The following is a 267,033-nucleotide window of genomic DNA, read 5'->3' as shown; positions in this document are numbered from 1 at the left end:
GTCCTACGACAAAAATCAATAATTATGGATGTGTTGAATTATGTCAAGATGCTCTTCTCACTTCCCATTTCTCTTACTCTTGCTTATCTACAAAAGTGCATTTTTTTTCTATAGGGTTTCTCTGTATAGCTTTGACTATCCTGAAATTCACTCTGTAGACTAAGTTGGCCACGAAAGTCATAGGAATTCACCTGCCTCTGTCTCTCAAGTGCTGGGATTAAAGGTCTGCAACAACATTACCCGGGCAAAAGTGCGCAAATTTTCAAGTTTGACAGTTACTTACTTTGGTAATTATTCCTCTAGTTCAATACTGTCCCTCCAATACTCTTCTCAATCTACCTCTTTGCCCAAGCCAATGCTAGTCTTGGAAATGAGCAGACATAGCCAGGTGGTGTCACTTCACAGGACACGAAAGGCACACCAGCATTTGAGGCTATTGTTCTTTGTGTGGTCCTCTGTTCTCTCTGTGTGCTACACAGAGGTTCCACACAACTGGGCTATGACAGGCAAAACAAGGCTCCACTCATAGCAACTGCCTGCTCCCTCCGCGGATAAAGAAAGGCTTCTCTGTGCGGTGGCAACCTTGCCTGCCAGCTGCTCAGCAAACAGCTGTTAATGTCCTGCTCAGAGTTCTGGCTACCCCATGTCCAGGCAAGGCACTGAGTCGTGGGAACATTAGCTGCAGATGAAGGGATAAGGGTGAGTTGGGCTTCATATGCCGCTGCCAACTTTTTCTCCCCCTGATGGTGGGAGACAGCCTCCCAGCAGTACCTAGGAAGCTGTTTGTCTCAAGGCCTCCCTCCCAGCGGCTCCACTGCAGTCAAGCTCAGGTGTCGGTTCCTCTACTCCTGTATCACTTACCATCCTTCTCCTTCAGGGGCCTTTGGGAAGCGCCGACCACCACCCCAGTTCTGCTCTCTCGTCTCTTTGGGGTGCCTCCCCATTCTCTCTTTCTTTCTGACGTGGGCAAATAGATGCAGGCAACAAGGAGGACGGTTGTATAAATGATGCAGGCAATAAGGAGGACGGTTGTATAAATGATGCCTCTCCAGTTTCTCATCCCCACCCTTGGAGAAAGTAGCCGTGATTAGATGATGGAATGAAAATCAGCTTGCAAAGGGGAAGGAAATGGGAACTTAATCTAGAAAAGAAAAGGCAGCGGCCATTTCTCAGCAGGGTATCACTGGTACCCCCAATAGGGCAGGGATTTGCTAACCCTCAAACTTCAGTGAAAGTTTCAATTGTGTGACAAGCTACCAAATCCAATCACCTATATCTACCACATTTCCCTTTGAAATTAGTGCCTCTTAAGATTAAGTGAACTAATTGCCATATTTTATCAAGGCTGAAATTGCTACATTGCTCTAACTTGGGCATTATACACTGAAAACAATCCCGAGTTGATTGTCCAATAGAAAAATCATCACTAAAGAAAGAACCAGAAATGCCACTGTTAATTAATTGTAAATTCTCGACCAGATTTTAAATTCATCTTTTTATGGCTCACATAAGAATAATTAATGGAGCTTTACATATCGAAATGGTACTATTATGCTCTCTCTTGTTCACTCGCTCACTCTCTTTTCAGCACGTGTGTGTGCATATGTATGTGCACGTGTGTTAGTGTGTTTGTGTGTGCTCACTGGAATCCAATCAAGGGCCTGGCAGATGCTAAGCACATGTCTGGGTTATAATCTTGGCCCTGCTATGTTCACTCTTGTGGTTGAACAAGAGCCACAAGAAGATTATAGAGATTTCATACATTTCCCCCGTATTCAAATATCCTTTTTTGTTTTTTTTCACGTTTCTATTATTGGTTTTATTAGATTTTGTTGGGAATTTCATAAGTAAGTACTATATTTAGATTGTGTCTACCCTACGCATGTATTGAATATTCTTTGTATGCTTTATGTTAGATTCCTAACATTTGAAACTATAACTGCTCCCTCCCCCTTCCATATCCTCTCTCCAACTTTCTATTCCATCCTCTCCCTTTCAAATTCATGACCTCTGTGATGGTGAGCATTATGCCTAGAGGATGCCTAGAGGATAAGTTTACTGTGCTATGCCTGTAAAAACATTTTTCTTAGCTTAGATAAGCTATGGGGAAGTTGTCCCTCCCTTGAATGTACCCTGTCAGATGACCCGAGATGGATCACTTTGTGGTGCAAGTGGACTATTCTTAAAAAGAAAACTGTTGATTGTTGCAAAAATATTTCACTGCCTCAGCTATTCCTACAAGGTAATGGGTCACAAGATTAAACAGACTGGTAAATCCTACTTTTGTATGAAACGCTTGCTTGCTTGGGTGCCTGAGGCACCTGCTGGACCATCTGTTACAAAGTCAAGACTTGCCTGCACCTAGACATGATATGAGCTAATGTGACTCCCCCAAACTATAACTTTATGCTTTTTTACTCCTTTATCATCCTTTGTCAAACAATAGCTGAGACCTTACCTAGAGAACTCTTTCTGACTTGGTCTTGGATAGTCTTTTTGTAATAAGAAGCCTCTAATTTACTGAAACCAAGACTGGAGTCAGATGGGTGAATCTCTGAATGACCTCAGACCAAATAACCTCTTATTCTTATTTTATTATTATTACTAGTATTTGTGTGAATAAATATACAGCTCAAACCTGCTGAGTCCATTTAGTGTTGCTTGTATGTTGTGGGATATTTGTACACTCTGTGAAGATATACAGATTGCTGTGATTGGTTTAATAAAGAACTGAACAGCCAAGAGCTAGGCAGGAGGTATAGGTGGGATTTCTGGGGTTTCTGGGAGAAGAAGGAAGAGAAAGAGGAACTGAGAGGCAGGAGAAGCCAGGAGACATGGAGAGGAAACAGGAGCAAGATGGAAGCTAGGTAAAGCCATGAGATAGAATGTAGATTCGTATAAATGGGTTATTTAAGTTATAAGAGCTGCTTAGGAACAAACCTAAGCTATAGACAGAGCTTTCATAAGTAAGTCTGACTGGCAGACAGAGGAAGACTTGCTACACTTGTGTGTGTGTGTGTGTGTGTGTGTGTGTGTGTGTGCGCGTATTTAGAACTGACCACTTGGGATTGAATAAATAAATAAATAATATTTTTGAAATCCTTATAAGGAACAAGGAACTTGGAGGTGGCTCGGTCAGTAAAATAGATGCCCTGTACGCATGAGAACTTGAGTCTGATCCCCAGTACCCACTTAAAGCTGGGCATTGTGATGCATACATGTATAGTTGAGAGGCAGAGGACAGGGTCCCCCCAGACTTGCTAGCCAGTTAGGCTTGCTGAATTGGTGAGTTCCAGTTTCAGGGAGAAATACTGTCTCAAAAAAAAAAAAAAAAAAAAAAAAAAAAAAAAGATGTTGAGTGGTAAAGGCAGATACCTGGCTCACAAACACAGGCACACATGCACATAAGCACACATGCACGCACACATGCATGCACACAGTTTATGAGGTGTCAGATGCATAATGATTGTTGAAATTCTATTACTAATATCCGCCTATTCATTCTGCCTATTACTAAAGAAAGTAACCCAAATTTTGCCACCCACAAGTCTCAAGAGCCCCATAAAAGTCTGCCTAAATTTATAAAACATGTTAGTTCAGGAAAACACTACTGATCACGTGAATTATTCTCTATTGCGGAAAAGTGAAACCTCAACTTGCAATGCTTACGGGAACTGCTCAACAGCGCCATCTAGTGGAAAGCAGAGTCCTCTCTCACAGGAAGCGGTTTCCATGGTGCTTACTGTTTTCATTTTCCAGCCCTTCATCCTGAGCTGCTGCAGATGCAGTCCGTGTGAACCAGAACTCCTGAAAAGAAGCTGTATCTTGCTGTGAACAAAATCTCGTGACTGCAGAGACTGATGGACTGGTTGGAATCTCAGTTCCGTGGAGAGATTGGAATTTTGTAGGTTCAGAGGTTAATTACTTTATCTTAGGCTGGTTTTAGCTTCTGGAACAGACAAGCCTTGCCCCACTCTATCTGAACTAATACCTTGTGATAACAAAAAGAAGGCTCTTCAGAGTTATTAACTGGGCAGAACGCTAGTTTCTGCCACTCCAGGAGCTAAGAATGTCACCAGATAGCATCTTGGACCTAAAGAATAATTCCTGCATCTCGCTGTACCCACCTCTATGTACACACCAATGTATTTGAAAGTTGCCTTGGTGTATGACTTTCTTTGTTCTATAAACAGTGAAACAGTTTCCACATTGGAATATGGAATTTGGGTGACCTAAATCTGTGTTTTTGGTTCAATAGTCACTCATAATGGCTTCAGAATAAACTCTTATCCCCTTTAAAATGAGACCTGTGGTTTTATGTAGACGCTGGGCAGTTGGGTTTTTTTTTTACTCTTTGCTCTTTGGAGGTCTGCCACCCAGCTCCCAAATAAATACGTGGAGACTTACTTATAAATGTTTAGCCTTAGCTTGGCTTATTTTTAGCCAGCTTTTCATACATTATCCTGTTTACCTTTTGCCTCTGGGCTTTTACCTTTCTGTATTCTATACTCCTTTCTTTACTTCTTACTCTGTGGCTGGTTGTGTAGCTGTGTGGCTGGCCCTTGATGTCCTCTCTCCTCCTTTGTTTGCTCCTCAATATCCTCTTCCCAGATTTCTCCTCCTATTTATTCTCTTTGCCTGCCAGCCCTGCCTATTCTTTCTCCTGCCTATTTCTCCTGCCATTCGGTTCTTCATTAGACCCATCAGGTGTTTTTAGACAGGCAAAGTAACACAGCTTCACAGAGTTAAACAAATGCAACATAAAAGAATGTAACATATCTTTACAACATTAAGCAACTGTTCGACATCATAAACAAATGTAACACATCTTCAACTAATATTCCACAGCACTAGAAGTTTACTAAAGACCTCGACTAGTCTCCAATATGACATACACAAGGTGTTTGGAATGGTGTGTCTAAAATGAGACATTAAACTAGAATTCTCATTTCCTCACAATATATTGAACATCCCCTGTATTCAGAAATTGCTCTGTGTTTTACAGACCCAACAGCAGGGAAAACATCCCACGTGCCTACTTTCAAAATGCTTGGTGCTGGAGAGATGGCACTGGCTGCTCTTCCAGAGTACCAGGGTTCAATTCTCACACTCACACCGTGGCCCACAACTCTCTACAACTCCAGTCTCAGGGCATCCCACACCCTTTTCTGGCCTCTAGAAGTTTGCACAGATGTTCATTGCAAGCCAAACACCCATATACATTTAAAAAATAAAATAAAAGATAAAAGTCTTAATTTATATTCTGAGAGAGGATAACCAAATAACAAATGTGTACAGAGTCAGATGGCAACTGTGCTATAAAAAACACAGTTAGGGCGGGAAAGGGGATGTAGGGAAGGCGATTACTAATGGTACGTGCAGTGAGTTAGAGAAGGCTCTTCCAACAGGGAGGTCTTGAAATAGGCGGAGCAAGAGGGAGGGAGGAGATTGTGTGGTAGCTGAGGGAAGTGAGTAGACAGAACAGGACACACAAAGGCCCCAAGGTAAAAGCTTCTCTGGCCTGAAGAGAGAACATGAGGAAAGTCAATTTGCTGTGGCGGAATGAGCCAGGCAGAGAGACTGGAGATGAGGTCAGGGGCTCTGAATCACGCGGGGACTCTCGGCACGCTAGAATCACTATTGCGTCGCTGTTGCTGTCTGCTTCGGTCTTATTTTACTCGAAAACTAAGATGGGGGACTGGGTTTTGAATAGGAGCCCTCTGGCCTCGGTGCTACACAGCTATGGCGTTGTGCTGCTGTCTCCTGGACCTTGTCTGCTGTCTGCTGTCTCCGATGAGGGCGTTCGGACCCCGGCTGAGAAGAAGATGAGGTGACAGACCTTGGGAGGACAGCAGTGATAAGACAGCCACCGGGAGGATGGTGAAATGTAAAGAATGGCCTCCAGGACACGGGTGGGCCCCCCACCTGTAGTGGACAGCTCCCTCTCTGAGACGCAGGACAAATACGCCTCACTTGCACATAGCACATACTACATCCTTTGCCTTCTTGTCTGTTTTTGCATGTCTAAACACCTGCTTTCCTCTTTCTAATTATACCAATAAGACCATTGTCTAGAAAGGTCCGGAGGCAGCTTCCATGCATTAAAGAATTACTTCTTTAATCAGCTTTCTGTTACGATTGCACGTGCCTGGAATAACCAACTGAATAAGAGAAAGGGCCACTTTGTCTCAGTCTGTAACCAGCAAGTAGCCCCGCAGCTTTTGGGTCCACCATAAGGCAGCACACCATGAGGGTGATGCACTAAAGCTGCTTAACTCATGGATAGGTTACAGGAAATGGAGGGAGTGCAGCAGATTTGGGGACTGTCCCAACATTCCTTTCACGGGCACAGCATCCATGACTTAAGATATCCTACTATGTCTTACTGTTTAGGCTCCAAAGGGCCACACCCGGTACCAAGTTTTAGCATATGGGTCTTCAGAGGACATTTTAGATTTAAACTATAGAAGCATGCAACTCAGGGCTTTAGAAAAGATGACATTGTACATGTGGTCCAGTGGTCCTGTAACGGTGTCGGGAGATCAGATTACCCAGTGCAACCAGTGGTCCTGTGACGGTGTCGGGAGACCAGATTACCCAGTGCAACCGTCCTAAACTGGCAGGGCTCCTACACCTAACCCCTGGTGACACTTCAGCCCTCACAGTTGACTGGTCATACTCCTCCTTGGGTTTTCAGAAGCTGGCAGACGAGCTATTCTTTGGAGCCCTGACCAGATTGCCTAAGGATTTTGCCAAGGTGAATGAACATTGCAGACTCCAGGTGTTGTGGCTATAAATTGTAAGTTCTAGAAAACCAACAGGAAGGACCTGGAGAGTTGACAATGGACACCATCATGGATGAGAGCCCAGGTGAGCGACAGCAGGGAGCTTAGAGTTTCTCACGAATAGAAGAACTGGAGATAAAATCTGATTAAAGCAACACCGGTTCCAAGGCAGAATGACCTGGACTCTGTCTTCAAGATTCCCGCTGCTGGGCGTACACGGAAGGAGATAAGAGCTAAGTTCCTCCAAGGGTATTGCCACGGCAGAAGACATGCCCAGCGCTGCCTTCCTTTTCTAGGGACGACATATATATGCAAAAGCCCAAAGTAGGGTGTGAACATTCAATCAGGACACCCCTGAAGGGCATCCTGAGCCTCACAGGTCCTCACGAGGACCGCTGCAGCTTCCTTAGCGTTTGTACTGCAGTCCAGCATTTTCTTTCTGTCTGCCTCACCCTCTTAACTCCCTCACAACTGTCGTTCCCAAGCGCATTCACCGCAGATTCTGTGTGCGCATCCAGACCTCAGAGGCTTTTCTGAAGGATCCTGGCCTAAGAGAGCTGCTAACAAGTCATTCAAGGGAACAAACTTTAAGATGGGTTTTTAAAAAAATATTTATTTAAATTTTTTGAGATTATAATATAGTTGCATCATTTCCTCCTTCCCTTTACTCCCTCCGGACCCTCACATATAACCTCCTCCTTGCTCTCTTTTAAATTCATGGCCTCTTTTTTCATATATTGTTAATATATGTATATGTATATATATATATTCTTAAACATATAAATACACCCTGCTTAGTCTGTATAATATTACCTAAGTAAACAGGAAGTGCATTGTAAGCAACTTCCAAAACTCTAGAATTGACAGAGACATCTTGCTGCCTAGACAGTTACCAAGAGTTCTTCTGTAATGTTGGGGCATCCATCTTCAGCCTACAGGCCCATAGCATCCAGCAGACTTTTCTATGAGGCAAGAAATTTGAAAGACTGTTTCACCTATATTGGCAGCTTGTCAGTCACTTCTTTCTGTGTCCTGCAGAATGTCTGGGAGACTCTTTCATGAAGCAGGAACCCTGGAGGACTGGCTCACTTTTAGGCAAGTTTAGCAGTCACTTTCTGTGGCTCCTGTATATCCAATTTATATAGCATACCATCAAGAAATCCAGGCAAGAGCAGTGTCTTGCCCAAATGGTTAGCCTTGTCACATTGAAGGCAAATTCCACAAGTTTCTTCAATGCCCATCAACCTCTTGAAGTAGATTGGTACTGCCTGAAGCAGACATGTCTCACTGTTGAGAAAAGTTTAAGTTCTTGAAACATTTTAAATGTCATTTTTATAGGTCTTTCAAAGGTTTGAAGAATACCTAACCATCTGAAATATATCTATCTCTGCAATATCTCGAAAACCTAACTAACATAATAAAAGTTTGATTATTACAGATGACTATCTATTAATCTGTATTTCTTAACTATACATTACATTTTTAAATGAGCCATACAAACATAATACCTTAAACAAGAGCAGAAATACATATACACAGTATGACAAAAATCGACCTTAGGTGTATAGAAAAGCTATTGATTGCTGCAAATTGGTTACGAATCTCACCACATTACTGAATTTATCTAAAATTTCTAGAAGTTTAATTTTTGAGATCTCTAATGTACGATGTCATTTGCAAATAGGAATAGTTTAACACACATATATATGTTAAACTATATATATGTGTGTGTGTATATATATATATATATATATATATATATATATCCCTTTAATTTTCTTGTCTTGCCTTATTGCTCCAGCTAGTGCCCTGAGTACAATACTGGAAAGGAGTGGGGATAGTGGACATCCCTGTCTCACTTCTGACGTCAGTGCTTCAAGTTTACTCTGCTTAGGTTGATGTTAGCTGTGGGTTTCTCATATGTAGTTTTTTTTATTATGTTGAGACATGTTCTCTCTAGCCCTGCATTCTCTGAGCTTTTATCATGAAGGCATGTTGGTTTTGTCAGAGACTTTTTCTGCATCGATTGAGATGATCATGTGATTTTTGTCTTTAAGTCCATGTATATGGTTTATTACCTTCTTGTCTTGCTTATGCTGAGCCAGTCCTGCATCTCAGGGAGAAAGCCAACTTAGTGACGGTGGATAATTTTTATATTATGCATACCCATAATTTATTTGACAATATTTTATTGAACATTTTTGAATCTCTGTTCGTCAGGGATATTGGCTGTAATTTTCTTTTTCTTTTGTGTCTTTACCTGATTTGGGTATTGGAGTGAAAGAAGGAGTTCTGAGAGTGCTTGTTCTGTCCCTTCCTCCTCCTCCTCCTCCTCCTCTTCCTCTTCCTCCTCCTCCTCCTCCTCTTCCTCCCCCTTCTCCTCCTCCTCCTCTAGTTTAAGAAGGCCTGGCTGTAGACTGGTGTTGCATGAATAATAAAAACCCAGAGACAGATACTGGGGTTCAAGCTGAAAGATCAGAGAAACAAAGCAACTAAGCCACTAGAGCTCACTTACCTCTATGAAATCTTCAGGCTGAAAAGACAGTGAGCTCCTGTCTCATCCTGCCTTATATTTCTCACTAGTGCTGGGATTAAAGGTGTGTGCCACCACTGCCTGGCCTATATGACTAACTAGCTTTGCACTTTGATCTTCAGGCAAGCTTTATTTATTAAAATACAAATAAAATACCACAATAAATCATCTTTGAAAGTCTGATAGAATTTTGCTGTAAGTCCATCTGACCTGGACATTTTTTAAGTACATGTTTTTATTACTTTTCCAAGTTCCTCATTTGTTAAGGGTCTTTTTAGGCTTTTGACTTCTGGGTTTAATTTTGATAGTTTAGCTGAATCTAGAAATTCACCCACTTCTTTCAGGTCTTACAATTTAATAGAATATAAATTGCTAAATTTCTTTGTTGTCTATTGTAATGTTTCTCTGTTCATTTCTGATTCTGTTAATTTGGTTTTTCTCTTTCTTTCTTTTGGGTATTGGTTCAAGAGTCTGTCAATCTTATTTATCTTGCCAAAAACCCAGCTCTTGGATTCCTTGAGTATTTGGGTTTTTTTTTTAATTTCCATTTCATTTGCTTTGATTTTTTTAATTTTTTTGCCATTAACTCATTTTTCCAAGTTTTTGAGTTGCATCTTCAAGCCATTTATATTCTCTCTTTCTGATTTTTTTTAAATGCAGGCACTTAAAACTATAAATTTCTCTCATCAAACTGCTTTCAGTATGTCCCAGAGGTTTTGTTGTATTATATTTACATTTTCATATAGTTCCAGGAACTTTTTTATTTCCCTCTTGATGTCTTCTTTGAACCATTCATCATTGACTAACAAGTTGTCTAATCTCCATGGGTTTAGGTATTTACTAGAGATTGCTTTACTGTCAATGCTAAGTTTTATTACATTGTGCTCAGATAGGAGACAGAGTTATTTCAATCTTTTTAAAATAGTAAAGATTTCTTTTGTGTCCTGGGATGTGGTCTTCCAGGAACTGCTGAGCAATTAAAGTTCATTCATTGGTGCTTGGTTAGACCATTCTGTAGATATCTGTTAAGTTCATTTAATGTATATTGTGATTTAATCCTGATGTTTTTCTATTTATTTTTTTTGTTCCCATGATTGATCTGTTGGATAAATGGACTATTGAAATCACCTACCACTAATGGATTGATATTAATCTGTGTCATTAAACAAAAAGTAGCATGTGTTTAATGAAATCAGGTGCCCCAGAGTTTGGGGAGTATGACTTGGGGAGCAAGCAATGCCTTCCTGGTTAATTGTTTCCTTGATTAGAATGAAGTGTCTCTCTTTATGTCTTTTGATCAGTTTTAGTTTGAAGTCTATTTTGTTGGTTGCTAGGACAGTGACGCCTTCTTGCTCCCTGGTGCCATTAGATCAGAATACTTTTGTCCATCCTTTTACTTTAAGGTGGTGCCATTTTTTAAGGCTGAGATGTGGTTCTTGTAGACAAGAGATTGATGGATCTTATTTCTTTATTTATTTAGTCAGCTTGGGTCATTGCCTGAAGAACTGAGACTGTGAATATTAAAAATTGTTATTGAAATATGTGTGGAAATTTTGGTCACTGCGTTGTTGATCTTTGGTGGTGGTGTTTTTGTTCTCAGGTACTTTGTGTTTTAGTGATTATGTCTTTGTATTTCTCTCCATAGTCAAATGACTATGCACATTCCAAAATATTGCTTTCTGTATTTTCTTTAGGTTTGTTTTGTTGAATATAAAATTTTAAAGGCTATTTATATCATAAAAATTTCTTCTTTCTCCTTCAACTGTGGTGGATAGTTTTGCAAGGTATATTAGTCTAGGTTGGTCCTCATGGTCTTTTAGGACTTGGAATGTGTTATTTCAGGCTCCTGTGGCTTTCAAAGTTTCCATTGAGAAATCAGTTGCTACTCTGATGGGTTTTTCTCTTGAGGCTTTCTTTGTCCTGTATACTTAGTGTTTTATCTGTGCCATGGTTATTTTCTTTTCTGGTCTTGTCTATTTGGTGTTCTGTGTGTTTCTAGTATCTGTATGGGTGTGTCTTTCAGTTTGTGGAAGTTTTCTTCTATGCTATTGTTAAAGATCTGCTCTATGCCATCGACTTGGGATTCTTCTCCTTCATCTTCGCCTGTAATTCAAAGGTTTGGCATTTTCCTGGAGTCCCACATTTCCTGTATGTTATTAAACTTTTCATATTTCTTGGGTTTTTTTGTCTATATCCTCTACTTTATCTTTGAGTCCTGATATTTTATCTTTTGCTTACTTCGTTCTACTTCTAAGACTTTCCTTCAAGTTTTTTAGTTGGGCTGTTGGACTTTTCAGCCCCAGTCGTCTTCAACATTTCTATATCTGTGCTGAACTCTGTTTCCAGTCCTGGCTTATCCTTGTCATTCTCATCAGCTTAATGTTGTGTGTTCTTGGACACCTCTCAGGCATTTATTTTCTTTGAGTTCTTTTTAAGTTCATTAATCAGTTTTATTGTGCCATCTTTAATCTTCTTGAGTCCTTTGATGAACTTCATGACTGTTCTTTTGTGTAATTCATTTATGCAATTCTCACTGACAACCATTTCTACAGGATTGGGGTGTTGACTGTATGGATCGTTCATAATGCTTGTACTTTTTAAAAATAAGTTCTGGGCATATGGACTACTTTTGTTCATCTGAAATGGACAGAAAAGGTTGGGGCAGAAGAGAGGATGTGCGGGCAGGTTGGGTCTAAAGGTTAGAAGTGCCTTGGGTGAAATGAAGTTAGAGGGGGCTACCCTAGTGTGCAGCATGCAAGTCCTAGTCCAAGCCTGGAGTGCGGGGGTAGCTGGAGATGTTGGTGTGGGAGGGGCCTGTGTGTCAAGGGTGGGTCCTAGTGGAAGACTAGAGGTTGATTGTGTTTTGAAGGCGGGGTGTGGACAAAGATGTGGCACTGTATGTGAGACCTGTGCTATATCTGGGAGTTTCAGAGGCATGGCATGGAGGGTCAGACAGACTTACTGGACTAGACCCTGGAGAACAGTGTGCAGGGTCTGGCTGGGTGGAGAGGTTCTTAGAGGGCTATTTGAAACCAGATGACTAACTGCAGAAGTATTCTTAGTCCCCGGAGTGCTGAAGCTGCAAATGTTGAAACTTTTGCCAGTGGAGAAGTTAGGATAAGATTCAGTTAGAAAATAATGAGGCATTTGAGGTCAGAGAAAGCTGTAGTTAAATGGAGATGGCTGGCTATTGCTGGCGGCAACTACTGTACTAGAGCGATGTAACAAAAGGCATGTAGGTGATTAATTACTAAGATGTGTTGTGAATACCAGAGGATTTGCCTCGCATTATGTAAAGAACCTCCTGTAGTCACAGGGCAGAAAAAGTAGAGGGATCGAATCTAGGATTTAATTTTAAGAGTCATGAAGTTCTGTAAAATATGAATTCTCATGACAAGTCCATTATATAAAAGATGGGGCTCTGACTGGGAAGATTGAGGATGGGGAAGTACAATCCTGATTTTGGTTGTCGACTTGATTACTTCTGGAATAAGCTAAAACCGAAGGGTCAGGGCACATTCGTGAGTGATTTTCTTAATTAAATTATCTGACATGGAATGACCCACCCTAAATCTGGGCCACACATTCTGGATCATGCAAAAGAACATGGAAGAAGGAAGCTTTTGCCTGTTTGCTCTTACTCTTGCTGGCAAGTTCATCTGTGCTACTACTGAGGCATTCTTTCACTAATATTAGAACATACTTCTTCAGGATTCCAACATAGACTGAATATGAGCAGCTCTCTAGGTCTTCCCTGGGACCACAGTACAGACTGGAACTGCTGAGACACTCAGTCTCGTGAATGCTTGGTCTTGCTGTCAGGAGACAGCCATTGTTGAACTATCCCGACCACAGCCAGTAATCCACTTAATTAATACAGCCTCATATAACTATGTACATATATAATATGTTTATAAACTTATGTGTATACATGCATGATAGAATGAATACATATTCAGTCTATCTGTTCTGTTCCTCTAGGGCAGTGGTTCTCAACCTTCCTAATACTTTGACCCTTTAAAGCAGTTCCTCATGTTGTGACAACCCCAAACCATAGTTATTTTGTTGCTGCTTCATAACTGTAATTTTGCGACTGCTATGAAAGTAATGTATGCAATGTGAATATCTGAAGGCAGGATATCTGATATGCAATCCCCAAAGGGTTGTGACCCACGGGTTGAGAACCACTGGTCTAGGGATCCCTGACTAATACAGGCCTAGGCCACTGTGTTTCTGCAGTCAGATAGTGAGGTGAAGAGGCCCCTGAGCCCTACATGTAGCCCCTGATCTTCTGGTTTCTGAGACACACCTGATAAGGCTGCCTGTGTCTACTGACTCTCAGAATGTTAGGATTATCTTCTTAGCTTAAGATGAAAGCTAGAGGTAACGGTGTCGTAGACTGTTTCTTTAACTAGGCAAAGATGTGTTATATTTGTTTATACTGCATTTGCTTAATGATGTAAAAATATGTTGCTTTGCCTGCCTAAAGCACCTGATTGGGCTAATAAAACTAAATGGCCAATAGCTAGCCAGTAGAAGGATAGGAGGGGCTGGTGGGCAGAGAGAATAAGTAGGAGGAGATATCTAGGCTCAAGATGAGAGGGAGAGAAGGAGAGAACAAAGGACAAAGAGAATATGCTCAATGCCAGCCAGTCAGGCAACTACCAGACAGACAGACACAGAGCAGGACACACAGAAAGGAAAAAAGACACAAGGCAAACATAGATGAAGGGAAACAGGTTAAATTAAATTATAAGAGCTACTGGGACAAGCATAAATTAAGGCCAAGCATTCATAACTAATAATAAGTCTCTGTGCCATGATTTGGGAGCTGATTGATGGCCCAAAAGAGAGCCTGCTAGCCAGCAGTAGTTCTAATAGATACTGCCTGAACTGCTGTGGGTCCTCACTCAGATTTCTCTGGATTGGGCACCATTTTACAGATCTCCAGTCTAGAAAAAAGGTTTGTGAACCCCATTTTTGGCCCTTTAGTATGTCGTGAGAGATGCTGCTTTTCAAGTTATTCCTCTTCCTCATGCTGGCCACCTCCCTGGTGGTCTGCACTTCCTGTGATTTTATCTTTAATGATAGAGCAGGAAACGAGGTTCAAGCCAGCCTTTGAGACGACATTTTGCCTAGTAATGACATCAAGGCTTGCTTTGGTGTTCACAATGGGTCTCTCTGTAGCCTTCTGACAGCAGTTATATGTACAGTGTTGTTGCAGGGGGCCGCTTGCTGGTTCCCGGCCACTTAGCCCCTAAATAACCACACAGAAATTATATTAATTAAAACACTGCTTGGCCCATTAGCTCTAACTTTTTATTGGCTAGCTCTTACATCTTAATTTAACCCATTTCTACTGATCTGTGTAGCGCCACATGGCAGTGGCTTACTGGCAAAGTTCGGCATGTCTGACTTTGGTGGCTCCATCGCTTCTCTCTTAACCTGCCTTCCTTCTCCCAGCATTCAGTCCTGTCTTCCCCACCTACCTAAGTTTTGCCCAGTTATAGGCTCAAAGCAGTTCTTTATTCATTAACCAATAAAAGCAACACATAGATAGAAGGACCTCCCATACCACATTGTGGCATAAATATTTCTGAGCAATTTAATATTAAGTTGAAAAACACATCAGATTGGGCAAAGAAAAAATTGAAAGCTATATGTATATATATTCTTGAAGTTCCCTGTACACCAAGAATAGAATGAATGACCCTCCTCGAATTCCTGGAGCCTACGTGTATTTGTCTAAATCCAGGTCAGCTGTGAATTTGCCCGTGGCATCTCACACATGAATGACTGTAGGAAGGTCATTTGAAGTGACAACCATGCTCTTCGCGATCCTCAGGGACCCAGGCTTCTTGCTAGTCTTTCTTTTTAGGCGATGTCCCTATCTTTCCAGTTCAGTGGGTAGAACTTTGTGTCCACTGCAGCAAGATGAAGGAAGGGGGAAAAGAAACAGGCAAAGGATGCACACGAGTGGACTGAGAAGGTAGCTTCCTGGGGCCGCCCCCAGGTGCCCTCATTGACAGCCCACTGTTTAGAATGTCAGTATGCCCACAGTTCACTATACTGGCAACTAACCAAGATTTTTATATTATGGCAGCTGCGTGCACAACTAAAAATGGAGTCAATTGCTGTCAGAAATTCCAGCTACCAGCCAACAATCTCTTCCAAATTCTAAAAGCAGCCCCAAGACCTCTGCATGCTCTGAAATCCAAGTGTGATTGTAATTTGGAGGCAGTTTTGCCCTAACCTTACCCTAAGGACATCACATTCTGCCCAGAAATAGCAACAATCTCTGTGTCCTTTGGGAGGGCGTAGAATAGCTGTAGGTACAATGAAAATGTGCACATGGCACAGCTCATTAGCTGTCTCCTAAAGGAGAATCCAGGTCCTCCTAGAAGAGGCTCTCTCCAGGCATTCGGGCTGCCAAGCTCCTCTAAGTTGGATAAAGGAGAACAAAAGAGCCCCACAGCTGAAATGCCTGAAATTCACAGGGTAAGGATACAGAGTCCTGTTCAACACTCTTCCCCATTTCCTCTCTCTTAGTCTCCACAGACAAATTCTAAAGAGAACAAACAAAATATAATCCCTTCCTTCCTAAATATTTGACTCCACTGAAGAACCAATCAAGGGAGACATTGTCCCAACAACAGAAGAAAGAATTTAGGACATGAGCCTGCCAAAGATCCTGGGTGGGAAATGCAACTCTTTAGTGTCATATCTATCTGTTTGACAACCCCTTGGGGTACAGCATGACATCACCCGGAATGGGGCAATGCTGTTGTTCTGCCTGGAAGTGACATAATGTGAATGTTAAACTCAAAAATCAGCAAAGGCTGTCAAGATAAGCAGGTGAGTGGTATAGGATGTCCTTCTCTATATGTGTTGCTCCTATTGGTTAATGAATAAAGCTGCTTTGGCCTATGGCAGGGCAGAATATAGCCAGACTAGAAGAGATATGGAGAGAGAGAAGACAGAGTCACAGAGATGCCATGTAACTACCAAGGAGAGGATGCTGGAACCTTACTGGTAGGCCACAGTCTTGTGGTGAGACACAGATTAATAGAAATAGGTTAGTTTAAGATGTAAGGGCTAGCTAGGAATATGCCTAAGCTATTGGCCAAACAGTGTTGGAATTAATATAGTTTCTGTGTGATTATTCGGGTCTGGGCAGCCAGGAAACAAATGAGCTGTCTCCATTTACAGGTGAGGTTGAGCCAACCAAACAGATGACGTAACAGGCTGTTCAATCTTCTCTGAGAAATCAGGCCTCGATTTCAGTTTCCTGAGACAGACCAAGCAATTTCTGAAAGAGCCACGAACAAAGGGCCATTAATCGCTGGTGTCCCTGACAACAGGGACAAGGGAGATAGGATGCACCAAGCCCGGCCCACTGAGTTAACCCCCACAGTCAGCACATACAAGGCCAACCAGCCTCCACAACAGCTCAAGGACAGGGCCTGGGACTTGTCCAGGTCTGCCCCAAAATGGAAAACTGTAGCCCTAACCAATTCCTCACTAACTCTAGCCAATCAGAATGCAATAATACGATTGTCACTTGCTTAAGCCAATCATGCCTAAGATGACCTAAGTGCCCTAGGAACTCCCCTTCTATTGGGGAGCCCACACATCCCTCTCAGGGTTCTTGCCATCTTGCCTTTGTGTAGGATGGTTGGCCCCAGCATGCTGGAATAATAAATGTTCTTGCTGATGGTATACGTGATGGTGGTCTTTTGTACAACTTCTCCAGGACCCTAACAGAGGGCAGTACCAAGGATGCTTGGAAACCATTCTGGCTTTGTAGGAAAGTATTTCTAAACATAGTTTAGAATACTTGACTTGGATTAGTTGCACCAATGGCTACCAAAAGGCTCAGGTTATTTAGAGAGCACACAGCATTCTGGTAAGTTTTAAAATTGGGTCTTTTTTTTTTTGAAACAGGATTTCTTCTTCTTCTTCTTCTTCTTCTTCTTCTTCTTCTTCTTCTTCTTCTTCTTCTTTTCTTCTTCTTCTTTTCTTCTTCTTCTTCATCATCATCTTCATCTTCTTCTTTTCTTCTTTTCCTTCTTCTTCTTCATCATCATCATCTTCTTCTTCTTCTTTTCTTCTTTTCCTTCTTCTTCTTCTTCTTCTTCTTCTTCTTCTTCTTCTTCTTCTTCTTCTTCTTCTTCTTTTCTTCTTTTCCTTCGTCTTCTCTTCTTCTTCTTCTTCTTCTTCTTCTTCTTCTTCTTCTTCTTCTTCTTCTTCTTCTTCTTCTCTTCTTCTTCTCCTTCTCCTCATCCTCGTCCTCATCTTCCTCCTCCTCCTTCTTCTTCGTCTTCTTCTTTTCCTTCTTTTCTTTCTTCTTCTCTTCCTTCTTCTTATTTTCCTTCTCCTCTTCCTCCTCCTCCTCCTCCTTCTTCTTCTTTTCCTTCTTCTTCATTTTCTTCTTTTTGATTTTTAGAGTGATGGTAATAGTGCACCTTTTTTTTCTTTAATCTTTACACTTTTCCAAAAAAATTTTTTGAGCTATACATTTTTCTCTGCTCCCCTCCCTTCCTCTCCTCCTCCCATGGTCCCCATGCTCCAAATTTACTCAGGAGATCTTGTCTTTTGCTACTTCCCTTGTAGATTAGATCCATGAATTTCTCTCTTAGGGTCCTCAGTGTTGTCTAGGTTCTCTGGGATTGTGATTTGTAGGCTGTTTTTCTTTGCTTTATGTTTAAAAACCACTTTGGAGTGAGTACGTGTGATAATTGTCTTTCTGGGTCTGTGTTTCCTCACTCAGTATAATGTTTTCTAGATCCATCCATTTGCCTGCAAATTTCAAGATGTCATTTTTTATTCTGCTGTGTAGTACTCTATTGCGTAAATGTATCACATTTTCCTTATCCATTCTCCAGTTGAGAGGCATTTAGGTTGTTTCTAGGTTCTGATTATGACAAACAATGATGCTATGAACATAGTTGAGCACATGTCCTTGTGGCATGATTGAGCATCCTTTGGATATATACCCAAAGGTGGTATTTCTGGGTCTTGAGGAAGGTCGTTGAAACAGGATTTCTTTGTGTAGCTCTGGCTGTCTAGGGTCTTACTCTCTAGACTAGGCTGGCCTCCAACTCAGAGATCAGAGATCTTCCTGCCTCTGCCTCCAAGTGCTGGGATTAAAGGTGTGTGCTACCACCATTCGGCTTAAAGTTGGGTCTGTTATCCTAGAAATTTTAGTGATGACTAGAAATCAGAGATGGTGGCACAGGTGCTCCTCCCAGTCCTGTGATGTTAGCAGACAGGAGGTGCTGAGGGTATAGACATACTGTGGCTTTGCTGATGGCATGGCTTCATCTTCAAAGTTGCAGTAGCGAGATAAACTTCACACAGTTCTTGTCAGTGTAAATGACCATTTCTTTCAAATGTCATTCAAAATTTTTCTCTTTACACAAGAACAGTTTAAAAATTAGCAACAAAATCCACCCCTTAAGAATGTGATGTTTGCCAGACACTGGTGGCACACACCTTTAAACCCAGCACTCAGGAGGCAGAGGTGGGTAGATCTCTGACATTCAGGGCTACACAGAGAAACCTTGTCTTGAAAAAAGTGATTTTTTTAAAGACAGGATATGATAACCTAAAGCACTTTATATTGTATTTAGTCACCAACAGACCACAGAAATGATGATCATTTCCATTTCTCTTGATGAAAAATAAGCAATGCGGGATTCCCTCTGTATGCTATGAATATATTTTATTACCATTGGTTAATAAAGAAGCTGCTTTGGCCTATGGCAGGGCAGAATAGGGCTAGGAGAGGAAAACTAAACTGAATGCAAGGAAAAAAGAAGACAGAATCAGGCAGACACCATGTATCTGCCAAAGGAGGACACCATAAACTTACTGGTAAGCCACAGCCTGGTATTGATACACAGATTAGTAGAAATGGGTAAATTTAAGATGCTGGAACTAGTGAGAAATACCCCTAAGCTATTGACAGTGTTGCAATTAATATAGCTTCTGTGTGATTATTTGGGTCTTGGTGGCTGGAAAACGAATAGGCAGTTGCCTTTTACAAATAAGAATACCCAGTCTCCTGTCTCTATTTTACATATACAGTATTGGTGCTTTATCCTTAGTGGGTCATAGACACTTTTGGGAATATGGTATCAAATATGGCACCTCTTCCAAGAAATACCCAAATGCTTATGTATAAACTTGAGACTGCATAGAAAATATAAGGCATTTTAATTTTTCTTTATTTTTTAGAATTGCATTTATGTATGCATGAAATATGATTATATCTACCTCTTATTTCCCCATCTCTATTCCCCCATTACCCCCAATGTAGACCTTCTCAACTTTCTCTCCCAACTCTTTGATAACCCACTAAATCCAGGTTCCAAGGGAAACTGACTACACTGCGAAGTAGAATAATTCTCCCTCTCCAAAAACTATGAGCTGCCAACAGCTCCTCAAGAAGGGGTGGGGCCTGGAGCTCATCTATGCTTAGATTTTTTTTTGACTTGATGCTGTGTAGGCAACCACAGCATCTGTGAGTCCATGATTGCAATAGCCATGACCAGAATACCACACCCTCTAATATGTCTCCCCACCCTCCATCTCTTATACCCCCTCTGTCTTCTCTTCTGCTCTGCTTCCTGAGACTTGGTGGTAGTGGGGTTAATATAGACGTCCTATTAAGCACTCAAGTCTCCCATTCTCAGCACTTTGACCACTTATTTCATTGGCTGCTACCCACTTTAAAAAGGAGCCTCTCTGATTAAAGGTAAGATTGCAAGGCCACTTAGCAAAATAACAAAAGTAGATTCTAGGGTCTATGACATCCCCATTCATGGGCTATTGACCAGGATGGTTTGAGCATAAAATTCCTTTCTGTAAAAAAGGCCTCAAATCTGTTAGAAATTAGAAATCTGTTTCCCCCATAATAGTCTTGCCGCTATTGCACCAGTAGCTACATCTTAACTGGCAGCTTGCATTTTAGTGTGTAGGGTCCAGTACTGGGTAAGACCATTGGTGTCTTTTCTCCCTTAGCAGCTAGAGAGCACCTTCCAGAATTATGAAAGCTGATGACTCAGGAGGAAGTTCTAGTTAGTTTGAGATGATTTTTCTGTGTCTTACAGGTAAGGCATGTAAAGGGCAATGCTTTTTCTGCTGCCCAAAAGCATTTGCCCTAAAGGAGACATAACATAAAGTCAATGCTAAATAAGAAAGAGTTCGATGTTCTAACATCGAGATGATGTTATGTATTGTGTATTTCCAGAAAATTAATGAAGCCCCAGATGGCTCCTGATCTGATGCATCCACCCAGGACATCCAGAAACCACCAGATGCATGAAACATGTAAAGGCAGACCACAAGTCAACCTATCAAGAGGAGATACCCCAAGAGGAAGAGTAAGCTGGTAACTTGGGGAGACATCGGGACTTTAACTTGCCAATCTGAGATTGGGGAAACAACAAAGGTATGATTATACGACTGACTCCCCAAATGATGATGTTGTGTTTAATGACTATATTGCATGTTTATGCAGAATCCAAATACTTTTTGTCAGGGCAGGGGGATAAAAATCACACCTGTGACAGGAGACAGTAATATTGTTTTGCCATGCTAAGGTTTTTTATAAAAGTTTTTGCAGGAGAGGCTGATTATTACACCCATTTCTCAGTAAATCTTTGCAACCAATCAACAGAATTAAGGGAGCGCTCCCCAAAATTTGTGATGATTAATAAAAACTACAAACATTACAGCAAACACATTAGCAGAAATTAATCTAGAGACGGGTTAATTGAGGATCACAGTTTTAGACTAGTCATGGAGGCAATGCATTCTGCCATGGCCTCTATGACGGCCACTATTTTTTTATTTTAGAAATTAGAAGGGAAGAGATGTTGGGAGCACAAAAGAGTTTTTGTTTTTTTGGCTTTGGTTTTGTCCAAAGATCACTAGAGAAATGAAGAATGTTAGACATGCAGAGCCTCTTCTCAATGGAGGAGATAAAATACTTGTTTTTCAGCTTGAAAACTGGGACTGGATATTGTTAATGACCTAGTGACCATTTGCTATTTGTAGATGCCGACCTCACTCACCTTGTGCTATAGAGGCAGACTTCACCCTGTTTATCCCAGACTCTTCCTTCCATAGACCTTTATCCTTAGCTCCCAGTTAATAGAGCCCATCTGTGGTGACTTGAATAGGAATGGCCCCTTAGACTCATGTGTTTGAATGCTTGACCTATATGGAGTGGAGGTGTGGACACAGCAGGGTGTGGCCCTATTGGAAGAAGTTTGTCACTGTGAGGATGGTCTTATAGACTCAAGCCACACCCAGTGTAGTTCACAGTCTTCTACTGCCTGTGGATCAAACTGTAGAACTCTCTGCTCCTTCTCCAACACCCTTTCTGCCGACATACTGCCATGTTTCCCACTATTGATAATGGACTAAACCTCTGAACTGTAAGACAACCCTAGTTAAATGGTTTCCTTCATAAGAGTTACCCTGGCCATGGTGTCTCTTCACAGCAATAAGACCCTGACTAGGATACCATCCTTAGGGGATGTGTCACATATGTTTTATAGCCTGCTTACCTCTATGCTATCTTGGTTAGAGACCGCATTGGATTCCAGGTCTTATAGATACTGTCTTCATGGTCACATGTACTTTGAAAAGGAGTTTCTATATAGTCACATCCTAAACTTTACTGGACACCTGTAGTGAGGAGCAGCGGGCCGCGTTCCCACCGCCCTGCTCCCGGCCACCTGGCTAGCTTATGCCTCAAAATAACAACACACAAACTGTATTCATTTAAACACTCCCTGGTCCGTTGGTTCCAGCCTCTTATTGTCTAATTCTCACATCTTGCTTAAACCATTTCTAATAATCTGTGTAGCACCACTATGTGGAGGCTTACTGGGAAAATTCTAACCCACGTCCGTCTTGGGCCGGAGCTTCATCACATCTGTCCCAGAGAGGAGAGGCAGGGCAATTGCCTGAGGCATCTGCCCGAGACATCTGCCTCACTCCCAGCATCCTGTTCTGTCTACTCCACCTATGTTCTAACCTATCAGGCCAAGAAGTTTCTTTATTAATTAACCAATGAAACAGCAGATAGATAGAAACACTCCTACATCAGACACCTGGACTTGGAAACCTGTTCCCAAATTGTCCTGTGTTTAAATGTGCTGGCAATGAATCACTTGGCATCAGACTCCCTGAGGTTTTATCCAGGTTTATAAAGTCAATCTTAGCTGAGTTTTCAATCTCATATTTAAGGTCCATTTTCCTGCCTGACACTGCAGGGTCCCCATAGTTAGTATTTCCTTTTCTTCTTCTTTGTTACCTGTGTTCTACTATCCCTCTGTTTATTGCTTGATGGGCTGAGACGAAGTCTTTCTATATAGACCAGTCTGGCCTTGAATTCACAGAGATCTGTCTGTCTTTGACTCCCGCGTGCTTGGATTAAAGGTGCTCACCGCTGTACCTGGCCCTTCTTAGTGTTTTTAAGTTGGGTTGTGAGACAGTAGGCTTCCACATGACTTGTCATACCCCTTTCCTTCATACTAGTCTTTCTCTTCGTCCTCTAGTTTCCTTTATTCCCCTGGTCTTCTCTGCTGAAGTCTGTCTGTCCCCAGTAATCTACCTGGGGACCTTCATTTCACCTATAATCGCCTATCTCCCTCCTTTATGTGCCCCAAGGCTCCTTTCAAGTTGCCTAGCTTATACCTATGTTCCAAGTTAAGCACACAAAGCAAAAGATTTGAAGCTGGGACCTGCATATAAGAGAAACATGGTGTTTATATTTTAGTGAAGGACTTCACTCTGTGTAATTTTTTGTTCCATCCATTTACCTGAAAACTTCTTTTTATAGCTGAGTAATATTCCATTGTGTATATACAACATGTTTTTCTTATACAACCATTTATTGGTGGACATCTAGGTTTATTCTACTTTATAGCTATGAACAAAGCAGCAAGTATTGTTTGAAGTCAGATATGGTGATTTTGCCCCTAGCATTTTGTTTGTTCAGATTGTTTTGGCTAGTCTTGTCTTTTTATGCTGCTACATAAACTGTGAGATTGTTTTTTCCTATGTCTGTGAAGGATGGTTAGTGTAGGATGAAAATAAGGTTTATTTTTTTATTATCACGGGGAGCATATCCACAGCATCATTCATGTGCCAAGGTCAGAGGACAACTTTGTAGAGTTGGTTCTCTCCTTCCACCTTTACGTGGGTTCCAGAAATTGAACTCGTGCTGTCAGACTCCTGTGTCTGCTCAGGCATCCACTGAGCTATCTCACAGGTTTCTTCAATGGTGTTCTAATTTGAAAATGTTTTTAGAACTCAAAAAATTCACCCATGTGATATGGGATTCCCCTCTGTATATTGTTAATATGTTTTATTACTATTCATTAATAAAAGAAACAACTTCAGCTTATAGCAGGGCAGAATATAGTCAGGCTGGAAGAGATACAGAGAGAGAGTAGGCAGAGTCAGGGAGATGCCATGTAGCTGCTGCAGGAGACAGACACCAGGCAGAACCTTACCATGTGGCAATACACAGATTAATAGAAATGGGTTAATTTAAGATATGAGTTAGCTAGAAATATGTCTAAGCTATTGGTCAAGCAGTGTTGCAATTAATATAGTTTCTGTGCCATTGTTTTGGGTCTGGGAAGCTGGGAAATGAACAAGTAGCCTCTGACTATACGCATGGCTTGAAAAAAAGTTGATGTGATCCTCTTTAAAAGTTGTTCAAAGTTACAACTCCAAAAAATATTTTAGAATGTCCTGAATTCAAATAAAATTACCCACATGCTAATAATCTATATTAAAAATTTCAAACTGAATTACAGTGCACGGCCCACTCTTGGTTTCTTGTTTTGAGAACTATTCTTTTTTGAAAGGGGGTTCCATGCTGCCCCTTCCAGCCCTTGAACTCTGACCTCCGGCAGCACCACACCTTACCATGCAGCTTTACAATGAAAAATTCAGACTTTGTTTATTTGAGATTTTGCCACAGAAATTACAATGACTTTGCTTACATTAATAGGTGAAAATATTGTGAAAACATTTTTACATAATGAAAAGCTTTATTTCCATTAATTTTGTTAACTTTATTGAGATATATAATATATGTACAACACAGTACATTTGAACCGTTCAACTCAGTATGTTTTGGTATATTTGTGGCACTACAGAACCACCTCTAGAGTAACTGTAGAAAAATTGATCATCCCCCAAAGAGATTCCGTATCCATCAGCAGTGATTTCCACTTCTGAGAGGTACAGTCTTTGGCCCCTCATCTACTGTCTGTCCACAGGTCTGTATATTCTGGAATTTCATATCCATATCCAATGACATGCAACCTTTTCTACCTGGCTCCTCTTGCAAGTGCCCTAACTCGGCATCAATGCTATAACATACATCTGTTACTTCACATGGCTGAAATTGTCGGCTGTGTGTATATGCCACTTTTGGTTGATTTGTTAAGGCACATCTGGGTTGTCATTTGGAGTTATTATGAATAATTCTACTGTCAACATTTTGTACAAGTTTTTGTTATACAAGGCAACAAGTCAAAAGAGAAACATTCTTTTAGTAGTAAGTACATAGTCAATGGATTTTTCCGATAGAAGAACAATTAGAGGTATAGAAAACACATTCCTAAAATCTGACCAATAGAATCATGAGGTAGAAAGCCATAGAAAGGAGACTTTGCTGGGCATTTATCATCATTATTATCATTATTTGTACCTCGGAATAATTCTTTTGGATTTTAGGAGCAAATCACACTGAAATTAGATGCCAACATATGTGGCAAAAATGCAGAAGGCTGCATCACAGTTTACTGATGTGGGGTCCTGCCAAGCTTTGCCATTCTTTCAGAGGAGGGTTTCCCTGGGCAGCCAGCTTCCGCAGGTAGTTGCTGGGCTCCAGCTGGGGGATATCAGGGTTCTGTTTGTAATATTTCTGCAGTCTTTCTAGAACTGTGGGCAACCCAACTGAGGCAGCATAGAACATGGGCCCACCCAAGTGCCTTGGCCACCCATACCCATGCAGGTAGATGACATCAATGTGCTCTGGGCTAGCAGCCATCCCCTCCCCCAAGATTCGGAATCCCTCGTTGATAAGGGCGTACAAGCAACGCTCCAGGATCTCCTCCTTGCCAATGGAGCGCTGCTCAATGTGGTGGGTGGCTCTGTACTGTGACAAGAACTTGGAAAGCCAGGGATCGGGTTTGTGAATTCGACCCAATGGTTTGTCATACTGATACCAACCCTTCCCTGTCTTCTGACCAAATCGCCCAGCTTCACAGAGCATATCAGACAGTGGGGAGTATCTGTTACTGCCCCGCTTCCGGGCAGGAATTCCTGGTGGCAATGAAGGTCCAGTTAGGCCTTGCCCCTTGCGAATCTTCCAGCCCACATCTAGCCCTGCCAGGTCAGAAACTCTAAAGGGTCCCATTTTAAAACCAAACTCTTCCAAGACCCCATCTACCTCCTCTGGCTTGCTGCCTTCCTCTAACAGGAAATAGGACTGGTTGTAATAGGGAAGCAGCATTCTATTCCCAACAAATCCATGGCAGTTGCCTACAACGACTCCTATCTTTCCGATCTTTTTTGATAAGCTCATAACAGTGGCGATGGTATTAGGGGAAGAGTGTCGGCCCGGAATAATCTCTAACAACTTCATGACATGAGCTGGTGAGAAGAAGTGGGTGCCGATCACCAGCTGAGGGCGGTCCGTGGCAGAAGCGATCTCATCCACATTCAGGGCTGAAGTATTGGTGCACAGCAAGGCTCCTGGCTTGCACAGGGCCGACAGTTCCGCAAACACCTGCTTCTTCAGGCTCATGTCTTCAAACACGGCTTCAACCACTAAATCCACCCCTGAAAGCTCCTTTGTGGCTGAGGAGAACCGGAGTTTGGGTTCTGCTGAAGCTTGGCCGCTCTGCCGCATTTTGGATGCTTCCTTTTCCAAGATGGCGGTTATCGTCTTCTTTGCAACATCTAGCTGCTTCGGATCCGACTCTACAGCAACCACGGGGATCCCAGCCCTTACGAAAGAAATGGCAATGCCTCGGCCCATTGTTCCCAGGCCTGTGGATTAAGAGCAAAGGAAAGGAAACATAGTTGGCTGGGCAGGTGGACACTGGTAGGAGACATCTGTGGCAAAGTGGCATTTTAGAAGATCGACCCAGGTATAGTGCTACTACCCACTGGCGCCCCACGCTGATCATGCATGAGGCCCTGGCTTCTGTCCCTAGCACCAGAGATGATTAAGAACATTAGGATTGGTCAGTGAACATAAATGTATTGAGCAGTAGTTCATGTACTGCTAAGTGCTCCAGAGGAAATAAAAATCAGTAAGGGTCATATTCCTAAATACACAGAAGCTATTAAAGCTAACGAACAAGCCCAGTAAAGCTCCAGGATATAAAAATCTGTACATAAAAGCCACTGTGTTCTCTTTAACACTTACTTCTCTGTGTGTAAATGTCACAAATGTCAGAAGAAGGAAACGGGTGCCCTCTTCTGCCACCATCTGCCTATTCCTTTTAAACAGGGTCCTCTGTCTTAAGAGAGTGGGGACTTGTGTCTCTTCAGCTAGTCTAGAAGCCAGCAAGACCCAGTGACCCTCCTGTCTTTGTCCCCCTTGAAGCAGAGGTTACACAGATGCTGGGGTCTGTGTAATTCTGATGTTCACAATTTTCAAGCAGGTACTCTTAACTGCTTAGTCATTTCTCCAGCTCCAAATATATTCCCACATATTAGCGATGAACAATATGTATGAAAACAAGAAAATAATTCTACCTACAATAACATCAAAAAAGAGCCATACACTTAAAGGAAGATATTTAACAAAGGAGGACATCTGCACTAAAATTAATGAAATACTACTGAAAAAAATTAAAGAACAGTCAGGGTATTTAGTGCTCGGTGTTAAAGGGCTTGCCTAGCATGCACAAGGACCTGAGTTTATACCTAACATTGAAAACAAGAAAAGAAAAAAATAAAGAAGGAAGGAAAAAGGGGAGAGAGAATGAAAGAGGGGAAAAAAGAGTCAAAGAAGACCTAAATAAATAAAAAGGAATTCTGTTGTTCACAGACCAGGAAAAATTTAGTATTGTTAAGATGAAATAGCAAATTAATCTGTAGAACCAACGCAAGCTCTCTGCCATCCCATAAATTAACGGTGGATATTTGAAATTCCCAGTTGATTGAAAGAAAGTTGCGTGGAGAAAGTACTTACCGAGAACGCCAACTGAGGAGACTGGTTGAGCGGACGCTGTTTTCCAAGATGCTCCCGAGGGAGTTGACCACTTATTTGTAGACTTTTCAGCAAAAAAGGCATACTGCAGGGCTTGCGCCTGTCCTGATGCCCGCAGGTACATAAACAACTTTTCTTCTTCCTTAATGCCTACTTCATAGGGGTGCTTCACGGAGGCCTGGACTGAACGGATACAGGTCTCTGGAGCCAGGCGGCCAGGGAACTGCTTTCGTACCTTGGTGATGGCATCGGCGAAAATGCCGTCCATATTGGGCAAGCTTGGAACTGGCTTGTTCAAGATTCTGCGAGGTTCTATAGGTTTATCTGAAAGGAATTGCGGAAGTTCAGAGCACTGCAAGTGTAATACAAAGGGAACGGGACCCCACACCAGCTGAGCAAAAGTGCACGGTCCCGATGACCCAACTAGACACTATGCATTATTATTTAATAAAATACTAATTCCCAAATCTGCTATCGTAGTAACTTCAGACCATAAAGTAAAATTTAGAAGATCTAAAGTATTAAGCTACTAATTCAGGCCAAAATGTGCATTTTCTTTTTATTTCAAGACAACTTTATAATAGATTAAATATTAATCTGTCAGTGAGTCCAAGTAGGTCAGTTCTTAGTTAACGTCATATATTTAAAAATTATTCACATTCCTTTCCAAATAATGACAAAGCCTTTAAAATAACATAACAGACAGAAATGTAATATGATGCTCTGATTAGCAGTGGAAGAGAATTGAAAGTTCATTGATTAGTTCTTCCAACACAGTGAAATGGTTTTCAATACAAGAGGGAAGATAATCTGAAAGAGGGGAAGAAAGGTTTCCCCCCCCCAAATGGAGATGGGATAACTGGACACACAGGTGGGATAACTGGACACACATGTGGGATAACTGGATACACAGGTGGGATAACTGGACACACAGGTGGGATAACTGGACACACAGGTGGAATAACTGGATACGCAGGTGGGATGACTGGATACAGGTGGGATAACTGGATACACAGGTGGATAACTGGATACACAGGTGGGATAACTGGACACACAGGTGGGATAACTGGATACACAGGTGGGATGACTGGATACACAGGTGGGATAACTGGATACACAGGTGGGATAACAGGATACACAGGTGGGATAACTGGATACGCACGTGGATAACTGAACACACAGGTGGGATAACTGGACACACAGGTGGGATAACTGGATACACAGGTGGGATAACTGGATACACAGGTGGGATAACTGGACACACAGGTGGATAACTGGACACACAGGTGGGATAACTGGATACACAGGTGGGATAACTGGATACACAGGTGGGATTACTAGTTACGCAGGTGGGATAACTGGACACACAGGTGGGATTACTAGATACACAGGTGGGATAACTGGATACACAGGTGGGATAACTGGATACACAGGTGGGATGACTGGATACACAGGTGGGATAACTGGATACACAGGTGGGATAACTGGATACACAGGTGGGATAACTGGATACACAGGTGGGATAACTGGACACACAGGTGCGATAACTGGATACACAGGTGGGATGACTGGATACACAGGTGGGATGACTGGATACACAGGTGGGATAACTGGATACACAGGTGGGATAACAGGATACACAGGTGGGATAACTGGATACACAGGTGGGATAACTGGACACACAGGTGGATAACTGGACACACAGGTGGGATAACTGGACACACAGGTGGGATAACTGGATACACAGGTGGGATAACTGGACACACAGGTGGGATAACTGGACACACAGGTGGGATAACTGGACACACAGGTGGGATAACTGGATACACAGGTGGGATAACAGGATACACAGGTGGGATAACTGGATACATAGGTGGGATTATTAGATACACTAGTGGGATAAATGGATATGCAGGTGGGATAACTGGATACTCATGTGGGATAACTGGATATGCAGGTGGGATAACTGGATACGCAGGTGAGATTAATGGCCTGGATAGCATCATGTGTATTTGGACTTCTGCAATCTCATCCTGGTTTTAAGTTAAATGCAAGACCGTGACTCAAATATGCAAATATTAATTATGCATAGCTGTGGGAAGGGTTTTAAGTGACATCCTATAGGCCGTCAGGAGCATTTTCAGCATAGGAGTGCAGACAGGGGCTAGCAGTGTGGTTCTCCTCACCCTGCTCTTTTAAGAGCCAGGAGCTATAGCCATCACTTAGCTATTCAATACTTTGACCTTCTGTGCAGGGGAGGCTGAGGAAGACAATGAGACCTGTGCAGTCTATAGCTGGTGTTATTCGTGGATGGCCAGTGAAGATAGTTTGGATAGAAGAGAGGACGGGAAGAAAACACGTGGAGGGGAGGAGGGCAGGTGGAAGAGAAAGGAGGATGGGTGTCAGGGCTGTGGCCTCACCCACACAGGACACTGCAGAGCGGGAGTGCTATCCTTGGGGTTGCTGTAGCTCCCTGCATGACTAGAACTGCCTCCTAACAGCACAGCACACCGATGTCTTTGAAAAGTTCAAGACGTTCAAATAGCTGTTTCTTATCACAAACGCAGTTAATCTGGTTTTTGGACAGAGACCAAATGTGACAATCTGAAAAATACTATCATTTGACTTTGATGTGCAGTCTGGTCCAGGAGTGGATCTTAACCCTAGGAGTTACTTTCTGGAGGACAGCTGCGGTTTCTGGAAAGTCCATCCAGACACAAGGAGAAAACAGCACCTACACAGTGAGCAGGCAGGGATGGGCAGCAGGCAACGCTGGCCAACTAGGCATCAGCTGCTGGAGAAAACGGAGTCAGGGAAGGAACGGTGGCTCAAGCAGGCATGTACTCACTCTCTTCTATCCTAGGTTCTGCTCACAAGTTTTGACAAAGCAAGTGGGTCACACTTCAGAAGGACACAAATGTGGTCATCTCGCCTACACCCTTCTGCTCATCTGACTGAAGAGACCCAGTGCTCACATAAATTGTTTCCTCAGACACAAAAGACTACTTTCTTCTGACCCTGACCCAATGCGCTGCCCCCATGTTAAGGCTCCATAGATGACTGATGGAACAACTGCCCATCATCAACGTGAGGAAGGCAACTCACAGGCAGGTGGCACATCCAGAGGAGGCCTCTCCTGTGGGGCAGGGTAGCTCCATTCTTCAGAAACATGGCCATACAAATATTCACTCAAAGTGAAAATTACAAAGAGCAAACAGTGAACTGAAGAGAAAGACCAAGGAAAGCTTTAAGAATTCTTAAAAGCCACGATATCTAAATTAAAGTCTTTGTTGTTGAAAATGGACCACACATCCAGGGCAAAGGGCCCAATCTCATCACATGGACAAGAACAGAGCACCAGAGAAAAGAATGGAGGTGTGCGCCCACCATCCCAGAGCTTGAGACAGTGAGAGCGTCTAGACTAGAGGCTCTGCCTCCAAAACAAAAACCAGAGGCTGCAGAAGTAGTTAAAAGACTTTCTGCTCTTCCAGAGGACCCGAGTTTTGCTCCCAGCACCTGTATGGGGTGGCTCACAACCACCTGTAACTCCAGTTCCAGGGGATTTGATGCCCTCTCTGGCCTCTGAAGGCACTGCTGTCATGTGTACAAACCTACACACACACACACACACAAACACACACACACACACACATTACAAAATAAAATCTTAAAAAAGAACCCAAACACACAAATGAACCAACTCCTCAGAGCGCCCGTTCCTGAGCTGAGACTCCCAGAGGGATGTCCCCGTGCCCAGCCCTCACGGCCGGCTTCACACCAGGAACATGCAGTGGGGACGAGGAGTTCTCACCTGTAGGATCACCAGACTGCTGCTAGTCACAGGCAAGTGGAGAGAAGTGGCATTTACAAGCCTCAGGGGAGGCAAGGAGTTCCATGCGGCTTTGCCCTATCTCTTGGGCCTCTGTTGTCTGGAAGGTTTTGTATGTTAGGAAAACACAGATGTTTAATACACTTCTGTAGTCACCTCTGCAGGATGCAGTGTGCAGAGAAAATGCACACCATGGGCACAACAGCTCCCCAGCGCCCTCTGGATTGTCACTTGCTCCAAAATACTAACTACAGTGTGACAGCTCTCCTCACTCATGGGAGGGAGGGGGGAATGAAACCTTTACATAATTTTCTTCTGACTTTCCAAGTCAACATTTGAGGAGTGGCTGTGGCAATGGGCCGCAGGCTATGTGACAGAAAATCCTGACGTAGTAAAGCTGGAGAACCGCCGCTGTGCACCAAAACTGGCTTCAAAGAAGTAAATTCCCACACATGTACAAACTCACATGTAATGATATGTCGGTGGCTTATGAACCTGACCATCAAGGCAATCCACCCGCCTTATTTTGTCAAATGATTACGTACTAATAGCTACATTTAAAAGCAAATGAGAGAGGAGGCAGGGAAGCATAAAAAGAAGTGTAAGGCCTCAAATAAAATGGAAAGCAGGCATCACTCACCGGTGTGTTTAGTGAGATAATAAGTCACAAGTAGCAAGATGCTCTCAGTCAGGCCTGTGCTGTGCCCAGCTTTTCCACTGTTCCCTATGACATCTGTCTTCAACAAGGAGGAGACTGGGTCTCATGTAGAATGGCCTTCTCTCCTCCTGCCTCTACCCCAGAGAGCTGGGGTGACAGGGGCGCCCTAACAGTCACAGTTTATGACTGCTGGGATTGGACCCAGAGACCCCTACTATCACCCCCAACTTGAAATAGTAAGATTTCAAATAGGTGTGTTTGGGTAAAACAAACAAACAAAAATCTAACAGCAATTTAAAAGTTCTAGCATTTCCCATAGGATCCTATTTGTTGAAGCCCAAAACAGACACCGTGGATGTACTTAGTTATAGGAAGGACCAAACCCGGAGGTCCCAGCCTGCATGGCCTTTGCCTTCTCAGAATACGGCCAAAAGTCAGCTAACTTTGTGCAGCCCTTTCTTGCTAAGACAAGAAAATCAAAAGAAGAGCTATCGTGGTCTATGTGGCTAAGTGGAGAATAAAACCAGTGCCCCCTGTTGTCCAGCCAAAGGCCATTTCTGTATCAGACTGCACCCACCAACACACTGGGTGGGCCTCTCTTTTTCCTCTGGGTAAATTCAATGGCTTGGATGGTAGAAAAAGAACAATATTTTCAATTATTTTAGTATTATTGTGTGTGTACAAATGGGCATGTGTGCCCGTGTGTGTGCCTGTGTGTGTGAGAGAGAGAAAGAGAGGGAGGGAGGGAGGGAGGGAGGGAGGGAGGGGGCCAGGGAGGGAGGGAGGTGGGAGGGGGCGAATGCTTGTTCTCAAAGATCAGCGAAGATCCAGAGTGGTAACAACCTAATCGTCCATTGGCTGCTGAAGAAGTTATGGTTCAGTCATACTGTGGAACACATTTCAATAATGGAAAGTAGTCGATTATTAATACATCAGACAACACAGAAGACTCAGAAAACACACTAAGTGAAAGAAACCATGCACAGAATCCACGCTACAGCGATATGAAAGTCTAAAAACAGAAAACTACAGTGTCTTGCGGTTGGTAAGTTCTACTGAAGGGCCAAACAGAATGGAAGGCATCTGCCAGAAGGAGCCAATACTTTCTGAGGTGAAAAGTGTATTTGCCACTACACCGTGGAGGTAATCACACAACTCTTACCTACACTCACCAAGCTCTACGCTTAAATGAGTGAGTTTGTGCATAAACAAACATCAGGGAAGCTCAAGGTACATTCTAACTGCTCTTCAACTGGATTGCTACTTATATGGAGAATTGTAAAAAAAGTCAATTATGATCTATACAATGAAGAAATATATAAAGCTGAACAAAAAGCAAACACAGCCAAAATATTAGAAATAACTGGGAAAACTAGCATACCCCAAGCTAGAAAAACATAAAGAAAGCGAGGGCTGGTGACATATCTCTGTCACACATGTGCAAAGCCCAAAGTCCAATTCCCAATGATCACAAAACAACACACACACACAAACAAGCAGAGAGCAGAAAACCACGCCACAATAAAAACAAAACCCGGACAGTAACTTTTGTGGAAACTTCTTTCCCATCTGTCATCATCCCCTTACAGTTTTTATAATTCATAGAATTCATACGAATTCTAACTGGCTAGAAGTACAAAATATATGTAAATTTTTATGGATTTTTTTTTCTTGGAATTGGAATCAAACCCACGGTTTCACTATGCAGCGCGGTTTCACTGTGCTAGCGCATACCCCAGGCAGAGTCTCAGCACTGAAACATTCGTACATCAGAGGCACGATTTGTCATTTCCACCCTCTCTTCACGACAAAAACATGAAACAGTCGCGTGTAACTGTCCGAAGCCAGAACCATAGGTGACTTCAGTTTTAAAGCAGACAATGCCTCAACGCTGGGATGCCACTAAGTGGACAAACTCCATAATGTTGCTCAGACTGGCCATCATTTTGTTTTACAAACTTTCGAATTTAATGTGTAGAATTAACTTTAAATGCTGAAGGGAATAAACACCCCCAGACCATAATGTAAGTGCCATAGACCTTGGCCCTTATCCTCAGCTCGAAGCAACTCAACTCTCAAAACGGAATCCAGGGAGACCGGGTAAGGACATTCTTCCCATAGAAACCAAGGCCAATACAAACTGAAATCAATAGTATGAATTTGATTCCAAGAGCGGCCTAGGAGGCTCTCTGAAAGCTGATTGCATGCATGAGTGCTCACAAGCCCAGCAGTCCTCCCTGGAGCACAGGGATCCAGGGCTGTGACAGCACCTGGGAGGCAGAGCACAGCAGGGAAGTGCTCCCATTTGGACTGGACTTGCTGAGGACCACTAGGGGTCAGCGATATTTCCCCATAGTAACTCACCTTTGCAGCGGAGTGCTCCCTCCATACTGAAACCCCAACTAGCTGGACCGTAGAAAAGATTTCAGGTTGGCGGGGATGTCGCTACCAGGGGCGGGTAACGAGCTTTCACAGGGATGTCTTGGGACGACCCCGAGCTTTCTCTGTCACCAAGCAGAGACTAGCACACACTCCATTCTGCCTGGGGTCCAGCAATCCTCCTAAGTATTTTCTTAAGCAATTTTTAGCTTCTCCATGCTCGGTTAGAGCATGCAGCCTCCCTAAACTTTCCTCAGAAGATATTAAATAGTTTTTGTCTCTGTTGCGACTTCTTGCGGGAAGGCTATTGAGAACTGAACTCTGACTTTGCTCTTGTCTCCCGGGGTTATGTCACCAATCCCACTGTTATTGTTTCCTAGCTTACAGGCACAGTTTAAGTCAAAAAGCAAAACAAACCAAATAATAGAAATAATTTTAAAAGCCAAAACAATGCTATAGGCAAGCGCTAAAACAACAGAAGGAACACCTCTGGTCTGCAATCCCAGCAGGGACAGAACTCACTTGTCCAAGACAGAAACTCCAGCAGCCATGACCTCTCTGAATGCCTTGCAGGTCCTGTCCTCTATGGGGCCAGCTGCATGTTTGTTCTCCTGTTTGTACTTAATTCTATTTTTCACCCAGAAAAATGCTCAGGGTATGACATCCCCAAGGTACAGTAGATTGAACTACCAAACCATCTCCTTAAAACTTCAACAAATGTCGGGTTCTGATCTCAGAGGCAATCACTTCGGTCCTGCGAACACTTCCGGAAGAGCCCGAGCATAGCTCCGCTCTGTCTAGCAGTTACACCTGCCCTCTCTCTGCGTGTCTACCCTCTCTCCACCACACCCTCCTTTTCTGTTATACTGTTATCAAAACACCACTAAAAAGAATGTTCTTTTCATTCCCTAATTCTACATACTGTGGAGTTTATGCCAGATCAATACAACACTTAAGCTTGGCTACATTCTACCACATGGATGCCCGTTAGATATTTAGCGAGTTCCTCGTTAGAAAGCACATTTAGCTTATTCCCAATCTTGTGCTATTTTTTTAAAGATAATTCTTTACCCATAATCTTCTGAGCAAATTTGACGGCTTCTTCAACTGGGTCTGACTTCACAACTGCGTCCAGAATGCCGAGCTTGAGTGCTTCGCCTGCTAAAATATGTCTTCCTGAAACCAAAGAAAATAAACTAATGAACGGTGTGAGAATGTCCCAGGGCGTGGCTCTCCCCAGTGGGGAAGGTGGCCATTCCTGGATACAGCAGTTAGTAAGTCAAAATGCCTAAGGCCATCCTGACTGCTATAACTGATGTTTTGTTTTTGGAGACAGGGTCTCACCTATGTAGCTTGGGCTGGCCAGGAATTTGATACATAGACCAGGCTGGTCTCAAACTCACAGATCCACCCGCCTCTGCCTCCCGGATGCTCTGCCATGCCCGGGGCTGGCCTGTTGTGGTTCAACATCACTGCTGACGCAGCCAGGAAACTGGAATTCAAACTGTAGCACTAATTCTTACTACTTGGGGAACCATAGGGACCTGGAGTGGGACTCAGGTGCCACTCCTTGTAAATGGAGGTAATTATGTTTACCGTAGTACTTCTGTATTGGGTAAAAAAAAAAAGTGGTCTCTTTAGATTCTTGCAAGGGTATAGAACCCTGCCAATCTCTATAGAGGTATGCGAGTTGATTGAGGTTTAGATTCTGATAGAAGTAGTAGCAACAGACAGACAGGGCTCTCGACCTTGTACCTGCCACTTACCAGGAACTGTATTGATCAAAAGACAGTCCCCCAATACAGAACTAGCCGGCTGAACAGAGAAATGTGTTCACTAAGTTGGCACACCACAAAGTATGGTGAAAGTTACACAGGAGAAATTGGACAGAGCTTTGTCTCCGTTTGGCTATCTAGCACCTTGACCTTGCCTTATACTGTGGACTCTCTACTGCGCAAGCTTTGCAGCCCTGCTTCCTATGGAGGCGGAGGAGCAAGCAGACACATCGGACAACTGCTATGCTCTGGAAGAAAAATGGGACCCCTAACCTCAAGCTTGGGGAATCCATGCTCCGCTGAGCACTCTGCAACCGCTTCATCAACAGCCTTCAGACTCCTCATCCTGTGAGGAGTGTGGGGTAGGTGAACGGTGGCCAGTGTTCTCTGTACCAAGGACACTTGGGTGAGTGTAAGTGAACCTGCTTTGGCAGGGCAAAGAGATCAAGGCACAGAAAACGAAATCTGGGAACTACTGAGATCTCTGGGGCAACATGGAAGGGGAGTGTGAGCTGCCTAAGGGAGGCATTGGCTGTCACCAAGTTCTTGACTCTCAGAAAGAGTACCAAGGCTGCCTAAGATGCTGTAACCACAAAGCACTGGAAGATGGACTCCAAGGAGACCCCCAAGTGACTGGAGTGGAGAGCACCTCTCACACGTTCAGCGCTGGCATGTGTCTTTCCGAATTTCTCCCAGAACTTTTCTCCAACCTAAGATTTCAATGTCTTCATGGAACCTTTCTGAGAAGTCATTTGAAAGCCAACCCAGGCCACCAAATCTCACCATCCACTCAAGAAGATAGGTGTGTGATTCCTGGGCCAGCTTGCCTGCTGACTCACAGGGGCCTTTCCTACGCAAATTATAATTTGTCAACCCCAGAGTTTCTGCTTCTTTCTCCTAAAGCTAGAATAGCAGCATCTTGTGAATCAGTGCCGAGGGCAAAAACCAACCAAGTTCCCTTTGCTTCTCTTTCTTGAAGGAGTAGTGTTTTTTAATTCCTGCTTTTATTCAAGGTACTTTTGTCTTCCTGATGAATTTCTTCAATTTCCTTACAGGCTTAATCCTGTAAACCCTACAGCTTGCAAAACTCAGCCCCCATCATGGCTATGTCCTGTATTTTGTGCTTCTGCTTCTGTTTTGTCTTTTGCTGGATGCCCTGTGCTTTGCATTTCTACAGAGTGCTGGGTTATGGGCATTCTCTGAGGAAACTGAAATTGCTTCAAATACTTCACAATCTTTAAAATATACCTGTCAGGAAGCAATGCGTATTATTGTATAATGTGCAATATCAATGTGTATTGATTATTTGAGTGGATTTCAATTCAATACATTTAGTTTTTCTAATTTTCCTTTCACACACCTTATTTAGAAGAGAAAAGTTATATCTTATTCATATCGACTTCATTTCTATGGTTTTGTGTCTTTTTTTTAAATCAGAGCATTTAGATCTTTATTATTGATTCTAAAAGATCTTTATCTCTTTACATTCTTAGAAATTATGAAGGACCACACAAAGCTATAGACCTAAATGCCACATCTTCCTGCCTCGGTCTCCTGAGCACTAGGATTATTGTCACCAATCACCACACCTGGCTTTATGCAGTGCCAAGGAACTAACTCAGGTTCTCACATGCGGGACAAACATCTTACCCACTGAGCTACACCCACTGCCCACAATTCAGCCTTCTACACCAGCTCCAACTGTTATGGTTTCTATATAAATATGTAGTCTACAAATAACATAGACTACAATATGACCCCCAAACAGAGGGGTCCTTTGTGTGCACTTTTCCTTTAGAAGGCTCTCACGTGGGTTCTTCATGGAAACATTTGGGAAGTACTTGGGCAAATTATTGTTTCGACTTTACAGATGGCAAACTTTGGAGTCAAAGAAATTAAACTAGCCTCGTTAGAACTTGTGTGGGGAGTCAGTGGCCAAGACCAGGCTTTTTAGGTGCTGGCCTCCTTCTCCAAATCACAGCCAAGATTTCCACTCACCTGAGGTAATTAAGTCGAGAGCAACAGGAACTCCAACGAGTCTGGGGAAAAGCTGGGTTCCTCTGGCACCAGGAAGAATTCCCAATGTGACTTCTGGAAAGCCAACATGAGCCTACAAGACAGTCAGGGCAGAAAGGCCATCATAATGAGAGAGTGTAATGAGATCTTAGTCTGCCCAGGACTTCCCACACCATAAGACATAGCTTCACTGAAGTCAGCAACAGTCTCTGGAGGGCACACAGTGTCTGCTGTCTCTTTACATCACATTCTGAGCAGAGCTGTGCTATTTTCACACATCCTTGCTTGGGCCCATTTCCTTCTTTGAGTCTATAAGGACCCCTCTCAGATAACAAAATAGTTTTTGTGATTTTCAGGGTCCCTGCAAGCAGCAGACTGTGGACCAAACCCCGAGGATGGAAGGGGACAATACAGAACTTCCTGTATCTCCACTCTACAAAGAACATCCACAACTTAACAATAAAAGGGCAACCAACTAATAATGGACTGATTATCTGGATAAACAATGCCCCAGAGAAAGGATCCAAGTGGTACATGATGCTCAGTGTCATTACCCATTGGGAATGTAAATGGAAACCCAAAAGAAACACGTGTGATGCCTGCCTGAGCGAATACAATAAAGAAGGCAGGTGCTCATTTTGGCAGCACATACGCTCAAACTGGAACAATGCAGAGATGATTGGCATGGGAGCTGCCAAGAGTGGCACACATGTCTGTGAAGCTCTCCATAGTTTTCAGTACAGAGGGGAACATTAGGGTACAAGTGATTTGAAGGGGGAGATAGGGAAAACGGGGAGTTTTACTTAGGAAGGGGGAAAGAACACAACAAACAGAATAAAGAAGGAGGATACATGAACAGCAGAGATGTCTGAAAAGGGGGTCTCAGCAGTTAAGAGCACTGACTGCTCTTCCAAAGGACCTGAGTTCAATTCCCAGCACCCACATGGCAGCTCAGAACTGTCTGTAACTCCAGTTTCTGTGGATCTGACTCCTTCATGTAGTCAGACAAGCAGGCCACATGCCAACACACACACACAAACACATGCACACACACGCACACACACACATGCACATACACACACACGATGTCTGAAAATCATAATATATCAATACTATTATCTCTCTACCGAAAATTACACATAACACATATTAATCTGTATATATGTGTAAATAAATATAGTTTAAATTGTATTTCCCCATCTGGTCTGACAACACCACCTAAAAGGGTCATAGACAATTTAACAGAAACCCCAACACCAAACATGAGAAGTCCTTGTTTGAGTGGGTTAGGATTGTCCAAGAGACTCCCAAAACACTACAGAATATTGTTATTACCTTTGGTTGCTTCCCAGAGGTGGAAGGTAAGTCCCTATTACTGAAGACACCATGCACTCCAGAAACAGGACCCAGAGGCTGTGGAGCTGGAACTGATCCAAAAACCTCCTCCCTGAGGACCAGCTTTCATGGTCCCACAAGCTTCCAAGGGAGGGAAGCAACCAACAATCCAGCTATGATGCCCACGAACCATAGCAAACATCATGGGTGCAATGGTGACACCTACATCTTCATGTAAACCCACAGCTCTCTGGGTGCAGAGATGGCACCCACATCTTCATGTAAACCAACAGCTCTTGAGTTGGACTTAAGACTTGCTCAACAAAAGGGAATCCATCACTGGTACTGGAAACCTAGTCAACTACTCAGGGCTAGTGAAGTCATAGACCTTGGAGGCGAACCTACAGCCACCACTTAACTAAAGAGCACAGTCCCTAACTACATTGTAAATATTTGTCCTTGTGCCCACAGAAGTGTAGTACTCATCCCTCATGGCAAAAACTTATCTCTGTAATAGATGAAGACTACTACAGAGAATCACAACCAATCAAAATGCAGAGGTGGGGAGCCCATTCCCAGTGGAACATCTACAGAAGAATGCTAGAGCCTAAAGTAATGATCTGTCCTGTCCCTTTAAGAGAAAAGCCCCGCCCTGGTGTGGTAGGTTCTTCTGTCTATGTGTTGCTTCTATTGGTTAATGAATAAAGAACTATTTTGAGCCTATGGCAGGGAAGAACAGAACTAGGCAGGGAAAGCTAGGCTGTATGCTGGAAGGAAGAAGGGTGGAGTCAGGGAGATGCTATGCAGCTGCTGCCAGAGTTAGACATGCTGGAACTTTGCTGGTAAGCCAAGACCTTGTGGTGATACATGGATTAATAGAAATGGGTTAAATTAAGATGTAAGAGTTAGCCAATAAGAAGCTAGAGCTAATGGGCCAAACAGTAATTTAATTAATACAGTTTCTGTGTGATTATTTCGGGTGTAAGCTAGTGGGGTGGCCAGGAAGAACAAGCGACTCACCCTCCCTCCTATACTGCTCACTCCCTTCCCCATCTGCTGAGGCAGGCAGATCTTCCTTTCTGCTTGCAGCCTGAGTCTCTTCCTTTTCCGTCTCTCCCCCAAAGAGGCAGCTTCTGCCTCGCTCCATTCTCCCCACTTCTCCCTTTCCCCCCGTCTCTCTCTGCCTCTCTGCTCTTCTTCGTTCTCCCCCTTCCCTTCCATAACCCACTAAAGAAATATCCAGCCTCACTCTGCATGACATGCCTATCCATGTCTCTGTCTCTTGCCTGCTGTGGCTCACTGCCAGGAACCAGCCACCTTCATAGACTTGGGGTATGGTCTTGTGGTGTGCCCATCTGTCTGTCTTTCCTTGTGGCCTGCTGCAGCCACTCAGGGAACTGCGTCATCCCTGCCTAGGACTGGCGGCTCTCAGACCTGCTTCCCACTGCCACTGCTCGGGGACCTGCAGCATTTTATTTAATCCACTACATCTAAGGCTCAGGAAACTGTGGAAGAGGGGGGCAGGAATCAAGCAGCTGAGCACCGGCACTCAAGATGCCCAGGAAAGCCAGAAGCCTCAGCCCAGGTCCACCTGGAGAGTTTGCACTGAAGCCCTGCCCTATCCCCACCTCTGGGAGCCTCTTACCCGAGCATTGGCGACCCGATAGTGGCAGCCCAAGGCCAGCTCTAGTCCTCCTCCAAGAGCCACACCTTCGATAGCAGCCACAACCGGCTTCGTGTATCTCTGTATTTCGTCCACCACATCTCCCAGTTTGAGGCTAGGGGAGGCTACGGGATTGCTGAAGCTGTGGATATCGGCACCTAAAGACACATGGACAAAGGGAGGTGGTTCAGAACCCTGGGCCTTTGTCACTAACACCGGGCCACAGCCAGTCTTAGAAGGCCCAGATGCCTTGGGACTGAGAGGCGCTTTATCTTCAGACTGTAGATAGAAGGAAATGAGAGAAATCAAATCTTTATCAGGAACCATATACTCTCCTAAATTCTGTGTTCCCATTTGGTAGCGAGCAGCTCCAACTTTGGGGAAATTTAGGAGCTCAGAAAAAGAGCTAGATTCTTTACTAAGTCTTTCATTTAGACAGTCAGTGCTTCTCGCTGCTCACCAACCTAGTTTTTTAGAATGTCACCCTTTCTCCACTTAAGAACAAAAGCCTTGCAGTGTAAAACTCCGTAGTTAAATGCAGACTTCTTACGAGTTACATCAGTAACCAACTTAGTGTGTATACATTTCCTAAAAAGCATTTTTAAATGACTTGTTTATTTTTATTTTATGGGTATGGGGATTTTGCATGAGTGTTATATCTGTGTGCCACGTGTCTGCAGTGCCTGTGGAGGCCAGAAGAGGGCGTTAGATTCACAGGAACTGGAGTTACACAGGGCTGTGAGTGTCCATCCCATGCCAACGTGAGCAGGAATCAAACACAGGTCCTCTGGAAGAGCAGCCAGTGTTTTTAGTCACTGAGCCAGCTCTCCAGCCCCTGATAAATTTCTCATGAGTAATAAAATTAACACAGCTTGTCTTTCTGGATTATAAAAATGAGACAGGAATTATGAAAATTTAAAACCTGTACAAAAACAAAGCAACGAAGGACCGCCTAAATATCATCTCCCAGAGATACGGCTCAAGGCTGCTGAATTCTTCGTCCTCCCAAGCGTATGTAAATGGATTTATGGCCTCACTATGACATTTACCCTTTTGGTCTCAGTGGCTGTCTTAAGTGACTTGAAAGTTTTAAGAGATCTCAGTATGTCTTTCTAACATGGAGAGCGCACTGTAAAACCTTATTTTTTGTTTTCACTTGACCATGCAGGCAATTCCTAGTGTTCCCACGGGGCGTTGTCTATCCTTTGGCATCAGTAAGCTTGGTATAAACTTCACAAGCAATCGTTTCAGGGCTGAGGGTACAGCTCAGTTGCAGAGGACCAGCAGTGCATGCAAAAGCCCTGTATTTAGTCCACAGGGCTGCAAAACATTTTAAATTGAAAATAATAATTTTGGGTAAACCGTATTACCTACTTCTTCCTTTCCCCTCTTTTCTACCTGCTCTTCATCCACACCGTGTGAAGACGCTGGGCCTGAGGCACATGGCCCACATGCCACCTCCTTTAAGTTTCTTACCAATTCACCTGCACAGTATAATCCTCTGCATCACCACTGAGAAATTTACAGTTTCAAAATATTAACTGATTATGCAAGACACAACAATTAAATTACAGTTACTTATGAAAGAGAGATCCTACCCCAGGCAGGCAGGCTACAAAGCCTGCGCCTCCCTGTAATTTTTTAATCACACAGCGCAGTCACAGAGACCAAAGGTGATTTGACTTCTTGGAGAAAAAAATTAAAATTTGGATACTGGTTTAATGTCTAGAAGTTTTATTAGATTCCTTTCTTAATTCCAATGAATTTCTGATTAATAATTTTGCCATTCCTGCAAACATTACTGTATCTTTGGGTAATTTGGTTTTTTGTTTTGTTTTGTTTTTATCTTCCTTCATAGCCCTTACACCATGGATTTATTTTTCTAGTTTAGCAGGCTGACAAGGGTCTCAGTCTAAATGAGTGGGGCTCAGCCTTCCCTTTCTCCCCTAAGGAAAGATTCCTACTCAGCATCTACCTGTTGGCCGTAGATCTTGTAAACATGGCTATCTTCTAGTTCACTAAGAATTTTTATCTTTGCTATTAAATATAATTTTCCCTGCATCTTTTGAAATAATCATATCATTATCCTTTTAAATCTTCTACTGGAATAAATAACACTGATAGAGTATCCCAGCAGTTATACTTCTAAGACAAGAGTGGTTGTTACACCTTTTATATAACAGAAGATTAGGGTTGGTCTATCCTTTTGATTGCTCGCAGTGCTCTGGTCAGGTACTGGCTCACACTGCCCTGGTCGGGTACTGGTTTAAGCGCAGGCTAGCATCAACACAAACTAAGACATAGTTTGCGGCCACACCCACAAAGTACCTGGGACTCTCATCTGACTTAGAAGCAGAGCTTCTACAGATCCGTTCAAGTTCAGAGGAGGTGATACAGGGGGCTGGAGAGATGACTCAGCAGTCAAGGGTATCACCTACTCTTCAAGAGGACCCTGGTTCAGTTCCAGTTCTAGAGGATCTGATGCCCTCCTCTGGCTTCTGTTGGCATTGCACGTACATGGGACAGGCATACATGCTGGAAAAACACTCATACACATAAAATGAAAATAATGAAGCTTTTTAAAAAGGAAAATAAATCATACTGGGCAAAGAGGAGCTGCCTCAGATGAGGGGACTTCATCGTGGACCTGCTGGGGAGAACTGTGGAGACAGAGAGAGGGTAGGGTGTTGGGAGCTGTGATTTTGCTTTTCTTGGCTTCACTGTAGACTGTCTGGAAAATGGGCAGGCATATCACCACAGATGAAAGACATGCTGAGAAGTTTAGTATTTGAAAAAGTGTATATTAAATATATATTTTAATAACCTTTATTTGTGTGTGTGCACACATGTGCTACAGTGTGCCTGCAGAGGTCAGAAGACAGCTTGCGAGAGGTCAGTTCTTGTATTCTACCATGTGGGTCCTGGGAATTGAACTTGGGTCATGAGGCTTAGTGGCAAGCACCCTCTGAGCCGTCTTGCCAGTCCCCAAATACTTAGCTTTTGTTTTCTTTGTTCAGATTTAATGATCAGTAAGATCCTCAGTGCTTCTTCAGAACCCCCACTTAAGTGATTTTATTCCCACAGTGACACTATGATGTGGGCCTTGTTAATCTCCCATTTTCAGCGACTTGTCCCATGCCGCACAACAGAGCCAGGCAGTCTGAGCAGTGTCTGCACACTCAGGCTTACCTGCCTGTTATTTTGGCACCTGTGTCTCTGTCTGTGAGTCTTTGTGTGTCTCAATCTCCAACCCCTTGCCCTGTTCACAAACTGTATGGTAGCACATGGAGCGCAGACTGGGTGGTGGTGCACTACAGTAAGGAGTAATACTTCCAAGGCAAGGATTGACAGCGCCTGCCACAGGAAGCCAGAAGGGACAGGCAGAGCTTCTCCCTAGACCCTGGAGTGGGAGGGGCTTCTGATGTTCACATCACGAGCTTCCAGCCTCCAGAACTGAGGAACAGGACACTTCTAGTATTCTAAAATAGATTATGGACACTCGGGAGGCAGAGGCAGGCGGATCTCTGGGTTTGAGGCCAGCCTGGTCTATAGAGTGAGTTCCAGGTGAGCCAAAGTTACATGGGGAAACCCTATCTCAAAAAACTGTTCATGGAGGATTTTTACCAGTCAAGGGGGTCATGCTGGGGGAACCCACAGAGACAGCTGACCTGAGCTTGCAGGAGCTCATGGGTGCTGGACCAACAGTCAGAGAGCCTGATTCGGACTGACCTATGTCCTCTGTAAGTGTGTGATGACCGTGTAGCTTGGTCTCTTAGTAAGGCTTCTAACAGTGAAAGCAGGAGCTCTCTCTGGTGCTTAGTTGACTTTCGGTAACCTGTTCCCCGTGCTGGATTATCTGATCCCACCTCGAGATGTAAGGGGAGGAACTCAGTCCTGCCTCAACTTGATGTGCCATGCTTCGTGCAAGTCCACGGGAGGCCTGTCCACTTCTGAATGGAGATGAACCAGGAGTGGATGGGAAAGGGGATGGGAGGAGAGGAGGAGAGGAGGGATGGGAAACTGGTTGTTATGTGAAATAAATGAAAAAAAATGTTATTTAAATTTAAAAAATGCTTATAGAAATTGGTTCAGCAGCCTCGGAAGACTCAGCCAAAGGAAGTTCCAAACCCCTTCTCTCTCCTTTCTCAAATGTTTGCAGGAAGTTGGAGAAGCATTGCTTTTAAATTTGTCGGAGAATTTGCCAAGGATGCTACCTGGGCCTAGAATTTACTTTGTGAGCCTTCTGATTTTTGATTCAGGGTGTCGCTAATGTAGCTCAGGCTGTGGGAAACTCACTGTATAGTTCAGGGGTCCTCAGTCCGTGCCACCCCACAGCTCTGATCCTTCTTCTGTAGTGGTTACACGCTGTTTAGGCCTTGCTTCTCCTGGAGTCAGTTTTAGTAGATATATATTTTCCTAATTCATATTTCAAGTATCTTCTATGATACCTGCTTTATTTTTAAGCTACCTTTTAATTAGTTAAATGTGTTGCTTGACAACTTCACACAAGTATAAAACACATTGTGATGACACTTACCCTCACCCTCTCTTGTGTCCCCAACTCTACCAATATCCATTCTCTGCGGAATCCCATCCCCACGTTCATGTCTTTGTGTTTTATTGTATGATCCGTCCCTCTCCCAGCATCTACTGGAGGTCAACAGTTCATTGAGAAGTGGCAGGGGCCCAAGTGCCCCTCCCCAGCACATAACTAAGGATAGGACCTGTCTTGTGCAGGTCCAGTACAGGTGACTGCAGTCACTGAGAGTTGTGACCACAGTGATGGAGTCATGCTGGTTGCTATTTTGTGGCCCTTCTCACCTTCCAGATCTTTTCTTTTGAGACTGCCTGTCTGTGTAACCTGAGCTGGCCAGAAGCACATTTTGTAGCTCAGGCTGCCCACCCTCCTCCCGAGTGCAGAGGCTGTAGGAGTGAAGCAGGGCACTCACGTTCAGAGCTCTCAAACGCACTGGTTTTGCTTTCTCCCTCTTCTCTGATTTTCATTGTATTTATGTCTAGGATATGTCTTGTCTGCATGCCCGTCTGTGCTCCAGAAGAGGGCACTGGATCCCTAGAACTGGATGCTGAGAATCAGACCCAGGTCCTATGGAAAAGCAGCCAGTGCTCTTAACTGTTGAGCATCTCTTTAGCCCCTCTTCCCAACCCCCTCTGATCAGTCTCTTCATAGGCTCCTCAAGTTTTTATTAATTTTTACCAAAAAAAACCAAAAACCAAAAACCAAACACCAGCATTACATTGTTGCTCCTTTTGAGTTACCTCTGCTTGCCATTTCTCTAATTCTTTCCTCTTTCCTCCCCTTCTTCATTTGGTCGCGTGCTACTGCTCAGTTTGTCAGTTGCAGTGTTCGGTGATTAGCTTATTAGGTTTAAGGTGTTTTCTTCCCTAAAACAACCCCTTACAGCTGCAAACTACCTGCTAACTTTTCTTTGTGTGCCATCCTACCCCCACGCCAGATGTTTTATTGACATTTAGGCAACAATTTTGCTAAACTTCCCAATAATTTATGCTGACTCAAGGATTAAAAAGGAATTCAATTTCCAGACAGATGAGAAGTTCTGCTTGTGTTTGTGCTATTGATTTTGGAGCCTGGCTTGAAGAATTCCAAAAGAAGTTTACCAAGACAAGCTCTGTGGACACTGGGAGTGTACCCAGGGCCTTGAAACCACAGAGCACCCCACCACTGAACTACACCCCCAAATTTCATGCTCCAGTTTCCAACCTAGTTTTGCGAATATTGCCAATGTGTTTAAGAGGGTACCTTTCCCTATTTAGAGGTTCGCTGTCCTGCACACACCTGCTGATCAAACTGGGTCCTTTCTGATTCTTTGCTAAGAGCAAAACATTCCAGCCCAGGGACTGGCATCACAGTCCAATTTCTGCCTCATCATCGCACAGAAAATCGAGTTCTCGATGAGTCTGCCCCTCTCCCTGGCCTCACATCAACCAAACCACCGTTGTGGGTGTTCAAGCTTTGGAGTGTAGCGAGAAAGCCATTGCAAAGCTGGTGTAAAGTCAGTGTATTATTTTGATCTGTCTCTTCCTCGACCTTCTTCACCTGGATTTGTTGAGCATTACGATATGTATGAAATCATCACCACTTTGTCTTAATTAGTAAATAATCTCTATAGCGTTAGTCAGGCAAAGCAAGCAGTGATTACTACGGTCAGGACTTTCCATTGTTTCTTCTCCTGACTGTAGCACCGGTATATTTTCACTGAAATATACAAATATGCAATATACAAACACTGAATACCTGTGGCCTGGTGAATTCCCACGGCCCTCATTTCCACCTGACTTCCATCGAAGGGTTCAATATATTAATTTTCGGGGCAGGGAAAGAAAGAGGTACCACAGGCTACACTGAATGATTCAACACTTCAGATACTTCGGCCACGCTGTGCCTTGTCATGCAGTGACCCGGCAGAGCAGTGTCCCGGTCCCTGGAGGGCGGGGGTGTCCGAAGGAACATGACAGTCCCTTCAGGACTCAGCGTGAATGAAATGGTAAGGAATCCTGAGCTTGTTCTGAGCACAGACTGACAAGAATGCTCAGCGGAGACAGCTCGCTTAATCCCACACAGCCTCCTTCAGCTACAAATTCTGGTCCCTATGCTACAGGCTGAGAAAATGAGGTAAGGGTATCAAAGAGACAGGCATAGGCTCAGGCAGGGTAAAAGGGACAGACATGCGTAGAACAGACACCCAGCAAGTTTACCGCAGTGCGCAGTGCTGAGCGAGATGTTCCGCGGAGGCCGCAGTCCTGTCCCGGTCTCTCTTGGGAGTCATGCTTCCCTTCTCACTCCCACTCTAGCGCCCCCTTTCCTTACCTCACTGATCTGACCCACGGGGGCAGCCGATGCACTGTTGCGTGTGGTCCGGGCAGAGGTCTAGCAGGGGTAATGGGAGAGATGTAGACAGTAGTTACCTGCGCAGAAGTTGCCGTTTGCTCCACAGATCACGACAGCTTTAATCGTGTAGTCTGACCCGGCTTTCTGGAGTCCGTCTCTTATTCCCCTAAGGACTGCTGGGCTAAAAGAAAAAGGTCCACGAAGCAGATTAGTCAAAATTAAACGTCTACGATCTTAGAGATTTTCCTTTACTAATGGTGGATACAGAATGAAGAATCTCGCCACAGAACTTTCACTATGTGTTCAATAGATGAAGTGTCCACTGCCAATTAAGTGCTGAGCCAATACAATAAATCCACTTTAAAAGCAATTATCGCTTTGCTTCACTGCGCTCCAACTTCGATCACGAAAAATCGTTAGTAACCAGTTTTAGGAAGATTATCCAGGCTACCACAGCGGTATTCTGGACACCGTTGTGAGAGAAGTCACTTGTCCTGGTTTAATTCACTGGCAGTGAGACTTTTCTGTCTGTGACAGCCAAATTCAGTTCTAATAGATGCAGGAGGAAAAGACACGGGCAAAGAAATGTCGGGCAAGGACCGCAGTAGCTGCTTTGCTCAGGTTCCGTACGAGGGAGGCATCCACAGAAAATACAGCTGAACCCACTATCCCAGAGGGATGGGATTGCAAACCAAGGGTGCATCCTTCGGCTGGATCTCTCTCCACTCAAGAAGTAGGGAAGACACAGTGATTCCACTCAAGACCTCTGTAGTCGCAACGGAAGGGAGAATTTGCCAAGGGGATTAGGGTGGGAAGTTGGGGAACCTAGGAAAATCCTAGGGTGACAGCTGTAAGGAAACACGAACCACTTTGACTTGGAATGTTATGTGTTCTGGGTAGAATTCTTATGTACACTACGTGAAGGTTTCAAACCAAACTGTGGCAAAAGATGTGCTGAGACCAACAGGGCAAGAATTCACGGAACACACGAGACACCTGCCGTTAACACGTGAGTGAATTATCTTTCACCCAGTTACCTTTCACCTAGACACAATTAAACAAAACCTCCTGCTCCTGACTTAGTAATAAATCAAATAAATGGAATCTGAGCCATTACAGAGCATGGAGAAGTCCAAAAGGAGCGAGCAGATGTCCTTCAGTATCTGGGCGGAACTGCTTCGGGATGCACCATCCCCAGCCTGACAAAACCCTACCATGGTCAAGTCTGGCAGATAAAACTCTGCGGGATTCCCACAAACCCCTGATAAGCCATGTTTTCCAAACTTACAACAAACCATACAATATACATGCTGCCTAACTCATAGTGCACTGTTTATGGAATAATGACAAGATTTTCTAAAAGGTGACGTCCTCACTGAGGACTCAACTGTTGTAGACAGAACACCATTTTCTACCCATGGGTAAGCGGCAGGTATGGAACCCACAGCCAAACTGCTTCCTCCTGGACTTCCCTTGCCTGGGAGCCACTGAGGCGAGGGCTGGGGCTCCACATTACAATCACGCTCTCATCTTTTATTCATATTCCTGTTGTAATGTTCTGTCCTGTCCCTTTAAAAGATAAGCCCCGCCCACTCCCTCCCCTGTCCACTGAGGAAATCAGATCTTCCTTCCACTTCCAGCCTGAGTTCCTTCCTTTCCATCTTTCTCCCAAAGAGGCAGCTTCTGTCTCTCTCCCTTCTCAGCCAGGCTCTGTCCACGTTCCCTCCCGCCTGCAGACGGGCCGGCTGAGGATGCATGGAACCCTGGGCTCCAGAACCAGGTTTCTTTACAACAGCTCTGTGTTGTATCTGCCTGAACGCCAACCTCTGCACACACACCAGCAGCTTCAGTAGTGACTTTTCCCCTTCCAGTCAGCTGACCACAACCTTCACGGCTACCGTTGAGCCCTTTGTTGACATTCATGTCTGGTTTCTTCCCATAGCTAAAAACGTAATAAAAACAACCCAGGGTAGTCCACCCACACTAGCACTGCACACGCTGTTGCATGTGTGTTTTGTGCAGTGGCATGCCTTTGGTAGGACCCACCAAGAGCATCCACTTTGCCCAATTCCTGTTCACTATGTATGTGTGTGTACATACATATAACTTAAATGTACCTATATTTACTATTAAATGTTATAATTGTCTGTTTATTGTATCTCATTCCAGACTACAAAGCAATAAGTCCCATGTTTTAAACTGGTATGTACTTTTAAGTCTCTTAATCCAACCCTGCTTTACCTGTTAAGTTGAGAGCCAGTAGAGTCAAACTCGGACCCAGCTCTCCAGGCAGATTCTATACTGTAGTTATAACTCATCTATACCTGGTAAACAGCCCTCAACTGTTCAGAGATCTGGGGAATATGGCATTTAAATACTTGATTATTAAAAAACTTTTCATAACAGAAAGAGACAGGTTGGCTGCTAGCAGCAGCACTCTACTCTATTTCCCCCAAAGAAGACAGAAGACAAATGGACACCAAACAGCGGCCATCTGCAATTCACTTCAACTGCCAAGCACTGACCACTGGGGAAAAACTGCCTTTCGTCTAAACTGAAGATCACCAGACGTTGACAGAATCACTGGAATCAACAGCTTAGCTGCTCAGGTCAATCTTCCTACAGATTTCTTAGTCTGCAGGATCTTCAAGAGTCTGGCAGGTCCTGCACTAAACAGCAAAAGACAAATATGACTCTCAACAACCATGAAGGACCCTGAGGAGTAGTTCTAGGTGCGAACCAAGTAAGTTCTCTGTCATTTTTAATCAATAACTCAAGTAAAATTATATCCTTCTCAAAGACATCTGATGCAGTTTGACAGCTGAGAGGTTTTGTCAGTTTAAAAGGACAACCTCACCGAACAAATTTCAGTAAAATACAAATGCAAGTTATTAAGGTGTGTACCTGCAAGTTATGAAGGTGTGAGGCCAAGAGCATGCTATCAAATTTCTCTCTCATGCTGTCTTCCATAGTCTTAAAGACACTTTTCATTATGAAAAACATCTGTCAAGTCATTCTGACATAAATATGCTACTGTTTATGCAATGTATATGTCTAAAACTTAGGCTTTCACAAACCCAAAAAATTCTTGTGAGTTCCAGAGAGCCAAATTAAAGGATCCCCCTTAAACAGGTCAGATACACCTTTCTCAATTCCCTGGTCCTAAAAAATTTTTTCCTAAACTTTGTCCTCTGTTCTGCCAATACCTTAAACACGTATAAGAGATACCAGACATAGCCAGGCGGTGGTAGCGCACACCTTTAATCCCAGCACTCGGGAGGCAAAGGCAGGCGGATCTCTATGAGTTCAAGACCAGCCTGGTCTACAAGAGCTAGTTCCAGGACAGGCTCCAAAGCTACAGAGAAACCCTGTCTCGAAACCCCCCCCCAAAAAAGAGAGAGAGAGACACCAGACATTTCCATACCACAAACACCGGACAGGAACAAAGAGACCAACTACGCCAGAATGTGACCAGCACCCAGATTTCTCAGGTGCCCTCCCCAGACGATGCCCACAAATTAAGTAGGAAGCAGTCTTGAGAATCCGCTGTCCCAATTCCTTTAAGCTGTTGTGCCTAAACTCCTGCCTTTTTATTATAAAAAAGAGATGGGACTGTAATGGTCTGTCCTGTTCCTTTAAGAGACAAGCCCTGCCCACTTCCTCCCACACACACACTGAGGCAAGCAGATCTTCCTTCTGCTTCCAGCCTGTGTTTCTTCTTTTCTGTCTCTCCTTCCCAAGAAGCAGCTTCTGCCTCTGCCTCTCTACCTTCTCCCCACTTCTTCCTCCCATCTCTCTCTCTCTCCCTCTTTCTCTCTCTCTCTCTCTCTCTCTCTCTCTCTCTCTGCATCTCTCTCTGCTCTTCTCCCTTCTCCCCTTCCCCCTTTCCCTTTTCCCTCCATAACCCAGTAAATAAATAACCACTTTCTCTGCATGGCAGGCCTGATAGGTCTCTGTCTCTCACCTGCCGTGTGGCTCCCTGCCTGGCACCGGCTGCCTTCATGACCCACCATGTTCTTGTGCCTGCTGCCGGCTGCAGCCGTTTTACCATAACACTGTACATTTTGAAAACTCATAAACAGGAAAAAAGAAAAAATAAAAAAAAAGTGGCTACAAAGAAAAGAACTTGACCATGACCAGCTGAGGAATATCATGGCCTGTCTCCCAGCTGGGACAGTGGAATCTGAGAAGACACGTGAGCCAAGGTCTGCTTCACGACAACAAGCCCTTCCCTTCTTTGGAACTATTAAAACAATGACAGCATCCAAAACCCAAACAGAAAGTTTATTAAGTCAAATGTGTCCAATTTCATAAAGACAGAAAGAAACAAAGAAAAGAAAGAGAGAAAGAAAAGAAGAACGAATATGAAACATGCCAAATGGTAAGAAAAAATCTTAAAACAGAATAACAAAGTCCTTAGGGAATAAAGGGAGGCTTTTGCCTTTGCAGGGCAATTATTTTTTACCTACTTAATTTCTACCCTTTAACCTTTTGCCTTTGACTGGTTAATTAGAAACAAAATCTGATTACAAAAACGAATTCTGAGCCATTACAAGGCACACGCAGCCAGTGTGGGCACCCTTCTAGACCAGCTCTGGATAAGGAAAATCCCCACATATGGAGGTCTATTATACAAAAAGAGCAGATCAGCTGCATGGAGCCTATGGTCACTGCCATCTCTAGACTCCTCAGAACTAGAGCTATCCTGGGAGTGGTGGCCAGGCATAAATGAAGAGAAACCCCTATGTTTATCAGGGCCTCAGGCACGCTGGGTGTAGTTACATTTTTAAATCTGTGTTGGCTGGATGGCAGATGGGAGACCCAGGGATACAAAAGGCCACTGTATTTTCCTTCTGGGTAAAGAATGGCAGCCAGTGGTGGCTCACGTCTGTAATCTCAGCTCTTGGATGCTTGGGGCAGGAGAACTGTCTCAAGTTCAAAGCTAGCCTGCATTATAGAGTGAAGTCTTGTTTCAAAAATCCAAAACGAAGAAACGCCAACAACCCCTTAGAGGACAGTGAATGATTGGCCTCCACCAAATTGCCTCAGCTGGTGCCACGAGAAGAAACTGGCGGTTCCTGTTCCAACCACACCTCTCTTTTTATGTATGTTGTGGGTAACACTGAACACCTCCCTCCAGAAAACAAAACAACAACAACAAAGCACAGAAATAAAGAGAAAGGATGAGCTGCTCTAGGGAAAACATCGCTACGAGATATAGGAGCTGGGGCTCCCACAGCCTGAAGGGAATGGCCGTGGAGTAGGGGTGGAGGGTGGAGTGATGGAGGGGGGTAAGGGGAAGATGAAGGGGTCTGCGGAAAAGCCAGCTTTTCCTGAGTGCAGAGCAAATGCTTCAGCTTTGCTCATATCAAGCCTTTCCCTATGGACAGCAAGTTTGAGGCTTATGAACCAGTCATTTTTCCCCAAATGGATAAGAAAATCAGACAGTCCAAACTAACCTCTAAAGACGGCTTTGTTACACAAAACTGGTTTCAGTAGTGCATTGGTACGTGTGTCTTCAGTTCTAAAGAAAAACGTTCTAGTTTTAACTCTCTGGGTTTCAGGGCAGAGTGGGCGGGAGTTGGCTGGGGTACTGAAAGCCTCCATTTCCCGGGCCAGGCCTGGTAAGCAACTAGGTGCTAAGTCTACACAATGCCAACCCATCTGAACTCAAGCAAAACAAGTCTGGCTAGATTCAATGTTAAACTATTTCTCAGGGTAAATCCCCAAATTAGTCCAGTAAGCATGTTTATGAGTTACCTTTCCCCCATTACTTTTAACTCTTGAACCTGGAGGAAATAAAAGAACCCCCCCCCCCCCCCCCCGTCCCACTCCCACCCTTGCCCAGTTCTAATTAATTAGTGATCGGATCACAACACAGCTCGAGAACTGTTACATAATATCCACAAGCCCACAAACCATAAACATTTTCCTCTGCATCTGTGGGAACCAGGCTTGCAGAGACCCTCTCTCCACAGGACCTAAATCTTCATATAGTGAAGTCCCTCATAGAAAATGAGATAGTATTCAAATATACACACATCATCTCTAGACTACTTACAATAGCCCATAACCTGGAAATGCTATGTAAATATTTCTTAAAATACATTACTCAGAGAATAATAACAAGGCCGGGTAGTGGTGGCGGCGGCGCACGCCTTTAATCCCAACACTCGGGAGGCAGAGGCAGACGGATCTGTGAGGTCGAGGCCGGCCTGGTCTACAGGAGCTAGTTCCAGGACAGACTCCAAGACAACACAGAGAAACCCTGTCTTGAAAAAAAAACTAAACAAATAACAACAACAAAATAACAAGGGGAAAAGAATCTATGTGTTCATTCGGGAGACTTCCATGACCGATGAGACTACGCGTCCCACCCAGGGTTGGCTGAATGGCAGATGTAAAACAGAGGGCTGGGTTTTTTCCCCTTCTTGGTAAAATGTGAGGCCACAACTGAGCCAAAACACTCTAGAATGAGGCGCTGGGTCTTCCCCACTTCACCTCGCCTCTCTACTTTGATTTATGTTCTTGGTAATTTGGGGAAAAGTTCATAAATAGGAAACACTGGAGAAGGAACATGGCTTTGTTTGGTTTTCCGTAGGTTAAGGGGAGAAAAGCAACTAGGGATATTATTAGACATAGAGTCGAGCCTCCCCTGTACTCTCCGAGGAATTCTCCAACTTTAAAGATTCAGGTGGCTCAGGAGGTGCCACAGCTCTGCAGCACTGGAAAGACCCCAGCAGCTAGGACAAGTGTGTCCTCGCCACAACACATTGCCAGGAGGAGAGGACAGGGTGTGGAGATATTGCCTGAGTGCCCACTGTGCTTCTTTGACTACAGCTGGCTTTGCATTTTCAACAGTTAAAAAAAAATACAGTCAGGCACGGTGGTGCTCGCCTTTAATCCCAGTGCTGGGGAGGCAGAGTCAGGCGGATCTCTGTGAGTTCAAGGTCAGCCTGGTCTACAAACCGAGTTTCAGGACAGCCAGGGCTGTTACTCAGAAAAACCCTGTCTCGAAAACCCCAAAAGATTAGATATAAAAAATGCTGTAGCTTATCAACACAGTAATAAAACATGCCAAAGTAACCTCTAGGGGTAAGTTTGACTTAAAAAAACTAAGTTTTCTGTTATGAATGTTTGTCTTCAGTTCCAATGTAAAACATGGAGTTTCTTACTATGTGAATTACAGGAAGAAGAAAAGAAGCCAAAACTTTTTCAGAGACTGGGCTAGAAATCCTCTCTACTGTGCACTTAGAAACAGAGCTGACATCCATATGAAGAGAAGGAATATAAAGGACTAATCTAGCAATGAAGGAGTTAAACTACTTCTTTTGAAAAATCAAAGTTGCTCCAATCAGCATATCTCCCTTAACTGGAAAGAGGTAACTTCATACAAAACAAACAAAAAACCCAAAACACAAAAACAAATAGAAAAGGATTAAGGAGGGAGGGAGGAAAGAAGGAAATTTTGTTTCTGTTTTAAGTTTTTGTTTTGTTTTAAGTGGTTTATCAGTACACTTAATGAATTAGTTGCCAAGGGGAAGGTCCTCAATAGCCAACTTCTAGAGAGGACATTTAACCTCAGAATACAGGGGATGCTTGTCCTTGTGGACGCATGACCTTTCCCCTAGTGACTTTTCACCCTTTAAACTAGAGAAATCAAATAGACTTTCGACTGGCTAATTGGAAATCCAATCAGATAATGAAGTAGATTTAAAAGCATGACATAATATTTACAAGTCCAAAAATTCCATGTAATTGATCCTTGGTATATGTGGGAAATTAGTTCTAAGACTTTCCATCCTTCCCAGAATCCTAAACCTCAAATGTTCAAGTTCCTAATGCAAAGTCTTTTTCTGCATATAAATTATAATTCTAGACTATTTGTAAAACCCTACAACATGGAAAGGCTTGTTAATAGTTTTTATACAAGGAAAAAATTGTGTGTGTGCAACAGAGACCTAAGCATCCTGGATAAAACGACACTTTCTATCCACGGTTAGCCGATGCAAACCCAAGGATGCAAAGAGCTGGCTGTTTTTTAAGAGACTCTTAAATCGAGCCAGCATCACCTCAATCAGTGTTGGGAGAAGACAGGGAATTCTCCCATCCCAACCCAACCTTCCTCTTTTATCTGTGCTTTTGGAGACTCCTGAACAAGACTCAGAAATGGGAAAAGGGAAATGGCTGTAACTGGTACAGTTCTCTTAAACTCAACTGAGAGGTCCCAGCAAGGGAAGGTCCACTGGAGCTGAGAAAGTACTTCCCCTGCTTACAACACCAGATTTGTGTGTGTGTGTGTGGAGTTGAGATGATAACATTCACTGGCTGAGAAAATAGCTCAGTAGTTAAAGAACTTACCACAAGAGCAACACACGTGATTCTGGAGACCAGAACCTATGGAAATGCTGGGTGGGTGTGGTGGCCAGGAGATAGCATCCTTGCTTGGACCAAGCTAGCTAACTAGATTAGCCCTGTTGGTGGGCTCTGAGTTCAGAGGTGGGGAGCCATCAAGGAAGACTCAACGTCAACCACTGACTTCCATACTCATATATGAGCATATAGGTATAAGGATGCTCTCTCTCACACACACATGTACATTTGAACATGTATGCATGGATACACCTATATATGAGAAAAATAGAAAAAAAATAAACAAGATAACATTTTGATATCAGCTTCTTTGACCATAGCATGATTTTCCTACCAGAAATTTTTTGCTGTTGCTACTTAATCCAAAGTTTACCAAATCAAATTTGTGATCTACAGCCAGCTTTTTTTCCCCAAATAAAGAAACAAGTAAAACTAGAATATTCCAAAATCTATAACATGTGAGGATAGGCTAGGTTTCAGAAAATTCTTCCAGATCGACATTCTGCATGCATGTATGCATCTTCAAATTTTATGCACTTAATTTAAATTTAAGGTTTTTTTGTTTAAACCAGGTAAGTTATAGTAATAGAAAATGTTGAAGCTGGGTGGTGGCTCACTCCTTTAATCCCAGCACTCGGGAGGCAGAGGCAGGCGGATCTCTGTGAGTTCGAGGCCAGCCTGGTCTATAAGATCTAGTTCCAGGACAGGCTCCAACGCTACAGAGCTCTCAAAAAACCAAACCAAACCAAAACAAACAAACAAACAAACAAATAAAATGTTGAAAACCATCGCCCTGGAAGACAGGTTAAGTCATCAGCCATGTTCCACACTTAGGAAGAAACTGTAATTACCAAGAACAGAGGGAGACATGGCTGCCTACTCCAGCAACAAAGGCTTTTAATTGGTTGGGGAGAAAAGTATTAGACAATTTACCATACCTCATTCGTGTAAAAAGAGATAGCTTCCCACATAAAATCAGAAAGAAGAAAGGCCGAAAAAAAGTTAAGGTAAAAAAACAAGGGAGCTGTTGCTGAACAATCACGAGGCTGGAGCAGAGGCTGGGAAAGGCTTCTGTAGGGACTGGCCACAGGCTGCTCAGGGGTACACGGAGGACCGCAATGCGGAGCCGTTTACAATCTCCGTTCCTTTTAACCCGTACAGTTTTTTAGTTAGATACTTAACATTTCTCCGGACCGGGGAGGGACTGAGCAGGTTAAAGGCTAGAAACACATCACGTAAGTACCAGAAGGACTGTGGGTGTGAAAGTGGAGCATTCCGCCCTCACCTCTTGATGGACATAGTGCCTTATTGTGAACAGAAAGTTCAGCAGAATCCATCTCTCTAGTAATCCTATCGGTATACAAAGATCCCAAATGGAAAAGGGATCGTATTGCTTATGCTTTCTTTGTGAGAACATGCGGTGCCCACTTCCTGACTGAGATCAAGAGTACAACTGACATGATTAGTATATTCTTCCGTCCCCCAAATGGCCAGTAATTGGATCTATTTGTGTATGGTTTTATTTCTGCATACTGTAGTGTACTACTATATCAATACATACTGCATATGTATTAGTGAATACCATCCTTCACATTAAAATAAGTACGGTAATATATTAAGCCAGGTATGGTAGCTCACACCTTTAGTCCCAATATTTGGTAAGCAGAGGCAGGTGGATGTCTGTGAGTTTGAGACCAGCCTAGTCCACATAGTTAGTTCCAGATCAGCCAGGAGTACACGGGAGGATCCTACTTCAAAAAATTGTAATATTAATAATAAGGATAAAATTTGACCTCTGTGGGCATCAGGCATGCATGTGGTACCAAGACATACATGCAGGTAAAACACCCATACACATAATAAAATAAAAATAGTTCAAAATGTTTAAAATAAAATCTAATGGCAGTGTGGTTTAAAATCTCTCTTAAAATCAACATGTCTTCTCTTTTCTGATTTTTTATTTTTTTTAGACAGGGTCTGACTAGATCAAGGCTTCCTCCTGCCTCAGTCTACTGAATGCAGCGATTCCAGGTGTGTGCCAACCTGGCTTCTGTTCGTTTTGCTCCAGCAGCTTGTGCTGGGAATGTCCACCAAATGGTCTGCTTTTACTTTACTCATTCTGCTGTTATACAACTATTTCCTTGCGATTGAAGCACTCCTTCCTGAAGGAGGAGAAAGGTTAAGATTCAGGAAACTGAAGATACTGACAGGGCGCTGGAAGCTAACCGCTTTCCTGATGTTTAAGATGCTCAGGAAGCTCGGAGACCTGAAGATTCACAATCTCCACCTCATCCAACCCCCAACCCCTGCTCCCCAGGTTACAGGAGCAGAAGCAACTGTGCAACTGTGTGTGTGTGTGTGTGTGTGTGTGTGTGTGTGTGTTGGGGCCGGGGCGCTCTGTGCAGTGGAGCTCCGGGGATGGGATGTAGTTTTCGGGAGCTGTCATGTTGGGGTGGGCTTTCCAGTGGTTCAGTTGCTTTGGAAGCACCTATGTTCTTGTAACTAACCTCAACAAACTCACTAATCTACGAAGCTAACTTGGGTGGAATAATTTATTTGGTCTGCCGCAGGCGCCCTCTCTGGGATGAACGGATAGTGGCTCACGTCTGCTGTATATGAGTATTCTCAGTTTGTCTGGGCCTGTTCATCAAAGATCATCAAAGCAGGGCTTGTGGATGGAAGGAGGGGACCAAAAGGTCACCGAATATCCAGGCCATCCCCCTCTTCCGTAACTGCACCCTAATAGGTAGGGAAGGATTATGGGAGAGAGATTCCGACATAGCCAAGCAGGACTCATGATCTTTGCTGGGGAGGACTGCTTCCAGTGTGGCTGCTCTAAGCTTGCCCATGCTTCTGCTCCCAGCGCCCTCACCCACTGTTCTGAAAGTTAGCTTAACAAACCCACGGGTGCGCCCCACCCCCACCCCCGCAGAGTGAATTTGGCTGGAACTGCACCTAGGGTTGTCCTTTAGACTGCAGGTCTCCCTTAGGGAAGAAATTTTAGCAACATCTCAGTGAAATGTTATACCGTATATGTCATGATCCGGCCACCACTTCGGCAGTCTGCGCACGGGTGACTCCTCCTGAGGCTAATAGAGAATTATATTCTATTCGCCAGTGATATGGAATGAACAAAGTAAATGAACTTGATCATTTTCCAAAAGAACAACAGATCTCACTTTTGAAAGTAATTAATGTGCGTTGCATTGCACGGGAGAGCTTCGCAGGTGAAGAAAACAAAACTTAAGCTTTTCAGAAAATGCTACTCAGTAGGCCTCTTCCGACGGGGAGCGTTGACAGGATTGGGTACCAAACTCAGTGCTTTACTATAGCTTTGGGGGTTGCAAGCCGGCAGGAGGATTGTATGAAGCCACGCCTCTGTAGGTTCCAGACCGAACCAGCCCAGAGCGCGCAATGAGTTTAACAACGAATGGAAGGAAGGCCCGAGTCAGCAGCTCATTGGCCGGCCTTTCTAAGGGAGGCGAGCCCCCACCCAGATCCGCCACACCCCTTGACCCGGAGCTGTTACCTGACCGCGTTGACTGGAGGGTTGCAGAGACGGATCAGCGCCAGGGAGTTAGGCAGCCTCAGAAACTCAGCCATTTTCTCAAGGTATCCAGCACCTCTGATGTCTTGGGCAGACTGTGTCTCCTTTTCTGGGCCGCCCTGAGAGGAGGGGCACGCGCTGGGCCAATGGGAGCAGCCGCCGCCACCGCCTCCTGCCCCTTGAACCAAGTCTCAGCAAGGCTGGCTGCCCTCCAGAGGGAATGGCCAAAGGCAAGCCCAGCTGCTGGGTCTCCCCACTGAAGTCAACCACGTGTTCCCCAAACAGTCACCTGCCCTGGCAGGAAGCCCCGAGTGCCCCGTCTACTCATCCCTCTCTGGTTCTGCCCCTTCTAAGGGCTGGAATTTCTTCGCATAGTTCATCCACGAGCTGCGCACCTGTTATAGGATGGATATAGGCTGGATACTGACAATAAACCATGCCTTGTCTCTTCCCTCTCAAAGGTCAGCCTGAGCAGGGTCCTTCCAAATGCGTATGTTTCTCATGGTTGCCAAAGCCCACCAAGTAGCCAGAAGACAGTGTGCAGATCGACAGGAAACACACATATGCACACAGACGCGCGCGCGCGCGTTTAAATCTTCACTGATGTCTCCCAAGTTTTAACAATGTCTAAAGATTATTTTCACACATGTTCTTTACTTCCTGAAATTAAGAAAGGGTCTAGCTAGTAGAAAAATGCTGACTGCCCTGGAAGTCCCGGGTCAGACAAGCAGCGGTCAGAGTCATCCTAATAATCGGAACCCACATGTCAAGGACAGCCCAGCACCCAAAGCATGTTCTCAGGTGCCAGCGATGACAAGAGCTTCGTGGGAGCAAGTGGCTACTGACAAGCGACAGGATTATCTATCTAACGCCTCTAAAACTGTGCCTATTCCGCAGACGCTAACCCGTCCCCAAACTCCCCCATTGTGTTCTGTTGGCGGAAGTCTGCCCTGTCAGCCCAGGTCTCCCCTATAAGGAGCAGTAACTTCAGCTTTGCCTCCCTCCAGATACTGGTATCCAGGAGAAAATACCAAATTATCCTAGGAGCTCAAACAGCTAGAGGTCAAGGTTTAATAGCACTGAGTGGCCTTAGCACACCTCACCCTGTGGGGCATGGGGAGATAACAAGCATACTTTGGAGCCAGCTTGACACTCTTTGTCCTCTCTGCCTTGCAGGAATCAGTCGGTGACCACTGTGTCTCTGCATTTTTATTTTAGTTGAGCACAGTTGTGTCCCCTATCGTGGGGTCGTGGTGCAAGCTTCTGTGTAAATCTAAAACACTGCCTGGATGTTTGGGCTTGGCTTCTCATCAGCGACATGCCCTGCATGAGGCAAGTGAGGCATTTAGGTGACAAAGTTCAAAGGGCAGTTAATATCAGGATCACCCAGTGTTGACCCTGCCTGCTCCTCAACAAAAACAGGCTCACCCACAGTCCTATACATTGTGAGACTACTGGAGAGAGCTAGGTGGTAGCATGCCGATTTCTCTTTTCCTGGTGCTGCAACATTGTCTTTATGCACGGGTTCCATATGTGTTGAGTCCATGGATGTGGATTTTGTCAATTAGGTGGTTTCTCTTATGTTGCTGTCTGCAGAATGCTTGACTATTTGAGAGTCTTTTGATCGTTGGTGTGAACTACTATATCTTTCTGTTATTTTACTCAGTTTGTCTTCTGAAGCGCTCAGCTACTTCATAGGATGTCATTCCCCGGGGGTAAGCACTGCGCAACTTCTGCATGTCACGCCTTTGCTCAAGTCCATTGCTTTCACTGTAGCAACTGCGTTGCCTTGAGTCCCCAGTTCACGGAGGTATCTCGGGATTGTTAATGCGTCAAAGGAATCATTGTAAGCACTGGAACTGCTACGGTGCCCAGGAGGTAAATGGTGAACCCTATTGAAAATACTGCTGGCCAGCGCAGGTCTTTATCTATGGGAAGAACAGGAGTGGCTCTTTCTCCCCATCTCGAGATCTCTGCCTAAATCAATTCAGTCTCATTGAAAGGAAGGAAAATACCCACGGGTCTAATGATCCTTCTCTTTTTAACTTTGCATCACGTAAGTTTTCAAGTGTGCACCAAAAATGAGAGCACAGTCAAGCGACTCTATCACTCTGTGACCGCTGATCGCTGTTGCCCTCCCATGTTGTATAGTAATGTCACTCACAGAACTATGGTGTTTCGGCCTTGACTCTGCCCAATGCAGTGTGATAGTGCTTGGCATGGTGGTGCAAGTCTGTAATCCCAGTCAGCACCCAGGAGGCTGAGGCAGGAGGATCACCATGAGTTTGAGGCCACCCTGGGCTATACAGAGGTTTCATAACAAACAAATGAAGGTGATGTAATGGCCTTTTCTCCATTCTCCTCTCAACTCCTCCCTATTGTGTCGCATTTCCATCCCATACCTGCCACCACGTCTTTTCAAAAAAAAAAAAAAAAAAAAAAACCAGGTATTTTAATAGGTAAAAGGGGAAGGGCACTAGAGGTGGCTCGGAAAGCTCAGAACTATCTCTGGGATTTATTTACTTTTGTACTCAGACTGCAAATGCTTATGACCTATCAGCTCCCAAAGTCTTGGGGCATTCAAGTGTCATCATTGTAGGTAATAGTTCAGTAGGTCAAAGGAGAGATGGGCGCAGGGGAGGGGCCAGAGAGAACAAAGACTGACTTTACCTCCGGGCATCTAGTCGTCACCCTGGTAAGCTTTACTTATTTTCCCACGTCATAGAGCATTGCAGTGTTTGTTCAGGGAAGACTTTTACAAAGAACTGGGGGCCTAGAGAGCTGACAGGATTATTTAAGGCCATATGGCTGTTAACAGAAATTCCTTCTGAGGAACTGGATCACACCCCTGTGTGGTCTAACAGCCCTGAGATTCCCAGGGTAGACCAGCAGGTGGAGTCCCATGAGAGCTGGTTATAGCTCAGGTCCAAAGGTGGAAGGATATTTGGAGGCAGAATTCCCACTTCCTTAGGACGTCTCCCTCAAATCTTTTCTTCTAAACACCTCCAGTCACTTGGACAAGGCCCACCCATGTTATGGCCCAACATGTACTTTATTCAAAACCAGCTAATTGGGGCTAGAGAGATGGCTCTTCAGTTAAGAGCGCTAGCTGCTCCTTCACAGGACGAGAGTGTGATTCCCAGCACATACATGGTAGCGCTCACTTGTCTGTAACTCTAATCTCAAGGGATCTGAAGCTTTCTTCTGGCCTCTTTAGGCATCAGACTTACACGAGGTTTGTAGATATACATGCAGGCCAAAACACCCACACACATAAAAATAAACTAAAAACTAAAAAAAAAAAAATCAACTGATGGAAATGTTATTTCTATCTAAAGAATTATTTTACAGAAACACCTAGAATAATGGTTCACCAAAAAAACTGGCTTTTGTGGCCTAATCAAGTTGACATAGAAGATCAGCTATCATAGAAGACAGAACACGATTTGGTTCTGTGCGTATGAAAAGAGAATAATTTGAGTTTATTTTAAATTTTTATTCTTAAAAAGAAAATAGGTTATTGTTTTTTTTTTCCTTGCTCAAGTGTGATAATCAGACAGGAAAAGACGTTAGGAACCATAACATCTTCAAGACCAAATGTCCTTATTAAAATGAACAATGATGAGAAACACTGTTCCCCCGGTTTAGGCCAAAAGGCCTGGCTCAGAGTCCCCAACATTAGAATTGGAATAAACCCCAACCTATTCCAATAAGCCAAGCAAAGCAATGAATAGCATGGAAGGTCAGAAAAGGGAGAGACATCAGTGTGGGTGCTGGGAAGAACAGATAAATGGGTTCTGTGAGCACAAGTTCACCTTCCAGGGGCTAACAGGACCTTTGTACAAAAGAGAAATGAAGGAAGAAGTTGGGTTATGACCTATGATGTGGGATGTCCTTCTGTATATGTGTTGCTTTTATTGGCTAATCAATAAAGCTGTTTTGGCCAATGACGTAGAAGAGTAAAGCCAGGCAAGAAATCTGAACAGAGATATAGGGAAAAAGAAGGAAAAATCATAAAGATGCCATGTAGCTGCCAAAGGATGCCCAGAATCTTGCCAGGAAGACACAGACTCGTGGCGATACACAGATGAATAAAAAATGGGTTTATATAAGATGTAAGAGCTAGAAAGGGATATACCTAAGCTATTGGCCAAACTGTGTTGTAATTCATATAGTTTCTGTGTGATTATTTGTGTCTGGAAGGCCAGAAATGAATGAGCAATCTCTGTATACAAATGTCACCAATGTAGGCCAACTACATCCACATAAAATCAGAGAGCTTGGGAAGAAATTTTAGACACAAAAGAACAAAGTTAAGCATGGCTTCTTGGTAGCAGCATTTTCTTTGGTGAGCTCTGTTTGCTAGAAGCAAGCAGAGGCATGGTTCCTTTAAGAGGAGGCTTCCTGACTCAGCGTTAGCAGCAAAAACTGCACAGCACCTTTAAGAGATGGCTTCCTGGTTTGTGCTGGTGCATCAGTGGTTTGGTTGATCATTTTAACAATTCTGATCCCACAAGGAGGGTGTGGAAAGTTGCTGTTGTTATTATTACTTGTAGGGACAATTTGGTTCCTATAACCTGTTAGTTAGGGTTTCTCTTACTGTGAGGAGACACATTGACCATGGCAACTCTTATAAAGGGAAACTTCATGGAGGCTCACTTACAGTTTAGAGCTTTAGTCCATTATTGTCATGTTGGGAAGCAAGGCAGAATGCAGGAAGACATGATGCTGGAGCTGAGGAGTCCTTACATCTTGACCTAAAAGCAATAGGAAGTGAACTGAGACACTGGGTGTGGTTTGAGCATGAGACCTAGATAATTGTGCTCATTGTGGACGTGGAGGGTGATTTGTCCTGTGAGCTTCCCTGGTTGTGAAGATATTTGCCAATCAGCCTTGTTGTTTCTGAAAGCTAAGGTAACTACAGAAAAGAGTGGAAGAAAAAGTTGAAAAGGAAAATAAAGAGTCAGAGAGGAAGCATATCTCAACACAAAGGCCATGGTTCAGAGTCTTTGAGTCTCTTGTAGCTGATTATTAGATCAGTGTAAATCTATCTTGATTGCCTGAAACTTTTTGTTTTGTTTTGCTGATTTTCGAGACAGGATTTCTCTGTGTAGCCCTAGCTATTCTGGAACCCACTCTGTAGACCAGTCTGGCCTCGAACTCACAGAGGTCTGACTGCCTCTGCCTCCCTGAGTGCTGGGATTAAAGGCGTGCGCCACCACCACCAAGCTTGCTTGAAACTTTTGAAAGTCTGGTTTTAATGATTTTAAATTTGATGAAAATGTCATCAGCTTCTATTTCTAAAAATCTAGTTATGGTTTGTTGGAACCAAAGGGAAGAAGCATTCTTAGTTGAATGGTGGAACTAGATGTTAGATTTGCCTATACCGCTAACACAGAACTACCTTTCCATTAAGAGGGCTGTCTCCCTCAGCAGACAGGAAACTTCCCTAAGGCAAGTGTTCATTGTATACCTCCTTGTATCTCTAAAATCTGTGCCTCCTGTATGTGTAAATGAGAATAAATGGAATTAAAGAGGCCCACCTTCTAGAACTATCACTGGCTAACTTTGTGTCTTCTGGCAAATTACAGAATCCTTATAATCAAACATGTATTACAAATATCCTTTGGTCTAAACTGTGCAGGGCTGCATATGTCTGTAGGGCAAAGCTAGGGAGGTTCAGGTAGGAGGCCAGTCTGAGTTAAAGAGGGAGATTTTATCTCAGAAAACAAAAGTCATTGTTCTAATAAAAAATAGAGCACCAGGAACGCTTTGTCTACATTATTCTACAGGTCTGTGGGGGTTCTTGGTTGTCTAACCCATCACCCACATTTCAACACTACTAGTCATGTTGTGAAAGATGACTAGCTTTGTTATCTTCCTAAAGTACAAGTTGAGACGTTTCTTTGAAAGACAGAAGGGTAACTGAAACCACGCCCTGTCAGCGGCAATGCATTAGAGTCTGCTTGCCTTCTAGAACTGCGTCGGTCAGTAATTTGTTCATATTCAGCCAGTTAAAAAGGAAGACAGAGCTCCCTTAATTTCTGGGTCAATAAGAGGTTTGACACCTTGTTATTGATGAGTGTGTCCCCCTCTAGGATTCAAGTTGATTCAAACACACACACACACACACACACACACACACACACACACACACACACACACGTTATATCCAGTTCCAAAGGGGAAGGTAGCCAGTATCATCAGAGCTCACCACTGAAAATAATTCCTGGCTTTCATCCAAGCGTGTTTCAAGAACAAGAGAGTGTATCATTAGGGGAAAAAAGTAACAGTTAATGTTCATTGTAGTATGGTGGAACTTTCTATGCACTATCGCAAGTAACAACAGCCCCAGGTTGTGTGGGTTCTAGTGGTTTTTACAGTTGGGTCAGGTTCACAGAGGTTAAGTAAGTAACTTGGCAATGTAACACCAACACACTCAGACGTGAACCGGGCAGCATAGCAGCCGGCGAACGCAGTCTCAGAGGCCGACACCCAGTAGGGACATCTGAAAGCCTCAAGGGTCTTGCGATTTCGTTCAGACTGCCCGCAAACGTGGATCGGAGCGGTGAGTTTCAGCGTGCAAGACCGTCTAAAGAAAACAGACTCAGCGAGGCCGAGGGTGCCGGAAGTGGCGTCACACGCGGAAGTGCCGGAGGCGGCGCCTCGCCCTGGGGCGGGTGTCCGGCGCTCTGGAGAGATCGCTGTGCGAGCGAGGCTAGCGGACTCGGCTTCGGGCCGAGAACCTTGAAGAAGTAAGTCTTCTTCAGCGGGTGCTAGCGACGTGGCGTCTGGAGCAGCTGAGGCGCTGCCCACGACTCAGCCTGCGACGGTGGCAGACGCCGGCCGGGAAGGGTTGGTACCCGAGTGAAAGCGCGACTGGCGCGGCCGCCGAGCGCATCCCTGGTGTTCGCATCCAGCCTCTGAATGCACGCGCAACTCCCTCCCAGCCCTAGGATGCAGGTGCAGAGGAAAACCAGGGCGCGCTTGTTTTTTAAAGTTAGCGAAATCTACAGAAGGGTTCCAATCTCATGGTGGAGAGGATAAGGCGTTTATCTGGCTTCCTGCGGCCACCTTTAGTTTTTCTGGGAAGAACATCCTGGGGTGTGATCCCAGGGAGGTTATCGAATAATAAATAAGCCGCTGTTGTCGCACCGTGTTCGTAGTTGATGTTATAAATGCTTTCTTTTTCTTCAAGACTTCTTACGTTAGCAACCAACATTTGAAAGGCAAATGAGGGTTACAACGAATATAAAGCTAGTTGGCCTTCACGTGCTGAGTTTATAGACACAAGGAAAGCTTGGGGCAGCTCTCCCCCTACTCCCCTTTCCCTCCAGAAGAAAAAAGCCCTTGAAGATTAAAGTGTTTCCTTTGTTAAAAGCGCCCTTAAATGTAATGAGTTAGCATGCATCTCACAAAAACAAGTTCTGTAACCGCTTTGGGCTATCAAATGGAATACAGTGCAGGTGACACATTGTGCTGTATAATCAGATAGCGTCAAGAGTTGCCCGCCACCTACATGCAGTCCCAGTGAGGTGGCTGTGCATTGGCTATTCGGTGGAAAGCAGATCTTGAGAGGTCCCCAGATGTATCATTAGATTGGATAGGATGGGGTAGGAGACCATGGATTTATTTTGCATGGTTGTGTTTTACATAAGAAACTACTCAGCATCTTTAGATTTTAAACCTAAGCTTTTCTCCCAGTCTGTCAAAAACTCTAAAAGTAAACAGGTAAATGCCTTTTTGCAGTAAACTTTATGTTTGTCCACATTTGGATCTTTTCCAGGTCCCTGGATGGTACTGGGAAATTCCACTCAGCCCACTATATATGTTGTTACTCTGCCACCATGATGGAATACATATAATTATGTTAGAAAGGCATCTAAAGTTTGAGCTCTTCTGAGTCAATATTATTGTTTTTGTATAGTCTTGGCCACTTGAACCATGTTCAGAGTCACGTCCGCCACACTGCATAGCTAAGTGTTCAGAGGGCGTAGCTACGGTCCACAGTGAATTAGACCCAAGTGGTAAACTAGATATGTGCATTGACATTTTTGAGGTTTTCAGTTTTGCAGAACCCTGCTACCTATGGACTCTGAAATGGGCTTCATGTAAAGAAACCCCCGACGCATTCACGGACAAAACATGAGTGAGTTTGTGTTGTGGCAGTCACATCCTAACACTTCGGGAGAGGTGATTTGTTAGCTGTGTTTTATATTAGGTGACATATTAATATAGCCCTGGTTGAGCTGAAGAAATTCCAAGAAGGTAGGAAGACTTAGGGCCTACATCTCTGTTTTTAAAATCAGCATTTTCCAAGGAGGGACATGCTTTGTTTGTATGACACAGTGTGACCATTTCTCTGTCCAGGTCAGGAACAAAAGAGAAGAAGCCAGGTATACTGTGGAATCTTCCTTTTGGGGGATTTTCTTCCCTTGCTTCCATAGTCTGGTAGGATTGGCCTGTGGTTACTATGTTAAAATAAGGGCCCAAATACTCATCTCAATCATGTGGTATTCAGCCTTGTCTATGAAATAGTGCATGTCTCAAATCTCTTGAGTAACTGTTTTGTGCCTAGGGGTTATGCAAGAGAAGCAATGTCTTTTTTTCTCTTATCTTACCTTTTTTAAACCTTATTTGTGTAGTTTCTTTTCCTTTTTCTCTTCCCATTTTTTTATTCTCTCTGTCTTTCTCTTTCTGTCCTGGGGATATGTAAGGTTTCCGTTTCCTTTTCTCTTCTCTCATCCTTGATCCCTCCTCCTTTTTTCCTGTCTCCATTTTCCTCATTTGTTGCTCTGCTCCTGACTCTGTAACGTGTTTGGTGTCTTCTAATCACCGAGCATTTACTTTATGGGTATTTTCTTGTCTCCTTTGCAAATGTGCTGGTTTCTTTTTTTGCATTTGCTTCATTTTGCTATAACAGGCGCTACTTGCAATAATTGACCTCACACAGAGAATTGTGTTTGCACACAAATCTCTGCATATGATGATGTGTCACGATGTTGTTTGAGATGAAAAATAATGACACCTGGAAATAAGCATGCTACAGTGGAGGTCTGGTTAAATAAGTACCTTCATGCACGCAACATTCGCAGCTGACGTAGTGATGACTGGATCCAGAGATGCGTGTGTGGAAGAATCTGCCGAGGTCCACTATTAATGAGAAAAGCACTGGAGAACTGTGTGTGCAGCTTGCTTTCACTTGTGGTTTTAAGTGGCACACGTCTGCACACACATACACACGCACATACACATGCATATGTAATAAAGTTTCTTCAAACCTAAGCAAAGAACTTGGACTAGATGTGTAAAGTGGGAAGAATGGTTAGGTGTTCCCATTTTACTTGGATTTTTTTTTTTTCCTGATGGACGTGTATTTTCAGAGCACTATGATGCAGACGGTAAAGCTGTGGTCGGCTTGCTGAACACCAGAGCCCATCCTTGCCCCCTAAGACTGACTTTTCCACAGCTCTGTTAAGACTGGGGTTATAGAGTGCTCTATTTCTTTTTCAGGGCTGCAGGGAGGGTTTGGTGACATTATGTGTTTCAACTTTCTCATCGGGTTGTTGCTATTATGAATACATGCTGCAGAATTCAGTACTTGCGAGCAGTGCCTGGCACATCTGACCTCTGAAATGACTGCTCTTACCTTTGCTCTCCTGGTTGGTTCCTTTCCTTTGCTAGGGTTCTTTGGGTGGCACAGTGTCACTGAATTCCCAGGATGGGGTTTGTTTCATGTGGGTGCCCTGTACCCTGGTGGTACTAAGGATCAAACCTATGCCCCTACACTGTTCTGGGCTTGTACTCTTCCTTTCTCTGGGTCTCTGTACTCTTTAAACAAATCTTATAGTTACTGTCTTATTTTGCTTTCTTAAATTGAAAAAATGAAAAAAATTCATTTTATGTATATAAATGTTTTATCTGCAGCTATATCTATGTGCCACACATGTGCCTGGTGCCTGTGGAAGCCAGAAAAGGTGCTGGACCCCTGGGACTAGAGTTAACAGACATTGCAAACCACCACGTGGGTGCTGGGAATTGAACCTGGGTTCTCTAGAAGAGCAGCCAGTGCTCCCACCTGCTGCTCCACTTTCTCCATGATGTTTAGAACTGTTTTAAGACATTGAAGAGAATCACTTGTTCCCTCTCGGTAAAATCAGTAAGCCAGTAAGAAAATTCAGAGGACCGTGTAAAGGTGGTCTTGTCCTATATATTTGAACTGACTAATTACCTTGAATTCAGCAGATATGTCTGGTGATTTTTATTTCTCCAGATTCTTTGTTTTTCAGATTTTTACTGTAGGACATTTAGAATATTAGCTTTAGTGCATTACAATAGGACTGGGAGATTTTTTTAAGAATGTAAAAATATATTCTTTATTATATTAATGAAACTTAGTTTAAGAGTGGGTTATGCAAACTACATAGGTATGACTCCACTGGTTGTGGATCTTGTTAAAAATCCAGTGAAATAAAAAAAAAAAAGAAATAAAAAAAAAGCTGATGGAAGTTCAGAGAAACTTTAACGTTAGCATGTTCCTGGTGGGCATGCATGTAAATAAAGTGAAAAAAAAATCCAGTGAAATCATTCAATCTAGGTAGGGTCTAAGTTCCAATTAATGGAATAGACCAGGTTTTAATTTGCTAGGTATTTAAGGTTTCTGTTTATTTGTGGCGCAGGGGATCAAACTGTGGGATTGTAGGTGCTGTGCATGTGTTTATATTACTGAGACGCACACTCAGATGTGGCTGGGATTTTGTTTATCTAAAATAAAGTCGGGTTATTCTCTGTTCTCAGACTCCGGAAGAGTTGGGGCTATAGGCCTGTTTGTCTGGTTTTTGCTTTGCATTGCTTTAAGATTTATTTGCTTCTGTTAATTTTATATGTGTGCGTGTTTTGTTTTTCCCTGCTTGTGTGTCTGTGTGTACGTGTGCAGAGGTCAGAAGAGGGCGACAGATCTGTTGAGACTCTAGTTACAGTGGTTGTGGGCCACCGTGTGGGTGTAGGGAATCAAGCCCAGGTCCTCCGGATGAGCAGCCCGAGCTAAGGCCTGAGCCATCTCTCCAGCCTCAGAACTGTGTTTTATATTGTTATTAGCATAATCGTTTGCAGTTCGCATGCAGTTGTCTCCATCAATTGATAATTTTTTCCCTTAAGGTCTTTGAGATTAATCGTTGTTGTCTTGCTCTTACTCTCTTCTGTTGTGGGAGGAAGGGTTCAGCTCACAGGTCTGGTTATGGCCTGTTACAGTGGAGAAGCCGGTGAGAAACTCGGTGAAGACGAGAGGGGGAGCATGTGCATCACAGCGCTCAACTTGCTCTCTCCGCTGCAGACGTTCCTCTGCTTAGGGCACAGTGCCTCCTGCGGTGGGTGGGTCTTCTCCCCTCAGCTAAATATAATCTAGGTAACCCTCTGTGACATGCCAAGAGGCCCCTCTCCTGCATGGTTTAACTGTGCCGGCTGACAGCACTGCCCCTCACAGGCAGTGGACAGTCACAGGCAGGACATCAGGAGGAGCAGTCTGGTTTTGCTGAAGGGGAAAAAAAAAGACTGAATGAAATCCAGTGGTGGATTGCTTCCCCGCGGCAAGATGCTAAATGCTGCAGTGTACATACAGAAGTAAAGGAGATGAATACGAACATAAGCATTTCCTAAAGAGAGCATACAGTTGATAAAGATACACTAGTTTATGTATTTAGTCTCTCTTTCACACACACACACACACACACACACACACACACACACACACACATACACACGCTTGCCCACCTCCAACCCCATCTCTCTTCTGGAAAGCCAGAATTCCAGATATAAAGTTACTAAAAGTCAGCCATTTTAAGGCTTCAGACCCAGGCCTGTGCTGGCCTAATTCATGATTTTGGAGAGTAGTTTAAAGATTTTTAGAACTTTTAGGATTATTCCAAAGGTTCAAGTGACCCGAAGGTAGACAAATCCTGAGAACAGAGGCTTTAAGCCAGTGGTTCTCACCCTGTGGGTCATGACCTGTTTGGCAAACTCTTTCTCCAAAAAACCATTTACATTAGAGTTTATAATGGTAGCAGAACTACAGTTATGAAGTAGCAATGAAAAAAACTATGGTCGAGGGCACCACATGAGAAACCATGTTAAAGGGTAGCAGCGTTAGGAAGGTTGAGAACCACTGCTTCAACTTTAACAAATTATTGGACTGGCCTCAGGGGGATGGAGAGCTGAGTGAGTAGACAGGGTTGAGGGCTTTCAGAGTCTGTGTGTGGTCTTGGAAAAGGGCAAGAAATAAGCTCAGTTTACTGCTTTTCCACATCAATTAAGGTAGGCAATACGCCTTTCGTACCCTTTCAGCTGTGTATGACCACGATTAAGTAGACCTTGCTAGCCTATAAAACATAAACAGACAAAACTGGTTTAATTAATAGACACACTTTAAAGCTTAAGAGAACTTTTTAAATTTTTTAATTGTTTTGCTTATAGAAAGGAATGCCCTGGTATGGTAGCATAGGGGACCAGCACTGTTTTTTGTTTGGTTATTTGGTTGGCTGGTTGGTTTTATAGATAAGATAAAAACTCTTGGAAGAGCTGAAGGAACTTAGAAGTACATTTGTTCTCTGCCCACTTTAAATCCAGAATTAATTCTGAATGAGAGAAGACATAGACCCAGGTGGCGGACTGTGCTGTGCTTGAGAAGCAGTGAACTCAGGTGCTTAGGGTACCCAGCCTGAGTCTGAATATCAGGACTGCGGTAGAGAAGGTTGCATTGTATGGGAGAGGGCACACTAGATTATTTTGAAGGCCTTTTTTAAATCCTTAAAGTTTTAACTATGGCATAGTAAACTGATTTATTACAGATACATACTGTTCCTGTTGAATTAGTAATAATACATAATGTGTGTGTAGGCACATGTGTGTGTGTGTGCGCGCGCGTGCGTGCTTGCGTGCGCATGTGAGCATGTGCATGTCTGTGTGTGTATGTCAGGATGCGCTCCTCAATCGCTTCTCATCTTATTTTTTCAGACAGGATCTCTCTCTGAACCTGGAGCTCACAGTTTGGACTAGACTGGCTGGCCCGAAAGCCCCCAGGATCCTCCTGTTTCCACTCTTGGTACTAACTAGGGTTACAGATTCAATGTAACATATGGCTTTTACATGAGCCCAGGGGCCTTCATGTTTCCTATATTGCTATAGACAAGAACCAAAGAAATGGCACTTTCCAGAAGGTATTTTGTTCTGTGGCCACAGCCTGGATTAGAGGGGATGCATGAGCTTGGTATGGACATTTTGACTTGGGTCTTTTGTTATAGCCTATTAAAAAACTGAATCAATAATGGGAAAGTGAGGATTAACTATTAGAAAACTATATGAGGTTAGAGAGGTGTATGCTGAGCACATGCAAAGCCCTGGGTCCAGTCTGCTACATAGTGTGTGTGTGTGTGGGGGGGGAGGATAGTGTGTGTATGTGCTGGACATTAGATTACGTACCCTGAGAAACCGGTCTTGAGAAGGGAGCCCTAAAAGATAAGACTTCCTCCACCACTGCCTCTTCCAGAACTTCTGAGCTACAGAACTGGGGGTCAGATCATCTTTCTGACTCTTCATTTATTGACCGACAGTTGTTTAAGGGAAGGGATGTAGAGCAGGGTATTTCCAGTGTGTCTCACATAGGAAGAGTAAATATTGCTTCCAGTTTTATATGGAGAAATGTGTGCAGCTGGTAATTAGGTAAATATGTTTTTTTTCCATGTGTGTTGCTGGCACAGTTTTCCAGTCTAATCTTAGTCCTAGTGCCCTTCTGCACGCCTCAGTTTCTTGGAAAGTCCTCATTTCACGTCCCTTCATACTTGTGAATAAGAAATTAATAGTATCTATGATATTTGGTTTAATTGAAGTATTTTGTGTTTCATACAAAAGAGAAAGCCATGTAGCTGTGGCTTACTAGAAAAACTATGCTAAATGTCCTACTTTGTTTTTTATTTTGTTTTTATTTATTTATTTTTTTTCGAGACAGGTTTTTCTGTAGCTTTGGAGCCTGTCCTGGAACTAGCTCTAGTAGACCAGGCTGGCCTCTCGAGTGCTGGGATTAAAGGTGTGCGCCACCACTGCCCGGCTCATAAATATCCTATAATATAAATTTTATTATATTTATTTTGATTGTATGTGCATGCACGCGTGTGCGTGTATGTATATGTGTGTGTGTTGTGTGTGTATGTGTGCATGCACACATGTGCGCGGCACCCAGTTTTCATGTGAGTGTTGGGGATCTGAACTTGGCTTCTCATGCTGACACACCAAGCATTTCCCTACAGAACCATCTCTGCATCCATTTCTTTAGTGCACTGAAATGCTTTACTGACGTCTTGGACTGCTTGTTTAAATTTACCAGAAGGCTGTTCAGAGTACTGGTTCTCTCCTTATACAAGTTACATAAGTGCGTATAATCCAGTGATGTAAATATTTGTCAAGAAATGTGAGATGTGGATACCGGCTACTTGTTTCCCAGTCGTGACCGAGCTTCTTGTGCTGGTAGAGATAGAACAGACTGCATGGCTCCTGTCGGGTGTGTGAGGAAAGGCTATGACCGTGTTGACTTTTTGTTGTTCCGTGGCTCCTCCCCTAAACCAGAAACTGACACAGAGCTTTACAACCTTGCATGTAGGAAATACCTGTGGAAAAGCACGCGGAACAAGAATTGGATGTGGCTATCCCTGGTCTGCATCTTCAGTCCTCATGAATCCAATCTGCCGTTAGCCTTTTGTCTTTAAAGTCCCTCGTTCAGATCTAACCCTGTGTCCATATCTGTTGTGCTCACCTGCACTTCTTGGTTGGTTTTCTATATTTACCCTCTCCTCTTCTAGCCTCACTGCATTTAGAGTAAAATGTAGTTGTAACCTTTTAGGTCGCCTGATTTAAATTCTTGATGTTTTATTGCCTTTAGAATCCAGTCCCAAGGGCTGTGGAGATGGCTCAGAGGTTAAGAGCACTGTCTACTCTTTCAGAGGACCCGAGTTCAATTCCCAGCAACCACATGGTGTCTCACAACCATCTATAATGAGATAAGATGCCCTCTTCTGGCCTATAGGGATATATGCAGGTAGAATTCTGTATATATAATTAAAAAAAAAAAGAATCCAGCCCCAAATGTTTAGTTCATTAAGCAACAGCTGAAATGATCTTCCAGTCCCCTGTGCCATTCTTTTTTCCTTCATGTCTCTGGTGGTTTGGATGAGAAATGTCCCCCGTAGTTTCAGGCATTAGGACACTTGGTACCCAGTTGGCAGCAGTGTTTAGGAGATGCAGCCTGGCTGGAAGAAGTGTGCCGCCGGGGGAAGCATTTGGGAGCCTAAGGCTGCATCCTCCTTCCAGTTTGCTCTCTGCTTTAGACTAGCGGTTGAAATGTGAGCTTTTATTTCCCTGCCCCTGCTGCCTTGCCTGCCGCTTGCTGTCATGCTCCTCCTCCGTGATGGACTCTTACCCCTTTGGAATTGTCAGTCCAAATACACTCTTTGTTTTATAAGAGGCTTTTAGTCATGTGGTTTGTGACAGCAACAGAAAAGTAAATAATACAGCATCCTAACTATTTATTGAACGCATACTGCCAGTCTCTCTCCAAATATTTTATTTTTGGTATTTTTCAAGACAGGGTTTCTTTGTAGCTTTGGTGCCTGTCCTGGAACTAACTCTTGTAGACCAGGCTGGCCTCGAACTCAGAGATCCACCTGCCTCTGCCTCCCGAGTGCTGGGATTAAAGGTGTGCGCCACCACTGCTGGGCTCCAAATATTTTCTTAAAGGAAGCCTTCTCTCCCTGTCATTGTTTACCCAGTTTTTTTCACAAGTCGAATCATTTGCTGGCTCATTCACGTGTTAATCACACCTACCCTAGCAGGCTGGCCTTGGTGAAGCTGCATTTCCTGCTGTTTGCCCAGGGCTGGGGAGTGCCTAGCTGGTAGCAGAGCCCTGGTAAGCTTTTGTTAACCAATTTCTCCTACATCCACAGTGGTCATCCATATGCTTGATCACTAACTTTTTCTAGCTCATTTGACTTCCTCTGCTCAGAACCCTGAGCACCATCTCGTTCCACACATAAATCTAAAATGCTACAATAGTCCCTCAGGGCCTAACCTGATCAGCCACCACTGTCCTCTAATATTTTGTAGTTCATTTGTGACAGACTGCCTGTCATTGCCAGTGTTGATAGTCAGCGTGAAGGATCTAGACTCTGCTAGGACGCAAGCTGCTGGGCACACCTGTCGGGGATTATCTTGTTTACGTTACTGGAGGTGGGAGGACCCACCCTACAGGCATTTTGTGGACTTGTGTCCTGGACTTGAGGGGAAGGAGGAACTGGGCAGAGCACCAGCGTTCCTCGCCCTGCCCTTCCTGGTTGTGGGCACAGTGGGACGAGCTTTTGCACTCCCGAAGCCTTGACTAGCTTGGCACAGTGGACTGCACTCTGGAACTGTGAGCTACTGTACACCGCTCTTCCTTAGGTTGCTGTTATCGCAGTGTTCACGACAGCGACAGGAATATTAACTAAGGAAGGTGTTACCGAGAAGTGGGGCCCTTGACGGGATAAACTTGAACATGTTGCTCTTAGGCCTTTGTGGGGAGAAGGTGGATGAGTTCAGAACTTGGGGCAAGAAAAGCCCTTTGAATATTGTAGGCAGAATGTCATGGGCCATTACTTGGGAGCTTGGGAGGCAGGAATGACAAGGTAAGCGTGGATGGTGGAGTCATGTGACTTCACAGGAGAACAAGATTGCAGTCACTGGCTTGGGCCGTTCCTGTGGCCTTTTGCCAGAAATCTGGCTTCATTGTGCATACATCCTGAGGACTTGAGTCAAGCAGAATTTAAAGAGAGTAAACTCATTTGTTTGGCAGAGAAAAATCTCAAGACAGGACAGCAGTCAGGCTGGTGTTGGGAAAGCAGTTGAGATTGTTTAAGAGATCAGCACTGAGGAGAAAGCTGTATGATAGGAAAGGCCCTGAAGGCAGAGTCCTACCATAAAACGGAGAAGCTGATCTCCACTTTATGAGCACACAGTCAGAGGAGGGAAGCCTAAGCTGAGTGGGCTCTTGTTTCTTAGAGTCAGCTGTGGTCCTGGGAGCCAGGCTGTGTCCTGAGCTAGCAGAACTTGGCATTGTTTTCCACCTGGTCTGAGTTTTGAAATCAATGAGAGATGCAAGATTGAGGGGTTGTGGATTTTTGCTACACAGTTTTAAAGGGCAGCCGAGGCCAGGCCTCGCATGGGAAAGTCAGAGCCCCACGGTGTGAAGCTGTGAATGTGAAGTCTCAGTCGGAATGCTGATGTCAGAACTGTGGGACACCCGCCAGGGAAAACTGCATCCATGGACTGGGTGACTCAGAAGTTGTGGGTGCCTACGGCAGCACCCCTGGAGGGATGGGGCTGCCTAACCCCTTTGGAGCCCAGAAGATCCCATCACGAGCCAAAGATGCCAGACATGGTGCTGCAGCGTGGCGTTTCTCTGTTGGGTTTTAGCTTGCTTTGGTGTGATAATTCCTTGCCGTGCCTCTGTGCCTCCCTTTTGGAGTAGGATTTTTACTGGTGTCATTTTATGTTGGAAGTATGTGACTTGTTTTTTATTTTCTAGGAACTCACAGTTGAGAGGTTGCCTCAAATCTCGAGTAAGACTTCGGACTTTGAACAGTGTTGGAATTGTTAAACACTATGGGGACCTTTGAAGTTGTATTGAACATATTTCTGCATTCTAAGATGGCAATGAGGGCTGGCAGGAAAACTCAGAAAGTATTGCTTTACCTTTTGACCAGTTTGATCTCCAAGACCAACTTGTAGAAGGAGAGAATCAACTCTTGGAACTTGTCTTCTGACCTTTATGTGTGTGTTATGGGGCATGCATACACCACACACACACACACACACACACACACACACACACAGTAAATAAAAAATTTTAGCAGATGGCCATGAAATTCTGGAAAGAAGGTTTGAAAGGCCTATGACTTCAGATTGGTATGTTTGGGTATCAGGGGGACAAAGGATGGAGTTGTGGTTTGTGTTGGTAGTCAACTTGGTAGGATCTAGAATCTCCTAGGACACAAGCCACTTATTATTATCTTGTTTAAGTTACTAGAGGTAGGGGGAGCCACCCTAAAAGTGTCCAGCATCATCATGGGCTTTCATCCGGGACTTCATGGAGAGAAGAAAGTGGGCAGAGTGCCAGCATTCACTGCCTGCTCCTCCCGACTTTGGACGCAGTGTGACCAGCTGCTCGAGCTCCTGAAGCCTTGACCTCTTGGCACAGCGGGCCGCACTCTCGAACTGTGAGCTACTGTGCAGCCTTCCTTCCTTAGGTCCCTGATGGGTGCTCATCACAGCAACAGAACAGGTGACCAGGACCCTGGTCCAGGCATCTCTTCTAGAAATGCCAGAGCTCTTCCGCTCTTCTGAAGCATTAGGACCTCTGTGTTTGAGATTCCTTACATGTGAGGTGCTCTTATCTTAGATACCTGTGTGCATTGACCATTCATTTCTTCATGGCCTTCGGGTCTTTCAGTGTGCCTTCTCTAACCATCTTTGTTTGTTTGTTTGGTTTTTCAAGACAGGGTTTCTCTGTAGCCTTGGAGCCTGTCCTGGAACTAGCTCTTGTAGACCAGGCTGGCCTCGAACTCACAGAGATCCACCTGCCTCTGCCTGCCAAATGCTGGGATTAAAGGCGTGTGCCACCGCCTCCTGGCTCCAACTCTAACCATTTTATTTTAATAGCACAGCATTTGTATTCCTTCTTTGCTCTGTTATCCATGCATCCATCTCAGATTGACATCCTCTTCACTAGTGTTTCCCCAGGACTGTGAACAGTGACACAAGGAGACCCTCAGAATATGTCTGTTAGGTGGGTGCATTTAGCCTGTACTAGCAGGTATGTGTGTAAGACAGTGCGGTCTGGGGCACGAACTGAGGTTCTTTTATTTAAAAATTGCTTTGAAGAATGGGTTTAATTTATATTCTGCTTTGTCCTAAAAGACAGTTGAAATAGCTGTAGTCCAGCATTGAGAAGAAGACATATGCAGAGACCAAAACAGAGAATGTAATAGAACTTCAAACCGGGTAATGTTAATACGCAGAAGGTCCTCACAGTGGCAAAAGGCAGGTTGTGCATTTGAGTCATTGAAAGTTATTTTGCTCAGATATGGCTGTACTAGAATCATGAACTTCATTCTGCAGGACAGGTCACAGGTACTTGAGTCCAGAACCCTGAAAAACTATTTACCTAGGAGGACACTTGAAATTTCTCTCCTAGAAATAGCTTCCTGTGTTAAATCCCTGCAGGTCTCTTCATTGTCATAGCTTGCTGCACCTGAGAGCTGGCTGTCACCGGAACCAGCAGCTTCTGATATCATGTCTAAACATTTGTGGAGTTGATGCAGACTTGGTGACTGGATATATTTGAAAGTCCTTTGTCAAAGATTTTAACCAGTACACGAATTGCCAGCTCTTCCTGCTCCAGCCATGAGGAGGGCGAGAGTCCAGAAGTTGTGCCTGCCTGCCTTTTGAGGAGGACAGTCGGCACCTTGTGTGTAGGTTCTTCCACATTAGTAACTGCGCTGGGGAGGAGGGCGGGAGTAAGGAGGCCAGTTAGGTTTCACTAATGCAGTAATCGAATTCTGTGCTATTTTGTGTGTGCATGTGGATTCCATGAGACATTGCACTTAGAGCACACATCTTCTTGTTCATGGTAAGTACATTTCCTTTGTCCTTTTTACCAGTGAGTGTGAGAATTGTGAGAGCCGCAGGCCAGAGACAGGGAGGGACAGAGATGGACTACAGACCACATTCCCTGAGCAGAACTGATAGTTGGAGACAAAAGATGATTCCATTTAGCCGTGTAGTAATTAATAGTACAGTGTGTTGTGATGTTTTCTTTTTCACCTTGCACTTTCATTTCTTTGATGTGGATATAAAACTTTTGAAGTCAGGTTGTCTATACTGCATCACTTTTCAGAATTGAAAGAGGAGAACTGTGGTGGTTTGAACAAAAACGGCCCCCAAAGGGAGTGTCACTATTAAGAGGTGTGGCTTTGTTGGAGTAGGTGTGGTCTTGTTGGAGAAAGTGTATCACTGTGGAGGTGGGCTTTAAGATCTCACGCGTGCTCAAGCCACACCTAGTGAGATAGACCACTCCTGTTACCTGTATGCAAGATGCAGAACTTAGCACCCTGTCTACCTACACACCACCATGTCCCACTGTGAAAATGGACTGAAGCCCTCTGAACTGTAAACCAGCCCAATTAAATGTTTTCCTTTATAAGAGTTGCTATGGTCATGTTGTCTCTTTATAGCAATAGAAACCCTAACTAAGACAAGAACTAAGAACAGGATTAAAGTAATGAGAGAAGAAATATGGGAATGTCCATAATACAAGGTTGTACTCCACATTTGAATGAACAGATATAAGAGATAAATGTGCACATCATAAAATTATTACATCGTTAAAATGAGCAACACACATAGGGAAACTTGGCCAAAAGAATTAACTATACGTTTTGTTGCCAGTAGTCAGTAAGAACTCCTTTAGAAAGTGTTAGTTGAGACTATCTTGCTATTTGACAGCTTTGTATTCAGTTTTGATTTCAAGGGATGAAGCATTTTCATTTTGACATTTGATGACTAATAAGAAAACCTGAGGATCTGCAGATGCATCAGTATAAAAATAACTCTAAGAATATCATATATTCTAGCATACGTAATGTAGAAGCAGATCTTATTTCCAGTGAAAATGTTGACGTAGCAGAAAGAAAATACCCCACCACGGGTTTGCTGACATAAGTTCTGACTTATAGTAAGGACAAAAATATTCCAAAGCTCTTAACTTAGTATTTTCCAAATGGTGTTAACTCCGAGTATCCAGCAGAATGAGCGCATACTAACCTAGAAGGGCTCTGTAGTGATGTAACTTTACAAAACATTGCATTTGGTTTTTCTTTTTTGGAAAAGTATGATAACATAACTACTTTGTCCAAATGAGTGTAGCTAAAATGTTCTTTTTGTTCACACATCTTTTAATAACCTTTAGACCAATATTTTAGGGAGTATTCTAGTTAAGTGCCCTTGAAATGAGTTAGCAGGTAAAGGGCCTTCCTGCCAAGTCTGTCCTGAGACTGATCCCTGGGACAGGGAGAGCACCAACTCTTGCACATTGTTCTCTGACCTCCACATGCATTCTGTGGTATATATAACATACATACAAAATAAATACATGTTTAAAATGACCTAGATAAAATATAAGTACATATGTATGTATCTAGGACAGCCAACAAAAGTATTTGATATATTCTAAAACCATATAATACATTTTACATAACATCTGTTAATGTGTAAAGATCCTAAAATATTAAAATTATTTCAGGACTGATAAATTTGTGCTAAACTGTTATGTGATCAGTCAGTAATGCATATAGAACTGACCTGGTCAGCCATTACCCTTCCCTGGAAACATCCTTTATTTGGCCTTCAGGATGTCTCACCTTTGTGTTCCCTGACTATTCATTCTAGTGGTTTTTTGCTCCCACCTTAATTCCTTAGCATCCACATATTGGAACTCAGTCCTTGTGTGTTCTTGTTTTCTCTCTCCATCTCTTAAAAATCTGTAATCTGGGCTGAGAGATGGCTCAGTGGTTAAGAGCACTGACTGCTTTTCCAGAGTCTGGGTCTAATTCCCAACACCCACATGGCAGCTCAAAACGGTGTGTAGTCCCAGTTTTAGGGGGATCTGACACCATTACATAGACATACATGCAGGCAAAACACCAACGCACATAAAAAAACCTGTAATCCTTTCTCTTGGTGATTTCAACTCTCATGGCTCTATAATACTGACTTCCACAGTTTTGTCTCCAGCCCGCACCTCTCCTCAGCACCCTAGACTTGTGCGTGCATGCAACTACACAAAAACCACTAGAAAGACGAGTCGGAGGAGAACCCAGAGGTAAGCACACTGAAGACAACTCAAGGATATTTCCAGGAGAGGGCAATGACCAATGAGGTCAGTTCTGTACACTGTGTGTCTAATGTGCATCTCAAACTTTTAATATGTTCAAATTTGAACTCATGATCTTTGTTACTATCAAACCCCTCTTCAGTTTCCCCAGCTCACTAACAGACAGTTCCATACTTCCCAGTCCTTAAACTTTGAGTTACTTTTGCAATCTGACGGTTTAGAAAGTCCGCTACCATAGCTGGGTGTAGGAGCACACATCTTCATTAATTTAGAAGGCTTTTAGGATTTATTTATTTTATATCTCGACCACAGTTTCCCCTCCCCCTTCTCCCCCTTCCTCTCCCCACACCTCTCTTGTGCTCCCTGCCCCAGTCTGCTCCTGTTTCTACTCAGAAAGGAGCAGGCTTTCCTTGGGTATCAACAAAGCATAGCATATCAGGTTGCAGTAGTACTAAGGACCTCCTCTTGTATTAGCTGAGCAAGGAAACCAGTATGAAGAATGAGTTCCCAAGAGCCAACCAAAGCATAGGGACAGCCCCTGCTCTACTGTTAGAAGTCCCACTGGTAGACCAAGATACATAACTGCCACATGTATGCAGGGGCTAGGTCTGTCCCATGCAGCCTCGCCTCGCTAGTTGTTGGTTCAGACTGAATCCCTGTGAGCCAGATTCGTTGTTTCGGTGGGTTTTCTTGTGATGTCCTTGACCTCCCTGACTCCTATAATCCTTTCTCTCTTCGGCAGGATTACCTGAGCTCTGCCTAATGTTTGGCCGTGGGTCTCTGTATCTGTTTCCATCAATGACTGGATGAAGGCTCTCTGATGACAATTGGGGTGGTCACCAATCTGATCACAGGAGATGGCCAGTTCAGACTACATATCCACTCTTGCTAGGAGTCTTGGCTAGGGTCACCCTGTAGATTCTTGGGAGCTTCCCTTACATCAGGCTTCTATCTGACACCTTTAATCCCAGCACTTAGAGGCAAAGGCAGGTGGATATCTGAGTTCGAGACCAGCCTGGTCTACACAGTGCATTCCACAACAGCCAGGCTACACAGAGAAAAACTGTATTGAAAAATTAAAAAAAAATTCTCATTGACTCAACCCTGAATACATCAGACTTGGGCCATCACCTCCCTTGCGCTTGCCTACTAATGCTTCTTCCTTTGCCATTTCAGCCTCATAAAGCAGCCAAGTGTCCTGCTGAGAGAAGGCCATGTTGTCTCTGTGAAGAGGGGCTCCCTTCACCACTCTGGCCTGATGTCTTCTGTCCCCCTGGTTCACTTGTCTCGGCTACTGTACCCTCTTTCTTTCGCAAGGCTTTTTCCAGTGCTGTTCTCTGCTCTTGGAATGTGCCCCCCCCCTCATTCTGTGGGCTCTAATCCTTTGCTCTTTCAGGTCATGGCTCAAGTCACCTCCTCAGTGAAGTCTAGGCCAGCCTGCTTCCCTTAGCCTCCCTCCCCCACCTGTGCACAGCGTTGGTCTAGGAAGGGTCCTCTCGTTTCTGGAGGCATAGCGCTCCAGATTTTGAATTTCTCTTCCCAGCACCTCTGATCTATAATGCTTCTGTAGAGAAATCTCCTGACAGTTGTGGTCCTCCTACGTACGTGACAGTGATTTTTCTCTCGACAGAGATTTTTGTCTTTGACTTTCGGCAGTTCAGTTGCAGTATTTCCTTGTGTAGGCTTCTTTGGGTTCATTTGTGGGAAACCTTTGACCTCGCTCAGTTTAGAGGACCAGTGGGGTGGCTCAGTGGGTAAGGTGCCTGCTGCGAAGGCTGGTGACCCAGGTTCAGTCCCCAGGACCTACGTGGTAGAAGGAGAGCTGTTCTCCGGTCTTTTTACGTGTGCACTGTGGCACATGTGCCCCCCCTTCACACACAATAAATAAAGATCTAGTGAAGATGGAGAGGCCCATTTCCTTCCACTCGGTTGGCAAAGTCTGAATTATGAGTGCTGTGGTGTGTGTGTGTGTGTGTGTGTGTGTGTGTGTGTGTGTTGGCCACCTCGGTCCCTCAAGTGTCACTTTAATGAAGTGCTTTTTCTTTGTGTTCCTTCTACTCAGTGATCTTAAATGGTCTGTCTTTAAGTTTACTGGGTTATTTGATCAAATATAAGGTTGAAGACCCAGTTTCCATGTTCTCCAGTTCTGTAATTCTTGTCTGGCTCTCTGAGGTAATTTTTGTCGCGTTCGCTGCGTCCTCACCATTTCTCTGGTTTCTTTCAGCTGTTTGTGTGGTTTCTGCTAGCGCCTTGACTTGCTTTAATACAGCTTCTTTCCGTTCTTTCTCTGAATTCTTTGACTTTTATGTTGTTGGGTTGTTTGTTTTATTGTGAATTTTGTTTTGCACACGTTCTTACTCTGTAGCCCAGGCCGGTTCCTGCTCATGGCAGTCCTCCACCTCAGCCTGCCCACGAGCCGAGTATACAGAAGGGAAGTGCCTTGCCTGGCTAGGTTTGATTCCTTTGGTTCCTATGACATCCCCCACCCCCACCCCCAGTATTTGTTTCCCAAATAGACATACCAAGAAAACGAAGTAACAGCCTTCTTTCCCAGCTTCATACAGAGGACCTTCACCCATCAGCCTAGATAGTTCTGGGACCTCTCAAATATTTTAGGGTGTGTGTTCTCTGGACTGCATATATGTCTTTTCCCAAGTGGAAAGTTTTTGTTTCAGGGATTTGTAAGGGTTTCTTGCTCCCTCTGGTGTTTGCCTTTGGTACTGCAGGCTCTCTGGTGCTCTAGTACTCAGCACTTCCCTGGGGTCCAAAAATTATAAATTCTGTCAGCACTTCAGTCAGGCTTGATAGAAAATAGTCACTCAAGACCCCTGAAAAGATGTGAAGTTAAACATATGTTCTTCGTTTCCCTTCCCCTCACAAGGAAGAAGCTATGTAGTTCACACTTCCAGCCATGCTGCCTTGGCATCTGTCTAACGGTCTGGTACGTGTCAGGTGCCCAGCTGGCCATGGAGGTTCAGATAGGCAGTCCCACCAGCAGACAAGCCATTAGACGTGTGTTACACTCTGAGTTGGGTGTGACACTCAACTGGACATAGTTGGGCTGGCCCAGAGGTAGGGGATCTGTCCGGTGAAATAAACTGCTTTTCCCACCTGTGACTGTGTTTAGCTTTGGGGTATGGCTGAGGTTTCACCTTGCAGAGACCAACCTTATATACTTCAGATGCAGCTACAGGCTCCGAGTTGTTCAGCTGAGCAGCTGCCACAAACCCCTCCACGGATTCAGTTGGTTTACTAGAGTCCCCACAGACCCAGTGCTAGCGGGTAAGGACGGAAACATAGGAGCCAGGCACGTGAGATGGGCAAGACTGCTGTGTGCTACAGGAACTCTGACGACTGAGCTGTTAGAACATTCCTTGTAGTTTTACGAAAGCTCCATACCCAGCTATGATTAATTGCCTTGTTGGTTTATTAACAGTAAGCCTCAATGCCCTCCTGTGTCTAATCTTGTCTCACAGTCTTTGTAGTGATGGGTGAGCATTGGCTAGCATATTAAAACACAAATTACATTCATTGCTTGAAGATTTCAAGGATTTTTAGGACAGAATTATAAATTTTATATATCAGGGTTTTTGTTTGTTTTGCTAAGTAGCTGAGAATAGGGGAGTAGAAGTAACGGTGAGAAGTCTTAGAAAATGGCTTGATTACCTGTTTTTTCCTCTCTGTCCCAATTATTAATTTTTTTTATCTTCTCTTCATTTGAAAGATCAGAGTTGCGTGTGCTTGTGAAGTTAGTATCCCATTCATTGTTCTTCAGTAAACTGCATTAGGAGGAGACACTTAGGACCCGGGCAAGAAAGACAGCTGGCTTTCAAGTCAGCCTTCAATTAGCGTGACGTCATGCTTGGCAAAATACAGAATCACAATAATTTAGGGATATTTATTTTCTCTTCTAGAGTCTGGACATTTCATTCAATAAAATGGAACACATGTTCTGGGGATCTGAGCATAAGTTTTAGAGACAGACAAGGGCTTGAAGAAAGTAGCAACAAGGTAGCTGGGTAGTCGCTGGTCGCACACTCCTTTAATCCCAGCAGGGGAGGGAGGATCTCTGTGAGTCTGAGGCCAGCCTGGCCTACAGAGTTCCAGGACAGCTAAGGATACCCAGAGTCTCTGTCTCAGAAAACCACCACCAACAACAGAAAAGAAAGCAGTGACAAGATTGGTCATGTCCTTGAAAGCTGGGACAGGAGAGAGCAGAAAAATCACTGACTGTATCAGGTCTACTCTTTCCAGGAGGTGGAAGGGTGGGTGCAGAGGAAACTAAATCCCACCATTGTAATTGACCTATTTAGAAAATCCTGATTTTTCAGAAGGTCAGAGAGATGGCTCCGTTTCAACTTCACTGGGTTGAGCTTCAGCTTGAGTGACTCCATTCTGATTTTAGCCTTGTGTTTTGGGTCCCAGTACAGGAGCTTAGCCCTTAAACTAGAAGTTTCTATTTAATATGCCAATGCTTTGGAAATTTCCTAAGAACCTATAGTAGGGCCTGGGATGTAGCTCAATTGGTAGAGTATTCGCCGAGCAGGCACAAGGTCGTGGAACCCATCCCTGGCTTGGCCTACATTCAGAGTGGTGAAGTACACCGTCACCCCAGCTCTCAGGAGACAGAGGCAAGAGGATCAGTAGTTGAAGGGCATCACCAGCTCCACAGGGAGTTCAGGCCAGACTAGACTATGTGAGACCCTGCCTCAAAAACATTATAAGGGGCTGGGGAGACGCCTAAGTGGTTAAGAGCACTGGCTGCCTTTGCGGACATCCTAGGTTTGTCTCCAGGAGCCATGACATGGGACTTATAACCATTCTTAGCTCCAGTTCCTAGGGATCTGATAGCTGTGTTTTGCCTCCTCATACACTAGGTGTATACACATGCACACATGTCTCAGGGTTTCTATTGCTGTGAAGGGAGACCATGACCATGGCAGCTCTTATAAAGGAAAACATTTAATTGGGGGGCTCGCTTACAGTTTGGAGGTTAAGTCCATTGTCATCATGGTGGGAAGCAAGGCAGCATATGGGCAGACATGGTGCCGGAGAAGGAGCTGGGAGTTCTACATATGGGTTGGCAGGCAACAGGAAGAAAAAGACACCTACTGGGCCTGGCTTGAGCATTAGAAACCTCAAAGCCCACCCTTAATGACTCATTTCCTCCAACAAGGCCACACCTACTCCAACAAGGCTACTCCTCCTGATAGTGCCACTCCCTGAGTCTATGGAGGCTGTTTTTTATCCAAACCACCACAATATATGTAGGCAAAATACTCATACACATAAAAATAATTTTTAAAATAAATATATTTAAATTAAAGAATTATTCTTAACTGTTAAGCCATCTCTCCATCCTCATTAAAAATTTTACAAAATTAAAAAACAATTATAAAACTTCTGACCTGTGTAATAGAAGGTGTCAGCCACTGTTCTAGAGTAATACTGAGATTCTCTAGTACAAGTTATCTCTAAGCATATGGCCCTCTCCTGCATTTCCCAGTTCCTGTGTGCTTTTGTCTCAACTTAAGAAACACCGATAAATTCTATAGAAACTCAGACTGTGAAATGTTACCTTTTTCCCCCACCTTAGCCCTGAAAACAGTGTTGGAAGGAAAAGTGAATTTCTGGGCTACAATTCCAGGGCGATGCTTACTGTATGAGCAGCGGCGCCAAGGTGTGTCTGGATGACGTGTGGGGAGGGACGTGCTCTCTGTGTTGATTTTCAGTGGTGTTGAGATCAGCTCGAATTGGCCCACACAGCAAAGAACAGGTCCCATGACCACCTCACAGCAGTTCCCAAAGGCCTTTTCTACATCGATAGATGTTTTAGAAATTCTCAAATAAAAATAGAGGTTTCATATCATCCAGGTTTTCAGGTAGTTACACTATAGTGACAGGATTCAGAAATGAATTCCAATTCTCACGTCAGCATCGTGTATTCCACTTTGAAAACAGGCCCGTCAGAGCGGTGGGAGTCGTAGCATGTGACTTTATTGGCCCTGTAAGTATCTAATGTGAAATAGAATGAAGTCTGATACTTCCTTCAGTGGCCTAAAGGACAAAGCATTTCACCATGTATAAAGCTTATTGATTCGTCTGTAATCTTAACAGCCCAGCTCAAGGTGCAGGGACAGATAGGCGTGGCATGCCATTCTTGTGTGTCATGTGAAAGCAGTTTCTGTCCAGAAGTCCAGTAGATACTCCCAGCTGACAGGGGAATTCCAGCAAGGCCACTCAACCAGTCAGACTTGGAAGGGAAATAATTGGGAAAAGCTACCTCTGTGTAAACATTAACCCATTTGGCTAAGTGGCTCCTTTTATCTTGTTTGTTTTAATATAAAAGGGAGACCTGGAACTCGATTTCTATTTTACACTTTGATTGAAAGTAAGTTTAAGAAACTTGGAAACTTATTCATGGTTTATTATCTCTTTTAATGCTTAGAAAAAGTCCCCGCCCCATTCAGCCTTAAATTGCAGGGGACAAGAGAGACAGGTGTGTGTGTGTGTGTGTGTGTGTGTGTGTGTGTGTGTGTGTTGTCTTGGCTTGCTCGTGGTGATCGGAGGATGACTTGCTGCTTGCTGCAGCTGATCCTCACCCACCATGGGCCCTGGAGCTGGAATTCAGTCTGCAGGATTGGGTCCCTTTACCCTCTCTTCTAAGCAGAGTCTTAAAATATTTTCAGTATGTTTTCCCTCAGTAGTTCTGCCAGTTGAAACCTAACCCACTGTTCTTGAAGCTTTATGAACCTGCCCTTAAATGGCATCAGCAAACAGCCTTTTTGACTTAGCAGACATTGCTGAGCACACATGAGTGCGGCAGTTCTCAGCCTGTGGGTCGCAAGGCCACGGGGGTCTCATCAGCTACTCCACATTGCAGATGCTTACGTGACGATTCGTAGCAATAGCAAATTACAGTTATGAAGTAGCAATGAAATCACTTTATGATGGGTCTCCACAACGTGGAGTATTAAGTACACAACAGGTATTAAAGGGTCACGGTCTTAGGAAGGTTGAGAACCACTGGTTTAGATCTTTCTCCTCAGTAACCGTCTAGACACAAATGTAAGAAGTAGCCTGGCAGCTGTTCATGTGTCCGCTAGCAGGTTTTCAGCCCTCACTCTCTAGGTCTGTAGTTAAGGTTTAAACCTGTGGTGTTTCATTCGATGGTAGGATCTAGAGTTTACCTTTAATTTTCAGAGGTTGGGGAGCTTTCAGACCTCAGAGTTGTGTGAGACTGCAAGGCCTTAGGAAAGTTCTGGGTGATTCTGTGCTTTCTGCCCCTATTCCCAGACTCCTGCTGCTGCTTTCTACCATGGGCCAGAAAATAGCTTTGAAAAGGTGTTTGTTAAATATTGAATAAGCAGTAAATACTTATATTTCTGGAGTAACTGCAGCAAGAGTGTGTGCATCTCTGCAGCTGAGTTTGATCAGGGTTACATCACAGTATTGATAATATGACTTGTTTCTCTCAGTAACTAAGCCAGATGATATTTAGAGAAATTATTATTTGTCATAGTTTTTGATGGTATTTTCTGGGAACTCTTGCACACTGCTTGTGTGCTTACTGCTCTCTTGATTCTCACATGAAGTTTAAACTGAGTCTTTACTAGACGAGAATACCACACTGTAGCCAGCAGAGGAGGTTTCCAATGATTGGAGCCAGTAATTATCCTTACGTATGAGGATTTAATGCTGAAATAGTATTTCATTTTAATTGGTAGAAAATTAGGGATGAAAACTGCTTTTCCATTTTCTTCGTATCCTGTTTATCATACAAAAAAAAAAAACCATAGTTGTATTTGAGATAATTTAGAATTTGAAGCACAGTCCCCAACTCTTCTGGTGACAGAGACACCCATAGTGTGCAAATGGCACACAATCAGGCCAGGTATGTGCGTGACACATAGTCTTATGCACAGATGTGAGTTAGAACTCTGATTTGCCATCATCAGATCCTACTGACTAAACACTGGCTTCACTGTAAGTGCGCGACTAAACCTCAGCCACAGCCCATAGGACACACAGTGAGTGGTCAGATGAGCTGAGAAATAGTGGCGGATGGCATCAGGTTAAGACTTCATTTTTAATTTTTTTCTTCTTTGGAAGTGAAATATATTTTGTATATATTTGCCAACTGAAGCCACAATTCATATTTATCTTTAACATTCTAGGAATCTCACATTTTAAAAGCAGGAACATGTTCCAACATGGCTGTTCTGTCTGATGAATGTGTCTCAGGTTTGTGCCCAAGTGTCCCAAGTAGAAACAGATTGTTCTCCTGGGAACAGCATGAAGCAAGCTCACATGAGTCATAGGCAGGACAGTGGATGCCATCCGTTCCCAAAGGCCTTTGAGCCTGGGTGCCTCTCGGCTGGCAGCTCTGCTTTCCTGGAAGTAGAGGAGGTCTTTGGTTGTCCTTTGCGCTAGTGTCTTTTACACCAGGGTCCGGTAGTCTCTTAGGTGTCTTGCTCTCAGACAGTGTCCTCCCTGGTCCTTGTCTCATGTTTTCGTGCTATCCCGATGCTTTCCCAAGCCCTTTGCCCACTTCCTTGCCTTCATTGCTGCCACTCTTGTCCCTGACCTTTTGTGTCCCTTGACTCAGCGTCCACTTTCTGTCCTCTATTTTCTCCTTGTCTGCACCCTTATCTTACAGCAAATCGCCAGATGCCTTTTGGTTATTCTCACCAGCACATTTTGGGGTTACTGTACCCTCTGGATTTACAAACTCATGTTCCCAGTGCCATACATGGTGCCTGGTATAGTGAGTACCAACAAAGAGTTGTTGGATTAATGAGTTTAGTGATTTTTTTACATGCAGTTATTTGTGTGTGGGGGGGGGGATGCACGTGTGCCACAGTGTGCGCGTGGAGTTTGTCTGATCACTAGTGGGAGTTGGGCCTCTCCCTCTACCACATGGGATGGGTAGCAAACAGAGTGTCAGGCTAACAGCAAGCACCTCTACTTGCTGAGACATCTCACCAGCCTGAAATTAACCTCGCCCTGTCTCCTGTGATTTCCATCACATGTCACTAATATGTTTGGTTTTTCTCTGCTATTGCAAGCGTCCTGATTGCTTTCTTTCGAAATGTCTTGTGCTAAGCAGACACTCTCGTGACCGTTATCTTAACATAAGCCCTCATCTCCTCATGGCAAGATTACTCCCACAACTTCTCATCTTGCCTCTTTGATGCTTTCTCCTTTCTCCAAGCCACTCTGCACCACCACCCCCTCCCAAACTGCCCTGGTAATGTTAAAAATGTCTGTTTAAAGATGGGTGGGATGGCTCAAGCTTGTAATCCTAGCGCCCAGGATGCTGAGGCAGGAGCTTGCCCAAGTTCAAGGCCAACCTGAACTACGTGATCACTCTGTCTCAAAGCAGAGCAAACTACACCAAACAAAGCTTTTGTATTTCTTGAATAAAGCTTATTTTTGGATTGATTTTTTTAGATGCACAGAAAAGTTGCAAAGACAGTACAAAAAAACTCCAGCATAACTTTCACCCAGCTTCTCGTGTAAGCATCTCCTGTGGTCATAACTTAGTTGTCAAAATTAAGAAATTAATATGATTATTATCTGAAATCTCAACTTCATTTGGTTTTTACAAAGCTTTTCAAGTACTGCATTTTTCTCTTTCAGCATATAATCTGGGTGCCATGCTGCATTTAGCATATCATCACATTGGTAATATCAACTTTGGCCAAAAATGTCAAAGCGTTAGAGGATTGCATGTGTCTTCCACCTTGGGCCATTGGCCTAGGGTGCACCTACTGAGTCTGTTTCCATAAATGTCCTTCCTGAGAGGTGCATGCAGGCATGCACACCCTGCTTCAGCCATGCCCTTGTGCATGCACATGTGTACACACAATTGCGTTGAGAGAGATTTCTCTGCATGGGTGTTTGAAATCAGTGTAGCTTGCTAATTCTTCATGTGTAACCCGCCACCTTGCTTTTCACTCCGTACCATTAGATATCCGCACAGTAACCACGCTTACCAGTCCCCCTGATCCATGGCCTTCACTCCATCCTGTTAGATATCCACACAGTAACCGTGCTTACCAGTCCCCCGGGACCAGTGTCCTTCATTCCATCCTGTTAGATATCCGCACAGTAACCGTGCTTACCAGTCCCTCAGAATCCGTGTCCTTTACTTTTGCATAGCCCTGCAGTGGGTGCCCGTGCACACAGGGAAGATGTGGTTTAGCCGTTGTATTGTATTATAGACCCTGATGAAAGAGCCTCTCTGCGTGTTCATTATTTGTCTGCTTGTTTTCCAGAGTTTACCATTGCTTCCCTTTAAATCCATCAGCGTTATGTCTTATACAACATTTGGAATTTTGCCAAATTAAAGTTAAAATGTAGATTAAAATGATGTCGTTCTCTTTTTTCATTTCTCCTGTGCTGAATGAAGTTGAGTGTCTGTCTCAGTCATTGTTCTATTGCTGTGAGGAGGCACCATGACCCAGGCAACTCTTATAAAAGAAAGCATATAATTGGGGCTTACGTTTAGTTTCATTGTAGTCCATTATCATCATGGAGGGAAGCAAGGAAGCAGGCAGACACAGTGGTAGAGAATTAGCTGAGAGTTCTGCATCCAGGCTCGCAGGGAGCAGGAAGAGAGAGGGACTCAACTGGACCTGGCTTAGTCTCTTTCAAACCCCAAGGCCACACCTCGTGGGACACACTTCCTCCTAGTCCTCTCCAGTAGTGCCACTCTCTGGTGACCAGCATTTCCTGTGAGCCTGTGGGGCCATTCTCATTCAAACCACTACAGTGTCTTCATATATTCCAAAACAGTCCCTGATTCTTCTCCCTACTGTAGTTAGAGCAGCATTCACACAGATACAGTTTGTATGCTTGACACCAGCACAGGAAAGAAAAAAACTAAAAGGAGAGTAAAGTTGGGTACCTGATGCTATACAGCTTATGTGACAAAGCGTGGGCATCTACTAAGTTGAGTATGATTCATCAAGAATCAAAAACAGGCCAGGCGGTGGTGGCGCACGCCTTTAATCCCAGCACTCGGGAGACAGAGGCAGGTGAATCCCTGTGAGTTCGAGGCCAGCCTGGTCTACAAGAGCTAGTTCCAGGACAGCTAGGAGTGTTGCACAGTCTTAAATAAACAAACAAACAGTAAGTGTTTAGCTCCAGACCAACGGATTTGATTTCTTTTTCTTTATCGTCCCTCTTAGAATATTTTATTCGGCCTTGAGTATTATGCTTTAAAGGGATCACGCTGAACTTAAAGTATCTTTGTTATTTTGCCACCCTACAAAAATCACAAACTGTTGTTTAAGTGACTACTCATTAGGGAGCTGGAGAGCTGGCTCAGTGGCTAAGCACATCCTCTGCTCTTGCAGAGGTACCTGGTTTGTTTGCTCCGGTGTCAGCTGGCTCACAGCCACCTGTTAGTCTAGTCCCAGGGCATCTGGTGCATCTGCCTTCCAGGGCACCTACATTCACAGGCACATATCCCTCACAGACACACGTGTATACGCATAATTCGAAAGATAGAATCAAGATTACAAACTGTGGTTCAACATGGGTCTCACTGGGCTCAAACGCATGGCTTTTCAGGGCTTTGATCCTTCCTCGGGGGCTCTGGAGGAAGGTCTGTTTTTTGTTTTGTTTCTGTGTGTTTGCTTGTTTGCTTTTTTAGCTTCAAAGTCCACTCACACCCCTTAGGTTGTGCCTCTTTCCACTTTAAGCGAGCAGGAACTAGTGGGGTCTTCGTAGTAACTCTCTGACCACAGTTGAGAAGGATTCTGCTTTAGGCTGGCCCTGTCTGAATAATGTCCTCATGCCAGTGTCCTTAAACTCAACCACGTGTACAAGATCCCTGTGTAAAGTAACTTTCACCGGTTCTGATGATGGGGACATATCATTCCGCTCATTGGAGAGAGTCACCAGGATGTGAGGAAGTCAAGTTATACACAGAGAATCGTGCAGAAAAACTGAAGATGATCCAAAATGTATTTCCTGGAAGACAATACTCCAACATCCCCGGAGTCGGTAGTGCGTTTAGCCCACGGTAGATAGATGGCTGCCAGTGTGGAGGCTCCTGGCACCAACTGCAAAGGAGCCGGAGCCTCCAGCCAGAGAAGCAGCATCAAATTCTGAAAGCAGATGGTTTGAGTGTCAAAAAAGCCCTATTAAATTTACAAGGTCTCCTGCATTACTTCACCAGGAAAAGAGGTGGGTAGAGTGAGATGGGGCACAAGCAGAAGAGCAAGCTTCAGCTCTCTCTGCTATGATTGTACAATGTATCGATTCCAACTAGGAGAAACTTGGATTAAAAAGAATCAAGAATACTTGAAGCTCTGAGGACTGGACCCCTCCCACCCTGTAACACATGGAAAAGAAATCCCATGAGACCCAAGCCCTGCCACCAGGAATGAACACATTTTCAGGCTTTCCCGGGCCTTCATTACATTTGTCTCTTTAAACACGTTGAACTTGACCTTTGGGATGTTGCTGACAGGCAGGAGTTAAAGAACAAATCCTCCTACCTGCTTGTCAGGCGGTGGCTTCTAAGGCCGCTGCAAACGTGTATCTGTGAACTCAATCCAGAAACAGTCAGGCAGGGGACAAAGTTTAACCGGAGGGAGTAGTTGACCGCCAGTAATTTCTTGCTGTCTGTCCGGACCACAGGGTGCCGTAAGTAGTGTTTTGTTTTTTAACTTTGATGGCATTTTAACATCGAAGATTTGCAAGAATAATTTACATAAGATTAAATCAAGTTCTGCATGTGTCTTCTATACTAGCCCAGCTTAGGACGATTCAGCGGTTCACAAATAGTTTTGTTCTTTAAAATGAAGAGAAGCCATAAAAATCCGAAGCAAGTAGTCTACTCCAATAGCTCCTGATTGTGTCTTGTGTTGAGTGGCGGCCTCTGCAGTGGGAAGCAGATGGCAGTGGAGGTGGAGTGGTCTCAGATCTGTGCTCCTTTCTCCCCGTGTTCCCGACAGCTGCGTAAGGCCGTGGCAGCAGATAGCACTCTGGGTGATTGAGGGCGACCAAAGGAAAGAAATGAATGAGAAAGCAGCGCTTAAAATGGAACAGAATGTTGGGATTCTAGACTCAGGAGCAGCAGAATGAAGTGGGCGCCAGTGTCCCAAGAAACTTAATGTGACTGAGGGAAATACTTTAAGATTTTAACATGTGTCCTGATTTGTCAGGTGGAAATCCCAGACCTGGAGTATATGAAATAAGCCCCATGTATGAAATTGGTGGTGTTCTCCTGTCCTTGTCACAAGATTAGGATTCCTAGAGCTGCACATTACGTAAACACGCTGGCTTCTCGCGTGTAGCTACGAGGATGTTAAGGCTGTATTTGGTGTTGCAAGGGTTGGTATTTTCTGTTTTCCTTTTACTACAGTGGATTTAAAAAACTGAGGCATGACAGTTGTATGATTTTGAATATTTTGACATAGTTAACGCATGAGTTAAAGGCTAGCTCTTGGCCAGCAACGCTGCCAGCCCTTGGTGAATGTTGAGGTTGTTTATGTAGAAGTTCACTGTGTTTCCCTGTCTTCAGACCTTAGGGACAGTTTATTTCCAAGCTCACTTCTTACTGCTGTGTGCTGAGTGGGACCCGGATTGTGGTACTGGGGGACGAGAGCTCAGGACATATTGTTCCCAGCAGGCTCCAGGACTGCAGTGAAGTGAAGACTCTGTCCATCCTTTCTTTAGACTGCTGGATCTCAGTGATCTTAGGGGCCTGACCAGTTAACTTCCTTAAGGCAGGAAATTGTTGGGTGAAGTTATTTGGCTGGTTGTTGGTTCATGAAGCAAGACTAGGGAGGGAGTGGACGTCTTTGGAAAGAAGCCAGAGGGATATGTGACCTGGTCACGGGGGAAGCAGCTGTTTCCTGGCTGCATCTGAAATATTCAGACTTTTAGTCACCTGGAAAGCCAAACAGGTGTTGACTTCTGAATCTTAACCAAAATCCTTTGGTAATTTTTAAAATTCAAAGTCCTTTGAAAATTTTCAGGCACCTCTGCAAGCCACCTATCCATTTCTACAAGTCACCTAGCATTCACACCCTTGCTGCACCCCACAAGGTAACTCGTTCTGACTCCCGAGCATGTTTGTACCCCACCCCTTGTCTTCAGTTCCCTCCAGCTACGTACATGTGTTTGCTGCCTTCAACATTTCTTCCTACCAGGCCTTCTAGAGCGCAGCTGCCCCCACTCCCGTGCCCACACCACCCCTTTTCCCTTTGCCTTAGTTTGCTGTTTGCTTGCTTTTAACATTCAGCAGGACATATTATTTTATAAATATGAAAGTGTACATAGAGGTGTGTATGTCTACATATGTATATATTTGGTCTTTCTCCATAGGCTGTAGGTGTTAAAAGGCAAGAACTTTATCTTCCTCAGTTCTGGATCACCAGGCTAGAGTAGTGCCCGCTTGTCAGATAACAGATGCCTGGGAAATAGTTGTATGAGTAGATTAATGTCACGTGGTGCCGTCAAAATTTATTCTAAAGATAGGGATTCTTTTTTTTTTTAAATAACTGATAGAGTCACATGATTCTAAGACCAGAGCATAAAAAGCTCCATGCTGAAAAGTCTCACTGCAGCCAGTCCCTATCCAGGGCACTTTGGTTCTCGTTAGAACTCCTGAACCGCTGTCCTTGTTTCCCCATGTGTTCTCCATGCTTTGTTTCTGTCTCTGTCTCTGTCTTTCTGTTTTTTCGAGACAGGATTTCTCTGTGTAGCTTTGGAGCCTGTCCTGGAACTAGCTCTTGTAGACCAGGCTGGCTTCGAACTCACAGAGATCCGCCTGCCTCTGCCTCCGGAGTGCTAAGATTAAAGGCGTGAGCCACCACTGCTCAGCTTTTCCATGATTTCTTAATGGACATGCATAATAGACTCTAATTTTCTTGCTCTTTTCCACACAATACTTGTATTCTAGTCTGAATTTTTAATATATGGTGAATATGTCTTGCTAATAACACTTGAAGAACACCTTCATTTTTAAACAGTTGTGTATTATCATATTGTATGTTTGAACTAAACACAAGCAATCTCATGGACATTGGTTGTTTCTAGTAACTTCCTGTTACAAACAGCGATGAAGTTCCTGTTTCTGTGCGTTGTTAAGAGATGCTGTAGATGGCTGATTGTCCTCCAGGAAGCCGACACCCATTTGCAGTCCCCTAGCAATGTATAAAACATTGGTTCAAGTATCCCGCCCAGTGTATTATCAGACTTTTGGAGTTTGGCCAATCTCCTAGATTTTAAAAAAATTAGCTTCAGAATAATTTTTGTTGTCTTTAGAGTTTATAATAGAATTTTTGTAAAGCTTAAAAAAAATTAGTTGCTAATAAACAAATCATGAAATTTACCAACTTAATAACAGTTTTATTTTTTTAATTAATTAATTAATTTTGGGTTTTCTAGACAGGGTTTCTCTGTAGCTTTGGTGTCTGCCCTGGAACTAGCTCTTGTAGACCAGGCTGGTCTTGAACTCACAGAGATCCACCTGCCTCTGCCTCCTGAATGCTGGGATTAAAGGCGTGCACCACCACTGCCTGGCAATAATAGTTTTAAATGTACAGTTTAGAAGTAGTGTGTCCACATACCAGATCCCAAGAACCTTTTTCTTCTGTTTTTAAGATTCACTAATCTTTAACAAGTGAGTGAGTGAGTGTGTGAAAATGTTTTGCAATCTTGAGAGAAAGTTTTCTTAAAGAACTATGTAAAAAGAAATGTGCTCGTGCATTGATAGAGGAATTGGGGGGGCGCGGTCTTTAATATGTTAATGTTTCTACAAGAGAGTCGGGTAGCATTTCCCAGAGCGACCTCAGGATCATTTTCTTCCATCTGGAGCCTTGGTCTGACTGACCTTGTCCGGTCCTCTCACTGTCCTTCCTCTCCAGATCCTTAACTCTTTGCTTCTCCTTGACTGCCGCATTCTCACAGCTGAATTCTGGTTCCTTACAAGTCTCCATTCAGACTGACAGCTCTGCATGTTCTTGGTTTCCATGGCGCCCGGTGTTTGAGTCACTACTGATCTAATTCTTCCTACTCTTGCGGACCATGAGTTGGAGTTCTGTGGAGGATGAACTTCATTGGGAGGTGTGGATTCTGTATGAGGAGGAGGGGAGGAGGAGGAGAGGAGGAGAGGAGGAGGAGGGGAGGAGGAGGAGGAGAGGAAGAAGGAGAAGAGAGAAGAAGAAGAAGAAGAGACAGACAACGAGACAAGACGAAGAAGAAGAGGATAGCTATATGTCGGGGTATCTATGGAGGAGGAAGGAGGAAGATTCTTCTTCCATATTCTCTTTCTTCTCTAATGCCTACTCTTCCTCCTCCTCCTCTTCTTCCTCTTCTTCGTTTTCCTCCTCCTCCTTCTTTTTGTTTTGTTTTTCAAGAGGTTTCTCTGTAGTCTTAGTCCCTGTCCTGGAGCTAGCTCTTGTAGACCAGGCTGGCCTCGAACTCACAGAGATCCACCTGTCTCTGCCTCCCAACTGCTGGGATTAAAGGCTTATGCCACCACCGCCCGGCTTATTTGTCTTCTTTCTATACAAGAAGGAGGTAGAGGAGTAGAAAAGAGAGAAAAACCAAAGACAAACTACCTTAACCTCTCTTCACCCATAGCTCCTCTTCTTCAGGGAATGAGATCTTAGAAATTAAAGCAGTTTGTAAGTCAGAAGGACGGCAGAAGGGAATAAGGTTTAAGGGCATGGCATTAGTTTTAATAGCTCCAGGCAGATTTGTCATCGATTGGTTTTCTGTTTTATATTGAATTTAGTCTGGCATTTTCTTTTTCTTTTTCTTTTTTTTTTGTTGTTGTTGTTTTTTTGTTTTTTTTTTTTTGTTTTTTGTTTTTTTCGAGACAGGGTTTCTCTGTAGCTTTGGAGCCTGTCCTGGAACTAGCTCTTGTAGTCCAGGCTGGTCTCGAACTCACAGAGATCCGCCTGCCTCTGCCTCCCGAGTGCTGGGATTAAAGGCGTGCGCCACCGCCGCCCGGCTTAGTCTGGCATTTTCATACATGCATATATTGCGGCCTGATTACTCTGATCCTATCTCATTCCTGCCCCATCTACTTTCTCCCCTTCATGTCTTTTGTTTTGTGACCCATTGAGTTTAACCAGGATTGTCGCCAAACATGTGTAGTGTGGAGCTATCCACTTCACATGTGGTTACCACGAGAAACAATGACTCCCCTTCCCCTAGCATCCATCACTTGTCAGTAGCTTCCCAGGAGGAGGGACGTGTGAGCCCCTCCCTAACCTATCACTGACTACTGAGAGACCCTTGTCTCTACGCCGCACAAGCACGACAGCTGCCACGAGTTCACGGTTGTGCTGGCCATACCTGGCCAGAAGGCAGCAAGTCAGAGCCCTCCTTCCTGCCATCCCGCTTCACATTCTTCCCTCTCCTCCCAGCTCCTGTGATGTTCCCAGGCCAGCCTAGAACTCCCTGTGTGGCTCAGGCTCACCTTGCCACAGTCTGTGTGCCTTGTCTTCCCCAGTGCTGGGCTTACAGTGAGGAGCCACCATGCCCAGCTCTCTGTCATGTATTTTTAAAATTGTTTTTATAACTTTTTAAAAAAAATGCTGCAAGATCCCCGGCGGCAGTAGGCAGCAGAAATGCTGTAGGTCCCAAATGGTGGTAGCGGGCCATGTGGCAGGAGGCAGCGGGCTCTGGGAGTAGCCAGTCCCAGGCAGAGATGGCTGCCGGTCCCCGAGCAGTAGCTGGTCCCAGGAAGAGAGACACATGGCGGGTGGGCAGGAGACAGAGACAATGGATAGACACCACATGCAGAGTGAGGTTGAATATTTATTCAGGGGGTTATGAAGGGGGAAGGGAGAAGGAGGGAGGGAGAGAGAGAGAGAGAGAGACAGACAGAGAGAGGAGAAGAGGAGAGAGAGACGGGGGGGGGGAGGGGAGAAGTGGGGAGAGAGGCAGAAGCGAAGCTGCCTCTCCGAGAGGAAGATGGAAAAAGAGAGCAAGCTCGGGATGGAAGCTGAAGATCAGCCTGCCTCAGCAGATGGGGGAGGGAGTGGGCGTGGCTTGTCTCTTAAAGGGACCAGGGACCAAAACCATAACAATTGTATTTTAAAAGTTTTGTACTTTCAAATAAATTGAAATGGCCAAGCTAAAATCGCAGCACATGTTTGTAATCCTAGCACTTGGTCGTAGGCCTGGGCTATAAAACAAGACCCTGTTTCATAAAACAAAATTGGACCACTATAATAGAGAACTGCTGTTCCTGAATATGGAAAAAACTGACAGTCAGATATGGAGATGTTTCTCGGGAGTATACAAGCCTCCCCTGCTACAAAACCAGGATGTATATATGCATACATATGCATGCGCTTGAATTGCTTGTGTGTGTGTATGTGTGCATGTAAACACTCACACATCAGACTCTGTCCAAGGCACTTCCTCGTGTGCGGCCTCTGTTTCCTTGCTTTTTTCCTGTGGAAAATGGGATAATAATGCCTCACTCTGCCTTCCTCATGAAGCAGTCAGTGTGACTGGAACCAGGTAATAACTACTTCAGCCATATGTTTAAAGAGTACATCTTGAGTGCTGTGTTGTGAGAGTGGTTTCCATAGCAAAGTGGTGTGACCAGTCTTGTGAAATTAATTTCAAAACACTGGCAACACAGACTTAGCCGAAGCAGTTTACACAAGATATTCTACGGACATCAAAGACAATTATGGGACACCTGGGAAGCATAGGCCAACCCCTTCCCTACGTCTCAATGCATACAATACAGAGTAAACACACCTTTTGCAGCGGGTCAGAAAAAACACTTGGACAAACAGGCAGAGGCCCAGTGGCCACACAGAGGACACTTTGGAACTTGAAAACCAATTTGGGGCTGGCATTAAGGGCAGATGCGAGGTAGAAGGGCACACAGCACAGGGGGTAGGGGCTGCCGGATGCTTCACAGAGGGTTTCTCCCAGCCCAGCCCTTAGTAAAGCTCCTCTCCCAAGCTGCCCTAGCTGTTTTGTTCTGGGGTGGGGTAGTTAAGACAGGGTCTCTCTACACAGCCCTGGCTGTATTGGAACTCAGTTGTAGACCAGGCTAGCCTTGAGCGCAGAGATTCCCCTGCCTACGCTTCCCAAGTGCTGGGATTAAAGGTGTGTGCCACCACACCCAGCTCCTAGGGAGGGTAGGAACAATTGAATCCCACTCCTGGCTGTCACCCCTGTCCTGCTAGCTTTTGGAATTGAGTACCTGGTGGGGGAAGTGGAAGCCCAGTGGCTATCAAATATCCAGGAAGTTTTTCTCTCCCGGGCTCCATAAAACAAAGGAATCATAGACTAGATGACAAGCTCACCAAGGGAAGAGTGCAACAGTCACTTGACCTGAGGGTGTATGACTCAATGGTGTCTGCTTAGTGTGTGCAAGGTCCCTAGGCTCAGTCCCCAGGACCTGAGGGCATGTGACTTAATGGTGACACAGCTGCTTAGCACGTGCAAAGGTCCCTAGGCACAGTCCCCAGGGGCCAAGACCAAACCCATCCAAACAAAGAAAGTGCTGTCTGAGGCTTGGAGAGAGCTCAGTGCCTGGACCAGGTATCTAGATCCAAGCACCCATGTAACTAGTCAGTGTCCCTGCACCTAGGACAGAGATGGGATCACTGGGGCTTGCTGGTTTCTAGCCTCACCCAGGGTGAGCTCCAGATTTGGACGAGATCCTTCTTCAAAGGAATAGGTGGTAGAAGAGGACAGCCTATACTGTTGTCTGGCTTCAAGGCATGTGCACACACACACACACACACACACACACACACACACACACACACACACACAGAAAGGCTACCCACACAATCTGTTCTCTGGAAAGTAATTAGCTAATAAAATCTATAGTCGTGGAAAGCAAGAGGCTTACATGGCTGCTTCAAGAAACTTCAGGGACAATTTGCCAGAACATTTTCTTCTGGAAAAGGCTCAAGAACCAAGATACCAAACAACAATTTAAGGAACATAGGGAAAGGAGTGGGGCCTCCGGGGAAACAGCTCAACAGATAAGAGCGGTCACAGCTCTTCTAGAGGACCCACATTCGGTTTCCAGCTCACACCTCCTCTAATGCCAGCTCCAGAGGGGCTGGTGCTCTCCGAGCATGCACACAGATGGCGTGCATTCACATAGACACACAATTGTTCACAAATAAACATAAGCCTTCAAAAAGAAACATGACAGACGCATTAGACAGTTAGTAGCAACTGGGGAATTGTCAGCATATAGGTGAGTATTAATAGGGCTGGTTTTCTGAATAAAGAAAGCAATTGATCAGATGTTATGAACGTCTTCCAACACAGTGCAGAAGTTACCTTTGTTCTGTAGTATAAATTTTTCAGCTTGATAATTCATCTTTGATTTCTAGCATTTCTTCTTAGTTTTCCTTATACTTTGCTGTCTGTTGTCAATTTCCCTATTTGTCCACTCTCCCCTTTCCTGCTTGCCTTTAACAGAGGGCATTATTATGATGGCAGTTACAAATTAGTATATAAGTTAAAAGTCTTAACACTGGTAGCTAGCTCAGTTACCAGAGTGCTTGCCTTCCAAACGCAAGGACCTGGGTTTGAGTCCCAGAACCCATATAAAAGTGTTGGATGTATGGTGTCACACAGTTGCAATCACAGGATTAGAGAGAGGCCATAGAGACAGGAGGATCACTGAGGCTCATTGGCCATCATAACCTAATTGGTGAGCTGTGGGCCAATGAGAGACCTTATCATAAAGGAGGTAGATGACACCTACGTTGTCCTTACAGGTGCATGTTCTCCAGCATACACATGTGCAGACATACATGAATACACATAAAACTTTAAAATAAAATATTGTAAAATAATAAATATACATTGTATACACATATAAGAATACCATAATTAAGCCCATTATTTTATATATTAATATATTCTACTAGAAAGCAAGAATGCAGAAAAATGATCGGGTGGCCTGGACCTGTGCAGAGCACTGTTAAAATCAGTGGCGCTGCGGTGTGATGGGTAAGTGCGTGGAATCCCACCACTCAGGAGATGGGGCAGGGCGATCATGAGCTTGGTCCAAGGCTAGCCTGGGCTACATCGTGAGCCCCTGTCTCAAAAGAAACAGCAGTTTGGTGAAGGTTATGATTGTGTTGTGACCCTTAATTAAAAAAATCTAAGCATCTTTTTGAGGACTGGGGAAAAACACATTATTGTATAAGAAAGCTGCACCAGGGAATTGTAGAGATGAGAGAAATGTCAAAGAAATGGCTTTTGGTGATAGTTACAGGGTTAACACTTATTTTACTCAGTGTGTGAGAGCAGGCCTTTTAGGATGTAAATTACATGTTTATCAAAGACTTTCCAAGTACAAAATAAAGTCTGGAACAAAGTCTACAGTTTACATTCATCAGTAGCTTATTATACTTAATAGATTATCGGACAACTCTCCAAATTCAGGAAGAGGGTGAAGGGCCCTAGGGAGAAGCGACAGCAGGTCATGTAGGGTGGTCTGCAGGAAGGAGGCTCAGGGCCCAGGCAGGATGAATGAGAACTGGCTTGACATGTAAGCCCTGAGCACTGTGAGGAACGTCAGGGCTCAGGTGTGTGTTCTCTCCTCGTGAGAACACAAAGCGCTGGGTTTAGGAGCCAGCTTATCCTGTATGATGTTCTGTTTGCTGAACTAATGCTGTCTTCAAAGGCTGTTTCCAAATAAGGTCGCTCTGTTAGTGAACTTCCTTCCACTGCAGCTGAGGACCCTAAAGAATAGCTTAATAGGATCAGGTCTGCTTTGGCTCCTGGTTTTGGAGGCGGTGGCCCAGGCTTACTGCAGTGGCCCAGCAAAAGCCTGTAGCCGAGGAGGCTGTTCATCTCAGCCTCGGGCAGCTGAAGTGAGCAGGAGAGGAAGGCCGTGGACGTTCAGCATTGCCGTTGATGGCATCTAAATTGTAAATGGCTGGTACATTACTCCTTTTATAAGAATAATAGAAACTCATAACATAACAAACACCCTGCCTGATGACTCGGGTCCACCTGAGCTAGGAACCTCAATGTAACAGCAGACAGGGCAGGGTAGACTGAGCCAGAGGCTACGTGACTGACATTTTCTCCACCATTCTTCCTCGTCGTCGGCAGTGCTGGGAGTGACCATTACAACTGATTTCAGGTTCTAGCCCAGGTAGACCTGCGCCACTAGGCAAGATGTTTGTTATGTATTTCTGTAATTTGTATTAAAAGGCGCAAGGCACTATGCTGTTAAATCTTTATTAAGTATACCTCAAGGGATTTAGATGCTTTCTACAGCTGTGAACCACATTGTCTGTAACTGGGATGCTGTGAAATTCTGTGTATGCGCCAGTTGTCTCTTCCTGCATAATGACATCATCACAAAATTGCTGACTTGAAAAATATTCATTTATTCCCTCACTTATGGAGCATGACCTAGCTTTGTCCTGTCCTTAGGTGTTCCTATAGCCCCAGTGAAGATGGTTGCCGGGGTCTAACTAGGGGACTTGTGGTAGGTAACACATTCCATTCCTGTGACTATGGGTCATGGTTATCAGACTGAGAGTGTATACCCCCCACCTCCTTCTCCCCTGCCAGGTGAGGAAGTCTACCCTGAGTGCATAGAGTCACCCCCACTTCCCTGACATGTGGAATTCCCCAGCATGGTCACATGCTTCCTCCTAGCTACCGTAAGAGACAGGTGCTGTGGCTTTATGACAGTCACATAATTATGTGGACGTAGTTGCGTTCACCCCAGCACCTTTACTAGCCCTGTTGAGGAGCAAGTCCTGCTTGTACTGAAGGACGGAGGACCACAACTGGAGGTGTGGACCCCAGGATGGCCTTAGGAGTATGTGTGCCACAGAGACCTACCCTGGGGTGGCACTGGTGCCTTATCCGACCTGTCTTCCTTTCCCCAAACACTATTGCAGTGCTCTTTATGTTCTCCTCCGCAGTGCTGCTGCCAGTGGATGGTGGCCAGCAGCGTGCTTTTTAATAACTGGAAATGGGCTAATTAAACAAGAAGGGCAGAAGTAGCCGTTCCCTGTCAGTACTGGGATGTGCCGTACTAGAAACGGCTAGGTGTACACGCAGCTTGGCTGACCTCTGCAAAAGCTTCCTGTGTATGAGGAGCCCCAGCGGTTGCTAACGACCTAAACAGGGCATTTCTCCAAGGTCGGGGGTACCAGGAGGGAAGCTCTGCTCTTCTAGTAGATGTGATAGACCCCAGTTCACCCCAATGGGCGTTTACTCTCTCACTTAGTAAATCTCTATGAGGTGCTTCCCAGGTGCTTTCTGTCACCAGATTCTGCTTAGTATAGTGCATGGCATGTTCAAGAATGCCACCATTTCTTCTGTCCCTGCTGCTGGTGTTGACGGGCAGATGCTATGCCTCGAATCTACCAGAGAGTGTGGAGAGGCAGAGACGATCTGTGTCACGGATGGCCGTAGGTACCATCGGAGAGGCCTTTGTGTCGCACCAGCTGGCAATGTGGTCAGCCATCCAGTAATCACTCCCTCCGGTCTCTTCTTTCAGGAATCCAGGGTCACCCCAGGCCGTGCGGCTATTTGAGGCCAGCCTGGGAAACATGAGCTGCAATCTCAGAACAATAGCAGTATTCCTTTAAGTTCCTTAAAAGGTATTTTCACTTTGGCCTACTGCTCTTGGCGCCCTGTGAACGCCTGTTTACTTAGGCTTCCAAAGGTAGGATAGCGCCATATGAGCACAATAAAACAGCATGAGCTCAGCCACTTTAAGCAGAAAAAGGTATCTCGCTTTCTTTCCATTTCTTTAATTACTGCTCAAATTGAACGTTTTTTTTTCTTATGAGCCTTGTGTCTTTTCATTCCTGACCTAACTGCTAGGTGAGTCTTCTCCTTCTCCATCTCATTCCTACATTCACTCACCATACTGATTATTTTTACCTTTTAATTAACAATTTCTTCATATAATATATTTTAATCATGTTTTCCTGTCCCCCAATTCTTTCCAGATCCTTCCCACCACCCTACCCTCTCAAATTTATCTCTTTATCTTAATGATTCTTGAACTTATAATTGTACAATTTTTTGTTTTACATTTTGTCAATTTTGTAAATTCTTCCAAATAAGCTTTCTCCTTCGTGTATAGTTACCACCATCCCTTGTAACATACTAACCCACACTCTTTTCAACCCTGCAGGAGTTTAGTTTCCTTGGCTTCTCTAAAAGATTCCCATGTGGTTTCATGCAAACGATCTCTGGGCTCAGTTGGGTTGTCAGTCCCTTCAGGCCTGGTGCTGATCCCGAGAGGCAGTCTTGGCAGGCAGAGAAAGCAAGGGCCTCCTTCTTCCTCCTTCCCTTCAGTTTCAGGCCATCAGACATACAGTCCAGGTCAAGGTACAGCCATCGTGGTGGGAAAGCCACAGCCGCAAGCACTTGAGGACAGAGCTACAGACTGGACAGAGCCAGAGAGGGACGCGTGCATGCGCTGAAGTGTGTTTTTGACTTCATTTTCCTGATAGCTTTGAATTGAGTTTTCCTCAGTGCAAAAGAGCAGAGTCGTGTTTCTGCATGGATGGTAGACCAGAGATTGTACAGGTGTCTCCTAGCCAAGCCATTTCAGGCTGTTCTGTGTAGCTTACTCTAGTGTTTGCAGATTGCCTTATCAGCCATCACTCAGAATTCTAGGATAATTTAGCTTTGCTAATAATAATAATCATTGCTTCTCTGACAGTGATTCTCAGATATTAGCACATTGCACTTTCCCTTTCAAATTTTAAAGATTTCAAGAATGTTTATAAGGTTTGCAGTCGGTGGCAACAATGGAGTCTCTCCCTGGGTTTAGAATGCAACGAGGCATGTTTAAGGCATGTAAAGGTGCTTGCCTTACATGTAGAAGCCTGTAGCGGAGCAGTCCCAGAAATGCAAACTTGGCATGATCTGTGACTGTTTCGTGGCCCAGCTAAGCAATAAGCACCAACAGATGCCCCTGGTGAAAATCAGGAGTCACAGCTTTTCTTGTGATGCAGGACTGTGTGTGTGTGTGTGTGTGTGTGTGTGTGTGTGTGTGTGTGTGCGCGCGCGTGTGCATGTGTGGGGGTGGGATGTACACATGCTAGTGTGTGCACATGGAGGCCAGAGAGTGGCTTTGGGTGGCCTTGTTACTCCTTTGAGACAGGGTCTCTTGCTGAGGCTGAACTAAGCTAGTGACCGGCAAGCCCTTCCGCCATCCTTGTGTTTCCACCCGCCGCGGTACTAAGGTTAAAAGTGTCCACACACCCACACTTGGCTCTGTTATGTTGCTCCTGGAGTCTGAAGTTGATCTTTGAGCAGAAGAGGATACACATTTCAAAGATACACACTTAGTACAAAGCCCTGAGTAATTTAATAGGCTGAAAATATGCTAAAGGGGTGGAGTCTTTTCAGGCCAGTGCTTCTCTCCTGAGTGGTGTCCAGTGGGGCCGTGCTCTGCTGATTTTTATTTCAGTTCTGATACCATCTCACAGTTCTTAGCGTACTTGTTTCTGGATTGCAGTGTTCCCCATGAAGTTAAGTAGGCTTTGGCTGAAGTCCATTCAGGACAGAAGCAAGCCAAGCCACAGTGGACCTGGGACACACCTGCATTGCCAGGGTCTGGATGGCGGGGAGTCCAGTTGAAAGCTAGTGTTCATTTTGATGTCATAGAGACCAGAAACACACAAAAGTGTACAAGCAATGGTTTCCACTTCTACCATTTAGGATGGCCTTGGAGTGAGAAAAATGAGCACAGTGACAGCCAACAAAAGCAGAGGTGGCCTGGGGTGGCTGCTCCTACTCCTCAGTTCAGTGTTTGAGGGTGTTCTTTCACCTTTAAATTCTATCCTCCCCAAAATTCTGTATGTAAAGACATTAAGAAAACCTGCTGGTACCCCATCCTCATTCTCTTCCTCATGTCTCCCTAAATAGGCTCCTTTCTTCATATGCTCTGTGGCGGCCTGTGCTGGGCAGCCAAGCTCAGGTTGACACTTCCTCTCCAGCAAGGGCACGGCAGACTGAGACAGGGATGGCGAGGGGTGGCTCTCCAGCACAGGAGACCTGGGATGGAGGCTTTGCGGGAAATTTTAAAAGAGCAAAGCACCAAGAACTTTCAGATCAAGGAAAATGAATACATTCTTATGAAAATGAAAAATGAAGCCCTCGGGTCTGGCGCGCCTTCCCAGGGTCTGTATCTCCGAAGCACCCGGGCTCTCAGGAGATGAGCTGCTGGCCGCTTCCATCACCACTGGCCTGGTGGGCCTCTGCGGGCCAGTGCGTGGGGTGAGCCTTTGTTTTATTGTTTGCACACCTCTGTTTCGGCAGCATCATAACATTATGCTAATATTTTAATAATTTTGTGAGTCTCTAGATTTTTAAGACAAAATATAATTGAGAATTTTCTCAAGTCTCAGTTTTAGGGTTCCTTCCAGATCCTTGATTCCCTGAAACATTAATTCTGAAAGTGTCTAGAATAACCAGTGCTTAATCACATAATCTAGGAAACAACCACACAACACTTCATAGCAATAGAATACAGTTCGGATACAAGTTAGTTATGGTAACAGAGTCTCGAACAAGAAAGATTGTCATGTGACTCTTGGGTAGGTGTTCTGGGCAGATGACTCTGCTTGCTTGCCTAGGGTGTTTCCCAGCCCAGGGTTACACTGTTGTGCTGCTGTCTGTCGTCTAGGATATTATGAGCATCTACGCGGCAGAAGCTGGGTCAGTGTGGAGGTGGGGGAGGCTCAAGGAGCCATGTCGGGCATCACTCTTCCCCACTTCTCACTGGTAAATCTTACTCATGTGGTCACCTGCAGTGTGTAAAGAAGATTTTAGAACAGTATCCAGGTACCACATAAAGTTTCAGATGTGGTGGGGTGCCAAAGAGTCTCTAATGGAAGAAAGAGCGGACACTGGGGGACTGTGTTTCCATTGATTGCCAGCTAGAATAGCAGCTTTCCTTTCCTTTTACAGTTCCTATTCCAGTAACATAGTCTGAAACCAGGAGCTAGAACTCGTCCCTACAGAACGCTACCAACACATGTTAAGAGATCTTGGACATGGATGTTGCCATAGAAACCTGTTTGTATGGTTTTCAAGGCATCTGTACACTGTGCCGAGTTCCCTTCCTGAGTACCTGCTCTCTTCCTCTCTCACTTGCTTTACCTGCAATGCTTTAGCCTGTAGCCTGTTGAGATTAGACTGGAACTTATGATGTCATTTGGGCAGAAGTAGTTTTTAACCACCAGCAGCAGTTCCTGTCCATGACTAGTAAAGACAGGACTACCCTATTTTATCAGGGAGACCGTATGCAATAAAAAAAAAAAAAAAACAAGAGCTTTCCCATTGACCGTGTTACTTGGTTGTAAGTGTATTGTCAGAACATAGCATGCAATTATATTAAGGTGTAAATAAATAAATTGATTTTGAGACTTTTTTTGCATGCTGTCTTCTTCGGTCTCTTGTCAACAGAAAGGAGTGGACAGTGGTATGACTGTGACTCTACACAGTTACAGTCTATTTGTGGAGAGTTGTATAAAGCTCATTTTAAAAATACTCCATATTTCCTGATTAAGCATTTGTTATCTTATAATATTTAAGACTTCTAATTCCTTTTTTGGAGTATTTGTATACTGTGATCTCACCTGAAGGATTTTTTTTTTTGAGCCAGAGTCTCATGGAGTCTGAGCTAGCTTCAGATTCACTATGTAGCCAAGGATTCCACTGGACTTCAGAGAGCCTGAGCTAGCCTCAGACTCACTATGTAGCCAAGGATTCCACTGGACTTCTGAGTGTCCTGTCTCTGCCTCCCAGCTACTGGGAATCCAGGAGTGCAGCGCCACGCCTCATGCATGTGACCTTACATTGAAATGGAAAGTACTAACACGTGCCTTTACCAGTGTTACACCTGGCATGGGCTATGCTGGCAGAATTGTCCCTGCTCTTTCTTGTCTGTTTTCTTTACCTCCTTCCTCTGTACAGACCAGTTCTACTCTACCCTCTTATTGGAACTGGCTAGAACCACCCTGCTTAAAGTGATCATTCTCTTAGAAAGAAAAGGAAGACTTAATCCAGGCCCTTGCTAAGAGGATGGCAGTGCAAACTGGGAGTGGTAGAGCAAACTGCACCACAAGGATAGGGTGTGTTTGTGTAAGGACAAGCCTTTATTCCCTTTACAAACACGCACATGCCAAAGACACGCAAATCACAAGCACAGACTGTCGTCTTGGCCGGGAGGAGCAGATTTCAGCCTTCCTCCAGTCTCCTCCCTTCTCTGAGCTTCTGCAGTTTCTTTCCTCAAAGACTCAAAGTTCTTGTCATACAGGTCCTTCACTTCTTTGGTTAGTGTTACCCCCAGGATATTTTGTGTTATTTGTGGCTGTTGTAAATAGTGATGTTTCTCTGATTTCTTTCTCAGCCCCTTTATTTGTATATAGGAGGGCTACTGATTTTTTTCTTGTATCCTGCCATATTAGTGAAACTATTTATCAGCTGTAAGAGTTCCCTCGTAGAATTTTTGGGGTTGCTCATGTAAACAATCATATCATCTACAAGTAGCAAAAGTTTGATTTCTTCCTTTCCAATTTGTATCCCTTTGGTCTCCTTTTGTTGTCTTATTGCTCTAGCTAGAACTTTGAGTACTATGTTGAAAAGGTATGGAGAGAGTAGACAGCTTCGAGTTTTTCCCCATTTAATTTGATGTTGATTGTCAGGCTGATGTTGATTGTCAGGCTGCTGTATATTGCTTTTATTATGTTTAGATACATTCATTGAATCCCTGATCTCTCCATGACCTTTATCATAAAGGGATGTTGGATTTTGTCAAATGCTTTTTTAGCATCTAATGAGATAAGTATATGGATTTTTCTTTCAGTTTATTTATATGGTGGATTACATTGATAGATTTTCATATGTTGAACCATTCCATCATATCTGGGATGAAGCCAACTTGATCATAGTAGATGATTTTTTATGTGTTCTTGGGTTCGGTTATTGAATATTTTTGATACTGGAAACTGGTCTTTTCATTGTTGGTGTTCCACTTTGTAAAACACCTTTAAGGACTGGCGTGTAGCTGCTCAGTGGTACAGGGATACCTAGCATGAGCAAGGCGCAGGGTAGGGCTTGGATCCCAGCATCACAGAATAAAGAAGTTCATCATTAATTGTTACTCTGCAGATGATGGGATACAGATGGGGAGAGGAGAAAGGGCAATGAGTAGGATTTTAAATGTCTAGTTTTCGCTGTACTACAGGATTTAGACACAGCTAGAGTGATGAACCCATCTCCTCATGGCCTTACTTTGCTTACACATACAATGAAGCTAGTATCAACCTATCTGCTATGTACCTTGTGAGCTGTAAAGTACATTATTTAAAAAAAAATGTCTAGGACCATATTCCTTCCCAATTAATTTTTTTTCTAGAATTTAGAAACCTGAAACCCTAAAAGATCACAGTGTAATGAAGATTGTTTGACAAAAAAGGCATGGCATGTAAAATGAACACAAAGAATAACAAGAAGCTTGGGGATGTGGTTCAGTGGCAGAGTGCTTGACTAGAATGTTCCATTCCCAGCCCTGCAAAGTGAATGAATGAATGAATGAGTTAGTGAATAAATGAATGAATGAAATAGACATGTGTTAACTGTATATATTATTGAATATGATTTGTAAAGCTTTTTATACCATGACTCAGAGTAAGGAATATGACTTCTATGGCACCCTAGTGCATACACACAGGACAAACAAGTCTCTTCGGATAGCACACCCAGTGTATCCAATGAGATGCACTGCTTTCCGTGCCGTTGTAGCTCATTTCATTTTAAAGGTGAGCCCAGCCACTAAAGTAACTGCATGGCCTGTACTGAATTGTAGTTGCCAGTTTTGAAAACAGTTTTTTGGAAACAGCCTCACATAGCCTCGGTTGTTCAACTCTAGTAGACAGAACAGAATTGTGGGAGAAAGAAGGCAGGCAGACGCCATAGCTCTCCTCTCCGAGATGGATGCAGGCTAAGATCCTTCCTGGTAAGCTACCACCTCGTGGTGCTACACAGATTACTAAATATGGGTTAAAGCAAGATATGAGAATTAGCCAATAAAAGGCTGAAACTAATGGGCCAGGCAGTGTTTAAATGAATACTTAATTATTTTGGGTAAAGCTAGCCGGGTGGCAGGAAGCAGCCCTCTGCCGTTACATCAACAGTGGAATATTTGCTGGGGCTTTTCTAGTTTTCTTTCAGTTGCTCAGATAATGCTTTCTTACCAAAAACAACCTGGGGAGGAAAGGGTTTATTTCAGCCAATATTTCAAACCACAGTCCATCATTGAGGGAATTCAGGGCAGGAACTCATGAGGGTAGGAACTCAGGGCAAGGTCCATGGAGGAATGGTGTTTACTGGCTCGTTCTGTGGCTTGCTCTCAGCCCCATGCTCAGCTAACTTTCTTATACAGCCCAGGCCCACCTGCTGAGGGATGGTACCACCTATAGTGGACTGTGGCCTCCCACGTCAATCATCTGTCAAGACAGTCTTTGGCAGACATGCCATAGGCCAATCTGATCTGGAGGATCCCTCAGTTGAGATTCCCCACAGTTGACAAGGCTGTGACAAGCTGACAGCTGACGCTCACTAGGAGCAGTTTAGCACAATGCTTGAAATCTTGGTGAATCTCAATTATTTTTAGCTCTGTTATCATTGCACTCCATAGTAATCCTAGCCACCAGAGGAAGAGCTAGGGACACAAATAATGCACTGGTAAGTGATAAAAACATCTTTTGCTCACAACACAAAATTCTTTGAGGAGAGTCTCTACTCTCGAATAATTTCTTGAGCTATTCTAATATTTTTCTTTCAGTATATTTAAACTAGTCATAGAAGAAAGAATCAATTAAAATGGACATTCAGTATTGAGAACCAGCTTTAAAATCAATGTCAGGAAAGGTATCATAGGCAAAACAGGATTTTTTTTATCTATTCGAATAGGCAGAGACTCACAGGTATAATCTGTTGGTCTCACAAGAAGAGCCAAGGATGAGAAATGTATGCAGTGTGGAGTTATAGAGGCGAATCTTAGCAGTGTGTGTCCATGTGTGGTACAGCTAACGCCACAACATCCAAGGCAATACTCTGTGGCACTTGCAGCTGTTCGTAGTGGGAGACTGAGGCGCCTGGCTCAGAGTTTGAGGTCATCTTGGGGCAGCATAGAAGACTGTGTTTGAAAGAAAGAGAAAGAAAGAATTAAAGCAAGAGGAAATTAAACAACAATAGATTGCTCTCTTGAGTGGAGAAGACTGAGCATTGAAGATGTCAAAGACAAAAATAAAATGTAAAAACTGAAACATGTCAAAGTTAGAAGACAGGTCTTGAAGGTTAATCCATACAAGTATGGAGGTTACTAGTGTTAAAGCGACTGGCACAGGGGTCGGGTTGTAATTGTCCTGTGGAGTGTGGGGGGATGCATACAATGTCAGTAACTTCATGCGGAGGTCTCCCTTGGCTGCAGCTGATGGAAACCCATATCAAATTGGTTTAAGCTTTAAAAAAGAAAATGAAGTGGGGAGGGAGAGACTGATTGGCTTGTGGGGTGAGGAGGTACAGCTGCAGACGTGTATGTTAGGATACTAGTTATAAGGAAAGCCGAGCGCTGTACTGTAGTCTTGTCCATTAAAGGGATGCACACAGCTCTCTGCTCACGCTTTCCTTATAACTAGTATCATAATTAAAAAAATTGGTTTACTTCTCAATCGTTTCAGCGAACATCCTGGGGCTGAGTCTGATCGTTTTCATTGGCTGGCTTTGCCATGTGTCTGTCCTTTTTCACTAACCATGACCCAGGACATGAGGTGGCCTGACTTGTGCCACTGCTTGCCCTTCAAACCCTTAGAATCTGTCTGAATCAACACGGCTTGAAAGTGGCCGGAGAGACAGTTCCCTCAAAGTGGGGGTGTAAGGGCCCCCACTAAAGAAAAGGCAGAGGCCCGCTGCCTCCTGTCTCTGCCTTCTGTCTTGTCTCTACTTTGAAGGCAGAATGAAAATGCCTCCTTGTTCCTAGGTTTCCCTGTCTTGATCTTATGACTTCCCGCTTCCACTTCCCAAAGGCTGAGTGTGCGCCAACACTCCCAGTTCTGGGGTTTGCCCCACTCTTCAGTTCACTAGCTTTCTATGTCATTAACCCCGTCTTCATGCTGTGCCACCACCCTAGACAATGGCCTGAGCTGGATGATGCAAGGCACAGAGTAACAGTCTCATTTTGTTCTTCTAGTATGTAAAATGTTTCCAGCATTCCAGACAGTATTTTTAGACCTCTGAAAGCTTGGTTATGGCACCTCACCATAATGGATCATCATCATTATGGATGATGTATTTTGAGGTTGCTAAATATTTGATCAATTGAGAAACAATTTGCTCCAGTGTGTTTGCAGTATCAGTCAGGAGAATTCTTACATCTTTCACTAATAAACACTCCTTTGGCAGAGAGGATACATTAAAACTTCATCATGCTGTTATAGTTTGTCTTGATTGTATATAGCATTACAAAGTTGCTTTTCTACAGCTGATTTGATGTTTTATTAGCCTTTGAAAAAATATTTCAGAGCTCAGATTCAATTAACTAATAGTATTCTTTTACGTTTGCCAAACTATACATGCATTTAAGGGGTTCCTTTTATCGTAAAGATGATTATAGAATTTACCTACATGAGACTTTTATCTCTTTAATGTTCATACATATGTATTTAATTCTAAAATTTGATTCATAGTGATTTGTAGTGCTTATCATGACACACATACATACATACGTATGTATAAAGTTAAGAGGGAATTCAACTCAAAACAAGGACGAACAAGCAAAGTGTTAATTATAAAAGCATGTATGTTAGACATAAACAGACTGTGACCACAGCAGAACAAGCAAAGTGTTGATTATAAAAGCATGTATATTAGACATAAACAGACTGTGACCACAGCAACGAGGACAAAGGTGGTAATTCACTGGATTATAGTGCAGTTACCTGTAATGTGGGTGTCTAATTTTCTAAGAATAGAAAACCTCTGCCTGGTATGAAGCTGTAGTGCAAACCCCTTGCCTGAGCTCCTTTTCTGGGAGACACCATGCACGATGATGGACAATGCAGAAACAATTTGGTATTCCTCATAATAATCTTTTAAATACAGATGAGACCGTAGGACTGAGTGGCCGTGGTCTAGCCAAGCTGATCCAGGCTGGTGACCCCTGGAGCGTGTGTAGCTTTGGGACTCTCCCTTAATACAAGTAGAGCTTAGTGATTTTCACAGGAGTATTTTCCCTATTTTTTTAAAATTACTTTCCCCGTTTAATGGGAAGTAAGCAAACATAATTGAATAGCCTGCCAAGGTCTTTGAATACTAAATTCTTGTGTTGATTAATGGTGCGTTCACTATGGGAAGGGCACAGATAGATTAGGATTAACACAGACAGGAGAGTAGAGAGTTCAGACCTGTGTTCTCAACTAGAAGAGTGTTTTCCATGTTAGATAACACCGTTTTGTACAAGCTGCATCTTAATGTGGAGATTTTAGCTGCTTTCTAAGAGTCCTTTATTAGCCGGCCTGCCTACCTGAAGCACCGTCCGCCCTGGTTCAGAACCTCAGATGATTCTGCCAGTCTCCTAAAGAAAAGCTACTTGGTTGACCTTTCCTTTGGGGAAAAAAAGTTACGGATCAATTATATAATTTCCTGAATGTATCTGTTAGAGTTTTATTGTAATAAAAATAGTGGTAGTGTATTGTTTCCATAATTTTGACTCTTGTACCTGAGTAGCTGTTGAAATTTCTGTTGTAAAGGGGTGAGGGGGTCCACAGTGTTTGACTAATAACACACCAACTACAGATACAGCATGCTACTTTCCGTAATCTGACTGTGCTAACTCCTGTGTGCGCTACTTTATCTGACATCCACACAGTGCATAGTATAGCCTCTATAGGCCTGTCTACGAAGGAGAGAACTGAAGCTCAGGCAGTCTAGGCTCCCATGATTGACAGGCAGCACAGATCTTTGCCAGTTTTGACCCCTGCACACTGGTACCTGGGGCAGAAATCCAAGTCTGCATGCACCAGCACTTGTGCTAACTATATTCTTTTTTTTTCTACTATGTTTGATCAAAAATAACTGCTGAGTCTTGGTCCTTAAGACCTGCCTTAGTTTATAGTTTTATAACAAGCCATTTTCTTTTTAAAATACACATTGTTCACAAAGAAAAAAAATTAAAACAGGTCATATTTCTATAGCAAGAGAAAATGTACCATGATTCCTATATTTAGGTTTGGATTTTTTGTTTGTTTGTTTGTTTTGCTCTTCTTTTCTTTCTTTCTTTCTTTCTTTCTTTCTTTCTTTCTTTCTTTTTTTTTTTTTTTTGGTTTTTCAAGACAGGTTTCCTGTGTAGCTTTGGAGCCTGTCCTGGAACTCACTCTGTAGACCAGGCTGGCCTTAAAGTCACAGAGCTCCGCCTGCCTCTGCCTTCATGTGCTGGGATTAAAGGTTTGTGCCTCCACGGCCTGGCAGGCTTTTATCTGCTAATGAATTTTGAAAATGTTCTTAAGTAAGAAGAGCAGAATCATCTCCTAGTCATTACTGAAACCTAAAGGGGTTAATTTAATGGCCATATAGCTCCCCACACTTGTCCACGTTGCTGATATTAAAAACTATTCAAGATGATAGAATTCAACTCAGGATTTATTGAGGTGACTATACTGGATGTTAGCTATTAGCCATATGTGATTATTTTTAAAACTTAACTAAAATTTAAGAATTTGGTTCCTCAAGCTGGGCAGTGGTGGTACATGCCTTTAATCCCAGCACTCAGGAGGCAGAGGCAGACGGATCTTTGTGAGTTCGAGGACAGTGGGAACAGAGTGAGTTCCAGCACAGGCTCCAAAGCTACAGAGAGAAATCCTGTCTCAAAAAAAAAAAAAGTTTGGTTCCTCAAGCACACCAGGCACGTTTCAGTTGTGGGGGCCACGTCTGTGCATTCACGTCACCACAGCAGGGTTCTCTTGGGTGGCGCCCTCTTAGGGTGCACACCTTTGTATGTTTCTCTTCCCTTCTTTCCCCCATATGCAATGAGCTCTTCTGAGAATGATGTCTACATCTTCTACAGTTTGGATAGGCACCTTCCCAGTGGCCTCCCATGAGATTTGACCTTGAGGACCCTGTTGGTTCAGTTGATGGTTCGGTGGTACCGGGAAGCATGCTAACCCAGAGAGAATCCACCAGGCTGAAGTGCCAAGGCCATACACCATCAGTTTTACTTCACCAGGTGATGGATTAAGCCAGCAGTCTTGGGTGGGCTGTTCTTAGGGGCATGTGTAGGCTCTGTAGTGTTGAACTGCTGCAGAGACTCTCGCTACCACTGGAGGACTTGTTCAATGTGCTGCTACTAACTGACCCTTGCTATAATTGTGGCAACTTCCAGAGCAAAGCCAACTGGCTTTTAAAATAGCTTTCTTTATGTAGATATCATTTACATGCAAACCCCTGAAAACTTTTAACATATATAGCTTGATACACTAGTTGCAGATCTTATTGACACCAGCCATAGTAAGCCCATGTGGACTGTTGATTCCCTCTGTTAGTCAGCCTGTATGATTTTAAGAGGAATATGCTTTATTTTTATAAGTCTGGGAGTTTGATTGTATTCTTGCTGGTTTTAATTGCTATTAAAACAAATAAGTATGCATATTTTTCATCTTATTCTCATTAATCATTCTCAAATAAGGTTGACATATGGATATTTGGCATAGTCTTTGTGGTACCCTCAGGGCCTGCCAGCAACATTTCTGTACTATACCTGCCGTGAGCACTCCAATCCTACATAGATAGATAAGCTTCTTTGGTCCATCTTTTCCACAGTGATATTCTGCAGACTTTTTTCTAGAGATCGGGTGACCCTCTTTGCCCCGATATTCTATTCCTTGTATGAAACAATAGTGGAAAAGTCTCCTTGTAACAAACACTTCCCCTCTCTTTGTTCTACACGCATCTTGTTGAGCACTAGAATGACTCTGTGCGAAGGCTCCCAGCCACTAGACTTCTCACAACTGAGACCGTGTGGGCTCAAGGATTTGGGACCATTTTCCAAATACAAAAGGTGATGGTCAGTATTTGGAAAGTATTGATAATTGTAAAGCAAAGTGTTAGGGAAAAGGGATAATCTGTTACGTTAGTCTCCACTTTGGTATAATGTTAAAAATTCAGAGTAAATAAATGTCATGAGTCCATTTGGTGAGTGAGCACGAATGTCTTTGATGCTAAGATTCCACACTGAAGTCAAATTTTGCTCCAAGATTCATTAAGAGCCTTTTAGAGCCTTGTCTTTTGTTTTTGTTTTTGTTTTGTTTTTTTTTGGGCGGAGGGTTCGAGACAGGGTTTCTCTGTAGCTTTGGAGCCTGTCCTAGAACTAGCTCTTGTAGACCAAGCTGGCTTCAAAGTCACAGAGATCCACCTGTCTCTGCCTCCCAAGTGCTGGGATTAAAGGTGTGCGCCACCACCGCCCGGCTAGAGCCTTGTCTTAATTGAGTGTCAGATATTGAATAAAATTAATAAGGGAATAATGTACTTTATTTAAATCTAACTGTAAGTCACCCTTCTCCTCCCACTTTTGATACAAAGGTCAGGAACACATTGTTATAAAAAGCAATTCTGTTTATGTAATGCCATCTCAGATAATTGCATGTGCCCTTACCCTATTATTTTAGTGTACCAAATTGTGTTATGGGGTGTATACATGGTGACCTGTCTCTAATCTTAGGAACTAATTCTCTGATTTTGATTTATTTTTCTCACATTAAGCATGTTATTAAACATCAAGAAAGGAGTTAAAGGAAGTAGCTCTAATATCCCCAGTGAGTAGAAAGCTCTAGTGATTTAACTTTGGGGCACTGAGCCTTCCAGAATTCCCTTTTGACTCCTTTATTCAATAGGAAGACCAATGCTTTTATGATAATCACAGTCTCTCCCCTCCCTCTCTTCCCACATCCTCTCCCCCTCCTCTCCTCTTCTCTCCTGCTCTCCTGCCCCCCCCCCCACTTCCCACCGCTACTGCTGCTGCCGCAGCTCTGCTGGTTTGGTTTAAGGCTGTGACAGATGTCTGATTGGCGGGCTCTGTTTATTCTGTGACCAGATTCTTTCTGAAAGAGGGCTGGCCATACCTGCCCAAAGCCTATTGGCTGTGTGTGCTCTGGGCCCTCCCCCTCCTCCCCCCCCCCCCCCACCTTTTCCTTCACAGCACACACCACCACTAAGTCTGTGCGGGGATCCTAAACCAGCCCAATTTACATCCATTCATGAATGTGTGACGTCAGCAAGCTTGAGCTCCTTTGCGGTGGGCTGGAGGATTGTGTGGGTCGATCTCCCTCCCCCTTATTTTTCTAATTCTACACGGCTCTGTAGATTAACCTTCCATCTTTTTAGAGCAAGAAAATGGAACGGCATGTGTAGGAATTCTTCATTGTTGTGAGTATGGCACTCTTTTCCTGTTTCATCCGCGTGTGTCGCACAAGGACAGATGGAGAATTTATCTGTGCTTTAAGCTTATTAGAAAACTGTTGTTACTGAGGGAGACACAAGGTGGGAGAGACAGGCAAAGGCCGGAAGGAAACCCGAAACCCCCCAACCCCGGCGGCTCAGGGACTGACAGCTGGTTTTTCTTTGCTTGCTTGTCTGCCGGCTAGACGTGGACATTTTTTGATTACGGTTCTGCACGTTGCCTTTGGATGCTTGCTTGGTTCATCTTAAAGGGAGAGTCAGTTCCTTCGAGAGGATGTGGATGTGTTGGGGGAGCCTCGGAGAGGACCAGGAAGGAGCTGCAGAAAGCAGGGCCAGCAAGACGCAGCAGGCTCTCGCTTGCCCTGCACTTGTCTCCTGTGCTGTCCCCCTACCATGTCTAACCCTTCAACCTTGCCTTTGTCTCGTAATTGTGTAACAGTCAATATTTTGTGTTCGCAATATGGGAAGATAAATGCTTCTTCACCATTTTCAAAAGCCTTTATGATGAGAGCGGTTGGGGTATATTCATATATATTTGTGGCTCTTTTTTTAAAATATTATTTTTCATTTTAATATCTAAACATCTGCACCGAAGGCTGAACCAGCATTATTCTTAAATTATAAAAATAATTATTTTTTTAAGATTGCTATTGAAATTATTTCTTTCTGTGTTCCAAAATTGTGTTGTGTAGAAATGCACCTGAATATTTTTCTAGGATGAACTTCCAATTGGAAAGTTTGCTCTGCTATGTGTTGGAAATTGGGGAAATTTCTGGTGTCCTCTGTGTGTAGAGTTGGTTTGAGAATTTGTTTATAGTTTTAACAAGAAGTGTCCATGGTTGTTTTGCTCGGGTTTGTTCTGAGGAAAGCTGGGGCACCATCCTGTTCTGCCCAGGGTGGTCCCTGAGCCCCTATGATCTGGTCGCATTTCCCAGCTTTGAACAACTGGTCAACTACTCTTAGACATGCCTTTGGTGTTTCTTTGTGGAGAGAGAGAGAGAGAGAGAGAGAGAGAGAGAGAGAGAGAGAGAGAGAGAGAGAGACCCATTATTTCTTGTCACTCAACCACGTCTTACTTTTCGTAGTCAGTCCCTGGTTTTGAGTTCTCCTAGAGCAGAGTTCTAAACTGTGGCGCTCATGGTAGCTTCCAGGCCATTCTTCCCTGGATTCTTTTCGGGGGGGGGGGGAAATTTTATTCTTAATCTTCTAAGTGAACATACTTTCAGTTTAAAATTATCATATCCAAAGCTGAAATACTTTATTTTCTTTCTCAAATTAGTATTGAATATCCTCATTTTGTTTTCTCTGTGTGTTTTAATGTTCTGGAGTTGCAGGAGGGAACCCTCTGCCTATTGTGCAGACAATTGTAGTTTTGTGTTTTGCTGTTTTTATTTCCTGAGTTGAACCACTTAATACTATTTTAAATAAAATTCCTATATTTTAAAATATCTCAATATATTACAACATTTTTCTTTTCTATCCTCTCAAGACTCTGTTGAGAGCATTTCCAAAGATCTATTAAAATGTTGAAGTCTACTAGAAAACCAAATCATTAACCTTTAAAAAATTATGTTTATGTATTCAATGTCATTTTGAGAAATGTTCATTAGATTTTGTCTTTATGCTTACTTCATCAAACCAGATTTTATTTCCATGAAAGAAATTTAGCTCGCACATGGATTTATTAAAGTAACATTGTCCCTCTAAGGCACAGGGTGGATAGAGAGCCCCCACCATCTCACTACTACTAGTGGCTGCATTCTAGATTATGTTTATTTTCATGTATAACATGCTTGTGGGATAAAACAATAACTCTTAATTGTTTAATATCAAACAATAAAATACTGTGTATCAGTGATCATCAATAGATGTCTTTCTGTCTAAAAGTTGAAACTACTCCAGGAGTAGGGATGAATTTATTTAGTAAACAAAGTCAGTCAGAACAGAGCTGGGTCCTGGGGAACTGGTATCAGCGTGGCTCCTAAGGGCGAGAGGCCACATCCAAGGGCAGGCATACACACCGCGACTGTACTTGGATGCAGAACCCGGGAGCTTGGTTTGCACTGTCTATTTCCCTTCCTCTTTGTATGCTGCTCACTGATCACACATGGAGCTCACGTGAGCCAAGATAGGCAAGGTGAACGGACCGGCCAGGTACTGTAGCCTGATACTTGGACTTTTTGTTAAAACTAAAGAGCATTGTCTAGGAACACTTCGCTGGCTGAAGAAAAAAAAGTCCTTCCAAGGATATCACGCATCTGCTGTGTCAGTTATGATTCCAGAAAAGAAATGGAGGAGTCAAAGTTTTAGAAATCTAGATGGAAAATTAATATACATCAACTTTTTTTTTCTTTTTTTTCTTTTTTTGGTTTTTCGAGACAGGGTTTCTCTGCAGCTTTAGAGCCTGTCCTGGAACTAGCTCTTGTAGACCAGGCTGGCCTCGAACTCACAGAGATCCGCCTGCCTCTGCCTCCCGAGTGCTGGGATTAAAGCATCAACTTTAACATTAGAATTTACAACACAATTTTCCTCCTTCCCTTCCCTTTTCTTTTCCATCCTCCCTCTTTTTTTCACTATTGGGTAGTCTTAGTATATTCACCATGACCACAGTCAATTTTAGAATATTTTCATTATCAAAAAGAGGAGGAGGAGGAGGAGGAGGAGGAAGAGAAGAGGAAGAAGAAGAAGAAGAAGAAGAAGAAGAAGAAGAAGAAGAAGAAGAAGAAGAAGAAGAAGAAGAAGAAGAAGAAGAAGAGGAGGAAGGAAGAAACTACATGCTCACTAACAGTCATTCCTCCTCATCCCTTAGTACTAGGCAACCACCAACAATCTCCCGTTTCATATTTATTTGCTTAGTCTGGACATTCCTTTATTAACTGTGTAAAAAATTTATTGTACTTGACATATGAAAGTCCAATAGAATAGTCTTTTTTTGACATTTCTTATAGATAAATCATATAGTGTATGATCTTTTCTAATTAGCTTTTCTCACTTTTTTCAAAGTTCATCCATTACATGTATCAGTACTTCATCTCTTTATATTGCCAAATAACATTTAAGTTTACATAGTTAAATCTCTTTTTTCCATTCGTCTGTTTATGGACATGGGCTATTTCTACTTTTACCTACTAAGAATTCAGCTGCTTTTTATATTCATGTATAAGTTTTTGCCTATCCTTTCATTTCCCTTGGGGTAGAAATGGTGGGTCGTATGATAACTGTGTGCTGAACAACTGAGGACACACTGAGCTGCTTTCTATGTCAGCTGCCCCATTGCACATTCCTATCAGCGACACACAGTTCAGACCTCTCCACATCCTGGGAAGCGGCAACTGTTACCCGTCATGTCGCAAGCATCACCTTAGTGGGTGTGAAGCAGCATCTCATCATGCCTTTGTCGATGCCTCCCTGGTGGCTGGTGATGCTGAGCATCTTTTGAGGAGCTCTGGCCATGCGTGTATCTTCTCTAGAGAAATGTCTGTTCAGACTCTTTGAATATATTAAAAATTAGTCATTTGTGTTTTTATTATTGATTTATGAAAGCCCTTTCTATACTTTGGACACAAGCTGCGCTGTGCTAAGTGAATGGCAAATATTTTCTCATAGGCTATGGGCTGCCTTTTTCTTAGTGTTGAGTACCAAAAACTACGCCTTTATGAAGTTCAGTTTCTTTCTTTTTTGTGTGTGCTTTGATGTTATAAAGGCTATGTTCTCTAACAAATAAGGTCCCTCCCTATGTTTCTATTTGGACATTTTATAGTTTTACCTCAAGATTAGTTAATTTGTGAATATGATATAAGAAAGGAATTCAGCATCACTTTTGAGTATCCAGTTGTTCCAGCACTCTGTTTTAAAGGATCCTCTTTACCCCGATAACTTGTCCTGGCATTCTATCAGAGAACTTTCAAAACAAAATGCTGCCACATGTGATGGTCTATACTGTAATCCTACTTGGGAGGTGGAGGCAGTAGATTAGGTGTTCAAGGCCATCCTTAACCATAGTGAGTTCGAGGTCAGCCTTGGCTGCCTGAGACCCTGTCTCATAAAACAACAACAAAAAGTCCTGACATAATACTTCCATTCCTGGAGATTTGCATTTAGTTGGCCTAGAAATAGGTAATTGGTTTACTCATCTGTACTTTTGAAAGCGTCACTGATTGTAATATGTGGACAGGGTTGGAAACTATTAGTGTGGGTAATTTTAGGGTTAGTTTTAGGAAAGAAGAGAGGTACTGTTCCTAAATAAGGACCCAGAATGAGCAAAAACAGAATTCTGACATGGAAAGGAAGAAAGAAAGCGATGAAGTCTATTCATACTAGAAAGCGTGGACATTCTCATGAGGTCCCAAAGCGGTGGCATTGTGACAGTGTAGTGTCAGCATTTGGTTAGCAGTTAGGACGTGCTTATAAACCTCTCCAAAGTTCTTACATATATCATTTCATTTGAACATAACCCTTAGAATACAAAGTAAATACTATTCTCATTTTGCAGCTGAGACTGCTGACTCAACCAGAGATACCAGAGAATATATGTAGTGCTCAATTTTCAAATCCGATTCTGATTCTTAATCTTTCTTTTGTGTACAGTGGATTTTGAGCGTTGGGTGGTACCACAAATTTTTATTGATCTAAATCTAGCATGAGTTACAAATCTTATTTTACTCTGGGCCAGACAAAGAGCAAACTAAGTTTAATTGTAGAAATAAAGAGTTGGGGGTTGGCATGGCAGGTGCAGTGGAAGATAAGAGGGTGGGGTTAAAGAGGATTTTCATGGCGTAAATAATCATGGAGCCCAGATGCTGGTACTTTGCCGAGATGCAGCTAGCAAGAAGAACTCTAAGAAGATCAAGGGCTAACATGCTGTACTTGAGAGGTGATTGAAGGGATGGGGGAGAAATCATGATGGAAAGGAGAATGGGCCAAGGTAGCACTGGCAGGCATAGAGGCGTTGTCGTTCAGTTTTATTTATTTAATCAACAAGTATTTACTGAGTATCTAATATTTATTTTAGGTACTAATATTTGGCAGAGAACAAATGAGACAAAAAGACTTGCCTCTTGCTTATTTGATTCCAGTGGAAGGAGACAAGGAGTAAAGAAATAAACTATTTAATGGTAATGTTTTTAAGGAGAAAACTAAACATGGGAAGGGATTAGAGAGAACCAGAGGAGGTAAAGTAAAAGAAGTGTCTTTTCTAATTGAATTGGTTTGGTTTTTTTTCCTTCCAGATATTGGCTACTCAAAGAGATTAAATGAGCAGAGGCTAAGTCAGATGAGAAGGAGAGAAGGGGTGGTAGAGGGAGAGGGAGGGTTGTGTGCTCTGAGCCGGCACCCTTCGGTCGATCATTTGTACCTGGTGCCTGGTGTTCCATGAACACTGTTGGCAAGTGTGCTTTTGGTGAGGTGTAGTACTGGTGGTTCTTCAACAGATGGAGGGCCCGGCAGGGAGAGTTCTTAAGGAAGCCTTTCAGATCATACTTGCTACCCTGTTGGGAATCTTTGTGTGCGTGTGCGTGTGCGTGTGTGTGTGTGTGTGTGTGTGTGTGTATCCTCATAACATCACCACGGCAGACCAGTGTGCAGGCTGTGGTTAGAATCAGGCAGAGGACCACCACTGTATGCGGTAGGACAGATACTTCAGCTTCTATCGGTTTTTACACTTTATAATGAGATTCACACACACACACACACACACACACACACATACACACACACGCTACCTTGAATGGTTCACCTGCCTTCTACATTTATCTCAATACTTATATTAAGGTACTTTTACAAAATAAAAAAATCACTTTATTGTAAAGAATGTGCATCTAAAAACAGCATGCAGCTAAGTTAACTACTCAAGCAAGTGCTGGCCCAGACGGAGTGTCCGAATCCTTCAGTGGACTTCTGTGCAGTTAGAGGAGCCATCCCGCAACCGTAGACCTTTGCTCCGGATGTTGCTTTTTCACTACCAATTACATTTTTATGTTCTTATCTACCACAAAAAATGAAGAACCCACGACAGAGTTAGAACTAGAGAAACCATTGCCTTAGATCCTCGCCCGTGATTCGTGTGTCCTTTATAAGACAGACTTCTGAAACTAAGCCCGTCGTTTTGCTTCTCTGCGGTAAGGCACGCTGACACAGTGTGGGAAGGATGGAACTGCAGAGTGCAAAAGGCCTGCACGGGGTTTGACCGTTCTCAGCAAAGCCGTCGACTTCCTGGTGGCTGTTCTTTTACTGTGTGTCCCTTTAAGATGGGAGACGAAGACTTTGTGTTCAGATGACCATAATTACGACAGTGTAGGAACCTGGCTGTGAACGGCCAACATCAAACAGGCAAATGACCATTTCTAGGGCAGTCTGGTTAAAATCCAGGCCGACGCTAGTCCTTCCTCACCGCTGTCCTATTACCTCCACGGAAGCTGCTGCCGCTGAGGAGGAGGTAGTGCTGTTCTGTGTTTCAAGTGGAGGTGCCCGAGCAAGACAGGGAAATAAAAAGGTAAACTGATCTCAGGCTTGTCCCAGGACTTCCTCCTAAATCAGTGACTCTCAGCTTTCCTAATGTCCCCACTCTTCAGTACAGTTCCTCATGCTGTGGTGACCCCCAACCATGAAATGATTTCCGTGCTACTGCATACTGCATAACTGTCATGAATCGAAATGCAAATGTCTGACATGTAGGATGTCAGATATGCGACCCCTGTGAGAAGGGGTCGTGACCCACAGGTCATGAACTGCCCTGACCTAAACTGCATCCAGACCTGATATGATCTTGATTTGGGCATGCCCACTGTAAGTGGCTTTGCTTCAGCTGCTCGATGTACTCGAAAGGATGCTTCTTTCCACTGACGGACCAGGTCTCGGCTGAGGGATGTGGCTGCAGGTCAGTCCTCTCCGTGTGGTGTGTACTACAGTTTTTCTTTGATTTCTCTTGTGTTCTCATGTGAAATTCATCAATTCGTATGAATGAATCCATTCATTTATGATTTTCATTGTGATTAAAGCGAACTCAAGCATTTTGCTATGGTGGGTGGCTCTTTCCAGCCGTCCCTCACTGCCTTCTACTGTTCTTTCGCTCACGGTACAACTGAGTCACACCTGAGTCCTGGGATGAGTGAGAAAGTATGGGCTATTTGGAGGAGGGGTGAAGGGGGGTGGAGAAGGGCAGAGGGGGACAGGAGTCAGTGAGAACCAAGTAAATGGCCCATGGGGATGAAAACACCATAAAGAAACTGCTGACTTTAAGCCAGCCTTACCTGGCTGAAAAACTAAACACTAAAAATAAGAAAATGAAGACCGGAAGACCCAGTAAATCCATGCAGAGTGTGGCGAGACTTTGTAAAACTCTCTTATTTTGCATAATGGTTGCTGGTTTTGAAAATTATTTTCTCGTATTTCCCCAAATAGTAAGTTGGTTAAAGGATTAGTGTCTTGAACTTGTAGATTTTGTTAAAGAAAGAAATTCAGTTGTATTTTTTAAAGTAAGCATATTTGGGTAGACAGTTTATTGAGTAGGACCTGAGTTCAGATCCTCAGCACCCACAAAAACAAAACAAAACAAAACAAACGCTGGGCATGCAGAGTTTATCTGTAACCCCAGCGCAGTGACAGCTGGATCCCTGAGCTTGCTGGCTGCTCAGTCTACCTGAGGCGGCAGTCTCCAGGCTCAGTGAGAGATCTTCTCTCAGGACATTCCCATGTCAGCCTTTGACCTTCACACGTACTTGCACAGGCAAGCACACCTACAAACACGTATGCACACATGCGTACATACATTATAATATGAAAACTTACCCAAAGCTCTCTTTCCATTTGTAGATTTGTTTTACCAGGCTAGAATTTTCTTACATTCTTTTTCATATGTGCAATTGCCAAGCAGAGAAGGCTGATACCTCTTTTTTTTTCTTTCGTTTTTGTTTCTTTGAGACAAAAATCTCTATGTAGTGAAAATTGGTTTCAAAATCACTGTGTAGCTGTCATGACCCTGAACTCCTGCTCCTCCCTCCACCTCCCAAGTGTGGGGTTGTGAGTGTGCGCTCCACGCCAGGTTGTGGTATCTAGTCTTAGCAGCTGTTAGGGTTTTGTGTGTCGACTCCTTTAGTACCGAGATTTCTCCATGTGACAGTGTGATAAAAAGCTGTCTTCTTGCAAAAACCGATTGTGTGTTGCGGGGCACTCCCGAGAGAAAGCCCAGTCACTGCAGCTGTAATTGTTTAAAATACGAAGGAGAAAACAATGTAGGGCGTTCTGCAGACAGACACTGACTGTCTCCAGCGAGTCCCTGGCCTGGGGCAGTGGTGGAGAGGACAGCTCTGAGCAGACGTTTGGTGAGAGGTTGGAGAAGGGAAGATTGAGTTGATTGGGCCAAAGGGCTAAAGAAATGGCTGACGATGAGGGACAGGATAAGAAAGACAGAGGCCAGAGCCCCAGGAGACTGGGGCTGCATAGAGATGCCTGCTGGAAGCCAGGAAAGCAGTTCCACCTAGAACTGGGGGAAGTCACTGTAGGATCCAGACTGAGAAAGATTCTATTTTAGAGTCCTAAAGGGGACTGTCACACTTGCTATTACTAAAGAGGGATCAATTTGCAAAATAAGTCCACTGAGGCTTCTTATTACCCCCAGGCACGGTGCCTGCATTGTTAGCTGCCGGCAGGCCTGCCATTAATGGGATCCATTAGACTATCTGCAGGCGTGTATAACCACGGGTAATTGAGTCTAGTGAGATAAAGCCCGGCAAAACATGAGTCAGGACTGCGTCTTCCAGAGAAAATAATCCCTGGCTGAAGTAAGCAGAAGCATTTTACCAATCACATAGCAGTTCTATGATATCCCATATCCCAACTCTCTAAGTACATATGCATGTCACAAAGGAACATCCACAGCATACCAATGGCTGTTCCCATCGTGACCTCCAGCCCTCAGCGAGTCTGCCTTCCCTGTGTCAGGCAGAGCAACTTCTGGGGAAATGCCCACCTGACCGTGCAGCTGGTAAAGCTCCAAAGCCAATACGAAGACAGATTTTACTGTCTTGCCACATTCTCCCTACCCCCATCTCCTTTCTCTTGCCATTTTGAGTAGAATCTCTTCCATCTGTTCGTCTATGGAAAAAAATAACTGAACATTTGCTTTCTATTGCTTGTGCAAATTTTCAAAGCCATGACTTTAAATATTCTCAGAGACCTCAAGACTGGAGTACGTCTCTTGGGGAAAGGAATACAGTGGCATAGCTTTTCTGTTTCCTTCCTGGTTTCTTTCCATCAAGACGGCTGCCTGGCGTACTGACTCTGCTCTCCCTCACACTCACCACGTCCCTGCTTGCCTTTGACCACACTTTATTTACATTGCAGTATCCAGTGAGGTTCTAAAAGCTTGGGGCCAGCCCTTGCCTCTCTCTCTTCTTCTGATACCACAATGGTGCAAATGAGTGTCCTGGCTGATGCTATCAAGACTATTCACAGTGCTGGGAAGAGGCAAAAGCCAGGTGCCTGCCGGGCCTCTACTGGAGTCACCGTCTGGTTCTTACTCACTCTGTTGGTGCATTTGGAACCGTGGATGATCAGGAAGCTGGGAGTAGCGCACACTTTACAGTGATCAGCCCAGAATCGGTGTGCTGGTCTGAGACCTAAACAATGGTACAATGCTCTGCTCCTTTCTGGGAAGTTTGGACCACCGTATTGACAACCTCAGCTGGCATGATAGCCCATATCACAACTATGCAGGATAAAAGCAGAGGAAGCCTAGGGGTTCTTTTCCTGGAGATGCAGCAATACTCGGATGAGGTGTTTGGTGGGGGAGGGGAGGTCTGGTTCTAGGAGGTAAAGACAGAAAGGCTGGTGGTATGGTTCAGTGCCACACAGATATAAGAGCCAAAGTTCTGATCCGCAGCACCCACATAATGCCTGCAATCCCAGTGTTTGGAAAGTGGAGGCAGGGGATCCTCGGCAAGCTGACCAACTAGACTACCGGAAGCCATGAGCTCTGGGTTGAATGCTATGATCCTGCCTTAGCCAGGTGTGGTGGCACACATCTTTAATCCCAGCACTCGGGAGGCAGAGGCAGGCGGACCTGTCTGAGTTTGAGACCAGCTTGATCTATAGAGTAAGTTCCAGGCTAGCCAAGGCTACACAGAGAGACCTTGTCTGAAATTTTTTTAAATAATTTTAAAAGAATCATCAGCAGCAGAAGAATTTAATATAAGGTGGGAAGTAATGATTGAGAAAGATATCCAGCATCATCTTCTGGCTTCCACTTGCTCATACACATATGTCCATATGCATGCCAACATACATACACTATCTATACATGCACTATATGTGCACACTATCCATACAAAATGAAAGAAGGTAAAGGAAGAAGGACCTCTTTATCATTGAAAAGCCAAGGGCACCCTAGGAAAAAATGGAAGACACTCCAAGGAAGTACCCATACAGGAGAGTCTTTTACATCAAAGTCTTGCCAGGGTTCATAAGCAATATGAACTTACAATGGTGACTTACCTAAAATAGCTCATACCCAGAAACTGTGCTACGCTGAGGAGTCATGCATTCGCGTAACAGTGTTCTGCGTTTGACATTTTTGTGTGTGCTTCTAAGAAGTCCCTGGCCTTTGTCTGGGTGGTAGGTAGCAGCCAGAGATTTGTTAGGGACCAGGAAGACACTGAAGAAGTTAAAGGAAATGAAATACTTTCCCTAGAAAGTCCCTCAGATAATTTTTCTGTATATAATTATGGATATAATTGATGAAACAAATACTCAATAAAAATTTTTCAGTCCTTAGTGGTAGATTCTTTTATGGAGTATGCCTAAATAAGAGGAAACACATTTTTTTCCGCTTCTCTTTCTCAGTTGATCTAACCAATCTAGTTAGCTTGACTCAGCTCCACGGTGAAAATTTCTTTTGATAAGTTATAAACCACTCACCCCCCCTTCTCTTTCTCTAAAAAGGACACATTAGCACCTTACAGCATTGATTCTGCAGAGTCTCACCATGAACTGGCCAAAGTGGTGCTTCAAAAGATGTCACCTATATCCAATATTGTCAGCATCCTGAGGAACTCGTTAGAAATTCTGGGCCTACTCCATGATTCAGTCAGAAATGCTGGCAGCAGGTTCTGGAATCTGTGTTCAACCAGCTGACTAGTGGAGGCTGGTGCATGCTGAAGTTTGAGAATTCTTGGTTCACAGCAAAGCTCAAATTTTAATGTGCATGGGAACCGATTCTGTTTAAGTCAGATTCTGGACACTTAGATTGGCAATATCTTCTCAGCTCTTCTAAGTAGCCACAAGCGATGCTGATGCTGCCAGTTCTAAGACCACGCACATTCTGTGAGGAGCAGAGCACTAGAGTCTGGATTGTGGGTGACACCAAAGGCTCCTCCGCTCGGTGCTATTAGGAGGAGATGACGTTGTAAGATGTGGGACTAAGTGACAGGTCTAGTCATTTACAGCTACCCTTGAGGGACGATAGGCTACTCTGGTCCTTTCTCAGGAGGTGAACTGAGCTGCTTGCTCTACTACGCACTCCAGCTGTGATGGTCCACCTCACCACACCCCCCAAAGCAACAGCTCATGGGCTGGACTTTCCAAAACTGTGAGCTAGGACAAACCTTTTCTCTTTATAAGTTCATTATCTCAAATATGTATTCCAGGAACAGAAAGCTGACTAACACATATGGATCATAAGGACTAATATGGGATGCTACAAGAATAGCACAATTAAGTAAGCTCCATCAAAGTTATAAGTTTCCACTAGTTTCCAAGAAAATTCTCCTAAAAGAAGCTTTATGCACAACAGCATTGATGATGGTAGCATTTCAAGCAAGAAAAAGAACTAGCTTAATTGCCCAATAATTAGAAAAGACAGTGAATCCTACTTCTTCACAAATACTGTACTTATAAATTTACTTGGCAATTGAAGTTTATTCTTAGGTCAAATCAATATTCCTGGTCCTCTTATGGTTGTTTTCACAGACGAGCACAGAATAGCACACACCCGAGTCATCTGCCACACTCTCAGCCTGTACCTAACAGAGTTCTGCAGTCCTGTTTAGGCTCCTGCTGTGGGCAGATGTCTCCTGCTGTACAATAACTCATTAGTCAGAACTAATGCACTTCTGCGGGAACTAACCCAGCTCACAAGAAATACGACAACCATCCCCAAGTCTTACAACAGCATCCTTGGATAATCACATTTCGGTCTGAGTCTGTCAGCTCTCCGGCCCATGTTGTGACAGAACATCAGGGCTGGGCTGTGTGGTGGAGCTGCTCACATCATGAGAAGGGACACAGTGGCCTCCCACGACCTCCTCTGAGTGTATGTTACTAATGTCCTAAAGCAGGGGTTCTCAACCTTCCTAATGCCATGACTTTTTAATAGTTAGTTCCTCATGTTGTGGTCACCCCCAACTATGAAATTATTTCATTGCTACTTCATAACTGTAATTGTGTTACTGTTATGCATTGTAATGTAATTATCTGATATGTAGGATATCTGATATGGACCCCTATGAAAGGGCCATTCAGTCCCCAAAGGAGTTGTGACCCACAGGTTGAGAACCACTGACCAAAACCTCTCACTTAGCCCAACATCTTAACACTGGGACTTTAAGATAGCATCCCAGACTGAAACTGTAATGCTTCATAACAGGAGTTTCCAGAAAAGTATGTGTTAAATCAGCTTTATTTAGGCATAAGTCATTGAACCATGTGTTTAACGTTAATTAATAATATAAATATACACATTTAACTTTATGGTGTTTAAGTAGAAATGTAAGTAAAACAGGGTTTTGGGCGTCATGAATAAGAACCCTGAACATGTGACCAGAGGCTTGTGAAAACCTTACCTGTGTCTGCCAGGGAGCAAAGGCTCGCAGTTCACTAATCCAGTCTTTCATATGATGCAGCCAGCTCAAATGACAAGAACAACCAGCCAGCTGTGGGATGTGTGCTGCATGAGAAATGGCAATGGCGTGCATGCAGCTGTTTGAAAAGGTGTGTGGTGTAGCAGTCAAGAGAAACAGGGCAAGTCTTCAAGTAGAACACCATTTTTACATTTAATTTTTCAAGTAGGAAAAATTGGAAGAAGTATGCCAAAATTTGGAGTACTTTTTGTTTTTCTCTTATTTCTTCAAATTTTATAACACAGTTATTTTAAAATTGTGTCCTCCCCACTCTCAGAGGTGCTGTGAGGTGGCTCCTTTCACCTCTTGAGCAGCAGAGGCCGTGCGTTCTTGATAAGGACTTTATATACATTAATATAAGACAATGTTCTCTTATTCAACCATGGAAACGATGCTCTAAGTGACGATGTGACTACCCCAGAGTCACCCAGAATTCCAGACTTCAGGCAGTGACAGAGTGAGCAATCAATAGCTATCCTGGGCTACGCTTTCTAAGGAACTGGTTTTGCCCAATGGCCTTCATCTAAACCTCACCGCTCATGAACATGGGTGACAGTTTGGTTTCTGGAGTCATTCAGTTGAGAGGTGGGACCCAGTGCTTCTATTAGTAGCTGTATGTCTTGTGTAAATTGTTAAGCAAACCTGAGTTTCTCCTGTGCATGTAATTGATATGACCATGGAGCCAGGGTGAGGTCAGGTAGAGAAACTGAGCACGGGGCCCAGTGCACACAGTCCCAGCTGAGCAGCAGCTGCCAATACAAGTGGGCTCCTTCTCCTTTGTCTCCTGTGTCGTGATAGGTCGGCTACTGCAAGTTGGTATATAGAGGAATTTTTTTTTTAAAAAAAAAGGAGCCGGGCGGTGGTGGCTCATTTTAATCCCAGCACTTGGGAGGCAGAGGCAGGCGGATCTCTGTGAGTTCGAGACCAGCCTGGTCTACAAGAGCTAGTTCCGGGACAGGCTCCAAAGCTACACAGAAACCCTGTCTCAAAAAACCAAAAAAAAAAAAAAAAGGAATAGAAGGAAAAGGAGGGTAGAAGGAGAAAAAGAATTATGTCCCAAGAATTCCCAGCTTGTGCTAGAGAGATTGGCACATACACTATAGTAGAATAGAATAATGACCCTCCGACCTTTTTAGTCTTTAGACTAGAAAAGTGAAGACCCCAAAAGAATTCCTTTATCCGAGTTGCATATTCTGTATTTAGTAGATTAGGATTTAAAACTGAGAAAGTTCTAAAACATTAATTAATTAAAAAACAATAAATAATAAGCTTTTTATTAGCATAAAGATTATTCTCTTTAACGAAAAATAACTGTTTCCTAAACTTTCAGGGTTTTTTTTTTTCTAGGCGGTTAGCACTGTGAGTAGGTGTTCCCTGATGGGGACCCACTGGCCACTAGTTTCATCCGTTGTAATATACGCTGGATACAGCGGCTGCGGGGACACTCCACAACTTGAGGAGAATGGGAATAAAAGGGGGAAACAATGTCTTGCCTTGTGAAACTATCCTTACCTCACAGATCCCTGACAGATCTGGGATCCCCCCAGGTCCTCAGAGCCTGCCATGAGCCCCACTGACAGCACATGCCTGTGAGAACCAGATGGCCGCCGTGTCTGTGGTGGGCTTCACAGCAGTGTAAAGATCTGGGAGGTGGGCGCTGTTCAGATTGCTCCTAGTTTCCAGATGCTGAAAGGTCCAGATGGAACCAATGCTGAAAGGAGGTAAATCCATGGGGTGGTGGGGGTGCCATTCGAGTTCAAACAGTCTGGCTCCAGGGTTACACTTTCATGTGCTTCCTTCCTTGGGAAGGGAGTAAAATTTTATAAAACAGCAGTTTGCTGGAAGATTCTGCCAGAATCCAGGTTCTTAGAGGCGCTCTGAAGACTGCATTGTTGCTGAGCACAGAGCAGGTGTTGGTCTGGTTAGTGTGATCTTCCACAACAGATCTTGTCGATGTGTATATGTCCAATTATGTGCCCAAGAGTTCAGGTGTGCCCAGAGGCCAGAGGAAGATGTCGGATCCTCTGGAGTTGGAACTGCAAGCAGTTGTGGGCATGGGGAACCAAACTCCAGCCTCAGGTCCCCCTTTCTGGTGCCTGTGTCAAACACACACCCTAACCTGTCCAGAGTTCTTGTATGTGGAGACCGGGTACCAGAGGTTGATGGCAAAGGATAATCCTTCCCCTAAAGTACCCTGTAGAAGAGAAAACACACAATTTATCCTTTCGTGCCTGGCACCCTTTGTTCAACATAACATGTTCTAAGCTCATCCATACTGTAGAGTGTTCCTGAATTTTCTCTTTTTAAGCCAGATAATAAAGATGGGATTTTGTTTATTAAGGATGAAGTTTATCTGGGCACAGTACATCATGCCTATAATTCCAGCATTTAGGAGACGGAGATAAGAGGGCTGCCAAGAGTTTGGGACCAGCCTGGGCTGCATAGTGAGTCCCAAACCAACTTGAGGTACAGAAAGACTCTGTCTAAAATAAATAAATAAATTTAGAAACACAGCACCCAAAGAAATAACAATTAAAAATGAATATAAAACGAATAATTTAGAGAAAAGAGCATTAACTTATAATGTTCTGCTTTTATGCCTTACTGTTTTCAAGGATTTTTCTAAAACTCACATTAGTGGTCTGGGAAGATGAGTAAGATAAGAGTATGTTCCATCAAAACCTGAAGACCCAAGTTCAATTCCCAGGACCCACATAGTGGAGGGCAAGAACAGACTCCCAGAGCTTGTCCTCTGACTGCACACACACACACACACACACACACACACACACCACATCACATCACATACATACACATGTGTATTTTAAAAACCTACTGTTTTCTCCATTGATGGATATGCTAAATAAAATCTTTGACACTGCTGTGTTTTGAGCATGCCACTTAAAGGTTCATGTGCTGGATGCTTAGTCTCGAATATGGTGGTGTTCAAGTTGTAGAACCTTTGAAAGCTGGAGTCTGGTAGATAATAAGGTAATAAGGTCATGGGTTTCTCCTCAGAAGGAGCTATAGGATTGGCTTATCTCTCTTGAAAACTGGTTGTTATAAAAAAAACAGTGAACCTAGCCAGGCTCAATTCCTTGCTCCCTTCCTAGCCATGTGGTTTCTTGCACTGTACACTTTGTTTGGAATCTGTTGGGGGGGAGGCATTCCAGCTCACACAGCAGCTCCCAGGAGCTGCCTCACTCCTCACTCCAGACTGTCCCTGAGAAAGCCCACCATTAGCTGCTCTTTCCTCAGAGATGCCTGAGACCACACCTACTGGTTATACTGGTTATTTAAGACTGGCCCACAATAGGAGGATCTTTGTGAGTTCAAGTCCAGCTTGGTCTACAAGAGATAGTTCCAGGACAGCTAGGACTGCTGTCTCGAAAAACAAAACAAAAACAAAAAACAAACAAAACAGACTGGCCCATAAATCTGCCAGCTGTGCTCTTGTGTTCTGTCTCCGGCCTTCCTGAGAGCCGCCTGGGAGTGCTCTGCTTTGCATTGCCCTGTTTATTAAATCTGGATTTATTTTATTAAGTCAGTTTGGTTTGGCTTATTGCATTGGCAGTGGAGGAACCCACTAACCAGGGATCCAATTTTTATTACACTTCATCACCATAACACCATCTAACATGAAGTTTACAGAAGAGCCATGCTCTTGAGTCTCCAGAATTGTGAGCTAGTTAAATCTCTTCATTGTATGGCCCCTAGATGCAGGTATTTTATCATAGTAAAATAAGATACTCATATAGATACCAATATTTTTTCAAGACAGGGTTTCTCTGTAGCTTTGGAGCCTGTCCTGGAACTAGCTCTTGTAGATCAGGCTGGCCTCGAACTCACAGAGATCCACCTGCCTCTGCCTCCTGAGTGCTGGGATTAAAGGCATGCGCCACCACCACCCAGCTAGATACCAACTTTCTGTGAGTGTGGGGCATTTTACCCTTTTGAAGATTATCCTTCCACATTCTGAATCTGTGCATTTGTCGGCTTCAGGCGCTCTTTAAGCAGGGCATTTCCATCTTTCCATTATTTCAAAGTCGTCTTTGTCTCTAGTCTCCCTGTCCTGTTCTATGCTCTCTATACCCAGAATGCCTTTTCCACTGTGTGGGGCTGAGAATCCCACTCAACTTTGTAGAATCTTCTAGAATAAAGGCTGCCATCTTGCAATAACACTTTGCTTCTCGTGCCTAATGTTTCTATTTTTCCATAACTCAACATCAGGACTCGTTTCAGATCTATGTATTTCCTGCCTTTTCCTTTCATGTCTCTCTCTGAACTGTGTTTCTCTTTGCAGCCAACACACTTCCTACATCTCTTCCTTCAGTTCTGGCTTGTTCTTGTGGCTCACCTGCTACCAGTCCTTTCAGGAAGCCTGCCGGATCTCAGGTTTCAGCACAAGGCCACTGGACACCACCCTGCTGTCTAAGCTCTGTGAGGGCAGGTGCCATGGCCAGACACGAGTCCTGGGCTCTATGCTTCAACAGCTATGTAATCTGGCGCAGTCCCTGAACTCCTTAAGCCATATTCCACTCATAGTGAGTTTAATATATTGTGCTTCATGTCCAGTACATTTGAACTTGCCATCAATCACCAGTATGTCCCCAGTACATAGCCTGGGGTGTTACCAGTCATTTAGGAGCATATTGTGCACCCCAAGGTCCACATGAGGCTCAAGGACGACAACAGAAAAGGCACCTAGGATACAGTCCCAACCCTTTCCCCCAAAGAGTATGGATTATATATTCAAATAGGGTACACTTCAGTTTACTTGGGATTTCTTTTCTAAAATAGAGTAAATTATGACATCCATTGGCCTTTTGACTGTGAATAGTTGCATAGAAGTGGTCATTCCTGGAAGAGATGAAAGAGGGTTGTATGTTATTGCATTACATTGAAATGGGAATGGAGGCAGAAACAATCCCAAGAGGGCAAAGAGGGCCAGGGTATGTAACACACAAGACCTCGGGGAGCGTGGAGCACGTGGGGGCTGCCATGGTGTATAACACCCAAGACAGAGTATGTAACACCCAAGACAGGGTAGGTCCTTCCTTCCTTCCTTCCTTCCTTCCTTCTTTCCTTCCTTCCTTCTTTCTCCTTCCTTCCTTCCTTCTGTCTCCTTCCTTCCTTCCTTCCTTCCTTCCTTCCTTCCTTCCTTCCTTCCTTCCTTCCTTCCTTCCCAGTGCTGAGATTGCAAGCATGTGCAGTATGCCTGGCATTTTTTACATAGATTCTGGGATTGAACTCTTATCCTCATGTTTTCAAAGCAAGCCCTTCACTGACTGAGCCATGTCCCAGCCTGAAAATTATAAGATGTTATGAGAAAAATTCAAACACGTGAATAAGCTCTTAAGAATGTTGGCTTACACCCTGCATTGCACCCCATTCTCTGTTACTACCCAAGGTGGAAGACCCTCTGCTTTTAAAACACAACCAGTTATATTACTATCTCTTTGTTACAATTTACAAAGTTACGAATGTCTTAGAGACAAGGAAAGGCTCACACAAAATAAGAATAAGAATGGTTTCCTAGGCAAATTGCCCAGTAATCTTTTTTGACCATTTCAAAGTTACTCACAACTTTTTCTTGACTAGAGCATCTTTTGCAGTACATTTATTGTGATGTTGACACAGGAAGAAAAAGGCGAATGTGACCATTCAAGGAGGTTGAGGGGCACTTGGTCAAGATGGGGGAGTAGAACAAGAGGCCACAGTGAGGCAGTTTTGGACAGTGAAGTTGTGTGGCCGTGGCCAGGTGAGGTTCTGCAGTAAGGACGGGAAGCTGTGTGGCCATGACCAGGAGAGGTTCTGCACTAAGGGCCAGGATTCTAGGAACAGTATCTCAGTAAGGAGCTAATTGTTCTACCTGTTTCTTTATGGCAAAGGGTGCACAGCCTCTCTAGGGGTGTTCCCTGGGCCACAGGATTGATGCAGCCCAACTAAAATGTTAGTTCTCCACCCAGCCCAGAAATTCTAGGCTCTTGACCACAATCATTGTTTTCTATTCTGCCATTTCCCCTCTGCAGAGGTAACTCTAAAAATATTTAGGATCCAGGTTCAGGATCAGAGCCCCAGAACAGTTTTGGTATATCTGGCCTCTGGCAAAGGCGAGGCTGCCAAGAGGCCTGAGAACATTTCTGACTTTCAGCCAAGAAGGAAACTGGTTTCTTTCCTTCAGGATCTTTTCACTTTCAACCCCCTAGCCAGTTTCACTTCCTGTTCCCATCAGTCACCCTTCTGAAGCCTTATCTCTGACTGCTTTTCTAGAACTGGGATAATAACTGATTTGGCTTCTGCCAAATGAATGGGGTGTCAGGTATAGTAGTCGTGGTACCCCTCCCAAGGACTTAACAAAAAAAAAAAAACCCAAAGTCCATTGGTGGTTTTATTTATATAACCTTTGGGTATGGGGATAAAAGGAAATCCCTGACTGGTGCTGAGAGAAAAAGCTGAGGGGGAGGGGAAGGCAAGAGTTAGAACTGGGGGCAGGGAGAAGCCAGAGAGAGGTGGCATCCATATCAACGTCCACTAGGATTTCCTGATAATTTTTCAAGACATTCATCTATTGGTCCTCCTTATTTTTCTCTTAGCCTTGAAAGCTTGACTTGAGAGTGATAAACCCAAGAATTTCTTGTGGGTACTTTGATAGCTGTTGGAGTGTCTAGAATAACAATGTGAGGTCCCACCCAAATGGCTTCTAAAGAGGGACAGAGAAGAAATTTAGCCATCATTTGATTTTTCGGTTAAAACAAATAGTCTGTCCCTTTGGTCCATGGGAAGATCCTGGAGTGTTGGGTTGAGCCATGGTCTGAAGTCTTCTATCTAGGCACCATCTTTGTTAAGAAGAAAATCATTAGAGAGATTGGGTTTAAGTTTGTTGTCTAGGGGATGTGATCCCTTAAACTGTTAAAGAAACGTAGCAGTAATCTTTGGCTATATTTTCTTGCTAGGTGTTTAAGACCATGCATTTGGCCAAAATTAATAGTTTTCCTGTTTTATTGTCAAAGCCAGTTGAGGGTCTGTTTCTCAGAAATCCCTTAGGCTGGGGGTTCAACTCTGGCTCCTCTGGTCTTCCTCTTGCCAGTTGTTCCCTCTGTGTAAGGATAAGTCAGAGGCCTTGCTTGACTATGGTTTTGCTTGGAAGCACTGAAGAAGTTTGTGTAGACTAGACAATGGTTAGAGGCCACTGGGGTCTCCATGGCCTCAATGAACAAGAGAATAGCTGCATCCCACTGGACATTTCAAGAGGCATTAGAGGGTGTCTCAGTCAAAGTTCTGTTGTTGTGTAGAGGCACCATGACCATGGCAATTATTAAAGAAAACATTTAATTGGGGCTTGTTTATAGGTTCAGAGATTTAGTTTATTATCCTCATAATGGGGAACATGGTGGTTCACAAGCAGACATGGTACTGGAGAAGGAGGTGAGAGTTCTACATCTGAATCTCAAGGTAGCAGGCAGAGAGAGGGACACTGGGCCTGGCTTGGGCCCTTAAAACCTCAAAGCCCACCCTTGGCGACACACTTCCAGCAAGTAGCTCCTCAAGTAGTGTCACTCCCTGATGACTAAGCATTCAAATAGATGAGCCTATGGTGGCCATTGGCATTCCAATCACCACAGAGGACAAGAGGCAAAAAATTGTCTGTTTGATTCCTCTTGACTCCATTAGTATAGACCTCCAGATATGGTTCCAAGACATTTAGAGGGTCAGTTTCATCAGCCTGTTTCTTTTAGCTACTGTGTAATACTTAGACAAAGCTTGACAAAACCAAATACTTTTAAATAACATTTGATTAGATGTACATTTTTTTCTTAAGTCAGTACTTGTAACTGTTACCAATAATAGATCAATAACTCCAGTGATTTAAGTAGAAGTTTGATTCAACTTTGACCTTAGACATTTTACGAACTTAGACTTTTATAACTTGTACAGCCTTCCTAACTTTCTTTGTCATTCTGGAAGCATTCAACCATCTTAACCCTCACATGCAAATCCTTATTTATTAAAAATACCTTTGCTTTTCATCCTTTAAACATATTCTTTTATGTACTTTTTTGTTATTATAACTTTAACAAATAAATTTTGTTCTTATAACTTTAACAAATAAATTTGCCATGGGAGATAAGCATGTTTACCCATCCTCATGAGGTTCCAAAGACAAACCAGAGGTCATTTTGCCACAGTCCATCCCAGGGAACCCAGGAGTTTGGGGGCATGGGCGAGGCTTTACTCATAGCAGTGTGACCCCAAAGCAGTGGTACTAAAGCATCTTCTCCAGCATAGACAGGGATTTCCCATAGCCACAGAAGTGGAGTCCCAGCTTCTTGTTCCTTGATATATTTAGGCTATTTCAAATTCTTTATAATATTTGACTTTTCTCTTTCTGGTAGTCTAGTGTTTCCCTGTTTCTAATTCAGCTTTTGAAATATTGTAATGCAATATGCTGTTGGTTTCTTTTTCAAAATATATTTTCTAAAATTCCATATCAGCATTTTATTCTTCCTCCATTTATAGAAGACATAACAAATGCATTGGAATTATAGACAAATTCAGTCTTCCAGACTTGTAGGAAAAGATCATAGGGCCAGCTAGATGGCTTGGGGTGAAGGTGCTTGCTGCTAAGCCGGCCAACCCGAGATGAGAACCTGAGACCCACTTAGCGGAAGGAGAGAACTGACTCCGGCAGGTTGTCCTTTGATCTCTAAGTATGACGTGCCCCGCCCATACATGCTAAAGGAATAAATACATGCAATTGCAACTGTAGGTGGTGACATAGGATTTAAGGAAAGAATGTGTTACCAAACCTCACTCAATCTCCATTTTCTTCAAAGAAGCCTCAACACCAGCTCTGCCTACCTCACACAGTTATTCTGGAGCTCAAATGGAATTAAAATATATGAATGACTTTGGAAGCACAACAGTATACAAATGTAAGATAAAGTCATTTTTATTTGTAGCTCTTTTGAGAAATGTCTCTAAAGGCACACCCAGGTAAGGAACATCAGTTGCCCCAATCAGGTAAGAGCTGGCTGTCACCCTTTCTTTCTTGAATGTGCCGACTGGTGGTCAGAAGGTTATGTAGTGAAGCCCCGTGTGTCCAGTTTGGAGTGACTGAGGAAGGAAGGTGTGTGGGCCTTTTCACTGCTAGGTGACAGGTTTGCAGAGTTATGTACACTCCTGGCAGCAGGCTTTGAGACAAGCGGCCCCACTGGATCACTGCCTTGAGACAAGCGGCCCCACTTTCTGCCAGCGTGATGTGGAATGCTTGCTGTGGCAGTAGGGAGAGGTGGTCCCTCCTGGCCTCACTGTTAAATTGTTTTCATTAGTGATTTGTTTCATATTCTCTAGAGCTGCCCAGTCTGTTCTGAGCTTCTTACGCGTGAAGACTTAGTAGGGACAGTTTGATTCAGTGCTGTTCACCACGTTAAGAATGTTTTGTACGCTCTGATAGATTGGTCCCCAGTGAGGCATTCGATCGCATGGCATGTTTTCAGACTAAAAAGACCTTAGAGATCATTATAGGTCGGTTCCTTTGGTTTGCAAACGAGGAAACTGAGGCAGAGAGTAGTTCTGAGTTGCGCAGGGCCAAATCATTTGTGACCCAGCTGGCTGCCTGCTGTTGGCACTGCTTTCCAGTCATTAAACTGCAGTGGCTGAGGTCATAAGCGTCAAGGGGTATTAAACGATATCACACAGCCTTTAAAAGCCTTAGCATAGCAAGCGTATGCTAACTATAGATCAATTTATCTTGATTTTGACAGAGAAAAATGTAAACCTTAATTAAGTTCAAAGGCACTTAAGAGTTTCCTAGGAAACTTCTTCCGACAGCATGTGCTCTCTCTTGTCCTCTTTCTCCTTTCCTGGGTAAAAAGATGAGGGAGAAAGAAGTCATCAAGCCAGGCATAGTGGTGAACATCTTTAATCCCTGCACTCAGGAGGCAGGAGCTGGTGGATTTCTGTGAGTTTGAGGCCAGCCTGCTCTGTAGAGCGAGTTCCAGGACAGGCAGGACTGTTACACAGAGAAACCCTGCCTTGGGGGAGGGAAAGCCATCAAACTGGCCTGATCTGTATAAATATCTAAGGAATCATGTGACTGGGGGTGGGGGAGCCCAGTTCTCAGCCTGCCCTGAGGGCTGTGGCATGGCACTGGGCCCAGGCCTGCAAACGGCAATGTGGCAGAGGCTGGAGTAGAGCTTTACCATATGCCAGAGAGACTTGGAAAGGTTGCCTGGCCTCCGAGCCTCCAGGAAGGACTTTGTACCTGAAGGGAATTTGCAATCCTTTGTCTTGTGAAATTAATCACTGGAAACCTCAGGGCCACCCTCTGCTCTGTAAGAGTGGGGCAGAGGTTAATGGAAAGGGCAGAGCACAAATTGACTGTGATAAGAGATGCTGATAGACCAAACTGTCCGAGGGCTCTGAGGTATTTGTCCTGGTTTGGTTGTTAGACAAAGAAGCACAAGACACAGCGTGATACCGAGAACTGGCAAGCAGTGTTGTTTCTAGGAATTACCAAAATGCCTAACAGAGGAGCAGCATCTTCAAATGGGCAAACCTATGGCTTAGCCATTTAAAGTTTCCCAAACCAGCAAGAAAGGCACCCTCCCACCCAAGCTCCAGACCATACAGCACTTCCCTCCAAAGACAGATGGTCAGCCCGTTATTCCCTGGAGGCAGGAAGATTAAGCTCCCTGCCCGTGTTATACCTCGCTGTTCTCTGCAAATCTATCATGGCTGCGCTTAATCTGCCTTCATTCCAGACTAACGTGTTTGTCGGGTTTGCCTTGTGTCCTCAGAAGATCCAGCCATCTTTCCTGCCTGACTCAGTTTGAGTTCTGAAGAACAGATCCTGTTTCTTGTTTGGTGCTTTTTAAATTGGCGACATGTCAGGAATATACAAATCAACAAGCGGTCAGCTTTCCACGCGCGTGTGGCCACGCGTAGCAAACGCTCAGGAAAGGCTCGTTGGATTCTGACTTTTTCTTGTCATCCTTTCCACCCTTTGCAGACTGTAGGCATCACAATCATTTTCTCCTGGGGCCTTTTGTCTCAGGGGCAGTACAAACAGACTGATATTTATGAAATTTACGGCTGAACAGCGGCACTCACAGTAGACAGTCTTACTGGTTCATAGTCATTTGGACTCAGGCGGTCAGGTCTTCTTTCTCTTTAGAACACTAAACATTTAAATAAAGCAATGGGAGACAGATGTGGCCGCATGCTCCTGTACACCGAGCACTCAAGATGCTAAACACAAGCTTAATAGTTTAAAGATAGCCTAGTCAACATAGCAGGCCCCACATCCCCTTTAAAATGCAGTGAAACAATACATGCATGCAGTCAGCCCTCCACGTGAGTTTCGCCATTCGTGAAAATGTGATGACTGTATCTGGACTGAGCATGCCCAGACTTTTATCGTTGATCTCCACACAATGACCCATGACAATGGCTTACATGGCACTCATGTTATATTAGGCACTATAAGCAATCCAGAAAATGGTTAAAATACAGAGGATTTCATACCTTCTAGGTCAATACATCTTCATCTTGTGTTAGGAGCTTTCTAGGGGGTCCTCAAGCCAATCCCTACAGATACTGACGGACAGCCATATGCTAACGAGAATACAGATCTTGTCTCTAGACAGGAAAGCTAGTTATCCCCGCTTCCTCCCGCATCCTTTAGCTGCCATCTGTTGAGTTCAGAGTTGCCTATAGAGGGTGGGGCTTTGAGTAAAGGGTGCTGGCAGACTGAGGGAGAGACGAGAAGATGGTCTTTATGTGTGTCAGTGTAAGAAAAGACACTGGCGATGATAAAACTTACTCGAGAGAGGAATAATGCTGATCACCAAATTAAAGAAAAGCGCGGCCATGTGTGACTCTTCTGACTTCATTGCCTTCTGCCTTCCTGACGTTCTCGTGCCCGTTTCAGTTAGGCACCTCCTCGTTCTGTTTCAGCGGCCTTCCCGGGTTGAGTGTTCCCTGCTTTCTGACCCCCCAGGGACAGGTACCTGCCATGGCTCCTCTGCACTGACATACAATGGTCCTCTGCCCCTGACTCCAGCCAGGGCACCGTCAGTTCCATACTCTAAAATCTTTGATAAGCTTTGCAGTCTCTCTGGCTAGCTTGGTTCCCATGCTCTACCTCCCTCGTATCTACTGCTCTTAAACAGAATCATCTTTCAGATCTAACCTTCTCGCCTCTGTCAGAAGGGCAGGCATCCTGTCAGCCACCTCCCCCACCCTGCTGTTTTTCCCTCCACCACATAGCCTTGTGATTCTTTGTGTGTCTGTGTGTGCATGTTGTGTGTCTGTGCGTCCATGTGTGCCTCTCCCGAGTGGTGCTCTCTCTTCCTCTCTGTTCATATGGAACAATAATCTTCCCTTTGTACTTCAAAAACGTGCACCAGTCCTGCAGAGAGGGTCTCACACCACCTAGTCATGACTTATTTGTGTGTTCTTCTCTAGTCGCCAGGGCAGGGATACAGTTTTGTTCATAGCAAGCCAACATCATCGATGATTAACAAAGTATTTGTTAAGTTGGTAAATGAGTAAGTAGAAATATGTTGTAAGTGACCTCTTTCCTCATCAAAAAGGGGCAGTTTTGCTCTAGTCTTGTGACTTGGGTGGCAAATCTGAGGGGTGTCTTTCTCAGGGGGCACCAGTGAAAACTAACGTGGAGACCTTGAATCTTTTGGGAGAGAAGACAGGTCTAAGTTGTAAGTATTCAAACAGCATGCCAAGATGACCAAAACAAGCAAGAAATGGTTATCTAAGCACTCTTGATTGTGTTCGGTTTCTTCCAAGAGTGAACTCAGGGCTCATTAAGGCTGTTTTTCTTGCAACCTATAATTTTCTGGTTATCTTGAAAAATTTAATTCTCAGAAGTTCTCTTTATTTTCTCCTTGTTTTCTTCCGTCTTTTTCCTTCCCCATCCATCTTTAAAAGTATTATATTTTGAGAAATTATCTGAGGCAGCTCAGCTCTTAGCTTGCAGCGAGAGACAGAGGAGCATAATCAACCACTTCGGCAGTGCGGTCGGGTCTGTGCGTGGTTACATAAGTGTCCTCACGCAAAATGTTAACACTTGCTGCTTCTCAGTACTGTAAGTAATGTCTCCATCTTCTTGTCAAGAAATACTTGCAAGGTGACCAGAAATCGGCAAAATATCCCGAGAGCTGCCGTTTCTTCTCTTGGGTTTATTTGCCTAGTGCTCTCTGAATCCTGACCCCACTCGAGTTGTACACAAGACTTCTCTTTATAATTTAATAAACCTAGGACTTTGCATAGGAGGGGTGTGTGTCCTGGTGTCACTTCGGAGAGCCAGACAGGGCTGTATCTTGCGGATGTAGCAGAGGCCCTTTCTGGACTCAGAGCTGCCCTTGCCTCCTTGCCTTCTCCGGATGGCTGCCCTGATAGATGAACTCTCCTCGGGAGCCTTATGGATCAGCCCTATGTCCATTACCATGTAGCAAGGTTGTAATTTATAGCCCCAGATGGTGACTTCCCACCTCATCACTCCCGACTTACTTCAGCAAGGATGTTAGCTATTAAATTGCCTCTGTCTTAACAATAATCTGTACTGTTTGCAAACGACATTCTACAAACGTTCCCATTTATCAAAATATTGTTTTAAATGAAGTTTCATCAGATTGTAAAGAACATTATGCATTATAGAAATAAATAGTCAGGCTCTTTGGGGGATTTTAAGTGTGGAAATCAAATATTAAGGCACAAATTCTGGTCAGTTTCCTGAATTTTCATCGGGGGTGTCAGCTCTTCTTGGATGGGTGCTTTCAATTCTGTGGTCCTTGAGGTAGGCTCTGCCACTGCTGAGCTACAGGCCCTGCCTTTGGGCTAATCATTAAAGCTTATGGGCCTATCTCCTACATAAGAACTGAGGTTCTTGCCAGAGAACATAACCTATTATTTTTAGCTGCTCGGTGTTGTTGAGAGCTCACATATGAAAAAATCACAGTCAGAGGAGATTTTCTAACGGGCCATGGCTCGTCCCTAATGGATTACCTCAGGCCTTCAAAGAGCTGCTGACTCCAGATCTCTTACTGTGTGCTGCTTTGTGGAACTGTGGATGCCACCTGGTCAGGAGAGGTAACTGGGAAACATGCACTGTGTTGGAGGGTATTGTTGTGGCTCTGTCATCTTTCTCATTTGGGGTACATCTGTGAAAGGGGGGGGGTCTCTCAGAAGAAGCAGAAATTGTTCTTGGATGATTTGGATGTTTTCGTCTTACTTGAACAATTGTGCTTTACTTTGATCGATAGAAAGCCCCGGTCCAAATCTGTGAGTCCTTTTTTTATGTTGCTAGCACACTGGTTTGTTTTATTTATTTATGGTTTGCCTCCTTATTTTTACTTCACTCTTTAAATGTTTTGTTTATATTTTTCTTAACTTCTTTATCACACCATGCATGTTTTTGTTAGCAGTTTCAAATTCTATTTAAGGTTAAGTCTGTGTGTCTTCCCCTAATGTTTATTTTTAATTCAAATCTCTTTCAGAAGCCAAGCTTACTTTATTCTGTCTTACAATAAAATCCTGATATTATAACATTTAAATATTAGTATTTAGTTGTGGATGCTTTTGAACTCTGAAGATCATAAAGCTGCACACTATGAAATACAGACTGTGTTTATTTGACAGGATGTAGGGCCAGATGATGTCTGGAAGTCTTACTGTGTAATTTAATCCTGGTGCTGTGTTTTTGGCTTCACTAGCCTCCGAGTGTGCATATGTAATTAAGTGCACATGTGTAAAAAGCATGGCCCTGATAGGAAGGAGAGGGAGAGAGATCATTAGCAGAGATTAGATTCGCCTCTCCAGCTGGGCAGTGTGCCTCTGAATTCCAAGGGCTTTCCCCAGTGTGAATTATTAGACTGTCTCAGCTGCTGCTCAGTTCCCCTCTTGCTGAAGTGCATTTACTATGCCGTTAAGCTGTGCCCCGAGAGGCAGAGAGTCCTGAGGTCCCAGATGTATCTTATGCATGCAGAAAGGGTGCAGAACCTATGGTACGGGGTCTGCCCAGATCAAAACTTGATGGCCAAGCGGAAATAAAGAAAAAGCCGAGTGCTAACTTTACATCCATAGGGTTTGGGGAGTGGTGAGTACAATGAAATGATTCCTGTCTAGCTAAAACAAATAGGAATTAATCAAAGGAGTTGGGGTCAAATCAGTGGAGAGTATCGTGATCTGCTGCTGCCCTGAAATTCTAAAGACTAATGAATGAACCCGACTCTGAATCTAGTATTGTGTCCCTCTTCTTGATTGATGAGGTTCTTTGGCAGTGATGGTACACTGAGAATTATGAAACCCTTTTAGGATAGCATGGTATATCGTAAGAGGACTGTAGTCTTACCCATTAATTGGTTGAACAGAAATTATAGCTACAATAAATGATCTGTTTTAGTATTCACATTGGCAATTGAGGCCACATGTATTATGCTACTGTAATCTTAAAAGGCATGGTGGAGTGATGGATTTATTCAGTATAGTCATTTTACAGTGCACATCAACGACAGAACACCTCGTTGTACACTGTTTGCTTGCCGGTTTATTTTATCAGAGTATGACATCTGCTGTAAACCGATGCAGTGGGAAAGCAAAAGGGGGCATAGTGTCTTCCCCTGTGGCTTACCTGAAAAGACCAGCGTATGAGATTATCGACAGACGGTCAGGAGGACACATGCAGTGCACAGATAACACAGACCCTGTAACTAAAGGAAGAGTTTAAATCTTTTCCAAAGTAACCAACTGTTAACAGGCGCCGAAGTCGTCATATCTCAGCGTCATGTTCTCCTTCCCAAGTCCTGATGAGGAGGAGCACGGCGGGAAGATGAAGGAAACCACTGCCTGCAGGCCTATCCGCTGCTCATTTCTCAGGACAGTAAAGGCCCACAGTCCTGCCACCCTGCACCGCCAGCAGCAGCAACCACTGCCACACTCGCTCTAGCTAAATAGTAGCCTAAATGATGCATCCATTTAAGACTGAATAAATAGACAAGTTGAGACTTAACATTTACCATATTAGTGAAAGCTTTTATATGCAGAGGATAAATATGAGACACAAACTATGAGGAAGACACTGAGTCTCTCTACCAATAAGACTGACATAGCAGGAACGGGAAGACAGGGATTCTCTCTGCCTCTAAGACTGACAGCAGGAACAGGAGGACACGGAGTCTTTCTGCCACTAAGGCTGACATAGCAGGAACGGGACAGAGAGTCTCTCTGCCACTAAGACTGACAGCAGGTCCCAGCACTCGGGAGGCAGAGGCAGGCGGATCTCTGTGAGTTCGAGACCAGCCTGGTCTACAAGAGCTAGCTCCAGGACAGGCTCTAAAGCTGCAGAGAAACCCTGTCTCGAAAAACCAAAAAAAAAAAAAAAAAAGACTGACAGCAGGAACAGGAGGACACGGAGTCTTTCTGCCACTAAGGCTGACATAGCAGGAACGGGAAGACAGGGAGTCTCTCTGCCACTAAGACCGGAAGTAAGTTCTCTTCGAGGCAGGAGGATGGCACAGAGTGAACATGCATTCAGGGCTTATACTTGAACCTGGGTTCCTTTACATTGTCAGGCTGTGGAAATGGAATAAATTACCATTAAAGGTTAGGGCTGGCAGTCAGGCCAGCTTGACTGCAGTATAAACCGCCCAGGTGAACCGGGCCCCATGTTTCGTGCTTTAATGTCCTACTGTCCCCTTCTTGAAATCCCTGAGAAGTTCTTAGACAGGAGATTCTTTTTTTTTTTTAGATAATTAAAAAAAATAAGCCAGGCTTGGTTACACATGCCTTTAAATACCAGCACTTAGGAGGCAGAAGCAGGGAGATAGCTGAGTTTGAGGATAGCCTGGACTACAGAACAAGTTCCAGGACAGCCAGGGATACACAGAGAAATCCTGTCTCACAAAAATTGAGATTATAAATATAATTACATCATTCTTCCTTCCCACTCCTCCCTCTTTTTTAAAAAATGAGAATTGCCATTTATTCCTGAAGTTGCCAAAAACATCACCAAAGACATCTTTCCATTTTCTAATGTCTTCCCTATCCCTTTCTTCAGAGGACTAAAGTTTTCTTGTAGAGATCATCACTTCCTTGGTTAGGTTTATTCCTGGACATTGTACTTTCTTTGAGGCTATTATGAATGAGACTCTGTTTTTGTTGTTGGTGTATAGAGAAGCTATTGATTTGGGCAAACTGATTCTGCCACATTGTTTCATTTGGTTATCATTTCTGGAAGTTGTCTGGTAGAACGCTTGAGAGCTTTCATATATAGTAACAAGACATCGTCTTTTGAATTTTATTCTCTTGTCTTATTGCTCCAGCTGGTACTTTGAGTACAGCATTGAACAGGAGTCAGGGCTGGCAGTGTTGGCACATGCCTTTAATCCCAGCACTCGGGAGGCAGAGGCAGGCGGATCTCTATTGAGTTTGAGGCCAGCCTGGTCTACAAAGCAAGTTCCAGGACAGGCTCCAAGCTACAGAGAAACCCTGTAACAACAAACAACAACAACAGAAAAAAAAACACCAGAAGGAAGGGAGGGATGAAGGAGTGGGGATCGTGAACATCCCTGTCTTGTTCCTTACTTCAGTGGAATTACTCAAGCTTTGATCCTTATAGGCTGAAGTTGGCTGTGGGTTTTTCATCTATCTCTCTTATTATGTTGAGGTATGTTCCCACTAGTCCTACTGTCTCTAGGACTTTTATCATGAAGCCATGTTGGATTTGTCAAAGGGTTTTTCTGCATCTATTAAGATGATAATATGATTTTTTTAACCTTTAAGTCGATTTATATGATATAGGGTATATTACATTTATTGACTCAAGTTTTTTGAATCATCCCTGTATCTCAGAGAAGCCAGTTTTGTCATGGTTGATAATCTCTTTGATGTATGTCTGTATTCTGTTTGCAGGTATTTTACTGAGTCTGTGTTCATTGGGGATATTGGCCTGTACTTTTCATTTCTGTCACATCTTTACCTGGTTTTCGTATTAGAGTGATACTAGCTTCACAGAAGGAGTTTGAGAGTGCTCCCTCGGGCTGTTTTTTTGTTTGTTTGTTTGTTTTTTGTTTTTGTTTTTTAATAGTTTAAGAAGGATTGGCTGTCGATCTTCTTTGAAAGCCTAGTGGAATTCTGCTGTGAATCCATCTGCACTAGAAGGTTTTGTTTTTTGTATGTTTTAGATGGAAGGCTTTTTGGCTTTTTGAGACAGAGCTTCTTTGTGTAGCTTTGACTGTCCAGGAATTAGCTCTGTAGACTAGGTTGACCTCCAACTAATTGAGAAGCTCCTGCCTCTGCCTCCCCTGAGTGCTCCACCATCACCAGCTGGATGGAAGGCTTCTTATTGCTATTTAAATTTACTCATTTGTTACATGTCTGTTTCAGGTTTCAGCTTCTTTTTGGTTTAGTTTTGGTGATTTGACTGAAGCTAGAAATTCATCCATTTGTTTTAGGTTTTCCCACTTAATGGAGTATAGGTTTTGAATGTATTCCCTTATAACATTCCAGATTTCTTTGGTGTATGTTGTAATTTCTGATTCTGTTCATTGGGGTACTCTTTTTCTTTCTTTTGGTTAATTAGACCAAGGACCTGTCAATGCAGGTTGGAGCAGAAGAGAGGATTTACAAGTGAGCTTGTACCTTGAGGTTGGCTCTGGCTTCTGTGGAATGAGGTCAGATGGAGACAGGGGACTGGACTGATATGCAGGATGTGCATACTGGTCCAAGCCTAGAGTTGGGGGTAGATCTGGTGGTTATGGAGGTACTTGGAGAGGAGGATCAGGTGGGCTTACCTAGGTAGGTCGGGAGGAGAATGTGCAGGATCTGGCTTGTTGGAGAGATAGGGAATCTTCATTTTCATATTGTACTTAACTCAACAAATTTTAGTTGTTCTGTTGACAGCTTATAAAATTGTCACAGATCTTCAATGGTGTCCTCACCAACATTGCATCTTCTTGTACCATGCCTCCTCTACCCATAGGCTACCATGCTGCTGCTACATCCTGAGAAGTGGCTTTGCAGAATGTATCATTGCCAATGAATGACACAAGCCCTGTTTTGGGTTCTTGTTTTTTTTTTTTGTTTATTTGTTTGTTTTTGTTTTATCCAGACAGGGTTTCTGTGTAGCCCTGGCTGTCCTGGAACTCACGCTATAGACCAAGCTGGCCTCGAACTCACAGAGATCTGCTCATCTCGGCTTTTCAAGTGCTGAGATCAAAGGCGCACATCACCAAACTCACTTCCTGTTTCCTATCTTAAACTTTGACTCTCAATTCTTTTTAATCTAGTGGGGTTGGATGCATTCCCTTTTATAATACCCATTATCGTTAATAAACCCATTTATTCTGTCATATGGGGAAAAAAGAAGGAAGTTAAGAATCTGGGATGTGGTGAAGTCATCCCAGAAGACGGTAAGATAAAGTAAAAGATTAATATTAAAAATGCCTGAAAGGAAAGAAAATTATGAAAAGACTATTAGAAATCCTTGTGGTTGTAGAGACTCTCTTCTCTGTTTGTTTTGCAAGTAAAAGGCTTCCTGTGCTGGTGATGTATAGAATCTGTGGAATCAGCGATTCTTACTGAGCCATTTGGCTACCACCAAACCTCAGTCCTTAGCCTTCCCTCATTCTGGGAAACTCTGAAGATGTCTTTCATATTCTCTTGTTATTTTTGTTGGCATAGTGTTTTGTTTGTTTGCTTGTGGCAGGGTCTGTCTCACAGTGGCCTAGAACTGACTTTGTAATACATGCTGGTCTAGAATTTGTGGCAATCCTCCTGCCCTAGCTTCTGGAATGTTGGGATTATAGACCTAACTGACTTTGAGATTCTTAAGGTATATAGCCTTGACTGTGCTAAACTCTCTCCAATTTTATCCTCTAAATGTATGATTACTAATTTTCATTTAGAAATAGCCAGAGGCACTTCGTCTCAAAGGGTATTAAATGACCCCACATACAAAATTAATGATAATGTATTCATAAGTAAGCAAGTTATAAGTGTAAAACATGATTGCATTTTCACAGCGCCTGCCAGGCCCACTGAAATGGACTTGGACTTGTGAAGGGCATCTTGGGAAAGTTTATGAAGAACGTCCTGTTCCTGTGAGCCGAGGCTGCTGCTGTACCCCACAGTCTGAGGCCAGATGGGCCAGGGGCGAGTGTGGCCCTTGCACTGCAGTCTGCAGACCTTTGCATTTTATCTTTTGGAAGAGTTCGTGTTAGTGGAATCATGTAGTATTGTATGGTTTCTCTGTTTCTCTGTTTTCTCTTAAAATCATTTGGGATTCCCCCATGTTATTGTATATCTTTATAAGTTCATGCTTCAGGTGTAACAACAGAGAACCCATTTAAGGATTCCAGTTCTCTCTCTCTCTCTCTCTCTCTCTCTCTCTCTCTCTCTCTCTCTCTCTCTCTCTCTCTCTCTCTCTCTCTCTCTCTCTCTCTCTCTCTCTTCCCTTTTTTTGGTTTTTTGAGATAGGGTTTCTCTGTGTAGAACAGCTTTCTACTACATTTTCCATGTTATTGCTAGAGTCCTGGCGATTGCCAACGTGTCAGTAAACTGTGCCAGAAGAACCCTGAGGACTTCCTTCCTCAGAAGTTAGTTCTCACCTTCCTTTGTGTGGGTTCCATGGATGGAATTCAGGCCATAGGCTTGGTGGTAAGCATTTTTACCTTCTCCGTCATCTTGGTGGCCCATGAGCATCATTAACTCTTAAGAAAACTCATTGTTCCTTTGTACATACCTAACTACTCTTATTTTATTCATAGTTGTGACAGGCTCGTTGTCTGATTTCTAAATTCATAGCATATGTATCCACGCTTGCGCGCGCGCACACACACAATACTCAGGCAAATTTGGTGGACATACTGACTGCCCAAGCAGCTTTCCTAAGCACTATGAGATTTGATGGCTACTCACCAACCAAGACCAGACACTGAGAAAGAAGAAAACCAAGTTGACCAAACACATACAGCAATAAAGCAGTCATTAATATCCTCTACTTTGCAAAGAGATTTAGAAATGGTACTTTATATAGTTGCTCTGGGTGATAGGATTGTTGAATTATGTCTTTTGAAAATTATCCTATGAGGGCTGTAGTGGTGGCAAAGTGCTTAGGAGTGCTTGCTGGTCTCCCAGAGGACCCCAGTTCAGTTTCCAGCACCCATCCCAGGCAGCTCACAACCAGCTATAACTCCAGGTGGCACGTAAAGGCACCCCGGCATGCATGGGCTATGCTTACACACACATACACAGAAATAAAAATAAATCTTTTTCAATGTTCATACGAGTGCTACAGAGATGGCTCAGGCACTAAAGTGCTTGCCGCACAAGCATGTGCACCTGATTTTGGACCCCCGCATCCACCTAAAATATGGAGCTTGACAGCACACACCTGTAATCCCAGTGACGTGACAAGGGGCGCGGCTGAGAATTACACCAGACATTGACTTCCGGCCTTCCCTTGCATGTAAACATATGTGCACAAATGTGTATGCACAGGAATGCATACACAAAAGGTTTGTATGCACACATTTATTAAACGCGCTCTTGCTGTGAGTTCAAGTTATAATTCCAGAGGAAGTTGCTGACTATGCCTCTAGATGCTACCCTCTGTAAAACTAGACTCTGTGTTGAGAGGCTGCATCACCTTTCCTTCACAGACAGTCTGTTGTTCACAGTGTTCTTTCCATCAGCTGCCGTGCACACTTATTTTCTGTACCTAAAGCAAATACTATTCCTTGATGCCCTTCCTTGTTGTCATTATTTGGGTGGCTGGAGATGACCAAGGACTCTTTAATAATGTACAGTCTCAGCTATGTTGGGAATAGAAATGGAAGCTACCCCAATGAATAAAGCATGGGGTGTGTTAAATAATTGAATAGATACGGATGACTCCCTAGCACCGAGTCTAATTCAGATTCTAAAACAAAAAAAAAATATATATATATATATATATATATATATATATATATATATATTGATCATTGGCAGTTTCAGATTTCTCTTCTTGGTAAAGCTCAAGATGTTCTGGTGTGTTTTCCAAAACTTCATCTGTATGGACTTGGTACTTAGGAGGCTAAAGCACAGGACCGCCTTTGTGCCAAGAGCGTGTTGGGAAGGAGACTGCTGAGTCTAAACGTGACAGTCTCACGCAGTGAGTCGGCCCTACTGACACTCTGTTTACCGTTGACGGTGAATTGGCACCCAGACTCGCCGCTGCTGGAGTCTTTGCCCAGATCCATCCTCTGCAGTAACGCTTCCTCTGAGAAGCGATTGGTAATCCGGTGATCGCTTCTTTCGTCATCCCTCCGCCAGCGTTGTGCCTGTCAGCCACACCAGTCCTGTGATAAGGGGCTTCAAGGAATGGTGGTGCAGGAATCCAGTTCTACTAACCGAATTCTCCTCAAACAGAGTGGGGTGTGGTGGCACAGACGCAGTCTTAGTACTTGAAAAGCTGAGGCAGGAGGATTGTGTGTTTGAGCCTGCCTGGGCTATATAGCAAGATGACAGCATGTGTGTGGATAAAGGTGTGCTCTTGGTTTCTGGCTGGGGTAGCCTGTGCTCAATGCCTGTGTTTGGCAGCTAGCTGAAAGAGGGTCTACTGAGGACTGGAGTAACCGGGGAAAGTGTGTAAAGCTGTCAGAGGCCTGGACCTCAGTTAGTGTTAGCTTCTGTTATTATTTTTTCTTTTTCTTTTTAATCTGTGGTGCTGGAGACTGAACCCAGAGCTTTGGACATGCTGGGCAAGCACTGTATCACTGAGCTACATCCCCGAACCAGTTGCTATTAATATATTATTAACATGCAATACACAGATAATAAATTTTTTATATTCATATGTGTTTCTCTCCTTGAGGTGAAACATCCCATTATATCTGGACCTGTATTTGCTGCTGAGCTAAATAGCCAGGAGGGCCAGGAGAATCAAGGTATAGAGATAATAAGACTTGAATCTACACTGTGTGAATTTGCACATTTATTAGAATTAATAGTGTCTCCTGAAAAACAAAAGTCATGGCAAGTCTGCCAGCAGTCTATAATTTCAGTATTTCCAATTGACAGAGCCAGTGAGCTAGCAAAGGTGGCAGAAGGCCCTTTGACAGCATCCTGTGGGCAGAGTGTGGGGTGGACTGCTCAGAGGCAGTGCAGACCCTTCGCTGGTTCCTCTGGCTCCGTGACTGTGTGTTCCCATGGGGCCCTGTAGGTTAGTGTGCATTCTGACCTTAGCACCACCCGGCACAATGCAAGAACGCGGTGGCCTGCATTCACCTTCCTGCCTGCCTCAGGCTGCGCTGCCCCACTGAGCAGTCAGAATGCCTGGCAGCGGCTTGGTAAGAGAAGTGTGCTAGTGCAATTTCTCTCCTTTATGGCCTGCTCGGAGTCGTGCTGCTCTTAATAGTAGTGTCAGACAGTGCTTTATAAAAGATTTTTGAGATTATAATAGAATTATACCATTTCCCCCTTCCATCTCCTCCTTTCAGATTCCCCCATGCATCCTGCCCCTTGCTCTCTTTCAAATATATGGCCTCCTTTTCCTTCCTTGCTGTCACACACAAACGTACACACTCGCACACGTATACACACACACACTACACACGTACACACACACTCCTAAATGCATAAACACAACCTGCTCAGTCTGTATAATGATACGTGTGTGAGTGTTTTCAGAGCTGAGCATTTGGCATTGGACAACCAGTTGGTGTGCTCTTCTCCAGGAAGACTGTTTCTCCCCATCTCAGAGCCACTTAGTTGCATGGAGCTCTTTTTTTGAGGGTTAGCCTCTTGGGCTTTCGCCCTTCCGTGTTGGCTTGTCTAGTGGTGTCGTCCTTGTTCAGGGTATGTTTAGGCAGTGTCTTAGGGTTTCCATTGCTGTGAAGAGACACCATGACCACGGCAACTCTTATAAAGGAAGACATTTAACTGGGTGGATTACAGTTCAGAGATTAGTCCATTATTATCATGTCAGGACATGATGGCATGCAGGCAGATGTGGTGCTGGGGAAGGAGCTGAGAGTGGAGAAGGAGCTGCATCTTGATCCCACAGGCAACAGGAAGTGATCTGACTGTCACACTGAGTAAAGCTTGAGCAAAGGAGATCTCAAAGCCCACCCTCACAGTGACACACTTCCTCCAACATGGCCACACCTGTTAGTAGTGTCACTCCCTGTGACTTCATGGGGACCAACTACATTCAAATGACCACAGGCAGTAATGTTGAAACTTTATGGGTGTAGCTTCTGACTTCCCTAGGAGACACAGTCTCACAGCAAAATCCTTGTTGACCCCTGAGCCTTACAGCATGAGTTGCCTTGCAGGGGTGTCAGTCGGAACAGGCCTCTACAATTCTGCATTTTGATTGGTTGCGGGTCTTTTTGAAATGGTCTCCATCTGTTGTTGCAAAGAGACCTTTTCTTGATGGGAGATGATGACTGCACTTATCCAGTTAGACTCTGGGAAAGGATGCCCAGACAGTTGTTGCTAAGCAGCATGCTACCCACCACCTCCCTAGAGCCAGCACCTGACTTCATAGCCATGACCAGCATCCGGGTAAATGGTATTTTCCCCATACATCCGCTAAGGCAGAAGAGGACATTTCCTAATGGGACACCCACATCTATAGAGTCAGTGACTGACACCAGTTTCAGTTTTCTCTGCAAACCAAAAAATCCGGAGATGCCTTGGCAGTGTGGACTCGGCTCTGCAGCTTGCGTTTCCAGCTTTGGCCAGTGCGTCTTTGGCAGTGGATTGCTATAGGGCCCTCCGGAAATGTAAATGACAGTGCCTGCCATGGCTACTCATTTATCATATAGACAGTGGTAATTTGAATTCAGAAAAGAGATTCTGTGGAGCCCCCAAAGCTACCTTCACTAGTACATTTGGAGAATAGATCAGTCTGACTAGACTGCGGTTCCTTCCTGAGAAACATGCTTAGTCTGCAAAGAAATGTGTGACATAGTACATATCGACAACATGTCATTTATTAGAAACTGTTAAGTGTTTTCATTCTGATCATCAGATTACATATCTGTGCTAACCCCACTCTACCCCACTAAGGGAGTTATTAATCTTTCAGCATTTATAAGTCTTCAAATTGTCTCCTTTTTCAAACTAAATAAGGCATAGAGACTCCAGGAATGGTCAGCGTGGCCCCAGGTCCACGGTCCATGAACCCTGCAGTAGCTTAGCACTTGTTTCCGGGAGTCTGATCTGGGAACAAATGGTCTTTTCACTTTCAAATGCAAACATCCTTCTCTGTGGCCGCCTCAAGGTTCTTTTCTCCAGTGACTTAAAGACAATTTTGTTTTCAAATTCATATTCTTGGGCTGGCAAGATGGTTCAGCATGCGAAGAAGGCTCCTGCTGCCAAGCTTACAGCCTGAATGCATTGCCCAGGACTCACATGGCAGGAGAAAAGATTTAGCTCCAGCAAGCTGTCCTCTGACCTCCACACTGTCCCTGTGGCCTATAGGTGTGGGTGTGGGCACACACAATGAAGGAAATGTGATTTTAGGAAACCCATGGTCTCATCTGAGCTCATTCTTAATTATATAGATAAATAAGCAATTCTCACAGGGCATGGTGGCTGCAATCCCAGCATGCAGTAGGCAGAGACAGCATTCTAAATTTGAGGTCATTCTTACGTGTGTGCGCACACGCGCGTGCACACACACTCACCTAAACACAGGCACACACACACACACATGCATGCTTCCTTATTTTAGAATTCAGCACTTATGAATTAAAGTATAAATAACAGTTTATTGATTCGGCACCAAGTGCAAGCCAGGCATGCTGTGTTGCCGTCTTTAACCCTCATTAGAGCCTTACACAGAAGCACAGGAACCAAGACGAGTGAGTGACCCAGAAAGCCTGAGCCCAGAGCTCATGTGTTCCCTAACGATGCTAAATATATCTAATTGTCTTTTCCCATGAGCAGTGTTTTCCTAGAGATATTTTCTTAAATTAATAAAATAATCTAATTTAAAACACATCAAAGATAAAACTATGGGAATTATGTTTTCCTCCTCTCAAATATCAGAACAACTGGATGTTAATATTCTCTCAAATATCTGCTTTAAACTTGCTTGCATTTTGTGATTTATTAAAACCTAGAGTATAAAAATAGCTGCCGTAGTTAAAGGCAAAGGAAATTAAATATGGAGAGAAGTTACAAGTATCTGGGTTTCCTCTTTCCTGCGTCTCTCCCCTGGCCTCTGAGCTGCTGGCTCTGGCTCCCTTGTCAGCTCAGGTGCGTTTCATGAGCCCGTCTCACTATTCCTCTCCAGCAATGGATTGATCTTGGCTTTTCTTCTTCACAGTTTTTTTCATTTTTTAAAAGAAAATCTTACTGGTGTTCCCTGGTTCTTCCTTTATTCCCCTTGATTTTATATGTCTGTTGAATATGTATCTTTTTATTTTAGATTTGGTTAGCCAGGCATAGTGGTGTGTTTCTAGAAGCCCAGCATCCCAGAGACTGAGGCCAGAGGACTGTGAATTCTAGACCAGCCTGAGCTGCCTAAACAAATACAAACATTCCAACCAGCTCATCAGACAACAAAAACTCCACCCAGGCATGCCAAAAAAAGAAAATGATGGCGAGTAAATATGAATCCAGGTCTCTCTTCCTCCCGGCCTTCTGTCTTACACTGTTATGATTTTGATATCAGTATGAAATGCATGGAGCTGGGTATGGTGGTTTATGCTTTTAATCCCACACTGGGGAGGCCAAGGCAGGGGACTTTCTGTGAGTTAGAGGCTAGCCTGATCTGTGTGGTGAGTTCTAGGACAGCCAGAGCTACATAGTGAGACTATCTAAAGAAGAAAAGGAGGGCGATAAATAAACAAATAAGTACGATAATGCCAGGAGGTTGGTTGGAAAGAGCTCGTCACTCATGAATAGCTCTCAAAATAATGTGTAGTTTAAATTTTTGTTCAATTTTGATCATACTTGTTTACATTTATGTCCAATTTTGAAGACTTTATTTGTGGGGCTAAATTTTCTAAAACTTTGATTTATTCCTACTCACTAAATGAAAATGAAATTCTGAGCTTAATTAACAACATTATCCTCTGTTAGCAACATGGGGGAAAATGTGTGACCTAGGACGTCCATTTGACCACCTTGCCTCTTTCTTCTGTCTCTACCCTTGCATCCTGGGATGTTGGCACATAGCCAGGGTAATTTCCAGAAATTGGCAGCTGCCTGCCAAGTGTGCAGCTGTGCTGTCTAACCCTGGCCTACTCATTTTGTGTACAAACCGCTTCTTCCTTTTGAGGCCGAGAATTTCACAGGGCCGAAGTGTGTCCCAAGGCAGGGAAGGGCACCACGTGTGCTCCTGTAGCCAGAGCCTGAAGGTGGCGACAGCTTACAGCCCCTCCACGCCGTGTCCATGTGGAAAGCCTCTGCCTCTCTGGCTCTCCGCACCTTTTCCATTTGCCTGTCAATGTGTTAAAAATTTTGCTTTATCCCCTTCCTTTTAATAAATAATAATGTTGATTTTTCATGAATAAAAACAAAAAAGCAGCTGGGTGGTGGTGGCGCACGCCTTTAATCCCAGCACTCGGGAGGCAGGGGCAGGCGGATCTCTGTGAGTTCAAGGCCAGCCTGGTCTACAAGAGCTAGTTCCAGGACAGGCTCTAAAGCTACAGAGAAACCCTGTCTCGAAAAACAAAAAACAAAAAAACAAAAACAAGCAAACAAAAAAAACCACCACCAACAACAGCAAAGCAGTCAGTTCCCGAGAAAGTGCCTGAAAAACACTTGGACCCGGAGAGGGACACTGAGTCCCCACTACAAGAGCAAATGACAGGACGGCGAGAGGGAGAGAGGGTTGCGGCTTCCCGTCGGCTTCTGCTTGCCAGCTCTTCCCTGTGCAGCGGCAGTGGGTGGGCGGACACGCAAACAGGTAGAATTTAGATATTTTTATCTTCCTACACTCTTCTGAAATATAGCTCTGATCGCATTTGAATATAGTCATGGTGATGGTTTTTCCTCCCCTTTGTTTGCGACTGTCAATTTCCCTGCCTTTGTGATTTTGTGTTGGCGCTGGCATTCTCTGGGAGCACAAGGGACACCTGTTAGGCCGGTGCACACAGTGAGGCTGCCTTCGGGTCTGCCGGCCGCCATAGAGTGCTGAGCCTTGCCGGCCTGTGCTGCTGTGGAGAGCTGCAAGCTGGCCCCTGTGGCGGTCCTGTGCCTCCTCAGCACACCTTCGGTTCAGCTGGAGCAGATCTGAGCTACTGTTTCCTTTGGCATCTGTTCTGGTGGTATTGTGGCTGTTTATTCCTCTAACAACCAGCCAGGCTAATCGAAGGAGCTAGGAGGACAAGGGAAGGCTCCTCCCAGCCTTGCCTCTGGCAAGCAGGCCAGACTTGATTTGTATAGAGAACAGTTGGGGTGAACTTCAATCCCTGAATGTCCAGCTAGATTCCTCCAAGTCCTGTGTCCAGAGAGTATTGAGGAGTGGAGTCTAACATTCATGCTCTGGCCCTCAAGGGCAATGGCAAAAGCCTGCGGAGTCTGGGAGTCTCTTGGACTCCTCTGACCAACGACCAAAGGGAGGACTTTCATGGCTGACACTAGGGATTTTATTAGTCTATGGCTCTTAGGGGCTCATTAGCATCCCAGTGGCATAACTTCATTTCAATTATTTATATATGTATGCACATACACTTATATAACATTTTTTGTTTGTTGGTTGGTTTTGTTTCGTTTTAATTTTTTATTTATTTTACACACCAATCACAGTTTCCCCTCCCACTCTTCCTACTGCCCTTCCCTACTCCCCCCTCAACCCACCCTCCATCCACTTCTCCAAAAGGGTAAGGCCTCCCATGGGAGTCAACAAAGTCTGACACATTAAGTTGAGGCAGGACTAAGCGCCTCCTCCCCTGCATCAAGGCTGAGCAAGGCATTCATTCCACCATAGGGAATGGGGTCCAAAAAGCCAGCTCACACACCAGGGAGGGATCCTGGTCCCACTACCAGGGCAGAGATGGCAAAGATTTTCTCCTTCTCTGGGGGCTTCCTCTTCGTTCGGTTGCTTTGTTTCTTGTTGCACGGGATATTTTAGTTTTATGAGGTTCCATATTCAATTGCTGGACTTGACTCCTGCTAGAGTGGAGTCTTCTTGAGAAAGTCCTTCTCTACACCTGCGTCCTCTGGCCGCTCACATTGAGCTTCTGCTCCATCTGGAGTTGATTTTTGTAACAGGTGTTACATTCAGGTGTGACTTCATCCTACTGTGTGTAGATAACGAGTTTTCCCTGTACCATTTGCTGAAAATGCTGTTTTCTCTCAGCTGTGTTTTCGGCACCTTTGCCAGATGTGCAGTGGCTGTGACCACACAGTCTCAGGCTTGGGTATTCTAGCATCTTCCCAAACACTGAATTCCATCCAGTTTGTTCTTGTTTCTCATCACGTCACTTGTTTGTGCCCCTTCCTGATTTTTACTGTAGACTCCAAATCTATGTAGGTTTCCCTCCTAGGGCTGCTTCCAGTGTGACCAGAGTTCTGCTTGTTGTTTTCATTTTCCTCTGATTCCAGGAATTTTCCATTTCTTTCTAGAGCTCTGACCCAATCATCACTCAGTGATGAGTTGTTCAGTCTCTGTGGGTTTGTGTATCCACCGGAGATCTGTATGCTGTTGGTCTCGAGCTCTGTAACACCATTGTCAGAAAGAAACATGGCGTTGTTTCTCTTTTGCTAAATTTTTAAAATTTTGTTTTGTGCCTTAAGATGTGGTCTGTTTTAAAGAATCTTCTATGAGCTGTTGGGTATAATTTATATTTTTTCATGTTTGGGTAATACTCTGCAGCTGTTAGGTTCATTTGATATATAATCTCATTTAATTCTGATGCCTTTGATTGAGGCATTGCAGGCAATTTTTTATTTTAAAAAATAAAATAGCCGGGCGGTGGTGGCGCACGCCTTTAATCCCAGCACTCGGGAGGCAGAGGCAGGCGGATCTCTGAGTTTGAGGCCAGCCTGGTCTACAAGAGCTAGTTCCAGGACAGGCTCTAGAAACTACAGGGAAACCCTGTCTCGAAAAACCAAAAAAAATTAATTTTTAAAATTTATTCTTGGAAGATGTACGCTGATTGCTGTCTTTTGTGTTCTTGGCTTATTTTGTGTTTCAGCTTCATTGATTTTCTTTCTGTAGCCTCTTGGCTAGGCTTATTCTTCCCTTCAGTCTGGTGTTGCTTTTATTATTCTCTGTAGGGCTGGCGGGTACATACGAAATTTTTGAGGCTGTTTCTATCATGGAAAGTTTTTCTTTCTCCTTCAACGGTAGCAGAGAGTTTTGGTAGGTATAGTAGTAGTCCAGCTCCTGGCTCACATGTGGGCATATCAGGAAGCTGAGGAAGGGGAGTGCTGGTGCTCATCTGCTTACACCAGCCCATGGGATGGTAATACCCACACCCAGGAATGGTCTTTCTTCTTAGTCAGACTTTTCTAGAGATACCCAGACCAATAAACCCCCAAATGCATATCACTAATGTACTAAGTGTCTGCAATGCAATCAAGGGACAATCAGAATTAGCCACTGGGGGCTGACGAGGCAGCACGTTCAGTAAAGTGCTGGCCACACTAACTTTAAGACTGAGGTTCAATCCCCAGAATCCCTGTAAAAAGCCAGGACTGGTGGCACGTGCTTGTAATGCCAGTCCTGGGAAGGCAGAGACACACAGATGCCTGGAGCTTGCTGGTCAGGCATTTAGTCTAATTCCTAGACTGGGTTCCCAGCAAGAGACCCTGTCTCAAAAAGCAAGGAAGATAGTGCTCGAGGGATGACTCCCAAAATTGTTCTCTGACTTTCATACATGTGTACATGCACAAATGATCACCTGCCCACATAGAAACACCAGCACACATATCCACATACAAACAGTAGTTTGTTTGTTTGTTTTAAGTGAACCATGGTGCCCCTCCCTCCATTGCTATTACTACTGCTTGGTTCAGGCCCCATTCTCTTTTTGAACTCTGCCTCCTAACCAGACCTTCAATCTTTCTCTTCCAACTCACCTTTTACTTCCATTAATGTGATTTTAATTTACAAGTTTGACCGTTTCACGCCTATGCTTAAATTCCTTAGTGGCCCTCTATTGTCTTATGGGTCACATCCCAAAAGTTTAGCTTGTTACATAGGTCCACCATAGTCTGACCTTGACCTTCTTTTTCTAAGAGTTGTCCCTTATGTTCCCCTGACCCCCCTAGAATGCTGAGCTTTTTTCCTGATAAATGACTGTTTCCATGGCATCTCTGGATACATACAATGTTGTGCTTTCTCTGAGCTCCCACTGCACAATGTGTGTATCTGTGTAGAGTATCCCACCATGTTGCTATTATTTATTTATCTTGCCCTCTAAGTTATAAGATAAGAATAGGAACCTATATACCATTCATTAATGCCTAATATGCAACATAGCATGTGATAGCTCAATAAGTATATGAATGGATGGATGGATGGATGGATGGATGGATGGATGGATGGATATGTGGATGGATGGATGTGTGGATGAATGGATGGATGGATGTGTGGATGGATGAATGGATGGATGGATGAATGGATGTGTGGATAGATGGATGGGTGGGTGGGTGGATGGATGGATGGATGGATGGATGTGTGGATGGATGGATGGATGGATGTGTGGATGGATGGATGGATGTGTGGATGGATGGATGGATGGATGGATGGATGGATGGATGTGTGGATGGATGGATGGATGGATGGATGGATGTGTGGATGGATGGATGGATGGATGGATGGATGGATGGATGGATGGATGGATGTGTGGATGGATGGATGGATGTGTGGATGGATGGATGGATGGATGGATGGATGGATGTGTGGATGTGTGGATGGATGGATGGATGGATGGTTGGATGTGTGGATGGATGGATGAGAGTTCAGAGGATAGGATATTTTCACTCATTCACAGATATAAGGTGATGGAAAGTTTAAAGGAGGTTAAAATCTGGGCCTCAGTAGAAGACTGAGAAAATAATTAAAAAGCTATTTTTTATCCACAGTCCTCCAACAGAGGGTAATACCGAGATACTCATCACCTCCATGTTAAAATCCAGAGCTCCCTACATTCTAATCCCCATCTGCCCATTTGCATCTCTCTCTGTGCACATAATGTAAGCTACATCCCAGCCTCCTGCATCTCTCTCTGTGCACATAATATAACTACATTCCAGCCTCCTGCATCCATCTCTGTGAACATAATGTAACCTACGTCCCAGCCTCCTGCATTTCTCTCTGTGCACATAATATAATTCCATTCCAGCCACTTGCAGTTTCTCACTACCCCATAGTCTTTCATACATGTCTTGATTCATACTTTCCTCTGCAGATGCAAGAATCAGCTCTCTCCTCAAAGGGGATAAGAGATAGTTTGTTTTGGAGGCAACTATGAGTGACCATGGTCCAGGAACAGACTTATATCACCCTGAACTCCCTGTTCAAGTTTAGTAATCATTTCATGAAGTTGACTAGTACCAGGACAAGGAAAGCCATACACACCCTTTTCAAGTACATCGGTGGGAACATCACCTAGGTTGGTTACAGCACAGACTGAAAAGCAACTTCTCCCTGGAGTAGAAAGGGTGCTGTCCTCTACACTAATCGGGATGAATGGACTGAGACCGTTAGTGGCATATGAAAACTTTCAGGAAATCTCTGCTGTAGGCCTTGGATATTACCCGACAGCATTCTAAGCTTTGGGGTCTGTTCACACTTTCCAAAGGATTTACCTGTCAGTCACAAAAATGTTAGATCACACACAGAGATGGGCAATAAATGGCTATTATGGAGGCCCAAGATGACGCAAGATAATTTGGCTGTGTAAGGAGCCCTGTTGCCCCATCACACAGGAAAAGCCAGGGGTTGAATCTTTAGGCTGCGTTTTATTTCAAGACCCAACAGTCAGCAGAGAAGACTGCATTAGCATCCTGAAGATCTGTCTTCATGTCTTCTTCAGCCAGCAGATTAGATAGCAAGGAAAGACAAAGGCAGTCAGTGGCCTTCCAGTTCAGTCAGGCAGGGGTCAGTCTTGTCTCGGGTTTACCGTGCTGATGCCTTTCTCCTTAGTCTCTCTGGAGCAGTGGAAACACCTAGGCCTCAGAGCCATACTTGTTCTGAACAGACACTCTAGGAGCCGTCTAGAATGAAGGTTAGTGCAGAGCGAGCCAACCACTATAGCAGTGTGTGGATTCCTTTCTGGCAGAGTGAAGTATGAGTGAGTCTCACAGCGTAGACTGTGCAGTGCCCGTCACCCGCCGTCTTCCAGCCTTCCTGGTCACTGAAGTCTGGCCTGTCATCAGCCTCTGTGGTCGCAGCTGCTCTCCAGGATCTTCTGTTCTCACCCACAGACCAGTCCCCCCTCCCTCTCCTCTCATTGCTCGTGCTTTCCCAGCTTTGATTCCTGAGCTTCCTTCACGGGAACCAGAGTTTAACACCTTCGGGCCTCTGTCCCCATATGACCCCTTTCTTCTGGGAGAGCACTTACTTGATTCACGATAAGCACCATCTCATTGATCTCTGGGGTCCAGTTTTTCACGTCTGTGAAGTAGGATCATCTTTGCATGTTGGCTTCTAGCACAGTCTAGATGCTCACAGAGAAGGGCCAGGCCACTTTGGGTCACAGATTTGCTAGTGAAGCTGGAGACTGGAGTCCAGCTGCAGAGGCAAAAGAAATGCAGAAAAGGGAGCAGGTGAGTGGATAGGTGGCAGGTTATGCTGGGCAGATGTGACAGGCAGACAGTGGTTGAACAGACTGAGACAGTAGGCCACGCCGAGCTGAAGTCCCAGGGCAGCTGGGAGGTCTCTCAGGTATCACAGGTGTCTGATGGCAAGTCAGCGAGGCTGTTGCCACAGCAGTGTTAGTTAACCCACCGCTTCATGCAGCCTAGGGAGGGAGTTGCACCCTTTCCTTGGTCTAGAGTGTCCAGCAAGTGCTTGATCCTGGTTCCCCGGTAGTTTTCATATGCCACTAACGGTCTCAGTTCATTCATCCCGATTAGCGAAGAGGACAGCACCCTTTCTACTCCCAGGGAGAAGTTGCTTTTCATGGTGCTGCATGGGTGCCGCAGGCCACATGGTGCGGTTTACATGTCTACGCAGGTGTGCGATCGTCCTCTTAAAATGAAGTCGGTGTCAGAGGGCGAGACTCGGCCTGGGGAACTACCGTGTCCACGATGTGGAGTAACTTAGAGCAGAGGGCAACAGGGTCTCAGCATCAACCTTCTGGACAAGCTCTTTCCTGCTGAGCCTCCCTGGCCCAGAATACTTTTAGTTCTGTTCTCTTCTGTTCTGGTTTTTTTTTTTTTTTTGAGACAGGGCCTCATGTAGTCCAGGCTGGTCTTGAACTCCTGATCCTCCTGCTTCCACCTGCAGGTGCTGGGATTGCAGGTGTGCTCCACCCTGACCTGTCTCCATCTCTCCCTCCCCCATACTCTCCAATGTGGTAGCAGAGTTATTAAGGTCAGGCATCCCTAACCAGACAGGCTCAGCTGGCCTCAGAAAGCCAATTACAGAGATAAATTTTCAATGAAAAGCAAGCATGAGTGAGACAGAGGGACAGAGGCAGAAGCCGAGAAGGGGGAGCGCAAACCCAGTCCGAGTGGCCACCTCAAGAAGAGGGACAACGAGATCCACGGACTCTCGCTCATTCTCCAAATCCACCTTCAATGTCCTAGCATGACGCACAGGTTTAAGTAAAGGGCCAGAGTTACACACAACTAAGCAATTCTGGTCAGGGTGTGGTCCTGTCCACTGACCCACCATCACTAATGCATCATTGACTTAGCTCCAGTTTCTCCTGCAAGAGCCTCCGACAGGTTGCAGGTCTCCCTCTGGGAGACAAATTTCCCCTCTGCCTGACCCTGGGCTTTAGCCATTTTCTCCTCCTGTCATAAGAATTCCTTTTATTGTGGGGGGGGCATTGTTTCCAGAGTCTGACAGCCAAAGTGAGGGGCACTGTTCTTTAGAATATCCTTGATTCTGTCAGTCTGGTTACTAGTGCTCTCCTCTTGATTCTTACAACCTTTTCCAGTCTGGGTTCTGCATGTGCCTGAGACCATCTGGTACCAGTTGCTGTTGCATCTTCAAGGGCAATAGGGTCTTTCTTGGCCCCAGTGAGCTTTACTGAGGGTCCCAGGGTGCAGGGTGGTGAGCAGTCACCATGTCTGCACTGAAGGGACAGACACGGTTCCACCTGCTCACCCTCAGCAGCCCAGGGAATGCTCTTAGACTTTTAGAGACTTTAAGTCAGGCCTAACCTGGGTTGGTCACTTTGACAATGAAGACAGATTAGCCAGGGAAGTGAGGCATAGTTGGAGACTTTGGTGAAGCTGTTTTCATACAAGAGTTGGTGAAAGAGGCACTCGGAAAAAGATGCATCCAAATGCGGATATGTAACTTCCCAAGGGAGAGTAGGGGAAAGTAATTAATTGTCTTGATATTACCCATATATAACATTTCAGGGGCTCTCAAGTTACATCTCACAGGGTTGCTAAGAGACCTTTCTCTTCTCTCTTTTGTTAAGAGGGATAAATGAAGCAGCTCCAGATGCCATGAGAGGCACATGAAGGTGAAACCAGGAGCGGTAGTGGGCACAGGCTTAGTGGTGCCCTTACTCTGTCGGGAGCTTCCTGGGGAGCTTCCTAGAAGGTTTCAGGCTAGTGACTGAGAAGGAAGCAGGGTTTTGCACAGTTGATAAATCACACTGAAACTCTTGCTTCTTTGCTGGAAGAGGCCTCAGCTGGATCCCAGGGTGAGGGAGCTCCTTTTCCTTCTTGGGTTCCCATATTTTCTCCTGCTTTCTGTCCTGATCCATCCAGAGTCCCCTCACCCGGTGGCTTTCAAGTTCACATTGTCTTGTGTTAACATGATGAGGAATAAAGACTTGGGGGAAAGGAGTGAGGGAAATAAAAGTAAATTATCAAAGAAAGTGAGATTATTATTTGCTTTTTGTCATCTTCCAATTCATTTTTATATACCTTATTGTATTGTATTTTCTTATTATTCCTTAGGTGCCTGTTTGTTTTCTAACTAGACACAGAAAGGGCATGGATCTGGATGGGAGAGGAGGTGGGGAGGAACTGGGAGGAATGTACGGAAAGGAAACAGTAATCTGAATATATTGAATGAAAAAATATATTTCAATAAAAGGGAAAAAAGTGAGAATAACTCCCAAGTGGCCTTCCCAAGAGAGGGATACAAACACACTTCCACCTAGATTAGTGGCATTTTATTGGATTTATGTCAGTAACTGAAGAGACCGAGGTCCTCTTTATTGAATTAGACATCCTTTTTTATTGTGTTGGTGTGTGTGTGTGTGTGTGTGAGAGAGAGAGAGAGAGAGAGAGAGAGAGAGAGAGAGAGAGAGAGAGCACTGTGCGTGTGTGTGAGCACGTGTGCGTGCGTGCATGTGCATGTGTGTGTGTGTGTTCACATGGGTTCATGCACTACAGTAGATGTGTGGAGGTCAGCGGAAACCTTGGGGAAGTTAGTCTCTTCTGTCCATCATGTAGCTCCTGAGATAGAGTCAGGTCATCTGTCAGGCTTGGTGGCAGGAGCCTTTGCTTGCTAAGCCATCTCAGCTGCCCAAGACTGGTGGTTCTTTGAAGACACCATGGACAAAATTGGTGACCCGTCTAATAGGAGAGGCAATCACATACTGCTCATCCAATCAGGGTCACCTGTGTGCCTCTGTCTTCTCTCACACCTCTCTCTCTCTCTCTCTCTCTCTCTCTCTCTCTCTCTCTCTCTCTTTCTCACTCATTTGACTCATTTTGTAGGCTACTGGTTGAATCACATCTCTGTCTTGTTCATGGGCTGCCTTAATGGACTAGCTCACGATTCACCGTGAGCCCTCTCCCTCACTTCCTACAGGGAGCTCATGCCTGTCTTACTTACTGCAATGAGACTGGTTTATTTTTCTCACACTGTGGCTTCTGGTTCCATCCATGTTGTCACAAATGATAGTATATCATCCTTTTATGGCTGCTTAATGTACATCATATGCAATATTTGTGTATAGATCACACTTCTTTATATCCTTGATAGACTGATTTCCTGTCATGTGAGGATGCAGAGGTCTCCTTGACAGACTGATTTCCTGTCACGTGAGGAAGCAGAGGTCTCCTTGACAGACTGATTTCCTGTCCTCTGTGCAGTAGCAGACTGCTGGGCCACATGGTAGTTCTGCAGGTCCACCACACCGTTCCCCACAATCACGATGCTAATTCACAGTCCACTGACGGCAGTCAGCCCTTGCCCACACTTGCTGTCCCCTTGTGGTTCTGGCTTACACAAACCTGGTAATGTGGTGTTAAGCATTTTCTCATAGAGGTCTTGACTGTCCTAACTCTGTCTGCTTAAGCTTACTGCACATTTTGTCAGATTATTTTCAATGCTATTGAATTGAGTTCTTTAGGTGTTCTAGCTATTAACCCTCACCCGGTGTGTAGCTCACAGATAACCTTCTCCCGTTCTGTGGCTTTGTCTCTGCACAATGTTAGGTTGTTTCTTCTGCTGTGCGAGAGTCTTTCAGTTTCACATGATCTCCTTTGTTTCCTCCTTGAAGAGTCTCATCCTCCTTTCAACAAGTCTGAGATCGAGTTTTGTCACTTTGACTCATCGAGAGCAAATCTTAGTTTGCAGAGGTTCCGTCCTCCCCCAGCGTTTCTAGTGGATAGATCAGAGCTGGGGCTTCCTTGTATTTCCCGAGTCCGAGTGTACTATGGCAAGAACAGTTACGGTTCAGGCATTGCCTTGCCATGCACCTACGACGTTTACGAACCGAGTGCTGCAGAAGAGAAGCGATGCCAATGTCAGACACCAAAGCAAAGAGGAAAGACGGATTGTCACATATAATAGCCTCTATGTCATGTGTATGGATATATCAGAACAAGCTGTTTTCCCTGGTGATAAGGAAAATGGTTTTTTTCTGTTAAAATGGTAATAGAGAGAGATGGAAGCAAGAGGGTCACATGATAACCTGGCTCCAAAGAAGAGGTAGTGGGAGTAGAGCATGCTGGGATACTGTGAAGTCACAGCTGCGTGGCTCTTCTCAGTCTAACCGCCTGCTAGGAACTACTGTTCGTTTTTGTGTGGGCCCTTCCAGTATCTCTTCTTGACTATGTGGTCAGTGCCCTTTAAATGCTTTGTCTGTCCTGTGTCATACTTGTCCTGACCGTTCTTTATATATATATGTCGTGAACAGTTTCTCACAGTAGTGAATGCATTATTTTCCCCCACTGCACTGCATTCCATTATGTGTAATAACCTGCCCAACCTCCTCCTTGTTTCTGTGGTTTCTTAAACAATATGTATTTATTTTTATGTATATGCGTGTTTGCCTGAGTGTATGTATATATGTGTTTGCCTGAGTGTATGTATATGTGTGTTTGCCTGAGTGTATGTATATGTGTGTTTGCCCGAGTGTATGTATGGTTCACCATGTGTATGCAGGAGCCCACTGAAGTCAGAAGAAGTAAGCATTAACTAGATCCCCTGGAACTGGAGTTATGGACAGTTGTGAGCTGTCCTCTGAATGCTGGGAACCAAACCCAGGTCCTCTGAAAGAGCAGTAAGCGCATCTGAGCATCTCTCCAGCCCTGTATCAGTGTTTTGGTTGTAAGCAAACAGAAGTGGCCCAGTCCAAGCACTAAGGGAAGAGTGGCCTCACGTTCTCTTTCTTCCTCCAGGGTTTGGACTCCCCTCTTGCATCAGACCTCTATGGCCATAATCCTCTGAGTGTCGTCTCAGGACCTGGGCTACCCTCATGGCACAATGGCCAACCCTCAGGAGCACCTGAGCTGCTCCTACTCATCACACTTACCCTTGACTGAGAACAAAACCTCTAATGAGCACAATGAACTTGCAGCTATGGGAAACCACCCTTCACCCAAGCTCCTCGAGGACCCCCAGGAGAAGGCCATGCAGCCCGAGCTGCTAGAGACCACGGGCAGCCCCGTCTCTACAACAGTGCTGACCAGTGTAAGTGAGGATTCCAGGGGCCAGTTTGAGAACAGTGTTCTTCAGCTAAGGGAGCAGGATGAATCGGAGATGACAGTGTCCCCAGGGAACAGCAGCACGGTGGATGGAGAGAGCACTAACGGGACTGAAGACATCAAGATTCAGTTCAGCCGGTCAGGCAGTGGAGGCGGTGGGTTTCTCGAAGGACTGTTTGGATGCCTTAGGCCCGTGTGGAACATCATCGGGAAGGCGTATTCCACCGACTACAAACTGCAGCAGCAAGGTAAGCTAGAGCATGCATGTACTGGGAAGGTTCTTGGGCCACACTTCCCCCACTGCTCCCAGTAACTGAGTAATCCTTAAGGAGTGCACCAACAGTGAAGTCAGGTGACCACCCTGTTTAGGTGTCCTGCAGGCTTTCCAAATAGAACAAAGTCATACTTGGGGGTCCCCTTTTACTTGAAGCCAAATAGACTTTGTCGTCAGCCAGCCTATTGATATACAGAGTAGAGTACACACATGAGGTCATAGAAAGAAGCATTAGAGCTCCCATTTATTTGATCTCATTTAAGGTTTCTATTTTCAGGTCTTTGAAGATATCTAGTATTTTAATAAGCTGTATAGATATATAACATGAATAACTGATGCCATGAGGATGTTTAGCTTTTTTACTGATAATTTATAGGATCAAAGAGTCTGATGGCCAAAGTCGGGTGCAGTAGCGTGTACTTATAGTCCAACTATTCAGAGGCTGAGGTAGGACGATTACTTGAACTCAGTTAGACCAATGCGACTGCCACCTATAAAACAAAAACAACAACAACAAAAAATCCAAATTTAAACAAGTCTGATGACTACTAGACTAATTCACACTGACACCACGCTGTCCCCTGAGACTGCAGGACTGCCCTAGATTGTAATAAAAAGGATAACAAGGAATTTTTGTCTTGGAGTACGGGCACAACAGCCTCACACTTTGAGAACAGTGACTAACCAAGTCTGAGAAGCTTATAATCTCTCATTTTAAAATACTGAGTCTTAAATTCTCATCATTGTGCAACATATGTTCCAACACTCGAGTTGAAGTAAAGAAATATATATGCTCTGATGTTGTAAATAGTTTACTGTCTCAAAGAGAATGACTCACACAACACCAAAATTTAAAATAGTCTATCATCCTTATCTTAGGAATAGTAATCATTAATATTTTAAGACTGTATCAGGCTGGACATGGTGATGCATGTTTAATCCTTGTATTTGCAAGACCAATGAAGGAAAGTCATAAGTTCAAGACTAGCTTGGTCTACATAGTGAGTTCTAGATCAGCTTGACTACGTAATGAGACACTGTCTCAAAAAACAATAGAAATAAATGTGTCTGCCTCACAGCTTGAGGTCTACAGTGGGTGCAGAATCCACCATGTGGGACCAGGCCCTGGGCAGCTGGTACCCACTCCTCCCTCCGCTGTTCCACTGTACCCGCTTCTAAGGGTGTGTGTGTGTGTGTGTGTGTGTGTGTGTGTATGAGAGAGAGTTAGAGAGAGACAGAGACAGAGAGACAGAGAGAGATAGCAGTTGGTGGCTCACGCCAGTAATTCCAGCTTCTTGGGAGCCTAAGGCAGGAAGATCTCAATTAAGTCTTCCTGGCCTGTAGTGATGAGACGAGCAGGCGTGCTTTTCATCCCGCCCGGCTCCTGCATAGCTAGCTTAGCCACATAAATAACAACACACAAACTGTATTCATTTAAACACTGCCTGACCCATTAGTTCCAGCCTCTTATTGTCTAATTCTCACATCTTGATTAACCCGTTCTAATAACCTGTGTAGCACCATGAAGTGGTGGCTTACCAGGAAAGATTCAGCATTTCTGACCTGGTGGCTGGCTTCATGGCGACTCTCCCAGAGAGGAGAGGCATGGCGATTTACTAACTTCCTTTCTTCCCAGCATTCTGTTCTGTCTACTCCACCTATCTAAATCCTGCCCTATCAAAAAGCCAAGGCAGTTTCTTTATTAACCAATAAGAGTCCTCCATCACTGGTCTCTGATAATGATTTTAAGGTTAGCATAAACAACTTACTAAGACCCTATCTGGGAAAACACAAGGGCCTAGGAATTCAGCTTAGTGCTAGATCCCTCCACTGGCATGCTCAAGGCCATGGAGACCTCCAGCCCTTTAAAAAAAAGGCATATGCTTACTTCATATTGTGAAGGTTTTTCCATTTCTGGAATGTAACTCTTTAGCATTTTTTATTTGTTTTCTGATTTGAGACAGTGCTGGGAACTGAACCCAGTGCCCTGGATATGCCAGACAAAGGCTCTAGCACTGAGATATACCTCAGACCCCTTCAGCAAGTACAATTTTTAATGGCTGTATAATATATAATTGTTAAATGTGCTGATGTTTTTTAAGCTATCCCTTTGGCTTAAAACTTCTTTGTACTTTTAGTGATTATAAACTCCATTACAGTGAATGTGGTCTGTTACATTATTTTTTACTTTATTACATTTTTATTTGTTTGTTTTGTATGAGTGTATGTGTATGTCCCTGGGGGATGGAACATGTGGAGGCCATGTTATCGGGGAGGGGTGTGTGTGTCCTGCTAAGGTTCAAATCGAAAGCTCCACATACAACAGACCGTGCTCTACCTGAGCTACACCCCAGCCCTTTGTTTATTTATTCATTTGTAATTTTTGTTTTGTTTTTGGGGACAAGGTCTTGCTTTTGCAGACCTTAGCCCAGGCTTAAGCCTTGCCTTAGCCCAGGCTGGCCTCTAACTCTTGCAGCCCTTCTGCCTCAGCCACCAGAGTGCTGGATTAATGGATATGTATCACCATGCCTAGGCTTAATTTGTTTTAGAAGCACTTTTTTCTCTGCCTCTCAGAGAACCAACTAAAATCCAATTCCATAATAAGACACATTTAGTTCTTGGAGCCTCTGCTTTTTCAGGCTCAGACTAAGCTGTCTCCTAACTTGGAGATGTGTATAGAAGTGCCTCCCTGAACTTCAGACTCCTAGAGAAATTCTTATCCATGCCTGCCTAAAGAAGCCCTTTAATTGTTTGACTTTTATTGTTCTATAAGTTTGCATTTAACTTATCTTCCAGTTGATCATGTGACTTTCAGAAAGGCTCATTTTGGAATTAATTAAGACCTAGGTGCAGTCTGTCAGGGTTATAGTATACCCTACTGAGGGCTCATGCTCAGTAAGGGGTAAACACTGAGAAATGTTTGCACAGCCAGGTTGTTGGGACAGTGTATTCAGAGAGGATTCATTGAGCATCTGTCCACACAAGACATTCAGAGGAACGAAAAGGCACTTACAGTGGGGAATGGATGGAATGTGCAGACAGAAGAAGATGACTGGATAGGAGGCTTAACCTGGGGAGAAGAGGGTGCGGGAGAGTCTGGGTTTCTAGAGGAGTCTCTGAGAGCTCACACCTAGTTGAATTGAAGCAGTTAAAGATGCATATTTATCAACGTAGAAGTACCAAGGCTCAAAGAGAAGGTCACATCTTTTGGTGGGAATTAGAGGGGAGGGTCACTCCAAACGGGTTAAAGTTTGAGCTTTCAGAGTGGCCCATCGAATGGCCTCAGCAAGTTCTGAGCTTGCTTCTCGTCCACATGCCTAGATACCTGGGAAGTGCCGTTTGAGGAGATCTCAGAGCTGCAGTGGCTGGGTAGCGGAGCCCAGGGAGCTGTCTTCCTGGGAAAATTCCGGGCAGAGGAGGTGGCCATCAAGAAAGTAAGAGAACAAAATGAGACGGACATCAAGCACCTGAGGAAGCTGAAGCACCCCAACATCATCGCCTTCAAGTATGTCAACAGCCGCTTTGTCGGGCTGTCTGCACGGGTGTTTGTTGTCAGCTGGTGTTGTCTGGGGGCTGGTTTTAGGGTGTTTTGTTTTGATTTTTAGAGAAATAGAGCTATTTTCTTCCTCCATTGTATACACGTAAGTTCCTGCTTCAGAAGATATTTCAAAAGCCCTTGATGGGCTTAGCGCAGTTCTAGGGACTTTGGTAGGGTGCTAAAGTTCCATCCAATCCGAGTCAAGCCCTCCAGGAGCTCACCTTGCAGGGGAATGGACTGTTTACACAGTATGCACAGGGGCCAGGGAGGGATTAAGGGAAGTCCTGTCACATGCTCTACATCAGCCTCATGGATAGAATGGCAAAGGTCACTTCAAGGTAATCCAAAACAACATCCTGAAACTCAGTTAAGGCAATTCTGGCGTCGGAAGTGGTATAGCCGGTCCCTGTATGACGTATATTTATGAGTTGCCATTAACATCCTTCTTAAATAGTAACATATGAAGACATGCATCTCTATACTGTAGCCTCGGGCTTTGCTTCATCCCTTTTCTGTGCAATCATGACTTTCTCAATCCAATCATAGAGTACACTCATTTCACAGAGGAGTTGTGTTAAGTGTGTGTGTGAAACCAGGGTTTCTTAAACTCTTCTCTTCACAGCCCTTTTTTGTCCAGATAAGCCAAGCATTTACTAACATCGAATCATAGAAAAATTCATTTATAACAGTTCTCCAGTGTGCATATGGTTTTACCATTTATTAAACTCTAAGGAACCCCTGTGCTAATCAGATGGATGTGCTGGTCTGTTCTACATAAAGAGTTAAGGCTTGGCTGAATAGTGCTGTAGTGTATCTCCAGTGTTTTTCAGAGTTACCTGATACTTTGATTTCTTAACTGTCCGTGCTGAGAACACCACTTACACAAATTCAGAGTATAAAATGACAGAAGTGTGTTCAGGGCTGTCCCCAAAATCACTGGAGATCTTTCCATAATCCCAAGATAAAACTAATTTAATCCACTGTACATTTGATTTTGGATTATTTTTACTCATCGGACATTCAGAAACCTGTTACCATTGCCAGATGTCTTCTGACCCCTACATTTAGGTGTGCATCCCCACATGGGGTTACAGTCCACAGTTTAAGAAGGGTCCTAATTGAAGAGCCAGTCAAAGGTAAACTTGTGGGAATCACTGGAGCCGGAAGGCGACTGTGCTCACCACTGTACCGCCAAAGTGCCGAGCCCAGCCGTGGTCACTGCTGCCTGAGCCACTCCCTTAGCTGTCTTTATGCCATCCATCCCTTCAGCCTGGACAAGTGAAAGGACCTGACTTTTAAAAGGGAAGGATGAAGAACAGGAATTGTGGCCCACGTGGGACAAAAGATGGGCAATGACTTTTGGCCTGCTTGACTGTATTTTAGATTCCTGGGAGATAGTTTGGTATAACCAAGGAGGCTTCAGTAAACATGGAGGACTTAGAACTTCTTCCTCAACCTAGGAGCAATGTCCCCAGCCGCCCCGAGGGCTCTTCCTCTGAGAAACTACTATCATGAGGAAAGATGCCATGTGACCAATCAGTCTTAATTGGACTCATACCCACAAAGAAAGCAGCAGTTAATTCTTGGGTAGTTTTGTGAGATGTGGTTTTGGTTCCTTCATGAGAACCCTTACAGCAGGGAAAGGTGGGAAGAGGTGGCACCAGCTGGAGTGCAGAGGACAGCCACTGTCATAATTCTGTCATCGACTGCCCTGATGAAAATGACCACCGTGGCTGACTATAATATTTACAGAGCCAATAAGTTTCAAGTTAACGGGAGTATAATTTTCAGCACAGACAAATGGAGACCACCTTGTCTCTTCCATTTCCTTCACTGAAACACTTGTGCCTTCTGCATGCTGGGCTTTCCTTCATGAAAGAATGTGCAGATGTGTGTATGTGTATATTAGCCTGTTTTCATGTTGAGATACAGATGTGTGTATGTATCTATTACCCTGTATTCATGTCGAGATACAGATGTGTGTATGTGTCCATTAGCCTGTCTTCATGTCCTTACTATGCTTTCTTCAAAGGGGAGTTTGCACCCAGGCCCCATGCTACTGCATCATCATGGAGTACTGTGCCCACGGACAGCTTTACGAGGTCTTGCGAGCTGGCAGGAAGATCACACCTCGGTTGCTCGTGGATTGGTCCACGGGAATTGCTAGTGGGATGAATTATCTCCATCTTCATAAAATCATACACCGTGACCTCAAGTCACCAAAGTGAGTTCTAGAGCCCATTGTTGGCTGTTCTGTTACTTGGAAGTGAGTTCTGATCAAACTTGATTTTAGTCACACAATGGGTAGCTTCTCATTACCTGTCTATATGGGGGATACTGCCAGGTACGTAATTCAAGCCTTCCCTTGTGTGGCTTTTGGATTGTGCAGCTGTGTGGCAAACTTCATTACTATCTGAAGCAGCCATCCTTCATCACCTCAAAAAATTAATGCCAGCCTCCCCCCATGTGAAAGCTTGCTTTGTTGTTTTCCTAGGTTAAAAAAAAATTAACTGCCTTTCAGAAGTGTTTAAAACACAACAGAATGAAAATGACTGAATGAGACATGGTGACAGGTTGGAAATACAGCTCAGCAGTGGAGTGCTTGTTCCCGGGCCCCAGGGCAGGGCGGGAGGGGGCGAGGCATGTTCACAGATGCACGGGGAAGGTTCTCCACAGTTATCTGAGGTGTGGTGCACATCTACGGCCCAGCTCTCTGAGGCAGAGGCCAGAGAGTCAGGAGACTAACGCCAGTCTCCTCTCCAGAGCTGGGCTACTTGAGCCACCATCTCAAAAGGAAGGTCAGCAGCAACAGAAATACAGTCCCATCCCGCGTTCACGGTTTGCAACAGCTCTGCCCTTCATCACGTCTTCATGGATCCTGGCAAACGCCGTGAGCTAGTTGTAGTTTTCTTATTGTACATAAGGGAAACTGGTACTCAGCCCAGACACCTGGATCTTAGACTCATACTTGATGGGTTTTAGGCAAACTTTAAGAAGATAGCAATAAATCTGGCTGGCTGTGTCAGGTGCTTTCTCTACCTACTTAAATCTATAGTCGGTATGACCCCACATTCGTCCCAGAAAAGTTCCGTTGTGTATGTGTGTTAATTCCGTGTGTACAAGTGTGTGTACGAGTATGCCAGCCTGTGTGTGTGTGTAGGCCAGAGGTTGGCACTGGGTGTCTTTTCTATTGCTCTTCACCTTATTTATTGGGGCAGGGTCCCTTACTGAGCCTTGAAGCCTACCAGTTCAGCTAGACTAGCTGGCCAGCAAGCCCCCAGGATATGCCTGCCCCACCCCTGCATATCACTGAGCCTGGCTTTTGTGTGGATGCTGGATGTGCACTTGTGCATGAAGCACTTACCCATGAGCATTGCCCCAGCCCCAGTTACAGTATTCTGTTGTCTTTCATCTCTACCTGTGTCCACTCCTTCATGTCAGGTCAGCTCCTGAGGAGAGGCTCCTCCAGCGTCTCTGTCTAGTGACCATCATGTGTTCTAACCGTGGTAGCTGACACCATCCATTTAGCTGCCTCGGCTATCCCATAATATTCTAATCATCATACATTTTTACCAAGACTAAAGTCAGGAAGTCCTAAATGATGTTAGTTTTATATTCCAGGTAGATGTGATGAAGGTATCCCAAAGTAATCCGAAGTACACAGAGAGCCATTTGGCAGCTGGGGTGTGGGTAAGGTAACAGAACGGAGGGAATGGAGTTCAAAATTCCCCGTCTTCTTCCTCCCTAAGTCAGATACTATTTGAGTGTTATGACTCTTAGTGGTTGTTTTTTTTTTTTTTTGAAGGGATGGATGGGTGGATTTGTTTGTTTTTTGTCAGCGTCTCACAGTGTAGTCCTGGATAGCCTGAAACTCACTTGTAGACCAGGCCGGCCTCAAACTCAGAGAACCGCCTGCCTCTGCTTTTGGAGGACTGGAGTGTGTGTGATCACAAGCGGCTTGTGTTGCTGAAATAGGTCTCCATACTGTTTAGGGCCCGGCACCCTAGCTCATTAACTCTAACATGTTAGTATAGTGGGGGGATATTAATATTCTGATTTTACACACCACACCACTAGGACTAGCCAAACAGTTTGCTCCAGGGTACACTGTAAGTGGTTATTGTGAAAAGCAAAAAAGAAAAGAAGAGAGAGAGAGAAAGAAAGAAAGAAAGAAAGAAAGAAAGAAAGAAAGAAAAGCACGTCTTTTATGGAACCTGCTTGAACTTTGCTGATCAGAGGTCATCCTTGGCGTGGAGAGGACTCAACTTTCCTCTGAGCCCTGGAATGTGATGCATACCTGATGTCATGGTCCCCCGCCTGCTATTTATAGAGAGACAATGGGCCTGGAGGAGAGGGTGACTGGCAGAAGAAGTCACGGTTAGCAAGTAGTAGGGGCTGAGCTGCCTGGCAGGTGCAGATGATGCTGTCTCTAGGGTGAGGGCTGAGAGCAGTGGGGTTGTCAGCCGAACTCTGCAGTGTAGAAGATGAAGCATCAGTCACTGCCTGACTCAGGTCTCGTACACAGAGAACTCTTAACTCAGCACTAATGACCGGGTTCTTGTCTTTATTTCTTTTCAAAGTGTTTTAGTGACTCACACAGATGCAGTCAAAATTTCAGATTTTGGTACATCCAAGGAGCTCAGTGACAAAAGCACCAAGATGTCCTTCGCGGGGACAGTCGCGTGGATGGCACCTGAGGTGATCCGGAATGAGCCCGTCTCTGAGAAGGTTGACATATGGTGAGTGGTGCTCCCAGCCATCTCAGGGGCCCCTGCTCACTCTTGCCTGGCTTCTGGAATAGTCTTCCCTGCGTTTCCCTTCTGGTTGATTCTGGTTTCAGATTCTCTAAGATTTGCCCCAGTGTGATATATGTCAGGAAGAATTAGGAGAGGAATTGGGGTGAAGATTCAATAAGCAATCAGTTCTGAGGCATCTCCACTGATTATGCTAAACTTTCTGGAAAACTGGAAGTTTATTTTGAATAAGAGTGTGGTGTAGGGGACTTTATGAAATACATAAGTCTCACTTTTTTTAGTAAAATATATTAAAATTTACTTGTTCTTGATGACGTAGGTCCCAGCAAACAGCCATGATGGTCTGAAACCTACTGTGTACCCAGACTGTCCTTGAACTCATGATCCTCCCAGCTCAGCCTCCGAGTGCTGAGATTACGGGCATATACCATCTACCTGGTCTTTAGTTACTTAAAGAGCTAAGGTCCAAGCCCGTCCCTCTGAACTGCCTGTGTCTGGCCCGCTGCAGGTCCTTTGGGGTGGTGCTCTGGGAGCTGCTGACAGGGGAGATCCCCTATAAGGATGTGGACTCGTCGGCCATCATCTGGGGTGTTGGGAGCAACAGCTTGCACCTCCCTGTTCCCTCCACTTGCCCAGATGGATTCAAAATCCTTATGAAACAGACATGGTAAGAAGTGGGTTTCTTCTGTTATCCTTTCTGTTAAAACTCCCCTAGAGAGCAGAGGCATCGCTGTAGGGTAGAACGAACCACGTTTTGGTGAAGCGACAGGAGCTGTGGTTTACCCATGAAATCAGGGGCGTGTCTCCCTGTAAAGTAGAGCCAGCCCGTACTCATGGAGTTGTGTGTGACTGGCAAAAATATAAGTCACGGACTTGGTATGATGTCTTGAGCAGTCCTCAGCCCTAACAGCTGAGAGCTCGGATTACTTCACTGTTCCTGGCAGATCGCAGACCTAACTTCCCACGTCTTCAGTAGATACTTACCCTGGCCACAGTTTCTCTTTGCACAACAGTACATCTAAACTGTCAGAGACGCAGCAGTTCTTGGGATAAAACGTGTGTTTTCTAAAGCAGAGTGCAGCCTCGGCGCCCCCAGACACAGCCTCTGAGATGCACACGCTCTCTTTCTCTTAGGCAGAGTAAGCCTCGCAACCGGCCGTCCTTTCGGCAGACACTCATGCATCTGGACATTGCGTCAGCAGATGTGCTCGCCACCCCGCAGGAGACTTACTTCAAGTCTCAGGTAAGCCAGCGCTCTCTTGCCTCATGACTGGGCAGACAGCCAAGGAGCACTGCTAGCCGTGCAGCCGTTAAATGACCCTATTTGTTGTGGAACAGTAATTGTGATGACTGACGACCGTGACTATGAATTCTGGTGACACTGTTTAAGGAGGAGAAAGAGGACATGAAAACTGCCTCGCCCTGCATTGAATTAGCACCTCTGCTGTTCCTCCTGAAGGCTTTGCTCACTTTGAAGCACAAGAGCTGAAGACAAGAAGCAGGAACTTAAGGACCAGACAGAGCCACAGCAGAATTAGGCCCTAGTGGTCCCCGATTTAAAAAAAAGTAGTTTAACATATCTGTTAACCTTCGTTGTACTAAAATTTTCCACAGCTTACACTAAGAAACAAAGTCAGCATTTATTTAGCTCACCATTCCATAGACAGTTTGAGCTAGGCAATTCTTTCAAGGCTTCGAGTTCACCTAGAGGCCTGGAAGCAAATCCCAGATTAGCAGGAAGGTAGCTCCAGGCAGCCTCCTAACCAGATGTGCTAAGCATCTGGGCTAGGGGCTAGAGTTCCTCCAGGTGGCCTCCTTAGCAGGTGTGCTGAACATCTGACTAGGGGCTAGAGTTCCTCTGTTCTCCATGTGGCCTCCTTAGCAGGTATTGAGCATCTGGCTAGGGGCTAGAGTTCCTCTGTCCTCCATTTGGCCGCTAATTCTTTCACAAGCTTGCTCGGGCTTCCTCACATTCCGTTTGTTTCCATAGTGACAAGTGGATCAAGAGAGCATGACCCAGTACAGGTGATTGTTATGCTGCTTTGCATAATGCCTGTCACAGTGCCGCACTGGCTGCAGCAAGTCACAGGCCACCAGACTAGGCCACCACTACTCCTCCTAACCAGAGCATCTGCCAGAGCGGGTTGTAAGGCATGGAGCCAGAGAAGGGAAGGGCTGTGGCTCTTGGGTGGAAATGCTGTAGGTGTCAGAAGGACGCGGCTCCAACCACTGTTACTGTGGATGTGGAGTGGTTGGAGACGAGGACAAATTCCCTTTCCCTATAGATCCAGGCGAGATCACAAAATAGTAGCCGGCTTTCTAAAGAAATGTGATTGTAGCCGGGCAGTGGTGGCACACGCCTTTAATTCCAGCACCTGGGAGACAGAGGCAGGCAGATCTCTGTGAGTTCGAGGCCAGCCTGCTGTACAGAGTGAGTTCCGGGGCAGGTTCCAAAGCTACAGAGAAACCCTGCCTCAAAAAAACAAACAAAAAAAAATGATTGTCTTAAATTAGACCTCTGTGTGCACAAAATTATTTTCATCATGATTTTGGCAATGCTAGGGATTGAACATGGGCTTTCTTTAATGCTAGGCAATCACTCTACCACTGAGCTCCTCCTTAGACTTTTGTTGATTGTGTTTTGTTTTTTATATATACAAGTCTTGCTAAGTTGCTCAGGCGGGCCTTGAACTCATTCCATAGCACAGAGAGACTGTGAACGTGGGATTCCTCCCATCTTAGCATCCTGAGTAGCTGGGATTACAGGCCTGCACCACATATCCATCTTAGAATCGAACCTTTAATACCATATTAGCATATGTGAAACTTCACATTAGACATATGGCTTTTCTCATTTTTATTATTGTTATTAAGTTTCTAAAATGACTTTTATGAAGTGAACTCCATCTCTGCAGTGACTTCCAATATAATTTCAAAGATTTATTCTTAGGAGAGACATTTTATTACATACATTTATTGCCTAAAAATAGACTAAATTAAATGCATAAAATTTATGCTAACCTATAGGGAAAATTGATGTCTACACAATAAAAATTTTACAGATAAAAATCAGGGAAAATGTAATTTTCTTCTCCAAGTGAGACTTGGAGAAGCTTCCTCAGCCCTCAGATTGCAGTCTAGATACTTCTAGGGGAGCCTGAGATGTCTTCAAGGCGACCACAAGAAGGAAACTGTCTTCATAATAACATTAAGTTGTTACTGTTTTCAATCTTGTTCTCTCAGGAGTATATGCAGACTGTTCTAGAAACTATATAATGTGAGATGTAACTCGGATGGCAAACAGAATGTTTTTTAATATCCTCATGTATATAACTCACAGTTTTTATGTCTAGCCTAATATCAGTAGGTATTGCCCACATAAACAAATGTCATGTGGAATCTTCAATAATTTATAAGACAATAACGAGGTTCTTATACATAAAAATTTGAAAGACTCTGTCCCCAGCGCGCACAGATCTTACAGGAAAACATCTGATGAAAAGAGAATTGGGCACCAGGAAGAAGCAGAGAGTACAAATAGGAAAAGAAGAAATCAGAGTATCGCCTTGAAGACAGCAGGATCCTATCCTGAAAGGACTCCACCAAAAATCTCTCAGACCTAACACACATTCTCAGCCAATCCCAGGATAGGAAATCCACAGACAGAAGTCAGCCGCCTTTCCAGTCATCAGAGATCAACTGCTGAAAAGAAATCAGAGAAAAAGATCTCCTTGATAATAAAGAAAGCCCGAACAGATGGCTGAAAGATGTGGCAGTGGAGGCGCAGAAGGAAGAAGCTGAAGACAACAGGAGGTGGGAAAGATCTCCTGCGCTCAAGGATTGGCAAAACCAGTAATGTGAAAGTATGCTGGCTAGTTTGTGTCAGCTTGATATGAAACGAGAGAACATCAGTTAAGAAGACGTCTCCATGATCCAGCTATAGGGCATTTTCTTAATTAGTGATTGATGGGGGAGGGACCAGCCCATTGTGGGTGGTCCTGAGTTCTATAAGAAAACAGGCTGAGTAAGCCATAGGGAACAAGCCTGTAAGCAGCTCCCCTCCATGGCCTCTGCATCAGTTTCTGCATCCAGGTTCCTGCCCTGCTTGAGTTCCTGTCTTGACTTCCTTCAGCGATGGACTACAGTGTAGAAGTGTTAGCCAAATAAACCCCTTCCTCCCCAATTGCTTTTGGCCATGGTATTTTATTGCAGCAATCTAGCAGAATCTAAGACAGCTAGAGTCCTGAAAGCCATTCCCCATCAAAATACCAATTGCATTGTCTACAAAACTAGAAAAAAAACAATCCTAAAAATCACAAGGAAGCACAGAAACCAGAAAGTCCGAAGTGATCCTGAGCCTGGAGAGTAATACTGGAAGTTCCCACTTCCTGATCTGGACTCGGCAGAGCCCTTGAACAAAAGCAGCGTGGTCTGCATCACAGCAGCGAAGGGAACCACGAAGATAACATAGCACAGTCACCCGTTCTCAGCAAAGGCCAGAAACATCCACTCAACAAAGACGACCTCTTCAAGAAACCGTGCTGGGAGCTCTGTTTGTCATAGTCAGAATCTGGAAACAACCTAGATGCCCCTCGCCGGAAGAATGGATAAGGAAAATGTGGTACATTTACACAATGGAATACTACACAGAAGAAAAAACAATGACATCTTGAATTTTGCAGCAAATGGATGGAGCTAGAAAACTTTATTTTGAGTGAGGTAACCCAGACACAGAAAGACAATTATCACATGTGCTCACTCATAAGTGGTTTTTAAACATAAATCAAAGAAAGCGAGCCTACAAACTACAATCCCAGAGAATTTAGACAACAATGAGGTCACTAAATAATCTACATGGGAAGTAGAAAGTAGAAAAGCACAAGATCTCCTGAGTAAATTGGGAGCATAGGGATCTTGGGAGAGGGTTGAAGTGGGGAGGGAATGCTGAGAAACAGGATTGCCGTCACCAGGGACATTAGAGACGCACATCCGTGCTGATGTGGGGAGACCAGAGCCTGTCTGACTGTCAGGGAGGGCAAGGGGTAAGCGCTGCAAAAGGCAGTGTGTGCCTCCTTCAGAATGAAAAGGTGAACTGCGTGTGGCTCACAACCCAGAGGTCTGTCTATTAGCACATGTCTCAGGGCGAAGGAGCCATCCCAGGAGAATGCGCAGTGTTAGAAACACCCATTTCTACTTAAAGCAGAGTGCAGCTTCATGGCCACTCCGGATCTCCTTCCCTCAGATTCTTTATCCCCAACTTCTGCCATTGTGGGGTTTTCCTGTTACTGACCCGAATGTGACATTCAGCCCCTTCCTTGATTTTTTAAGTGATTTGAAGAAAAAACAAAACAAAACAAACACCTCACCTCATCCAAAGCCAAGTGGATGTTGGGAGAGCCCTGAGTGTTTGTGAAGTGAAAGCAGCCTTGGCCAGCCTGAATCATATGTTAGACCCTCGCCCCTTGCGTTGTTGATCTTCTCAGACTCCTGCGTTGTTTTCCCCTCTTCTCCCTCCCCCTTTCCCTCCTCCTCCCCTTCAGCCCGTTTCATGTGCGGTGTACTGCTCGGCAGTGCACTTTCTGTGGGGTATTCTGCTCCATCCATCCTTCTTTCCTCAGCAAAGCCGATGTGGTAGCAGCTGTGAAGAGCCTCAGGGCTCATAGTCGTGTGAGCCACAGTCGTCAGGGCTTTCTTTCTGCCTCCCTTCTCTACTACCTCCCTACTGCATAAGCTACCTCCACTTCAGTTGAGCACATTTGTCCCAGAAGTGATTGGCCGCTGTGCCCTGTGCTGTTTCTGGCGGCCACTGCTGTGGGAAAACTGCAAAAGAGACAGCACTGTGTTCAGGACAGAGTGTGGGGCTTTGCACTTCCGGACTGGAGGCTGTTTCGCCCTTGATGAGCTAGCACATCTGGAACATTTACCCCGAACAAGGTTCGGTAGAAAGTTTTGGGAAGCATGGAGAGGCAGGAGGAAATGTCTGTGACGTGGTGTCATGGGTGCACTGGGGATGGAGGCTGCAGTGTTTACAGAGCTCACCTTTCCTCGCGCAGGCTGAATGGAGAGAAGAAGTGAAGAAGCACTTTGAGAAAATCAAAAGTGAAGGGGCCTGTATCCACCGGTTAGACGAAGAGCTGATCCGCAGGCGCAGGGAAGAGCTCAGGTCAGCCCCCCCACTTCAGTCTCCCTGTCCTCCTGGGGAGCCTGAAAAGACTGCCCTCAAAGAGGCAGGAGCACATGGTGCTTGCTATAGGCTGGGTGAGTGCTCAGAGGGCGGGGGTGGGGAAGCTGGCTAACGGGATGCTGTTGTAAATAGACAGAAAGTTCTCCAATTCTGTGTGTCCTGGGGTGGCGGCAGGTGACAACCTCGCTCCCCTGCTTGCTGAGTCAAGACCTTACTCTGAGGTCCTTGCTGGATTGTAGATCAAGCTGGCCTAGAAATCACGAAGACCTGCCTTCCTCGGCCTCCTGGGTACGGGGATTGTAGGCCTGCACCACCACCCTAACTTCAGTATTATTTTTAATTAAAGAAGCTAGAAGAAAGGATTTGAAATGTTTCCAACATAAAGAAATGGTCATTTTTGGCGGAGAGTATCATAATTCCCCTGATTTTTCATTAATTCCTTATTAAATTATATGTCTGTGTCTGTGTGAACACATAGGTGCAGATGCCCACAGAAGCCAGGGCTCAGATCCCCTGGAGCTGGAGTTGCAGGTGGTTGTGAGCCACCTGATGTGGATACCGGGAATTGAACTTGGGTCCTCCGGAAGAGCTGTGCATACACTTAACTGCTGAATCATCTCTCCTGCCCTGGTTACCCTGCTTTGAACACTGTATGACAAATATATGTATCAAAATGTCACTGGGTACCATATAAATATGTACAACTTTTCTATCAGTTAAAAAGAATTAACATGTGAACAATAAAAAAGTTACCCTGTGACAGTTCAGTAAGAATCTTGCCACAAGAGTCTGAGGACCTGAGTTTGAATTCCCAGAGCCACATAAGTTGGGATATGGCAGCTATGATCCAGGAGCTCCTGGGGCAGGATGGGAGGCAATGCTAGGTACTCCCCAGGAGCTGTGGGCCAGCCAGCCTACACTGTACAATGCAGAGGTCAACAGCGGCCTCCAGCACAATTACCCGAGGAACAACACTGAAGGGTGATCTTAGACCTCCACACGCACACCATGGCATGTGCATGCCCATGCACATACAGCCACCTTCAACATGTGCACACCCGTGCACACAGCCACCTTCAACATGTGTATACCCATGCACACAGCCACCTCAACATGTGTATACCCATGCACACAGCCACCTTCAACATGTGTATACCCATGCACACAGCCACCTTTAACATGTGTATACCCATACACACAGCCACCTTCAACATGTGCACACCCATGCACACAGCCACCTTTAACATGTGCATACCCATGCACACACAGCCACCTTCAACATGTGCACGCCCATGTACACAACCACCTTCAACATGTGCACGCCCATGCACACAACCACCTTCAACATGTGCACGCCCATGTGCATACAGCCACCTTCAACATGTGCACACCCTCTCACACAGATACGTTCAACATGTGTACACCCATGCATACAGATACCTTCAACATATGCATACGCATGCACATTGCCACCTTCAACATGTGTATACCCATGCACACAGCCACCTTCAACATGTGCACACACTTCTTTGCTTATTTTTTACCTGCTGCTCTCACCTGTTTCCTCCTTTATGGTCCTCTGTGCACGAACCCTTAGAGCACTTCCACGGTTCTCAGTGCTATTAGAGCCAGGAATTTACGGGCTCTGGTTCCGGCCTCAACATAAGCACAGTTAGGCCTCTGGAACAAAATGCCTTAGACTTAGCAGTTTATGAACAGAAGAAATGTGCTGCCCATGGTTCTGGAGGTGGAGCACCAGGGAATTCAGTAGCTGGTGAGGACCCATCCATCATATCATGGTCCCCGCGTGTGTCCTCACACAGTGGAGAAACAAAAGGCTACCTCCAGGACCATCACCTATGGGTGAAGGTTTACATTTGAATCTGGGGGAAACACTGCAACCACACCAGCCCAGATAAGACCTGTGCCACGGATGGCGCGTGATCATGGAGTATGAGGACCTGAGTTTGAATTAAAATCAGTTGAATAATTAACTTTAAGTTATGCCCACTAATATTTGAATCTACTGTATTGTGCTAAGGCTGTGCCGTGTGCACAAATGAAGATTATAAAGAGCGCACAGACGGTATGCTTACTTTGTCTGTGGCCCCTGTGGCTGGAGGGGCCCTTAAGATCAAACTTGCAGCTCAGATTTCCTATCCCCACTCATTGTCTGAATCCTTGTGTTAAGAAACGTTTAAAAATGGAACCCCCTGGGGCTGGTGCTTTGAAGTAAGCCACCATGCGTGCTTCATTAGCGCTGACTTCTGTTCTCAGTCTTGCTCATCCTGTTTTCACTGACAGACATGCGCTGGATATTCGAGAACACTATGAGCGAAAGCTCGAGCGGGCCAACAATCTGTACATGGAGCTGAGCGCCATCATGCTGCAGCTGGAGATGCGGGAGAAGGAGCTCCTGAAGTAGGTATCCCACTGGTCCCAGCCGTTCCCAGATGGTCCCAGCCCTCGGGGCTCTGAGTCGTCTGCAGGATGTGCTGCTCTGGTGAACATGTGGATATTTTAGTTATTCCATCAGCTTTCCTTAGGACTTGCTGTCCTCAGTCCCTACCAAGGTGAGGCACACAAGTTAGCAGAGCTGCTGCAGGTCTGAGACGGGACCACATACTGGACTAACGTGTGTGTGTCACTCTGACACACGGTTCAACATGTGTGTGTCTCTCTGATACATGGCTCAGCCTGTGTGTGTCACCCTGATACACAGTTCAGCATGTGTGTCACTCCGCATGGTTCCTCTTCTGTAGGTAGGGAATTAGGAGGGTGTCTTCTGGTTCCATGGTCACCACCTTAGATCATCTCTGTCTTGACTTTCTACCAAAACTCGAGAGTGGCTTTTTCCTTCATCCCACAGGCGAGAGCAGGCCGTGGAAAAGAAGTATCCTGGGACCTACAAGCGGCACCCTGTCCGTCCAATAATCCACCCAAATGCCATGGAGAAGCTCATGAAAAGGAAGGGTGTGCCGCACAAGGCTGGAGTGCAGACTAAGCGGTGAGACAACTGTATCCATGCATCTGACGTTTAGATAAATGGTGGGGGGAGCTGGAAAAGGGCAGTCTCAGATGTCCAGATGTGGCCTTTCTGGGGCTTTCTAGCAGCGCATGGCTGCAGGTAAGGCCAAGTAGGAAGATGAGAGAGCATGGCACAGACCCCAGAAGTCTCATTTTTACTACCTGAGGCCCTCTGTCTCAGTACCAAACACAGGACAAGGACGTGTACAACAGGGACAATCAGATCTGGTTGAAACCGCATCCCTGCCTTATAGGTGTGTGACTTGAGACATGTCACTTGGCTTCTTTCAACTCCAGTAACCTCATGGGTAAATGGTATCATTATAGCACATGGGATCTCTCTCTCTCTCTCTCTCTCTCTCTCTCTCTCTCTCTCTCTCTCTCTCTCTCTCTCTCTCTCTCTCTCTCTCTCTCTCTCTCTCTCTGGTTTGGTTTTTTGAGACAGGGTTTCTCTGTGTAGCTTTAGAACCTGTCCTGGAACTCACTCTGTAAACCAGGCTAGCCTCAAACTCACAGAGACTCACCTGCTTCTGCCTCCTGAATGCTGGGATTAAAGGCACCACTGCCTGGCTTGGGATTTCTTTTTATTCTTATAACCCTTAGAAACAGAACTGAGTTAATTGTAATTCTTGATTTTTGACACAATGATCTGTGCATAATTTATCGGTATATTTACTTAGCTCTTCTTAATAATGTGTAACTCACCACCAATAATAAAAACAGGGCATTGATAAGTATGCATATGGAGCCAAGAGGTTCCCTGTGCTCTACCTTTAGAGGGAATTTTTATGACTTTTGTTTTATTTGGTTTTGTGTGTTTATTTGTTGGGCAGTTGCTCAGACTGGCCTCAAACTCAGTGTCCTCCTGCCTTAATCTCTTAAGTAGCCAGGGTAACAAGCATGTGCCCTCACACCCCACTACGAAGGTTGATTAATGTGAAATCACCTGTGGGGCATTGGTGTCCAAAAGCACGGTTTAATTTTTAAGAGATCATTCTTTCCCATTTATTTTTATGTTTTTACTTTTCAAGACAGGGTTTCTCTGTGTAGCCCTGGCTGTCCTGGAACTCACTCTGTAGACCAGGCTGACCTCGAACTCAGAGATCCGCTTGCCTCTGCCTTCTGAGTGCTGGGACTAAAGGCGTGCACCACCATGCCCAGCTTCTTTCCCTTTTCATAACACTTGCTTTATGTTGATTTAATCTCAGTATTAGAGAGTGGAGCTACATCTCTGTATAGAGTGTGTTTAGCTGGAGGGGGCCCCAAGTTCAATGCCTAGCACCTTCAAAACATCTTAGGATACTTCTTCGCTCCTTTCTGGAATTACCAAATGCTGTGGAGCCTCATCATTCTCTCCTTCCAGAGAACTGGCTCCTTCCCGTCAGGCTACTACAAAGGAGAGCATGTCCTAGGCTTGTAAGACTCCAGCCAAATGCAGTAAGAAAATAGGAAGGAGAAACACAAGCCAAGAATATATTTTATCTTTTAAATTTTTATTAACTTAGAAGTAGCAGGTTTTTAGGGCATCTTCATACACACTTAGATTTGGTTGACCCTCTGTGTCTTCTCTCTCTTCTTCCCTACCTCCCATCTCCATGCTCCCCCGTCCCTGCTTCAGCCCTTCTCCCCCTAGCATTCCCCCTCCACACCCAGGTTAGATGGATTCTGTAGCCCTCCCACTGGCCCCTTCCTAGTCTCCTGACCTCCACACACGCTCACGCACATAAATACACGCATCTACATTTGGAGCTGGGATCCACATATGACAGACAACATGGGAAGTTTGTCTTTCTGAGCCCGGGTTACCTCATTTAATATTACATTTTTCAGATCCATCCATTTCCCTGGATTTTTCATAATTTCATTTATCTTTGCAGCTGAATAAAATTCCATTGTGCATATGAACCTCATTTCCGCCATCCTCTCTTCCGTCGACGTATATGTAGTCTGCTTTCATTTCCTGTCTGTTGTGAGTTGAGCTGCAATAAATGCGTGTGCATGTCTCTCTGGAGCAGGGCATGCAGTCCTTCGGGTGAATTCACAGGAGGGGTAAAACTAGGTCAGATGGTGATTCTAGTTCTAGCTTGTGGAGGAGCCTCTTGATCTCCGTAGTGGCTACACCAGTTTACACTCCCCCCAAACGTGCCTACGATCCTTCCTCCGTATCTCTGCCAGCATTTGTTGTCATTTGTTTTCTTGGTGACAGTCACTAATTGAGGAGAGAAGGAATTTCAGAGTAGTTTTAGTTTGCATTTCCTTGGTGGTTAGGGATGTGAACCACTGTTCTTTTCAGTGTGTGTGTGTGTGTGTGTGCACATGCATAGGTGAGCACATGTGTACAGGTGCACATGTATGTATGTATGTATGTATGTACATATGGAAAGAGATCATTCTTGGCTGTTGTTCCCCAGATGACGTCCACATTGTTCTTTTGAGACAGGGTCTCACACGGCCTAGTGTTCACTAAGGAGGCTAGGCTGTCTGATCAGTGGATCCCAGAAATCTACCTATCTCTGCCTCCCCCTCTCCCGACTCAGCCTTATCCCCAAGCTGGGATTACAAGACCATGCCACTACACCTGGCTTCTTTTTAAACATGGGTGCTGGGGATTTATTTATTTCAAATTTATTTCCTCAAGCTTATGCGGCAACTCCGATGGGGGTAATTCTTCAGTTAAGGGTCCCTCTTGGGACCATGTGTCAAACTGACAGCCACATCTGCCATCACACTTTTTGGTAGGCCCTCCCGGCTTGGATTCTGGAAGGGCATAGAAGTCCATCTAAAAGAGAAGCCCGAGGTGGGGGAGAGCTGTGCCCTGGAGTAAAAGTCATCTGGGTCAAAGAATCAGTTCCTCCTTGTGATGACAAGCCAAGCCCTGTGATAATGGACGCAGCTATGAAGTGGCTGGCCGAACAGTGAGCGTGAGAGCGCATTACACGTTGTGACTGACAGGGTAGAGAAGGTCACTCTGGGGACACTTCTCCTCAACTCTCCTTTGGATGCCACCACAGCTTGTTACCAGCCCTGCAGGACTCCCTTGTCCCAGTAGAAGCCCTCGAACCCCTTCCATGCAGGTCCTCCCCACCGCTCAGGCTGGCCAGCAGGAGTGTCTGCTGCAGTGCTCTGGGGCTTGCACAGTGGTGTCTCAGATGTTACAACTGAGTTGGGAGGGGCTGGGGCAGTGTGCAGAGGGGGCTGCTGTCTGACCTCTTCCAACCCACCACATCTGAGTGCCTCATAATCAGCTGAGAGAGTGCTTCTGCTATTTCAAAAAGGAATGTGTGGACCTTCCAGCTCTAAAACCTCCTGCTGGTTCGTGTCCTGTCTGGTCCTAAAGAGGAGTGCTACTGTCTGGCGAGAAGGGAGAGATTCCGAGTCCATCCATCAGCTCAGAAACCACTTGTTTACATGTGGGCTGAGGTGTCCTCCTGCCCTTCACAATTGGTCCTGGAGGCACAGGAACAAGGAGGCCTCCTCCCGTTAGGATAGAAGTAGAATGTTAGGTTGGGGTGTAGCCCAGTTGGTCGAGTGCTTTTATAACACGCACAAAGCCACAGAGTCAGTTCCCAGTGTGGTATGAACAGGCACAGTGATGTGTGCCTTTTATTGCATCACTGAAGAGAAGCAGGAGCTCAAGGTGATCCTCAACAAAGTTCAAGGCCAGCTTAGCCTAGGGACCCTGTCTCATAGAGGAAGTAAACAATAGAAATCCCCTGTGCCTTCTTACTAACCCTTTCTTGCTGCCTTTGCTTAACCCCCTGGGCCTTCTCCCTACCAGACCCCTCCTTCCTATCTGCCTTTAGGATTTATTGAGTGCCTGCTTTATACAAGGATGGCTCTTTCCAGTAGACCCTGTCTAGACCAAACTCCTTGAACTGTTTAGATCTTGCCAATGAGCCTGGGGTTTGTCCAGTGGTACCATACCTCTCTCCTCTGTGATGGACATTGGACAAATGTCTGGTGTGAGCAAACCCTCATGCCCATTCCTTGCTGCCCATACCTGTGAGGGTACCAGGCTGACAGCCAAGATCCCAAGGAAGACATTAAGAATCTCATAGAACAAAGCTAGTGACCCAGAATCCAGAGGAATAAAAGCCGCCAGTAAGACAGCTCAGCTGATAACAATACACAAACCTGATGGCCTGAGCTCAATCCCCAGATCCCAGGGTAGAAGGAGAGAACCAACTCCTCACAGTTATACTCTGGCCTCCATACATGCAATGTGGAACATACATAAACATATGCGCGCGCGCGCGCGCGCGCACACACACGCACGAGCGCACACACACACACACACACACACACACACACACAATAATAATTAAATTTTAAAAAGAAATCACTGTAAGTAGACATTTAGGTTGTTTCCCAGATTTGCTATTTTAAACAGCACTCACTGTACTATTATAACATTAAGCAGCTCCCTGTGTGCACTGGGAAACATCCCTGTGTCAGCCAATGCTGACTGGGGGCATGTGAAGGCAGGTGGGTGACTCACACTAGTAGTTCCAGGACTCAGGAGGCTGAAGCAGGAGGATTGCCGTGAGGATGAGACCAACCTCGGCTACAGAGTAAGACCCGATCTCAAACAAACAGACATGCAATAACAAAAGTGTGTAAGGCTAGGGATGTGGCTGAGCAGGAGGGTGCTTGCCTAACAGGCACAAGACACCAGAGTTGAGCCACAAAGTTACAAATTTATAATCCAAGAGAATATTTTAAAGTTTGGCACATTTTACTCCAAGCATGTTTCGATGTGTTTGACACAATCTGTTCTTCTTCTTAGGCCAGACCTGTTACGATCTGAAGGTATCCCCAGTGCAGAAGTAGTTCCCACTGCGTCCCCTCTGTCTGGAAGTCCCAAAATGTCCTCATCAAGCAGCAAGAGCCGATACCGAAGCAAACCACGTCACCGCCGAGGGAATAGTAGAGGCAGCCATGGTGACTTTGCGGCAATCTTGAAAAGCCAGCCGACCCAGGAAAATGCATCCCACCCCACCTACCTGCATCACCCTCAGGCTCCATGCCCTCCTCTCCATCAGCATAGCCCCCTCCAGCAGCAATACCAGCAACCCCCTTCTGACCTGCCTCAGAGCCACCACCCCAGACTCAATATGCATGGGCAGGACATTGCAACCTGTGCCAATAACCTGAGGTATTTTGGCCCAGCAGCAGCCTTGCGGAGTCCACTCAGCAACCATGCTCAAAGACAGATGCCGGGCTCCAGCCCGGACCTCATCTCCACAGCCATGGCGGCAGACTGCTGGAGGGGTCCTGAACTTGAGCAGGCTGGGCCCTGGGGCTGCTGTCAGACAGAAGCCTATGATCCCTGTCTCCAGTGCAGACCAGAGCATGCTGGGTCTTTAGATATTCCCACCACTGAGCCAGTGGGAAGCGGCCCAGACTGTTCCAGTTCACCAGCGCACAATCCTCTTTCGGGAAACACCCAAGACTCCGAGAGAATGGAGGCCAATGGATTCAATGGCTGTCAATCTGGTATTTCTCATCAGTTCACACCCCCAATACTACCTCAAAAGACCCGGCCCCTTCAGAAGGTAAGGGATGACAAGAGTAGACTGTGTCCCTGCCATCAAATGTCATCACCCATGTGGTGCACGTTATAAAACTGGGCATTAAAAGGCATGCCGTTGGGAAAGGGTGAGACACCAAAAGTGGTGTTTCTTTTACTTCGAAGGCTCCTCCCTCCACAGTGCTCCAGTGCCAGGCCAGGGTGTGCATTTGGGGGGGTTACTGAACAGGGAGACTGGGATAACATATACTAAAGACATATAGCCAACATGTTTGCAAGCTATTGTCCTAGAACTCCAGCCTTGAGGGATGTCCCAAGGAAGTTTAGAGAATGGAGATTCCTGGTGCATGATGGCAAACATGGTCTTGGAGAAGTCACATAGTGACGGTTTCCCAGCATTCCTGCATCTGTTTGGCTACACAGCCTTTTAAAACCGGTGCTTCTTAATCCCCTCAGCACCAATGCTCTTTACAATGTAACATCAACAGCCATCTTGACTCAGCTAGCTCTGAATCCCGACACCTATTTGTCTCCTCCACTGGCTGCCTGGCAGTCCTCCATGATGTTGGAGATCTAAGCTTGGGAGTCACCAGTTCAAAGCCAGGGCTGTCTCCTTAGCACCTCTGTGAATCTGCCACTGTCTGTGCAGAGGGCCCAATAGGGCTGGCCAACTTGAAGACTCCTTGAATTAGTAAGTAGGAAGCATCTAGAATGGTGCCTAGAATGCAGCCTGCTTTAAATGTTAGCTTGCTTCACTAAGGACTCTACCAGGTTATTGTGAATATGGTAAACATTTAATCCTAGAGGGGGTGTAAGATGAGTTTGTTTGTTCAACTGGATACTTGGGAAAGGAGCTAACGCTGGGCACTATCTGCTCTCTCAGAACTGTGTTCCTTCCTCCAGGTGTGCCACTGCTGGCTGAGTAGAGGTCCATGTGTGCTTTCACGTGGCACACTGGATGTGAGCTAATCCATCCTGCACCCTCCCCAGTCCCTGTAGCCAGTAACACAGAGTCCACTATAATCAGTAACGTGGAGTCCATCCATCTAAATGGACAGGATGGCTGGTTGGCTAGTTGGTTGATTTGGTTTGGTTTGATTTGGTTTGGTTTAGTTGGGATGTGGGACAGAGTTTTGCTGTGTAGCTCAAGCTGGTCTCAAACTCAGAGTTCTCCTTTCTCAGACTCTTACGTGCTAGGTTTATAGGCATACACTACCGTAGCCAGCTTGGTTTGTTTGGTGGCTGAAGCCTTTGCCCCCAGCCATCTCACCAGCCTGCCTTTTTCCCACAGTTCTGTAGTCATCTCAGTGACCAATTTTAAAGCATTTTCGTCAACCCCCAAAGAAACCCACACCTTTTCTGATCCACTCCATGTCACATGTACCTTTGAACCGCCCTGCTGTCTTTTGGTGCCATCTCTAGCTCTGCAGACCCCAGAGCGTGCAGCACCCTCAGCCTCATTAGAACCACACACCTCGTGGCAGCTCAGCTTCCCTTTCCCCAGACGCGTTTCCATGGGGGTTCCTGATGTAACTGCTCATCTTGGCAATCAGGATTACTAACTCCAGCCCCATTAGTGGTGGGTCCGTCTAAGCTCTCAGGAGACTGTGATCCAGGGACTGTGGGTACAGACAGCTGATCTTACCCGGGGCCAATTTTCTGCACTTAGTGCCAGATGACATTCCCTCTGGGGAAGATTAGCTGTCCTCCGTTCATTTATGCAGCCTTTCACATCAGCCACAGACCCCAGCAACCATCTCAGCGGCCCCTGCCAACACGTAGACTCAGTGAAAATGCATGAAGAGCCTTTTTTAAAGAATGAAACGTGATGACCAGTGTTTTTATGCCATTGCACCTTCAGTGGAGTGCTTGAGTCCAAACAGGTTATTTTTACATTTAACACTGGATGACATTTAACACTGACATTCAAACACCGTGCGTCTTCACATGGCTGTAGTATTAGTGGGAAATGAAAGAGGAAAGAACGTGCTGGGCTTACAGAACTGGAAAGCCCCTTCCAGGTCGAGTTCCTATGAAAGGCCCCAGAACCATTCACGTTACAGGACAGTACCCGAAATCCAAGACCTTGTCAGCTTCCTCTCGGTCACCCCTCTCTGGACACCTGCACAGGGCCTCCACCGCCTGAAGGCAAAGGGAAAGTTATGTCTTCCAGCACTTGGTAAAGGGCCTGTTGCCATGGAAATGGAGTACATTGCTGCTGAATGGAGGGTTCATATGGATGTGTTGGTTTGGGTTGCTTTGCTTTGGTATTGGGGAGTTGTTTGTTTTGTTTGGGGGTTTGTTTGTTTGTTTGTTTGTTTTTGAGATAGCATTTGACTAAATAGCCCAGGATGGCCCAGAACTCACTCTGTGCCTGGCCTCAAATGTGCTCAGTCCATCTGCCTTGGCCTCAGGAGTGACAGGATTCCAGTAGTGTGCTACCCTACTAGGATGAGGACGGAGAAGTTTGAAGAGGCCATCAGCAGGCTATCACTAAATCCTTTAGAATGAAAATTAAATCTGTTTGAGGTAATGAGAGATGGGGAAAAGGAAGATTCCACAGTCAATAAAGGTCTTTTCCCCTTGTGCTCCTCAGAGTGGAGATGACTCCTCGGAAGAAGAAGGGGAAGTGGACAGTGAAGTAGAGTTTCCGCGAAGACAGAGGTAAAGCCCCCACGAGCCCATGACCGTGCTCAGTGTCGTGGGGACGCTCCCGAGTGTGCCACACAGGCTCAGCCAGAGGCCCGTCTGCAGCCACTTTACGGGGAGTTTGAAGTAAACACTGACATCTCCCCATCGCCATGTCTGACGGTTGCCCTGCACAGCAGGTCACAGGTCATCAGATTCACTTCCAGAGAACTTCACAGTGAGGAGCGTGAACACAGATCCACTGTCACACTCCAGAGCACAGCGTCCGGTTAGGGAGACGGGAGGGGTGGCACGTGTTTGTGGTGACTGGTGGTTCCTAGTGGACCTCCTTTGCTAGTCTCTTCACGCTGCTATAGCCAAATATCACAGACTAGGGAGTTTATAGGACAACATGTATTTCTCCCAGTTGTGGAAGCTGGGCAGTCAAAGATGGCAGTGACAGTGATTCCGTTCCTAGTCACGGCTTTCTTCCTAGCTTGCAGACAGCCACCTTCTTCCGGTATCCTCACATGTGAGAGATGGATAAATTAGAGAATGTGGTGGGGGCACAGTTCAGTTCATGGCTCCTCTCTACTTCTGTAAACGTTGCCTTTTAGTCTTCCTCTGGGGCCTGAGATAACAGGACCCCGTCACAGTGAGACAGCTAGCTACCCCTCCTCTGGTTAAGTCTGCGTGTTTTCCTCCAGGCCCCACCGCTGTATTCGCAGCTGCCAGTCATACTCAACCTTTAGCTCGGAGAACTTCTCTGTGTCTGATGGAGAGGAAGGGAACACTAGCGACCACTCAAACAGCCCCGATGAGTCCGCAGACAGACGGGAGGACCGCCTGGCCGAGAAACTAGACGACCTGCTGTCCCAGACGCCCGAGGCGCCCATCGAGATCTCCTCCCACTCAGATGGCCTGTCTGACAAGGAGTGTGCCGTCCGGCGCGTGAAGACGCAGATGTCCCTGGGCAAGCTGTGCGCCGAGGAGCGTGGCTACGAGGTGGGCACCTCTCCCTCCTCCTCATGCCACTGCGCCCTTCCCGGTTCTCTGGGGTTTAGAGTAGCATCCTAGTTTGCTTTCTGTTGCTGTGATGCGGACTATGGCCTAAAAGAACTTGGGGAAGAAAGGGTTGATTTCAGATTAAAGTTCACAATCCATCACTGAGAGAAGCCAAGGAGGCACCGAAGTAGAGCAGGGGCCTGGAGGCAGGAGCTGATGCAGCCACCATAGAGGACAGCTGCTGCTTCTGACTTGCTCCCGTGGCTGCCTCAGCTTGGTACAACCCAAGCCCACCTGCCCAGGGAGTGGTACCACCCGCAGTGGGCTGGGTCCTCCCACATCAATTATTAATCAAGAAAGCCACACCCAGACTTGCCTACAGGCCAGTCTGATGAAAGCGTTTTCTCAAGTGAGGTTTCCTCTCCTCAGATGACCCCAGCTTGTGTCAAGTTGACAGAACAACTAAGTAGGTTCAAGCCTCGGGTCCTTTATAATTTCCAATCAGTAGATAAAATGTGCACCGCCTCTGTGATATAGATACAAACGTGTAGCTGGGGCGTGGGGGTGTCTCTGAATAAGGACAGTGGCTCACAAGCGAGCCAGAGACATGAAATGTTCGAAAATCCCCACCCCTGCTCACCCCATCTCCCAATCCTGTTAGGGAACTGGGCATCCCTCCCTCCGTGCCCTCACTCTCCTCTGGAGAGCCAGGGGAGTGTGGTGTTTTTAAGTGTAAACCCTGGACTCAGACTCCCTAGACAGATGCAAAGCCAGCCATCTACCTACCATGTAACCTTGGGCAAGTTGCTTAGCCTCACTGAAGGTAAGTGTCCTTAGCTATAAAATGTGTGTGATATCTATCAAATCTATGAGAAATGGCCGGTTTCAGTAGGTGAGTAGATGGTTGTAAGTAGACTGGACTAGCAGATGTAAAGGACTTAGAGTAAGTGGTACCCGAGGCCCAGGAATGCTATGGAAACAGGATGTGAGTCAGCATCACCAACCTTACAAAGCTCTTTTCTCCATAAACTCCACCAAGAACAGTGTCACCACCTGTCTTTGTCAGCTCCTATAACACAGGAAGTGTTGGGCTCACCTTCAGTGAGGGTGGCAGAGGGAGGTAGGGGCTGCCAGGGGAAAGTGTGCAGCGTGCCCTCACTGACGGTGGTAGGAGAGAATTAAGACCTCTTGTCTAAACTCTGCAGAACCCTGTGCAGTTTGGAGACTCGGACTGTGACTCTTCAGAGGGGGAGTGTTCGGATGCCACTGTTAGGACCAGCAAGAACTACAGCTCTGCCACTTGGTGACAAGGGCTCTCCGTCAGAAGACGCTGGCATCTCGAATCCTCTCCAGCCCTAGACTCCTTCCACCTGCATTTGTCCAGGAGGAGTGGCCCCGTCCCAGAAACAAGCCACACTGACAGGAACATGAGATTTGTCAAATCTCTGGGAAAATACCCAAATGAAATTCCATCTCACTGAGCATTTCAATCAAGAATGGCAGGGATCTATTGTACTGATACTCCAGCTACTGTAACATTGATATTTATTTTTGTTGGACATTTTAACACTTTGTATTGTAAAGAGTGAACTATATATGATAACAGATACAATAATTTCTTTACAAAAAAAAAGAAAAGGAAAGAGGGTCTTTAGGAGCAACATTGGAGTTTGTGGGGCTGGGAGGTGTCACTGTCGCTTGAACATGGGACCAGGTCTTTTTTGTCCAGACTTGAAGAGTTGTAATGAGACATACTGAACATTTACAATACAAGCCAAAAGAAACGCAGCCATGTTAAGTTCAACAGCTCATCAGTGCGAGGGATGGAAATGACCTAGAAGTTGAGGGATCCGATAGCCCCAAAGCCTCGGAGCTTACGCGCTTCCTCTGAGAGGGAAAAGCAAACAGAACTGGAACCGCACATCTGGAAAGGATTTCACTTCTTAAACACTAAGCAAAATCTGGCAGTAAAGGTTACAGTATCTTCAAGTCTTGCCCTTAGCAACAGCTTGCCTTTAAATGCTGCCACCGTCACGACCTCGACCAACGTGGTCTTTCAGACTCGGGTGCCATTTCTTCTTCCTTTCCTTCCACCTGTTGGTACTTTTTTCAGGAAGGGGAAAGGGTCTTGAGTTGGACAGGAGGACACTGGGTGGCATTAGGAAAACATACCTTTAAAAACATACCATTCTTCTTCAGGATGGCCATGTTCAGCGATACAAGCAAGATGGCGCAACCCCTCTCGGGACCCAGGTTGTCTATCTCCTGGAATCATATTGATTCACACAGACGGCAGCTAGGACGTGTGTGTCCAGTGTCCAGTCCCAAACCATCTTTATTTTTGTTCTCGATCTTACTCTAGCTTGGAAGCTTTGGTGGCTGTCTATCAGTGTAGCATACAAGGCAAACCAAGCAGCTTGCAGGAAGGCGGCCTGTCTCACCACGTTTTGTTAAATGCTTCTGTCTGTTTTCATTCTGAACCACTGCAGTTTTGTTTAGGTAGGTTAGGAAACTTGTAGAAGGAGCAGCTGCTGCTAAGCAGGAATTAGGATTACTTTAGTATCTCAAAAGCATGTGATTCTTCCTGTGTCCAGAGTCCTGCCTGGGCTATGAAAAGTACTCCAGGTAATTTGTGGAGTCTTGGCTTGCAGCAGGAAAGGTCTCACAGCCCGCTGAGGGCTGGATTGCAGGTGGGCCCCATGCCTGGCTTAAAGATGTCTTAACTAGAATTCGTATACGTGTGCATTGGTCCGATTCCTGTCTCCAATGCAAGCTTCTGCCAAATCTGAACTTGCTAGATTCTGACATTTCATCCTGTAAGGATGTTAGGTTTTAAGACATTCCAACCCCAATGGAAACGGTGCCCCTGGCTGGGGGTCGCTGACTGCATCAGCCAAAACTGAAAAGCAGGAGGGGACTTAGAGCCGGCCTTCTGTTTGACCTCTCCTTTGTTTACACTTTATGTTGAGACACTGATTTTAAATTTTAGTGTCTATAATTTTTAGCTCATAGGAAGGATGAAGGAAAATGTTTAACTGGGAAAGCAGTATTGTTTTGTTAAATTATTCCATTTTGTATGAACTGTAGCAGGACTACACAGGAGAGCTTAAGTTATGACATTCTTATCCTTGTTGTTTTCCTTTATGTTGTCATAATTTTCTGTTGACCAGAAGGTGTGGCTTATGACGTAGCACAATGACTGTTTCTTGCTAACCATGGATTATTATGGGCTTCTGTGGGCCTAGTGAGGGTCTGGGGATGGAGCTGCCTGTGGGATGCCTGGTATTCCTCAGTGTACTCCCTGGTGGTTTCCCTGGCTTGCTGAATGCAGCCGCGGCTCTGAGGGGGTGTGTTCTGCCCCGACAAATGTTGGGTACACTGTGATGATTTTGTTTTTAACTGATTGTAAAATCTCCCGAATGGGCAGATGACCAAGTTGATGAACAAGTCGTTCAAAAGTCCCAAAAGTTATAAACTTTCTCCTCCAATGTCTTAGAAATAAAATCATGGCACTGAAGTAGAGGCGAAAAGAGATTTAATGCTCAGAGAGCAAGACAAAGCATTTCTGCGGAGGCTCATGAGGCAGTTTCAAGAGTGTACAGCAAAGCAAGTCATCGCCTTCCCACTGAGCCCCACAGATTGGGAAGAGGAGAAAGATTAGAACAAAGAGAAGTACGTAATGCCAGTCACGATCTGCTTCTGAAATAGACATGAGTTCTAGGAGGTGGGAGCATTTGGGGGTCACAGGGCTGGGGAATGACATTAGAGGCACCATTCCCTCCTCCTCCAGCCTCAGGTCCCTTATTCCTTGGAACAGAGACTCTTTATATCCAACACAAAGCAGAACCAGCTGTTTATCCCATTCCATGCCCACCTTTAGTGGCAACAGAGAAACACAAAGGCCAACTTTTGTCTGGCACCTTTCAGTGTTGGTCCTCCCAGGAAACGCACCTGCTACGTCAGTCTTCATTCTGAATCCCCGTCCTCCCTGTCCATCATGCTAAGGCCACTTTTATCTGGCTTAACTGTCATTGGCATGCTAGGGGTGTGGTGTGGACTCCAGTCATTCGCTGTACCATCAAGATAGGAGTAAAACCCACACCTTTTGAGTAGAATTACTCCCCCACCTTCTGCCCAGATCCTGCCCTGGAGCAGGAAACTGGAGTGTGTTTCCTTGAGAACACTGTAGTCAGCAGAACTCTAAGTGGAGAGCCCAGGGAACATTAGAACCAGCTCTCCAGTGCCCTTAGCTGCCACCATGCGTTGGCACTTTGAGAAGCCTTGCCAGGGCAATCTCAAGCTTCGTCACTGGGTGCAGGATGAACGTGTTCACTCTTTGGCCATCTGGTTTGGACTGACTACCAGAGGGAGTTTCAGCTTGCTTTGCAGTCTAGCACTGATTTCCTCTCTTCTTCTAGGTCACGTCACTGAACCTCTTAAAATTGCTTAGCACAGGAATGGGGGCCCGTGTCCACCTTGAAACATACCTCACCTGAGAGCTAGCTGCAGGACTCTGGGAGAACCTGCGCAGGGCAATGGAGTGGTGTTGTAAGGTGTCTTGAGTGGCCTGACAGAAGACTATTTTAAGCCGTTAGGTCCACCAAATTCATCCTGAAATTAAAGTCATTTTGAGTAGGTACTGTGTAGTACTTGCTCAGGGCCCCACTGTGTTCTGCTGTCCCCAACCTACTCTAGGCGATGGAAGCAGTGACTTTGGAGTTCATGTCACTAACTCAGGGTTGTCAGTGTCCCCACAAGGTAGCACTGACGTCTTCTCAGTGGGAACGTGTTCCTATTGATTCGGTGGTTTACTGTTTTTTTTTCTCTCATGCCCTTATGTCTCAAATGGTCCCATGTTTTTTATTCTTTGAGAATTTGATACATGCATACAATGAAATATGATCACATTCACTCCGCTGTCCTTCTGTAGACCACTCAAAACATCCTCCTCCCAACTTCATGGTTTTGTTTGGGGGTGGGGGTTAAGTTGTTGTTTTGGTAACTCTCCAAGTCTAGTAGTGCCACCCATGTGTGCATATATATGGGGACACCCACTATAGGGGCATGGGAAGCTAAGTGAACCACTTCCGCAAAAAAAAAAAAAAGGATGATCCTCCTTCCCCCATTAGCTGTCAACAGCCGGGAGCTCCTCAAATAGGGCCGGGCCTGGAGATCACATTCCCACTCAAGTTCTCTTAAAAAAAGAAAATTCTTGCTGGGTCTGCTGGCGTATACCTTTAATCCTAGCTCTGGGAGAGGCAGAGGCAGGGAGAGCTTTGTGATTTCAAGGCCAGCCTGGTCCACATTCAGAGTGACTTGGTGAGATCCTGTCTCAAAACACACACACAGACAACTGCCCTGCTTCACATATACCATGTTTATTTCTCCAGAAACCAAAACACCGCCCTATGCCACCATGGACCACCTCCACACTAATCCCCATGGCAGCATCTCCTACTGAGCACCATATGGCTCCCTGCTGAGCCTTGCTACAGCCTCAGAGCCACTCACAGCAGCATCTGGAGCATCCGTCATTACCTGTTGGAATTTATGTGCAAAGTGTTTATTAACCCAGCTCTGAGTTCACAACCATTCCCTAAAGATGATTCGAGACCCTCAGTTCCTGATGGACAAGTCTAGGACCATACCAGTAGTCTCCTTATGGGTCCCCAAGGCTGACAGGGGCATGTCATGACAAAGGGCCACCTGCCTTCATTCTTCCCTTTTGGACTGCACCAATCACATCTCTACCCACACTGAGCTGTACCCGACGAGCACACCCTTCCCTGTCCGGGAACTGAAGTGTGCAGTCTGTCACTTGCTTCCTCCCAAAATGCTGTGAAACACTGTCAGGCTTCTCTTCAACTGTCAGTATGGCCCAGCCTTCCCAGGCAGCAAGGCGTTTCTTTGCTGAAGCCATAGAACAAACGTCCCAATGTGCTTACCTCCATCCAGACTGTCCCACTGGGTACGTTTGTTTGCTTATCTGCATGGCTTACCCGGCACTGCAAATGCCCCTTCAAACAAGAATGGACTGAACGAGGCTGCTGAGTGGAGGACCCAGTGGAACCCAGAACGTTTCTCAGGGACAAGTGGCTGAAGAGGACAGCTCTCAGAAACAGGGAAAGAACTGGGTGAGGCTTTGGCAAAGGCGTGCCAGCAGGATTTCAGGTGCCACATCCTCAGTAGATGGCAAGGCCACTGTCAGGAAGCTTCCAGCACAATCACAGCCCTGCTCCCCAGGGCCCCTGCACAGCACTGGAGGTCACTGGTACCCAGCCAGTGACCACAGTCCTCCCATGGCTACAAGCTAGAGGGCCCAGCCACACGTGCAAGCTATTAGGAAAAGGTATCTTGACCACAGCACCCGGGGCTCTTCACCTTTAGAACCCCACTTCCCAGCAGATGAGGAAATCTTTTGAGTCTTTTTTCATTAATATATGTATGTCTGCCCCACCCCTCCCTCTCTTTCTCTCTGTGATTATTTATTACAATGATTTGAGCTCCTGTTGATTCAGGACAAATGAATTTCTTTCAAGTATTGAAGTCTCAAAATGAACTCCCTTGTCTCCTTGAAGCTCCCAGGTCCCCGGCTCCACGTCATTCTCAGATACTGGCTCTGGCTTTGTACTGAACAGCAATGGGAACAAGAACGATTATGGAAACAAACCAATGCATGAAATTAAACAAAATGTCTACCTGGTGTGTTCTGGTCCTGTCTTTTCCTAACGGTGCTGTTGGTGTCTGCTGCCCTGCCAGAGTTTTCAGGGAAAAGGCAAGCTGGGTTCTGCAGCCAGGACTCTGACATTTCAGGGACAAGCACTGAAGTTACCGTTTCCATTTTGTCTGAGTTTTCCCATAAAGGCTTAGGCAGGCACTCTGGTTCTTCCTGAGCCATCTCCTGCCATTCCTGCAGCTGTCCTGTTACCAATGACATCACTCTTAAAGAAGCCAAGAGAGGCAAATGGGAAGCTGGCATAATTTGGTCAGAGGCCTGCTGGGAATAGGGAGCTAAACCAGTCTTTCAGGTTATATTTTTTAGGCAATTCTGGTCCCTTTGGTAAAGGCAGTTTTGAGTCAGCAACACGCAGAGACAAGCTCTCAAGTTCTGTCTTCACTGCAGAATGTTTATGTCCATGGATTAGGGAAATCCCTTCCCCTGTGAGCTCAATCCTGACAGGGCACACTTGTGCGAAACCCCGCTGGGGACACACATGCAAAGGGGGAGAAAACCCTGTCTTCTCTTCCTCTCTACTCCAAAATGCTCTGGAACCACCGGCTTCAAGTGTAGTCTCTTTCCTGTCATCCCCTCATTAGAAAGGCTTCTTTTACACATTTCTTTTTTTAATGAAAGCCTGAAAACGCCATGACATGGAAATCCGCTCTCACTGTGGAACCCAAGTACGCACATCAGGCCTCGACTGAAGCCTTGGCAAGACTCCTGGCTGAGCCCAGACCTGAGACAAACACACCAGCCCAGCCTGTGATGCCTGAGAGCAGCAGTGCTGGCAAGTCCTCGTCGTGAGTTGTCCCATGAGGTCCAAGCCCACAGAGCTATTGGCCCAGGGCCACAGCAGGAAGACGCAGTGACAGCTGTGAGTGACTACCAGACAGGCAAGCACTCACACCGCTCTTCCCTCTTTGAATTAAAAAGTACAAATTCCTCAGCTGTTCTTGCAAAGGCAAAACAACAACAACAAAAAAAATCACAGGGTGTTTACTGGCTGACAGCCTCCTGTACTGATGCCACTCTCCCAGCAGGAGGCGGTAGAAGGGATTCCCAGGCGGAAAATACACAACCAGCCATTTGATTCAGACGAAGCATGGCAGGGCCTTGGGATGAGGGATCATTTCTTCAGAACACATTCAAAACAAACAAAGCTGGTTCCATTCATATTTAATAATGTTTGAATCAGCTTAACTCTGAAGACGTACAACCACAAGGATCTTAGACATAGAAATATCAGTGTGTGAACAGGGATATTACAGGAATCATTGCACTCGAGCTGTGTGTAAGTCTTAGGCAGTTCGCCATGGGTCCCTTGGCTTATGGAGAGGTAGATCATCAGCAAAAAGGTAGAGAAGACACTCTTTGGGACTAACGGGCTAGAGCTCTGTCTGGTACTAATATCCACAGGGACTCAACAGAAGTACCTGCTACACAGCCTGCCCAAAAGGCCCCCAGCATCTTCTCCCAAGACATCTCAGGGACTGGCAAGAGGCAAGCCCAACAGACTGAGTCCCTATTATTGGACAGAACCAAAACAAGATTTCCTAGAAAGCAGTCCATTTCACAGAACCCTGCTAAATGGGACTGGACCCTCAAGCAGAGCGCCCTTCTGACAGGCCTCTGCACACACTAGAACACCGTTCAGATCACCTTTCTGAGGGTGATTAAAACACAGCGAGGACAATAAAGGCCCGTGCCCATCACAGAGACCAGCAGCAGAGTCCAGGGCTGTGGTAAACACGGCACCTGGGTCACGCGTCCTTCCTGCCACCGAGGTGACGAGTGCTCCTTGGGTCACTCAGGGCCAGGTGCTTTCGGCTGAATTTCTTGATGAGGGTTCCAGGAACCAAAGCAACCAGGGCAATGGCCAACAGCTTCAGGACAGTTTCCCAGGAGAAAAGAGCATCCAGAGAAGTGAGGGTGGACAGGATGGAGCCTGTCTGCACGCAGATGAAATTGTATGGAATCAAACCTGGAGAAAAGCAAAGTGGAGATGGTCCATTGATGGGGCAAGACGGCAGGAACGGCACTAGATGACGGCCAGGGATTCAGAACAGTGACTCAGTCTCCAACTCTTAACCCCCTAACGTTCTACCTCCTTCCTTTTCTCTCCAGGCTTCCTATACACATCTGCCTTATCCAACAAAAGGCACTAACTGGGACACACAAATATGTGTGTGTATACATACATATATGTATGTATGTATATACACATTTCCATAAGGAAAATTTATTACCCACACAGAAAAATAAATAAGTCAGAGAGTGAGCTGAGAGATGCTGGAGTCTGTGTCCCTGCTGAAGGTGGGACCCAAGAGCTGAACCAGAGAAAGAGACCAGCAACATGAAATTTTCAGTGTGCATTAAAGACTTTCAAAACCCAACAAACAAAACAACTTTCTTCAAAGTACAACTTTGTTCTGCACTCAAAGAATTCAGCTGGCCTCTGGACTCCATAGTCTGCCTGGCAGCTGGGCAGCAGGTGGCATAAAAATTTCTTAGAATCAGGTATGATGGCACATCATTTCAGGAATCAGGAGGTGGAGGCAGGAGGATAGCAGCAAATTCAAGGCCAGCCTGGACTACGTGCTGAGACTTTGTCTCAAAACCAAAACCAACCACCAAGAACCCTGTGATGTGTGAGGGAAAAAAGGAAAACACTAGGTCAGGCATAAGGGAGCACACCTTCTGCGCCAGCACTCAGGAGGGAGGCGGGTGGATCTCTGTGTGTTCTAAGACTTCCTGGTCTACAAAGCAAGTTGGGAGCCAGCCAGAGCTCCATAGAGAGACCCTGTCTCAGAAGGAAATGGTAAGCCATGTGTAGTGGATGCCTGCAGTCCCAGCACTTGGAAGACTGACAGACAGACAAACAATCAAAAAAGAAAACCTGAAAGTTTGAGCCCCGCCTTGGCTACATAATACAGCCACATCACAAACAAATAAGACAAAATACATCCTTGGGCTCCACCTCAGAGACGCTAGTTCTTGCTCTGCAGTAAAACCTGGGAGCCCACATTTTAGAGATCTCTTTCCCGCCCCCACTCCTGAGTTTCTGATTGGCTGGGACCCTGATCACCCATTCCTCTACTTCAGGGAAGAAGTATGTGGGAGATAATGATCAGACCGTTCAAGGTCACACAGCCTGGCCTTCAAGAAGGAACTCTGACTCCAGGTCTTTCCAAGCTGGTGTCACTTCGGTGATGACAAGCTTTTAGCCCCCATTAGCTGAGACGCTGAGGTGCTCAGCAAGATGCTACAAGAGCTGGCTGTGGTCAGCCTCCTTCCGTCTCTCTCAGACATTCCTATTAATAGCAGCTGCACATTTGTTAACTTGGACATCCCCTGAATGTCATTCCCCACACTCTAAGAAAGGTCTGAGCATCTCTGCCCCTGGCTTAAGGAGGGTGATGGCTTACCGCCGTGAGAAGGTAACACTCACAGATGGGTGGGGTATGGTCACTTTAACTTGAAGCACACAATTCAAGAAACACTGCTCCTAACCCAGCTCAGATCCAGCTAAGTAATTTCCTGAGTGGAAATACGGTCATACTGTTCTCAGAAGACAGATAGAAGCCTCTCTGATGCCAGCCCTCCCTAAAACCCTTTAGTCAAAGGGGGGCAGTGCCAGAAAGGAAATCCCTTGCTCTGCACCGGCCCTTCAGCCTGCTAGCACTTCTCGGAGCCAAGTCGTATAGTTTACAGAGACAGTCCTGTTCAATCCCAGGGCCCAGCAAGTACTGGGCACATAAGAAGAAGCACTGAATTTGGCCACGGAATGAACAACCCTTAGTTGTTCCAAAAGCATTGTATGGGTTTCATGTTCAAGCCAGAGGAGGTTTGAAATCAGAGAAGGCTGTGTCAGGGGCAGGCTTGAAGATGCTGCTGGTGGGCAAGCATATGGCCAGGTGGCAAGTGGCAGAGGGCAGGGCCTCCACCAGCACCCCTCCCCCATCTTACCGATGAGCACGGAGAAGAAAAACTGCACGATGGGGATGTTCAGGATCGGGGCCGACAGGTTCAAGAACCAGTTTGGTGTCATGGGGAAGAGTCTGAGGAACAGCAGGAAAAAGAACAGGCTGTTTCTGTTCTCCTCCACCTGCAGAGAGAGCCCACCGTCAGGAGCAGAAGGGCTCTCCAGCTAGCTCTGAAGCTGAACGGCTCCTTCCCAGTTCCTCCCAGGTCCCCATTTTGAAAACACAACTACCAGCTGGACAGGAAATCCCATCACTCAGGAACTCGGGAGGCTGAAACAGGATTTCCACAAGTTTGATGCTAGCCTGAGTAACGCATGAGACCTTGTCACAATAAAAACAAACACGGAGGTGGGGTGGGCTGGAGAGTTGGCCTGAGTGGTTAAGAGCACTGGCTATTCTTTTAAAAGACCAGGGTTCGATTCCCAGCACCCACATGGCAGCTCACAACTGTCTATAACTCCAGTTCTGGCATCACCACACAGACATACACACAGGCAAAACCCCAATGTACATAAAAATAAATAAATAAATAATCTTAAATCTTAAAAGTCTTTTAAAATATTCTTTAAAATTTAAAAAAACAAAAACAAACTAGGCTGGAGAGATAGAGCAGACAGTAAAATGTGTGCCCTGTCAGCATAAGGATCCACATTTGATCACCAGTACCCATGTCAAATAAAAATAAAAATAAGCCTGGGGCCATGGCACAAGCCTGGGATGGCAGTGCTGGAAGCAGAGACAGGAGGATCCACGAGGTTTGCTGCCCAAGCAGTCTCGTCAAATCAGTGAGCCCGGACTCAGTGAAAGACTGTCACATGCACTGTCACAAGCACTCACACATACACGAGCACACGCACACATGCACACACACACACCAACAAACATACACGCCCAAAGTTAACTAAGTAGCTGAGAATCAGAGGGGTCAGACACTCAACTCAAAGCTAGAAAGCAAGTAAGGACAAGAATGGAACTGGGATTTGTTCACGGGTCTCTGCTTCTGAAAGACATCAAATGAACCCTTCCCAGCCCCCAGGTAGGGTGAAGGAGCACAACCCCTGCTTCTCACTCCTCTCAGACCGTGAGCTGATGCTCAGGGACTAGCACTGAGGTGTGCCCCATCTTACCTTCCTCTGCAGCAGGGCCACTTTATCGGGAAAGTAGGAGATGACCAGCTGTTTGCCAAAAATGCTGGAAAGCAGGTAGCAGCATGTGGCACCCACCGATGTCAGCACACAGCACAGCAAAAGTCCCAGCCATGGTCCAAACAAGGCACCAGCCAAAACATTCTGCAAAGAAAGCAAGACCTCGGCCATGAGAACATCTAGCCGCTGCCAGTGGACTGTCCTGTCCTGGAGTCAGTGTCCTGTCCTAGAGCCAGTGACCTGTCCTGTCCTGGAGCCAGTGGACTGGCCTGTCCTGGAGCCAGTGGACTATCCTGAAGCCTGTGGCCTGTCCTGTCCTGGAGCCTGTGGCCTGTCCTGGAGCCAGTGGCCTGTCCTGGAGCCAGTGGCCTGTCCTGGAGCCAGTGGACTGTCCTGGAGCCAGTGAACTGCCCTGGAGCCAGTGGACTATCCTGGAGCCTGTGGCCTGTCCTGTCCTAGAGTCAGTGGCCTGTCCTAGAGTCAGTGGCCTGTCCTGGAGCCTGTGGCTGTCCTGTCCTGGAGCCTGTGGCCTGTCTTGTCCTGGAGCCTGTGGCCTGTCCTGGAGCCAGTGGCCTGTCCTGGAGCCAGTGGCCTGTCCTGGAGCCAGTGGTCTGTCCTGTCCTGGAGTCAGTGGCCTGTCCTGGAGCCTGTGCATTGGCTCCCTCACTTTCAGAGATTTTCACAGCTAAAACCCAAGGCCCATTTTGGCAAATGGAAACATGGAATATAAGCCTTGTCTTAGGCTCCTCACCTGCACAAGGACAAGGCCGAGACCTCAGTGGGCACTGGCAAGTTGAAAAGGAGACTAGGTACAGACATTACCTAACTGTGGCAAGGGCTATAGTTACCCCATAGTCACTGGGGCACCAAAAAGAAGTGAAGCTCACAGGCTATTCTTACTATTGTGCAGACCGCGAATGGACCTTTGGCAATCCGAGTAAGATGGCTTCATGGCTTTTCACCTGGTTAGTAAGCTCACGCCGCTGCACTTCTGTGTTGGCCACAGTCCTAACTGACTTGTAAAGCCTTAGCTTCACAGAGATGGAAACATTAATCTTCTAATTAATTAAACATTAATACTTCTAAGTGCAGTTTGGCTGATGAATATCGCCCTGCCTCATAGCACAGGATCTGGGAGAAAGCACATGGGAAAAGCCAAGTGTGCCGGCACATGCCTGTGACGCCAGCACTTGGGAGGCTGAGGCAGGAGCATTGGTTTGATTTTAAGGCCAGCCTGGGCTAGCGTATGAGTTCCAGACCAGTCTGTGCTACAGAGTGAGGTCTCGTCTCAAAGCATGAACTGGACAGATGGCTCAGCAGCCGACAGTGCTGCCTGCTAATGTGGAGGACCAGTGTTTGGGTCCCAGCACCCACGCTGGGTGGCCGACAACCGCCTGTAACACCAGCTCCAGGAGATCTGGTGCCCTCTTCTGACCTCCACGGGCACCTATACATATATACACAGACACACACGTACACATAAACCAATCTTTTAAAAAGCATGAGTGAGTGAGTAAATGAACGAGTGAGCCAAGCTAAGCAAACAGGCAAGAGGGGACCTCAGCGGTGAGGCTGTGGCTGCAATACATACTTGGCGTACATATGTATGCATACATATGTCCTAAGTAGTCCTCAGTAGACCTCTGTCTTGTGCTACCCCCATCCTACGGGGAGAGACAGCAGCACAACCAAGATCACACTAGGCAGTATTAAAATGCACCCCAATTCCGGGTACACAGCCCTTACTAGTCCAGGCTCTATAGTACCAAATAGCAGCTAGCTCTTGCTTTGTCCTGAAGCAGGATCAGCTCAAGGGGGAAATCAGTCCCAGGTCGGCCCTGACCTCCACCGTCCAGCTCCCTCTCTCAGACATGTTTGATTTTCTTCCCGTTTCCAACCCACAATCTGCTTGGGTAGATCTAAGATGGATCGGGAGTAGAAAAAGGTGCTGGGAGAGGAGAGGGGAGCAGGACAATGGGAAGCTTGGAGCACCACTAAATGCTGAGTGCCCTCTTGTGCCAGCCTCCCCGAGCTCATGTTTCATTTCGTCCCACCACACAACCAAAGGAGGGCCTGGGGGAGCGGCCACATTTTACAGAAGCAGAAGCAGGTTGGAAAGAAGGCAAGACACTGACCAGGAAACTGGAGCCAGGGATGGCAAAGCCCTGTTTGTAGAGGTAGGCACTGCAGAAGAGCAGGAACACATAGGCCTGGTGCTCCTTCCGGTACTCTCTAAGGACCTCAGAGAGCTCCCGCAGCTCGGCTAGATCTGAGGGGAACCACAGTGACCTAGGGATTGGAAAATCAGATGGAAACATGGGCTCCAGAGAAGCCTTGTGACTAAGAAAGTTACTCGACGTGTATTCTTTCTAGAGTAAGTTATAAACATGTAATCTGGCCATCTGGGAATACATACAAAGAAGAACTCGAGATGACAAGTGACCCAGTATAATACAACACAGGCAAATAGGAGAGCTCTGGCTTGGGAGCAAGAGACCAGAACGGACATCCCCATTCTGCTGTGTTCCAGTTGTGTGACCTTGTAGTGTCAATGGGTCTCATTTTCCTTGCCTAAAAAGAGTCTTGTGCTGGATAACCGCTGAATTCCCTCTTTACTTACTCAGAGGGTGTCAGATGGAATCCCGCAGCCTCCCCAACCCTCAGCATGGTCTCAGCACTGATCTGGGTTATAGTCTCCTTGATCTAGTCCAAAGATGCAGGTATATGCGTTTCCAGGCAAGTTGCCTGCCTTTCAAGGAGACCCCTCCCCAGCAAGCCCAGAACTATTTAGACACCGTGTTGCCCCAGATGTACTAGGCAAAAACAAGTTTCAATTTTATCTATCTCACATCATTAATACAGCTTTCTTGATAATATGGCAGGCTTGCAGCCAATCCTTCCCAAGAGCCTCCCTTTTCACCCCGCTCTAGGCCTGGAGCATTGTGAATCCGGTCAAAGTACAAAGACTACCCTGCCTCTGCCATCTCAACACTCCAGCAGAGATAAACTGTAAGCAACCCCTCCTAGTTCTTCCAGAGTACCTCTGACATTCACAAGAAAGCTCTTTCAGTTCCAGTAAAAGACAATGGTTACTGCAAACAGTTGTCCTGCAACTCAAATACCAATTAAGCCTCTTGATAATGCGGCAATGAGCCAGGCATATTTCATGCACTTTGTAAGTAGTATGCAGCAATCGGGCAACCCGCCCCTTGAGTCTGCTGACGCCTCCTGACGCCTCCTGACTCGCTCGGCTGTCATGGGGAGCAGTCAGGCAGGAAGAGGCCAGACCGGATCACAGCCTCATAACACCAAGTCCGGGCTGCGCCTCTCAAGATTGGCTGGTGTGGTAAAGTGTGTTGAAGAAGGAGAGCCACGGTGGCCGAGGTGGCTGCGGCTGGGAGGCAACCGTGCGTGCGGAGAAGCGCCAAGGTCGCCCAGCGCATCACTGGCAACCCTCCGACCTCTGCCCCAGTCACCGGCCCGCGCCCTCGCACTCACCGGCCTTGGGGCTCCTCGGCCGACGCCAGCCTCGGCCCCACGGGCAGCTGCGTGGACAGCAGGTACAGCGCGAAGGTGCAGCAGCCAAATACCAGGAGCAGGCCGAGCAGCGCGCGCATGCCGCGGCCGGGCCGGAGAGCGCTCTCCCCGCGTGGCAGCGCAGACCCTTTTCCCGAGAGCAGACTGGGCAGGCGGAACGTGTTCGCCGACGGACGGGGCGTGGTCTTGCGTGAAGCCCCGCCCGCCCCGCTCAGGCCCCGCCCCCTCCCAACTTGTGCTGGTCTGTGCTCTTCCTGCCTTCTCCGCTATGAGCTCCGACAGCGCTGCCCCTGTGTCAGAACTGGGAGTTTTAGGGGTGAGTAGTGAGCCTGCCACAGTCAGCTTGCAGCATGGTGGTCAAACAGTCTGGTCCATAGTCTGTCTCACAAAGCGAATAGCCAACAAATGTGGAACTGGCGCTGATGGTGACCACCACAGAAATAAACAGACTTGCCTTCTGTTCGGTGCCTAATGGGTGTTCACTATCCCCACTCCTCATAAACACATTTCAGTATGTGTCTTAACGGATGAAAAAAATCTCAGCGTTAAAACTCTTGTCTTGGAGCTAGCAGGTACAAACCTGTAACACACATCTAAGTCTTAAAAAGAGTCCAGTAATGCTGGACATGGTGGTCATGTGATTGATCCCAGCATGAAGAAAGACCGGAGTTCAGTCATTCTTAAATACTAAGCAAGATCCAGAAAGAGTCAGGGTAGGAGGTGGTGAGAATGACATCTCCCCAAAGAAAACCCAGATTCAGATATCCAAAACTAGTGTGGTCCTCACACTGTGTGAATTCTGATCGATGTGAGGTTTGAGTTTACTCTCTAGGATGAGCGAGCAGATAGAGGAAGGAGCGAGTGAGCTGGCCCTAATTAAGCCAACCTTCAGGGAAGCCCAAGGCTTGTGAGAAATGAATGAGAATTGACAACTTGGGAAGTAGATAGGCTGGGGAAATGGTGCTTCAATAAATTATAGGTAGCAAGGTAAGCCTGGAAGCATTTAATAAGAGTGATTCCACTAGCCAGACATGGTGGTGCGCATCTGCAATCCCAGCACTTGGGAAGCTGAGGCAGGATGGAAACTTTGAGGGCAGCCTGGGGTTGCAATGAGAACCTGTCTTCAAAAACAGGGAGGGGAAAGCGGGAACATTCCATTCTCATCTGAGAATGAATCTGTAAGTGAAATACACCCTGAGTTAACAGCAAGCCCCCTGGTGGGAAAACAAACAACAACAAAAAGAGAAGGAAGGACCACAGCAGTGGGAACAGGACAAGAGGGACAGGCTGCAAGTGGAGGCATGAAGTGACAGCACAAATGACTGACAAACCGGGGGGAGGGGGAACTTCAAAGGCTCAAAAGCTACAAAGCACTTCAGAGCACCTCTTGGTGTCAAATAGGGAACGTGTGTCAAAATGCAAGAGTATAAAATCCTCGCAACTGGATGTGCAAGAACTGAATCCACAAATATTCTTGGCCTTGTTTTTTTTAATTTTTAATATTTTTTATTTAAAAGGTTTTTTTTTCATTTTACATACCAACCATAGTTCAGCATCCCTCCTCTTCTCCTGCTCCCTCTCACTGTCCCCCCCCCACCGAACTCCCCAACTACTCCTCAAAATGGGTAAAGTTTCCCATGGGGAGTCAACAAGGGTCTGGCATATCAAGGTGAGGCAGGCCCAAGTCCCTCCATCCTGTATCGAGGTTCAGCAAGGTACCCCTCCATAGGAAATGGGCTCCCAAATGTCAGTTCATGCACTGGGGATTAATTCTGGTCCCATTGCCAGTGACTCCACAGACTGCTAAGCTGCACAACTGTCACCCACATTCAGAGGACCTAGTTCGGTCCTATATAGGTTCCCCAGCTATCAAGCTAGAGTCCCTGAGCTTCCACTAGCTTGGGTCAGCTGTCTCTGTGGGTTTCCCTATCATGATCCTGATCCCTTTGCTCATATGATCCCTCCTCCCTCTCTTCGACTACACTCTGGGAGTTCAGCTCAGTATTCCATTTATGAGTGAGTACACACCATGTTTGTCTGTCTGGGTATGGGTTTCCTCACCCAGGATGCTTTTTTTTTATAGTTCCATTCATTTTTGGCCTTGTTTTGATATCAAAGGACTGCCAGCATCCCAAAGGCCCATCATCTCAGGACTGGTAGGTTACTTATAGCACTTTCAAAAATGGGATATTAAAACACTTCCTAAAGGAAAGAGGCCAGGCGGTGGTGGTGCATGCCTTTAATTCCAGCACTCAGGAGGCAGAGGCAGGTGGATCTCTGTGAGTTCGAGGCCAGCCTGGTCTACAAGAGCTAGTTCCAGGACAGGCTCCAAAGCTACAAAGAAACCCTATCTTAAAAAACCAAAAAGAAAAAAGGAAAAAGCAATTCTGCATATCCTAAGCATAATGTGGCGGTTTGAATGAGAAGGGTCCCCGTAGATGCAGTAGCTAAGACACAGATACCAGATAGCTAGAGTAATAGTCAAACAAGTTGCAGGGTTAAGAATATACTATGAGAGCCGGGCAGTGGTGGTGCACAACTTTAATCCCAGCACTCAGGAGGCAGAGGCAGGTGGATCTCTGTGAGTTTGAGGCCAGCCTGGTCTACAAGAGCTAGTTCCAGGACAGGCTTCAAAGCTACAGAGAAACCCGGTCTCGAAAAACCTAATATAAAGGGGGCATACTTTATCTTTTCAAGATACTGAAGTAAGGCATGGCATAGTGGCAGTTTGAGAGCCTGATGCAAGTGGCTTTAATTCAAGGCCAGCCTGGGACAAAGCATAGTGAGACCCTGTCTTAGTTACTTTTCTGTTGCTGTGAAGAGACACTATGACTAAGGCAGCTCATACAATCATTTCACTGGGGGCTTGCTTACATTGTGAGGTCAGCCCATGATCATCACAGTGGGAAGCACGGCAGAAGGCAGGCCGTAGCTCAGAGCTCACATCTTATCCTTAAGTCAGAAGCAGAAAGAGACTGGGTCTGATGTGGGCTTTTGATACCTCAGAGCCCACTCCCAGTGACATACCTCCTCCAAGGCCACACCTCTTAATCCTTCCTAAACAGTTCACCAACTGGGGAACAAGCATTCAAATATATGGGGTTTGTTCTTATTCAAACCACACCAGACCCTGTCTCAGTGAGAGAGAGAGAGAGAGAGAGAGAGAGAGAGAGAGAGAGAGAGAGAGAGAGAGAGAGAAGAAAAAGGAGGGGAGAGAGGAAGAAGAAGAAAAAGGAGGAGGGGGAAGGAGGGAGAGAGAGAGAAATGAAAAATTCCCAAATATTTACATTGGGCCAAGACGGCAGCTTAGCTGATAAAGTACTCACCTAGCATGCACAAAGCCTGGGTTCAGTATGGCGGCATAGGTGCACACACCCATCCCCACACTTAGAAAGTTGAGGCAAAAAGTTCAGCTCAAGGTCATCCTTGGCTATAACATCGCATTTGAGGCCAGCCTGGGCTATATGAAGCATTAGAGAAGAAGTAAACATGGCAGAGAAGGGTGAAAATAAAATATGCAGTATCTTGAATTTGTACCAAAATAACAGGACAGGGGTTTACAAAAGCAAGATTATACATGTGTTATTGGAGAAGCTGGGTAATGGGCTTCATGGAGATGGATATTATATTCTTTTCTCTGTCTCTGTATATAGTTGAAATTTTCCAATAAAGAAAGTGGGGGAATGTCTCTCCCCATTCATCACAGCCTATCATCATACACCCTGCTACTTCACACCTCTGACAATGTTCTCATGTCTAATCTCAGTGTGTGTGTCCCAAAACAGTCATTCCTGTTTAGAGTGTCTGATCCCTTACTCCCCGCCACACACACACACACAAACACACACACACAACACCACACAGACTTACATACAATACACACCATACACATATACCATAAATACACAACATGCACATGCATGCACATAAACACCATGCACACATACACATATACACCAGACATGCACAAACACATGTGCACACACATGCACACCATACACATACACAACACACATAAACCACACACATGCACATACCATGCACACATACAAATACACAATAAACACAACACACGTATGCACACACATATACACCGCACACATGCACACAGACACACTACACACATGCACACAATATAAACCCACAGATATACACACAGACACACACACCATACACACATGCACATACAAGCACATATCACACACACATACTACACATGCATATGCACACACATACACACTACACACATAAGCAAACACAACACATACATACACACATGCATACATTCACACACATGTGCACCACACACCTACACAAAACACATACACATACCACACACATATGCACACATACATATCACACATACACACTACTACATACATAAACACATACCACACACACATAAACAAACACACATATGCACCACACACACATACACACCACACATACCTCATACCACATACACATACATACACATCACACACACACACACACATGCACACACATGGCCACAGACACACCCCACACATCACACACGCGTGCGCATCTTCGTAACTGAGAGAAGGGTCCTAGGGCTCTCTTTTCTCTAGACTTGGGAATAGTGCTGTTACCCCCAATGGGAAGCCGAGTTCAGAGAGACTCGCCAAGAACACCAGTCAACAACGTCACCAGGTCTACCCCATCACTCACACACACCAGAGAGCCAGAGACAAGCATTCCTGGAGCCCACTGGCCAGCCTAGCCTAATCGGTAATCCTCAGGCATCAGGGAGAGCGTAGGCCAGCGAGATGTTCATCAGTTAAGAGCGTGTGCTGCTCTTGCAGAGGACCCGAGTTCAAGTCTTAGCACCCACGGAAGGCAGCTCACAACCACCTATAACTCCAGTTCCAGAGGCTCTGACACCAGACACATAATTAAATATAAATAAAAATGGTATTTTTAACCCACAAGGTGGACAGCTCAGGTGGAGGAATGACACCCATGGTTATGCTGGTCTCCACATGGACCACAGGTACACATGCTTCCATATGTAATCATGAACACACACACATACCTGCATATATCCCTTCTTAGGATATAATTTTATTAATGTACATTTAAAAATAGCAGTTTCGAGGAGAGAAGAAATAAACAACCCTATTTTGTGCTTACAGTTCTGGCAAGGAGCCCAATCCTATGTCAGATAGACCATTGCTTTGTGCCTCTAGCAAGGTGGCCCATGATGACGGGAGCACCCAAGGAGCATGACTGCTCATGCCATGAGCCAGAGAGCAAAGAAAGGAGGAGACTGGGGTCCCCAAGTGCTCCTAGAGCTGTTGCCCAATGAGCCGAGGACTTCTCTGCAGTTTTTACTTCCTAAAGGTGCTGCTAGCTACCTCCCAAGAGCCCATGTGCATCAGTGGAAGAAGGAAGCATTCAAAGAGCTGGAAGAGGCGACGTGCGCTGTGACCAGAAATGAGGTCTGAGCTGACGCCCTGAAGAGGGGACACAAGGGCAAAGAGCTGAGTGGTGAGTGGCAGAGACCTGGAGGAGCCGAGAGTGCACACAAATTCAATTGTGTCATTCATCTGGGATTCAGACTGATACAGAGACAAAGATGAAGGAGGAAAGAAGACAGGCAATGGTTCCCACTGCTCAGTGCTAGTATAATCCCAGCACCAGGGAGGCTGAGGTAAGAATATTCCAAGTTCAAGACCAGCCTGAGCATCATAGCAAAACCCTGATGCAGGAAAGCAATGTGTCCAGGAAGGAGAAAGGTTTGAGGAAGAGAGTTGCCACCCCTCCGGCTCCCTTCACACGCCATCACCACTATTTGAAAGCCATTGCAAGTTGTCTCCACTCCACAACAGACTTCCTTTCTTACCCATTCATTCACCCACCCACCCGTTCATCCCACAGCAGCCCCCAGGGTCTACATCAGCTCAGTGCTGGGGCCCCAAGAGTTTGTAATTTGACAGAATTTTCCATTCTTGACATTCTTGTTATTTCAGCCCTCTGGAGAAAAGGGAAAGAGGACAAAAAGTGGCCATGCTAATATAGGACCAATAAAAACCTCTGAAATCAAAGGCCCTCGCCACGTCCATGGTCCACAGTGGATGAATCTGAGTGTGGCCAGGTGCCGCTCCTATGGTGAGAGTGTACCAAGCCTTCCTCCACCCAGAGTGCGGCCATGTCTTCTTACATAGAGTGGACTCTTGCTATGTAGGAAAGCCTAGAACATGTGGAGGACAGTGGCGGCTGTTCTTGATTGTCAACTTGACACCATCTGGAATTAACTAAAACCCAAATGGCTGGGCACACCAGGGATAAATTTTCTTTCTTGATTAAGTCATCCGAAGTGAGAAGACCCACTTTGAATCTGGCTCTTTGAGTTGAGAAGATCCACCTTTTGTCTGAGCCACACCTTCCACTCAGTAGGTATAAAGAACATGGAAGAAGGAAACTTGCTTCCTTTACGTGTTTGTTCTCAATGGCAAGTCCCGTTTCATTCCCTGGCATTGCAGTCTACTTTTTTGGCATTCTGACATATACAGAAGACCAGCTGAGACATCCAGCCCTGTGGACTGAACTACTGGGACTCTAAGACTATGTTGGTAGACAGCCATTTCTGGAATAACTGGTCCATGGTCTATAAGGCATTCTAATAAATCCCCTTCATATATAACAATATAACATTTTATATATATATATAAACATATATATATAATATAATATATAATATATATATAATGTTATATTGTATATATGTATATATATGTATAATATATATGTATATATTATATATATAATGTTATATAATATATAATATATATATAATGTTATATTGTTATATATATATAACAATATAACATTATATATATATAAAATTTCTGTTCCTCTAAGAACCCTGACTGATAAAGGTGCCATGATGTTAACTGTCGGCGTGACAGAAGTTAGAGTCACCTGAGTAATGTACCTCTGGGCATGACTTTGGGGAGATGATTCCATTACTGAGGTGGGGAGACCTGTCCACTGTAGGTGGCACCATTCCCTAGTCAGGGGATCTGGACTGTATAAGTGCTGAGAAACTGGTCCAGGGAGACGGTTCAGTTGGTCAAGGTTCTTGCCTCTAAGCCTGATGACCAGATTCCGGGAACCCACACACTGGAAGGAGAGAACTCACTCCCACAAATTGTCTTCTGCCCCCCACATGTGTGCTGTGAGATGTATACATGTGTGTACGCATAAACACACAACACAAACTAATAAAGTGTAGTAATTTCTTAAATGCAGCAAGAAGTGGAGCTGAACACTGGCAAGCCTACCTTCATCACCCTGGTTCCTGACTGGCTGAGATGGCCAGCTGCCTCTCAACTCCTCTACCTTGATCTCCCAGGCACGATGGGCTGTACCCCTGGATTGTGGGAGAAAACAACCCTTTCTCCCTCCAACTGTTTCTTCCAGAGCATTTCACCATAGCAACAGGAAAAGAAAAACCATGTGGATTTGGACCCATTTGCTCACGGCGTCCATTTCTTTGCAACATCTGGGGCAGCTGAAGGAAGAGAAGCGTACCGGGTCTATGCCACCGTCCCGACCTGGTCATGGCTGTGGGGTGGGTGGTAGCCACCTTCACACCAGGCACCTGTACCCCCTAACTATCCTACTGTCATTTTCCCCTCTCTGTCCCTGGTCCTCTGGGACCTCTTAACTTGAAGGCAACTGTCATTCAGAAGTACTCAGAGGTCGCATCTGTCTCCAGGGAGGCCTCAGGAGACTTCCCGAAGGTTCCATGCAGCAAGAACTGGGCCATGCTTTGCATTCGCAGCAGCAGCACGAGTGAGAGCATGTCCCAAGGTTAGCATTGCTGGGATCATGCACAGCTTATTTTTATTTTGCATCTTTGCATCCTAAAGAATTTTCTAGCATAATTACGGATTAATCAGCAGACAGGAAAGAAAACATTCCAAAGGATTGCTTTAAGTAATGTTGTCTGGGGCTGAGAACAGGGCTCACTGCACCTAAGGTGTTCAATCCCAGGGCAGAAAAAACTATCCTGTAATGGCCACGTCTGCAACCTCGGCAAAATCAAGTCCATTTATTTCTCTCCAGCCTCTCGCTTTGCCTGGTCCATGCGCGATGTTGCTCCTGTTTCTTCTCCTCCTCCCTTCCACTTAGTGCCTGGTCTCAGTACAGACTGTGGGGCTCTAAGGCCAACCCACTGCCTCTGGCCATCAGCATCACTTCAGAAAAGGCTGGAAGCCAGAGCCTTCTTGCCATTCCAGAGCCAACAGTCCAGGAGCGAAGCAGGGGTTGAAAAGGAGAGGTTGTGTATCTATACGTGAGATATGGCTAAGCTGTATCAAAATGAAAACATATTCACATTATGGACTCAAGGGATTTCCCAAACCCTTCCCAGACTGGCCTTCCCAGTCCATAGGTCCCATGAGGTAGTCCGGTTCGTTCTCTTCTTCACACCGGATGATGGAGGATTGGGAACGAGGAACACAGAAATCCAGTGAGGCCTCTGGCCTTCGCTTCACTCCCAAGAAGCCTGATCCATGACCCTGAGGGTGTATATATGACAGGCAGCAGAACTGACAGTCCAGAACAAACAAGGCCCCAGGATGGGGCCCAACAGAGCGCTCTGCTGTCGGGAGCCCAGCTATTTCTGTCTTGCCCTAGTTAGGGGCTCCCTTCCCAGTGCTGTTTCATAATCGCTTTGTTTGACATTTTGTGATGTGACACTGCCGAAAATAACCTTGGGGTTTTTTTTTCCATGCTTTTGGAGTCTTCAGGATGAAGTAGGGTGAGGCAGCAAGAGCCTTAGCAGTAGGGATCCTGACGTCACCGCTGCCCACGTGTCCTGCAGGAGTTACCCCTGCTACTTGGAGCACAGAATAGGTTGGAAGAATGTCTCAACATTTTCCAGAAGGACAAGATCATACCGACACAGGTGAGGCCTGGGGAAAGCAAAGAGCCCTGTTAGTGAACTGTCAGAAGCCCCCTAGTCTAGGCAGGAAAGTCCCCTGATAGGGGGGTGGGGGTGGAAGTGGGGTTGCAGAGCAGTTGCTTCAAACCAACAGGCAGATGGCTAGGAACGGCAGTTGCACCCAAGAAAGCAGGGTGTGGAGTCTCGTTTAACTCTATTCCACTCTTTCTTTTAAAGATTTATTTTATAGCCCGGTGGTGGTGGTGGTGGTGGTGGTGGTGGTGGTGGTGCATGCCTTTAATCTCAGCACTCAGGAGATGGAGGCAGGAGGATCTCTGTGAGTTCGAGGCCAGCTTGGTCTACAGAGTGAGTTCCAGGACAGCCAGAGATGTTACACAGAGAAACCCTGCCTTGAAAAGAAAAACAACAGCAACAACAAAAAGGATTTTATTTTATTTTATGTGCATGAGTGTTAGGCTTTCATGCATGTTGTGAGCATGCCATGGGCATCCTGTGTACCCGTGGAAGTCAGATGAGGGCATCAGTTTCTAGATGGCTGTAAGGTACCACAAGGGTGCTAGGAATCCAACCCAGGTCCTCTATTCCACTCCCAATCTTCCCACCTTTACTTTGCAAGTGCTGGGATTAGAAGCCACCACTCCCTGGTTCTTCCTTTTTGTTTTTGAAACAGGGTCTGGACAAGTTTCCCAGTTTGTCTTGAACTCCTCAGTCCTTAAACTTTTGATCCCCTTGACACACAGTCTCCAGATTAGCTAGGAATATGGACCTACATTACCAGGCCCGGAAAAAAATTATTAATCAATTAATTAAAAGGCCCTGTTGTAAGATACAGTGAATACCTTTTAAAGAATCTTTTATTGCTAAACATTTTTTAGTACATTAAATTTTTGTTTGTTTTTTGAAACAGGGTTCCTCTGTGTAACAGTCCTGGCTGTTCTAGAACTCACTGTCCTTGAACTCACAGAGATTCGTCTCCCTCTGCCTACTGAGTGCTGGGATTAAAGGTGTGTGCCACCACTGCCTGGCACAGTACCCTAAATTTTTTTTTCGAGACAGGGTTTTGCTCTAGTTTTAGAGCCTGTCCTGGAACTAGTTCTTGTAGACCAGGCTGGCCTCGAACTCACAGAGATCTGCCTGCCTCTGCCTCCTGAGTGCTGAGATTAAAGGTGTGCGCCACCACCACCCAGCAAGTACCCTAAATTTTTAAGTAAAAGAAATTCATCATTTTGAAATCTAAGGCAGGAGAATTGCCACAGGTTTGAGGCCAGCCTGGGCTACATCGTAAGACCCTGTCTCATAAAGAATGGAAGGAAGGGAGGGTGGTGGGTAGGAGGAAGGACTAGAGAAGAAAGCTAAATAACGGGAACTTGCTACGCCTGCTTGCGGCTCACCTGTCTGGATGCGCCAGCGACCTCAGCTTCACTCGCAGGACCCTGAGCTTGTACTTTGGGCCTACCACAGAACCTGTGGAGAACAGCAAGGACATTTCTGCAACTTTCTCCAGATCTTGATTAAATCTTGCAAGCAGACTCACTTGATGGTACTTCTGAAAGGTCGATGGCTCACTGGAAGGAAGAAAAGGCGTTTCAAAATGATTGTAGATTGCTAACGAGAGAGCTGCTTCCAGCCTCCGCGTCTACCCAGCAGGTGACCCTTTGGTCCCTCTGCCTACACAAGCTGACTTTTGTGAGCGAAGGCCCCTGAGTCTGTAGGACTGCCTAAATGAAGCTACTGACCTCCAAAAGTGACACTGGGTAAGCGTGGTACTCTGCCTGTCTATTGTGGTTAAGACGGTGTCCGAATCTCCAGCACATCCCCACAGCTGCTTGTGGAGTCCAGGTTCTCCATGTGACAGAGCTTGTATGCGGCCATGCGGAGATGAAACCCAGCTCAGAGTTCTTCCAGCCCTGCCACACTCCGTGAAGCCTTAGATTCGAGTGGGGCTGGGGTAACAAGCACCTGTGTGATGTCCTAATCCCCATCTGAGACATGTGTGGAGCCAGCCCATCGCCCCAAACCCAGGTTGCTCGTCAGTTATCTGTGGCTTCCTTTCCCAGATTCCCAGGGGAATAAGAACAGTGCTGAACCTCCCCAGAGAGAGATGTCTGAGGACCACCGGGGTTTCTGATTATTATATATTTGATGTTACCAACAAAATTGGGATCATCTAAATTGAGTCCAGACATTAATTCTAACTCCATATTCTTTCACCCCTTAAAAATGGAATGTAAAAGAAGCAGTAAAGATGTTAAGGCTCCAACTTTCTCTCCCTTTCCCTCCCTCCCAATACTGGAAATCAAGCCCATTGAGCCATTCATGCAAGCTGTCTGCCACTGAGCCTCCCAAGTCTGCTTTTGACTCCTGTCTTTGAGATGGGATTTTACGAAGGTGCCCAGCCTACCTTCAACTCACTCCCTGGCTTAAGTGGTCCTTGAATTTGCAATCCTCCAGTCCAGCTTTGCAGATACTACAGGTCGTACCATGATTCCTGGCTAAGGTCATCTTCTTGTGTTTGTCTTTTCTCTTTCTTAAAGTTTAGCTCTTAATGGACAATTGTTTTTAGTTACATTTATAATTTATCTGTCTGTCCATCCATTCTTCCATGATGGAGGAGTGTCTATGTGTTACTTTCATTGATTAATAAAAAAAACTGCCTTGGCCCTTTAAGAGGACAGAAAATTAGGTAGGCAGAGTAGACAGAACAGAATTGTGGGAGAAAGGAAGCAGAGTTGGGGAGACGCTTCAGGCAGTTGCCATAGTGAGTCGCCATGCTTCTCCTCTCTGAGATGGACACAGGTTAAGATCTCTCCTGGTAAGCGACCACCTCATGGTGCTACACAGATTACTAAATATGGGTTAAAGCAAGATGTGAGAATTCGATAATAAGAGGCTGAAACAAATGGGCCAGGCAGTGTTTAAAAGAATACAGTTTCCGTGCAATTATTTTGGGTAAAGCTAGCCGGATGATGGCAGGACACAGCCCCACCGCTCCATCTACACTTCCATCTATTTATTTATCTATCTACCCATCTATCATCTGTCATGTATCTAACCATCCATCCGTCATGTATCTATCCATCTAACCATCTATCATCTATCATCTATCTATCATCTATCTATCTATCTATCTATCTATCTATCTATCTATCTATCTATCATCTATCTATCTATCTATCTATCTATCTATCTATCTATCATCTATCTATCTATCTATCTATCTATCTATCTATCTATCATCTATCTATCTATCTATCTATCTATCTATCTATCTATCATCTATCTATCATCTATCATCTATCTATCTATCTATCTATCTATCTATCTATCTATCATCTATCTATCATCTATCTATCATCTATCTATCATCTATCTATCTATCTATCATCTATCTATCTATCATCTATCTATCTATCATCTATCTATCATCTATCTATCATCTATCTATCTATCTATCTATCATCTATCTATCATCTATCTATCATCTATCTATCTATCGTCTATCTATCATCTATCTATCTATCTATCTATCTATCATCTATCTATCTATCATCTATCTATCTATCTATCTATCATCTATCTATCATCTATCTATCATCTATCTATCTATCTATCATCTATCTATCTATCATCTATCTATCTATCTATCATCTATCTATCTATCATCTATCTATCTATCATCTATCTATCTATCATCTATCTATCTATCTATCTATCATCTATCTATCTATCTATCATCTATCTATCTATCATCTACCTATCTATCTATCATCTATCTATCTATCATCTATCTATCATCTATCTATCTATCTATCATCTATCTATCTATCATCTATCTATCTATCTACCATCTATCATCTATCTATCTATCTATCTATCATCTATCTATCATCTATCTATCTATCTATCCTCTATCTATCTATCTATCTATCTATCTATCCAACCATCTATCTGTCATGTATCTATCCATCTGTCTGTCTGTCTAGCTCACCCTCTTTATCTCTGTGTACGGTGCACACATGCATGACATAATATAGGTGAGAGGACAATTTGTGGGGGAAGTTGGTTTTCTCTTTCCACCATGACAGGTCATCAGGCTTAGAAGCAATTGACTTTGCCCACTGAGCCAACTCACTGGCCCGAGGCCTTGATCTTAATTGAGATGTGAAGGCAAGAAGGTAAGGCCAGGTTGGACTACTTAGTGAGTTCAAGATCAGCCTGGGTTATATGAAGCCCTGTCTCTGAACAAGCAAAAAGATATTTTAAAATTCAAATTTAGGGATTCACACTTGATCAAGATTCACTTAGTAAAAATTAAAGTTCTCAGGTGCATGTAAGGAAAACATGAAAGCAGTTGCTGGCATGAACACATGGATCTGGTCAGATCCCTGTTCTTCCTGCTTCCTGTGTGTGACCACACAGTATCTTCCAGACCCCTTAGGTGCTGTGTACTCTGAAAGTCAGTATTCTAGGTCAGATCTGTTCAGGTTCCCTCATCTTAATCCACAGTCCATACATCTGAGGCTAGTCTTCCTCATGAAGCCCTTCCTACTGTTGTTCTTCCAGGAAATACTAGCCCTCTGTATATGTGGGGATATCAGATCTGAAACGAGTCAGTGGGGAACCCTGGAAAACACAACAACTCACAAACTTCCAGTGCCAGGAGGTGGGGGTGGTAGCTCCGTGGGAGGAGCAGACTCCTTCATAGAGTGACGCAGGTACTTGGTGGACAGGCCTGCTGCCCTGCCACACTCACACTGACCAAACCACTCAGCTCCCTAGCCACAGTTTCTTCATATGTAGAGCACATGGTAGCAGCAACTCATAGGGGCAGGTCTAGAAATCCCTTAAGCAGTGTGTGCCACACCCTTCATTCAAAAACCGAAAGCGACCATTGTAAATGCAAGATGCATCTTTAAAGGCACTGCCCTAGTTTGCTTCCTGTTGCTGTAATAGAAATGACCGAAAACAGCTTGGGAAGGAGATGGTGTGTTTAGCTTACACATCTGATCACAGCCCATCACTGAGGGAACTCAAGGCAGGAACTCTGCACGGCAGGAACAGAGGCAGGCAGAGGCCATGGAAGAACACCTCTCACTGGCTTGCTCTCGGTGGCTTGCTCAGCCTGCTTTCTTTTACAACCCAGGACCACTTGCCCAAGAACTGTTTGATAAAATGTGGGTGGTTTGTTTTTGTTTTGTTGTTGTTGTTTTTTTCAAAATATAAGACGTTTTAAAAACAGAATCTGGGAGGCCAGAGAGATGGCTCAACAGTTAAGAGTACTGGCTGCTCTTCCAGAGGTCCTGAGTTTAATTCCCACCAACCTTATAGAGGCTCACAACCATATGTAATGAGATCTAGTGCCCTCTTCTGGCATGCAGGCATACAAACATAATAAATAAATCTTTAAAACAAAAGAGAAACAGAATGTGTCAAGAACTCCTTAGCATAAATTTACATGTTTATGTTGTATATTCCTCTATGTTTTTAAATTAAGATTATTTTTATTGCCAAGTCATAATTATATGCATTTATGGCATATGATTAAAGTTCTGAGAGATATATACATACACACACAAACACAAACTGTAAAATGCTTAAGTCTACACATTCCTTTCTTGGGGATATTGTTATATGTATGGGGTGTTTGCCTGCATGCCTGTCTGTGTGCATGCCTGACACCTCTGGAAGACAGGAGAGGACATGGACTGCTCTGGACTTGGAGTTGTGGATTATTAGCTGTTGCATGGGTGCTGGGATCTGGGCCTGGGTCCTCTGCAATAGCAGCCAGTGTTGTTAACTGCTGAGCAGCGTTCAGCCCATTTTGGGTTTTAAGACAGGTCACACTTATGAGGCCAGCTGGTTTACACTCCCTGTGTAGCCTAGATTAGCCTCACGCTCTCCACAGTCCTGCTGACCCCGCCTCCCAAGTCACTGTGATTACAGGTGTGTTCCACCTGTGCAGCTAAGTCAGCACTCGGCCCAGAACTTCACGGCTTGAACTTTCACAGAAGGCATAGGTGGGTTTTTTTTTTAATTTTAAACGTGTAGTTGCTGAAAATAAAAAGAGAAGGAAGAAAAGCAAGACAGGGAGGACACACAAAAGAGGAAAGAGGAGGGAGGGCGGGAAGAGATAAAGAAGGGAGGGAGAAAGGGAAGAAAGCCACTATACCGATTGCACCGGAAGAAAACCAAGGTGAGCAAGAGACAGGGCCAGCCCGTGAGCGAGAGTCCCTGCTGCCTTCAGTAGCACGAAGGATGGTATAGACTGCTAAGCGAGAAGATCATCTCAATTGGCAACTCAAGCTTGGCGCTCAACTTACTGATCAATCTTGGATTCTGTGATATTTCCATCTTCGCCTCTCAGTTTGATTGTAATGAACCCTCTTCTTATGTTCTTGTTCCAAGATACAATGTCCACGAAATAATGATACACTATGAAACAGGGAGAGAACCCCATAAGAGAGGTATCCCAATGCTCCCCAGTAGGGTCAGGTCTAAAAGGCCAAGATCCCTTTTTCTTCCTCTATAGTTTCTCTGCAAAGACCCAGGAAGGAATTTTCTTTTCTCTTTAATGTTGTTTTTCAAGTCCAGGTCCCTCAAACTCACGATGTAGACGAGGACGACCTACAGGTGTGGGCCACCAGACCAAGCTGCACGCAGCAGACTTTTCTACTTTTTCTTGCTCTTCTCTTTGGTACAGATGAACTCTGCCACCACGCATGCCATCTGTACCAAAGAGAAGAGCAAGAAAAAGCTGCTGGGCTTGTTCAACTTGTGACTCATACTAAAAGTTCATGCTAGAGGACCCTATAATCCAGTTACCAAAGAAAACCCCACCAAATAATCTCATGGTGTTATAAGTGAACTTATTATCATTTTGTGTGGGGTTGCTCTGCAGACAGTGCTCGAATTATGGAGAATTTTAATGTTTTCCTGCCATTATTTCTCAGCAGGTCAGTACCACGCTGGGCTAGCTTTAGATGGTACTGTGTTTGGTTTTAGAAAATCACTGTCAGAGGCTGGCCAAGACGGCTCACTGGAAAAGGCACTTGCTGCCAGTTCTGACAACCTGAATTTGATCAAGAATGGATTCCTGCAAGTTGCTCTCTAACCTTTACCCACATACTGTTCTGGGACACAAACACACACACACACACACACACACACACACACACACCACTTTAAAAAAAAAAAAAGCAAGGGCTGGAGTGATGGCTCGAAAGTTAAATGCACTGTCTGCTTTTCCAAAGGACAGGGTTCAATCCCTAGCACCCACATGATGACTCACAAATGTCTCTAACTCCAATTTCAGGGGATCTAGAACCCCCTTTTGGCATCTGCGGGCACTGGTCACATGGTACACAGACACACATGCAGGCAAAATACTCATCCACATAAAATAGATAAACAGATAAAATATTTTTTAAAAAACCATTAAAGGAGGGCTGGAGAGATGGCTCAGCGGTTAAGAGGACTGACTCTTCTTCCAGAGGTCCTGAGTTCAATTCCCAGCAACCACATGGTGGCTCACAACCATCTATAATGAGATCTGGTGCCCTCTTCAGGGGTGCAGGTACACATGCAGGCAGAGTATTGTATTCATAATAATAAATAAATAAATCTTTTTTAAAAAAAAACCATTAAAGGAGTTCTGACTTGGGATAGGAACAGAATTCCCCACAATTTCTGAAATACCTGCTGCCACTTTTCTGCTTACTCTGCAAAGCAGCATTCTCACAGATGATTATGAAGTCAGAATGCTGTCACTCTCTGTGAGACAACAGTGACAGCCTATCTGAAGCAGCGGTAGATACTTAGCCAAGGGTTAGCTCCTTGTGGAAAACAAGCAGGCTCGTCTAGCGCATCAGAATGCAGCTTTGCTTTTGTCTTTAATAAATGATAATATATGTAATAATTATTTTTAAACAAACTTGTTTGTGGTTTATTATCAGTGAATATTTTATTTCTGTGTCAGTTTTATAATTTTGGCTGTAAGCCTAGCCCTTAACGACTGAGCCACCTCTCTAGCCCTCTGGAGCAGTGTTTTACACCTATATATGTGGGAAGCTTTGAAATGTTCACAGGCCAACTCCCTGGGAGCCCCCAGGCCACTCCTGTTTGGGAAGCAGGTAGGCTCACTGCTCACTGCAGATCTTCACCTCCCCTCCATCCCTATGTGTCCAATCTCCCAGCCCCATCCCCAGCTCTGCTGCAGGACACCTGCTAACCAAGAAGTAAAAGATCTGTTTGATAAAAACTTCAAGTCACTGGCAAGAGAAACTGAAGAATATATCAAAAGATGGAGAGATCTTCCATACTTGTGGATTGAGTGGACATAGCAAAAATGACTATTCTACTAAAAATCATCTACAATTCAATGAAATCCCCCATCGAAAGTCCAACATGATTCTTTACAGACCTTGAAAGAACAATTCTCAGTTTTGTATAGAAACAAAAATTCAGGATAGGAGCTGGATGGGGTGGTACACACCTTTCATGCCAGCACCCGGGGAGGCAGAGGCAGCAGATCTCTGAGTTCAAGGCCAACCTGGACCACATAGAGGGTTTTGGAATAGCCAGGGCTATATAGAAAAACACTGTCACAAAAACAAACAAGCAAAAAAAAACAGCATAGCTAGAATCTGAACAATGAAGAACTGCTGGAAGTGTCACTGCCCCTAACTTCAAGCAGTATCACAAAGCTATAGTAACAAAAACAGCATGGTATCGGCACAAAAACAGCATGGTATCGGCACAAAAACAGACAGGATGATCAATGGATTTGAATTGAAGACCCAGACAAAATTTACACGCCAATGAACACCGGATTTTTGATAAAGAGGCTAAAAATACACACTGGAAAAATAACAGCATCTTCAACCAATACTCTGGTCAAACTGGATGGTTTCATGTACAAAAATCAAAAAAAAGATCCAAACTTATCATCCTGCTCAAAACTCAACTCCAAATGGATCAAAGACCAACATAAAACCAGATACACTGAAACTGATAGAAGAGAAGAAGGGAGTATCCTTGAACACACTGACTCAGGAAAAGACTTTCTGAACAGAACACCATAGAGCGGGCACTAGGAACAACAGTTAGCAAAGGAGCCTCATGGAACTGAAAAGCTTCTGTAAGACAAAGGACACTGGCATTTGGACAAAGTGGCAGACTACAGAATGGGAATAGATTTTTACCAACTTCCCATCTGATAGAGGGCTAATATCCAAAATATATAAATAATTCAAGAAACTAGACATCAAGAAAAAATAACCCAATTTAAAAATGGGGTACAGATCTAAACAGAGAATTCTCAATAGGAAAACCTCAAATGGCTAAAAAAAAAAAAAAAAAAAAAAAAAAACTCTTAAAAAGGCTCAACATCCTTAGTCATCAGAGAAATACAAATCGAAATGACTCTGAGATTCCATCTCACACCAGTCAGAATGGCCAAGATGGACAAAACAAGTAACAGCTCATGCTGGAGAGGATGTGGAGTAAGAACACCCTCCATTGTGGGTAGGAGTGCAATTATACAGGTGCTTTATACAGGTGCAACTCAGTATGGTGGTCCTCAGAAAGATGGGAACTGATCCACCTCAAGATCCAGCTGTACCATTCAAGCATATACCCAAAGATGCTTCATCCTTCCACAGAGACACTTGCTCTATTACGTTCATTGATGCTCTATTCATAATAACCAGAAATTGGAAACAACCTGGATGTCCTCAACAGAAGAATGGGTAAAGAAAATGTGGTACATTGTGCACAATGGAGTACTACTCAGCCGTTAAAACAAAATGGCATCACGAAATTTTCTAGCAAATGGCTAGAGCTAGAAGAACCTGATCCTGAGTGAGATATTCCAGACCCGGAAAGACAAATATGTTATGTATTCACTTATATGTGAATATCAGCTCTTAAATCAATGATAACCACGCTATAATCCATAGAACCACAGAAGGAACACATAGAGTAAGGGATTAGAGGGAACAGATAAATCTATTACAAAAAGCAAATACAATAGATAAATCTGGATGGGGAGGGCTAGTATGGGAGGATCAAGTGGAGAAGGGGAGTGGAGAGGGGCTTGTGGAAGGAATACAGGAGAGACAGATAAAATAAATTAAAATATTGTTTAAAATAAAAAGAAATATTCACAGGCCAAGGATCTGTGAGAGGTAGGCCCCAGTATAGAACAGAACTCATTCAAGTATGGCATTCATCTGTTTATTCCTGACCCCAACTTCATGCCTCTTTGACAGTGACTGTCCCCAGGGTGCTAGTACTGTGACTCAGACTCGCTTCAGTCCTAAGAACCTAGAAGACTGGCATGATTGGCTCCATTTACCAAACTGGCCTGAGACACTCAAAGAGGAGGTCACACAACTGCTCTGGACAGAAGCTGTCCTGATGTGGGAGGGTCTTCTGTTTGAGTTGATTTCATTGGTTAATAAAGAAACTGCCTTGGCCCATTTGATAGGCCAGCCCTTAGGTGGGTGGAGTAGACAGAACAGAATGCTGAGAGGAAGAGGGAAGTTAATCAGATGCCATGCCTCTCCTCAGCGAGACAGACGCAATGGAGCCAGCCGCCAGGTCAGACGTGCTGAATCTTTCCCGGTAAGACACCACTTGTAGTGTTACACAGATTATTAGATATGGGTTAGTCAAGATGTGAGTAAGAGGCTGAAACTAATGGGCCAGGCAGTGTTTAAATAAATACGGTTTGTGTGTTGTTATTTCGGGTTTTAAGCTAGCTGTGCGGGAGCCAGGCAGGACAAAAAGCCGGCCTGCTCGTCCTCCTCACTACACTGTCCTGGTCTTGTGCCCTTTCAGCTCCAAACACCAAGCTCTATCTACCAGGAAGCATCCAGAAAGCTGAGACCCAGTCCTCCCCCAGAATGCCAGGGTCGGACAGAACCAACAACACACGTTCACCACTCACTGCAGAACGGTTTTTCCTCAGCCGTGTCAAAAAATGCCTTCATCATCGGAGGGTGTTTGTCCAGCAAATGGTCTTTCCAACTGTCAGCATGGTAGCCTACGAAACAAGTCAGAAACACCAGCGTGTGTTACAGAAACATGAAAGTCCCAGAGGATGTGAGAACAGTTTACAACTCTCTCTCGCTCCATCTCCGGCCCCTACTGTGAGGACAGGAGAGGCCACTGGGAACATTCTGTCAGTGCTCTTACATCTTGCTGGCTGTCCCCATCTTAAGAACTGAAGGACAGAAGGACCCTACCATGACCGCTCCCCTGAACTGGCCCTCAGTAGCTCAGCAGGGAGTGCGAGTGGCACATGCTGGACACACAGAGAGTTTTCAGCTCTGCATTCATGTTCAACATTCAGCCAGATGAAGAGTCCCACTTAAAACAGCATCCCTAATCACTTGTACAAAGCAACGGGGTCTTGTTTGCTTCATTCTGAAGCTAGGACTCAAGGTCTCACAATGCAAACTATTCGCTCTTTACCCCAAGCAATACACATAGTTCTCTCTGTCTCTCTCTGTCTCTCTCTCTCTCTCTCTCTCTCTCTCTCTCTCTCTCTCTCTCTCTCTCTCTCTCTCTCTCTCTCCCAGATGAATGTCTCCCTGCAGGTCTCAATGCATAGTGAAGCCTCTTTCCATCTGTCAGGAAACATCTTCTTAGCCAACCAGTCTTGAAGTCCTGACCACCTAGAATATTTCCTCTAACTCTGGCAAATGTCTCTGTGGTCTCTACAGTATCTTCTCCCCGCCAGATCCCTGCATGTGGACACAGGAACCAGAGTATAGAGAGAAAGCCTTTATAGACACAACCTGTTGGAAGGGACCACTCTGCAAGGCTCAGCCCTGGGCTGGGTCCCTAGCTCAGCCTCCCCAGCGGAGAGTTGTGTGCTTTTGTCCAAGCAGGAGTTGGCTAGGCAAAGCCTGGGGAAGCCTGCAAACCCGTTAGTGTCTTCTTCACCATGACAGAATAGTAAGTCTAGGAGGACTGCAACAACCTCAGTGTGGAATCCAATGTAGCTTGTTCTTAGAACACGGGGTACGTGCTAGCTGTTGTATGTTTTGGCTGTGTGTGTGTGTGTGTGTGTGTGTGTGTGTGTGTGTGTGTGATTTTAATGCTATTTTTGAAAAAGCCCAGACTAGCCCAGACTAGCCTTAAACTCTCAATCTTCCCTGCTGAGCTGTCATGCCCTAACCTAACACTCTATTTTTAAAAAAGATTTATTTATTATATATTCAGTGTTCTGCCTACATGTATCCCTACAGGCCAGAAGAGGGCACCAGATCTCATTACAGATGGTTGTGAGCCACTAAGAGGTTATGGGAATTGAACTCAGGACCTCTGAAAGAGCAGTCAGTGCTCTTAACCTCTGAGCCATCTCTCCAGCACCCAACACTCTTTATAATTCAAGTCTAGAGTAGTTCAGAAAACAAATTGCCCAGGAAAAGTTGGTTATAATGTTTAGCATGGTAGTACACTCTTGTAATACTCGCTACTCTGGAGTCTGTGGCAAGGTCTCAAGTTCAAGGCCAGCCTAGGCTACAGAGTAAGCACAAACCAACTTAAGCTATACAGCAAGGCCTTATCTCAAATAATAAATAAAGCTGACTCCATAAAACTTTAGGAAATACAAACTGAGATGAATTTTTAGAGAGTAAAATGACTCTAAGATTTTTACAAAAATGAACTGTCCATGAGAGATGGGAACTTGTTGGCCTTACCCAGGAGGGGACAGGACACCATTTGCCCAATGCCACAGTTGACACACTTGCCATTCCTGTAATCCCGATATGAGTCGCAGGGGTAGGCGCTGATGGAACAATTATTTTGCAGGGATGCGATGTACAGGAACACAGACATCTGGTGGTCACACTTGAAGTACTTCATGCCTTGATGACAAAGGAGCCAAGAGCAGCTGCATGCAGCATTTACCGGATGCACATTTCTCCTTTGACACAAACACCGCCCACCACACCCAATCCCAGCTCCTGAGCACCAGGCGCTGCGCGGAAAGCTTCCATGAGCTCAGTTCCACTTACTCCTTATGAGAACCACAGACAGGGACTCACGACGGCCAGTAGCAAGGTGGAGAGCAAAATGCACTAGGGTTGTTGTAAAAACAAAGGCAAACCTCGGGTCGGGGTGGGGGATGGAGAGAATGCTTACTGCTTAAGGGTGCTTGCTGTTTCTTCCAGAAGAACCCAGTTCAATGTCAGTCCCCATGTTGGCAGCTCACAACTGCCAACTCCAGGAGGATCCAATGCCCTTTTCTGGCCTCCATAGACAATCATGCTGTCATGCACAACACACACACACACTTCCAGGTGGTGGAGGGAAGCAGCACTGACTGGTACGATGCTTGCTTAGTTTGTATGTACGAGGCTCTAAATCCAATCTCCAGCATCACTAAAGGGGAGGGGGGCTAGAGAGATGGCTCAACACATGAATAAAAACCTGAGCTTGGATCCCCAGCACCCATGTAAAATCCAAGCAGAGCAGCATGGGTCTGTAACCTTGGCACTAGCTATGGGGAGACAAGTGGCTTCCAGGGGTTTGCTGACCAGCCAGGATAGCTTACAGAGGAAGTTCCATGTTTAGTGAGAGTCTCTGTCTCAAAAAAACAAGATGGAGCGCAGCCAATGAGAACACCCTCTGGTCTCTACACGTACACATATGGGCACATGCACACACACACACACACACACATGCATGTAAACCCAGTGTTGGAGCAACTCAGGACCAGCCCCAAACACTGCTGACTTAGAGGAGGTACAGGAGTTGGGGTCACTCCTTGCCCCCAACACATCTGTGAATCTGAAGAACCCCAAAGCCCTGGTCTAATTTTGTAGGGTTGCTTCATAGACTAAGCAGCTGCTATGTTAGCTGCTCAGGTTGGCATCCATGTGCACTGGCAGTCCTGGTCAGATGGGTACCAGAAAGTCAGGATGTCAATCAAAATCATTAGCTACAGAGCAACTTGGGACTGACAAGGTGGCTGAACAGGCAAAGACACTTGCCACCAAGCCCGATGGCTTGAGTTCCAACCCTGGGATCCACAGGGCAGAAGGAGAGACTTGAGAATTGAGTTCCGCAAACATCTTCTAACATCTGGCACACAAGCAACCACTCTCATATATATTTAAAAATGCAATAAAAATGTAAATCAGTTAGTCATTAACCGATTTAACAGTTGGGAGAGGCAGGAGAATCAGGAGTTCAAGGTCATCCTCAGGCATGTAGTGAGTTCAAGGCCAATTTGGGCTACAAGAGATTCTGTCTCAAGGGGGGGGGACTAAAAATATACTGTATTTCAAGAAGAGAAAGAAAATGTCAGAAACTCAGAAAGAAAAAAGTGGACAAAAGATGAAAGATTCACTGAAAAGGTATCAAGGTGGCACGCCTTTAATCCCAGCACTCACGGGGCAGAGGCAGGTGAATCTCTCTGAGTTCGAGGCCAGCCTGGTCTACCGACTGAGTTCCAGGACAGCCAGGGCTACACAAAGAAACCCTGTCTCACAAAAAAAAGTAGGTGTCATGCTGACCATGGCTCCAACTATGAAGGTCCCTGATGGGGACAGAAGCAGTAGACCTTCCCAGAATCACCTTCTACCTCAGTTTCCCCATTTTCAGTTTAGCATTATTGGTGATATGTTCCTAGACTTTCAGCATATGTCTTCTGCAGTGTAATGTTGTTCCTGTTATAACTGCATGGTCCTGGGAAACGAGCCCTCAAGAATAGGGAACTCAATGAGAAAATCCCCAACTAAAACTGAAAGAAATATCCAAACAACAGGTGTACAAATCACAACACAGAATCACAAGAAACAAGAAAAATTAGGGGCAACCTGACTCCTCCAGAAGACCATAACTTTTCAACTACTGGGTTCAAAGAAACTGATTGGTAAAATGATAGGTTAGGAAGGTCAACAACACAGGAAAAGTCAGCGCTTCAAAGACCTAGCTCAGGACCTGGATAAGGGCGCCGGCGCTCACTGCTCCTATTTAGCATAGTGACGGAAGCCATGGCAACAGTAATAAAAGAGAAAGAAATGAAAAGAATTCACCATCTCAAAAGTCTGAACCAAGGGCCAAGCCTGAAGTTTACTAGGAAGCCTTAGTTCTCGGTGACACCTTCACTGAGTCACAGGATGCACAGACAGAATGGCTACAGTTAATAAATGAGGAGCAATAACAGAATGGTAAAGACATACTGGAAAAGGAATCTTCATACGCTATTGGTGAGAATGAAAATTGTTGCAGCCACCAGGGAAGGAAGGCAGCATGAAGGTTTCTCAAAAGACTTGAAATTGGGGGTGCAGGCCTCCAATGCCTACACTAGGGAGACAGAAGCAGGTAGCCTGTAGGGAGTTAAGGTGAGCCTGGTCTTCCCAGTGAGTTCCAGGACATCCAGAGTTACATAGTGAGACCCTGTCTCAAAAATAACAAAAGAGAAAGAGAGAGAGAATTAAAATTAGAACTACCACTCTTGAGTGTATTCACAAAGAAGGACTCAGGTCAAAGGCAATAGACCACAGACACCTGTACAGCATTTGCTACAACAGCCAAGATGCAACACTAGCCTAGAGGTCCATCAGCGGATCAGCGGATGAAGACAGTGTGGCGCACATACACAATGGAATTTTACTCGATGATAAAATCATGACATTTGCATGAAAATGGATGCAACTGGACCATTGTGTTAAGCCAAACAAGCCAGATTCGGAAAAACAAATTTCGTGTTTTCTCTCATTTGTAAACTCTAGTTGTATGTGTAGGAGGGGTGTGTGTGTGTAAAAGGCTTGAGCCTGGGTTGTAAGTCTCTATAGAATGGACCTAACATGGGCACCAACAGGCAGCGGCTGCACGAAGTGAGTCAATCTAAGAAAGACCTTGGAAAGCATGGGCCTGGCAGGTGGCATCCAGGCCAGATGTGCTTCCCAGCAACTCTTCTCATTTCCAAAGCAAAATCTGAAGCCAGAAAAACCAATTAAATATTCAAGGAAGGGACTGTAAGAAGAAAACTTACCTGTGACTCAACCTGGGGACAGTGTCACTCAAAGAACTCTCAGGGAGGGAGCCATTGAAAGGCTAGTCCTAGCTGATGTCACAGAAAGCAGAGAAGGGAGAATTTTACAGAGACCAGGCTTAGTGGGACCTAGGAGAGGGAGTGAAGAGGGGAGGGAAATCTTTGGAAGACCAAGCTGGGAAAAGTCCATGAATTTGACGTCACCACCAGCAAAATGATGTGTATAGAAACTAAGGATGTGGGCGCTCATGTGAAGCTTAAGGTGGAAGCAGGAAAGAAGCCCCTTGACCGCACACGTCCGTCAGGAAAAGGGGATGTGCAAAGCTTCAGGGGCCATCAGATCCTTCTGGGTTATTGCCAGAAAGCTAATTAAGTTGAAGACACTGAAGAAAAAAGAAAGGGGCCAGGAAAACAACCCAGATGATAGAGTGTGTGCACGGAAGCCGGAGGACCGGAGACAGATCCCAGAACCCACATTTTAAAAGAGCCAGGCTTTGGGCAGAGGTGGCTCATGCTTTTAATCCCAGCACTCGGGAGGCAGAGGCAGGTGGATCTCTGTGAGTTCGAGGCCAGTCTGGTCTACAAGAGCTAGTTCCAGGACAGCTAGGGCTGCTATACAGAGAAACCCTGTCTCGAAAAAGACAAAGTAAAAAGAGCCAGGCTTCTCAGTGATGTGCACTATAATTCCTGCACTTGAGAGGCAGAGACGGGCAGGTCTCCAGGGTTCACTGGCCAGCGGGTCTAGCCTAATCAGAGAGCTCCAAACTAGAAGGAGACCTTGTCTCGAGACAAGGGTGTGGATCTCGGTGGGCAACAGTACTTGCTGCAGAAGCCTAATAGCCTGGGTTTGATCTCTAAAACTTAAAAAGGTGATGCGAGGCTACTGCAACCTATGAGAGTCAGAGACAGGAGGATTACCTGAAACTCACAAGCCAGCTGGCCTAGAAGACACAGTGCAGCAGAAACACAAAAAGAATGGCAAGGGGAAGAGAAGAGACTGAAAAGTTGTCCTCTGACTGACTTCCACATACACAAAAAATGTACACACACATACCACACACTACACACACACAACCCAACACACAACACACACATCACACATACACCACACAGAAAACACACACCACACTACACCACACATATCATACACCACACATATACCACACCACACACAAAGAGGGAGAGAGAGCGAGCAATGACAATAAGCAATTACAAAAACAAGGTAAACAGACCCAGAGAGGCTGGGTAATAAGGATGGCCCAAGTGGAGGGGACATATGGCTCTCCCTGGGAAAGAGAAACAGAAGAGATCTTGTGGGTGGGGTGGAGAGGGTAGTGGGTGGGGGTGGGAACATGAGGGATTGGTTTGGGGTGGGTGGAGGAGGAGAGTTCTAAAAGAGATGACTGGAAAGGGGCATTTGGGGTTAGGTAGAAGCCTGGTGCAAGGGAACCCCCCAGGAATCTACAAGGACGACCCTAGCTAAGACTCCCAGCAATCGCAGATATGCAGCCTGAGCTGGCAATCTCCTGTTACCAGGCATGACTTCCGGTGGAGAGACTGGGACACCAACTCAGCCATATAACCTTCCACCTACAGTCTGTCCTGTCTATGGGATACGCTGGGGGGTAAGGGTGGCCCAGAGATTGTGGGAGTGGCCCAACAATGAATGGCCCAGCTTGAGATTCGCGCCATGAGGGTCAGCCTGCTCCTGACACTGTCTGGAGGGCCAGCACCCAAAGGCTGAATGGCATAGAGACCTAGGACAGAACCAAACACAACTGGATAGGGAAATGGCAATGTAATGATGCCTAATGATACTCTGCTATGCTCATAGATTGTTGACTTCCCAATTGTCATCAGAGCGCATTCATCCAGTAACTGATGGAAACACATGCAGAGACCCACAGCCAGGTTGGGGGAATCCTGCTGAAGAGAGGGAAGAAGGATTGTAGGAGCCAGAGGGGTCAAAGGCATCACAAGAAAACCCACAGAAACAACTAGCCTGGCTCATAGGAGCTCACAGAGTCTGAACCAGGCCTGAATGGGACCAACCTAGGCCCTCTACATGTATGTGACAGTGTGTAGCTTGGTCTATTTGTGGGAATCCTAACAGTGGGAGCAAGGGCTGTCCCTAACACTTTGGCTGGCTTTTGGGAACCTATTCCTCATACTGTGTTGCCTTGCCCAGCCATAATACAAGGGGAGGTGCTTAGTCTTCCTGCAGCTTGATATGCCATGCTTTGCTGATACCCATGGGAGACCTGCCCCTTTCTGAACAGAAACAGAGGAGGACTGGATGGGGGGGGGGGGGGGGGGGGGGTAGAGAATGGGAGAAGAGGGGGGAGGGGAAACTGCAATTGGGATGTGAAATAAATTTAATTAAAATAAAAACAAAACAAGGTAATCAGCTCCTAGACCCTATCTTTAAAAAACAAGCTGGATGGCTCCTGAGAAATGGTATTTGATGAGGATCTCTGGCCTGCAGATCCACACACCCAGAAAGTGAAAAACAAAGAAGAAAAACCATCAGGAAAATAGGTCACTGGGGAGTGACTCCATGGAGGGAAGCGAGGTGGGGGGCAGCTTTGAAGGAGAGGGCTGGGGAGGCCAGCAGAGAGGGTGAAAGGAAATAGTGGTCCTCTGGACAAGGTGGGGAAGGTGGGGATAAACAAGACGGCTCTCTAATGGTGCAGTGGTTTGAGAGAGAACAGCCCCATAAGCTCATCTATTTGAAGGCTTAGTCACCAGGGAGTGGCACTGTTTGAAAGCAACTGAAGGACTAAGAGGTGTGGCCTCTATGAAACCTACAATGAAACTCATGTCTAAACATGTTCTCCACATTGCCATCTCCCAGTAGCAAAACAGCTCTCAAGTTTCATGTTCACTCTGAAAACGAGTGAGTTGTTGGCCAGTACAACCCAGGACCACAAACGTTTTTGAGAATTCAGGGGGACAAAACAAAAGGACATGCAGACTAAGCCAACTCCTAATCCTGATATGAGTTTGGCTGTCTCATTCGCTTGCTCAGCAAATACTCAGAGGCATGTGTTCTCTGATGCTGTGGTAGGGGCTGAGGATATGCCAGAGATCAGAACAGTACAGCTTAAAAAACAGAGGTGTGGCCTTGTTGGAGGAAGTACATCACTGGGGGTGGGCTTTGAGGCTTCAAAAGCCCACGCCAAGCCCAGAGTCTCTCTCTCTCTGCCTATGGCTCAGGATATAGCTCTCAGCTCCTTCTCCAGTGCCACGCATAGTTGCTGCCGTGCTCCCTGTCATGAGGATAATGGACCATGCCTCTGAAACTGTAAGCGAGCCCCCAGTGACACGCTTCCTTGCCTTCGTCATGGTATCTCTTCACAGCCATAGCTCAGTGACTGACAGGAGCGTGTGGAAGTTAAGTCTAGTTTATCTGTGTGTAGATGTAGGAGGGATGCCCCTATAGAGCCAACAAAAGTAACAATGGCAGCAAGGGCTGGCAAGAAGGTACCAGGCATTCCTGACCTTAACAATGCTTCCAGACAGCAATGGGACCACCATGACAGAAACCTAAGGGTCGAGGGGCTCAAGGAGCCTTCATGCTAGCTCCCTGGTGGCTGGGTTCTGTTTCTGCAGCCGAGAGGGACTGAACAACAGGTGATGGAAGGGAGAGGCAGAGGCAGAACTCTTTCTCAGTGGGTGTCATGATGTTATGGTGCAGCTGGAGGCTGGTGACGCAAAGGTGTGTAACAGAAGACCTGGAGGTGATGGGGAGCTGCCGGTGTGATTCCAGAAAAGAACTGAGCCCCAGGGTGGATAATAAATATGGTTAGGTCTAAATAGGAAGCAGTAAACCAAGGAAAAAGGCACTGTGGTTGTGAGCGACAGCTTGGGGGTGGGGCACCGAGTGCTGCAACATCAAAGTTTCTGTTTTCAATGCTCAGTTCAGCCCCCACGGTAGGCAGCAAAGGACAAACTGGGACCAAGAGGAAGATGCATGAGGCACCTGAATCAAACTGGACTGAGCTTTCTGCTTCCCTGCTTTGTAGGACTTCCTCTAGCAGAGCCCGAGGTGTCAGTCACGATGCAGGGGATCCATGTGGTCACTCTGTCGCACAGGACAGGATTTGGTGCTCAGTCATGTGGTTAAGCCCACTTACATCATCTCAGCTGTATTAGCTTCAAACACTTTGCTGTTCCAATGTGGCGCTATGCCAATGCCATTCTGTATAGATCACCTTTAGCTCTTTCCAAACGCGTCAGTGTAGCATGTTAGTGTATCTGCACATGGAGGTGTGCATATACCAACGTGTGCAGGCTCCTGGTGGCCAGAGGAGGGCAGCCGGGGTCCTATTCTAGCTTTCTTCACCTATTCCTTTGAGAAGACAGAATCTCTCGCTGAATGCAGCCCTAGGCTGGCATCCGGAAAGCCTCAGTGGTCCTCCTGCCTCTGCCTCGCATAGCCTTTCGTGTGGGTGTTGGCTTCCGAGCTCAGGCCCTTGTGCTTGGGCAGGAAGCACGCTTGCCCTCTGAGCCAGCTCCCAAGCCCCCAGAGCATCCTTTTCAAAATGATTTTCCTTTCTCTAGCAGCAGTGAGGAATAAGTCAGAGCACTTAGGGAGGACTGGATTCCAACTCTGCCCCTCCTCTCACCTCTAGGCTGTCCTCCACCTTGCTGATTTGTGCTTATGATACATATTTCTGCCACCTCTGTTCCTTCAGGCAGTTTGTTTTCTATTTGCAATGCCCATTGATATCAGGTAATTTATTGGTTTTTGTTGTTGTTGTTGTTGTTGTTATTTTGAGACAGAGTCTCATGGCTGTGCTTGAACACTCCTGATCCTTCTGCCTCCACCTAGTGCTGGTGTTACAGGTATGTATCATCACACCTGTTAGCATCAGATATTTTAATATGCCTTTCCAAACTACTGTCTTGCAAAGGATAACATATGACACTCACCGCCAAATATTGTCTTTGGGCAACCCGGTTGATCCAGTCCTCCATTCGGGTAGAAGTCTATGTTTCCTAGTGGTTCCTTGTAACCCAGCGCTAAAAGAGAACACAGAGGGTTGCATGGGGACCTTGTACATCCTGACACTCTGCAGGGTTAGGCAGGGACTGTGTTGTGGTAGCTGCTATCATGGCCCTTATACCTATTTAAAGGTCTTGACCAAAGCGGTCAGCTGGTGTGTTCGAAAGCAGCAAGCAAATTGCATCAGCATGTAGGTCAGTGCTGGCTGAGCACAAAAATGGTGATGGAATGGAATCCCACTGTTTCTAAAGACAGGCTCTGGGCGCTTGGCCCCTGCAGGGCTGACCAGATGGCCTGTTTCTTCTTTACCTTTAGTCAGAGCGATCTAATTGCCAGGAGATTCCTGAACTTCAGTGTGCATTGTGTGAATCTTCACAAAGTGAAATATGAAACAGTTTTTACTTAGTAGGTTAAAATCTTAAAATATTTTGGACCCGATCTAGAGAGATGGCTCAGTGGTTAAGAGTGGCTACTACTCCAGAGGGTGCTGGGCTGGGATCCCAACGCCCACATGGTGGCTCACAGCCACCTCCAATGGTTGTAACTCCAGTCTCAGGAGACCTTCTTCTGGCCTCTTTGTGCACCAGGCACACACATGGTGCACAGACATACACGTAGTCAAAACACCTATATGCATAGAAATAAAAGAATAAAAATAAAAGCTTTGGACCTAAGACAGGTGTGGTAGCTCACACTTACAATACCAGCACTTAGGAGCTTAGGCAGGGGCATTGCTATGAGCTTGAAACCAGCTTGGGCTAAAGAGTGAGACCCTGCTTCAAACAAAGAGACTGGGATCTAGGACAATAAAAAAAGGTGGGAAACACTTTTAAAATTGGGTACTTAGAAACGTAGTAACTTTATTTTCTTTTTCTTTTTTTTTTTTTTTTGGTTTTTCAAGACAGAGTTTCTCTGTAGCTTTTGGAGCCTGTCCTGGAACTAGCTCTTATAGACCAGGCTGATCTCGAACTCACGGAGATCCACCTGCCTCTGTCTCCTGAGTGCTGGGATTAAAGGCGTGCACCACCACCGCCCAGCAACTTTATTTTCTCTAACCATATAAACCCCAAAGTAATTGAAAAATGTTTTATTAAAAGGTTAACAAAAATGAGGTGTGAGGGCTCATACAATCCCTCAAGCAGGAGGCTGACACCAAAAGGTTGACAGTTTAGAACCAGCCTCAGCTGCACAGTGGCAGGCCAGCCTGGGATACAGAGCAGGAAGTCTCTGAAAAAAGCAAAAGTAAATGTTTAGACATGCATCTGCAAATGCACACATTACGTGCAGCACGTTGCAGGGATCGTGAAGAGTTTTCACAGGTTGAGACTCCAGGTGTCAGCCGGGCATCTCACACACGCTTCCCATTATCACAACGTCTGCAGCACAGCTGAAGAGAGTGGAGCAAGCAACTTCGATGAAGGGCTGAGGCTGGCAGGCTTTGGGGTTGGCTCAACATCACTAGGAAAAGCAAAACTTAGGGTCTGCCTCGCTGAAAAACAAAACTCACTTCTCGAGAATAAAAAGCAAGCTGGATAGTAGTGGTGCACACCTTTAATCCCAGCACTTGGGATGCAGAAACAGGCGGATCTCTGTGAGTTCGAGACCAGCCTGGTCTAAGACAGTCAGTTAGAGCTACACAGAGAAACCCTGTCTCAAAAAAAAGAAAGAAAGAAAGAAAGAGAGAAAGAAAGAAAGAAAGAAAGGAAGAAAGAAAGAAAGAAAGAAAAAAGAAAAGAAAGAAAAAGAAAAAAAGACTAAAAAGCAATTGTTTTCTTCTGTCCATCTTAAAATAGCGCTGAAAGGCTCCACCTAAGCAAGGACTACTTTGCAAAGGCCACAGTGATAATGGAGCTGTCCACAAGAAGATATGTTCTCCGAGATAAAGTCACTGATTGTCACACAGGAGTGCCCACGGGCCAGAGTCAGGGTAATTTTAAAAAGCAAAAACTTTGTTCTGTAGTGTCTGTGTGTGTTTGCTGCGCATGTGCCAGTGTGAATCTGGAGACTGGAGGACAACCTTTGGGAATGAGGAATCTCCCTCGCATCGGATGGGTTCCAGTGATCACACTCAGGTGGTGGGAACAAGGTCTCTCCCTGACATCAGTGATCAGGTGGTCAGGCTGGTGGCAGCAAACACCCTTAGTGACCAAGCGTCTCGCAGGCCCTTTGCTGGTTTGTTGGCCTTTGTTCCTGGTGCTGGAGCACACTCCACAAACACTACCACTGAGCTACATACTCTGCCCTAGGTTCACGGTTCCTTAGCTAGTTGTATTACAAAAAGGGCGTACAATTAATAAGCACTCTGCTTTGTTCCATCCCTCCTCCCAAAGTTCCCAGTTGGCTCCTCCCGGAAACATTTGGATATAGTGGATATCTACCCCTTTTTATTTTTTTAGCCACAGTCTTGATATGTAGCCCTTGGCACCCAACCATGAGTATCACCCCAAGCCACACCAGCATGTACGGAATAGCAGATAAGAAACTGGCAGTTGAGAGACAGAAATGACCTGGCCAATCTACAAAGAGTGAGGAGTAGGGTCAAAAGCGCTCTTGGTGGGGAGACACTGCGCTCTCAACACAGGAAGATAAAAGAGTCGGGCACCCTGAAACTGTTCGCCTGAAGCCAGCTGTCTGTGTGTGGACAAGCCAGCCCATGCTTGATTGGATTTGATGATCACTTGGAAAACACAAGGTGAGAGAAAGAGAAATCATGTCTGCTCCGTCATCAGGTCCTGGGCCTAGCTCCCCCTCAGTGCTGTTGGACCACACCCCCCACACTACCCACACGAGGGGAAAGATAGCATCAGGAGGTCCGTGGGGGAGACTGTGCGTTTTGGGGTCACCAATTCTCAAAGGAGCGTTACCGTCAGTGTCGGAGTGGATGACGTCCACGAACTGTGCGTCGCTGGGATCTAATCTGTCCTCAGGAGGTTTCCCGTTGTACAAAGGGCCTGCAGGATCAAGACCTGAGAGAAAAAGCAGAGAAGCTTGGCAGCCCCACGCCATGAATCACTGAAGCCGTCTTTGATCCCTCCTGGAGAGGATGGCTCAGGGCTGCAGGGCGTGCTTGGCTGAGTCATTGTTAGCATCCCATCCTGCAGCCAGCACTCCAGTCCAGAGGGCTTTCTCCCGCAGTGTGGATGGTTACCCTGGCAGTGGCTCTGAGAACAGCAGTCAGGGTGCATGGGGTGGTCCAGCGCGGGAAGAGCCCCACAGGTGAGGTCAGAAGGGTAGAAAAGCTCCACCAACAAAACACCAAACCATCGGGGAGCGTAAAAGAGGAAAAGGTAGCTCTGGGATTTAAACCCTTGTGCGTGAAGCTACACCCATCTGCATCCCCAGTCCTTGACTTTAAGACAAAGTTCCATCATATAGACCGGACCGTCTTGAATTAGCTATGCAGCTGACCTCCAGCTGGGTATCCATCTGCCCCAGTTTCCTGTGTGCTATTAAATTAAAGGTATCAATTAAATCAAATGAAGGCATTAAATTAAATTAAAGGCACCCATAACCTCTCTGATCTTCCCCACTTCAAGGATTTTAAGAATCTCAGAAACCTACTCAGCTCTACCTTCATTCATTTACTAACTCATTTGAACCACATCACGGAACCGGGAGGCAGCAGTTGACCAGCACGATTCCATTCTACAGCTCCCGAGACCCAGAGGACTCAAGCATCCTGGCCAGACACTGGCTCTGAAGTACAGGCCCCTCCATCTGCTGTGCTCAGGGTCTCAGCACCTAGCAAAGCCAAGGCAGCTGTGAAACTCGCCCAAGACCTGGGCTTAGAAGAGCCTGTCACACTACAGACCAGGCCGACCAAATGCATCCCATAATGCCTGATCTGATTTCTTACTCTTGGTCAGTGTTAACTGGATTTCGTTACCACAGCAATGAAACCCCTGGGAAGTCAGGGGAGCCACACTTGGGATTCTAGACCCACACAGTGAGAACTTACAAAGTAGCAGAGTGTGGCAAAGGCCCCACTTATTAGACCCCTGGACAAAGAGAGTTTTAAAGGCATCTTCCTTGGGAGTTTAACCTATTTAGGTTTAAATTCACTTTATTCTGGTTCTGGGTGCTAGAGAATGAAGCCAGGACCTCATGCATGCTAAGCATGCGTGCAGCCACACAGCTAGTTCCCGTGGGTGTCTCTTCAAGGACACCTCCCCTTCCTGTGTTCCACACACAATCTAAGAGGCAGGATCCTTGCTTCTGTTAGCTGTTTTCTTCTCTCCCAATGTCCTTGAGATCCCTAGAAACATTTCTTCATCTACCTCCCTCCTTTCCTTACTACTCCGCCCCCAGCTCCTGCTTCGGTCCTCTCCAAGTGAAACTGGTGTGGGAGGGTGTGAGGTAACACCCAGTCACTGGAGGCCCACAGGTGGCCTCTGCACGGCAGGTCTTCACACAGCTGGAAAGAACGCCACAGCCTTGGAAAGAATTTACCCAGAAATCCCCTCACCCCCATCAGTCAACACCAGCCACTTCCTGCCCCCAAAATAGAGCGAGTACCCCGGCTGGGAGCCTCCTGTAGACTTGGATAAAACATTTAGCTTGGGGTATTGAGAGGAGTGGGTATGCCAGCCACACCCCAGGACTTATAAAATGGAAGTAAAATTATGGTCCAGAACCTGAACCCATATCTGTAATTAAAAGTTTTTAGCAGTCACCTAGAATGTGTGTGTTGCATGTATATATGTGTGTGTGTGTATTAGTATATATATTAATATTATATATATATATATATATGCAAGTGTATGTGTACCTATGTGTCTGTGTGTCTATGTCTGTGTCTGGATGCGTATGGAGTCCAGAGTTTGTCATTGGTTGTCTTCCTCCATCCCCCTCCATCTTCTATATTAAAGTAGGGTCTCTCACTTGAACCCAGTCTAGTCCAGCTTGCTAACTTGCTCCTTCCTCTGTCAGCCCAATGCTGGCATTATAGGTGAACCACCACTCCCGGGGTTTATGTCAGTGCTGGGGATCCAAACTCTGGCTCTCATACTTGCTTGGCAAGTGCTTTATCTGCTGAGCCATCTCCCAGACTAAAATGCTTTGAAAACAAATGGGGACTTGATTTTAAGAATATGAAAGGGGCTGGAAAGATGGTTTGGTGGTTAAGAGCACTGGCTGCTCTTCCAGATGACACAGGTTCAATTCCTAGCAACTGCAAGGTGGCTCACAACCATCTATAATAGGATCTGGTGCCCTCTTCTGGCATGAAGGGCACTCGTGTGTGTGTGTGTGTGTGTGTGAGAGAGAGAGAGAGAGAGAGAGAGAGAGAGAGAGAGAGAGAGGGAGAGGGAGAGAGAGGGTAGAGGAGAGATAGATAGAGAGAGGAGAGATAGAGATGAGCTCTCTCGTTCGCTCTCTTTCTGTCTCTCTTTCTTCTCTCTCTCTCTCTCTTTCTTCTCTTTCGCCTCTCTCTCTCTCTCTCTCTCTCTCTCTCTTCTCTTCTTCTTTCTTTCTTTCTTTTTTCTTCCTTTCTTTCTCCTTTCTTCCTTCTTCGTCTTCTCCCCTCTCGAACTATATGACTGGGAGTACCTCAGCAGAATGTTGCTCTTCTAGAGGGCCCAGCACACAACCAGAAGATCTGATGCCCTCTTCTGCCCACTGTAGGACCTGCAGACACGGTACTGGCACATACACACACACACACACACACACACACACACACACACACAATTTAAAACTATTTTTTTTTTTTTGCAAAAGAGCATAAGGCTACCTTACATACAGTGATGCCATGGGTTCAATGCCCAGAATACAAAACATTAAATTAAAAAAATTTAAATTTCATCTGAATGTGGTGGTGTATGCCTTTAATCCCAAACTTGTGAGAAAGAGGCAGGTAAATCTGAGTTCAAGTCTAGCTTGATCTACAGAGTGGGTTCCAGGATAGCAGGGCTACACAGAGTAACTCTGTCTTGTAAAACCAAAGAGAATAGAAAATTAAACTTTAAACCAGACATGGGAGAACTTAAGAGGCTAAGACAGGACTATCTCAGATTCAGGCCAGCTTGGGGTACGAGTGAGTTCAAAACTAGTCTGGATACTGTGGGGCCCAGGGCAACCTGGTCACACATAATGGGGCCCAGGCCACACGGCTAGCTGCCACGGAGGCAACACCAGGTTCCAGGAAAAGCCATAAGCTGACACTACCCAAGGAGGGGTATATAAAGGGAAGTACCTGACACCCCAACCATTAGATAAGATTAGATAAGACCACAAGATGTTCTTGAGCCCAGGACTCACCTCTTCTCCTTTTGCCCAGACCCCTAGACAAATGTCAGCCATTCAGGGTCCTGAACCCTGGAAATCCCCTCATCCCAGCCTCTATTATGGTAAAAACCCTACCCTGACTGTGCTTGGGACTCTCAGCCGCTGCGTCGGACAGATGGGGAGTCCAAGCTTAAGCTTGAAGAAAGGCTCTTGGCTTTTACATACAGGACTCAGTCTCCTAGTTAGTTTTTGGGGGACTCCATGATTTGGGCATAACAGATACAGAGGCACATCCTCTCTCAAAAAGACAAAAATGGGTCATTGATGGCTCGGTGGGTAAAGGCTCATGCCACCAAGCCTGAGCCTGAGTTCAACCCCAGGACCTATGCAATGTGGAGCCCTGACTTTGTGAACTATCCTCTGGCTTTTACAAGTGTGCTGTGCCACACATACGCACCCACACACATATACACACAAACAAAATATATAGAAAGTAAAAAAAAACTATTATGTTTACAATTAAAACTAGTTAATGTCTTAATTAAATATTAAATATAATATTAAATATTTAATTATTTTAACTATTAACGAGAAAATATTATTTAAAAGTTTAAAATAATAGACAAAACAAAACCAGCCAGGTCTGGTATATTGATCACACTTGTAACCCCAGCACTTAGGAGACTGAGGCAGGAGAATTGCCATGGACTTACTGCCAGTCTGAGCCTAGTGTAAGTTTCTAGACCTGGACTGCAGAGAGATACCCTGTTTCAGAGGAACAAAAACAAACAAACAAACAAACCCCAAACAAAAAGAACCCCAAACAAAAAGAATCTAAAAACTGGCATTTCAACGTAACCAATATTAAATGTGAGATTTGCTTTCTGTTTTATTTTTGGTTTTTTTTTTTTTTTTTCTGAAACTTAGTCTTCAAAAGCCAGAGCATACGCGGCACCTACAGCCCATCTCAGTCTGTACTGGGTGCATTTCAAGTGTCCAGTGGCCATGTGCAGCTAATGGCTAATGTGTTGTTTTTCCAAGGGTGGTGGCCAGACCACCTGCATCTGCATGCTGAAATATGGACTCCTGATCCTGGGAGCATCTCATGACAGATCCTGAGCCTGGCATACCTGACTCAGGATTCATCCCAGAGCCAAATGTATGAATGAATGAATGAATGAGAGTGAATCAAAAGAGAAGTCAAACTGAGAAGTATGCCTGGAGAACAGAACCGTAAGAGAGGAAAATGGCAAAGCCAACAGGCTGACCTGTGCTTGTCTCAGGAAATAATAGTGACTTGTGGCCTTGGGTGATAGATCACATTCCCACCCCGTGATCCAGTGAGCACACCCAAGCCAAGAAAGGATACTGGGGCAGAGAATTCTCCTGAGGCTGTGGGCACTAAACTTGAGGCTCAGAGCTGATGAGAACTGGGGACATCATGAAGGTAGAAAATTGACTTGTGTCCAGGTCATAGGACAGGTCACATGGACCTAGAGTAGCAGAAAGCCTGGCTTGGGGAATTTCCATAGTTAGAGGTTAGGTCCATTGAAATTCACAGCAGTTGGGAGGACAGATCTGTCAAGGGGCACAGGAGAGAATAAGGCACTTGAGTAGAAAACACTTGGCCCAAGCGTGGATTTGGCCCATTTCTTCTTAGCTCTGGTCAATGACATCAAGTTGGCAGCTTGAGATTAGTCACTACGGAGGAAGTCAGCACAGAAGCCAGCAATTGCTATAAGTCAACACCCCGCACGACACCCCACTTCAACACAGCCTTGGAACAAAACAGTCCCACCTACCAGGAAAGGGACTCCTAAAGTGACACCAACCTGAACCAGCTGATCTCTCTCCCTCCCTCCCCCTCTCCTTTCTCCCCTCCCCCCACAAAGACACATTGTTTTGTAAAATATACTGATAATTGAACTTTGAAAACTACTTTGTTTCCCTAGAAAAGTGTGTGTCAGTTGGGTAATTGAGGCAGCTTTGACCTCTGGGAAAAGTGGAAGAAAAGAAAACACCCAAGACAAACTTTGGGAAGCACTGCCCGCCAATGGTGGGGGGGTGCTGGAGTGGTGAGCGTACCCCCAGGTATATGTTTTGAATCATCTACATTTCCTCTCCTCCTATACACGTCTATCTCCCCGACCCCCTGGCGTGAGGATGGAGTGTGAGCAGCTGTGGAAAATTCCTAAGCTCCAGGCAAGAGGTCCGGAAAAGAAGTCCTTGTCCTTTAGGGTTTGACCTGCTGCAGTTCAGCGTGTTTTCATGTTGAGTTTGCTAGAAAGCTGATCTTTATAGACAGCCAGGCCCAGCTGCCACATCCCTTTCCCCGCAGCGAGTCCGCAGCCACGCCTGGAGAGTTCTAACTATATATAGTTCAGGCCAGCCTGAATTAAGAACAATCAAGGTAACAGATCAATATCCCATGGGATATTGCTGGGGCGGGGAGGGGGAATATAAGAGAAATAAAGTCACCGTCAAGCTTTTCTATGACACACCACAATTTGTAAAACGTACTACATTTATTTTATTAAGTCACAGGCTGAGGTTAATGTTATCAAGGATTAGGTTGCCTGTTCGGTTCTCTCCCAGAGAGCAGCTGCCCAGGTGAGACCCTGGTCACTGATATGAACCTTACCTGTGATTCTTCCCAGCTTCCCAGCGTACATTTCTCCCACAAATCCAGATATGTGCGCTCCTAGACTCACTCCGATCATATAAATGTTGTCCAGAGATGCTCCGTTGGCCTAGAATTCCATTCATAAGTTGTGAGAGTTCAGGAAATGGACAGCACTTGCGGGGATGTCTACTTTGGAGGGATATTCTTGAGTACCCTCCATCTGCTGTCTCACTCTTTTGTGAGTGGGCATGCACACACATCTATACACTTATGTGTGCAGTCCAGAGGGCGAAAGGTCTCATGGAGAGATGGCTCAGTGGTTGAGAACACTTGTTGCTCTTACAGAGGAGCCAGGTTCAATTCTCAGCCCCCAAACAGCAGCTCACAACTGTATATAACTCAGTTTAAGGGGATCTGATGCCTCTCCTGACTTCCATAGGCACCAGACATGCATGTGGCATACATGTATGCATGCAGGCAAAATACGTGGAGATATTTTTAAAGGAAAAAAAAATAAATCTTCCCTTTTAAGTCAGATGCCTCCCTCAATTGTGCCCTGCCTTATTTTTTTGAGACAGGATTTCTCAGTGAACCTGGAGATGGCTGACTTGTAGACCAGCCAGCAAGCCCTAGGGATTCTCCTCTCTCCTCTTCCTGGGGTCCCGGATGACAGGCAGGCACTGTGCACTGCTGTGCCTGGAGTTTTCGTATAGGTTCTGGGGAGTGAACTCTGGGGGGTCTTCATATCTGCACACCAAGTATTTACCAACTGAGCCAACTCCTGAGCCCCTATGGTCTTATGTAAATGTCACAAGCAGGCTGGAGAAGTAGCTCAGTGGAGAGCACCTGCCTCATATGTCATAAGCCTTAGGTTCAGTTCCCAGCACGACAGAAAAGCAGGGACCATTACAGCACCCCATAATGCCGATTCTACTACTTTAGTACACAAATGAGGAAATCAAAGCCCAGAGTTGAAGTCATCTGGCCCAAGGAAAACAGTACAAAGCAGGATTCAAACCAACCTAGCCACAAATGTGTGTCTTTTGGTGTCTCCATCCTGACTGCTGGTCACCAAGCAGGGACATATTTAGGGATTCCAGAAAGTGGGGGAGGGGATATGACCCTGATGACAGGCTGCTGAACAGCTCGCTCTGAGCCACCCACACATTACCTGCTTGATGAGGAGCTCATATACAGCTCATGTCACCACCAGACACAGTGGTCACCACAAGCAGTGCTTTTGCTATTGTTTACAAAGGGCAGCTCCACTGGGCTGTGGTGGCGCACGCCTTTAATTCCAGCCCTTTGGAGGCAGAGGCAGGCTGCAAGACGAAGCTCCTTTCACAAGGCTTTTTGCCATCATCTACAGAAGAGTGTGAGGCCATAAAATTTACAGCATTTACAATAACCCTTCCTCGTGAGGTGGGCAATGGGAGCAGCCACACCTTCTTCCCTGGGTCTACTCATATTGGCACAGTGTTTCTTCAAACGTCCCCCACCATCCAACCAAGTGATGCCCCTTTGGCTTTAAGCTCCCAAACAAGCATCCACGGTCATCTAAGAGGATGTCTGTCTTACCAGCATTTGGTCGATAAATTCCTTCAAAATAAGAGCTACTCTTCTGGTCTTGTCAGAGGCGTGGGTGTATATCACGGTGGTCGCTCCTCGGTTCCAGTCAACAACCACCACGTTCATCTCTTCTACATTGAGCAAACTCAGGACCAACTCCTTCATCCAAACAGGAGGGGAGCCTGTTGGCCGGAAGCCATGGATGATGAAGGTGGTTTTCTTGGTCACATTTAGGCTCCCCAGAGCCGTGGAGTTGATGAGCTGTGCACAGGGCTGGTTTCTCTGTGTGTAGAGCATCAGCCTCACCTTTAGTTCTGTGCCAATCACTGCACTGTGAAAGCTCAGTCTGGTGAAGGACGGGCATGTTTCATCCGTGTCTGGAAATCAGAACAAGATGGCATCATGCAGTGTCTCCTAAGCAGGGTATCAGGCAGAAAAGTGCCATGATCCACTCCTTGGGGCACTTACAATTCCTCACAGCACCTCACAAGGGCCTGGATCTACCTGCATGAAATTGGAAAGTCATGCTTGTTCAAGTATTTCTAAGCAATGACCCCTGGCTGCTCTAGACGTCTTTCTCCAGACTCTCTCAAGGTCAAAACCACAAGTTAGCTCAATGAAGCCTCTGCTGCCCTTCCAGCCATAAGCCTATCCTCACTCCCCAACTGCATCAGCGCCTGTGATGGACTTAGAACACAGTGAAATCCCTTTCAGGATGTATTCTGGGTGTTGTGCATGGGTGTGTCTGTCCTGTGAGACCTGTTGAATGGTAATTTCTAACCTGTGTGTTCTCAGAGAGACAAAACACAGCACAAGAGTCATCAAAGGGTCTTCATGGTCTCTTGTGCAGCACCCTCAGCTGCGACAGTGGTAGTGTGTGTGCCCTGCCCTGAGCACCTGAAACTGCAGGCCATGTCAGCTGGTGATGCCCCCCTTTCTTCTCAGCTCCTCAAGCTCTCCTGTCAAGCCTTTGTGTTGCAGAATATTAGTTTAAGATGTGTTACATTTGTTTATGATGTGGAACATTTATTTAATGTTGCAAAGATGTGTTGCATTCTTTTATATTACATTTGTTTAATTCTGTGAAGCTGTGTTACTTTGCCTGTCTAAAATACCTGATTGGTCTAATAGAGCACTGAATGGCCAATAGCAAAGCAGGAGAGAGGACAGGCAGAGCCAGCAGGCAGAGAGAATAAATAGAAGGAAATATCTGGGAGAAGAGATCAAGAACCCTAGTCCCATGACCAGACATGAAATAAGAAGGAAAGAAAAGATATACAGAAATAGAGAGAGGTAAATGTCTAGAGGCAAAAGGTAGAAGGATAATTTGAGAAATGCTGGCTAGAAATAAGACAAGCAAAGGCCAGGTATTCATAAGTAAAAATAAGTCTCCTTCGTGTGTTTATTTGGGAGCTGGAGAGCTGGTCCTTAAAGAGCAAAGAACAAAGAGTCAAAAAGCCAAAGAGTAAAATAAAAAGCCAACAACACCTTCACTCTGCAGAACAGCCCTGGAAAGAAGTTGGGCTCAAGGAAGACACAGCACAAACCTGGAAGATCTTTTCATTGCCGCTTGAGTCCGGATCTTAATATGAAAGCCATATTAAGTAAGTCCGGCTTTAGACTTGCTCCGTAGTCCAATCTAGCCCCCACATCTGCAGCCCTCCTATCTCACCCTCCTAAGTTCTAGGACTGTAGCATGCCTGGCTTGGGGCATCTCGCTGGGAATGTCACTCAGTAAGAAGTTCTTGAAGATTGCCTCCAGTCGCTAAGGAAGAACCAGCAACAATATCGTGGAGCAACTGGGCAAGCTTGCTCAGTCACCACCCCGGGGCACTGCAGAAGGGCTGGTGAACTTTGTGTGTCTATAATGACTGAGGATGACGAGGCCACAGTGTCACCGTCCCAGTGCTGACCTTGGAACTGGAACCCAACAGTGACAGCGCACCACATCAATATAAAGTGAGAACAACGGTCTGTTTTCTTGACGAAGGATCACCTTAATAAATAGTGTAGGAGGGCTGTGGGAATGTTCTAGATTAAAGGATTCCAGAGACAGGATAATGACTTTGCCCTAGGGTAGCTCTTGCGGTAGAAGGAAAAATGCAATAAAAATAAACTAGGTCAGTTGGAAAATTGATATCTAGACAATCAGGTATAAGAGTGGCCTCGGCTATCAGTTCACGGAGACAGATAGTCACATGATGGTTAGTGTGGTGTTTCGGCTCCCGTAGGCGCATATATGTGAATGCTTAGTCATCAGGAAGTGGACTTAGCAGTCAGTGTCACTGGGGCAGACCTTTGAATAGCTGCTTTCTGGAAGAACTTTGACCTTGAAAAATCATTGTAGAAAGCAGCAAAGAATTTTTATGGAATACAGTGGTCATTTTCCATGACCTGTGGAATTGTTTTCCTGAAGGGGCGTCGCAGCCATCCCTTGACTTTGGTCACAAGATGCCTCAGGCCCACCTGAGGCTCTTGGATTATTGTGTACTGAAAATGGTACACCATAAAGGACTAAAGTCGTGGGGGCATGTGATGCTTTCCTTTAGAGAGACGAACAGATTAGATAGGTCCTTGGTATGAGGAAATACTTTACCTCAAAACCAACCTTGTGTAACAATCAATAAATCAATAAATATGCCTTTGTCCGGCTGTTTGGGGTTCAGTTCATCGGACGCTGGACCTTCTTGCAGCCACACAGGCCTTAAAATTTCATCTTGAAGTGTCTTCTCTCTTGGACCAACCCACGCACCACAGACCACTGTTTGAGAAGCATTTAGGACCTGTGCCTTGTTGGAGTGGGTGTGGCCTTGTTGGAGAGGGGGTGGCCTTGTTGAAGGAAGTATGTCATTGCAGATGGATGGCCTTGTTGAAGGAAGTGTGTCACTGCAGATGGACTTGGAAGTTTCAAAAGTACAGTGTAACTCCTCTCTCTCTCTCTCTCTCTCTCTCTCTCTCTCTCTCTCTCTCTCTCTCTCCTCTCCTTCCCTCCCTCCCTCCCACAATCCCTCTGCCTGCAGTTTAGGATGTAGCTATCAACTATTCCTACAGCCCAAGCCTGCTATGCCTGTAACTATACCCCCACCATGATGATAGCTGACAAACCTCTCAAACTGTAAGCAAGCTCCCAGTTAAACACTTCCCTTAGAGACCTTGCTGTGGTCATTGGGTCTCTTTGCAGCAACAGAACAGTGACTAAGACATCATAAAAGAGAAAAGCCCAATGCTTAGAAACTATAACTAAAGCATTTGAAGGTACAGGGCCAGACTTCTTGACAAATGATTCAGAAAGTAGAAATAGATAGCTAACTGATGATGAAATGTGTGTCAAAGTGTTAAGAATAAATCGGTCCAGGGCTGCAGTGTGGGCTCAGTGATTGAGCACAGGCTGTGGGAGGCCCAGGAAGTTCCACAAAGAACCAGTAAGGAAACCTATGCAAAGATTTGCTGCTGTTCTGTGTGCTCCCTTATTCCTGTAGCTTTTCTAAAAGTGTTCAGTTCTTTCCAAATAAGCAGAAAGAAGGAAAGGGCAGAGATGCAATGGTGATGGGCAGAGGAGCAGATAGGCTGTGAACAAGGACATCAAAAGGTAAAGTTGGCCAGATATGGTGGCGCATGCTTTTAATCCCAGCATTCAAGAAGCAGAGGGAGGTGGATCTCTGTGAGTTCAAGGTTGGCCTGGGCTACAGAGTAAGACCCTGTAAGAAAGAAGAGGAGGTGGCGGACAGAAGCAGAGCTGGAGATGTGGCTTAGTGCTACAGCATGAGCCTAGCAGTATGGATTAATGTACCTAGTAGTACAAAAGAGGGAGGTAGAAAGGAATGGGGAGGGGAGGGGAGGAGAGAGGAGGGGCAGTAAAAAAAGGGAGGAGACGCAGGGAAGGGAAGAAAGGAAGTAAGGAGCAAGTGTAGGCAGATGCTTGAGGTTTTGGTTCAAAGGGGAACGGAGGAGATTTTGAAATAAATCAAAGGTCAAATGGGAAGAGGACAGAGATAGGGGCTGGGGTGAAGGCTCAGCCGCTTAGGGCACTAGTGCTCTTGCAGAGGACCCGGTTTTGTTACCCAGCATCCACGTGGCAGCGCACAACTTTCTGTAACTCCAGTTACAAAGAAAGTTCTGCTGCTTTCTTCTGGCCTCCAGAGGCATGAGGCACACACATGCATATATTCATGCAGCAATATATTCATGTAATATGTGTGTGTGTGTGTGTGTGTGTGTGTAGAGATAAAAGAGGTAAATGAAGAGTTCCGCGGTCCCTGGGTTTGGAATTTGACAGAATCTGGCTTTTGCAGTCGTACATAATGCTTTGGTCAAGAGGTGCTAGAAGAGGCCTTGGGAAGCTGCTCAGAGGTGGAACACGTGTGAACAGGGCCCTGTGCCAACTCCAGACACCAGGAGACAAAAGGCAGAGAGACAAATAAAGGTGTGCTGTGGAAAAATCCTTCTGTACACTGTGAATATGTATAACTCTCACTGGGGAATAACAAACTGAGTGGCCAATAGCTAGGCAAGATTTTTCAGGACAGAGAGGATGCTGGGAAGAAGGACAGAGTCTGGGGAGTTGCCAGCCAGACTCAGAGGAAGCAGGACATGTACAAAATGATGAAACAAGCCATGAGCCATGTGATAGAACTTAAATAAGAAATACAGGTTAATTTAGGTTGTAAAAGCTAGTTAGTAGCAAGCCTAAGTTATTAGCCAATCATTTATAATTAATATTAAGTCTCTGTGTGGTTATTTGGAAGGGACTGGTGGGACAGAACAACCTGCAGTCTGACAGAAAAGTCCACTTACAAAAGGTGAAAATTCTAATTGATTTCCAAACACAATATAATGACCAGAAACCACATTATTTGAAATACAATTATTTGCAAACCACCCCATAGGCACTATCCCACATTCTGCTTCACTGAATGAGGGCAACTCGCTTGGGAGCACAAGTCGCAATACCAAGCCGGAAAGCATCTTTTGGGGCAAGTCAGACAGGTGGTAAGGGACCAGGGATGGAACAGGAGGAGAAGACCACAAACTTGCAATGGGCCACCAAAAGGCAAGGGAATCTTGGGACACCACGGGACACCAGAAGACTCTCTAGGTGGCCTGGGGAAATCATGATGTTTTTCACACACTGCTTGTCTGTCCAAGAGAGGAATGTGGCTGGGATTGATCCTGAGTGAGGTCGTACTGGGGAAGACAGATGTCCCTTTACCGAGAAGAGGACTACTTCATTATTACTAGGTCTTAAGACACATGACCCTTAGGCCAGTGGGTTAGAAGCCACACATTCATCTGGGTCCCTGAGAGACAGGAGATTGATGAGCTGAAGGTTAGCCTGGGCTATCATGAGAACGTGTTACAGAGGGTGGGGAGGAAACTGTAGAAAGCATGGGGGACTTCTCCATGCCTCCTGACATGCCACTTTCCTTTAACCCCGTCTATCTGGAACATGAGAAATTGCACCTGTCTTTTTCTGATTATTTTGGAATTCAGTTACTCTGAACATCCTGTGGTCTTTTGAATGGACATGGCCCATATAACTGCATGCTTAGTACCCAGTTGATGGACGGTTTGGAAAGGATTAGGAGGTGTGGCCTTGTTGGAGATGATGTACCACTGAGGGTGAGCTTTGGGGTTTCAAAAGCCCATGCTAGGTGTTCTCTCTCTGTCTCTCTGTCTCTCTGTCTCTCTCTCTCTCTGTCTCTCTATCTCTGTGTGTGTGTGTGTGTGTCTCTCTCTCTCTCTGTCTCTCTCTCTCTTCCTCCTCCATCCCCCCTTTTCCCTCTGCCTGTAGATCCGGATGTAATGCTCTCAGCTACGGTTCCAGCACCACGCCCGACTGCCTGTCTGCTTCTTGACACAGCAATGAACTAACCTCTGACACTGTAAGCAAGCCCCTAATTAAATACTTTCTTTTATGAGAGTTAGTTTGGTCATGGTGTCTCTTCACAGCAATAGAACAGGGACAATGACACACCTCTATCCCATGAAAGCTGTCTCCTTACAGGTAACTTTGTCTCGGGCATTCATCGTCAGTCTGTCTGAAGTAGTCTCTGAACTGTGTTGAGACAGAGGCTTGTCCTGCCCAGTCTTTCTAACCCTTCCTTTCTTGGGGGCCAGCTCTGCAGCATGCTGGGACATATTCTTGCCTACTCTTCCCTTCCCCTGGATCCTGCTAATAGAGCTGTTGGGCTGGTTGCTTCCTTTGGCCTAAATTACACTAATGAGGAGTGACACACGTGTCCTGGTGTGGAGATCAGATAGTCGCTGACTCTCTCCTCCCACCATGTGGGTTCTGGAGATGGAACTCTGGTTAGCAGGCTTGGCAGCAAGTGCCTTTAACCATTAAGCCATCTCACTAGTCCCCTTGGTTTGGATTTTTTTGGCTTCAAGGTCATGATGCTTCTGCCTCAGCCTCCCTAGTCCTTGAATTGTGGGCATGTAAAGCCATGCCTGGTTCGAAATTAAACTTATTGTTTATTAATTTTTTCCTAATTATTTTTTCTCCTTGAAAAAATGTTTTATGAGTATATCATGTACATGTTTATTATCCCCAGAGGTCAGAAGAGGGCATCAGATCCCCTGGAACTGGAGTTCCAAATGGTTATGAGCAGCCATGTGGGTAATGGGAATCAAACCCAGGTCCTCTGGGAAGGCAACACGCGCTCTTAAGCACTGAGCCGTCTCTCCAGCCCATTAGTAATTCTGCAGTGTCGATGGCCAACTCGGGGCCTTGTGCATCCCACCACTGAGCTCCAGCTTTGGTTCCCAGAACCAAACATTTTAAAAAGAAAACAATGAGTTTGAGGTATCGTGGACCATGTCAGAAGTGAGTTTAAGCTACTTGGGGTCGGGTATTGAGTTGCTGCTGTTCTTGTTGTAGCAAATGTGTTCCCGGTATTGGAACTTTTCACTGGAGTGAAATTCTCAGCAATTTGGAGAGCATACATATGAACAGGAGACACTGTGAGAAACTAGTGAGTTCAGTGGCCTCACACACAGAGAGTTCCGTATGTCTTAGTTTATGCTAGTGTATTTAAAGCTACGAACTATTTTATGCCTCCCAAAGGCAAACAACTTTTGGCCTATTTTATTTGTTTCTTACAAAGTCAAGGTTATTCAGAGTCCGAGTAGGTAACCACAGAGTGTAGTAAACTGGTTTTTCAAGCTTCACCTTTTCTCACAGTTCACTGAAACAGGAGAAACTATGCCTGTTCCTTCTGGACTACTTATCCTGAAATAACATTTCTTACAAACGACTGGAAAATTACAGCAAAATGGACTCCGTGTACAATACCCTTCAAGGAAGGACCTGCATTCTAGTCAGAGGTGGCATGATTATTCTTTATGTTAAAAAAAACAGATTCAAGTAGAAAATCAGGGCAATCATCAACAATCTTTTTACCCTGTGTAGCTCAGGCTGGACTTGAACTCACTATGTAGCTGAGGATGATCTTGAACTTCTGATCTTCCTGCATCCACTTCTTGTGTGCTGGGATTAGAGGTGCTGGATGCCACACCCAGATTTTGCAGTGCTGGGGAATCAAACCCAGAGCCTCATGCAAGCTAAGCAAGTGCTTTATCAACTGAGCTACATGGAAGTCCCACTGGCCTGCAGTCCCATTGCATTTTCTTATTATTTGTCCAGGCCTACGTACATACCGTCCATGGATGCTCCCCTGCTGTACTAGCTGAGTTAAGTGGGCGTGAGTATCATATAAGTTTTACGTATTTACCATTTGGTTCCCTACAACGTTTGCTTTGTACGGTGTCTTGATGAAAACCCAATACAGATTTGGGGAAAGTGTGGGTGTGAGAGTCAGACCACCATTCACTAGCTATATAAGCTGGCATAGTCAATTGCCTAACTTCTCTTGTGCCTCCATCTTGCATTTATAAAACGACCATCCCAATGCTAATCTCTGAGGAAATGCTACACAGAGGCAAGTTGAATTTGAAGCCAAAAACTTGTGTCCTTACACACATGTAATTATTTGAACGTGAAATGTCTTCCACAGGTTCATGTGTTCAGACACTTGTTCCCAAACAGTGGCACTGTTTGAAGAGGCTGTAGAACCCTTGGGAAGTGGGTCCTAGCTGAAGGAAGTGTCCCTGAGATCTAGGCCTTGAGGATTAGAGGTTGGGCACCCTTCCAGTCCCAGCTCTCTGCTTCCTGACCTGCTCAGGTGTAGCAACATCAAGAGCTCCACCCCAACCATCAACGTCCCAAGGTGCCCTGCCTTCCCACCATGAAGGACAACGTCTGCTTGCCTTTGCACGTGAGCCAGAGAAACTCTTCCTCACTTAAGTTGCTTCTGCCAGGTATTATGTCACAGCCACAAAGAAATGAATTCAATACACTCATTACAGAGCTGAGGTATGGCTCAGAGGTAGCGCTTGTGAGGCCCTGGGTTCGATCCTCAGCACCGCGCGCGCACGCACATACAAATATCCTTTGGTATTTTGAATCAACTGCACACAGTTCACCAACAATCTACCATAAAGCGAAAAAAAGGGAAGGGACTCTCTCAATAAAGCTATGTGATTAGGTCTGTTTACACAGCATCAACAACACTCATAAACTGCAGCACAAGGAAGTAAAGGCAGCCAGGGCCACCAAGTAACAGGTTGCTGATTTAAAATGACTCTTTTCACCAGCAGTGCAGGTGATAGACCAAAAAGTGGTCTATCTTTAAGTAAATTTTTAACCTTTTGCTCACTATGCATTTATTTGCAATACTTTTGATCTTTTAAATATTGCATTATAGCATCATTCACTAGGCGTGATGGCTCAGTGGGTAGAGGCGCCTACTGCTAAGCCTAGTGACCTGAGTTCGGAACCCAAACAGTGGGAAGGAGAGAGCTGGATGCCAGCAAGTTGTTCTCTGAATTTCACTAGCACATTGTGGTTTGTGTATATATGCACACACATGCACACATACACAGATAATCACTTATATGTAACTTTTAAGTTAACAAGCATGGCTCGGGAGAGATGGCTCCGCAGATAAGGTCACTGGCTGCTCCTCTTGAGGACTGCTAGCACCCACACCTTGGCTCACAACTTTCTGTAACTCCAATCTCCGAAGATAGGGCGCCTTCCCCTGGCCTCTGTGAACACTGCATTCACACAGTGCACAGAATACATTCGGAAAAACACTCAGACACATGAAAATCTCCAGAAAATGAACAATCGCTTGACTTCCGAGTTTTGGTGTTGTACATGTTGTTCTGGGAAATGCTGTCCACCTCACTCACTTTACCCAAGCCCCCAGACTGTCAGGACTGGTCTAAGAATCATAAATGATGCCTAGGAGGTCTCCAGAGCCTTGGCACACAGTAGATGCCACATAGCAATTGTTGATGTCTATGACAGACCAAGACAGTACTATTTACCACCTATGGTTGGACAAAGACTTGAAGTGATGCCGTCAAGAGGAGGGCTGGAAATAAATCCCAATATAACTAATATAAAATTGCTAGGCCAATTTAAGCTTCATTTCTCAGCATGCCTTTATGATTTTAACAGTTTCGATTGGTTTACAAGATTGAGTTCTACCGGCTCATCCTTTGCATTATTTTATTTTTAAAATTTTAAATTTTCATTATTATTCCATGTGCGTGTGCACAGGCTCTTGCATGCCACAGCTCATGCCTGGGGAAGAGTCAGTGTTCCCCTTCCACCTTTCCGTAGGTTGGGGTTCCAACTCAGCTCCCAGCCTGTGCAGTGGGTGCTTTTACCCACAAGGCTGTCTCACAAGCCCCTCACCAGTAGTCATTTGAAAAACATCTTTGGGAATTTCTAAAAAGCATCAGAATGAACTTAATGGGTATTTTTCCTTTCCCTCTTTCTGGCATATGTATCTGTGTGTGGTGTGTGTGTTAATGAGTATACATGGTCACATGTGTGTGGGTGCACATGTACGAGGGTGCTAGTGCATGCGGAGGCCAGAGGTTGACAGGTGTTTTCCTCAATCGTCCTTCACCTGGTAAAAAGAGTCAGGGTCTCTCGCTGGAACCTAGAGCTCCCTGATTCAGCCAGCCCAGCTGGCCAGCTTGCATAGGGATCCTGTCTCAGCCCACAGAGTTCTGAAGTTGGAGGAGGGCCTCCATACCCCTTAGGCAGTTATGTGGTTTCATCTTTTCTTGGCAAGCGCTTTATCCACTGGGCCATCTTCTCAGCCCCAAAGATCACGTTCATTAAAATTAGCTTATTACTGGAGCCAGCAAGATGGCTCAGCGGGTAAAGGCAGCTGATACCAAGCCTGACAACCTGAGTTCTATCCAGTACCCACCCACACAGTGGAAGGAGTGAGCCGACTCCTACAAGCTGTACTCTACACGGGCACCGCGGCTTGTGTACCCACACATATTAAGTAAATACAGCAATAGAAATAGTTTCCTATTCGGACCTTCTCTAATCCCGGACCGCAGCCATTTCTGCTCCATCTACCCTGCTTCTGAGGTTTCCTGTTGGTTTGTTTTTTTCATTTTTAAAGTTATTCTTGGGGTTGGAAACGTAACTTGGTAGTTGAGTGATTGCCCAGTGTGTGTCCTAGGTTTAAAACTAGCACCATTGCCGCTACCCCAAACAAAGGTTATTTTCTTAGACTAAATCACGTGCAACGCTTTTACAACTCACAGAACGTGAACGGTGTACAGGTCTGATATCTGCCCCGGTGGCCCAGGCCTTTGATCCCAGCACAGAGGCTGACCAGTTTCTGTGTTTGAGGCCAGCCTGGTCTATGAGAGTTCTAGGATAGCCTAGGCTACACAGAGAAACCCGGTCTCGGAAAACAAACAAGCAAACAAAGGCTGTATCAGAAGTCACAGTCACAAGCTTTGTGTGGAAAGGAAGTAGGTTCCGAGAAGGGCTGAGAGTAAATTTCCCTTTTGTTAGCTCACCATGGAGATTAATATTTTTGTTTTGCTTTTATTACCTTTTTTGTATTGGAAATTGAACCCGGAACATCATACATGCTAGGCGTGTATCCTATAACTGAACTACGTCCCAGCCTGGTAATGAATAAGTTTTAAGTTATAAATATACCAGGCACTGTTGTAAGGAATTTATGTATATAAATTTTAGGGGATTTTGTAATAATATTTAAATAATGATTTAAATATACCTAAATACCCGAAAGTATAATAATTTACCCTTGCTAAATATATGAAAAGAAAAAACAAAAAAATGAAAAAAAACTTACCTTCTCTGCCTTAAGCATCATAAAACAATTTTTTACATTTAAAAAATGGTATTTAATTTCATATATGTGGAAAGACACAATTTAGCCATGATGTGAATTAATACTACCATAGCTTTTTCAAGTTAATTCATAGAAATAACAGTAGGATCTATGATTGAGGGAAAAAATTCAGTATAAGAAAGTTCATTTTACCATAGTTCCTGGCCTCAAAAATGCTCACATAGAACTTTGAAAGTCCATTAATATTTTTTAAAAGCATTGGCTAAATGACTTACCTGATTTCACCAAGCACAACAAACTGATAAGAAAGTACAGCCTCAGCATAGGGACTCTCAAGAGAGCATGTGTGTCCCGAACACCAGGATGTGGCCCACTCAGCAGAGCCTGGCAGAGTCCGGCTTTCTCCCAGTGAGCTCCCTCGCCTGACTTAGTGACAGCAGGAAGTCCCTGAGGGAGGGAGGCAACCCTGCTAGTCCTGTCAGGATCTTTGGCTCCTCCCCTTTGCAATAAAAGGTCTGGGATTTTCTGCTTGCACAAACATCTGCTCGGTGCGTATATTCATTTGCATCTGAAGGATGACGGGGTAAAAAGTTTCATTCTTCGTGGGCGGTTTACTATCTGTCTGGTTTGGTGTGTTGAAATCAACCTAATTTGCGAGCCTTCTCCTTTATGAATGAAATAACAAATCCGGTCAGTATTTATCCCTGGCTGCATAGACAAAACCACTTTCTACAAGAACTCCCATGCACGCTTTCTTCAGAACAGTCAGTAAAGTTTATTAATAGCATTTGATGAAGTTCAGGTATACGGTTGTGTTTACAAATGTATCCATGCCTCAGATTAAAGGCCTTTTGTACTTACCCCTATTTTTACCACTCTCTATCCAGAGTTCTTGTCTCCCTCATAGCTGAGTTCTTGTTTTTATATTTTATTTATTTATTGGAGGTAGTTAGGCGTGCCATGGTTCCCATCCTTCCTTGTAGAAGTCAGAGGACAGCTTGCTTGGTCCTCTCTTTGCATCATGGAGGTCTTGAAGATGGAGGTCACGTTCTCCCCAGGCCTGGGGCAAGCAGGAGTATTGGCCCTCTATGCCGCCTCACCCACCAGCTCTTCTCTCTAGAGGGAAAGATGGCATCCTCATCTCTCTAATCTTTCTAACATCTACATGAGAAGTAACTAACCCGGCACTAGGAGGCAACTGTGGATGAGCGGGGTCCAGCTGTAGAGAAGGTACCCAGCCCTTGAGCAAGCCCTGGAGAAGCTGAGAAGGTGGATCACTAATGACAGGGTAGGCCGCAGTGATGTGATCCTCTTTCTAGTGAAAATTCTTCAAGCATCAAGCTTCTGGTTGTTTTTATAAGCTTAAAAATGATAAGAAAAAAAACCACCCCACATTTTCATCAAACGTCAGGCAAAACCATTAGTCATTTAGTCTATGTATCTATGTGAAGTGCTTCTTGACTTAGGTATGGTGGCATATGCCTGTAATCCTCATTTTCAGGGGGCTGAGGCTGGAGGATTGCAGGTTTGGAACTAGGCTGGGCTCCATACCAAGATCCTATCTCAAACAACCATGTGAGGAGGTAGGGGTAGGAGGGGACAATGACCGATCTACGCGTCACCTCTCATCTATGTTTATGGACTTGCATTTAACCATTAAATGGCAGCAGCAGATCTCCCTGCAATTGCTTCCCAAGGAATCAGTTCATCACAAGCACTTGGGG

The 267,033-nt window shown here is 45.0% G+C and overlaps 4 protein-coding genes, 1 long non-coding RNA gene and 1 other non-coding gene across 9 annotated transcripts in view; 3 read left to right on the top strand and 3 right to left on the bottom strand.

Moving 5' to 3' along the window:
* Positions 1-24,281: 24,281 nt before the first annotated feature.
* On the bottom strand, positions 24,282-60,163 carry Ehhadh (enoyl-CoA hydratase and 3-hydroxyacyl CoA dehydrogenase). The gene is made up of 7 exons (XM_038345887.1): positions 60,006-60,163; positions 48,181-48,284; positions 41,218-41,393; positions 38,220-38,331; positions 35,518-35,622; positions 27,563-27,904; positions 24,282-26,409 (listed from the first exon to the last, which is right to left on the bottom strand). The coding sequence occupies exons 1-7, from the start codon at positions 60,077-60,079 to the stop codon at positions 25,148-25,150; spliced, it is 2,175 nt and encodes a 724-aa protein (XP_038201815.1). The 5' UTR covers positions 60,080-60,163; the 3' UTR covers positions 24,282-25,147.
* LOC119825795 lies at positions 38,867-38,972 on the top strand. The gene has a single exon (XR_005287267.1). It is a non-coding gene; the product is annotated as a U6 spliceosomal RNA (small nuclear RNA).
* Positions 60,164-66,681: 6,518 nt separating the features above from the next.
* Positions 66,682-80,303, top strand: LOC119825171. 3 transcript variants are annotated; one of them, XR_005287179.1, is made up of 4 exons: positions 66,682-66,778; positions 68,091-68,216; positions 73,032-73,234; positions 74,671-75,610. It is a non-coding gene; the product is annotated as an uncharacterized LOC119825171 (long non-coding RNA). The 3 variants fall into 3 exon arrangements; XR_005287180.1 differs by lacking the exons at positions 73,032-73,234; positions 74,671-75,610 and adding an exon at positions 77,626-80,303; XR_005287178.1 differs by lacking the exon at positions 74,671-75,610 and having other exon boundaries at positions 73,032-73,964.
* Positions 80,304-94,520: 14,217 nt separating this feature from the next.
* On the top strand, positions 94,521-201,864 carry Map3k13 (mitogen-activated protein kinase kinase kinase 13). 2 transcript variants are annotated; one of them, XM_038346616.2, is made up of 14 exons: positions 94,521-94,650; positions 171,102-171,655; positions 175,003-175,186; positions 177,252-177,443; positions 179,800-179,958; positions 180,482-180,640; positions 181,108-181,216; positions 186,027-186,136; positions 188,462-188,578; positions 189,027-189,164; positions 193,971-194,739; positions 197,311-197,378; positions 198,050-198,347; positions 199,553-201,864. In XM_038346616.2, the coding sequence occupies exons 2-14, from the start codon at positions 171,187-171,189 to the stop codon at positions 199,652-199,654; spliced, it is 2,874 nt and encodes a 957-aa protein (XP_038202544.1). In that variant the 5' UTR covers positions 94,521-94,650; positions 171,102-171,186; the 3' UTR covers positions 199,655-201,864. The 2 variants fall into 2 exon arrangements, with proteins under 2 accessions (XP_038202544.1, XP_038202543.1); XM_038346615.2 differs by lacking the exon at positions 94,521-94,650 and adding an exon at positions 144,939-145,084.
* A 4,365-nt stretch (positions 201,865-206,229) lies between these two features.
* Tmem41a (transmembrane protein 41A) lies at positions 206,230-213,895 on the bottom strand. The gene is made up of 5 exons (XM_038346869.2): positions 213,695-213,895; positions 212,332-212,485; positions 210,179-210,340; positions 209,035-209,173; positions 206,230-207,049 (listed from the first exon to the last, which is right to left on the bottom strand). The coding sequence occupies exons 1-5, from the start codon at positions 213,811-213,813 to the stop codon at positions 206,829-206,831; spliced, it is 795 nt and encodes a 264-aa protein (XP_038202797.1). The 5' UTR covers positions 213,814-213,895; the 3' UTR covers positions 206,230-206,828.
* Positions 213,896-222,596: 8,701 nt separating this feature from the next.
* Positions 222,597-267,033, bottom strand: part of Liph (lipase H) — a 49,415-nt gene continuing 4,978 nt past the window's right edge. Inside the window, exons 3-13 of the mRNA XM_042055827.1 lie at positions 266,491-266,624; positions 265,585-265,808; positions 254,115-254,482; positions 252,555-252,663; positions 246,553-246,654; positions 243,616-243,705; positions 235,376-235,543; positions 233,614-233,709; positions 228,986-229,097; positions 224,057-224,230; positions 222,597-222,675 (exon numbers count right to left, since the gene is read on the bottom strand). Coding sequence (XP_041911761.1) covers positions 222,597-222,675; positions 224,057-224,230; positions 228,986-229,097; positions 233,614-233,709; positions 235,376-235,543; positions 243,616-243,705; positions 246,553-246,654; positions 252,555-252,663; positions 254,115-254,482; positions 265,585-265,808; positions 266,491-266,624 — 1,656 coding nt within the window. The remainder of the gene's footprint in view (positions 222,676-224,056; positions 224,231-228,985; positions 229,098-233,613; positions 233,710-235,375; positions 235,544-243,615; positions 243,706-246,552; positions 246,655-252,554; positions 252,664-254,114; positions 254,483-265,584; positions 265,809-266,490; positions 266,625-267,033) is intronic.

This window comes from Arvicola amphibius, chromosome 10, assembly GCF_903992535.2.
Source record: "Arvicola amphibius chromosome 10, mArvAmp1.2, whole genome shotgun sequence".
NCBI classification, from domain to species: domain Eukaryota; kingdom Metazoa; phylum Chordata; class Mammalia; order Rodentia; family Cricetidae; genus Arvicola; species Arvicola amphibius.
The sequence above is the reverse complement of the archived record's forward strand: the minus strand, read 5'-3'. Positions and strand labels throughout refer to the sequence as shown.

Bases quoted from the DNA above. Each gene is read 5' to 3' on its own strand.
- Ehhadh (XM_038345887.1), bottom strand. From the start codon at position 60,079: ATGGCTGAGTTTCTGAGGCTGCCTAACTCCCTGGCGCTGATCCGTCTC. The intron at 41,394-48,180 runs GTAACTACTGTC...ATGTGTCTTTAG, and splicing joins AAACGGCAACTTCTGCGCAG to GTGCCGATATCCACAGCTTC. The intron at 38,332-41,217 runs GTAAGAGGCTCC...ACTGTCTTGTAG, and splicing joins ATCGGGTCGCCAATGCTCGG to GCTCATGTTGGCTTTCCAGA.
- Map3k13 (XM_038346616.2), top strand. From the start codon at position 171,187: ATGGCCAACCCTCAGGAGCACCTGAGCTGCTCCTACTCATCACACTTA. The intron at 181,217-186,026 runs GTAAGCCAGCGC...TTCCTCGCGCAG, and splicing joins AGACTTACTTCAAGTCTCAG to GCTGAATGGAGAGAAGAAGT. The intron at 186,137-188,461 runs GTCAGCCCCCCC...TTTCACTGACAG, and splicing joins AGGCGCAGGGAAGAGCTCAG to ACATGCGCTGGATATTCGAG.
- Tmem41a (XM_038346869.2), bottom strand. From the start codon at position 213,813: ATGCGCGCGCTGCTCGGCCTGCTCCTGGTATTTGGCTGCTGCACCTTC. The intron at 212,486-213,694 runs GTGAGTGCGAGG...TCCAATCCCTAG, and splicing joins GCCGAGGAGCCCCAAGGCCG to GTCACTGTGGTTCCCCTCAG. The intron at 210,341-212,331 runs GTCAGTGTCTTG...CTTTCTTTGCAG, and splicing joins TCCCTGGCTCCAGTTTCCTG to AATGTTTTGGCTGGTGCCTT.